This window comes from Cyprinus carpio, chromosome B17 (genome assembly GCF_018340385.1).
Source record: "Cyprinus carpio isolate SPL01 chromosome B17, ASM1834038v1, whole genome shotgun sequence".
NCBI classification, from domain to species: domain Eukaryota; kingdom Metazoa; phylum Chordata; class Actinopteri; order Cypriniformes; family Cyprinidae; genus Cyprinus; species Cyprinus carpio.
The window spans coordinates 6,012,327-6,300,684 of NC_056613.1; the positions used below are offsets into that span (position 1 = coordinate 6,012,327).

General features: G+C 36.3%; 16 protein-coding genes, 12 non-coding genes and 1 pseudogene across 44 annotated transcripts; 22 read left to right on the top strand and 7 right to left on the bottom strand.

Annotated features, from left to right (window-relative positions):
* Positions 1 to 3,107: 3,107 nt before the first annotated feature.
* LOC109071262 (GPN-loop GTPase 1) lies at positions 3,108 to 8,083 on the top strand. Its single transcript, XM_042743318.1, has 14 exons — positions 3,108 to 3,322; positions 3,537 to 3,630; positions 3,918 to 3,957; positions 4,340 to 4,406; positions 4,507 to 4,544; positions 4,631 to 4,709; positions 4,806 to 4,900; positions 5,088 to 5,133; positions 5,317 to 5,463; positions 5,707 to 5,789; positions 6,256 to 6,295; positions 6,486 to 6,576; positions 7,365 to 7,469; positions 7,558 to 8,083. Exons 1-14 carry the CDS (start codon positions 3,140 to 3,142, stop codon positions 7,647 to 7,649), a joined length of 1,200 nt encoding a protein of 399 aa, XP_042599252.1. The 5' UTR covers positions 3,108 to 3,139; the 3' UTR covers positions 7,650 to 8,083.
* Positions 8,084 to 14,948: 6,865 nt separating this feature from the next.
* LOC109074769 (stathmin-4-like) lies at positions 14,949 to 19,404 on the top strand. 2 transcript variants are annotated; one of them, XM_042743323.1, is made up of 7 exons: positions 14,949 to 15,102; positions 16,734 to 16,792; positions 16,930 to 17,025; positions 17,221 to 17,426; positions 17,700 to 17,891; positions 18,174 to 18,191; positions 18,851 to 19,404. In XM_042743323.1, the coding sequence occupies exons 2-7, from the start codon at positions 16,780 to 16,782 to the stop codon at positions 18,857 to 18,859; spliced, it is 534 nt and encodes a 177-aa protein (XP_042599257.1). In that variant the 5' UTR covers positions 14,949 to 15,102; positions 16,734 to 16,779; the 3' UTR covers positions 18,860 to 19,404. The 2 variants fall into 2 exon arrangements, with proteins under 2 accessions (XP_042599257.1, XP_042599256.1); XM_042743322.1 differs by lacking the exon at positions 18,851 to 19,404 and having other exon boundaries at positions 14,964 to 15,112; positions 18,174 to 18,783.
* A 177-nt stretch (positions 19,405 to 19,581) lies between these two features.
* Positions 19,582 to 27,546, bottom strand: LOC109074841 (interleukin-17F-like). Of its 2 annotated transcripts, none has more exons than XM_042743325.1 (3): positions 20,763 to 21,234; positions 20,440 to 20,645; positions 19,582 to 20,128 (listed from the first exon to the last, which is right to left on the bottom strand). In XM_042743325.1, exons 1-3 carry the CDS (start codon positions 20,805 to 20,807, stop codon positions 19,900 to 19,902), a joined length of 480 nt encoding a protein of 159 aa, XP_042599259.1. In that variant the 5' UTR covers positions 20,808 to 21,234; the 3' UTR covers positions 19,582 to 19,899. The 2 variants fall into 2 exon arrangements, with proteins under 2 accessions (XP_042599259.1, XP_042599258.1); XM_042743324.1 differs by lacking the exon at positions 20,763 to 21,234 and adding an exon at positions 27,047 to 27,546 and having other exon boundaries at positions 19,583 to 20,128.
* LOC122140283 (interleukin-17A-like) lies at positions 27,252 to 28,564 on the top strand. The gene is made up of 3 exons (XM_042743326.1): positions 27,252 to 27,376; positions 27,562 to 27,728; positions 28,059 to 28,564. Exons 1-3 carry the CDS (start codon positions 27,344 to 27,346, stop codon positions 28,279 to 28,281), a joined length of 423 nt encoding a protein of 140 aa, XP_042599260.1. The 5' UTR covers positions 27,252 to 27,343; the 3' UTR covers positions 28,282 to 28,564.
* A 2,044-nt stretch (positions 28,565 to 30,608) lies between these two features.
* Positions 30,609 to 36,567, top strand: LOC122140282 (leucine-rich repeat-containing protein 57-like). The gene is made up of 6 exons (XM_042743321.1): positions 30,609 to 30,871; positions 31,571 to 31,714; positions 31,799 to 31,934; positions 32,906 to 33,174; positions 33,261 to 33,446; positions 34,917 to 36,567. Exons 2-6 carry the CDS (start codon positions 31,631 to 31,633, stop codon positions 34,956 to 34,958), a joined length of 717 nt encoding a protein of 238 aa, XP_042599255.1. The 5' UTR covers positions 30,609 to 30,871; positions 31,571 to 31,630; the 3' UTR covers positions 34,959 to 36,567.
* An 892-nt stretch (positions 36,568 to 37,459) lies between these two features.
* Positions 37,460 to 41,292, bottom strand: LOC109083205 (breast cancer metastasis-suppressor 1-like protein-A). Of its 2 annotated transcripts, XM_042743319.1 has the most exons (10): positions 40,790 to 41,290; positions 40,181 to 40,271; positions 39,972 to 40,099; positions 39,763 to 39,842; positions 39,453 to 39,549; positions 39,275 to 39,364; positions 39,114 to 39,178; positions 39,001 to 39,040; positions 38,137 to 38,263; positions 37,460 to 38,049 (listed from the first exon to the last, which is right to left on the bottom strand). In XM_042743319.1, the coding sequence occupies exons 1-10, from the start codon at positions 40,923 to 40,925 to the stop codon at positions 37,932 to 37,934; spliced, it is 972 nt and encodes a 323-aa protein (XP_042599253.1). In that variant the 5' UTR covers positions 40,926 to 41,290; the 3' UTR covers positions 37,460 to 37,931. The 2 variants fall into 2 exon arrangements, with proteins under 2 accessions (XP_042599253.1, XP_042599254.1); XM_042743320.1 differs by lacking the exon at positions 39,001 to 39,040 and having other exon boundaries at positions 40,790 to 41,292.
* A 1,174-nt stretch (positions 41,293 to 42,466) lies between these two features.
* LOC109083202 (ral GTPase-activating protein subunit alpha-1-like) lies at positions 42,467 to 105,268 on the top strand. 12 transcript variants are annotated; one of them, XM_042743327.1, is made up of 42 exons: positions 42,467 to 42,831; positions 47,632 to 47,742; positions 49,469 to 49,518; positions 50,126 to 50,183; positions 51,210 to 51,253; positions 51,530 to 51,707; positions 52,414 to 52,529; positions 52,848 to 52,986; positions 53,119 to 53,327; positions 54,842 to 55,087; positions 55,452 to 55,622; positions 56,226 to 56,354; positions 56,483 to 56,631; positions 56,722 to 56,845; positions 57,032 to 57,269; positions 57,418 to 57,582; positions 59,258 to 59,398; positions 60,644 to 61,879; positions 64,655 to 64,779; positions 65,107 to 65,320; positions 65,408 to 65,584; positions 66,526 to 66,678; positions 66,782 to 66,975; positions 67,102 to 67,200; positions 67,365 to 67,520; positions 67,604 to 67,732; positions 67,866 to 67,991; positions 70,580 to 70,638; positions 71,436 to 71,544; positions 72,221 to 72,331; positions 72,411 to 72,479; positions 73,234 to 73,365; positions 73,548 to 73,731; positions 75,492 to 76,479; positions 79,756 to 79,827; positions 79,992 to 80,115; positions 81,152 to 81,307; positions 85,848 to 86,006; positions 87,837 to 87,964; positions 99,720 to 99,844; positions 102,800 to 102,914; positions 103,438 to 105,268. In XM_042743327.1, exons 1-42 carry the CDS (start codon positions 42,693 to 42,695, stop codon positions 103,523 to 103,525), a joined length of 7,635 nt encoding a protein of 2,544 aa, XP_042599261.1. In that variant the 5' UTR covers positions 42,467 to 42,692; the 3' UTR covers positions 103,526 to 105,268. The 12 variants fall into 12 exon arrangements, with proteins under 12 accessions (XP_042599261.1, XP_042599262.1, XP_042599266.1 ...); XM_042743328.1 differs by having other exon boundaries at positions 52,414 to 52,520; XM_042743332.1 differs by lacking the exon at positions 102,800 to 102,914 and adding an exon at positions 100,878 to 100,908 and having other exon boundaries at positions 103,438 to 103,574.
* A 111-nt stretch (positions 105,269 to 105,379) lies between these two features.
* On the bottom strand, positions 105,380 to 108,414 carry LOC109092081 (insulinoma-associated protein 2-like). Its single transcript, XM_042743341.1, has one exon. It carries the CDS (start codon positions 108,271 to 108,273, stop codon positions 106,738 to 106,740), a length of 1,536 nt encoding a protein of 511 aa, XP_042599275.1. The 5' UTR covers positions 108,274 to 108,414; the 3' UTR covers positions 105,380 to 106,737.
* Positions 108,415 to 112,245: 3,831 nt separating this feature from the next.
* On the top strand, positions 112,246 to 118,449 carry LOC109074726 (NF-kappa-B inhibitor alpha-like). The gene is made up of 7 exons (XM_042743342.1): positions 112,246 to 112,292; positions 115,690 to 116,154; positions 116,896 to 117,001; positions 117,105 to 117,312; positions 117,404 to 117,492; positions 117,603 to 117,869; positions 118,017 to 118,449. The coding sequence occupies exons 1-7, from the start codon at positions 112,261 to 112,263 to the stop codon at positions 118,050 to 118,052; spliced, it is 1,203 nt and encodes a 400-aa protein (XP_042599276.1). The 5' UTR covers positions 112,246 to 112,260; the 3' UTR covers positions 118,053 to 118,449.
* A 1,589-nt stretch (positions 118,450 to 120,038) lies between these two features.
* On the bottom strand, positions 120,039 to 123,789 carry LOC109092434 (proteasome subunit alpha type-6-like). The gene is made up of 7 exons (XM_042743343.1): positions 123,618 to 123,789; positions 122,900 to 122,994; positions 122,651 to 122,732; positions 122,366 to 122,521; positions 121,118 to 121,296; positions 120,928 to 121,022; positions 120,039 to 120,240 (listed from the first exon to the last, which is right to left on the bottom strand). Exons 1-7 carry the CDS (start codon positions 123,691 to 123,693, stop codon positions 120,183 to 120,185), a joined length of 741 nt encoding a protein of 246 aa, XP_042599277.1. The 5' UTR covers positions 123,694 to 123,789; the 3' UTR covers positions 120,039 to 120,182.
* Positions 123,790 to 125,073: 1,284 nt separating this feature from the next.
* prorp (protein only RNase P catalytic subunit) lies at positions 125,074 to 140,224 on the bottom strand. 2 transcript variants are annotated; one of them, XM_042743345.1, is made up of 8 exons: positions 140,104 to 140,206; positions 138,784 to 139,617; positions 138,603 to 138,650; positions 138,378 to 138,510; positions 130,479 to 130,586; positions 126,854 to 127,002; positions 125,340 to 125,535; positions 125,074 to 125,265 (listed from the first exon to the last, which is right to left on the bottom strand). In XM_042743345.1, the coding sequence occupies exons 2-8, from the start codon at positions 139,491 to 139,493 to the stop codon at positions 125,134 to 125,136; spliced, it is 1,476 nt and encodes a 491-aa protein (XP_042599279.1). In that variant the 5' UTR covers positions 139,494 to 139,617; positions 140,104 to 140,206; the 3' UTR covers positions 125,074 to 125,133. The 2 variants fall into 2 exon arrangements, with proteins under 2 accessions (XP_042599279.1, XP_018961783.1); XM_019106238.2 differs by having other exon boundaries at positions 138,784 to 140,224.
* On the top strand, positions 140,203 to 144,709 carry LOC109092432 (annotated as a pseudogene).
* Positions 144,581 to 148,066, bottom strand: LOC109092431 (protein FAM177A1-like). Its single transcript, XM_042743349.1, has 5 exons — positions 147,909 to 148,066; positions 147,384 to 147,563; positions 146,343 to 146,409; positions 146,165 to 146,262; positions 144,581 to 146,019 (listed from the first exon to the last, which is right to left on the bottom strand). Exons 1-5 carry the CDS (start codon positions 147,975 to 147,977, stop codon positions 145,819 to 145,821), a joined length of 615 nt encoding a protein of 204 aa, XP_042599283.1. The 5' UTR covers positions 147,978 to 148,066; the 3' UTR covers positions 144,581 to 145,818.
* A 2,557-nt stretch (positions 148,067 to 150,623) lies between these two features.
* LOC122140284 (F-box only protein 33-like) lies at positions 150,624 to 158,616 on the top strand. The gene is made up of 4 exons (XM_042743346.1): positions 150,624 to 151,131; positions 155,555 to 155,665; positions 156,822 to 157,489; positions 158,268 to 158,616. The coding sequence occupies exons 1-4, from the start codon at positions 150,722 to 150,724 to the stop codon at positions 158,531 to 158,533; spliced, it is 1,455 nt and encodes a 484-aa protein (XP_042599280.1). The 5' UTR covers positions 150,624 to 150,721; the 3' UTR covers positions 158,534 to 158,616.
* Positions 158,617 to 160,660: 2,044 nt separating this feature from the next.
* LOC109076537 (melanoma inhibitory activity protein 2-like) lies at positions 160,661 to 182,882 on the bottom strand. Its single transcript, XM_042743350.1, is given in 29 exon segments — positions 160,661 to 163,916; positions 164,930 to 165,122; positions 165,200 to 165,252; positions 165,587 to 165,706; positions 166,891 to 167,016; positions 167,748 to 167,876; positions 167,965 to 168,035; positions 168,127 to 168,194; positions 168,297 to 168,332; positions 168,799 to 168,859; positions 169,028 to 169,129; positions 169,235 to 169,373; positions 169,719 to 169,809; positions 170,014 to 170,060; positions 170,139 to 170,244; positions 170,795 to 170,917; positions 171,053 to 171,157; positions 171,243 to 171,314; positions 171,432 to 171,542; positions 171,671 to 171,742; positions 171,843 to 171,931; positions 172,056 to 172,077; positions 172,170 to 172,318; positions 176,611 to 176,688; positions 176,894 to 177,202; positions 177,366 to 181,290; positions 182,078 to 182,170; positions 182,322 to 182,458; positions 182,617 to 182,882. Coding segments are annotated over 29 exon segments (6,918 nt in total). The 5' UTR covers positions 182,726 to 182,882; the 3' UTR covers positions 160,661 to 163,734.
* A 1,186-nt stretch (positions 182,883 to 184,068) lies between these two features.
* On the top strand, positions 184,069 to 189,941 carry LOC109106851 (gem-associated protein 2-like). Of its 2 annotated transcripts, none has more exons than XM_042743348.1 (10): positions 184,069 to 184,291; positions 187,902 to 187,983; positions 188,126 to 188,215; positions 188,321 to 188,380; positions 188,629 to 188,742; positions 188,899 to 188,943; positions 189,037 to 189,105; positions 189,287 to 189,397; positions 189,534 to 189,592; positions 189,688 to 189,941. In XM_042743348.1, the coding sequence occupies exons 1-10, from the start codon at positions 184,173 to 184,175 to the stop codon at positions 189,722 to 189,724; spliced, it is 786 nt and encodes a 261-aa protein (XP_042599282.1). In that variant the 5' UTR covers positions 184,069 to 184,172; the 3' UTR covers positions 189,725 to 189,941. The 2 variants fall into 2 exon arrangements, with proteins under 2 accessions (XP_042599282.1, XP_042599281.1); XM_042743347.1 differs by lacking the exon at positions 184,069 to 184,291 and adding an exon at positions 187,125 to 187,379.
* A 448-nt stretch (positions 189,942 to 190,389) lies between these two features.
* LOC109106850 (pinin-like) lies at positions 190,390 to 195,753 on the top strand. Its single transcript, XM_042743344.1, has 9 exons — positions 190,390 to 190,577; positions 191,838 to 191,909; positions 191,992 to 192,060; positions 192,169 to 192,244; positions 192,354 to 192,448; positions 192,573 to 192,648; positions 192,889 to 193,044; positions 193,163 to 193,300; positions 194,057 to 195,753. Exons 1-9 carry the CDS (start codon positions 190,465 to 190,467, stop codon positions 195,251 to 195,253), a joined length of 1,992 nt encoding a protein of 663 aa, XP_042599278.1. The 5' UTR covers positions 190,390 to 190,464; the 3' UTR covers positions 195,254 to 195,753.
* Positions 195,754 to 200,991: 5,238 nt separating this feature from the next.
* trnal-uaa lies at positions 200,992 to 201,074 on the top strand. Its single transcript has one exon. It is a non-coding gene; the product is annotated as a tRNA-Leu (tRNA).
* A 104-nt stretch (positions 201,075 to 201,178) lies between these two features.
* Positions 201,179 to 201,261, top strand: trnal-uaa. The gene has a single exon. It is a non-coding gene; the product is annotated as a tRNA-Leu (tRNA).
* Positions 201,262 to 201,365: 104 nt separating this feature from the next.
* Positions 201,366 to 201,448, top strand: trnal-uaa. Its single transcript has one exon. It is a non-coding gene; the product is annotated as a tRNA-Leu (tRNA).
* Positions 201,449 to 201,552: 104 nt separating this feature from the next.
* On the top strand, positions 201,553 to 201,635 carry trnal-uaa. The gene has a single exon. It is a non-coding gene; the product is annotated as a tRNA-Leu (tRNA).
* A 104-nt stretch (positions 201,636 to 201,739) lies between these two features.
* On the top strand, positions 201,740 to 201,822 carry trnal-uaa. The gene has a single exon. It is a non-coding gene; the product is annotated as a tRNA-Leu (tRNA).
* A 104-nt stretch (positions 201,823 to 201,926) lies between these two features.
* Positions 201,927 to 202,009, top strand: trnal-uaa. The gene has a single exon. It is a non-coding gene; the product is annotated as a tRNA-Leu (tRNA).
* A 104-nt stretch (positions 202,010 to 202,113) lies between these two features.
* Positions 202,114 to 202,197, top strand: trnal-uaa. Its single transcript has one exon. It is a non-coding gene; the product is annotated as a tRNA-Leu (tRNA).
* Positions 202,198 to 202,302: 105 nt separating this feature from the next.
* trnal-uaa lies at positions 202,303 to 202,385 on the top strand. Its single transcript has one exon. It is a non-coding gene; the product is annotated as a tRNA-Leu (tRNA).
* A 104-nt stretch (positions 202,386 to 202,489) lies between these two features.
* Positions 202,490 to 202,572, top strand: trnal-uaa. Its single transcript has one exon. It is a non-coding gene; the product is annotated as a tRNA-Leu (tRNA).
* Positions 202,573 to 202,676: 104 nt separating this feature from the next.
* trnal-uaa lies at positions 202,677 to 202,759 on the top strand. Its single transcript has one exon. It is a non-coding gene; the product is annotated as a tRNA-Leu (tRNA).
* A 104-nt stretch (positions 202,760 to 202,863) lies between these two features.
* trnal-uaa lies at positions 202,864 to 202,946 on the top strand. Its single transcript has one exon. It is a non-coding gene; the product is annotated as a tRNA-Leu (tRNA).
* Positions 202,947 to 203,051: 105 nt separating this feature from the next.
* trnal-uaa lies at positions 203,052 to 203,134 on the top strand. Its single transcript has one exon. It is a non-coding gene; the product is annotated as a tRNA-Leu (tRNA).
* Positions 203,135 to 288,358: the final 85,224 nt, after the last annotated feature.

Consider the following 288,358-nt stretch of genomic DNA (forward strand, 5'->3'; position numbering starts at 1 on the left):
TATAACCACAAAGTCAACCCTGCACGAGTGCCATGCCGGCCACAAACCAATACTGACATCCAACACAAGATTTATCACAGAGGCAAGCATCACTATTGCACAGACTTAGGTTTATGGGTTTCTAAACCTCATTGTGTTGGTGCAATAATATTTGCAATGACAATTATCCCTATTAACATTTCTCATATTTGTATTGCTCATAAATAAAACAACTGTCAGTATCCTCCATGCTTTATAAGGCATATTAGATCTACATGCAGCAGACTCAACTGAAATAAATGATAAGCGACAAAGGAATACAACATTCAGTTTCGGATTTACTCGAGAAGGATCTTCTTCTCCACTCTGGATTGCTCATAATGAATTTTAACCACATGCACATTTCATTTTCCATTACTCAGAGCATTACCGAAGAGGCTGGAGACCAGAGGGGGTCTCTGAAAGGAGCCATCAGTATCTGTCTCGCTGTAATCGTGCGCATCTGCAAAGCACATTTAGAGTCCAAATGATCTTTTAAACAAAGCTACAGATGCATTAAGTCCAAAAGAAATCATTAATTTAATGTATTTATGATTTTCAGTGTGTTTAGAGAGGATAAACTGCCAATATTTGATGTAATGTGGATCAGGTTTGTGTGCAAGGGAAAGGAAATTTATCTCAGTGTGTTAAACAAATTAAATATGCGCTCCACGAGAAAACAAACCAAATTTGTTCTCAAAAAACAAAAATGTTATGATGTTTATGCTTAAAACAAGAAGAAAACAATTTGCCAGTGGGCTAAGAAAAATAAACGACACCCAAGATTTAGCACAAAATTGGCCTAAAACTATTTAAAGACTATTTATACACTGAAAAAAACAGCACAGATTTTTTTTTCTCAGAAATTGCAAGTAACCCCTTGCAAATATATGTAACACACTGAACTAAACATGAAAAACATTAAATAAACTGAATATTCTTTTCAGAATATTTATAGTATTTCCTGTCAAACATACTTATTTACAACTTTTAAAAATATATTTTTTTTACATTTGTATATTTAAAAAATAAATAAAGATTGTTTTTCAGTAAATGGTCAGGTAACAGTCCAGAAAATGTTGATTATCAACCTCAGGAAGTCAAACTAAATATTATATAAAATATTAATAAATACTAACTATAAAACTATAAAGATAAAAAAATGAAATTTTAAGAAAGAAAGAAAGAAAGAAAATGATTAGGGAAGTTTGAAAGAAAGAAGAAAGAAAGAAAGAAAGAAAGAAAGAAAGAAAGAAAGAAAGAAATGGTTTGCCAATTTAGCCTAAATATATTTGCTGTGGATATTTAGATTTTTTAACTGGAAAACAAGACAAAAGTTCAAGGTAACTGTATCTTGTATGAACAATGTCCTTTATCTGAAATATCCTCTATGAACAATGCATTTTATTTTGAAAAATTATATCTATACATATTGTGCAAAAAAAAAAAAAAAAAAAAAAAACATGGTTATTTATGGAAGAAAGTAGATAATGGCAGGTCATGTTCTTGACATTTCATCTGAATTCTGGCCAAAAGAGACAGAGTTCTCAATACGAGACAGAATGCACCCAGTAACAATGGTACACTCTCAGGGAAAATAAAAATAAAACATTTACAAAAGCTGTCACTGGGACAAACCCTTTCAAAAGATGTATCTTTGTACCTTCTTTACCCATAAAGTATACATTTTAGTTCCTTAATGCTACATACTTATACCTAAAGTGTATATAATAGTACCTAAATGGTACATATTAGTACTTTTTGAAAAGGTACCTCCCCAGCTTTTGTACCTTTTTTTCTGAGAGTGTATGAACAACTCTTGCCATCACTCTTGAAGAGATCGGTAAACAATAATAAATCTGTCATCAGAATCACCATGAATAGACTAGTGTGGAATTTTGTCGGCCAGTGGTTGATGAAGAAAGTGTGAACAGTTCTAAACACTGGAATATTTTTCACTCAGTTTCAACTGACTGTACTTCGGACTGGTTGGGCTAAAAGTGTAGCATATAAAATGTCTGCAAGCACACCATGTTTGATCTCATGTAGTCCATCTACTCCTATTCCAAGAATATGAAGCTTACATAGTGTCTTGTAGCTTATCTAGAGCCACCAGCCCTGACACCTTCATGTAAAGAAACTGTCGTGCAGACACCGTTGAATAAATCTGTTAAATGATACACACAGACCATGTTAACCCAGCAGTCTACAGTGCTGTTCTTCTAGAGGAATGCCTAGTGTAAACCATCTGAAGGCCCTGTGCACACTAGCTGCTTGCCCTCAGAAGACTGTGTTAATGCAGCACTGACATGAGGAAGAGCAGAGCCGTATGGAAAAAACACCAAGGGCTCATGTTTGTGTTGATATAGACAAGATATATAAAGGCTATTTTTATCATATACAAACGGTGCCAGCAAATGCTTTAGATTTGACTCAGGTCTCTCAGCTAATGGGAAAAACATTAACAGGGAAAACGCATATGTCACGTTTACATATGGAAATAATACTTGGTAGGTGAATCTCAGTTGAGCCATATTCCACCCCCAAATCAAGATCATTTTAAATTCTGATATTTTCATGACTTAAGACATGAATTAAGCACACTCCCAATACTGTAATGTGAAGAAAAAAAAATCCCAGCGTAATGAAAATCATCCTGTCGAGAATCTTAAAAAAAATAAATTAATTAAAATAAAAAAAAAACTAAGTTCAGCACAACAAATACTCTTAATTTACTTCCAATTATATTTATCCACACAACAGTAGACTGCTGACACTTGGGAGGGGGGTTAATTGTTATGAAAAATAAAAATAATGAATAGTCTGAAAAACAGTAATTGATTATTTGATTATTATTATTATTATTTATTATGTAATTCAAATACTAATAATTACACTTTTATTTCATTTGGAATGAAAAATGATCCATATAATTAAAAAAAAAAAAAAAAAACTATTTTAATGTCTCTCATCCTATTCACAGTCAGTCACGTTTTATAAAATCAAACAAATCCTATTGAATCTGCTTCCATCTAGTGGTCGTGTGTAATAACGACAGGGTGGTTTCCGTCATTTTACGCCAGTATACATTACTTTACGGTAAGCGTCCAGAAGGAGCAGCATGGCGACTGCAGCAGGAGATATAAGTGACGGAGCTTCAAATAAAAGTGATAAATGTAAACAAGATGGAGATAATAACCCAACACCGAGCCAGAGTTCATCTAATGAACAGAACACAGAACCGAAACCGGTGTGTCTCATAGTTTTAGGCATGGCAGGGTCAGGAAAAACAACGTTTGTGCAGGTGAGACCGAAATCACTTTTTTCAAATTATATAACATTTACTCGATTATAGTAAGATTCTGTCAGTGTTAAATGTGATAAGTAATTCTGATAAGAAAATCTAATTATAACTCATCATAAAGAAATCCAAAACACATTAACTTGAATTTCTGATGGGCTAGAATTATTAACATTAACATTAACGTAACTTATACACAGTATTCTTGTTTTCTCAGAGGCTCACAGCTTACCTGCACTCCAAGAAAGCTCCTCCATATGTTATCAATCTAGATCCTGCAGTTCATGAGGTCCCTTTTCCAGCCAACATTGGTATGTTACTATTCCTCCTTTTCGGTGCTTGTTCTCGTACCTGAGTTTTAAAAACAAATGTAAAAATCCAAACCTACTCAAATTAATAATTTTAGTGATTTTACAAGTTGCTTATGCCACTTTACTCATGTTTTTGTGATTGTTAGCATAAAATAAAAACGTAAAATTCAAAATAGGTTAATTTATTGACGCTTTTGGTGTTTATTGTTGATAAATGTTCATGATTGGTGAGCATCTTATTGATTACATTAATTTCAAAGATTGCATCTAATTGTGTTTTCTTACAGACATCAGAGACACCGTCAATTACAAGGAAGTCATGAAACAGTATCCTTTCAGTTTGAAATGAATCATAATTATCATGCATATTTTCACTGAACTTTGGATAGATTTACTAAACATTTAAACCTTCACTTTACAACCGATTTAAAGTTCTTCACAGCCCACAGTCAAGTGTAAGATTACGATTTCCAGGCCTGGACAAGTTGCATATATTAAAATCTTAAAATACATGGAAATATGTATGTCTATAATGTCTATAGTCGGTTTCTAAATATTTTTTAATAATGTAATTATGCGCAGCTCTTATATAATTTTTTGATATACATTATTTTCTCTATGAAAAATCCTTATCTGGTGAATCACAAATGACTGGAAAAGTTATGGGAATTATGAACCCTGGTTAAAATTGTCTTTGACTCTAGTACAGATATGGTTTAGGGCCAAACGGAGGAATCGTCACATCTCTCAATCTGTTCGCAACACGATTTGATCAGGTAGAATTGCATTTTTTAGGAGCCAGTAGATGGCATTTTTGTACACTTTTATATCCACATACTTCAGTTTAACTTACCATTTCTGTGTCTCCTCTGTTAGGTCATGAAGTTTATTGAGAAAAAGCAAAGTAACCACCAGTAAGTTTGTGTTTAGTAGATTTAGGTAATATCCTTATATATTTCTTATTGCTACAGTCTCATGCATGGAATATTCTTTTTTGCAGATATGTTTTGATTGACACTCCTGGACAAATAGAAGTGTTTACATGGTCTGCATCTGGAACCATCATAACTGAAGCACTGGTATGTGACTCTCAGTCTTAGTCGGGTTTATTGTTACTTAGATAAATTTGCATTGCTTAATTTGGAGTTTAAAACAGTATAAAGTTTCCTTTCTAGGCCTCTTCTTTTCCCTGTGTGGTTATTTATGTGATGGACACGTCTCGTAGTGTAAATCCGGTCACCTTTATGTCCAACATGCTCTACGCCTGCAGGTCAGTGTCTCAGATTTGTTTGGTTTTTTATTTCTTGTATTCATACAATATTTTGAATATATAAACTTCACTAATCAACTAAACGACTTCTTAGTCTTACATTCACAGTGTATAATTCAGTGTTAACAGCAGCATGAAAGTTGTCATGATTTCTGTAGATCTTACCAAAATATCTTGTTTTCTCTAGCATTCTCTACAAGACCAAGCTACCTTTCATAGTTGCCATGAACAAGGTAAAATAGTTTCTCAGTGGTCTATGCTGAAAACTGATATCTAGAAAGCAGGATGACCGATATATATATCGGATCATACATACAAACAGTTTGTGTTCAAAGATTAAACAGCAGGTATTATCCATTGACAAGGCTGTTGGTGGATAACACATGTAAACATGTATTTTTCTGCATCTTTATCAGACTGACATCATTGATCACAGTTTTGCAGTGGAGTGGATGCAGGATTTTGAGGTCTTCCAGGATGCTTTGAATCAGGAGACGTCCTACGTTAGTAACCTGACCCGCTCTATGAGTCTCGTCCTGGACGAGTTCTACACCAACCTGAGGGTGAGTCCAAAGCCGAAGAGCATAGACTTAAGTATTCATGATATTCTACACTTTAGATTTGTAAATCTAATTGCTTAGAAAAGCATTTCATAATTTAGAGTTATAAGCTAGCACCAACAAAAAAAAAGATCCATAACTCTCTCAGTGTCTGAAATGTATTGTTTGACTTTAAGGCCACAGTTGGAAGCAGTCTTTTGTGCCTTTGCAGGAGCGTTACAGATTTTTTTTTTCTGTGTCCTGTAGGTTGTCGGTGTGTCTGCAGTCACGGGTTCTGGGCTTGATGAACTGTTCGTACAGGTTGCTGATGCTGCAAAAGAGTATGAAACGTACGTATCCCAACACTGTGTAATAAGGAAATTCAAACTTAGACTGTAGACTAAAATGTTTGTGAACACTATATACATAATAGTATATAAATGATACTAAAATAGCACTGCTATCTACACTGAAAACACCTAGCATGGACCAAGAAGCTGCACTTCAGAAAGAATAATAATGAAAATCTTCTTAGTCTTTTTAATTGGTGTCAAGTTTTATTTGAATGGACTGTTTTAGGATATTGAATTGATTTCACAACAATAAATAATTTTTAAACACAACTAGCTGGATTTGGTCAAAAGACATTTATTTTAATAGCACATCCAGCTTGGTATAATATAATGGAAATAGGAGCAGATTCATTGTAATGTGAATTATAATGATGTATGTGTTGTTAAGGACAATATACATTTATGTTTAAAGATAATTGAATGCTTTTTTTGCAAACGTTTGATGTGTTTTAATGTCTTGCAGCGAGTATCGCCCTGAATATGAACGTCTGCACAGAGAGTTGGTGAGTAATCGCTGATGTACTAGTCATAAATCAACCGGCCGTCCCACAAATATTCTTTCAGCACTTATTAAACTATATGTTTTTTGAAACTATATAGATTTTATTTTAAAGGCAAATAAAAATGTCCTTTTTTCGTTCCATGAGAAAAGGTCAAGTCTGACTGTTATTAATGCTTTCGTCTCATACTCAGGCTGAAGCTCAGAGTCAGAAACAACAGGAGCAGTTGGAACGCCTTCGGAAGGACATGGGAGCGGTTTCCATGGAAACTGCAGTTCCTACTGGTACATTCATTCAGAACGGTCACGTCTCTGTTCATTCAAAAAAAGACATTAATGACATAATGACATTGAAAGTCATTAATCAACTTTGAACTCTTCACATATAACGTAATATGTGATATTTAGATGAGAACACAAATGTCTTTTAAAATTGTTTCGAAAAGAGAGTGGACTAACATGTTTGGTAACACTACTGTTCAGAAGTTTAGGGATGACAAGATGTTTTTGAAAGAAGTCTTTTATGCTCATCAAGGCAAAAATACAGTAAAAGCAGTCATATTGTAAAATATCACTGCAATTTTAAAACATCTTTTCTATATGAATATATCTTAAAATGTAATTTGTTTCTGTGATGCAAAGCTGAATTTTCAGCATCATTACTCCAGTCTTCAGAGTCACATGATCCTTCAAAAATCATTCTAATATGCTGATTTGCTGCACTTGAAACATTGCATATTATTATCAATGTTGAAAACTGCTTAATAGGTTTTTTTAATACATTTTATTTTATTCAGGAGTTCAAAAGAATGCAATTTATTTAAAATAATACTAAATGTTTTTACTGTGACTCGTGATCAATTAAATGCATCCTTGCTGAATAGAATAAATATCTTAAAAACTAATCTTACTGAACAGTAATGCATATTTTACATTAAAGGCTTTTTAGAACAGATGCATATCCTATTTCTGCATTCATCTGGTCTTTGAGAGTGGTTCGTCATTAGCATTGTCTCCAAAAATGATGCATGTATTCTTTATAGACTGGCACATCTGGTTATTTTGTTCTTTAGAAGCCCCAGATCTTAGTGGACCCAGTGACCTCATCTTTAATCGCGGGAACCCTGATGAAGCTGAGGAAGACATAGACAGTGATACCGATGATATCGATCACACAGGTGAGGATGCTTCAGATGGCTCTTAAAGAAACATAATCGCTGTCACACCATGTAACACATGTTTATGATGTCACTTTTTCCCCAACAGTCACAGAAGAAAGTAAAGAAGGCGGTGCTTTCAGCAACTTTCTGAAGGAGAGAAAGGATATAGTGCAGGTGCGCAACAGGAAGTCAAAGTGAGGGCAGGAGATGGTCACTATGTATGTATACTGTTCTCCAGCATTGACCTTTCCACATTGAAAGACTCTAAAATAAGTTGTTATAGCTCAGTTGTGGCTACTTGCACATCCTGCTGCCACAGCAGCTCGTCTGCGCTGAGATTTCAGAACTGCAAATAAAGACATTTGTATTAGAATATAAAAACAGGTCAAGGATGTATAAGCATGTATTCAAACAAATACCTTCCGAAAAATGTCAGAACATAACTGGTTTATCTTTTGCATAATATATTTATGTACACTCTACAGTCTTATTTGGCTGTTAATAAAAATGCTTATTATTTCCTAACAACCTGGAACAGAAACCAAAATCTGCAGTTTCTCTTCTGACTTCCTGTACCTTTAAAGTTCATGTTTCTATGATGGGAAATAAAATATTTTTATATATACATACAATATCTGCTTTGCTGTGAACTTTCTGCTGTGTCTTTTCATAATGCTCTTTGAGTAAGAAGTGTTCAGTGTGTTCATATTGAATGGAGCCGAGCGTGTGCTGAGATGATGGGTGGGCAGTAGTGGTTTTGCAGCCATATGGCAGAGGACTCCAGTGGGTGTAGTGAGACTGTGGGATCCATCTTCACGCCTTCAGCTCCTCTGTTTCATGAATTAAGATTCTTGTAGACCTTCACGTGTGAAATTCAACTCGGTGAGACCTTCAATTTCTTTGAATGTGAGTACTGGAGAGGTAATAAAAAGTCAATTTTTAGAGGAAACTCAAACATGTATTTCCTGTTCTTTTGTTCACAGTATAGGTGCTAGAATGACCTTCATTTAATAATTTGCATGCTGAAATTGCATTCAGCTGTTGAATTAGCTAAGTGCTGCTTTAAGATTGGCTTAAAAGTGGATGGATGGATGGATCAATCTTTTTGGTCCAATTGTTGCAGAAATAAATATAGCACTATGCTTAATTCACCTTTCCACAAATCAAGGCCTTAAAATAGGTGCAGAAATTGTAAATTCATAAAGGCATGACACTAATGTTGCATGCACTGCTAAAATGAATATCTTGCTCAGTATTTTGATACATTTACTTTGATACATTTACTGGAGATGCAAAATGAAGATATGAAGGCTAAAACTGAACAAAATTAGGTTTTATGAGCCATTTGGTAAAAATGTATTCTTGTTTTAATCACACACTTCTCAAGCAAATTGATCTTTATTTAAGAATCTTTTAGACATTTACATTTGCAAACAAGACAAAATTACTGAGGATGGACATCACCTTGTGTGATCAAAAGGTAAAAGTAATTTCCATATTCAAGCTGTTTATTTTAATAAGATTAATTAAAATGATCTGTTGGAAGCTGTATTTTCACACTTTGGAGTTTTGCTAATGTATCACTGCCTGGACATTTACATTTAGAGGACATTGTTGTATTATGTGCCCTTCAATTTATTCATTAAATTCTTTTTACTTGGTCTCAAATGTACTTTTATAAAACCTGCAGAAACCCTGCACACAGATAAGGATTTTTTTTAGATTATGGTGATTGGTTGTCACTATAGGCTACTTCAAAGCTCTGCATCATTGATTTGCATTTTCTCAGAGGAATTGCATTAATAGTATTCGTCTGTACTTTTAAAGACATTGAAAGGTCATGTTCTCATTGTCAAAAGCTACACTCAGTGCACCTGCAGACTCTTAACTTTAGTCTGTAAGTTTCTAGAATAGAGTATTCGTGAACAGATGCGAGCACGCTTTCCCTGTGTGGGTGACTCATCACAATCTGAGGCGTGTAGGTTGTGTGGCAAACCTAACAATGGCAGATGCCTTTGGATTTTCACAGAGCGTGAGTCACTATGTGGTTGAGTTTACCAGAGCTCATTCTTAACACCCTTACATGCTGCCACCACACACATACACATACAAATTCTCGTTAGCCAAACATAAAGGGAGAAAGGATGAGTTGAATGGAAGCGGGAAGTGTCAAGACGCCTACTATAATTGCATGTCTGGGAGGAAGAACATTGCCTGGTGAGATGCAAAAGTCAGTCATAACTGGTTTTTACCGGTTTAATGTAAAAGGTCAAAGATGTATTTTGTAATCGTTCATTCGTAGACACCACTGCACTGCTTGGATGGCAGTATTACTGTAAAATACTGTACTGTGCATGCACTTGATGGCCAACAAATGCTTTCCCAGAGAAGATAGAATCTGTTACTATTGGAACATAGTGCACAGTGTGCATTTTTACCGCTTGCTGTATACAGTGTGGTATTCAAGGAACACTGAATAATATTATTTTATAAAATATCATATAAAAATTGAACGTATGCATTTCAAACATTAGTATCTTATTGTTTTGCACATTTATTTCAAGCATGTGTGGTCTAGTTATCATCTCTGATATGAAAATGCTAATTAGCATTTTAAATCAATTTTGTGTCACTGTCTTTGGTTGCATCATTTAATAAGAATCTAAAAAACAAATGTCAGCTGATGATAGTTTCGGTTCATTGTATTAGTGCAGTGTATACTACACATTTTAGAAAACAAAGTAGATAATCTGCATTTGGTGCATAAATACATTTCACATGTAATTTTATTAGTGCAGAAATATCAACACAACAGCTTTTCACTTCACAAGATATTAATTGATGGACTGGAGTGGTGTGGATTATTGTGATTTTTTTATCAGCTGTTTGGACTCTTATTCTGACGGCACCCATTCACTGCAGAGGATCCATTGGTGAGCAAGTGATGGAATGCTACATTTCTCCAAATCTGTTCTGATGAAGAAACAAACTCGTCTACATCTTGGATAACCCGAATAAAATTTCAGCAAATTTTTATATTTGGTCGAAGTAGTCCTTTAATGTACGCCATTGTTGACCATTTTGAGACCAAACTACAAGATCACTGCCAAGTAGAAAAACAAGCATTTATTCAAGTGCTACACTTAATATTAACTGAAATTCACTGTACTGAAATATCAAGTGCTACACAATAGTAAGTATGGTAGTATGCTATTCCAAACTTACTGATTATGTGATGAAATATGAAAATAACATTCATATACTAGTTAATAAATGGATGCCATGCACTGAGGTCATGTGGCAACAATAACAGCATGTTGCCACATCATGTTATTGCATGCTGCTTCACGTACTATTTTTAAGAAATAGCAGGTGCTGTTCAGTACACCATATTCCATTTTCAACATACCCGAAGTCTTTATCTTTTTATGACTGTATGTGATGTCATCATCTTTTGTTCTCTGTTTATTTCAAGTAAACAGCATGTCTATGTAGATTTTTTTGACCGTAAGTCCAGGCCTGAGAGACACTGACACCCAGAGTTAAAAGCCATGAGTCATGCCGCACACGACCATTAGAGTGATGTCATGTCCTGAGTTTAGAGCCTGCAGATATGACCTACTCTCCCATCACACTATCCAGAGCACTTCGCACCTACAATACAGAATCAGATCACGTAAAGCTTTGACTTATACGTTTAAATGCTAAATGCTTTACAGCTGCAAATGATGCCTAATGGATCGTAACATTTGGACATTTGGATTGAATGTCAAGGCTGCTGAAGAAAAGTAGCGTTCCAATGACTCAAAAATAAATTGTACATTTATTGCAACATAAATCGACTTGGTATTTAGAAAAACAACACTTGTCCTAAGAATGTAATTCAGCGAAAAATCTACATTATTTAGTTGACCTTGATATATGCCACTGTAGACAGTTTTAAGACTAGCATTTGTGCATTTTTAAAACTCAAAACAAAGCATGACTGTGAATTATTCATTGTTTTGGTCTGTATTATTCAAGAGGGGTGTGTCAGAATGAGCTCATCACAATATGTTCTAATATAATTTAGCTGGAACACCATAATATTCCTCTTAAGCAAAGTGTGCCCATCAGTCATTCTGCCACAAGCCATTAGACTGATGTGTTACTGATGTCAGAATATTGAACTGCAGCTGTGCTTTCCTGTGTATTTAGTATGAAGTACAACATGAACAAAACGATTTTGAAAAATGTAAGGTTTAATACAGCAGAAAAGTATGTGAAATATTTAATGATCAACTTTGCTTATTTTATTTAATAAGTGTGGTTTAAGCCCAGCATCCATAGTCCGATAATTCTATATTTGTTTGCTTGTTTGTTTGTTCCCACTGTAAAATGGCTTGCTTTTTTTTTTTTTAATAATAGCTTGTAAATCTCTCATTATGCTCTATTATCACCAGTTCTTGAATTCAGTCTTTTTGTTTTGTTTTTAAAATTGTTTTTGAACAGTGAAAACAGGATTATTTGTGGATAATTTATGCAACTTTCAGATACAAAAGAAGAAATACACCTGTTATAATTGAACATAAATAAGTTGACAAAAAGACTGCATCCAATATTTGACAATAATATACAATATTGAGAAATGAATAAGCAATTTTTTGTAGGCCAGGGAAAAAAATCCCAAAAAGTAAAAAAAAAAAAAAAAAAAAAGGAAACCAAATTTTGAGTTGCATTTTTTTAAATGTAGTTATGCACAAAAAAAAAAAAAAAAACACCAACACCTGTATGGCTTGTGCTTGTATGCAGGATTAGCTTCATCATCGTCATCATCCTCACTGCTGTCAGGTCAGATGTGAACTGGAAACTGCATCATTCTGACTAGAGAATCCAGCGCACTGCTGCTGATTGGCTGGAAATGACATCATAGCAGGGTTACCAGTGATGACCAGGCTTTCCTTGAAGGCACATTGTTTTCTTCAACTACATCCCCCACCCTTGTCTTTACAGTCCCTCGTTGTCACTCCTCAAAGGATATCGATGCACCTTTTCCATACAATTCCCAGTATGCGTTCTTTTTTGTCCTTCATGTCTGTGTGAATCAGTTCCAGGACCTCGTTTGCTGCATTCTTTGCTCTGTTGCCATGTGAAAAATCCTGTATCCGTGCACACGACTCTCCACCTAGCAGACAGCTGGATGACATCATCGCTAGAGCACTGCCGTCTCCCCTCCCCCTGCGGCCCCCTTCAGTGATCACATCCAGCATATACGCAACCCAGCACTCCCTTCCAGTTTATATGGGTGGCACATATAAATGTGCTTATATATCATTTTGTTGTATTATTAACTGCAAAAAGGTTTTTTTTTTTTTTTCATGCAATCTTTTGTTTTGCATTTATCCACGTGCATTGAGTTCCTTTGTTCTATTCACTTACATCTCGGTTGGAGATGTATGGATGGTAATTTTGTTTCGTTTGGTAGGGTAAGTGCCTGACGTCAGTGTTCTTGAGGCCACTGGGAAAAAATGTAGGTACAGTGTGTTCTGTTCCGCCATATTCAACATCCATATCAGACCGCTGGGAATATTTCCTCCTCACCTGAGAGACCTCGAAAATGCAAACAGGTTCATATAAGGACATTTTATGGATGCTGAAATCATCAAAGAGTACCCTGCACATTACTGGCCACATTCACACAGCAGCAGAGCACAGTTGCCAGTCTTGTATTTGAGTCATTAAAAGGATAGTTAAGCCCAAAATTTTAATTTTTTTCATCATTTACTTAGCCTCATGTTGTTCCAAACCTGTATAAGTTTCTTTCTTCTGCTGAATGCAAAAGAAGATATTTTGAAGATAACCAGTTGCTGGTAGCCATTGACTTCCATAGTATGGAGAAAAAAAAATAATAAATACCATGGAAGTCAATGGCTACCACACTCTCAGAACAACATGGTAAAAAAGCTGTCACTAGGATGGTACACTTCTGTGCATTTAAGATTTTTCACCTAAATGGTGCCGATTAGTAAGCCTATCTGTGGTATGCACAGTATTATTACCTTTTGAAAGGATTTATTTATTTATTTTTGCCGTTCAACAAAATAAATATATTTTATACAGTGTTAGGGCAAGTAAATGATGACAGGATTTTCATTGTGGCACAAACTATCCCTTTAACATGGTTACATTCACATACATTTCAGTTATTTACCAAAGTGACAACTGTATTCTATAATCCAGCTCACACCCGTAAATTTTTAGGACGTATTTTTGGCCGGCTGTGTGAACGGAACCATACTGGACAGCTAGTTATTTTTCACATACTGTACAGTCGAGAAAACAACTCTGCTCCACAGAATAGGCCTCTGACATATTTCGAATTTTCATTTATAAAACGGATAGTTCCGGCTTGATTCTGATTGGTTGAGCCGCGTTCGAAGTTGTTGTAAATTGCTCTACAAACATACACCTCGTTGTTTCTGTGCTTGTGTTTTATAAAAGCAATAACCCCAGTGAAGCTGAGGTATAAAAGCTTCCGTTGCTTAATTAAAATTTGATAGATGAAGCTGTGCCTCAGCTGAACTTTTGTCTTGTCAAACGTGATAAGACTTTGCAGTTTTGCATGTTGCATGTTCATACAGATTGTATTCAAGCCTCTATAGTAAATTTATGTGTGAACAGGATATTTTGAGACTCAATGCAGTTGTCAATCCCAAAAATTGATATTGTGAATGTAGCCTTTTACAAATTCCATACTAAAATGTCATAAAATTCATCAAGAAACTATGAATTCCTGAAATTAGAGATGCAACATGCATATATGAAATATAATTGTGGTTGTAAAATCAGGTATTTCTTCATAAAAGGAACACAATGTTCTACAAGCTGTCTTTGAAATTGTTAAAACACCCGTAATTGATTTGGCACAGGACCAGAGCAACAGATGGGCCATTGACAGACTGTTCAAACAGGCCCGGTCTGCCCGTATCCAGACAAGCATGTTGGCAAGGTTACTGTGTCATAGTCATCAACAAGACTCCAGCCATGAGTGAGTGAGAAGATGACACATAAATCCCTGTCCTCCTCCGTTTTTAGACATGACATTTCGAACAGCTCCCCAAACCAGACAGAACTGGATTAGCACACGATGCTGCACGTAATTAAATTCTAAACTGAAATGAACTAAAAAAATAATGCATGGATTCCAAGTCTTTATTTGCTAAGGAATAACATGAAGGAAAGCAAATGAAAATAATCTTTGGGCTATTTTTGATATCTCCAAATAGCCAGTTTTCCATGAAATAAAAAATTCTATAAATTAAAAAAAATCTACTAATATTATTCAATATTTCTTAATTATTTTTGTTTTACCATATTTAAAAATTTAAGAAGAAATAATGTTTCCTCTGCATAAAGCTGCAGAATCTATGCCCTTTCTTTCTCTGAAACCAGCTTTCAACAAAGAGTTAACCACCCCCTCTCTGCACTGCCAGCCATTCCAGCCCATCAGGAGCCTGCATCCCTCTCGACCAATCACAGCGCTGGGAGGTGATGTCATGCTTTATCTAGCAGAGGTGGTGCTGATGCTGCCAGGTTGAGCATCCAAACAGCAGCAGACTGTCAGACTGAACGTCAGGGAAAGACTCTGATAGAAGATCACAGCACACAGTTGGTGAGTTAAGGTAATATTACATATGTTAATCTGTTTTTTACTGTATTATTCTTTTGCAGGACAAAGGAGACTGGCGATCTGTTGGACTAAAGTTTTATTCACTATAGCAAGATCCAATAATTCTATTTTTGTTCTGTTTTTAATAGCACAGAAATCTAGTTTGGCATTCCTTATATTATGTTGCATTGCAGATTTGCATGCTTGCGAGATTTAGAGCATGCAGTCGAGGTTATTAGACTTATATATGTGCATAAATGCATATATAAGCATGATTGTTTGGGGATTTGCGACTGTTAAGAGTCTTAATAGCATATCAGAATCAATTTAGAAAGTGGTCACGTGATATTGTGCATGAAATCATGTTAGTCTAAAGGAAAGATGTGCATTGCATAGTGCAAAGTGCATATTTGTGCAAGGTGAAAAATAGCTATGTGGAAAAAGTGCATTGCTAATTTTAAAAAGGGGATGTAGAGCAAAGTATGTATTTGAATAAACAATGGCCTTAGAGGTCCTGCAGTGAGCGTGCTAGTCTGCGCTGTGGGTGGTACTGAGAGGTGAGATTATATAGTATGTTGGTGTGCAAAAGGCCACAGCCCCGTAACTGAGCAGCACTTCCTTTGCTTTCAAAACAACAAGCGTTTATTCCGATCAGAAAGCAGAAGGAGGTTAAAATATGACTTGCTTTGTGAGCTGCAAATAAATGCATGTGAAATTTTTATTTGTCTAATGTAAATGACAGTGCTAACAGGGTTGTGTACCAAAGCATGTGTTATTTATTATATCAGCTGTGTTGCTGGCATCAGTAAAATAGGAGGGTTTTCACTTTGTGTGCATGCAGTGTGATAGAGAAAATGATGCATTGTCCTGTACAATGGCCTACAGAATCAAAATTGTTGCCTTTTATGTTATCAATTGACCCCTAAAAGTTTTAAAATGTTTTAAAGAATAAGCCCATGCATTGAAAATGTCAGAAAGTTTCAGAGGTGTTAGTGGGTGCAGCGATCGTGAGCATGGGAAATGAGGGGGCACAGCGAGGGCAGAGGAAGGATGAACGAGAGAGATTGGTAGAGAAGGCGTGTAGGCTGAGAGACGATCATAAACCTTGAACAAATCTAATTCATTCATGCTGTCTTCTGCGAACGATTGCCATCAATATTACGGTTGAATTTATTTGTTACTTATTTGTTTTGTGAATTTGAATAGATAAAGTATGCATAGTATTATGTGCGTAGATGTAGCTGTGTGATTCTTTTACACTGCAAGTAAATCATTTTCTTTAGTATTTTTTGCCTTTTTTAACTAAAAAATCTAATCAGTATCTAAAAATATGTAAGGAATGAAGTCTTCTGGGATTATATCTTAATTTTGTTTCCCTGCTTGTTTTAGGCATAAACCACATATTTTTTTTTTTTTTTTTTTTTTTTTTTAAATATGCTTAAAACAAAAACTTGATGCAAACTGATTAATCAGAATTTTTTTTTTAGTATAAAGGTTTGATTTGTGCTTGTTATTCACAATCTACATTTGCTTGTGATGCTAAACCTTGTGGGACCTTTATGTGAGGACAAAGACATCCAGAGGAATCGATTGACTGTGGTTTCTGATTACATCATCGTTTCTCTCTCCTGTAGGATCAGCTGAGTTTGAAACGCCTCAGAGGACTCAGAAGAAGCAAAAATGACTCTTGCAGGTGCGTGTACATCCACCTGCTTGTTCGCATGTGAACTTGGGAGTGTTTAATGGAGCTGAAGGAATGATGTTTGAGCACATGGCATCAGTGATGATGTTACCTCAAAATAACTCTCTGGTTTTGTCTCTCTCTTGCAGCATACAGAGAGAAGATGAAGGAGCTCCCTCTAGTGTCTCTCTTCTGCTCTTGCATCCTACCAGAGCCTCAGGAAAAGCCCACCAAGAAAACACAAGGTACCTTAAGACACCTTTAAAGGTCTCAAATCGAAAATCATGCACCGTTTCAGATACATTTCCCTGTTTTTACATATTCAAGTGAGCTAAATGAAGCATTACACTGTATTCACATTAGTTCTCAACCAAGTAGTTTAAAATTAGTTGCATTAATATATATCCTTCATATCAGTCATTGTTGATTTTCTGTTGTAGATGTTGTGGACCTCAACCTGGGCATTATTAAAGACATGGAGGTGATCGAGCTAAACAAGCGGTCATCGGGCCAGGCCTTTGAGGTCATCCTCAGACCTCCATCTTTTGACGGTCAGAGGGAATTCCATCCCACTTTCCCACCTCGCAGAGACCCCTCCCTGGAGGAGATCCAGAAGAAACTGGATGCAGCTGAAGAGAGAAGAAAGGTAAGGAACAGAGATGTTTTTTGTGGAGGATACACTCAGCATCAATTAGTGAGCTGATGTCAGTAATTAGTAATTCAGTTTCAGTTTTAATAACTTAAGTGCTTCAACTTAAACTTCTTTTTTTTTTTAGTTGCCAAAGCAGCATTTTAATTTGCCTTTTTTTTTTTTTTTAATTCTAATATATATACTTTATTTTAAGTATCGATAATGCAACAGTACGGATAATGGATATGCTTATATTTGAGTCTCATATAAAATGCATTATCTTCACAGTGTCAGGAAGCTGAACTTCTGAAGCACTTGGCTGAGAAGAGAGAGCATGAACGAGAGGTGGCCCAGAAAGCCATAGAGGAACACAACAACTTCATCAAGATGGCCAAAGAAAAGCTGGAGCAAAGAATGGAGATTAACAAAGAGAACCGGGAGGCCCACATCGCTGCCATGCTGGAACGTCTTCAGGAGAAGGTACAGTCAATTTTGACATCCAAACCCAATTCCATTTTTAAAGGTGCAGTGTGTTATTTCTGCACCACTAGTGGGACAAATTGGAATTGCAATATGTTTGTTTGAGCAGCCCAATATACTGTAGTAATAAAATGCTCAACTGATAGCATGAGTTTAGGGCGGGACCATCTGAATCAGTTTTGCAATTTCATTTGGTGCCACTAGGTAGATCTTTTCAAATCTTAAGATAAGTTAAGATTGAGCTATTATTTAATAGTTCTTCTTTTTCTTGTGTTTTTCCAGGACAAGCATGCTGAGGAGGTGAGAAAAACAAGGAACAGATGGAGCTGGACTGGCAGTAGAATGATATGAATCAAGAGCATTTCTTGTCCAGAATTTTCAAGAAAAACAACAAAATAAGGCCTAGCTAAGAAAGGCTGTTTTTTGGAATTGGAAATGAGTCGAAGGCCTATCATATGATATTTGCAGCTAAAGATTCTTCTTGTCTGCTGCCAGGTGAAGCACAGGATGTTGAATTAGGAATCAATTAGAAAATGCGAAAAAGTCGTTTGATTTGTTTGCCGCCAAACTGTGTTTAAAAAAAAGTCATCATCCATCCCTTAAGTCTTTAATAATGGATTTGCATGTACTGATGGGATAATAATAACGGATGTGTATTTGTGTTGTACTGTTGTGAATTAGCTGTTTGTAACACTGTCATTCAGTGCGGTGATGTGTACTTAGTACTGTAGTTTGGCTTTGTATTTATGTGTCTTAGTGTTGGTTTCTTGGAAGGATCATTAGTTGAATATTTGTTAGTTACCTGACAACAAATAGTGTATTAAATGTGGCCGAAATCAACGTTTTAATGCTTGCATGCCGTGATACACTTGATAAAACTTGTGAAAAGCCATTTGGTGTGTGACCGTGTGGTTTTTGTCCTGTTATTAATTGCTATATCTCTGAACTTTATGTTCCAGGTGCCTTGAGATCTTCTCACAACACATGCTGATCATATGGGAGACCATTCACCAAAGGACTGACTATCACGCTGAGCTTATTAGCTTGGATCATAAGAGATTAGGACTCTGAAACCTGATTATGATATCGCTATATCATTGTAAGGTACGATGGCCATGTTGTCAGATGAACAGAACTGGCCGGCCAGCAAAGATTGTGATGGAATCTTTACTACCTTAATCTGAGAAACCCAGAGATGTGTTTGTCTCTGCAATGAGCTTGTATGCCATTAGTGCCAAAAAAGAGTGAATGTGAGTGGTAACTTTGTGTGTTTCTGAGTATTTGGATGACATTTGGACGGTTTCATGTACTTTGCCCCTGCGGATGCAGTCAGTTTGTCCTCTGTCCTGTCTTTAAGGCTCTATTTTTGGTCAACTGCTCAAGCTTTTGCTGCTGTACATATGTTCACTTGCCTCATGATCAGCTGGTGTCTGATTTGGCTATATAATTCTGTACAGAAATTGTGATATATTTTAGAGGCCGAGGGAATTAAAGGACTGCTGGTATAGTTTTATCCTGGTGACTTTCTCATTATTGATTTTGAGTTTTTTCCAAAATAGAAAAAAACAGACCATCAGAACAATATTTGTATTTTTTTTCTTCTTTATTGCATCAATCATAACATAAAAAAATCCATAAATAAATAGTTAGTACAGAATAACCAAAAATATTTTAAAAAATCCAGTGAAAATAAATATCCTACACTTGAAAGCACATGTAATGACATAAATAAATGAGATTATTAGATGGATCAGGTCGGGTGAAGGGTTGAACTCATTAACCAAAAATCATGATTATGATAGATCGAATTCTGCTATTGGCAAAAACATCTCAAATATGTAATCCATAAAATATCATGAACATAAATATATATCCAACATTTTGCAAACATGTATACGATACCATAAATAAATTATAAAGTCATAAGTCATAAGCCTTACTTTCTGGATTTGTAATACACTAATGATCAAAAAATCTATAGTATTGTAACTCCATCAGGTCCCACATTTTAAACTTGTTGTACATATGGACGAACGCAGGTGCATCCCACTGCAATGGTTTTGTACTCAAGTTTTAAGGAGTAGTTCTGCTTTTCTCCTCGAATTTTCCTCAAGACCATGATTTGGGTGTAAATGGGTTTGGAATGGAAATCCTCAGCGCCTTTTAGCAAACATCCAGTCAGCGAACATTTCGCCTCTGCGATGCTAGAAGGGTACAGGCTGTCATCATGTGTAAACCTATGAAACAATATGAATCATGTCATCATCAAGTTTTAGGTTAGCGGATTGCACTGTCATATTCTACATATAAAAACAAAAAAAAACAAGTGTATGTAGATATGATACTGAAATCGTTCATCGTCATCAAACTATAAAAAACTGAACATTCCAAAATAACCATTTCGGGTTCCGCAAATAACTTTTTTAGTGAATGGTTCTTAGTGTGAATAATATTTAGAACAATAAAGAACATTTTGTGGAATGGAAAGGTTTCTTCAGTGCCAATAAAGAATCTTTTATTTGTAAGGGTTTATAAGATGAGGTCTTACGTGTAGGTCCATGGAGAGATGGAGTCGTTGTTGATTGGATGGATCGGGCTGGCAGAGGATTTGAACTCAGGATCCAAGATCAACCGGTATGATGAGGATGGATGGGATTCTTCTGATGACCTGTGGTTTGCTTTCTTCTGAAGAGGTTTTGAAGGTGCCCCCTCAGCTCCAAGTGATATTAAAACCAGCCACATCACACAAGCCACCTGCAAAACACATACACTGTCATTTCAGACTCAATCATAGTAGCACTGCGACTTGAGCAGCAAAAATCCTTAGGAGACCGTTAGCAGGTCGTCTTCGAACATTTCAGCAATACTCACCTTGAGGAACTGGATGTTTAGTGCTGATGACATAGTTGCATTCATTTGACCTCTGATGTCTTCTGTCAGTCTTAAGTCTGGCTGCTCTACATTTGAAGTGGTATGTGCAGTTTATATAGAGAGGCCTGTTCGCGGTGGTGTAGGTGCACTTCCTGTGATGAATTCTACCCTTTGATGGTATTTTATGTTGTCATTTTCAACATGTCAGCAAAAAATCCCTTTGAGTGCATTGTGTCACTACAATCACAGTGCTATTTCCTTTTGCCAATATGTGGCTGACAAATGGGTTTTAAATAAATATTATGAACTCATAAATACACAATATTTAATTTCATTGTATAAGGTACCAATATGCAAATAACTGCATATTGGTAGAGATTTTCTCAGAACTTACGTCATTTTACCGCCCCTTGGAGCTCGATTCCACCACAGGGTAAACAATTAAAAAGATAATGTCTAATTTTTAAGCCACAATTCTGGTTTTTATATTTGCATACATTTCTAAGAAAAAAAAAAGTCAGAACTGTGAGATTTAATCTCAGAATTCTAATAAAAATCAGACCTGCAAGATATACAGTAAACTTAGAATTCTGACTTTTTCTTGCAATCTTGAGTTCATATCTCATAATTATATAGAAGCTTGTTTCTGCAATGGAATAATTAAAAAAAGTAATTGAAACTTTTCGTCTCACAATTTTCTTGCAAAATGTAATTTAAATCTCACAATTCTCATAATAACTTTTCTTCTCAGAATTGAGTCTTCTTCAGATTTTTCTTCCCAGAAGAGTTTATATCTCACAGTTACAACCTTTATCTCACAATTCAATTCATTTCTGACAATTGCGAGGGAAAAAAGTCTTGTCAGACAAGAAATTCACAATTACCATTTTTATCTATTGTCCCATGGGTGAAACGACCTTCCACACTTTTCTGAGCCTGCTATTAAATATAACCAACTGGACCCAAAGTGATATTTAGTGGATGTATGAAGTCATTGATGTCATGGACACATTCCACTAACATTTTGCAACCAAAAAATTGAATTAATTTTGGTAAAATATTTAGTAATTCCTTATTATTTCACATAAATGCCATTTGGTTTGATATTTTGTTACCTAATGCAAAGAAATTCATACATTTTGTGTTTTTGAAGTGTCTTTAAACATTTTGTATCCACATATTATTGTGTTTATTGCATCTTAGCATGGCAACCATTACATACCAACATAACCTACTTTCATTGACCGCCGTCTCATAAGCACTCAGATCAGAAGCCATATATTAGTATGATGAAATAAATTCTTGCTGGGTATGATTCTGTCCACTATACGTCAGCACCCACATTGCCTTCTGTTAATGCCTGTGACCTCAATTGACATAGTTTGCAAAAAGTCATATCGACTTAGAGACTTCCGCCCCAGTGTCTGTAATGGCTTGCATCTCTCCGATGCACAATTTCCCACCTGTGCTGGTTTACGATTGCGTCAGTTGCAGAGCAATTTGTGGTTTTACCCTCTCCTACTTTGTAATTTCTAAGGATTGTGGAGAAAAGACAAGGCCGCATGTTCATGACTCAGAACTGAGGGCAATGCACATGCAAGTGACAGTAATACAATAAAAGTAATCCCCTAAAACAGTATGCCAGCTTTAAATACAGGCCTTTCAATAGTGTTCTTGTTGTGAAGATCAAAAATGAGTATTGTTTGTACTGTATTCACTGTGTACTGTGTATTATGATTTAAAAATACTCAGCTTAAAGGGACAGTGCCCCCAAAATAAAAATTATTTTAATTAAAAAAATATATTATTATTATTATTATTATTATTATTATTATTATTATTTATTTATTTTTTGATGAACGCTCGGGTCTAAAAAACATTAGACCCCACTGACATTCAATTTACGGACAAAAAAAAATGTTCCACTAAAATTTGAGCCGACGAAAGTAGGTGACAGAATTTTCATTTTTGCATGAAATAGTATGCATGATTCATCATCTTAGATCATTAAACCCCCAATGTTAAAAACCATTGGAAATGTGACGCAGGCCTCTGACCTACTTCTTGGAGTTTCAAAGGGTCCAGGAATCTTAGATCTCCTACTTTATTACTCATGAAAATGGTTTCCGTTACTTAACGTCCAGGAACAGGGGCTTTTATAGTGACCCACATAAGACCACAAATTTGGAGAATCTTTAAAAGAGTTGAGATCAATAACCTAAATTTCCACGCTACATATTAGTTGCATCCTTTTTTTTCTTTTTGAGCTTTTGTGATTTTTTTCTCATCATACTATTGATTTTTATTACTGAAGGCATATTGTGAATATTTGATTTTGCATTGCCAGCTGATTGATCACAAACTTGGGAGAACCTAAAAGTTTCATATTTCTTTGAAATAGACAGTGATGAAATTCAACTAAAAAGCATAAGCAGCTCAAAGCATAAGAAGCCTTTTTATTATTATTATTATTAAAGCAATTAGTAATACTCTTATTTCGTCTATGGTTTTCTTTTGGCCAATGTATTTAATTGTGGTAAAATTACACAATACAAGGCCGACTGATATGTTTCAAAAGATCTTCGCTATATTTTACTTTCACCAAAAGCAGAATGGTAAAATGAGGTCAGAGATTTGCTGAGTAGCTTCCGCTCACAGTGTAAATGGTTCGTCATCAGTCAGTTTGAAAGCAAGTCAAAAAAAAAAATCACAGAGAGGATTCCCGCATTGGGAGCTGCCACATCAAAGAAAGGCATGACGGTGACATAACTTTGGGTTAAGCCACAGGGTGCCCATGATAAAACTGCCCATTAATGGACGTCACACACTCAAACCCATTAACTGTCAACTTTGCAAAATATGGTTTCATACTTTTTGAATGGCTGCTTATTTATTCCTAAATGAAGCATTTTCTTCTTTTTTATTGTCCATAAATGTTAGTTTTGAGACACACTTTTCCAAACAAACTCACATTATACATAATCAAATTACATAAAAACAAATACACCAAATTCAGAATACTGACCAAAAAAAGGAGCTGTCTCTGCAAATGTGAATGGTTATGTGGGTGGTGAAAAATAGGCCGGTTTGCACTGTAGCGCTCAGATGCTATAGATCTCACCACATAGAGACACTGTATCAGTGAAAACAATCTATCAAGAGCATTTCTCACTTTGATGCTGGGATAAGCTCCCATGCATCAGTACATACCAGCCACAGCGTCTATATAAGAATAAGCACGATTAACATTTTGCATTTATGCTTTTGCATGACGGAATTTCCAGAAAGGCTTTTGAGATGGAAAATAGCTTAATGATAGTTGATGACTTTAGATAATCATTTTTGATATTTGGCATGTATTTGATAAAAGAAAGCATTGCATTGTTTTTTCATTGTTTTTGCTCACTTATATAGTCACAAATATTTGTTGATACACTGGCATAGCCTGTTCATTCATGCATTGTTTTGGTTCAGTACTGATCTGAATCAAATGAGAACAATGCAAATACAGGGAGTAAAAGTAATGTTGTAACATTCAATTACAGCTTTATACAATTACTGTACATTCTGTTCTTTTGCATATAAAAAGTTTAATTTGTGGAAAGAACAAACTCAGCTTCAACAGTGTGCATGTGAACTGACCACTATGCAATGGTTAAATATTCTAACCAGCATAAATTCCCTGCTCCAGGTTTCCAGCTAACAAAAATATGCTCTATGAATGTTTTGTTACGATTACAATTAAGCAAAAAAAAATTTATTTCTGAATGTTCTCTGAATGTTCAAAATCTCCAGTTTTATATATGTGTAAAAAAAAAAACTATTTTCTTGGTTACGTGAACGTTAGATACAACATTAAGAACATTCCATTTAATTATGAATTATTATTTATAAGGTTTCTTTTGAATGTTTTATATTTTTTATTAGTTGTGGGTGTTTATAATTTGTTTAAAAAAAAACATTCCATAAATGATGTATAATAATGTTTTGTTGGAAGAATGTTTGTCCATAACTTTGAGAGAACCTTGCCATAATGTAAAGCAAAGTTCCCTGTTAGCTGGGTTAGTGCCTGTCTAGTCGGTGAAAGAATAGACAAGCTATCCAGTAAAGTTAAAGGGGTAGCTCACTCAAAAATGAAACTTCTGTCATCATTTACTCATCCTCGTCTTGTTTCAAATCTGTATGACTTTCTTTCTTCTATGGAACATAAAAGAAGATCATTTGAGAAGTATCTTTTTGTACGATAGACATCATTGGTAACCAAAACAGTTTAGTTACCAACTTTCTTCAAAATAGCTTTTTTTTGGTTGTTGTTCCATGAAAGAAAGTTATACAACATGAGGCATGTAAATGATGAAAGATGTTCATCTTTGGTTGAACTATAGGCTACCTTTAAATAACAACCAACAGTCTTTAAAGGGGTGATATGATGCGGCTAAAAAGAACATTATTTTGTGTATTTGGTCTAATTAAATGTTTTTATGCGGTTTAAGGTAAAAAAAAAAACACATTATTTTCCACATACTGTACATTATTGTTTCTCCTCTATGCCCTGCCTTTCTGAAACGCACCGTTTTTTACAAAGCTCACCGGTCTGAAATGCGAGGTGTGCTCTGATTGGCCAGCTATCCAGTGCACTGTGATTGGCCGAATACCTCAAGAGTGTGACGGAAATTTTACGCCCCTTGTCATACTGTGATGCGTGTCCTGGTCAGAACACCGGCGCCACAAGACAAAAACAATTAAACCCATTATAAACGAGGCATTTGTTGCATCCAGTGGGGACATAATTACAGATTATAATGACTTATACTCTCTTTTTACGCATTGCATTGCGCCGCGTAAACATAAAACAATGTCTGCATTTGTGATCGGAGAAACAACAAACAGCAAGCTCTACCCTACCCCAGCGGTTCTCAATTCCAATCCTCGCGCCCCCCAGCTCTGTATATTTTGCATGTCTCTTTTTGTTAACACACCTGATTAAGATAATCAGCTCATTAGAAGTGAGCTCCGTGCATGAACTGTGTTCCCATTGACATGTCCCTACACAGTGTTTACTGCTCCCTACTCCCTGAGCAGGGGAAATCTGTTGAAGTTTACCTCACTTCGGGAAACATTCATTCACGGATTTGCGCTGTGCAACGTCTTCACACACGGACAAGTGTGACATCATATACCTCTGTAAATAAATACAATTTACTTCGCAGGCCACTTACGTTCCAATAGAACAAACATCTGAAGCGATAAGAGAAGCATACAAAATGTGCAGAGCTGAGTCCGAAATTTTCACATGCGTTTTTCGCATTCGTCATCCTTTCCTATTAAAATGCATGCTATGGATGTGAAAACACAGAAAATCGAACCTGATCTGATTTTTTTATGACGGACGAAAGTTCGCATTGTGTCAATATAGCTACATATAGCTACCAAAATAAATTTTTGACTAAAATAATGACTAAAAGTAATGACTAAAAGTTGACAAAAATGCAATGACTTTTCGTCGACTAAAACTAGACTAAAACTATAAAAGACTAAAATGTGACTAAGACTATTAAGCATTTTCTTCTCAAGATAAAGACTAAGACTAAATCAAAAATGCCTGTCAAAATTAACACTGGTTTGAGACTTTAGTCTTTGCAACTTTACAGATCTTCTTTATGCACCAAGAGCTTGTAACACTCCAAAGAGAAAGGAAAACTTGAAATCGCATCATATGACCCTTTTAAGGTGGTCTCCTTGACTTAGTTGTCTCATGGGTGCAAACCAACCAACCGTGGTAGAATACAAGCATCCAATGCTTTACTTTTGTGCTTTCTCAATAAGTTAGAAAGCAGGAAATTCATGTTTATTTTTAATAGGAAAAGATATTAATTCATCCATTTGGTTTATCCATTAGGCTGACTGTAGAAAGCCTTCATCACAAAGACTAGATAAAAACATAAATTCATCATTTAAAAACTTTTAATCTTGCAAAAGTGTCACTATAAAAAAAGATTTTTCAAAGTTGTAAATAAAACAAACACTTGTATGTTTTTAAACTATTTCACTGTGACTATATTCAGTGTGTTATTTTCTTTGTAATTATTAGTGACATTTACTAGCAATTTCTTCAAAGCCATTTTTCAGTGTATTAAACTGGCATGAAATTAATGCAAGTTCCGTTTAATAAAAACTTCTAAATGATTCTCCAAGTGTAAAACCTAATCAGACAAGACACAACCAAAGGACGTTCTGAAGTGTGACTAAAAGATTGATCAGAATCCAAAATCTTGATAACTCACCCCAAAAGCCTGATTATTATGATTGAGCATTTTTTTTTCCCACTGAAATTCGGTGAAATGGATCCGCAACAGTGCCAACATAGACTGATTTTTAATCCGTAGGCCAGATTACTGGCAATGAGAGGAAATATGTAGGTCTAAACATAGAAGCAATCACCTATCAATTGATCTGATGAGGGAATCCAGGTCAGAGGTAGGCCATATTATCTATGCAATCACGATCAAGCATTGCATAAATAGATGAGGTGAACGAGAAACATATTCACAACGCAAGAGAATAAGAAGAGGGCATTAAAGATGTTTCTGAGCTTCTTCAATGCTAAATACATGGTGAGATGACCGAAACATTCAATAGCTTAACTCTGTTAGCGATGCCAATATGCTAGCTCTATGTGCTTGCTTTACTAGAGATTAGATAAAGTTTAAATGTAATATGTGGTGACGAAAAGAGGCCTCCAACCAGAAATGGTTTGATTTTAATGAAATATAAGAACAGATAATGATCTTTCTTTCAGATTTTGCTGAGCTGTGTGCTGGCGAACCTCACACTGGCCAAGCAAGGGCAGAAAAAAATATGTGACACTAGTTTGACGATTTCCAATGACTTTCATGCCTCTCTGGATGAGGACGCAAAGGGAAATGGCAACATCCACAACCGCTCACTATCTGCATGGACCTGGATGTGAGTTACAAAGTCACCGAAACAAATGATGCATTCGCCAAACTCATAAGTGAATCAAAATGTACTACAATTTAGAATTACAGAGGTAGAATGCTGTTTAAGTCTGTTTTATGTCGACGAAAATCATTTACAGTTCATGGCATACGCAAAGTTTGATGATGTAGCAGGAATCAGATGAACATCAAGCTAGCTGTCAGGGCTACTTTGTAAGCATTTTTAAGATACAGCAGGCCATGTGACATCAGTGTGAAACAAAGACAGTCAGGTCTTGGTTAGTTCTGTGGGTTTTGTCTCAGAGCAATTACAGCTTCTTGTTTTCTCTGCTTTCAGACCAAAGTATTCACCACGCAGAATACCGCAGGTCATCTTTGAAGCCCAGTGCAGTTCAGAATATTGCACCCTTCCCAATGGTGTGGATACGAGACTGAACTCACTGCCCATTTATCAGGAGATCCTGGTGCTAAAACAGGATACGGAGGACAGGAAGTGCTTCAGGGCGACTTTTGAGAGAGTAATAGTGGGCTGTACGTGTGTGTGGGCCAAAACCTCTTAAAATTACTCGAATGTTTCCATGTTAAAATTAACTTATTTATTTGTTTGAACTTATTTAGTTGACTTTTAATATAGTTCCTGAATGAAATTTGTATTAAATTTTTGCATTTATTGATTTGGAAGACACTTACATTTATGTATTGAGTATTAATAAAATATTTAAACATGTTTTTGATAGTTTTATATTAATCATAACATTTATCTATCACTGTCACGATCATTATTGTGAACTCTCTGTAAGTCTTGAGGTAGTTAAACATTGTAACACTTTTTTTTCAGAAATGTTTTTGGATGGTAAATGGTTTTGCTGAAAAACCATAAAATAAAAGAAATGTCAATAAAAAAAAACATAATTAATAAAAATATGTTCTAAGAATATTTTGTTAATGTTTCCTTCTGAACGTTCTCTGATTGTTTAAAAATACTTTTCTTGGTTATGTGCTTGTGAAGGGAGAATTCCATTGTGTGATTTTTGAAAACAGGAATGTTACTTTTGAATTTTGCAACAAGTTTAAAAAACAACAACAACAAAGAAAAGTTTACATTTTTAACAATTTTTTTTAAATGTTAGACGAGCGTCCAACTAAACATTTTGGGGGGAAAAAAAGTTATATGAATGATGCATAAATAATTTTTGTGTTATGTTTTGATAACATCTTTAAAGACCAGATAGCTTACTGTACTGGAAGAACGTTTGTTCAAAACTTTGATGCTGATGCAACATTTTGAGCAATTTTGCGGGCAACTTTTTCGAGCAATGTTCCTTTGACACTTTCCCATTGAGAATAAGTAACACATTTCTATCTGGATATTTTAGATCGGTTGTGGGCCCTGTGTCTCACCTGGTTGCCCATTGATGGCAACATTGCTCAAATAGTTACCCCGTGTATCATCAGCCTGAGAGAACCTCGCCAGAACATCATCCAATCTTCTAAAAACATTCTGTGTCAACTGGATAGCCTCTGCTCTACTATACTTCTATCAAATATAGTAGTTGTATATATAATTAAACACAGATTATAATACACCAGTATTGTCTCTTAAGTCTTCATCAGAATACCCTGTTGCTGAAACAGGATGCGGAAGACAAAAAATGCTTAAGTGCAACTTTTGCGAGAGTAATAGTGGGCTGTAAGTATGTGCAGACCAAAACTTAATAAAATACCTTGTTTGTTTCAGTGTTATAATATACTTAATTACTTGTTTCAGACATGTGCTTTTACTTGTGTATTGCAATTTGTAATGTGCATTGTAATTTTTATATTTTAAGTTATTTTGTAGACAAAATAGTGCCTGAATTACAGTTTTATTATATATTTGTGTTTATTAATTTGGCAGAAACTTATGTAAAAAATTGGTATTTGACCAATTAATAATTGACAATTAACATTTTATGAATTTATGTATATGTGTACAATAGCTTGTCACTGGAGAAAAACTGGGGAACAATTTGACCTTATCTATGCCTAAAAGGTGCATTATAGTAATATGTACCTATAAGGTACTACTATAAACCGTTTTTTCCCTTAGGTAGAAAAGTTGTACATCTATGGGTACTGCCCCAATGAAGCTGTGGTACCCTTAAAGGTACAATTTTTGCATTTTTTGCAATTTTCTTTTTTTACTGATGCTTTAGTAAGTAGAGAGAAAATTAGCCATTGTATAATAAAGTAACTAAATAGCAACAATTGCATCTTTCACCACATGTCAGGACGTGGATGTGGTCTCAGCACTGTACAGCTCTGACAAACATTCGTAACCATAGTATCTGTTATAGATAATATTAGTTGTTGTTACTACAACAATCATTGCCACCAATGTCATCCAAAAAGAACATAACTAAATCAGAGCTATTCTAAATGCTTCATACAGTTGAAGTGTTTTCTATAGCTTAGTGTCATAGAAAATTTTAATGTGTGATGTGCAAATTCCATGTTTTTTTTTTTTTTTTTTTTTTTTTTTTTTTTTACTTGTGAGTAGATAATCTTGATGAAATATCATCTAACATAAGTAGCTGGTAAAGAATTAGATTTAGTCTAAATTTGCTATCCTGCTCTTGTTTATGAACAGAGTAATGAATAAACTAATTTATTATTATTTTAACGTATTAATAATAGCTGGAGCACACTTAAATATGGTAGCCCCAACCCTATGGACGTTTTATTAGGAAGACCAATTATTTATAATGCATGACATGAATGCATGGCAAATTTAGATGTAATGTAACAGTTACTGTAAAAATCACTGAGGTCGTGTCACAGCCAAGCCACTAAGTGGCGATATACAGAACATGAAGCGGAGGATACATTGTCTATTACCGCCAGCTAGCGGACGAGGGGTGCAATTACACGCAAGAGCCTCAATCTGTCTGTTTCTACATAAACAAACATCAACCTGGGGATGGACAAAGTTCCTTAGATCACCATTTGATCACGACCTTAGCATCCGATAATATTTTATTACTGTTTTACACATTTATTAAGCGCTTAAAGAAGGCTCTTTAAGTTTCTTTTTAGTTTCTTTCTCTTTCCCTGCTGTACACATTGTCAAACTGTGGATTTCCAGATAGCCAGTCGAGCTAGCTGGCTAAGGTAAATATTACTCTGAAATAATATGCCCATGGTTTTCAGTCGCGCACGGTCAGATTGCTGACAGACAATTCGCGCTAAAATGCTGAAAGATTATATTTAACGTCAGCTCTGCAAAGCTGTTCAGTGTTAACGTTACATTTGTGTTTTTTTTTTTTTTTTGCTCAGAAATTATTGCGTCATCTGGATTATATTATTTACTATGTTTTTACTATGGTAACTATATATAACTATACGATTTTATCTTAAATGTTCGAGTAGATTTTTACTAAATAATTAGTGAATGAATGAGTCAGTGAATGAATCTAATAAATGTGTATTACATATGAAACCGTGTTTAAATTGCTCATTCATAACTCATTCTATTATATTTTATAGAAACCATATTTGTATTAATCTAACCAAGGTAAGAGGTGAAGGGTTAGTTCACCCAAAAATGAATATTCTGTCATCATTTACTCATCCTCGTGTTGTTTCAAACTTGTATGAAATTCTTGAAGTCAATGGCTATCAGCAACTGTTTGGTTACCAGCATTATTAAAATTATTTCTATTATGTTCAACAAAAGAAAGAAACTCACATCTTGGGTGAGTAAATTACAGATTTTTTATTTTTAGGTGAACTGTCCCTTTAAATAATGGTCACTACACAATAACCTAGGTAACTAACTTTATTATTATTTTTTATCTAACTTTATTTTAGTCTTCCAGTGGATTTACTGATATCAAATTCGACAGCATCCGCAGCATCCATATCCTGTAAATGGGGAACAGCGCGCTCAAAGCTCATTTGGAAACATCTCAGAAGACTGGAGTCTTTCAGCTGACTGGAAAGGGTTTGACAGAGGTGCTAATAGGCTTGTCGTAATCATATTCACCACTCTGATGTCCTCAGGGACTATTAACAGCTCACGTGTCTTTGTTTATGTAGTTCCCAGAGGAGCTGCAGAAACTCACCGGAAACCTGCGGACAGTTGATCTGTCCAACAACAAAATCGAGGTGCTTCCAGAATTTATAGGAGTCTTCCAGCAACTCAAGAGTCTCACCATAAGCAGCAATAAACTGAGTAAGTGTACACAAACAGCTAAATATGGCCAACATAAAGATCAACTTATCATTCTATGCTTTTATTTTTGTTTTGTTTTTTGCAATCGAAACATAGTTTTATATAATTATTTTGCTCATTTTTTTGTCCCTTAGAATTAAATATGCTCATTTTGCTTCTGTACTTTTAAGGCTTTTGTATGTAAATTACCTCTGTTGTGATTGGCTAACATCTTTGCATGTGAAAGTAGTAATCCCTTGATTTCTAAATGGCCCATTTTTGCGTAGCTGACGACAAACATTTTCATAATAGCTAATAAGAATTAATAATAATTTTTAATGAGTATTGGGGGAAGATTTATATTGGCCAATGTTTCTTTGAAGTGTTCCCCGTTTTTAAATCAGTTTTTGGCCTTCACTAATTTGTTTGTGTACATCTTTTTTTATTTAATTGTAATTTTAATATTATTTAAATATTAAATATAAATATAAAAAAATGTCATTATAAATTATATTTTTATTTAACTTTAAAACACAAACACTCAAAATTGATCATAGATTTTATATGTATGTGTGTGTATATATATATATATATATATATATATATATATATATATATATAAAATTAAAAATTTAGATGCCTTTGAATGTCTTATACTCATCAATTTATTTGATCAAAAATACAGTACAAGCAGTAATATTGTGAAATATTAAATATTTAAAATAAGTTTTCTAATTGAATATATTTAAAAAAAATTACATTTATTCCTGTGATGCAAAGCTGAATTCTCAGCATCATTACTCCAGTCTTCAGTGTCACATGATCCTTCAGAAATCATTCTAATATGCTGATTTGCTGCTCATTAAACATGTCTTATTGTAGTGTCTACACAGTAAATCAAAGTCATATTATTGCACAGGAGCCTGTATTGTATGATATGAACCCTTAAGCACTCCATTGGTATATGATTTTTTTTTTTTATACATATATAGCCAGTCTACCAAATGACATCGGGAAACTCAAGAAGCTGGAGACTCTTATTTTAAATGGGAACCAGTTGAATCAGCTTCCTTCCTCGGTGGGTCAGCTGAAGTCCTTGCGCACCCTAAGCCTGTCTGGAAATCACTTCAAGGAGTTTCCTAGTGGACTCGGCACCCTCCGCCAGCTCGATGTTCTGGACCTGTCCAAGAATAAGATCCAGGTGGTTCCTGCAGAGGTGGCCGAACTGCAAGCCATTGAAATCAACCTCAATCAGAACCAGGTGAGTTTTTAGTTTATTGCATTAAGGAATTGTGATGGTATAGTTGTGTCAGGGTGACTTTTTGTGCTGTGTTTGTTCTGTTTCAGATTTCAACCCTGTCTCCAGAGGTGTCTCGTGCTCAGAGACTGAAGGTCTTACGGCTGGAGGAGAACTGTCTGGAGCTCTCCTCTATCCCCCCCTCCATCCTCTCAGACTCCCAGGTGTCCCTGCTGTCGGTGGAGGGCAACTTGTTTGAAGTTAAAAAGTTGCGTGACCTAGAAGGATATGATAAGGTAAGTTTAAGTGACGTGTGAGTGACATGACATACAGCCAAGTATGGTGACCCATACTCAGAATTCGTGCTCTGCATTTAACCCATCCAAAGTGAACACACACACACCATGAACACACACCCGGAGCAGTGGGCAGCCATTTATGCTGCAGCTACTCTTATAGCTCTAAAGCCGTTTATAAGAAGACATAAAAGTTTTTTTGTCTTCCTTTTTAGTTTAGATTCCAGGTCCAGTGTTAGTGGTCAGTTTTGTGTCTCATCCTCTTCTATAAATATCACATGTTTTTCCAAGATGGAAAATACCACAGTTTAAGTTTGAATGTGAAACAAAACTGGTTGAATTATTTGTTTTTTAAACAAAGTCAAATCCCGCAAAATCTAACCAGTTATTTCAGCGAGGTGTAATCGGATTTTAGAAGCGGCAAAGATCCAGGAAGAGATAATACTTTTTTGTTGAAATCTAGCTCTGAATTGAGCAATTCACTTCAGTTCAATACAGATTTATTCTGGTTTCACATTTACACCAGGGGTTAAAAGAGAAAGAAAAAAAATGTCAAATATAATTTCCCCCAAATATAATCCCTTATTACATATATGCATTTAGCAGACGCTTTTATCCAAAGCGACTTACAGTGCATTAAGGCTATACATTTATGTTTTTTTATTTTTTTATTTTACCAGTATGTGTATTCCCTGGGAATTGAACCCACGACCTTTTGAGCTGCTAACGCAATGCTCTACCACTGAGCCACAGGAACATACTAACCTTATTAATACTACATATTACTATTTGTTAGAACATACTAACGTATCAACCTTATTAATCTAAGAGCAATTTTAATGTTTCAAGCAGTGCTGTTTACACTGTAGACGTTATGTTATTTTAAATCTCAAAACATTTTGAACCCAGTTTAAACATCTAGTTAGTCCACTTGATATTAGTTCGCCCAAAACAGATCTTCCTCCCAGGTGTCAACAGGGCCTCAATTGAAAGCTTTACAAGTTTGATTTTCACATTAAAACTTGTATTACAATCATGTTATAAGCAGAAGTTTGATTTTCCAAAATGAGCAGATCATTTATAATTACACTAACTTTTAAATGGTATTGTAACCCAGTTTCCAGAAAAAGATGAAGCAGAAAGAAAAAAAACTTTTTCCAACATCGATAATAATAAGAAATCTTTCTTCGGCATAATCATAATCATATTAGAATGATTTCTGAAGGATCATGTGACACTGTTAAATTCAGCTTTCCATCACAGGAATAAATTACATTTTAGAATTTAACAATAAAAAGTGTGATTTTTATTAATCTATTAATTGTATTAATCTATATTATCAATTTATTAACTAATGTGATTTATGAGCCTAATGCCAATCTACATTAAAAAGACATTTTAAAATAGTTTTTATACTCTTTCTTTCTTGCATAGTCATATAATGACTTGCTTTAATCTTTGTTTTTTCAGTACATGGAACGTTTCACTGCAACCAGGAAGAAATTTGCGTGAACGGTTTGAAAGGCTTGCTGCACCTGTCCTCTGCTCTGGGCTTACCATAGAAAGGGTTCAGCTGGGACTGCTTGTGAAAACGGCAAGATGGGAACGGAAAAATGGTCAAGACTGCTTCAGAACTCGGTAGAATGACGGCTCAGAAACCCCAGCACTGCTGCTCATCGCATTACAATACAGACAGCAGTGTATGGACCTTGCATCACTCTTTCTTTTGCAAAGATTTTATACACCGAAATATAACGCAGACTCAGCTTCATGAGGATATTTACACTGGAGAATGGTTTATTCTGTATATTCAAGTGCACTAATGCCACGTCTGTTTATAGAACATCATTCTTTCAGAAAAGCTAATATAACAACTTACTAACATATTGTACGTCCTGTACCCTTATAGTATGTGCTATTGCTCAGCATTTATTGATTCATTTATTTTGATTGAACTGTGATCTCAAAATTTCCATCAAGTGATATTTATGAAGTAGCAATTTTTTTCTGACAGCAAAGGCTGCATATGAGTTTAGTGTTGATTACTGTCCATGAAATGCCAGTGGATATTTATATTTATAACACAACATTCAGTTTTAATGCAGTGCATTTTGCTTTTACACACTTATACACGCTGCATGTTTTCTTACCATAAAAGTATGTAACTCAAAAAGCTTTATGTATTTTCATGCAGTTTTTGAGATCTAAATCTGTTGTTATATATGGTCATGTCTATGTATCCGTCTATATCTTACACACTTGAATGGCATCTTATCTGTTTATTCTGTGATCATTTACTCAGCCTAAAGTTGTTCCAAACCTATATGACTTTCTTTCTTCTATATTTCTTTTTTGAAGAATGCGGGTAACTAAACAGGTTCTGGTCCCTATTGACTTCCATAGTATGTGGAATGTTGACAGAGTTTTCCTTTTTGGGTGAAAAAGTGTTTCTTTAACCTAGTGTTTCTTTCAGTGAATGAATGCATGCACATTAATGGAAATGTTTTAAACATCCATTAATCATTGCATCGGGGTCCTGATCACCCTGTCATGGTTTATTCTGAGATAACAACCAGCTGGATGTACATTATCGTGCTTATTACAGGGCTAAAAAGATGTTTTTACCATATATGTTGAAATAATGCTGAAGTTTTCCGTTGTAATATGCGGTGGTTAAGTGTTTTCGGTCACAAGATTGCGCCAGAGAGTCAACAATAGATGAGTGACTCGTTTAGCATACAAGTAGTACCGGTAAAGATAACTCGTAGTACCCGGATGAGCCGTGTGTTATTCAATTTGGCGGTTGTTATCTGGGAATAACATACCGCTGGATTGCGCGATTGACCAATTAGAGTCAAGTATTCCACAGAGCCGTGTAATAATCAGAAATATAACATATTACCCAAAAGCAGTCATGAGTGACTTATACTCTAAGGCAGCCTTTGTAAAATACAGGTTCCTTCTTCTCAATATACTATGCCACTACATTATTTTTATGCTGCAACATTTAGCCACAGAATAAAGCTTGCACTGTATTTAAATAACAGCATCTTCAAGCAGATTGTACCTGAATGTTCCTCTCAGGATGAATAAAGTACATCTACTGTATCTATCTACCTACTGTACAGTATTATTATACTCGTGATTATTGATGCAAGCAAATAGTGTGCTGCATAAGAACACAACTCAGGACAAATCAATGATTCAAATTATTTGCTTTAAGACTTTAAAGAAGTTATTTCAGTTATTATGGATTATTATAATGTTTTTATCACCTTTTTGTAATCTCATTCTGACGGCACCCATTAGCTGAAGAGGATCCATTGGTGATGAGCAAGTGATGTGATGCTAAATTTCCCCAAATTGTTCAGATGAGGAAACAAACTCATATACATTTTGGATGACCTGAGGGTGAGTACATTTTCATTTTTGGATGAACTATTCCTTTAATTCTCTGGCAAACATGAGTCAATTTAAATACTATCGCTCCACTAACTAAATTAGTTTTGCAAAGATTATAACATTACCCAACTTCCCATTACAGAACTACTTCTGTCTCTTTTTAAACCCATGATATTCTAAGTGGACATGCAATATATATATATATATATATATATATATATATATATAAATAAAGGACAAAAAAGGTCTGATACTGAATGCTGTATTTGAAATTCTGTTCAATATAAATTCATTATAACTCAAAAAATACATTTAGTACAGACTTTTCAGAAATATGTATGAATCAGGAAGATCAAGAAATAAAAAACAGGCACAGTACACTAAAAACCAAAGGGTGGTGCTATAACCCAACATAGAAAAGAACACTAACTAAAGACCAGCTGAAATGCACATTACAATGAATTCTATAAAGTATTCACCATATATAAATGACTCGTTTAGACTGTAAACAGAGCAGCAAGATCACATTTTCTTAGAACACAATGAACAGCTGTTCAAAGAGCTGAGACTCCGAAAAGGTGTGATAACGTCTTGTTAATTCACTCCTAAAATACTTCAAATATCTGTATTTCATACAAGATGTTGCACAAGCAAGACCGTTTCAATACAAGCCACCAAAAATGGCAAACACAAACTGTTTCATATCATTTGTATCTGAACACAGTGATGAGGCAGAAATGTAAAAAAGTAAGAAACCATTCTCTAGCCAGACATGGCATTACAAATTACTACACACATCAGAACTGGAATGGAAAATGAGCCCAGTCATCAAAATACAAAAGTCCCACATTTCATGGTAATAACTACAACTGTATTTATACAAAATGTTTTGACCTGTTTGGTGTAATAATCTTTCAAATGATGTTGCACTGAATATACAATAAAACAACATCAGCTTTCCTCACAGTACACATATACACCACCGTGTCTGTTTTTAAACATCAAAAAATGTATTTAAATCATGATACACTGTACATAAAATGACACTATTAAACATATCAGACTGGTCAGATCTCAGCTGGATCAGACATGTTTTATGGTGTATTTGCCTTTCTGAAGCTGTGAGATGTAGAGTTTTGACTTGCTCCCATCGACCCGTTTGAACCAGACTTCATCGTGATTGATTGTAGTTATTATAGCGCTGTTTGAAACAGAAGACAGGGGAAAAATAACTGACAAATGTGCTGCAAAATAATCAATAGGAGCTTGGTAATTCAGGATCCCTCACCTCGTAGGATACTCGTCTTTCTTGTCGATACATATGGCTTGTCCACGGCTGTACCATTCTCCGTCGTAAAACAAGCGTCCGTCCTCCGAGCGAGCATTGTGCTGGTGTTTGTCACTCTTTGAAGAGACTAGAGCAAATTATGCAAGTTCTATTGTTACTAATAAAGCACCTAAAGGATAAGCCAATATAACTGCAGTAACTATACAAACATGATGCGTCTATATTTAACTAGCATTTGTTAAAAAGTTACAACTTAAGAGTAAGATGGGGTCATTATGCACTAAAACTCCAGGAAGTTAACCAAAGCAAGAAGAACTCAGAAGTATTTGTTCAAGTTCACTATAGGAAAATTCTACTTAAAAACAATTGACTTTTTGGTTTAGTGATGAATACTTCATTTTTTTAACCAAAAGCATCAGTTGAGACATTTATAATGTTACAAATGTATTTCAAATAAATGCTGATTTTGTTAACTTTTCTAGTCACAGTTTCTACCAAAATATTAAGCGGCACAGATGTTTTCAACATTAACAATAATAAGAAATGTTTTTTTTTTTTCAGAGTATCAGAATGATTTCTGAAGGATCATGAACACTGGAGTAATGATGCTGAAAATTCATGTTTGCATCACAGGAAGAAAAAAAAACATTTTAAAATTGATTCAAATAGAGAATAGTTCTTTTAAAGTGTAATAATATTTAAAGTTTTTGATCGAATAAAAGCATAAGAGACCAAATTGGTCAAACTTTTGAACTGTAGTAATTAGTATTTAACTAATAAATAATGTAATATTACATTAGTAGAATAATTTACTTCAATATAGTTATGAAAATTAAACACAGTAGCTAATAGATATGATCTTACCATCAGTCTTTACTCTGTGAGGTCCTAATGTTGCCATGGCCTACGAGATATTAACATAACACATCATTTACTTTACAATAATAATAATTTCATTATGTTTTTGACAGTCTAACCTTTCTAATAGCAGTCCAGTCTTCCAGTATATCCAAGTCTTGCAGCATGTAAACTATATATGGCCGTGCACATGTTAAGAAACTTACAAATGACAGACTATTCAAGCAAATTCTGGATAGACTGGTTATAGGTATGTACAGCAGGTTGAAGTAAAGGATATCGGACACAACGACAGGCTTTTTCTTTTTGTCTGGACTGAAGGGATCTTTCTTCTTATTTTTTCTTGATTGTAACTCATCGTTCCAGAGCTCTGTATGGGGAAATATGTTAAAGACTGTATAAATTACACACCATAAAAAAAAAAAAATTATTTGTGACAGTATTCACAATTTCAATACCTGAGGTAATATCTATACTGTGACGGTCTTCCTCTAAACGTCTGATCTTCTCCTCTAGTTCACTTTGCACCGTATCAAATAATAACAGTTTTTCACTCTGGAAGAGATCAAATGAAACAAATTAGAATTGTATGTAATTTTGAAAGTTTGTTTAAATAGATGCATGTATTAATGCGGTAACTGGCAGTCTTTTAGTGCTGTTAGAGTATAAAACAGCTTCTCCTGTATGGCTCTGTTATGAAGACTCAGCGAGACATTTCAGACATGCACCGTTGTTTAGGTAATAGCGGATTACATCTGTGACGCTCACCTCCCAGTGCTGGAACGCTGCTTGGGTTTCACAGTCGTATTTATTCTTCACGGATTCCAAGCACAATTCTCTGAAGATACCTATGCATGAATGTATTAATTCAACAATGAGACAATGCACTTTCTTAACCTTTCTTAAAAATTTTAATTATATAAATGCACAATTTCAAAGAACAATAATCCCATGTTCAGTTTGGACATTAGACCGACCTGCAACTTTAGTTCTAATCTGCATGTTCTCCTGAAGATTTGCAAGGGGTTCCAGGTACTCTGGTGCCTTTCCTGACATTACTTCCTGAAGTTTGGCATCGACTTGACTCAGTCTCTCTTTATATAACCTAAAGAAATTATGAACACTTAGTGACCAGTGTGGAAAAGTCTGTATGCAGATTAAACACAAACAAGAGGACGGTACATACTGGTCTTTGAGGTCAGTGAACTGTTTTTCTAGATTTGTCATTTCGTCAATGCATTCCATCCTTCTTCTTTCACAGTCCTCATCGTCCATTTCTGTGAGTAAAAAAAATGGCTTCTTTTTAATTAATTTAAAGTAACAGTTCACCCAAAAATGAAGATTTGATGACCATCAAATTTGCTTACCATCAGGCCATTCGAGATTCAGATGAGTTTGTTTCTTCATCAAACCAAATATAGAGAAATTTAGCATTACATCACTTGCTCACCAATGGATCCTCTGCAGTGAATGGGTGCTGTCAGAATGAGAGTGTGGTCACAATACATTAATTGATGGTCTTGGGTCACATGGAAGATTTTTGGAAGACTTAACAGCTGTTTGGACTCTCATTCTGACGGCACCCATTCACTGCTGAGCAAATTATGTAATGCGGAATTTCCCCAAATCTGCTCATATAAAGAAACAAACCCTTCTACATATTGAATGGCCTGAGTTTTTTCTATTTTCAAATTGGCATGGTTCTTGTATTGCGATTTTAAATGCAATGCATTTTAACATGTATCCATCTATTACTATATATCTACCTAGAGAAAATCAAAGGTTTCATTCTCACCTGAACTTTCCCCATCTTCAGAGACAGAAGAGCTCTCTGTATCCTCATCTTCTGAGCTGCTCCCCTCTTGCTCTGCGAAATCCACCTCCATCTCTTCATGGTTGCTCTCCTTCTTTTCTCTCGAGTGCACTGGCATCCCGTCTTTTTTAAACTTAGACTACCGAGAAATCTACTGAACTACTTCTCACAAATCAATCTTTTATGTGAGCAGATGTGTTTGTTAGCTTTATGTTATTGCTAAATATCAAACAGACATGTAAGTTACACATCTAGATGTATCATGCTAACAAACGTTCAAATCCTGCATTACCAGTAGTTGTCGATTAGTCTAGATGTGATGAAAAGAAAACAGGCAGCTCTTGCTTATTATAAATCGCTTGACCTATTTTAATACTTTTGCAAACCACAAAAACCCCTCTGTTTTGCTTTTTTTTAAGCCATGCCACCCTCTGAAAAGCTGGGACGCTGGCGCGGAATGTGCGCTGTTGCAGCACTCTGGGGTTTGTAGTTTTTATGGTGACACAGAACCTTCCGGTACTATTGTTTTTAGTGGACTAAAGAACTACAGTTCCCCGTCGTCACTCGTCCTGGTGAGAGCGTGTTTACGGCTGCAAATACAGGATGTATAAATCGATGGACGTCTGGATGAAATTATTGTGTTGTTTTAAATGCTGTATTAAGTAAACTTATAAAAGCTCATTTATTATTGACCAGTTTTAACCAATTTCATTTTCAGACAATTTCACAATGCAACAATATTTAATAATCTCTGAACATAATCATAATCCTATTTATTTTTGTTGTTTGGTTTTTTACCTGCCAAGTTTTTTTTTCTTTCTTTTTATTAAATTATTCTCAAAGGAATACATCACTCAAAATAACATTTATAATATATAAAGAACACAAATACTTTGTTCCCCCTATCTTGCAAACAATTAAAAACTAAACAATTACGATTTAAGATTAAAAACTAAACAATTAAGATAAAGTTTGAAGTTTTATTGTGTTTTCATTCATTAATTCATTCATTTTACTTGTGCTAGAATATACTAACTAATACAGAACAGTATCAGGGCAGGGAAACAGCATACAACTCATATCACTATTATCTTACGATTATTAAAAATCTGGAACTTATCGGGGTGAAGCGTGCAAACTTTTCCTCATGAATCAACAAAAATTAAAAAGAGGTTAAATTCTGAGGTTAAATCGATTATTTCATTAAATAATATATTTCACTCTAAGGTATATGTTATATTTAAGTTATACATTTAAATATATGTTTATATTTTTAAATATGTAATAAAACACCACAAAAAGATGCTTATTTTGTACGGGTTTTGAAAATGAGCACAATAATTGATATAAATCAGTTTTAACAAATATATATTTACCCTTTATTGAGCCACAAAGGCAAAGCATACAATGAAAAACAGAAAAGGGTATATTAATTAAAACAGCTTACATTAAAAAAATGCATAAAACAAACAAAAACATATATGCTAGTAAACATATCTCATTATAACAGTTTAGAAATGTCTTACACATTTTTGTCAAATATGAAGTCCAATCATCTATTGATACTTTAAAATGAATGAATAAATATTGTTTATGAATGTGTAATGTATCTCCTTCAGATGACGTCTGAGCGTTGAATGACTCTGGGCTCGATTAAGGTGTTTTTCATGTCGCGTCCTCCGCCATGTTTTTAGATCTTCTTCAGAGAGGTGTGTGTAGTTCACAAGACACACACACAGAGGAGGGCTGGCTGCTCCTTTCTTTTGTCTGACCTCCTCTGCAAAAATGCACGCCTCACCTCTATTTCCTCAAGTTTCCTTACAGCCCAGAACACCTTTCGAGCCGTGAACCTGACAACCCCTTCCATGTTTGAGGGAATTAACCGATGATTATCATTAGCTCCTCGAAACATCTCGGAATGTTCTCTAAAAAACCTCATGGAGATGTCAGGAAATCGACACAGAAAGTGCTGGACCCCAAGAAGGACGTGCTGACAAGATTGAAACATCTGAGAATCGTTATTGGTGAGGAATAACATTATTTGTGCCTTACTCATTTTATGGTCCCAATGTTGCCTTGCAGGGAGCTAACATGCTATAGACAGGAGAATGAAGGCACCATCAGCAGTGGGGTGTTTACCAGTGTTTTTTTTGTTTGAAAGCATTTGACAGTTTTTGACAGGTTTGCATTTAGAAGCCTGGCCAGATATTCAGTGGTTTGATAGTGTTTTATGTCGTTCTTTTGTGTGGTTGAGTGTTTTTATGTCTTTGCAGTGGGTGTTGTTTTGATATGACACATGCATTGGTTTCACTGAAACCTTATTAGATGTCAGTGAATCTGTTGAGCAGATGTAGATGCATGCACATTTTGACTTTTTTTTTTTTTTTAATTAAGTTTGATGGTTATTCAAATAAAGAATTGATACTCCCTTGTTAGGTTTATTAACCTGTGTATTCATGTTTATATATATATATAATTTGAATCTGTTATTTTTTATGTCGCTCACCCAATTGAAATTGAATGAAGTTGTATGACAGATTCACTGAGAATCAAATAATCATGATCAGCATGCAATGTGCATTATGCAAATTGTAAACAATTATATTTACTCTTTTACAAACATTTACCGAAACATGCAATATACTTAAAATAATAAGAAATTCAAGTCTGATATGAACAGAAACTAATTGTTCAGAGATCTGAACTTATTGTTATGAGAAATATAATATTGAAGAATTGAGCCAAGCAATTGGGAAAAACTGTAAATGCAGATTTACAGTCTCTCATTATCAACAAGTATTGTCAAGTTTATTGTCTGTCATACTTAAAACAATAAAGGTCATGTTTGCTGGAGATTAGTTCATGTTTTGGGTGGGGGACAGCAAAGATATGGTTCTTCAGGACTGGGTGGGACGTCACAGAATAACAGAAATAAAGCAGCACTTCCTTTGGGATTTGTCAAGGAAGTCAGAGAAGGAGTCTATCTAAGGCTGGTTCCCTCAGATTCATGAGTTGTTTAGCTTTAAAGCTGCACTGACTTCCTGAATGTTGGACATGAGGATGGTTTATGTAACAAGGCAGATTCTTCAGTGGAGGTGCAGTGTCTGTGGTTTAAGAGTCCTGTTTGAGATGTTGGCCTGCCCTGGAGTGGTTACTGTCCAATCACGACCACGTTTCCTGAATTGCTTTCTGTGGTGTTATCTGGCTTCCTGGTGGCATTGTGTTATGCTGATGATTGTTTAGAAACTGAAAACTATGTGATGTTGCTACAAACAGCAAGGAAACCGCCTCCATCACTGTGAAAAAGGAGTTGTTAAAATGTCATGTGCCTGTGATTGTTTCATAGTAACACTTATGTGACGTCAAATACTATGCGTTTGTGTTGTAATGTTACTAATTAATTATTTTTAAAGGTGTATTATGTACATTATGGTATCATGATCCAGATATTGATTTAATGTTGTATCACCATGTCCCTGCTGATTGATTCCACGCTGATTTTACAGCAACGGGGCATTTTTTAAATATGTTTGGTCCATTTAGTTTTTTCTCTATAAAATGATAGGCTCAGCGTTCACGTGAAACGCTATTCACTTCATGCATCCACTTATTGTGGCCTAGATTAGAGCCTGTGCACAGCAGCTTTTGTGCATTTGGGGACCTGAGGAAGTGAAGTGTAGCCTAAATAAACGGATGGGTGTGTTTGCAGAGGAATGGCTCTGATAGGATTTTAAGAACTACCTGTTTTCTGAATGCAAGTGGGACTGTTTGAACTGTATGAATGACTTGTGAATGTAATGTGTGTGTTTAGTTCAGACTGTAGTCTGCTGAAGTTCTGCATCAGTACATTAGCCTTTCTGTGCAACAGATCAATCGGCATCCTTAGCATGCTGGGCTTGAGAATTGCTGATGTTAAACGCAGTCATATTTTACGTGAAGTCAATCATTAAATGGGCTCTCAACAGATTGCCGCACACTCAATAACTTGTGAACTACCACAGATCTTAAGGTTGATTGATACAGATATTGAAATGACTGCATCACTATTACTACGGCACATACTTAGGGTTAGAGATTTGAACAAACTAAAAAAGTACATGTAATTTGACCTGCACCATTTCTACTATGGATATTAAATGTTTCTCATTAACTCTTTCTTCCCCGCCAGCATTTTTGAAAAAAGTTGCCAGCCAGCGATTTTGATGATTTTCACAAAAATTTGATGGCCTCCAGTATATTTTGCTGTATTAATATTTGAATATGCAATACACCAATATAAAGATCAGAGCCTCTATTTTTAAAGCATAAAAATCTGTTTTATTCTAGCTTAAAGCATTCTTTTATCAACACTTGAATATAGGTAGGTTTCATTAAAATGTATAGTTTTAAGCAAAAAGGTGAGAAAATCACATTTTTATCAAACTACTTCTGGATAATATTCAGTACGATTATCAAAGCATAAATCCAGTAAATCGCTTCCATCAACATCTACAAAGCTTGCACAGACATATACCACTTCCTGGATCATGATTTTACTCCGTAACATTATGCAGTTTTCATTTATATGCTGTCTATTGCTGATGATTGCATTATTTTTAATATGCATCTGTTTACATAAGAAATCGCTCGTTTCTCTGTTCTGTTCATGTGTGTTTTTGTTTTGGAGGTTTTGTACTTGTTCAGAAGATGTGTAATAGCGCCCCCGAGTGTATAACAGTGAAAACACGAAAAGCTGTAAAAACTCGTCTTTGGTGGGGAAAGAGTTACACTATTGCTTTTCTAAGCAATTAAAATTATGATTAAAAAATCCCATAGACTTTTTACTTTGGTTAGAAAGTGTCTACCTAGCAGCAACATGACAACATCATGTCATCAAAAGGATTGTATTTAGTTCTGCGTCCTCATACATTGTGCATTCTTTGTTCTTTTTGTTGTGTTCTGTTCATCTTTAAAGATGAGGGCCATTATCTTTGAGTGATTCTAATACATCGTCAGGCACTTGGGCTCGCTGCTGTGTTCTATTTTAGATCACAAATATTTCCGACAGCCAGTGTAGCACCATCCGTTGGTCTGTTCTCTCTCTTGTTGTGTAGTTTAAGCCAGAATTCCCCTCCGTCTGTCTGTTCTCAAAGATTTTTGAAATACATCACAGTCAGAAAAATTCGTAGGGCTCTGGTTCACTCCTGCACTGTTAGTCATTATTGGTTTGAATAAGGGATGGACATTGTGAGGATTGAGTACACACAGAGATCAAATTATTAAGAAATCAAAGTTCAAATGGTTTCTAAACAAAAATAACTATTAATATGTTATTAATAATGTTTATTTAGAAATATTATATTTTATTATAGCATTATTATTTTTGACATCCCTATATAATGCTGTTATCAGTTACTATAAGACATAAACCAAAAACAAAAATAACGAGTTTAATAATGTGCATGTAAAAAAATAATATTTTGTTTTATTTGCACATCACTAATAATGCCTTTATAAATAGGGTGTTTTTGAAAGTGACATGAAAAAAAAAATGCATTATTAAAAACATCAGGTTTTGAGAATGTGCAATTGTGCATGTTTCTTTCTGTTTTCCTTGTATTCTCTTTATAAAAGACAATCCTCATTCTGTGGGTTGCAGGCAAGAGTGAATCATTTTGAGAAGTTCAAACAATATTTTTACTCTCTCAGTATTTCTAGTATGCCCAAAATGTTTTGCTGAACAAGTATGACTCCTCAACTGCTTATGCTGTCTCCGTAATGGCATAAGTAACCCTTGGTCTGAATATTTATCAGAGTTTATGTGGACCAGGTCTCTGCGTTGGCTCTGGTGTTCATGCTGGCTCCCAGATCTATAAACAGACTGAAGCGGGCACTTGACTGAGGACTGAGCGTGCGACCAGGACCAGCTGCATTAGGGGTGATGAGTCGAGCTGGACTGTGTGGAGGAGCTTTAAAGAACAAATATTGACTTGTGTTGCTGGGCTGCGGCTTACAATAGACTTCAGCATCAGTAAAGAGACCCACTCACAACCTGATTTCTGAAAGAGACCAGTCTGAAGCTGGACAGATTGTGTTCGTGAAAGAGAGACAAAGCATAAAGGGGCATTTTACACTTTACACAATGACATAGGCCTAATATTTGTTTTTCAAGATCTTGGAGCTCTTTTGATCTAAAAGTTTATGCATAAATGCAAGAATTTGGTTTGTAGATTAATATAAAGTATGCATTTATTTTGCATGCTTCTCATTATGAAACTAACATTTTAATTAAGCCATGCTTAAGATATTAAGCATGAGTTGGATCAGATAGTGAAGGAATAGCAGCAACAAGTGGGCATTTATGTACGTTTGTAAAATTCCAGATGATATTTTAATTATTTGCTTTAGTAAAGCGGCAGTGTAAAAGCCAGTTGTTGTATTTTTAAACAACATGTTGGCTTATTATCACTCTTAATAATATTTTTCAAACACACAGTATAAATGGGCTGTACATCAAAATATGTAGCTAGCTACTTTTACATTTATTCAGTGGGGTCCACTGCAATGGGGTAATCATATTTGGGGGTTTAACATTTGTTAAGAGACAAAACTTATCCGAGAGCGTTTGTCAGTGCTGACTGATTGCACACTGAAGTATTAGAACAATAAAGTGCTTTCCAAAAAGTTTACATCTTACATTAATTATTTGAGACATGTCTTTTCCTTTTAAAACACCACCAAGAAAATCATTCAGTTTTAAATTGTACAACTCTACAAAAGTGATTTCAGGAAAAAAAAAAATCTCCTAAAATCACTAGTTGATTCATTGTTTTTTGTTTTTGTAGAAAATGCGGAGCCTGCTGAACTCAAACACCTCTTCGAGCAGAATTACTCCCACATCTACTATGTGTTCTTTGAAAACTTCGTCACCATCGAGGTTAACCTGAAACAGAAAGGTTTGTATCTATCACCCACTGTCTCGTGAGAATGTTCTCTGCACATAGTTTAATGTTTTTCAGGTTTCGATTGTGTTGTTTTTCAGCTGACCTACTCATTGTGTGCTCTCAGCAAACACACAGGCAGAAGTCACAGTTTTAGTGAGCAAGTTTCCATGAAATGGCTTATGATGAAAATTAGCCAGCCCCCAGTTAGCCCTGTCCGGTCACACGGGCTCATTATAGTGCACAGAGAGCGCAGCCAGTGTCTCGGAACACTGCACAGTTGCTCATTGAGTATTCAGAGAGCTGCTCACTGTCTTTAACCTCTCATTTGATGTCTTACCATTTCGTCTCGTTCTGTTGCAGCCACAGTTCAGCTTGTTCAGATTGCTCAGTACAAGCATTTGTCCCAGTTTTTCCCCCCACATACTTTCTTTATAATTTCATTTTTTAGGTGGTTTGCCTTTATTTTATAGGACACTCAAATGTGGACAGGACAGGACAGAAAGAGTGAGAGAGGAGGTATGGGTTTGGTGCCACTCACTTAATATGCGTTCCTGTCTTACTCTTTGTGCCGATTAAAACCAGATATGTTATTATTCAGATAGCTGGCTAGAAACCTTGAGAGTTTAAGTTTAACTAACTTGTTCAGCAAGACTTTATTCAGACTGTTGTACAATCATTACAGTAGCTGACCTCAAAGAGAAAGATAAATGTAGGAGGACCTAGCTTGCATTGACAACATTTGCACTGCATTATGAATTATGTTTTTTTTTTTCATAGAGTAGGTTCTTAAAGTTGCAATGAAACGAAAGTAATGTCAGAAATTTTCTTCCGTTTTGTGATGACTATCTGAGTGAAATGGATTATTGAAAAAGAAAAACATATAAGATGAGATCTTGGTTCTATTCACTGGCTCTTGATTGAATGAAGACAGATCAGATGTGAGCTTAGTCTGTTTTTAAGAAAGGCAAGTGGACAAAATAATGACATAAGTCATAGGGCTGGGCGATATATCGCATGTGGCTGGGCGATATATCTCGTGTGTTTGGCCGGTTCCCTGATTACCGCTAAATCGCCATCACCTGCTTTCAAACGGAGCGGCATTTAATAGACAGAGCCGTAGATCACTGACAAGCTACGCAATATCACGTTGATTATTGAAGGCGATTCATCTGCGATAATGAACTCGATATTGCGTAGCTTGTCAGTGATCTACGGCTCTGTCTATTAAATGCCGCTCCGTTTGAAAGCAGGTGATGGCGATTTAGCGGTAATCAGGGAACCGGCTTTACTGATGAAATGCGCGTGACAATCGCATGCGATATATCGCCCAGCCCTAATAAGTCATCAGGCAAAAGTCTGTCGTTTCAGAATATCAGGTTAAGTCATTTGGATTAAAAGTGACAAGGTCTACATATATGTATATATTTAACTTAACTATTTAAATGAATAATAAATATAGATAGGGTTAATTTCAATGTCATGCCAACTTAAATCTATAAAATCTTGAAAGCCAAAAAATTGTTATTTTGCTTTACTCAACTTTTGTGCATCTTCCAATAAAATTGATTAAAAAGATTGTTTTGAGCTCTTGGTCTTGATGCCACATGTTGAGTGTCCCATGTTTCCAGCAGAGATACGTAATTCTTGTTTGTTGAACTATTAATAGCAGCCCTGTGAGTTTCTGTGATCCCTTGGTGACGTTCAGTATGTTTTGTGTTCGTTTTTCTTTTTCCTACAGGTCACAAATCGCAAAGAGAAGAGCTTGATTCTATTCTTTTTATTTTTGAGGTAAGAAATATAGATAATCATTGATGGCTGTTTAAACGCATTAGTCCAACCTCATCAGCTTTGATTTCATTGTGATACTCTTTCCTGTGTCAACTCTCATTCACATACTCTCATCTGGCGCAATATGAATGTTCACACTGTTAAGTGATCCACTAAGTTCATATTTACTGAGGCATCAGTAATGAGATCATTGATAAGAGAGATTGATGTGCACCTGACAGATAACTGTAAGTCTCTCACACAGAAAACAGGTGTTCTTTACCACACCCTAAATGCTTCTTATGAGTCACGCAGTAGCTTTTGCTCACCTGGTATGCCCCTATGGGTTGTTTGTAATGGTGAAGGCTGGGACACTTTAGATGCCCTGTCATGATGAGACAGGCATGGTGAGAGCTATTGCAACATCCCAGCCTGTTGAAATGTCACAAGGAAGTCCAGTAATGCGTGTTTGCACAAATCTGTTCATCTGTTTTAAAATGTAAAAATATGCTACACTCACAACATTTTTCCATCTCTTGTTACATTGATTGAGTTGTTTAAATGCATGTGCTAACATGAGTAAATATAAAGGCATGTCTGTAGTTAAATCCATGTGCTTACCTTGTAGAAAATCCTACAGCTGTTACCAGAGCGAATACAAGGAAGATGGCAGTTCCACAGCATAGGTGAACATTTCTACTTTTGTAAATGCTGCTGTTTAACAGTTAGGGGTAGATACAGTTTTTAAAAGAAGTCTCTTATTCACACCAAGGCTGCATTTATTTGATTGAAAATACTGTAGAAACAGTAATACTGGGAAACTGTTTTCTATTTGAGTATATTTCAAAATGTCATTTATTCCTGGGATGCAAAGCTGAATTTTCAGCAGCCATTACTCCAGTCTTGAGTTTCACAAGATCATTCAGAAATCATTACAATGTGCTGATTTGACGCTCAAGAAAAATTTCTTATTATTATCAGTGTTAAAAATAGTTGCTTAAATATACTTGTGGACCTGTTTTTTATTATTATTCTTTGATAAATAGAAAGTTCAAAAGAAAAGCATTTATTTGAAATTGAATTTTTTTTTATGACATTATAAATGTCCTCACCGTCGCTTTTGTCAAATCAATGCTTCCTTGCTAAAGTAAAGGTACTAATCTGAAAAGAAAAGAAAAATTCCTGACCCCAAACTTTTGAACGGTAGTGTAAATGGAGTGTAGCTTTGGACTAATGAGCTTTCACTATGAAAACAGAAACCAAGTCACATTTCACATGGAAGAGATCTGATGGTGATACTTTGTGCCTGGTTGGGGTGGTCTTAATATCTTGTATTGTCCGGTGGTCTCTCCTTTTCCTCTGCTCTGAAGTTCTTTAGCAGAAGGATACACAGACCACCAAGATAAACACAGAGAATGCCAAGGACCTGGGGCCCAGAAACACCCAGATCTGACCGAGAACTCTGACATTACAGTCCTTCATCAGTGAGATAAACAATATGTGACAATAACAATAACATGAAGGATTTTCAGATTTATTTTACTTTGCTCTTTTTTTAATAAACCCACATTCCATACAATCAAATAAACATCACTGACAGATTATAAGCAAAGAGACCAGAGCAAACATGTTTTCCAGAATTATCTAGTAAGCCAGCTCATTTATAAGCTATGAATTTGTTCCTCAGATTAAACTACTGTGTTGCTTCATAGGTCTCATTCTGAAGAAATTGCTACACACTGGAAACTCCCTAAAGGTATTAAATGTCTAAATAATTACATAACTTACATTATATAAAAGGTCAAAATCTCAATAAACATTGTCGTTGTGTGAGTGATTATTGTTCTTTTGTTTTTAATTTGAAATAAATATTTTGAAGTCCTTATTTTCTTAAATGGTTTTGTCTTAGAGTGCATAATTATTCAGTACATGTCATTAAGTTTTTTTGGTTTTTTTTGCTGACATATCCAAGGTTGTGAAGGCTGCTAAAAATCATTTTAACCAATAATGTGGTTGTATGTTTGGTGTATAGATCCGGAGGGAAGGGGTGCGTCTCTTCCTTCTGTGGATGCAGGCTCTGCAGCACAACGCTCTGAGAGAGCAGCTCTGGATCTTCGCCTGTCTAATCCCAGGATTCCCTGCACCACAGTCCGAGCTAGGCCCTCGAACACTGGATAATCTGATCAGCCCTTCACTTAACCTTCAGGAGCGTGAGTGTTTGTTTGCAGTCTCTCACATCTTATGTCTCAATCAGATAATAAAATAACAAAAACTGATGAGCAAAATCTTCTGCATTTTTTTTTTTACACTTTTGTAATATTTTTATTTAGTCTCTAAAGGACACGTTTAATGTTATTCAAGATTTCTCTCACCCTTACCTTTTCATGACTATTTTCCATCCTCTCTCTGACATTTAAAATTAGACAGGATTTTTTTTGCCTCTGTAGCTTTAAGACATTTTTAAATGACATTTGTTGGCTATATTAAAGTGTTTGTTAATGTTTTAAATTATTTGTTTTAATTTCAATTTTAGTTAAAATTTAAAGTTTACTATGTGCTTTTGTCTTTTTTCTAGTTTTTATTATTTCTGTTTAGCTTTAATTTATTTTATATTTAGTTATTTCATTATAATTTTAGTACAGAGCAACATTTCAAATATTCATTTATATTTTTAACAAATATTTAAATTTAATTTTACATCAGATTGATAGCAATTAACAAACTATTTGTAATATTTTTAGTTATTTAGTTGTTAATAAATAACAACACTGGCTTATTGTTGTAATGCCATATCCGCAACTACTTCTTAATTGCTCAGTTCTGCAGTTTAGCTTCAATAAATGTTTTGTGTGGACTGTGCAGGAAGATTTGTGTTAAGTATCTTCAAAGTAAACATATTTTTGTCCATTTCTGCAGCTCAAGTGACCCCAGAGGAGATCAGTCCCCTGGTGCCGCCCCAGTCAGGAGACAAATCCCAGGAGGATCTAACTGGCTACTTCCTGGAGGCTCTACTAAAATACATGGTAAACCAGGTACTCCCCTCCTGCTACTAACACTGCTGATGCTAACACGGCTGGTGCAGACCCGACGCTAAAGCTGCGGAAACCAAACTTACATGCCACTGACCCCAGATCTGCATGCATTTAATGCCAGATACCTTTGCTGCAGCGATGTGTTTCCCTGGCACTGTAACAGCTGGTCTGCTTCACACCCTCCCTAACATAAACAACAGCGCCATGCACTGCCTGCCTTCACCAACCCCACTGTCCTCCACCAAACACAAACAGGCTGTTCTGTCCCAGCTGCTGTGTATGTGCTCAGCTTTCCATGTGTGTTCTGTCTCCCTACAGGCCAAAAGTCTAGAGTGGAAGTGCAAGGAGAACCACGAGAAGGGGTTTGCCTTCTTGTTCGCCAATTTCAAAAAGTATTACCTGCCCCATATCTTCCCTAACTTCTCCAAGGAGACCAGTTTGTACAATCCAATTCTGGGTAAGAGTTAATGATCATCCTTCTTTGTCAAAGCAAACCTAATTTTTATTTCTTGTTGTTTTTGAGGAACTATTTAGCCAGTTATAATTGCTCAGGATGTCTAATTTGGATTTGTGTCCTGTTTTATAAAAGAGGTTCCACCCATGAGACCAAAGCCTTACTACGTAGTTGTAAAAAGAGACCCAGAGACCAATGAAGCCCTGTACTGCACTAAAGAGAACTTCCTCAATGCCAGAGTCATATTTATCCGCTGGCTGGTCTCCTTCTGGCTGGAGCCGCGGTCAAACACAGGAACACACATCCCTGGCATGGAAGGAGAAAACGTGCCAAAGAACATCCAGGTAGCAACACACAGATCTTCACATGTATGATGCAGTAATGGTTTTAATGTAGTTTTAGGGTTGGTGTTACTTTTACAAGGGATAGTTAAACCAAAAATGAAAACCTACAGGTTATCAAAACTTCCATAAGGTCCATAAAGGCATTGTTAAACGAATCCTTATGAATCAAGCACTTTAGTCCAAGACTTGTGAAGAGATACATTTGCTTCATGTGATGAACAGATTTAAAGGGATAATTCATCCATAAATGAAAATTCTGTCATGAATTACTCACCCTCATGTTGTTCCAAACCTGTAAAACAAATTAAGATATTTTTGATGCATTCCGAGAGCTCTCTGACCCTCCCATAGACAGCAAGGATCCTTACACGATCAAGGCTCAGAAACATAGCAAGGACATTGTTAAATTATTCCATGTGACATCAGGGGTTCAACCGTAATTGTACGAAGCTACGAGAATACTTTTTGTGTGCAAAGAAAACAAAAACAATGACTATTTTCAACAATTCGTCTCCTCCACGTCACCCTATAGCGCCATTTTGGAGAGTATCACATACATAAACAACGTATGCTGTTCTGTGTCAGCAGCACCGTACGCGTATACGCTGTTAACGTTGTTTAGGCTTTGATCTGAATGTAAACAATGTATACATTGCATACGTTGTTTACGTATGTGATACTCTCCAAAATGGCGCTATAGGGTGACGCGGAGGAGACAGGTTGTTGAATAAAGTCAATATTTTTGTTTTCTTTGTTTTCTAGCTTCGTAGGACTATTTTAATGATGTACTTGCTATGTTTCTGAGCCTTGATCGTGTAAGGATCCTTACTGTCTATGGGAGGGTCAGAAAGCTCTCAGAATGCCTCAAAAATATCTTGATTTGTGTTCCAACGATGAACGAAGGTCTTACGGGTTTGAAACAACATGAGGGTGAGTAATTAATGACAGAATGCCTTTAATTTCGGCTTTTATTTACATCTAAATAATCGACACACATAGAGCACATCACATATAGTAAACACGGAAGCTCAAATGTGCATGCATGATGCACAAGAACCGGTGTTCTAGCATGTGATGCACGTATGTAACATATGTAATTCACTCCATGTATTCATGTTTATATTTAAGTAAAAGCCTGAATTAAGTCTATTCATCAAGTGACTGTATCTCTTCATAATACATTGATTAAATCAAATTAATATGGATTTGTTTTACAGTGTCTTTATTCTCAAAGTTTTGATTTCCTGGACTTTTAATGAAGGGCAGAAACCTCTAGTTTGTGTTTTTAAAGATGAACCAAAGTCTTATGGTTTGAAATGATATGAGGGTGAGTATATGATGACACAGTTTTAATTTTTGGATGAACCAACCCCTCTAAGTTCTGGACTGGTAACCGGGAGGTTGTAGTTTAAAGTCTTGCGACACAGTTACATATTTAATCCCAGGTAGCTCCTAGTGTTGTCTCAAAGCTATTGAACAAGCTGAATGTTTTTGCAATGCTGCTGCTGTTTCAGAGAGCGGCGGCAGGCCTGGCTGCCCGAGGGGAGGATGGCGGCCCGAGACCAGATGGTCTGGATGGGGGTGGAACTGGCGAACCGGAGCAGTCGCACTCCAACACCAGCACCCTGACGGAGAGAGAGCCCAGCTCCTCAAGCCTCTGCAGCATGGACGAAGAACACCTCACCGACATTGAGGTGGTGCGCCGGGTCCTGTGCTCCTCTAGAACCAACGTCAACTTTATCACCGAGATCTTTCGACAGGTAATTCTATCATGAGGAACAGAAGGACTTCAGCAAATCTAAATATCATTGAAAGAGGAAGAAGTCTGGCACATTTTGAAGAAGTTGTGATGAGAGAGGTTGATTGTTCTGATCAGGGACTTCTTTGTCCTAAGGTGATTGGAGTTCACAAAGAGGAACTGCTGTGTGAGAACTATTAAACATGAATAAGAATTGAAATGGCCCATATTATAAAGATCTTAAAGACCCTGTTCAAAATAATGCACTTGATGTGTACAAAAGCCTTTTTTTTGGAGTGACCTCTTTAGTCACTGATATCTCTAAGTATATACCATCTGTACACTGATTCTGTCTGTGAATATAAGACTGTATTATATTTTTGCAGGCGTTTCTGCTGCCCATGTGTGAGGCCGCAGCCATGCGTAAGGTGGTGCGGGTGTATCAAGAGTGGATCTCTCTGCAGGATAAGCCTGTGTTTATGAGAGAGCCAGAGGAAGACCGATTCACAGGCCAGCTGGACTCCACCCACGAGCAGAGATCTGATAAAGAGGAGGAGGTAGGTGTCTCTGAAGTTAACAACAGAGGAATGCCAAGGCGGTTATTACACGCTGAGTAAGCTTGCACAACAGCTTGGTCCCTGTTTTTTTTTTTTTTTTTTTTTTTTTGCATCTGATACATCAGTGGTGGTATTGGCTAATATCCACTTTTTTAAATTATTGGCTTCCATCTGGCTAAGTTGATATAAGAAGCATATATTATATTTTTTCCCAATTCAAAAAGTGTGTACTTTTTCTAAGCCAAGTTTCTGAAGTATAAAAATAGTATTTATTTACAGTATGTATGTATTTATTTTAAAACACAGGATTAAATGGTTCACTGAAGTATTAAATAGTTGTCTACTATATTATATTATAGTATATAACAGTGCATTATAGAATAGTATATTATATGTTATATTATATCATTGCTGATTACAACATTGAAAACAACATTGGAATTTTAGTGTGAGATTTATTTGTTATAATAGAATATTTTTTTTATTAAACAGATAAAACAGCATATGTTTTTATATTGACCTTGTATGCAATTATCTGTTAATAATTCTGTCCTGCTGTTGTTTAAACACCAGTCATTAATGTCTGTTCTGTTTTGTGTGCAGGATATTGGGCTCACGGTGTCCGTTCACAGTCGAAACCCTAATTGGTGTAGTAGGAATTCTGGGAGTAAATCCTCTGATTCTGAGGTATTGGAGTATAATGTCCATGCTGGTGTCCAGGCCACACTACAGGTAAGTTTAGGTGTTGGTGTACAAGTGGTTTACGATCTAGACTGGAAACCGAAAGATTGTTGGTTGTAGATTGTAGGTTCAAGACTCCTTCCGTCTCAGTTCACCACTACAGTCTTTTTTTCTTGCAGGTTTTCATCACCAACTCCTCCAACGTCTTCCTTCTGGAGGCAGCAAATGAGCTGAAGTCACTTCTGGAAGAGCAGGTTGACATGTGCAAGCGTGTGCTCAATATATACCGCAGTCTGGTCATGCATGAAACCATGAACCAGAAGACCTGGTATGACCGTGAAATTGCACTTCATTACTCTGGTCTCAGGAGTCTGCTTGTAATATCTGCTCTTCCTAATTGTATTTGTGTCTGTCACAGGGAGCAGATCTTGCTGGTGTTGCTAAGGGTAACTGAGTGTGTGATGAAGAGGCCTCCATCTATAATGCCTCATGGGAAGAAGAGTAACACTTTATCAGGCCGTTTGGCTGGGGCCGTTTTTCAGGTACCACCCCACTAAAATATTGAAAATATAAAAATAAAAGCTAATATAGAATATAATTAAATGCTATATAATATATAAATAATTAACTAAAATAACTAGTTAATAATTCATTAGTAAATAAATTAATTAAATTAATTAATTAAAATAATTTCTGCCATACTCTGTTTGGTCGGTCTTCCTGTTCAGACTCTGATTGTGGCCTGGATCAAAGGGAATCTGAATGTGTACATCTCTCGGGAGCTCTGGGACGACCTGCTGTCTGTACTCTCATCTCTCACCTGCTGGGAGGAGCTGGTCACTGAGTGGTCCCTCACCATGGAGACACTTACCAAGGTACTAGCACGCAACCTTTACAGCCTGGACCTGAACGAGCTGCCCCTGGACAAGCTCAGTGAGCAGAAACAGAAGAAGCACAAAGGCAAAGGTGAGTTTGTACAAAAATACAAAATCACAATGAATACTTTTAATGCTTGCACACAGACGAAGGTAGTTGCACAACATGCAAACTTAAGCTCTCATACCAGCTTCACTATCATACGTATACATGATGTATTTGTCCCTGCTACCTCTAGGTGGCGCCCATGAGTGCCAGAAAATCACTGTGGATAGGTCGTTCTCCAAAGGCTGGAGTCGAGACCCACCAGGCCAAGCTGCTGTCATGAGACAGCGCAGCGCTACCACTGCTGGCTCACCAGGCATCGAGAAGGCCAGAAGCATCGTCAGACAGAAGACTGTGGGTGAGTGTGTTTCAAGCCCTTCTTGTCCTCTCCTCCTGTCAGTTTAAACCTATTTTAGGTTGTTTTAGATTGTGCAACCTTTGTTTATGTTTTTATCTGCATTACTCTGTTACCCTGGATCAGAAAGACAGAGATGAGCAAAGATGAAGATATGATATGAACATGATTGTGTTAAACGATTGTCCTTTGAGGTGTAGTCACATTAGTGTAATTGCGGCAAAATTTTGTGGGCAAAAATGTCTGTTGTCAATAGTGTAGAGATGTATGAAGCACCGCTTAAGCAGATATCACTTTCAAACCAAGTAGCTTTTCAGCATAGTCAGCATAGTTTATTCAGGTAACCAACTTGAACCTATTGTGAAATTTGCTTGGGAAAATATTTAATCTTAACACGATATTCCAGGTCGAGTGGATTTCTATTGAAATGACTGGATTTCACCCACAAAAATTCTGCAAAGTATTATAAAAGTGACTGCACAGATTGCATCATACTTAGCATGCACTTTTTGTCAGTATAACACTTGTTTTAGTGTATTACGATAGTATAATATAATACAATTGCTTTTGATACCATATACTCTATTGCATACATTGTGCATTAGCTTCTAGTTAAACTCATTACTGTAAAATTCACTATTACTACTGCTATTATGGCCATACTTACAACATTGTGAAGCTGAATAACTCACAAACTCCTTTTCATAGTGCAAGGATTGTGGGTAATATTAACCCATAAAGCATTGACTGATGTACAATAATGCACTGCTGGTCAAAAGTTTGGGGTTGCTAAACTTTTGTTTTTGAAAGAAGTCTCTTATTTTCTAGTATAATATATTTTAAAATGTAATTTATTCCTGTGATGGCAAAGCTGAATTTAACAGTGTCACGTGATCCTTCAGAAATCATTTTAATATGCTGATTTGCTGTTTAAGAAATATTTCTTATTATTATTATCAGTGTTAAACACAGTTGTGCTGCTTAATATTTTTGTAATACATCTTTTTAGGCTAATAAAGATAAAGTCCAACAGAACAGCATTTGTTTGAAATAGACATTTTTGTAATATTAAAAGTGTCTTAATGTTAACTTGATTAATCCTTACTGAATAAAAGTATTTTCTTAAAAAAAAAAAAAAGTTGTACTGATCCCAAACTTTTGAACAGTTGTGTGTACTGCATGGCATCTGGGTGCTTTCACATACTATTTTCAACACTGTGTAATGATATAAATTTCTATTTTGTAATATTGATAGCTTAATAAATGTGACCTAACACCTAATTTAGTAGACTACAAAGTGCACATAGTTTGTAAATGGGAATGCAATCTTAGGCTAAAAAACACTGGCATGTGACTCATCCAAAACGAGATGGAATGTCTTTAACACGTCATGTTTCTCCCATAAACTTCACAATCTAGATATACCAGTATATGTCAGTGCTGATCTGATATGCACTGATAAGGTCACTTCTTTTCCTCTTGTTTGTAATGCTCACTGCTTTCTGCCATCACTTTCTCTTTTTCTCTCTCTCCATCATGTCTTTCTCTTCCCTAACTTCTCCTGTGTCCCTCCATCACTCCTTATCTCTCTTTGCCCCATTTCCCTTTCTCTCTCACACTCCCCGTCTTCTTGTCGTTCTTCTCTTTTTCTCTTCCTGGGTGTATGTGCGGTCTGTAGCTCTGCGTAGTTGCTCTACGGGGGACAGTCTGCTGTCCTCAGCCTTTATCCGCAGTGCTAAAAGCGCACCTGTCCTGATCCACCCCGTACACCCTCTCCTGCCTGATTCTGTCCTCACTCCCCTAGCTGACGAGCTGTCAGGTAGAGCCCTCTACGCCCGTATCGGCACTCTCGCCTCTGACTGCGTCCCAACCTATGGATGTGCATGTATATGTATGTGTGTGCACTTCCTCTAGTTAGCGCACCCTGCCTTCCTGTTTTATGTTTATAGTAATTTTAATTTAATAGACCTGAATGAGTTTGTGTTTAATGTACAATATTTCCTTCTCATTCATCATTGCTTTAAAGCCTCATGCATTGATGCAGATGCTTTCTGACAGGATGAATCTCAAGACAAATGTTAATAAATGTTTTGGTCACATCCACAAATTCAATAAAAAATAAATGTTATACTATTTTTACCATTATATGGATTTTGTATTTTTTTTATTATTATTATTATTTTGCCTAGATATACTATAAAAATTAGAAATATTATCGGTACAGTTTTACAATATGGTACAATTTGTTAACAGTAGTTAATTTAGTAGTTATCATAAACTTAACAATAAATCAAATTTGTAACATTTATTAGTCTAGTTTAATGTTAATTTGTTTTTAATACCTTTTCAGTTGTTCAGAGTACATTATTGTAAATTTATTAGTTAAATTTAAAAAAATTAAACACTTATTAATATGTGTGGAAATGAGCATTTACAGCTCATAATAATGCAAGTTTAAAGGTTATTCTTTGTTAGTCATTTGATTTTGGGGTGGAACATGACCCAGACATTTCTTTGTGTGCACTTCACCCAACAGAACTATTGAGTCCTGCATGAGTGTGTTTGTGTCTGTACTGGTTTCTTTTCCTCGTCTTTGAAAATCTACAGTATTATCCTTCTTGCATCACCATTCATCCAATATAATCCCTCTTCACACCCAGAACGTTTGAGAAAAATACCCTCTAGAGGATTTACTTTTGTCTGCATTTCACGATCATAATATTTATCTAGAGAGAGAATGTCAAAATAGAAGCATTCATTTATGTGTCTTTTAAAGTGATTTGCTTTCTTTTTGCTTGTGATCTTATATGTTTCATTTACCTTTGAGGTTAATTTAAAAATTTCAGTAGATTTAATTGTTTTATGTATGCATGTGTTTTTGCATGCAAAATGTGGCCACTGTGGATCAGTTAATATGATAACACTTTCTAGGTCTTTTCATCACCTCTTAGGTATCTGAAATTTTAAGACTTGTGTCTTTGAGATAATATTACTGACCATATTCCTGAATAAACACACTTGCATCTTTAAACGTGCTGATCGATATATATCTGTTCGTGTACAGACCTGGAGGAACCTCCCATTGTCCAGCGCGGGTCGCGGATCCGCCACTGCTCTCAAAGTGAGGAGACTCCATCGTCCGAGGTGTTTTCCGCCTCCGGTGAGCTGGAGCAGCCTCCGCTCCCCCGCAGCAGCAGCGCTTCTGACATCATGGAGCCCTTCATCGCAGAACGGGTCAAAGGTGCACTTCCTGTCTCTGACAGTCCCTCTCACTCCTCCCACTTTACCACCACCTCTGACTCCCCCCACAGTTCCCCCACCCCACACCAGCTTACTGACCCACACCAACCCCCCGACAGCCAGGCATCCCTGGAGGTGGGCGAAAGCATCTATGATCATCTCTGCCAGATGCCAGGGCAGGAACCTCCCTTCATCCCTGATTGGTCCTGTCCAGCAGCGGCCTCGACCAATCAGATCGAGGGAGAAGGGGAGGAGGACGTCTTCAGTGCTTTTAGAGAGATTTGTAGCAAGGAGGACAAAGTGGAAGCAGGTGTAGATAACAGGCAGGTGCAGTTTGGGGGAGGTGGGGATTGGGCGCTAGAATGGGATAAAGAGTTTGAGCAGAGTGAGAAAAGTTTGTACGAGTGTTTAGAAGAATGTGATTGGGATTTAAGTGTTAGTACGCAGCCAGCAGAGGGCAGCAAAGTCATGCAGTTACACCGGCAGAACGCCACAGACAGGGCTAGCGAGAGCGAGCTTAGTCCGCAGGCTTCCCAGGTTGCAGTGAGGCCCAAGCTATCACATCTTGACCCCAAAAAACACCACAGCGACAGTGTCCACGTCAGCTTCCGCCCATCCACAGAGTCTGTGCAGTTTCACAACCCTCTGGACCCCAAAGAGGCACACTGGAAGACCCGTCTCCGCCGTCTCGGCCACTTCAGCAGCCACTCGGTTGGGGCGAGCGGGGCAGCGGCGAAGGGCGTGGGGGAGGGGGTCACCTGTTGCGAGGCGGTCGAGCGGGATAGAGGCTCCATCAGCGGGGCTAGACGTGGCCGACTCGGCCGCCCGACTCTCCGGCCACGGGGGTCCCGTTCTAGGTCTCAGGAGTCAGGGTGCAGCCCATCACGGCAGCAGCAAGGGGTGCTGTTGGGCGGGGTGTATAAGTCTATGGTCCACGCTCTCTCCAAACCCAAGGCCCAGGCGGCGTCGCCCCAGCGTCACAGCAAAGCGCCTGCCACTGAGGCCCACCTGAAGGACCTGTACACTCACGTTATGGGCTATTTTGGAAGAAAAACATCAGGTGAGGACTCGGTCGACTTGATGTCAACATGGAAGAAATGAAAAATGTGACCAAAGCGCCTGTGCGTTTTCCCTTTTTTTCTCTCTTTTCTTGTGACTGTTTAATTTTTGCTGAATGTGGATTGAATTGAAGCCTTTTTTTGTATTTTCGTTCAAAGTAGCTCAATTCCCCCCAAAAAAAAGACTCCCAAAAGACCAACGGTCCCCTACCTGTGGGACGGCTTCCCCTCCTCCTCAAGCTTCTGGGACCTAATCTCTGCTGCCCCTCTTCCCCTGGATGCTGCATGCGGCCTCATGCCTACCTCCCCGCCCTCTGTCAATCTCTCACACATGTACATGCACACACATGCTCACTGACACATTCATAAAACACAGTGATCTTTAATACAACCTCATGTTATGTGTTTTAATCTATACAATTCTTAATGACATCATTTTACTGAATAGTGCACCCAAAAATGATAATTCTTTCATCTTTTATAACCTCATGTTGTTTAGCGGAATTTCATGAGTGTTCTTTTTTATAATTGTAACAAGGGCTTCAAAAATGACAAAAAAAGCACCTTAAAAGTAGGCTTTCTTAGTCGTATGATTGGGGTGTGTGATAGTATGATTGTGCAGGCTGTATATATGTACGTGTGTAGAGACATATATTAGATTTAAAAAAAAAAAAAACATTCTGAAAAGTTAAATGAAATGTTTATACTTTAAATATGAAGAGATAGCATGAATACATTTACACTGCAATTACAATTGTATGTGTATAGAATAATATATATATATATATATTTAAAAAACTTGCATTATGAAATTATTTAAAATATTTAATGACGCTTGTGAAGTCAGTGAAGAAAAAAAAGAGGTCATTCAAATGATTCATTCATAAGCATAATTAAGAAACCATTGCACAACAGTTCTGCTCCAGCTTTGTTTGGAACTGTTTTCATTGGCATTCTATCTGCATTCTAATAATGCTGCATAATGCGGTGAATTAAGGCATGTTTTGATTTGTTTTTTTAAAGTGAGTGACATACTTGATAGTTTTAGCTTGCACTTTGTTAAAACAATTACATTATTTTAGAAAATATATATTGCACACCACTACTTTTGTGATGCTATTTTGTATTTCTATTTTTGAAGCTCAATAGTTTCCCGTTTTGAGAAAAAGCACTTTGAGTCCTCTGCAATATATAAACTTTTGAGTTATCCAAGGTTTGGAACAACATAAGAATGCGTAAATGATGACTGCATTTTCATCTAAGAGTGATAGAAACTTAACAGTATGCAGTTGTTGTAGTTGCCATAGGTGCAATGTTTTGTATGGCCAGTAGAGAGCAGCACTATCATTCTCAAAGAGCACTGTCTTCTAAACTGAAGTCTTGTGGTACTGTGTGTTAAAAGTTTGCCTGTAGTGTAGTAGCAGGAATCTCCTTAGAACAGCTCCTGTAGACAGTTCAGTTGCACAAGCTGTTAGTTAATCAGGGCTCTCGTGACTTAAACACAGTTTGTAGTCTAAACTAACCAGACTTCTAGAAGTATCCAAATGCCCACAGTCACCACCCTGCCATGTTGGTATGATTTGTCGTTAACCAGTGGCTCCCTAACCCTTTGCTTTGGGATGAAGGCTGCCTCGTCTTGCTGTGGGTGGCTCCTCTAACACAGTCACTGCTGTCTCACTTTAACCTCAGTCAGCATAAGGCTCACTAACTCTTAGGTTTGGACTTCCAGGGTTTGCTCTGTCTCTCTCTCTTGTCTCTCTTTGTTTGGGGACTGCATGAACTGTGAGTAACTGCATCGCTTCAAAACTCAAATCAGTTTTGTGGTTGGCTTCCATTTTTTCTGTGTGTGTTCTGGTTTAGTGTTTTATGAGTTTAATGTTAAAGGATTTTGGTTGTGTTTAAAGGGCAATAGTGCTGAGTTTCATTCGCTCAGTTTTTCACCACAAACTATGTTACTGTATTGTTAAAGTTTAACAGATTCAAGCATCACATCCATGATTATTTGGTTTCATGCTAATTTTAGCTGATTTTACAAGATTAACAAGAAAAACATTCGCTCCTCTTCAAAAGTTTGGGGTCAGTATGATGTATTTATATTTATTTTTGAAAGACTTACAATAAGGATGGATTAAATCGATAAAAAGTTACAGTGCAGTTGTTTATATTTAACAAAGGTTTCTATATCAAATAAATGGTGTTCTTTTGAACTTTCTATTAATTAAAGAATCCTAATATGTGTCACAGTTTGCACAAAAATATGAAAAATATCAGTTTCCAAAAAATTGTTTTTTTTCATTGAAATTTAGAAATATTTCTTGAGCAAATCAAATCAGCATTGCCATCACAGGAATAAATGGCATTTTAAAATAAATAAATTATTAAATTACAGTTATTTTAAATTGCAAAAATTTACAATATAATTTTTTTATTATATTTTTGAAACTTTTTTTAAAAACATTAAAACACCATACCCACCCCAAAACTATGAAGTAAAATATAAATGTAAAAATAAATATATAAAAGATATGAAAAAAGGTGAATGTAAAACATGAGCAAAAAACTAAGGCACTGTTGTCCTTTAAGAACAATGTGTTTATTTACTCACTGTCCCCAAACTCAAATAAACTAATTATATTCAAGTGCTGTTGAGAGAGTCAGACACCACTACAAAGAGAGAGTCCGTTAGTACATGTCCTTCTGCTAGGTCATCTGTTTTGCACCCTTTTTGGAAGGTCCCTGTAAAATACTGATGTGTCTTTCTGTGCCTGTTGACTCAGCCAATAAAGATGAGCTGACGCCGAAGATGAGGCCCATGTCCAACGATGCTGGCAGCAGCAACCCTAATGTCAGTGACCTCATGGACGAGTTCATCCAGGAGAGACTGAGGGCCAGAAGCACTTCTGTATGTCCATGCAAACATTCAGTATGCATAGTCTTTAAAACTACATCTAATTAAAGCATAGTTCTATCTAAACTTGAACTGCTTAGATGGTAGAAAAATCAAAAAAGTTAAAATATGTCAATTTAATGCAGTATTTTCTTTATAATGAATCACACTAAATGATCGCTTTAAATTGAAATGCTTGATAATAATTGTAAACAAATGAGCAAATATAGTATCACATGTCTGCTAAATGCTGCATATTGCTTAACTAAATAATCCAGTTTTTGATTCTGCTGTTGTATATTATTTTTAGTGTATATTATGGTTTTTCTATGTTCTTTTTAGGGCATGACGAGGCGTGGCAGTAGCCCAGGAAGTCTGGAGATCCCCAAAGATCTACCAGAGCTCCTGAACCGTCAGAACGCCACACGTCCTGCAGACGACCCCGGAGTGCCCTCTGAGTGGACCTCCCCAGCCAGCGCCAGTGGAAGTGACCTCATAAGCTCCGACAGCCAATCAGATTCCTTCAATGCTTTTCAGTATGACAGCAAATTTGAAAGTAAGTCGTTCAGGTGGAATTTAAAGGGACAAACCAGAACTGGGTTTTTAAAAGAAGTTGATAATAAACTCGTGTGTTTGTCTGCAGATTTCAGCTTCCCCCCTGAAACATGTGCTCTGGCCTCTGTGGATCAGGATAGTTTGGGAGGAGCAGGTCAGACCGCAGAGGAACAGGAGCTTTCCAGTCTCACAACACTCCACATTGACTCAGAGACCAGCAGCCTCAGTCAGCACGGCCTGTCAGCTGACACTGTCACCATTACTGGTACACACTCACACTCATATACCACAGGGTGTAGAGGACAGGAAAACAGTTTAGCTGTAAGCTACGGCGTAGGTCAGACGCAGAAGAATAAATCAGCCTTAAGTCGCAATAAGCTCTTGTGGTTTGAAATTTGAATTTAAAAACTTGCAAATACATAACAGTTGTTTTGAATTCTTGGTCTTAATGCATATTTGATTAATTTTCAGTATTGTACATTTTGATTTCAAACCATTCACAAGGTTTCTTTAGGTTTAAGTTTCAATTTTAACATGCATAGAACAACACATATGTTGTAGCTGCATTGCATGTAATGCAAAGAATGTGAACTGCTCACCGAATAGAATTTCTGCAGAAACCAGCAGCAATGAGAAACACATTATACTGTAAAAGGCAAATAATTCTTCATCAATAGTGGTTCCCTCAGGCAATTAACCCAGATTGCTTTCATTCCGATTGCATACCATACAAGTCCACACAAACGGCATAATCTCTAACCCTTATTTTCAAGAGCACTAGGGTGTTTCCAAACTAACCTAACCAACAAACATTCCCCATGTTACAGGGATAGTTCACCCAGACATTAAAATTTTGATATCATTTACTCACCCTCATGTCATTCCAAACCTTTCTCTACTATGGAAGTCAGTGGGGACCAACAACTGTTTGGTTCTTCAGAATTCTTCAAAATATCTTCTTTTGTGTTTAACATAAAAGAGAAACTCATTCAGGTTTGGAACAACATGAGGGTGAGTAAATGATGACAAAATTTTCATTTTTGAAAAGAACTATTCATTTAAGTGTATAGAAAGTTTCTTTGAGTAAAAACATCTGCTGCTTGATTCCTTGCTTCAGTCACAGTTTTCCATATGCTGTATTACTGTCAATGCGTTTCTGTGTCATGTTTAGAGATCGAAGTGTTGATGCTCTTGTTATTTCCTCAGGTTCTGAGAGCGCATCTCCAATGCACTCTATGGGAGGCTCACGATCACAGACGCCATCCCCCGCCACGCTGACTGCCGAACACGTCCAGCATAAAGATCTACAGCTGGATGAGAAAATGCACCACTCTGTGTTGCAGACCCCTGATGACCTTGGTAACGTATAGATCGATAAATAGACATACTTAGCTATGCAGATGCAAACTAGTACTCTGTCTGTTGCATCTTTGTAATGAGTCTGCTTGATTGCACTTTTCAGAAACCAGTGAGTTTCCGACAGAGGACTGTAGTGTGATGGCTGGCGGCACTCTGTCCGGCTGGCATGCTGATGTCGCCACAGTGATGTGGAGGAGAATGCTAGGAATTCTGGGAGATGTCAACTCCATCAAGGACCCTGAGATCCACGCACAGGTCTTTGACTACCTCTGTGAACTCTGGCAGAACCTGGCCAAGGTGAACACACCCACATTCAGAGTCTTTCAGAGTGCTCTGAAAGGATGATTTACAGTGCCGTTACTAATCAAATTCCACTTGAAAAATTCCCTTGTGTTTCTGTTTTTTTTTTTTCTGTTTCTCTAGATCAGAGACAATCTCGGGATCTCTCTTGACAACCAGTCTTCTCCACCCCCGCCGGATCTGATTCCACCTCTACGGATTCTGACTCCCTGGCTCTTCAAAGTGAGTTTATCAATATTTTGAACAAATCCACTTTACTGTTTATCATAGTTGACTATTGCTTTATTATATTTTTAGTTTATTAGCATACTTTGTTGGATCTGTGCATCTGTCTGTCTGGTGATTATATCAATTGTTTATAAAGGTTTTGTGCTGTCTGTGTGCAGGCCACTATGTTGAGCGAACGCTATAAGCAGGGGAAACTCCATGCCTATAAGCTCATCTGTAAGATAATGAAGAGAAGACAGGATGTTTCACCTAACTCTGACTTCCTTACGCACTTCTACAACATCATGCACTGCGGCCTGCTTCACCAAGACCAGGTGTGTTTGGGTGTACCTGGTCACTATGTGGATTGACAACTTTGCACAAAACTTTTGTTGACTTCTTCCTCTTTGACTCCCAGGACATTGTGAACACCATCATTAAGCACTGCTCTCCACGCTTCTTCTCTATTGGACTTCCGGGAGCCACTATGCTCATCCTGGACTTCATCGTGGCAGCGAGTCGTGTAACTGCCTGCTCGTCCCTCAATGTGAGAAACCACCAAACTGCTTTCAGATATCACTGCCTCTGCATGTGTTAACATCTATGCACATGTGTTTGCAAATGTTACATCCAATGTGCCTTTAACTTGCTGTTGTTAATTGCTTGTGTCTTTCTCTCAGGCTCCACGGGTGGAGGCTCAGATCTTGTTGGGCTCCCTGGTGTGCCTCCCAAACTTGTACAATGAACTTCCTGCCCTGCACCCCACAACAGCTGACATCCTCATGACGAAATTCACAGATGTCAAGGTATCACATCCTACTCCAGGAAATTTTTGTATAAATAATACTTAAAAATATAAAAGCAAAAAATTATGGATGTCAAGATGCATGGATGCAGTAGTGAGGTCAGGTTATCTGCCTCATTTTTCCTTTTAATAATAGTTTTTTATAATATTTCTTTTTTATTTATATATAAAGTTTATTTACTATTTTCATTTTTTATAACTTTTATTTATCAGTTGCAAAAGACAAACATGAAGTGCATACAAGAATACAATGTCTTTTTTCTTTTTATGAACTTAACTGAACAACTTCCCCCTCCCCAAACCCATAATCCACTTATACATTTAAAAAATAAAGTAATAATAAAAATAATAATAATAAAATACAAAAAATATATAAAAACCTTTATATGTCATTATTTTCTGGTTTTAATTATTATTCACTTAATTATTTAATTGGGCATTGTGCTTTTCTTTAGGATTCTGACAGTTTCACGGTTTATCGGTTTTTTCCTTGACAGTGCCTTTATATGAATCAGAATCCATGAACAATCCAAACAAACATGCTACATGTTGCATGAGCAGTTGTTGATGTAAATTAAATTGGATAATTTCTAAATTTAAAGCAAAAACAGAATGGTCTGACCTTAGCTTTGTGAAATGATGCTACTTAAAAACATCTGCACGAATCAAAAACAGCAGACTGGCTGAATGAGACGCAAATTCACACTCTGACAGCAGGTGGCGCTTATGGAACAGCAGTGATGCAGCGTTTCCTTGGTTACTGCTGTAAACAAAGCACCTGCTTTTAAATGCTACATTAAGTAAGGAATAATTGACGACGGGTGTCGTGGTTGCATCACCACCTCTGGTGTGCATTATTTTTCTAATAATTCAATGGCCCAGAGTCAGTTATTCTGCTTATACTACGGTTACCACACCTCAAGACATCGATCAGATGAAATATTTAAAATACCATCAAAGCTTTTCTGAAGCCAGTCAGTTCCTCTCAGAGATACATTCATATAAACCACCACCCACAATTCAGTATTTAAGATTTTCTTCCAGTGTTTTTCGCATGATGAAGTGAGTTTTCTCTACCTTCTACAATAGTTCCATCTATTAAACAGTTTGGAAAATGTGCAGTTTTGTGCATCTTTTCTACAGATGATCTCTGATTTCATGCAGCTGCATTTTGACCACTGACTTCCTCATGTGCTTGTATCTGTCATCTGGGTTTAACCTCTGATCCACCGCCTGCCCTTATGCAAATCCAAGTGGCTGAATGTATGCCACTCCAATGGTTGTTTAGAGTGCAGGGAAATCTGCTGTAATTGTTCCTGCCCACACTAATGTGCTAATGGGCAATCAGCAATGCAGGCTGCATTGAGCCAAGCTCCATAGAGCTGTTGTTATTGTGTTGCCGTGTTGTTCCGAGCGACGGTAAGGAGCTAATGCCATGCGGGGAGGCGTCCGTCACTCGCATGCAGAAATTCACATGATGGCATCTGATAACCAGGAGCAGGCCATGAATGACAAGACCGTGGTTAACGTGATCCGGTTTCTGTGCGTGCGGACAGATGCTTCTTTTCCAGATGGTTGGATATGTCATGTTTCGAGTTGCCAGATTGCTGGTTTTATGTCAGATTTTGTGTCTGTTGTGAGTGGTTCTGATCATTATCTGTTTGTCTGTCAGCATTATCTCACTCTGTGCATCTGTGTCTCTGGTGGGAGTGTGTGGGGTATTGTGTATGTTTCTGTGAGCGAATGTGCTGTGTGGCTGGGTGCATATTATCTGACACGCTCTAGATGGAATGAAATTGATCGGTATCAGGATGTCGCCAGATCCTTGAACAGGATTTTATGCACCCTGTATTTTCATTGACTGCCATTCAGAACTGTTTATTTGTTCTGATGCAAGGGTATATTAAATTGATCACAAGTACCAGTAAAGACATTTATAATGTTGCGAAAGATTTCTATTTCAAATAAATGCTGTTCTTTTATTTATTTATTTATTTTTGCTTTTAACACTGATAATAAGAATTGTTATTGATCACGTAAAGACTGGAGTAATGTCTGCTTAAAAATCAGTGTTGTTTATTACTGGAAAAAATTACATTTTAAAATCATTTATAACAGAAAGCTATGGAATAAAAAGGTAATTGCAACTTATCTCACAATTCTGACTTTTTTTCTTTTTTTTGCAATTCTGAGAAAAAAAATCTATAAAGATATAAACAAGCTTTCATAGAAAACTGTTACTTTAAACTTGTAATAATGTTTCACAATATTAGTGTTTATTAGTTACTGTATTTTTGAAAAATACATTTGGGTGATGTGTAGCGCTTATATTTCATATTATAGTATGCATTTTAGTATTATCTTATTGTTTAAATTATATACAGTGTATATATACAGTATGTATATATATATATATAATATATATATATATATATATATATATATATATATATATATATATATATATATACATACATACATACACATATATACACATAGGGCATTTAAATGTGTGAAAGTCACAAAAAACATAAAAAAAAAAAAATTAAATATGATCCTGTTAATAGTGATTTTGTTTTTCTGTTTCAGGAGCATATAATCAAGCACATCCTGACCTCTGCCAGAGATGAGCCTTCTGCACCAGCAAGGTACAAGCCCTGAACACAAACACTTTGTCCTAGTCAAAGCTGTGACTTAGACGTTACCACATTTACTCTGGCATGTTGCACTGTAGTGTTTAGCTAAATGCTCGCAGCATTTCCTGATCCTGTCCCCCCCCAACATATCATCCTAGCTTGGTGTGGCACATTAAATAATTTTCCTGTTCTTAGTGAATGCAAATGTAGCAAGTTCTAGGTCAGTGCATCCTCCTTGTTAGATTTGGTTTTTAAAATGAAGCAAGCACACCCCATGGCAGACAGATTAATAACTCTGTACATTACGGTCAGTGTTAGGTGTGGGGCTGTGTTTCTGGTCATATCTAGACAGATTAGGAGCACTGTCGTTTAAAGTAATCCAGGACTCAGTAGGATTAGAGTGGATTCTGATGGGGCTCAAGCCATTAGAAGCCCCCATAACTCCCAGTGGAAAAAGTTTGGGTGTTTTTCAAGGAAAAGCTGAGGAAGCCTTAGATCATAGAAGGGGCAGACAGGAGGCAGGATTAAATATCTATATGGTCTAGTGGTTAGTGCACGTGCCCCAACACATTGAGCTGTGGGCCTCATTCAAGCCATGCACATTTGAGTCACACTTGTTTTTTTTTGTTGAAATTTTTTTCATGCTAATAAATATTTTTGCTAAATTCTAAGTAAATTCTTTACATGGCAGATGTAAACATTTCTGTATCGAAAGCAGAAATATTATTAAAGAGATGGTGCATTTGTAAATTGTTTGGATGTTTATTTTAAAGTTTAAATTAAAGTTATGTCTTTGTTTCTTCTTGCAGGTGTGTGGCTCTCTGTAGTCTGGGTATTTGGCTCTGTGAGGAACTGGTTCATGGCACTCAGCATCCGCAGATCAAAGAAGCTCTTAATGTCATCTGTGTCACTCTCAAGGTAATGGATGCTTGATTATACAACAAAATGTACATATATTCTGCTGTAAAGATTGATTATAAATGGAATAGAAGCATCTGTGTTGTAAAAGAACCTTCAGTGGCAACATAAGTGAGCACAGCAGAGAAATGATGGCATTGCCCTTGGCCTGAGTCTTCTGAAGCCGTTCCTGATGCCTGGGCTCACTGCACTGGCACAAGTGTGTTCTGTTCATCCAGAAGAAGATTATTCCATACTCCCTGCACCCACCCCTACCAGCCTTCCTAAATCTGGACCGTCAACATGTTTGGCTTCTCTGCTTCTCACAGACAGAAGGCTAATCCACTGAAGAATGCACGCTTCAGAGACTTCGAGGAATTATTACATTTCTGTCTGAAATGAAGGCTAGGGCCAACAGACACACACACACATACTCAAACTCTGGTCCAATCAGAAAAGTCTGTTTGTGATCGGGTCGATTCTATTGGCTGTTCAGTGAATCTGGTGTCAGTGGAGGGTTAGACATGAGGGTCTCTCTCCTTTGGGTGCGTTCCATGAAGCAGAATTAGGCAAAGACTCTGTCTTAATCACCTCAGATGAGGCCCACGACACAGTTTTTCTGTCTTGCTCCACACATGTCTGAGCACATTAAAGTTGCTGATTGCATCCATTTTAACCATTAATACCTTTCTTCCAGTTCTCAAATAAAACCGTTGCTCTGGTGGCCTCAGACATTTTGCACCTGCTCATCAATTATGTGGACGAACTGCAGAAATTCCCACCTGACACTCCAAAGAAAATAGTGGAGGTAAAGTCAGTAAAACAAGTTAGCTGAATTTTAAGTTAAACATGGTTTGGATGTGTGATGTTTATTTTCTGCTTTTTAGGTCCTTATTGCAACCATCACTTACCTTCTTCCAGTCACAGAATCCTCCCCTCATGAGCTGGACAAGAGGGTATGTCTTATTAACAAATGCACCCCAACACAATGAAAGAACACACTCATGTACATGTGAAATAAATGCTTTTTTTCAACCAACAACTGATGATGGTTTTTATTAAAGAGAAAGTACACTTAAAAAACAGAACAATTTGTCCTGTCTTGATGCAGCCATCAAGCAATTTTCCTGTTGTTACTAAATAGAAATGCTTTATAAAGCAACTAAACAACGTTTTTGCAACATTATAAGTCTTCTGAAGAAATTTGATGGGTTTGTGCGAGGAAGAGGCTTAAATTGTCATAACTGTTTTGGGTGACATGAGGGTGATGCTTGAGGGTGTTTCCATTTTTGGGTGTACTGTTACTTTAAAATGGTCACAAGTTTGACTGACTTGTATATATAAAATATATAAAATTAGTGGCATATATATATATATATAAAGAAGTGGCAGTAAAGACGTTTACATTGTTACCAAAAAATCTATTTTAAATAAATCATTAATAAAATCTTTCAACAAAAGATATTAAGCAGCATTGTTTTCAACACTGATAACAAGAAATGTTTCTTGAGCAGTAAATCAGCATATTAGAATGATTTCTAAAATGATTTAGAAGGATCATGTGACACTTAACACTGGAGTAATGGCTGCTAAAGATTAAGTTTTTTGTCAGGAATAAATCACATTTTTAAATATATTAAAATAGAAAGCATTTATTTGGAATGATTTTTGTAGTAATTTATTGATTTACTTTGCTTTGTCTCTTTCCAGCTGGTCGTGTCTCTGCTGCTATGCTTGCTGGACTGGGTGATGGCTCTACCTCCAAAAACTCTCCTGCAGCCGGTCCAAGGAGCCTCAGACAAGGAAAAAACTGACAAGTCCATCCTCAGCTGCATCTATAAAGTATGAGTCCAACACACACACACATCTGCTATTAAAAATAATTTTTATATCTCAGTATGCATCATTTTATTTTGTATCACTCTCTAATTTTATCTTTCCCCTTTCGGAACAACTCAACACATAAACAAGTGCACCCCAGTCTTTATTTCTTTGTATTTCTAACCCATTTGTCCACCCCTCAGGTCCTCCATGGCTGTGTATATGGGGCTCAGAGCTTCAGTAACCCCAGTTACTTCCCCATTCAACTGTCAGACTTGAGCAGCCCAGACTACGACCCCTTCCTACTACTGGAGAACCTGAAGGAGCCAGAGCCGCTCCATTCACCCGACTCTGAACGCTCCTCTAAACTGCAGCCCGTCACTGAAGGTGAGCGCACGTCTTCTGCCTCTCTCTTGTTCTTGTTTTGACCTCTCCAGTTTCTATTTCCTACGCCTTGTCCTAACCAGTTGTGACATGGCAAGTTTTGAGCATCATTACTGTGGGTCAAAGTGGCCCAAAAATAATTTTGTCATGTAATTTTATTAAATAACAGCTTTTTACTTGAATTAACATAGAACTAAATTGATCATTTCTCCCTGTTGCTGCAGGATAAGACAAAAACATGGGGGAAAAAAACAGCTTGTTGCACAGTATTAACCATCACACACCACATTTCTCCTATCTTTATCACCTTCTGTAGTTAAAACAAGCTGAACAAATCAGAAGAAGCAGGGATGAACTAGTTAAATGTCTTCATCACCGAATCTGTTTGCTCCCTCATGCTAGTTTCAGTGTGTTTCGGGGAGAGGGCAGGTTTGAGATTGACAGCAGGGGGCTGGTTTCCTGTGCTGCCGTTGCTGTGTCTCTCTCCATCAGGCGAAAATAACTAATCATTACAACCCTGAGTGAGACATGTGTCCACCACTTTTCTACCTCCGTAACTCTTGAAATTACTCCTAGAGCTGGATTCTTGCTAGATCGGAGGGCACTCGGCGGCTAAGGTGGTCTGTACAGAAGACTACTGCATCAGGATAAAATCCCTCTCCCTGAGAGCTCCGGTCTAAGAATGTTTTGGCTCATTAAGGCGGTTGAGTGTTGCTGAATGTGATTGGTGTGGTGTGTTGATTGGGGGGGAGTGGGCCTCTGGCACGTTGAGTGTACTGGTATTGGGCTGCTCTCTGCATGGTTTCTTTGTGAGTTCTGGCAGTGTGTGAAGAAGGAGTGTCTCCATCGGGAGTTTCTTACCAGCATCGAGGCATCTGCACCTCTCCCCAGGCATCCTGCATTCTTCATCACACCCTAATGTCCCTGTATTGACACGAGCCGTCTACACCTTCACTCATCTCGGCTCCGCAGGAGTTTAACACTGATAGATCTGTAAACCACTATATCCCTGATGAAACGAGTGCCTAAACTCTATTTCTTTACTTGTTTCTAACACCTTTTCATCATCACTGCAGTCTCTCCATCTCTCTCACTTTCTGATTTTTTGTTAAATTCTGCACAGTAAAATTAGGGATGTATCACCCGATTAGTCGATAGTGAGGTCAACTACCTAAATGTAAATTTTGTTTTGATTAATTTATATATTTTTTAACGCTCTTAATTTTTTTAATTTTTAATTTTATTTTATTTCAGTATGTTTAATGGTGGTTTAGTTAGTGTGCTAACAGCATCCTGTTAGTTTGCACAGTAAAACCTCTCTTAAAAGTTGTATCTTTAAATTTATCCATGTTAAGAAAAATTAACTCGCAGGAAAATAACTGGCCATTACCAAAAATTTCTTCTTTTGTTTTTTCAACATGTCAACTTAACAGTCTTTAATGCTACTAAAACTTGTTGATCAGACGATGAAAAATGTCATTTTATGTAAGAAACATGGCTGATTATGCCAGATGACCTGAACCAGCTTATATAATAAATATACAAGGCTCCCAAAATACAGATTGGTCAATAAGATGTTCAGTCAAGTTGCTTTAATTCCAAGAGAACATTCCAAATAGTTTTAAACTGATCTTGAACACAAGTAGTAAGGGATATTTAGAACCTTATGAATGATGGGCATTCTAATTGTCTATGAAAATCTCTAGAACTATCTGCACATACAACTTCTTTAAATGCATCTTTGTCTTTCTTTCTGTTTGTAGTGAGGAGTCGTATTCAGCAAGGCCTGATTTCAATTGCGGCACGCACAGTCATATCCCACCTGGTCAACCACCTGGGTCACTATCCGATGAGTGGTGGTCCAGCCACTCTGACCAGCCAGGTATGCGAGAACCAGGATAACCCGTACAGCGAGAGCGCAGACCTGACCCCTGAACTCTTCGACGCACCCAACTTACAGTTCTTTGTGCTCAATGGCACCACCCTGCTGTCCTATCTACAGATCCGAGCAGAGGATGGCCTGCCCGGTGGCGGGATGTCAGCTGGCCTCACCACCACCAGTGCCTGCGTTCGAGTGATCGTGAGGGACATTTCCGGAAAACACTCCTGGGACTCTGCTGTACTGTATGGTCCACCTCATTGCATCACTCCAAGTCAAACTTTGCACCTCTATTCGTCCTCCAATCAAGCAGGGGGCGATAGAGAACGTGGCCGAAATGAGGACAGTCTAGAAAGAAGCAGTCAAGAAGAACCAGAGGATGGCGCTTTTCAGGAGAACGAGGAGGACATGGATGAGCACGAGGAGGATGTGAAAGAAGACAGGGAGGAGGAAGAACTTGAGGAAGAGGACGAGGAGGAAGAGGCAGGGCTGGAACTGATGGCCCCACAGGCCAAACGGCGGTGCAGAGAGGTGATCCCAAGCTGGGACTCCCTGCAGGATGGAGAGGACTCCCTGGATGAAATGTTGCAGTACCTGGGATACTCCAGCCCAGAGTGCCTGCAACGTACTGGCGCACTGCTCAACATTCCAGCCCCGCCGCCCACCTGTGTGTCTGAGAAGCAGGAGAATGATGTCATCAATGCCATCCTGAAGCAGTGCACTGAAGAGCGGGACTTTACGCTGCATCGTGGGAATGACCTGAACATGAGGGCCGTAGTACAGCAAGAGCCAAGCCCGCAGAGACCACAGTCGGCCTTTTACTACTGCAAACTGCTCCTCAACATACTAGGCATTAACTCCTGGGAGAAGAGGTAAGACTCAGTCAGGACCACTTGAAGACACATTGCAGTTGCACATGCTTGGGAATCCTGTGAGGCAGGGGTTCTGGAGGCCCCCCAGCACTACATTTTGTACATCTTCATTAACAGACACATCCAATTCAGGTCTTGCAGTGTCTCTATTAGCTGAGCTGATGAGTTGAATCAGGCGTGTTCGATGAGGCAGGCATGTAAAATATGTAGTGCTGGGGGGCCTCCAGGACAGGTTTGAAAACCCCTGATATAGAGTATCCATAAGTACAAATCGTATTTGTAACAAACGTGTTATGGGATGGTGTACCCCAGCGTTTCCCAACCCTCTCCTAGGAGGCACCCCAAAAGTACACATTTTGGATGTTTCCCTTATCTGAGCCATTTATTTCAGGTCTTGAAGTCTCTAGGGCCTTTCGCACTGCAGGAACCTTTTCATAGTACCAGACTGCCTTTTTCGAGAACCAAATTAGTGCCTATTCCGGAGCAGGGTCTAACCAGCAAAACTGGTACTACCCGTGATGTAAGTATACATTGATTGGCCAGACGCGTTCGAAAACGCCCTCACGCGCCATGATTTAAAACGCCGCGTAACATACTGTAAACATTGTATCAACTTATTTAGCAAATATGACGAACAGCAATTAATATACAGACACTGAAGTGGAGGCACTTGTAGCAAATATAGCACTGCCAGTTGTCGTTGGAGATTCTTAGTCCTGCTTTCCGTTCTTTCAATCGCTTTACGTATACGTAGACATTCCATGTCCATTATTGTGAAACCCGCAAGACACAACAAAAAACAGCTCCGATCACAGCGTCCTTCATCCTCCTGTTGTTAACGTTGTTCTTCTTTGTTTTTGTTGTTGAACACTGCACAAAATTGTCCCAGTACTTTAGTACTGTACATTTAGTTCTGGAACTAAAGCGGTGCGATAGGCCCTTCTGCTAATGAGCAGAGTTGATTCAGGTGTGTTTGATTAGGAAGAGTTTGAAAATGTGTGGTATTGGGGTGCCTTCAGGAACAAAACAGTGGTTGCAGGTATGGGATAGTAACTCAAAATTGCAATGTCAAACATGTATAGGAGGGATCCTTCAAAAAATCCAAACACCAGGCATCATGGTGTGCCAATGTGGTTCCCCAAGCTAGATTTGTTATAAAAAAAATAAAAAATAAAAAAAATCCTACTTTGCTATTTTAATCCTTTTTCGAATCTGCCACAATTTCTCACACAACCTCTGTAATAATTCTAGAGCAAAATTAACTTGTTTTTCATCATCATTGTGCTCACTACTTGTGTTGCAACTGGCTTGAAGTCAGATTTTTTTAATGCACTGTGTATTTTTTAATTGTTCATTATTTTTGAAAAGTCTGTCTCAAGAATCGGTTATTGCAGTAATTCATATAATGAAATCAAAGTTTTTAATTTCATTATGTCCATGTCAAAATCAACAGAGAACTTGATTGTGTTGTTTGTTGTTAGAGTGTTACCAAATCTAGTCACTTTTTTTTTGTCAATATTGAGTTTTTGGACATTTTATTACTAATAACCAATTAACCATAATTCTGCCAATTCTTTAATAATTTTTTTTTTAGCATTGTTTAACCACCATATCAGAGAGTTTATTCCTTTGGTCTAGGAATGAAGTGATCAGCAACACTTCATCAAACCATCCTGCCATTTTTTCCCAGAAGAATAACTACTTTTTTTTGCTAGAGTTTGTTAGCACAATCTGCGGTACGCTGTTGTTGAAGGCCGATAATTCATGTAAACATCCTGTTTGCTCGCACCTCTCCCTGATTGCGCAGAGCCATGTTAATCTTCTTTAAACAGTCAACATTTTTCTGATTAGCTTATCCACCAGTAGAGACTACAGTGGTGCTCACTTACTGCCCAAACCTCAGTTTCCGTCCCACTCCAAAATGCCTAATGGTTCCCCTCATTGCGTTTGACTGTGAGGGTTCAATGATCCCATTCCATTTTGTGGTATTACAGAGAATGGTTAAATATTTCCAGATGACAAATAATTGGAAAATTGGGGATATTTTTCACCTTGAATGTAATGGCATTAATTTTAATGATATACATGCTCTGTGTTATGAGATTAATGAAGGAAAATTGTTTTTTCACCATTCCCTCATAGAGTTGTCAGGAGGGAAAAAGCTTTTCTTCAGCCACTCTGAGTGAATGGTGTGTGTGTGTGTGTGTGTGTGTGTGTGTACACAGCTTTTATGGGGGGATTAATTCTTGAGGGGTCTGTTATCTGCCGAGCAGCAGCGGTACTTTTCATTCTTTCCTGATACGTCGGGTGAAAATAAAAGGCTGCTACCTTTCGAATGTGGCTGGAGGGTTATTATGAGTTGGAGAGCTGGGAGAAAATGCATAGGGGCTGTTTAATGAGGAATTGTCCTGCTGCCGCTCTCTAGGCATTCATGTATCATTTATCCATGGTCAGAGACTAAGGCATTGCAATCCGCCGGGCCATTGTGTGTGTGAGCGCGCGCCTAATGTCGGCCTTTTATGCCGTTCGCGCATTCGCCTCCTGAAATGGCTCACTTTCAATGGAGAAAATGAAGACCATTACATTGCAACAAGCTAATAAAGAGACCCCTGCTCAAAGAAAAGGAGAACAAAACAAAAAGTCCTTTTAGAGAGCATCGTGTGGCTTTTCCACATGACTCACACGGCCACTTGGAGGGAATGAAAGATAAAGAAGGGGAGAGGGAGAAAGTAACTGAACTCTGAACTATAAAAAGCTGCAGACATAAAGAAGTCGCATTATCTTAGATTTAAGACTTTTTTTTTTTTTTCCATGACATCATGTGTAGGTTTTTGTTTTACGGCTCATCGTGTCATAAGATGTTTTTCAGTGCAGGATCTTCCGTTGTTTGTTTTCGATCACGTTTTTGTCGTGGGGTCAGATCTTCCGGGAGACTGTGAGAAAAACAAGGAAGACTGTAATTAAGCAGACGGGCGCTTAATGAAAGAGATCTAACACACAGTCTAGAGCAATGCTTCTCTAAATAGTGTCTGTGAATAATAGCTAGAGCGTCCTCAAAAAAAGAAAAAAATCTATTTATCGTTCTGTCTGTAGTTGTATTATTGTTCTTCTCTGTCTGTCATATCTGTCCATCTAGATATCTTTTTTTATTACATTAATGTTGTTGTTGATCACCTGTCTAATGTGTAAGCTAATTAACCTGAAGTGATCGAAGAGGAGTCATCTGGTAGAATATTTCTCTTCATTAGCTCTTACGATTAAATGTGCTGTATCCAGGAACAGTTTCCACCTGCTTAAGAAGAACGAAAAACTACTGAGAGAGCTGAAGAATCTGGATTCAAGGCAGTGGTATGTTATGCCACTTTTTATCCACTGTTGTTTCTTTTAAAGCTATTAGGAATGATCTTGTAAGGGCAAAGGGACATTATTTTCTAAAGTCTGTGAGACCACCTGACAAAAATGAATACCTGTTTTGCTCCTAAATTTGCTTTCTTCTCTATTTACTTTTTTAGTCGTGAAACGCACAAGATTGCTGTGTTTTATGTGGCAGAGGGGCAGGAAGACAAGCACTCAATTCTGTCCAACACAGCCGGGAGTCAGGCCTATGAGGACTTTGTGTCAGGCCTGGGCTGGGAGGTAAAATCTTGATAATTATTTGCTGGGTGGCAATTCATTAATAAATGTCCTATATATATATATATATATGTATGTATATATATATATATATATATATATATATATATATATATATATACACACACATATTTAAATGTTATATGTGATGTTAAAATTACACATAATTTATATGTGATATTAAAGGGATACTCCACCCCAAAATGAAAATTTTGTCATTAATCACTTACCCCCATGTAGTTCCAAACCCGTAAAAGCTCCGTTCATCTTCGGAACACAATTTAGGATATTTTGGATGAAAACCGGGAGGCTTGTGACTGTCCCTTGGACTGCCAAGTAAATAACAGTGTCAAGGTCCATAAAAGGTATGAAAGTCATCGTCAGAATATGCCACTTGCCATCAGACGTGCAATCTGGGTTATATGAAGCGACGGGAACACATTTTGTAAGCGAAGAAAACAAAAATAATGACTTTATTCAACAATTCCTTTGTCAACAGTCTCCTCTGTGTCTCTCCATATCACCGTATGCTGCTTATGCTCTTCTGTATCATCCGCGCCACAAGGATGCGCTGTTTTCTTTCAAATCAAAGCTAAGTACACACAGAAACAGCAATTCCTTGTGGCGCGGATGATACAGAAGAGCATAAGCAGCATACGGTGATATGGAGAGACACAGAGGAGACTGTTGACAAAGGAATTGTTGAATAAAGTCATTATTTTTGTTTTCTTCACTTACAAAATGTGTTCCCGTCGCTTCATATAACCCAGATTGCACGTCTGATGGCAGATGGAGTATTCTGACGACGACTTTCATACCTTTTATGGACCTTGACACTGTTATTTACTTGGCAGTCCAAGGGACAGTCACAGGCCTCCCGGTTTTCATCCAAAATATCTTAAATTGTGTTCCGAAGACGAACGAAGCATTTACGGGTTTGTAACGACATGGGGGTAAGTGATTAATGACAAAATTTTCATTTTGGGGTGGAGTATCCCATTAATTCATGGGCCTAACAAACTCTGTCCTCAATGTTCAGGTGAACCTAACGAGTCATTGTGGTTTCATGGGCGGCCTGCAGAGGAACAAGAGCACGGGTTTGACCATGCCTTACTTCGCCACCTCTACAGTTGAAGTGATGTTCCACGTTTCCACGCGCATGCCTCCGGACTCAGACGACTCGCTCACTAAAAAGGTAAACTTGTAGAAGTTGCCATTTCGAAGTGAACTTACGATTTTAGTCAGGTTACATGACAAATTTCCACCGGAGCTACTTTAGTATTATTTAGATACTATTTTAGCATTTTGAATTAGCTTTTGTTTTTATATTTTCAGGTTTAATTTCTGTTAGTTAAAGTTTTAGTCATTTTGTTATGTGCTTATGCCATTTTTAAAAGTTTTTTTTATATATTTCTATATAGTTTTAATTTATTTGTATTTCATTTATTAGTAAATGATCACTTTTTTTTCAGTTAGTTGCCAATTGAAATATTTTGAAGTTTAACTTTTTTAATCTATTCAATTATAGTTTTAGTTTTAATTAACAGTAACAAAACAGATTTTTAGCACATATTGATACTTAAGAGTTTTAAGACTTTTCGTAAATAATCTCTGTATGACATACTATCTTCTGCTAAACACGAAGAAGGTATTTCTGAACAGTGTTATTTTTTACGTCTACGGGTTCAAAACATCTAAATAACCCATTTTGCAGCTTTGCCAACTAGACTGGAGCTTTGCCTCGTGAACATTTGTCTGCATAGTACACCAGTCTCAATGGAACAAGGAGAAATCTTGTTTTCCTTCACTAAAAAGCTGGTGATTCTCTAAAGAGTTAAACTTTCCCCCTCACAGCTCAACCTGTGGCAGGCCTTTTAGATTGTAGTCTTTGTCATTTCTTTCATAGCTCTTCTGTCTAGAGTTATCTCCAGCAGTGCAGCTCTGCTCCTCCTGTGCGGTGGGTGAAGTGGGACACAGAACCTCACTGACCTGTGCGTTCACACCTCATCATTAAACCCAACCCAGGCTAATCTGAGGGGTGGGACACTTATACCTGCCGAGAGCTGCGCTTTTGTGTTTCTGGGTTCCCCATAGAGAGAAAAGGTCCTATCTGCTACCAGAACAGAGAAAAGGAGAAAGTAATGACTCCTAACAGCTGTACTTTATTCTCTCGTTCTGCCTCTCCCACTGGCTTTTATCTTGTCTCGCTTTTATTTAAAGAGGGATGTCGCACCCTTCTTTTTCTCACTCTTCCTCGCAGTCGATGTGACCTTATGGAGAAACATTGCTCTCTAGTTTTTCCCTTTGTAAAGGTGTTTAGGCACTTTTTTGCCCTGTGGGCTTTTATAAATTAAACTCTCTTTAAACACACTTTTACTTCTACTAATAAAATCCAACAGTGTACACACATCTCAAATGATGAACTGTTTAATAGTATTCAACAATGGAAATGACAATGACCAAAAGACTACTTTGGTTTTTTTAAATATATATTTTGTCTTAATAAATATTGAAAAGTGTTATGATTATTTCTTGAAGATAAAAAAATGCTAATATTTTTATTGTGGATTTTCATGTTTTAAAATTGAAGTTTTTGATCTGGGACAAAGGTAGAATCATTTTATTCATTAAGCATGTTTTATTAGATTGTGCGAGTGTTAACCCTTTGAGAAAACTTTTATTCAATTAACTCTTTGGAGAGATTTTTAAGCCAAATACAGTTTTGGAATTTTGAACAAAAATAAATGATAAAAAAATGATATAATTTAGCCATAATATTTCTCACCGTGAAAATAGCCACAGAAGCTGAAATGGCGTTAAACACAAACACACAAAATGAGACAAAGGTAAGCAATAAAATATAGAAGCAAAAATAAAAATAAAGGCATGGTAAAAAGTTGCCATGCCAAGTCAGTTTATTGTGACCTTCATATAACAAAAAGAACTGTTACAAGCTGTTAGTTTTAATAAAAATCAACCCCTGGGACATTAAAGTGTCCGTACTTGAAGAAACACCCGCAAATGTAAGTCTGCATGGGTATTTTTTTCCGTTCACATGGGCAGCACAAATCTAATAATGTGCAGCATTATCCTTAATGAGCTTGGCTGGAAGGCTGTGATATGGGGCTGTTTGTGGAGCGGCCAGCCCCATGCCGAATGACCAATCGCTTGTCATTAGAGCTGTCCCCTCACTTCCTCACTCATACGTCTTCTGGGGCAGAGATGAGGCGATAAGGTGCTAATGTGCCCCAAAGACTTATTAATGAACGCAGATAGAAATGTGATATTGTGGCGAGGGACGGTGGGGAGGGAGGGAGGGCTACAGTGGACCGTAAGAGGGACGTTTCATGGGGCGCTTATTGGGTGGTAAAGGGGGGCTCTAAATAGATTACCACGTTTAGTCTGAAATGGTCTCGCCTACAGCTTATTGTATCTTCTCTGTTTTTATGAGCTGGGCAGGTATGCTGAAAGGGGGGTTGTGGGATATTGTCGGGAAGATGTTGATCTGTAATTGGCTTTAAGCAGAAGGATGACAAGATGTTAGGTCCGTTTTTGTGGCCCACTTTTTTTAAACCAATATTTGTCCCTGTTGAGAGAAATGGAGGATTATGAATGACATGCACATTAAAGTCAACATGATTTTACTTCTGTGCCATATTTCTGAGTAAAACTCAGAAGATACTCAATCAGAAAGAAATGTAGAACTGTAGATTTGCAGATCTGTATTTGATTGATCTTCATATAGAAAGTACAGAAGTGCAAACAGACCAGCGAGAGGTTGGAAAGTGATCTTAAATGAGTTCAATTCAGAGAGAAGAATAAATAAGTTTCTCAGTACGGGCACTTTTTCTGGTCATTTTTTCTTCAGTTTTTTTTTCAGTTCATCACTTTTTTTTTTCTGCGCATTTGTACAAATTTGAGCTCAAATGATTGTAAAATGTACAAATGCACCAAACAGTGTTTAAAAGAAACTATCTTTTTAACAGTATAAATGCAATTACTGTCTTTTTTAATCAATTTAATGCATCCTTGCTGAATAAAAGTATACTTTTTATTTTTTTTTATTTTTTTTTTTAATCTTACTGACCTTAAACCTCTGAACAGTAGCAAAAATTGTTAAAGGGTTAAAGTCATCTAAAATATGACATGTATAGATGGAGTTTTTAGGAGGAAGATAAAATGCAGAACTGTGCAAAACGTGTATCTTTTTAACATATTAAAATCAAGGATTTATGCATTCATTACCATAACTGTGGGAAGCCAAATCATTTGTCTTCTATAATTCAAACATTTCTTTCCTCTCTGTTGTTGTGTCATTGAAGTGACTGAGCACATCTTGCAATAATAAATTTAATGCAGATCTAAATATTCTTATCACAATGAGGACGGGCCGTTTGAATTTCTACCAGAATGTTGCCACGATCTGCACTACGGGCCGCCAATCGAATGTGGCATTTCTCAGAATGATATTATATGATTAAACAAAGATGGCTGAGAGATGAAAGAAATCTCTCAGTCCAGACCACCTTATCGTCCAATAAAACTCCAATCATTTTGTCACACGGACACACACCCTGGAACGAAATGGCAGTCCCTGGTCTGTGGCAGTGCAGCTGAAGGCTGAATGTTATTCATGGCTGTAATTTGAGTACGAGGCGTGAGGTGAAGTGACGTGTGGAGCGGTTGGGCCGGTGAAGGGGTTTTGGACTGCTGTCCCTGCCCTGCAGGGTAGCTGAGGGGACCTCCACGCCACACACGGCTATATTCCACCCAAATTAGATTGGGTCTGTCCCTGTGCTGCATTGCCTATCATGACTTCTCAGAGGCAAATTGGATTTGCAAGGGCTGCTGGAGAGGCTATCCAGAGCACGATCTTCCGATAGCAACTCTAAACCATGTTAACTAGACACTAAAGCGTGTCAGCAGCGCAGCCGCTGGTGCCACAGCGCGCACACATTTATTTTTCTGCTTTTTTTTTTTCTTCTTGCAGCTGCTGTTTTATGCAATGTTTATTTTCTAATGGCAGTTATGGCAATTATTTTGTTGCTTTGATTTTTTTTGTAGCATCATATAAAAACTAGTCACTGCTATATACATATGAAGGTTGTAGAGTATTCATTTTGGACCTGTTCAGCTTCATGTTCCTATGATCCTTGCTGTTTTAAGTAACTTGAGCCGTAACCTCAAAGCAGTTAAAGAAATAAACGATGTCCATTGCTGAGTCCAAAGGACAGAGTTTGTCATTGGCTGCATAAAGGTTGCGGCCGTCGCCCGGGACAGTTGGCGGGTCACTGCGCCCATGGCCTTGGCAGTGATTGAGTGGGTCCTGGGAAGATGGAGTGATCGGTGGAAGATAGATGAGAGGAGGAGAGACGGACCAAGTGTCCGTTCACTCAACTGTCACAGCGCAAGGTTAATAACGCTGGAGTGGATAGCACTGTACCACGGCTACATGCAGTCGAGATTCAAACCAGTTACATTTTTGCTTTTGTTTTGGAGAACATGATGGTCATAAAATATGACCAGCATACAAACTCAAGGCTTCTTCTATTGTTGCAGAGTAAACAATGCAATACAAGTGTATTATGCATGTGAACTCCACAATGAAATTGAGGTATCACCATTGAGCATTAAGTTACTATAGACCAACCATATCTTTAATAAGTATACTTTAAATCTGTTTGGACAAAGGCATAATCTAAATGACATCTTTTATGTATTCTCTCTCCATACAGTTAAGACACTTGGGTAACGATGAAGTGCACATCATTTGGTCCGAGCACTCGCGGGACTACCGGAGAGGCATCATTCCTACTGAGTTTGGAGACGTGCTCATCATCATCTACCCCATGAAGAACCACATGTACAGCATCCAGATCATCAAAAAACCCGAGGTGAGCTCAACAGTGAACCAATAAGGACAAAACTGTCATTGAATTATTTCTGATTCCCGTCTGTAACTAGACATGTCACAAACAATCATTTTCTGAATTAGATAATTTTTTTTAATCTTTTTAATTTATTCAAATAGATTTGTAAAACACATTTAAAGCACCTGACTCTAATAGAAAACTTTTGTCTGTGAGTAAACGTGCAGGATGGGGATAAAATGTTGGCTATACAGTAATGTTCAAAAATGTGGGGCCAATAAGATTTTTTTTTTTTTTTAAGTAATTAATATTTTTATTTAACAATAAGGCATTTAATTATACAAAAAAAGTTAAAATCTTTAAAAAAAATCTATTTCATATAAATGCTCTTTTGAACTTTCTATGCATCTACTAATACAACATCACAACTAATTTCAGGCTAAATGCATTTGAATTCCCTGAAACCCTCGTCCATACTTCAAAAAAGAAAAAACGATTTTAACGACTGCTGAACAGAGAGATCGGTATACAGTAAAGCAAAGATATTTGTTTGTGCATCACATCCATTTGTTTTTCTGTAAATGAGCTCAATGTTTGGTACAGGAGACAGTGGAAGCGTATCTGTCTTTGGGCACTACCAGCCATTGCTTCCTGCTCAGTTATGTCAGGGCTAATTGAATGAATGGGATTCTCAGAATCGAATTCCGCTGTGGAGATGGATCCGAGACGAGAGACTCAGTCTTTCATGCAGTCTGAGGAAATGTAGAAAGATGGAGAGATAAAGAGAGACGAGGCCTGGCTTTTATGAAAGTCCATTTAGACCCCATTTCAGTGCATGAGGGCTATTCACTGTATCTTTTCTGCTTAATGTCAGGGATTTTTTTATGTAACAGACTGAAATACGTCGGAGGTTTTGACATTTCCATGCCTCCTTTTATTTGAAGGATAAAGCTGCTAGCTTATAGGATGTGTAAAGTCCTGTTCACAAAAAGTATGATAAAACTAAGTATTTTCAAACAATGTTTTAGACCAAATCTATTTATTCTGAAAACAAAAGTTTACCTGAATATAATGTTCTTTATCTGAAAAAATTCAAATTCACTACCATTTTAGAGCTTGGGGTCGATAAGATTGTTATTTTGAAATAAATTAATACTTTCAAAGACACATTCTGTTTATATAAGTATAAATCATTACCTTAATAATGTTACAAAAGATGTCAAATAAATGCTGTTCTTTTATACTTTGTGTTCATCAAAGAATCCTGAAAATGTATCATGGTTTCCACAAAAATTTTATGTAGCAATGATTTCAACGTTGAATAAAAATAAATGTTCCTTCAAATCAGTATGTTAGAATGATTTCTGAAGTTATGACTGGAGAAATAATGCTGAAAATTCAGCTTTGATCACAGGAATAAATTACATTTCAGAAAATATATTCCAATAGAAAACAGTTATTTTAAGCTGTACTAATATTTCACAATACTTTTCTGTATTTTTGATTAAATAAATGCAGCTTTGATCAGGATAAGAGACTTCAATAAAAGCATGAAAAATATCTTAAAAAGAAAAAAAAAAGTACTGTATAAAATAAAATGGATTTGAATAAAACAAAAGGAACCATCACAATACAATATTTCAGACTCAAAGTGAAGGAGTTTATAGAGATTCATTGTTTCATTTTATAATCTTGTCTAGCACATTTTTCATGCTGAAAATATGGACTTATGGGAGTGTGAATAGGCCTTAATACTGATTGAAATGTGTGTTTTGTTCCTGCTTAAAGCTGCTCATATTTTGCTCTTCACAGGCCATTAAGTGTTCATATATCATGTCATCTCACTTTCCACAGGTGCCGTTCTTTGGTCCCTTGTTTGATGGAGCCATAGTGGATGGAAATATCTTACCCACAGTGGTGCGAGCCACGGCCATCAACGCCAGCAGAGCTCTGAAATCCCTCATCCCTCTTTACCAAAATTTGTATCCTTTTCCAGACTTTAACGAGTGCACATGTGAGCTTCTGTCATGTTTAAGGTGGCAGAAGCCTATTATCATTGGTTTTCTGCTCTCTCCTCCTGCCATACAGACCTGGCTCACGTATGAACGGATTGACTTGTGAGCTGTCAGGTTGATTCTGATGGGAGCAGGTAGAGCCGCTCGATAATTATCGATGTCTTATTTCTCAGCTCTGCACATGTAGAGCACCGCTCTCTGCTCACCCAGTCATGCGGGTGATGGAATCATTCTGATCACTCCTCAATGCCTGCTAACCGTGATGCACAGCCATTTGCTTTAGAAATGCCTCTCTGGCAATTTAATGTTCTTTTCTGTCTCTCTTTTTCTCTGTCACACGATCTAAACCTCTGCTGTTGTACTTAATCTTTTTTAAGGCTTTTTCAACCTCTTTATTGTTATATATACAAGTTATTATTATACATACACAACATACATTGTCTTTTAAAATAAGCTTGAATAGTAGTAGTTTGGGCTTGTTTACCTTTATGTAATATTAGGGCTGTCAACTTTAATATGGAAAAGGTTTACTGAAATGGGTTTTTATAAATGAAACCTATATAAAACTTTTCTGCACTTAAAGACAGCCGTTTGATCAAAAATAAAATAAAAAACGTAATATGGTGAAATATTATTGCAAATTAAAATAACTGTTTTCTATTGTAATTGGTTTTCAAGAAACATTTCTTATATATTATTAATATTTTTGTGGAAATTGTGAGTATTTTTCAGGATAAATATATACACATACAAATGTTGTACATATATTGTAAAAAAAAAAATATATATATATATATATATTGTAAAAACATATATACATTTCTTTACTGTCAATTTTGATAGAACAATTAATGCACTGTCAATTTTGATTAAGATTGCACAAACGTGAACAAAAACAATTTTGATTAAGTTATTGCATCCTTGCTGAACAAACGTATAAAAAAAAAAAAAATTTACTGACCCCAAACTTTTTTTATTGTTTTGGGAATCTGTGTTTCCTATTTTGATTTTGATTAATTGCAATGTCTAAATCTAATGAATTGACAGCCCTAATAATTAGTGGTGCTTACCGAGGTTGTAAGTGTGTTTTAGTGTTAGTGATTTCGATCTTTAGTATTAAACTTTAGTTATTGCTTTAAGTGATTTGGACTGGTGAGTGGGAAAAATCCCATAGTTTTGCATTGAAGGATGAACCTGAGCCATACCTACAGACCAGAATATTATTGATGGTTGGTTCTTTTGACTCTTAAAGGATCATCATTTTGATAAGAAAAAATCTATTTTTAAGAAAGGCAGCCTGGATTTGAACTTGTAAGCAAGCGACCACCCATCATAATTTTTGCATGGTCAAGTGCCACTATAAAAATCTAGTTTCTTTTACTTGGACATTCTGCTTTGTTTTGTCCAGAAACAGTTATTGGTAACTAATTACAGCCACTGTATGCTTTAGATAATGTTCAGTATCCAAACATTTCCAAGTCCAAATCCAGCCTCTCTTGTCTCCTTTCTTTAAGAGCGCTCTTTTCTTCTCAAAGAGATGCTACTTCCAGAAAACAAAGCAAAGTCGGAGATGAGGGGAGAAAAAGAGAGAGAGAAAAGGGGGGGAAAGTGATTCTCATCTGCCATGTCCTCCAAGCCAGAGAGATTGTTTGGCTCAGCTTGAGTCTTTCGCTCGCAGCAATCTCGCCCATCTGTGTGCCTGCGCGGAGCTCGATAGTGGACTGAGCTATTGATTGGCGTGAGCCGCACAGGTCGATGCTCCTGACAGCCTGAATTACAGTAATCTGTCATTATCGACGGATGTCTCTCCAAACCTTTTCTCTCTCTCTTTCTCTTTTCTCTCTCTTGGTCTGTTTTTCTGTTCAGTCTGATTCCCTTTATTTTGAAACTGTCCCTCGCTCTTTTTTCTTTTTTTTTTGACTGCCCTCGCACCTTCTTTTCATTCTGACCTGTGCGAATAATTGATGACTGTGAGGGATGGATGGCAGGCTAGTAGTGATTAGAAGATCTATGTGCCAGACGAGCTGCTCTCCTGCAATGAAAACGGGCCGTGAGACTGAGAGGACCCCAGGGATGTAAGGAAGGAAGTCACAGTATCTCCTGCTTACCTGTTGATGGTGCCGCCACATGCAGTCAATGCAGAGAGAGAGAAAGTGATGTAGACTAATTGTCCCTATAACATCCTCGTATCTCTGAATCAATCCCTGACTGGAGGTGTGGTGTAGTAGTTAAAGTTCAGAACTGGTAAAGTTGCTGGTTTAGTCCCCATAAGGAGCTAGTCATGAACCATCATCAAATTTGTTCCACTCACCCTCATTGTCATAAATTATGAGATCTCTAGAATTTTAGGGTTGGGTATCGATAGTTTTCCTAAATTGATTCAGTTCCAATTCACAAGTTCTCAAATTTGATTTACTTTGGTTAAATTCTGATTCATTTGAGTATATTGTAGTAATTAATTTTTTTCTTAGAATTGCTTACTTATGAAAGGTTTTCTACTGCTTATGCAGTAACACACATAAATTACATTATTATTTAGTGTCTGTTGGAAATCGAGTTACATTGGTCACCCTTTTTGTGAACTAATTGTGCCTTTTTTTTGCTCATGAATTGTGCTGCTTTGCCAGTTCTGTATGTTTCTGATTCACTAAAAGAACCGTCTTATAAGAGTGGTTCATTTCAGGATTCAGGCTATGCTGGTTACACTGTGTTTTTGAATCACTAATAGAACCAGCTCCTAAGAGTCATTTGTTCATTAAATATGCTATATTGTTCCTGCTGTATGTTTTATTAGAAGAACCGACTCATAAGAGTCTGGCGTTTTGGATTAAGGCTACACTGGTCATGTATGTTTTTGGTTCACTAAAAGAACCAACTCATAAGAGTCATTCATTTGGGGATTCACTTTACACTGGTCATATGATATTTAAGTCACTAAAAGAACTGGATCAATAGAATATTTTGTTTTGGGATTTAGGCTACAATGGGCATTCTGTATGCTTTTATATGACGTAAAGAACTGAATCTTAAGAGTCAGTGATTGGATGAATTGGACTGCACTGGTTGCACTCACACTGTTTCGGTTGATTTGCATAATTTGAAAGCTGTGGAAGTAGTTAAAATATGTACACTTGGAAAGAATACATTGGCTTTCAAGTCTTTTTCCAGCTGTATAATCATACTCGTTTTCTTCCACTTGAATTACGTATCACGCTGAGCCTCAGTTTATCACTTTTAGTTTCACAGAAAAACAAAATTAGATTTGGTCTGGACGCAAATGTCAGGTGCTGTTCTTGCTGAAGAGGTCCTCATTTAGAAATGTTCAAATGATGCACCAGCTGACGCATGATCACAGTATCCCCTCTTTAGCTCAGCAGAGACGTTTGTTGTGAGGTAAATGATCTAGATTTAAGAACGACAGACCAGCGTTTTTCTTTTATAAAAATTCTGCAGTATGCCTTTTTCAAGCAATGTCAAAACATCTTTTTTCCCTAATTTTTGCCCTGAAACTATAAACTTTTAATTAGCTGTTCTCACCCCCCTCCCCATCTCTTCTCTTTTCTCATTCTGTAAGCCAACACGCCTCAACCTCTCTTGTGCCTGACTCTAAGTTCCAGTTCCTTCTCTTGGCCCCGGGTTGCGTCCATCTGCCTCCCCGCGCACTGATCCCTCATTCGGCATGACTGTGAAATTAGGGCCTGGAATGGATAGAAAGGCGCCTCTTTGGTCTTAATGTCTGTTGGAGGGAAAAAAAACTGCAGATAGCAGGTAGCTGGCGTGGGTCAGTGTTATGAATGCTGGGCAGACAGAGTAACAGGGTTAAACCGCAGATAGCACAGGAGTAATCCAAAGGGCCATGTGTGGAAAAAGAGCCCAAGCTCGGGGCCTTCCAAGCAGCCTTAGTCTCTGAGGGCACCATGTTGGGTCTGAGTGATAAAATGTTCTGGGCTGCCATATGTGGAAGTGTGTGTGCGTTTTAAACACCCCACTTCGATAAGAGCTAGTTGACCTGTCTCGCCCCCAGGCAACCGGATCGCTACAGCTGCTAGTCTTCTTGTAACGCATCCTGGAATGAAGTGGATCTAGATCTGGTCCTTCAAGCCCTGATTGCACGGCGAGAGAAACCCACATTATCTGATCCGCCTGGCTCGCGGCTGCGAGTTGGCCGGGGGGATATTGGGTGTTGTTGGCTTGGACTCTGCGAGAGAGAAAAAACACGTAAGTCTAAGAGTCACGGCCATCTTCCATCTGTCAGTGGTCGATTGGGATGCAGGGGGAGAGGAGGGGACATGCTAAGCAGCTTCCCAATTGGCCGTGCCAGTCCAGTGGTGTGTGTGGGACTGTTCCAGCTCTGCCGTGACAGCGGGGGCAGGCCCGCTGGCTGCTGATTGGCAGCGATAAGTGCCGGGCTGCTGGGGTCAGCATATGGCAGGGCGTGATAGCGGAGAGAGTGGAAGAGCTTTGGGTCATAGCCTCCTTCCTTTTGACTCTGGCTTTTCCAAAGGCAACCGAGCTGATGGAAGCAGCAGGCCAGCGCTTCCCCTTTTGTCCCCATGCTTGAGCGGCCTGCGCACACACACACACACACACACACACACACACACACACACACACACACACACACACACTCGACGTAGCCACCGCCAAACGCCTAACGGCCAGCGCTGCCACACACTGCCAGCTCTCACAATGGGCCCTATTGTGTCCCAGTAACAACGTTGTTTGCTGGTGTGTGTGTGTGTGTGTGTGAAGGGGGATGGAAGGTTGCACTATTCACTAATTGTCCCATCAGTGCGATAAAGGGGGTGGAACAGATTAAGGGGGGGGTTTGAGGTAATGGTGGGGTCAGTGCTTAATTGCTTTTGCCATTTTCTTTCTCTGTCTGTGTCTTTATTTTGTTCATTAGTCATTACTGTAACTGCACAAGCGACACCCGTCGCTGTTGTTTTTTTCCAGCACAGTTCACCTCAGTGGCATTAATATGTCTATCAATCACTGAGCCAGCCACTCCTTCTAACTTCTCTCCTGTTTTGACCTGTTAGCACTGACAGCTTCATCCCCAGACTTTCCAGTCAGTCAAACACAGGCCGTGTGTGAATGAGTGAGGTGCAGGGTGTGTAACAGAAAAAAATGTTGTTGTGTGGCCCCCTCCGGCTCGGGATAGATTGGTAAACAACAAGCTCCCTGGGGGTGCATGGCGATGGGGAATGTGGGTCTGACTCTTACGAAGTGTTTAGGATGCGCTGCAGGCTTCTCTCAGTGTAGCAGAGACGCATGTCTGTCTCTATCTGTCTGTCTGTCTGTCATCTGTCGCTCTGTCATTTGTTCTACCATTATATCTTTTGTTCTATTTTCCTGTTTATCTGTCATTCTATCGTTCTTTTTCTGTTCTTTCTATTGTTCTGTTATTCTATCTGTCTTTGTGTCTGTCATCTATAGATCTGTCTGTCTGTCTCTATGTTTGAAAGTTTCACTTAAAAAAACAGCTTTTTGGATGTATTTCCTAATTAGTTCTATTAATTTATATTAGTTTTATGAAAGTTTTACTTGACCTTTTTAATGACTTGTAAGGGGTGAATCCAGAATGAAGTACCCCCAGAATATTACTGCAGCCTTTGCTCGTAGTAAGCATAAAGAGAAATCACATAATCAGTTATTTTTTGGGAGGGTTTAATATTCTAGAAGTGTCTAGAATTGCTTAATTCTACATGAATAAGGGCCAAATATCTGATCTCATCTGATATTGTTTTGACTGGTAGAGCTGTGAAGATATTCCACAGAATTTTATAATAATGTATTATTTTATTTAAATGTTGCAAGTTTGTCCATCGGCGCATCAGAACCTGCTGAAACATGTTAGATAATAAACACTCCTTGTGTGAATTCAGACCTCGACTTGTTTCTGCAAAGCTAAATGTGATTTAAAGAATTAATAGCCATGGCATTTGAAAGCCGTGGTGAAAAATCTCCACTTTCAGTAAAACCACAAAATCAGGTTACTGTTTAAAAAGGACATGCACAGGAGGCAGATGGCAAGCCCACCTTCACTCATTCATACTAATCAGGACCGCCATGTACTTGTAGCTCGGCGTACACGCAGCCCTCTCTGATAGCATTAGCGCTGACTTGCACGTCGTGAATGTTAAATAAATGTTGCATTTGCAACAGCAGCACGCACATCACTTTCCCCCTGGGGCGCGGAGACAGGACGCAGGGCGATAAATCGGGCCGGCCGCTCTCGGGGCTGTATTTCACAAGCCCTTCAATTTGGTTTCAGCGGAGATTAATAGGAGAGGCTGTGATGCTGGAGCCCGGGCCCAGATCAGTGTCTCGGAGCCCCAGGCAACGGTGCATTAGCCTGGGCTATCTCTCCTCTCATCTGCTTGTGCCACGTGGAGACATTGGCCGTAATGATGGGGCTATGGCAGCCAGCCGCTGCACCGTGCCTCGCTAATAAAATCACTGTTAGGGCCACGATATCAGCAGGCATCAGATGGAAAAATAAACCGATTATGCTCCACTTCAGGGCACACATAGATTTCTGTAATTATACTCTGTAAAACTCCTCAAATTTGATTATTTGTGTGATGTTTTTCTCTGTCACTTTTCTGATCTCGTTCTCTTTCTCTCTGCCTCTACAGAGTTGGTGCCGATGTATTTGTATTGCCTGCTCATATCTTAATTTTTAAGGTTTATTTTTTTTGTTGGTTGGTTTGATCAACATTTTAATATTTGCTGCAGAATTTTTCAGTGGGTATAAGTGGGTAGATGTGATTAGATTTCTTAATCGATGCCAGATCTTAACAGCAAAAGTTAGTTTGAAGTATAGACTTGGAAACACTCATTTTAAAGGAATCGTTCACATAAAAATGAAAATTTCCTGAAAAATTACTCTTTCTCAGGCCATCCAAGATGGAGATGAGTTTGTTTCTTCATTGGAACAGGCTCTTGAGAAATAATGCATTATATCACTTGAGATGAAAATGACATGATAAAAACTGTATAAAAAAACACAATAATCTGCAATAAAATACAAGTCCTCTATTAATATCATTGCATTCTTCATTGGAAGTCATCTTATCTGAATAAAAAAAAAATTTAAAAAAAATAAACACATCAAGCATAGTTTACAAGTGAAAACAACAGTCTAAAACCGTTCTAAACAAATATTTTGGTGGATTTTGATGTTAGAAGACAACAGAAGAGGAATTGGAGGAAGCGTTATTATGGACTTGCTAGAAGTAATGGTTTAAAGTTAAAGTGCCTTAAATGGACTTGTTTCTTACAAACGTAGCTTTTTGCTTCACAAGAGGCTAATTGATAAACTGAAGTGGATTGCTTGTGAATTATTGTGATGTTTTTATCAGATATTTGGACTTTCATTCTGACGGCACCCATTCACAGTGGTGAGCAAGTGATGTAATGCTTAACTTTTCCAAATCTGTTCTGATAAAGAAACTCATATACATATTTGACGTTATGAGGGTGAGTAAATGTTCAGCAAATTTCATATTTGGGGAAACTATTTCTTTAAGCAGCATGACTGAAACTGTAAATCGGCTAAGTGATTTCTCACGGTTTGACAGACGTGTCCTGACAAAAGCACCTGTGGAGGCCCTGCGGTTTGTGGTTTGAGTGAGTGCACTCCTCTGTGCGTATCCCACCGGGTTGTGTGTGAGGATACGAGAGCCGTTCGGCAGCCGGACAGTGGCTCTCTCTGTGGGGCTGCGGATCCTGTTCTGGGTTTCTTTTGAAAGGTGCCAATGCTGTCCTACAGAGGAATTCTCAGCACAGATAATAACAAGCACACCATGTGAAGAAAATGACTGATCATGTGTGTAATTAAAATGAGGCGTGTGTGTGTGCGATTTGGGACAGTGTTCTCACCCGGCTCGTCAGTTACTGTGCTGTGATAATTTGCAAGGCGAGAGCAGGGAATAGCTGTGCTTTCGGAGAGTGGAGATATTGGCCGTGTGTCATCCTTGTACTGTCACACATTCGATTGTCCCAGAGCTCTCGGATGAACGATGTGTCCAGGCACAAACGTCCTTTGAGATGCCCCATTTTTATTTGTGTTCATATTGTATTTTATTATTCATTTAGACATCAGTTCAGTATAATGAATATGTTGTAGCTGAAATTCTTGATTTTAATTGAGGTGACAAACTGGATGCAGAATTAACTTCAATTAAAAAAATTGAATGCAAAGAAAGTGGAATTACAATGAATTGGAATTCAGGTTAATGTAACTAACTTTTAAATAGAAAAACAGATTTACAAAATTAGAATGTTGAAAAGTTTGGGGTCAGTAAGTTTTTTTTTTTTTTTTTTTTTTTTAATGTTTTTGAAGTCTCATGCATTTTTTTTTTTTTGTGAAAATAAAGTAAATTCAGTCATATTGTGAAATATTATTACAATTTAAAATAACTTATTTATATTTAAATATAATTTGAAATGCAATTTCAATTTTTTTTTGTGATAGCAAAGCTGAATTTTCAACATCATTACTCCAGTCTCAAATTGTAACATGATCCTTCAGAAATAATTCTAATATGCTAATTTGGTGCTCAAGAAACATTTCTTATATTATTAATGTTGAAAATAGTTTTGCTGCTTAATATACACTAACAGTCTAAAGGTTTTTTTTTATGTTTTTAAAAAAGAATTCTCTTCTGTTAACCAAGCCTGCATTTATTTGATCCAAAATACAGCAAAAGCAGTAATATTGTGAAATATGTTTTACTATTTAAAATAACAGCTTTCTGTTTGAATATATTTTAAAATGTAATTAATTCCTGTAATCAAAGCTACATTTTCAGCATCATTACTCCAGTCTTCAGTGTCACATGATCCTTCAGAAATCATTCTAATATGCCAATTTGCTGTTAAACATGTATTATTATTATTATTATCAAAATTTAAATAATTTGAGTACAATTTTTTTTCAGGATTTTTTGATGAATGTAAAGATCCAAAGATCAGCATTTGGGAAAGAAATTTTAGAAATTAATACTTTTATTAAGCAAGGCTGCATTAATTTGATCAAAAATGATGATAAAGACATTTATAATGTTACAAAAGATAAATGCACTTCTTCTGAACTTTCTATTCATCAAAGAAACCTGAAAAAAATCTACTCTGTTTTCAACATAATAATAATAATAAATGTTTTTGAGAAGAAAATCAGAATATTAGAATGATTTCTTAAGGAACATGTGACTGGAGTAATGATGCTAAAAAATTCATCTTTGTAATAAATCACGTTTTAATATATATATATATATATATATATATATATATATATATATATATATATTATTATTTTTTTTTTTTTGTTTATAAAATAAATAGTAAAAATATTTCACAATATCACTGCTTTGTTGTATTTTGCGAGGTTGGTGAGCAGAAGAGACTTTTTGACAGGTAGTGTATTTATGTAAAACAGTAATGACCCCCCCCCCCCAAGATTCTTTCATAAATAGATTTTGTTTCCATTTATTTTAAAATAGAAATCTGTAAATCTGTCAAACTGCGAGAAAAAGAAAAAATCCTACTGACCCCAAATTTTTTAAACTGTTATTGACATTTCATCACATTTTTGTGGTCCAGGGTGAAATAAAACTTCATTTCCCAGAATTATCTGGGTTAATTCTTTAATTACAATCAGTAAATTCCTCTTCTGTCATTCCAATTCATATTCCAATTCCAGTTTCCTATGTAATGTGGCCAATTCAATTCAAATTCACAATCATAATTTAAAAAGCAGCTAATTCTTCAAATTTTCACCATTGTCATTGTTTTATTATGCCAGCGGTTGTGATGTCTCTCAGAGGTCATTGTGATCTACCTAGAAGTGTTCGCCAGACACCCTGTTGTCTTAGAGTTGTTGTCAGGGTCCAAGTGGCTGACATGACTTTGACATCGTGAAAAGCTTCTCCTCCTTTCCAGAGGCGTGCTTCTGTTCTCCAGCGCTGCTCCCGGCTTTGAGAAGGGGAGGGAACGAAATCGAGGGTAGCAGGAGTGATCAATTTGGAGGCTATCAGCACCAGCATGTTCGGAGTGCTGAATTAACACACCACCAGGGACTGTTCCTGGAGCCCACCACGAGCCCTTCACTCCTAATGTGCTAACAAGCTCACTTTTGCTGTCTCTTCAGTGGCAATTTCTCTCTTTCCTTCCAGAGCCCAGGAGTTCAGCGCGGTGACAATGAAAAGCTCTGTAGGAGGGGGGGAAGTGGCCAGGAGTATTTTCCCCCCCTTCTGCCTTTCATCCACAGGGAAAATGAGTTTCTGGTAATGCACAAAAGGCTCTTTTTTATCCTCCTCTCCTCTTCTAGCATGTGATGCTAGAGAGGGTGCGAGAACCCGGCACGCACTCTCTTAAAAGGACTTTCTCCTTTTTAACAAGCCGTCATAAAAAAACACCACCCATCAAAAATTCAATTACAGTGGATGCAAGGCCCGGGTTATTTGGGTGAATACATGGTGCAAAAAAGAGAGAAGGGAAAAAAGAAGAACTGTTTTTCCCTTTACCTCTCTCTTTGTGACACACAAAGAGGATCTGAAGTCAACAGTGGAGAGGATTTGTTGTCTTGGTGACGGTGGCATTAGAGGCTCATCTCAGGTTCAGGATGGTGACCACATGTTGGGCGGCTCTGAGAGGGCTGTTAAGAAGCACAGCGGTGGTAGTTATAACATTACGTTTATGTTGTATATACAAGTCTGATTAATTTCTTATGTATATAGGAGTTTGTGTATGTATTTCGGCTGACAAGTTCTGTGGAATATAAATTAGTCTGTGTCTGCTGAATTATCTGTTAGTGGCACTTTTAGTTTTAATCATTTGGAAGTACAGAACAGGGAGGCCACAGCTGATGTCTTGAATTCATTTGTAGCAGTCGTGATTGAATGTTTCAGTCAGTGAGACCATATGAATGCTATTCTAAGCTGTTAACACGGCTGTCAAGACCATCACCAGCTCAGTCACGTTCTGCTTATGGTTGTAGTACAGCATGTGTCTAATTACGTCGCACCCACAGACACTTTCTCTAGCTGCTTTCTCTTCTCCTCAGTGGGAATCTCTCACCCACTCGCGCTAGGGTTCGCTCTCAAACAGCGGGACCCGTTGGCAGGAAACAGGCCTGCTGGAGACAGGAAAAGGCAAACGACAGATCCGCGTGAGTGTTGTGTTTCCTAACGGAGACGCTTCCTACGTGTTCCTCTTCACCGGCAGAAACACCCAAAGAACTAGAACTGAGAATATCTTCCCCCCTGCTTCGTCCCAGCAGGACCTCAGTTTCTCGCCGCTCCTCCATCAAGTTTCTCCAGTGACGCAGCATCCGTCGTTAACCGAACCGTGTGCTCTTGGCTTACTAAGTTATGAATGCAGCACAGACCATATGCCACCGGTCTACTTAATCAAATCGTCCCCATTAACAGAATCCCTCTGTTTTTCAACCCATACAGCGACATAATCCAATCCCTTCCATTTACTCAATACCATCATTTTTCTTAACCGAATAACACAGACAGTAAGATGTCCATTGATACCCAATGTCACCATACGTAAAGCAATGACAGCTTTGTAATACGGTTTACAGTATGATGGGAGAATTATTAACCCATAGCATCCTGGCTAACTGTTTGACCCCTATTGATGTGTTTTTGTCGCTTATGAAATCGATGCACCAATCTTGTTTGACTTTAACTCATATGCTTATCAGCTATGAAGAGAGAGCGAGATATCTGGAGACGATAGTCCAGCACCACTTGGAACCGACAACATTTGAGGACTACGCGGCTCGTGTTTTCTGCCCTGCACCTTTCCACCATCTTCCCTCTGAAGCAGGTGGGAATTGACTAAATGAACAGTTTTTTAATTCATCTGTCATTTTACACCACTCACTGCTCATCTTCACTCACAATTTCATTCAGTTCCAGGCTTATAGAATCACATGCACACTTAATTTCGGTCCAGTCATTACATTTACATTTTTATGCATTTTGGAGATGTTTTATATGAAGTAGCACTGCATTCGATATATACAAAAACACTACTATTCAAAAGTTTGGTGTCATTAAGATTTTTTATTTTTATTTTTTTTTTTTTTTTATATAAAGAACTCTGTTATGCTCACCAAGTCTGCATTTATTTGGTCAAAAATGCAGTAAAAAACTATTTTTTTTTTTTTTTTTTTTTTTTTTTGGTAAATATTTGATTATAAAAATGTTTTTGTTGTTTATTATTGTATTTTGAGTTTTAGTTTTGTTTGTTGAACCGTGATGCATAGAAAAAAAAATTAAAAAAATAATTTGATTTGATAATTGTCTTTAAAGTTACTTTTGACCAATTCAATGCATCCTTGCTGACCTCAAATATTTAAACATGAACTTTCGTTTTCTGGGAATCAAAGCCATGGCCTTGGCATCGCTAGTGTCATGCTCTATTATTTAAGCTACAGGAATGCTAACCTTAAAATGAACATGGCAGCTGAACCAGAAGTAGCCTTAAACCCTTTTTGTGGAAGAAATTTCTGAGAAAACAATTGGAGATAAATTAATTTCAAGAGAATTCATTTATCATTTCCCCCAATCACTCACTGAGAATGTAATACACAAATAGAGTCGTTATTCAAGCCTTTCATTCACACGCATGACTATACACAAATTCATTTGTGTTTTAGTTTAGTCATTGCAACACAATTTGCTTTTGGGCTGAGTTTTGTATTTTATGCAAATCGAGTTGTTTTTCAAACCTAAAGCTTTTATTCTGGCTTTTCCTGGTACCTTCTAAACCCAAATGATCATTTTTCTTTTCTTTTTTCCATTCCCATTTAATTTTTGTTATTTTTTATTTTGTTTATTTTATGTTTCCCCTTCAGATCATAATCTTTCACTTGTGTGTAACTAAAGGTAAGATTCCTGAAGATGCCGTACACTGAGGCTGCCTGACTGTCTTTTGCGTTTGTTTGGCTTGTAACGACGTTATGAGCTCCTTCTCTTTTCACTTCATCTTGTTTGTTCGATTCCTTTCTAGACTGAAACATGTTCCCTTCTTTTTCCATGTTTTCTGTGTTTTGTTCAGTGGGAAGTCGGGAGCATTCATTGCATGGCATGTTCACACAAGATTCACCCTAATACTGACCAACATTTACACTGTTCTTCACCTCTCTCTAGGTTCCTAGCATTCATGTGTGTCCAGCATGATCTCACAGCTTCACTCACCTCATCTTCTATTCTGTATATCTCACATATGTCTGTCTATCTGTGTAGATGTTGAATGGAATCACCAGAATGGTACAGTATAACAGCTCTCATGTAGATAATAGAGATCAGCCTTGGTTCCGGAAGTATTTTTCCTGTTCCATAAGCGTTTTTGAAGATTCTTAATAAAGAGTTCTTCTACTAACTCTTGATTGAATCACAACAAAACAAAGAAAAAAGTGCAAAGGCTTTTATGAGTGGAATTAACTATATGTCTCACAAATCACTGCAGATCATAATTTAATCTGAGATTTTTGTGCCCGACTATTTTTCCAATACATTCTTTTCAGTAAACACTACTACCGCTGTGCTGTAATACGAACATCCAGTTTAAATAATTATCATTTATGTTATGATGATGAAAATCTTTGCATCACAGAATAAATGTAATTACTGCTAATTTTAAAATATGTGACCCTGGACCACAAAACCAGTCTTAAGGGTATATTTGTAGCAATAGCCAAAAAACATTGATGATTTAAAAAAAAAAAGTTATCGATTTTCTTTTATGCAAAAAATCATTAGGCTATTAAGTAAAGATCATGTTCCATGAAGATATTTTGTAAATTTCATACCATAAATATATCAAAACTTAATTTTTGATTAGTAATATGCATTGTTAAGAATTCTTGTGGACAACTTTAAAGGCAATTTTCTCAATATTTAGATTTTTTTGCACATTCAGAGTCCAGATTTTCAAATAGTCATATCTCGGCCAAATATTGTCCGATCCTAATAAACCATACATCAATGGAAAGCTTATTTACTCATTCAGCTTTCGGGGGATGTATAAATGTCAATTTCGAAAAATTGACACTTAAGACATATATTCAAACAGAGAAGAGTTAATTGTAGTAATATTTTACAATATTATTACTGTTTGATTGTATTTTTGATCAAACAAAGCATTAAAAATCTTACCGAGCTGATATTTTTTAATAGTGGTGTAACCTTCTGTTTTTCAACAGCCGAAGAGCTCATGTGTATCTCTTTTTTTATATATTTTTATAAATAATCTTGCATTATGTGAATGGCATTTTACTTCCGGAAGCCTACTGCTGAGCACAATTGCTTTACAGAAGTCTTTCAGGTACAGCTTTTTGCAGATGATTTCTTTGTATTATTCAAAACCACCGGAGAGTAATACATGTGGTGTTGCGGTATCGTTTCAGTGAGGTTGGTGTCACTGCATTCGTTTTTAGACTTTAGCTACTAGTGGGTGGTAATCCTGACATCTTTTTGCATTGTGTGTGTGTGTCTAAGTCGAGTGTGTGTATGAATAATAAACCTTCATGAGCGTGTGGAGAGATCAGCTCTTGCATTTGTTGTCTTGTATTTTATGTGCACCTGCTACTGTTTTCCCTCTCAGCCTGCTCACACCTTTACCTTGTATCTCTTCTTCTCTTTTTCTTCCTCCTGTCTGTCTTTTTTGTATTCTTTCTCTACTTTCTCTTACATTCCACATCACTTTGCATCTTTCCCGCCCCTCTCTCTTGTCGTCCTTTCTATCTGCCGCTTCTGTCCATTCTCGCACCCCAAGAGAGAAATGCTGTGATTTTTCTGCTCCTTCCCAAACCTCAACTAGAAAACATTGGGCTCATCAAGGTAAAGGGAAAAGGCTTGAAACGGAAGGTCTTTCACGCTAGCTGTGAATGGTATGCTGGAACTAAAAGTACCTTCTCTGTTTTTTTCCTCCCTATTCCTCTTTTACAATGTAGTTTGTGTTGCGATATTGTAACTGCACCCCTGTTGGTCTCATCGAGGGACGAGGTGTCAGAGCTCAGCGTTGATTAGTCCCAGCATCCCCTGTGAACTTCACCCACAATGCACTGGTGCATTAACCTCTCACGCCCCTCAGGAAGGGGTTTTCACACTTATTTTTCTCTCTATTGGTTACTTCTGCCCTTTATGTACCATTTGCCAAAATTAGTCTAAACGAGAGGTTTTCCCTGTTCCAATCTGAGTGAAATTCACAATGATCGCAAAAAGTCTTTAATATAGACATTTATTTCCCCCATTTCAACCCAATATGTATTTCATATTCTAATTTACAAACCCAAGCTAAATGTAACCCTGTAATGAGATGTCACATTTGAGATGTAGATGAGTTTAGCGTGTGAATGTGACCTCTCTGATCTCTGTCTTTTCTTCTTCCTCCACTCCATCCCTCCCCGACAGGCTCATGCCTCGAGAGTCAACTGGCCGAAAGTCCAGCAATACAGGTAGACGGGAGCGACTTAGCCTCGCCAATGTCCCCTCGTGCTAGCAAGAGCCGGATGTCCATGAAGCTTCGCCGTTCCTCGGGCTCCGCCAACAAGACTTGACCTGAGTGAGCAAACACACACACTTCACTCCGGAACTCCGCCCACTGCACTGTCAGAGACAAACCACGCCCTGTTGTCTGCAGTAGCCACGCCCCCAATGCTGTCTGACTCCTCCCATTCAGAGCCAGAGTGATCAAAGATGACTGAAATGTTTATTTTTGTCGATCGCTGATGGATATAGCATTGCGTTTTACTTAAATAACTTTCTCTGCTGTTATCGTGGCTAGTGCACTGAAGCTGCCCACTACTCCAGTGCCAGTGATCATTAAAACAAAAAATTCATATGAAAATGTTTCTTTTTGATTGCCACCACAACTTTTTATATTTGTACAGAAGACGCGACAAATTGATGGCGAGAAAAAGCGTTCAAAAACATGTTTGTGAAGCAGATCTGCGTTTAAACTGAAGCACTTCTTGCTGTTAAGCATTTCAGTTTGTTTTCACTCCTATTGTGGAACACGTTTTTATATAACATTGGCACTCACATTTGTTTGTTTATTTGCTGGTTTTCTTTATGGATCACAGTTTGTTGCAATTTGTATATTCCGTTTTCTCTTCATTAGAATGTTACTGATTTTTTTTTTTTCATGATAATGTTATACTGAACCTCCCCTTTGTCATTTGTAATGGTTGTTTGTGCGTGTATATATCTATAAATATAAAATATATACATATTTAATGTATGTGTATAGTGTATGAACAGTATCTGATCTGTGTACATATTTAACAGTATTTAAATCAACCAAAAAAAAAAAAAAGTCAAAAGGCCACTTAGAACAAGTCAAAAAACAAGTCTTCAGCATGAATGTCTGTCTGTAAGGCTAGATTTTTGCTGGACTCGTGTCTCGTCATTTTGTTTCGTTGCACAGCAGTCTTAGAGACGAGCCCATGCAGGTTTATCAGCATAAATCATTTGACTGCAACGCTCTTTTTGATTCATCTCATCTTAGATGGGATTTTTAGGAAAGTGTGAATGAGTTGCCACATTAACAGGTCTTGCAGGGAGACGGCGACGTTGCCAAATTGAACCGAATTACCCGCTTCAGGACTAGTTCAGCAGTGGACGGCGTGTTTTGAGAAATTTAAACAGCCTTTTTTTCTAAATGTGTAGATGTGGAAGTGTACAAAAAGCATCATTGACACTAGCTTTGGTCTGCACTTTTCCGTTTAATTTTGAACGTTTAAGGGATATAAGGGTGTGTGGCCCTGTAGACGACGGATGCAAGTTATAACTGTTGCCATGTTTAAGATAAAATCCAGTTTGTATATTTTCTTGAAAGCTATGTGAGACTTCATGAGGGTCAGATTTTATTATTTTTCTTTTTAATTTGAAATCATTTAGAAATTTATCAGAAAAATATATATATATGTGGAGTTGAAATCATGCAGCACCCTTCTGGATGTACTGTATATTAAAGGCCTGCACACAAGCAACTGAGACCTGTGCGTAATTTAAAGAGGAAAAAAAAACATCCTCATGGATAGATTTTGTGTATGTTACTACTGACCAAATGCTGCATGATTCCAGTACTAACTGCATGTGTTGATATAACAGCTGCACAACACACAAGCACACGCACAGACCCACAATACTGTCATATGCTAGTATCTCTACATTTGTATCGGATGTCGAAGGAGAGTGGATGTGCAACTACACTCAAGAATAAAAGTATTCTTACAACATAGCAAATCCTGTGCAGTTACTGGGTGCATCAAATGTTTTACCATTTGTGATTTATTGTACTGATTTAGCTCCAGTGGATTGGTGCAAATAACACATATGCTACATTTAAAAGGATATTTGAAGAATTTATTTATTGACCTCTTCATTTCTCCCATAACAGCTGAAAATGACTACATATGAAAATATAAATATGACACTTGTGGTTTATTACATGTAGGCCTCTAATAGTCTTGATGTATGCTCTGGCATTTCCTGGCAGTTATGATATAAATACATTTTTTGCAGCTATTGTTGAAATGCACAGTACCTTTATGATCTAGAAATCAAAGCACCATCTAAGACGATTGAGAATATACATAAGCTTTCCATGGGAGCTACTTTTACAATGAGACACAAAATATATTAATTCACTTTCCCATATTATAAAGACATATTAATGAAAAACCTGCTGTGAGCCTTGAGTTTCAAGCGTGATAGATTTGGTGTTCCCCCGCTATAAACATGAATTAAATTAAACCGGCAACATTAAGTACCTTTAATGAGTAACAGTTTATTTCTTCAGTAATAATTTATATAGATGTGAAGCAAACCTGAAAGTGGTTATAATAATCAAATTTGAATGTAAATGAGCAAAGTATTATATACAGGGTTCACATAGTCATGGAAATATCTAAAAATTCAAATTCAATTGAGATTTCCAGGCCCAGAAAAGTTACAAATATTAAGAATTTATGAAAATTACTTTTAAAATGTAAAAAAAAAAAAAAAAAAAAAAAAAAAGAGAATTTTCAATATTTAACATCTATATTTCTTGGTTTTCTCAGTTGGGATACATTTAATTGACAAGAAAAAAAAATCATTGTATATATATATAGTATTTTAATTACTTTTAAAAATAAAAAAGCCATAGAAATTTCAATATTTAACATCTAGATTTCTTGTTATTCTCAGTTCTGATACAATTACTTGAAAAAAATCTGATTTTTTTTTTTTTGTAATTAATTTTTCAAATAATAAACACCGTGAGAAATTTCTAAAGTTAATGTGAACTATTTCTTTAGTTAATATAGTTCTCATATCTTGATTTGACTATATGTATTATTGTATGTGTGTGTGTGTGTGTGTGTGTATAAATGTGTATATATATATATATATATAATAATATAATATAATAATATAATATACGCACACACACACACATACATACGTATATACATATATAGAGAGAGTGTCAACTGGAAAATTAATGCTCAAAAGTGAAGGAACCCTGTATATAATGTCTGTTAATAACTTGCTGTATTAATGGACGTTATAAAGTTATACCCAAGATTATGAAAGGTTACATAAACTATTTCTGCTGTCGACAAAGAAAACCTGCAAGTTCGATATTCCCACATAAAGACACTGGACCTATTATTAGTGATAATATCAACAAGAAGTCGTTCGACACAATCTGAAGTGTTTGTGAGATCAGCATCCCGGCCTGACGGCCATCTGTAAGAGCATCACCTGTCTGTTCTCCGTGGGATGAGTCTTGTTGATGTGTCTGGTCAAGCCTGGAGAACTGAAGAACGTGGAGGGACAGTGTTTGCATGAGAATATCTGCTGTTCTCCAGGACTCAGATCAGGTCTGAGGAGTAAGTCATCTCTGACCGCGTGCCAGAGTCGGTGTTTGTCCCTGATCTCCGCGGAGGGGAAGTGCGCTCCGCACAAGTGACACGGGAATGTGATCTGCCCGCTTTCAATGTGAGCGTATGAGGATGCTTTGATCGTCTCGTGCGCGGCCAGGTGTTTCCTCAGGTAGGCTTGCCTGCGGAACTTCTTGCTGCAGTAGTGGCACTCAAACACTTCTTCCGGAACAGACGAGGGCAGGTAGGGGGTGCTGGACCTGTCGGGCTCCTCGGGGGAGTGATCGAACAACCTCGAGCTGTCCGCGGAGCCGATACGCATCTCAAAGCATTTCTCCGAGGACGGTAACCTTTGGTCCAGAGAAGGGTCTTGGGATCCCCTGTGCATCATTATGCTGTCCGGTGCTGATCTGTGCTGTTGGGAGCTGTCCGGACTCAGTTGGTGCTGATTGTTCAGTCTCAGCTTGCTGGCGTTCTCCTTCCCATCCACTGAGGTCTTCTCGTGGTTGCGCGCCTCCAGCGGAGACTTCTTCGCGTCTCCGGTGCTCAGGTTGCGAGGTTTGTGCCATCTGCGATGGGACGCGAGGTTGGCGGGACAGCTGAAAACTTTGTCGCACTCCGGACAGCGGTACTCAACCCGGATGATCCTGGAGCACTTGTGCTGGGCTAGAGAAAACGGATCAGGGTATTCTTCCTTACAAAGCTGGCAGATGAACTCACCGAGCGGTTTTTTTCTACCACTTTGCGGTGCAAGTTTTGACTCGGGGCTTTCTTTTTTTATTTTAAGCCCGAGAACCGGGGAGGTGGTGACTTCGTCTTCAAAATTTAGCTTTCTGATGACTTTAGGCTTTTTGGGTGGTTTGCTTTTGCGCTCTGAGTCCATGAACGCGCGTTTTACGCACTGGTGAAAGGCAGGGTAGGTGGGCACCGATGAAGGCACCGGTGTGACAAACTTCATCTCAGAGTGGTTCATTAGCAGACGCTCGATTGAAGACACCGGGGTGGCCAAGGGGAACGACTCGGCCATGGCTGGTGAGCTGAGACACCTGTCCAAAAGCTCCGTGCTGATGGGTTTGATAGGGCTGTAAAAGTCGGTGCTGTTGCGCGGAGATGACGCGCTCTGCTCCGGATGGCTGAAGTAGCTCTGTGCGTAATCGACGCTCTCTCCAACAACCCCTCCAGAGTCCTCCAGAAGATGTTTAGAGCTTACATCACTTGTCCATGATTCTGTAATAGGTTCCAGCACATCTGGCACACTTGCATTTGGAGTTTGGGATGGCAGGTCCTCTTTGTGCGGTTCTTTTTCTTCTTGCGCTCGCACCTTGTAGGATGCAGATGAGGCACGTTTACTCCGTTTCACTAAAAATCCTCGTGGCATCTTCACCCAAAGTCCAAATGAAACTACTGAGGAGAAGATGTGGGCTGGATACTGTCGCCGTGATGCGCCCCGCGCGCGTTTTATCCTTTGGGTCGCCTTCAGGTTCTGTGTGAGGTCACTCTCAGTGCCGCAGTTGTGCCCAATCAGTGCTGACATTCACGAGGAGGGGTGAGCATTAATGAGCTGTTCCAGTTACGGATTCATTTCTAATGGGCAGCAGATTGTTATCTCAAAGGTCTCAAGGGATCAATGGGCTCTTTAACCTTCCCATGTTTTACACTTTACTGTTCAATAATGTGAGATCAGTCCACCGAACAATTTTAAAATTAAATCAATTTTAAATTTGCTACCCTGTCCCAAGACAAAATAATATTTTCATTATCAAAGTAATCGTAATATCACTTGCATTTTCATTGGGAATGGCAGAGGTCCTCTTTGTGCCGGTATTTTCTTTCACTTGCGCTCGCCACCTTGTCAGGATGCAGATGAATGGGCACGTTTACTCCCGTTTCACTAAAAATCCTCGTGGCATCTTTCACCCCAAAGTCCAAATGAAACTATGCGGAGAAGATGTGGGCTGTAATACTGTCGACCGTGATGCGCCCCGCGCGCGTTATTGTTGAATCTGTGTGAGGTCACTCTCAGTGCCGCAGTTGTGCCCAATCAAGTGCTGACATTCACGAGGAGGGGTGAGCATTAATGACGGTTCCAGTTACGGATTCATTTCTAACTGGGCAGCAGATTGTTATCTCAAAGGTCTCAAGGGATCAATGGGCTCTTTAACCTTCCCATGTTTTACACTTTACTGTTCAGAAATGTGAGATCAGTCCACCGAAACAATTTGGAAAATTAAATCAATTTTTAAATTTGCTACCCTGTCCCAAGACAAAATAATATTTTCATTATCAAAGTAATCGTAATATTAATAATTACTAATATTATTATATTAATATTATAATTTTAATATTATTTCATAATATTAATAAATCATTTTTTGTCAATTTTAAAATAAAACTTATATATATATGTCCCGCTATAGTAATAATAGTTTTATTTAAAATTGACAAAAAAATTGATTTTATTAAACCATATATATATATATATATATATATTATATATATATAGTATATATATATATATATATATATATATAGTCAATTTTAAATAAAATGTTTAGAAATTATATTCCTAATTTGTATTTATTTATTAGTACTTATTTTAGATTTTTTTATATAAAATTCACTATTTTGAAATCTTAGTTTAATTTAAAACAAATCGGCTAGTTGATTTAAAAAAAAAAAATTCTTTTTTATTTTGATTCAGTTATTGTGCTGTGTAGTTCAGCAAATAATATTATTAGCTGTAACTTTGTTGCTTTTTGTTTTTATTATTTTCTTTATTTCATTATTTTTTAAATAAATGTATAAGAATATTATCATTCCTTAATAAGCTTATTCAAATAGCCTATGCTAATGATTAATTTCCCCTCAATATAAATTTAAATATGTATTCATCTTAATCTCTTTTTGAAGTGGAATGTCCATATACAGAAATCACAGTCTATTGACTTAAATGTGTTGTCTTTAAGGTACTTTAACACGTACATGTTCTCGTACACGCTCTATTACTATCGCAGTGTTTTCTAAAACAACAGTACAGGCTACACTACAAGAACAGATCATATTGTGACTGGTGGCCAGACACGAGTGTGCAGTGAACGCTGGGAATACGCGCCGCTGGTTTTCTCATGTTGAGGGTGTTTGGTGTCAGTCAGGCTGCTGATAACAGACGCAGGGGGCGGATGGATGGATGCTGGAGCCACAGACCTGTTACCATCCCATTATGCTGAGCTGGGACTCACATCCGGAGACGCCTGGCCGGTTTATTGCGGCGACGGTCATTTACACAGAGATTAAAGAGAGTTTACTGATTAAGAACATAGTAGCATTAAATTTCACTCAGATAGATAGATGGATGGATGGATGGATGGATAGATAGATGATAGTTGGTTGGTTGGTTGGTTGGTTGGTTGGTTGTTGTTGTTTGTTTGCAGCATCAGACTCATCTTCACATAGACAGATTGTTGAATAATTCATGTTTAATCATCTTTAATGAGGGCTCGTGTTGTATTCTTCATTAATAAAGTTTTTTTGGTTTATTTTATTATTATTATATGATGAGTGTCATATATTTTAATGTGAAACTGAAACACCGTTGTAAACAAATAAATATATAGTTAGAAAAAAAAAATGTTGAAGAAAAAAAATGAAATTGAATGGTCCACTCCATTAATGCACAGTCTCAAGCACTTTAACAAAAATCATCAGGATGCGTGCTTTTAAAAAACTTTTGCATTCATAAGCTATTTGTTTCTCAAACTTAAATGTTTCAATTATATATATATATATATATATATATATATATATATATATATATGCAAATGTATACATCTATATCATTCAAAGGTGATGATGGGATGCTGCTGGTGATTTATGTGTGAACTAATCGCGCGCACTGGATCTACTGTTTATTACAATCTGTCGCCATCTTGTGGAATATTCGAGTTATCGCTCTTTTACTGTTTTTTATGTCAAGACCTTTCCTTCTTTTCTTCATTCACTCTCTCCCTCCGTCTCCTTCATTCTTTTGCTCTCTCTCTTTCATTATATTACTATGTCTCTTTCTTTCTTTGCAATTTTTATACAAACAGCCATTTAAAAAATGTTTAACACTGTGTAATAGAATTATTTCATATATAGATTTCTTTCAGATAGATAGATAGATTATTTAAAATAAATAAATTAAACAAACCAACCAACCTAAGCATTTAAAGACCGCGGAAAGTTCAATGAAGTGTCTAGCACTAGTTTATATTTATGCCTTCTCGATATACCAAAGTGATCATTTCTGCTTTTTTAAAAATTTTATTATTTTATAATAAATCGATAATAAGCCATAAATCGGTTAGTCTTGACTATACGAATCAGATGACGTGTGTTCCGCGCATCCGTAAAGCGTGTTTCCTAATAAATCAATAGGGTTTTTTTCTGACAAGCTGTTGTATCCCAAAAAGTACCAGTTTGGACCCTTTTTTTCTGTGTGGCCACTGTCTAAGTTTGAAGACGCTAAAAAAAAAAAAAAAAAAAAAAAATGCGTGGTCATTTTTGTAGTTTGTTTTTTTGTGTGTGTGTGTGTGTGTGTGTGTGTGTGTGTGTGTGTGTGTGTGTGTGTGTGTGAATGTATCGAAGGAACAGGTTTGTCCATTAGAGGGCGCTAGGGAGCATAAACTTTTGCGCTAGTGTGTGGAAAAACCTTCACAGATTCCGTCTGGGACTGTTACATTGGCAGACGTGTGTGCCAGAAAAACTTTGTTGTGCTACTAAATATTTTCAGTGGATATGCTACTTATTTTATTTTACTGTTGCGTCACTATTTTACAAAAAACTTCCATGAGATTGGGTTTTCACGTTTCTGTTGCGTCTACAAGACCTTGTGTTTGCATGGATAAAAGCATCTGCTATATGAACAAATGTAATTTGCAAAAAACGCTTGTCACTCTATTGTTTCTAGAACTGAATTGTCTTACTAGACAAAAAAGGGGAAATACCAGCTACACTACATGCATATGCTTTGTCTGGGCAACTTTTGCATATGAGGGAGAGAGAAACCTGTAAGTGAAGAATGCAGGGAATGCACTGGCCCTTTAAAATCAATACAGTCTGCTGCATAAAGGTTACAAAACTACTCATAACCATTACATAACCTGTTGGACTGCTGCACCCTTTCAGGTGAGATTGGTGTGGAATCCCATTCCATTCGTACTGTTTAATCAGTGTGATTCATGGACCGAGCTTCAGGATTCCCCCTGTGTAAAATGTCCTCTGCTTGAAACTGGAAAATTGTGATGACTTGTTTAAAAGTCCTGTGCAGTGACACACTGCAGAATTCCCATTCACACCTCTGGGACTTTAAACAGCATGTCTGGTGATGGAAAGATGGGGGAAACCTGAAGGTAAAAGGTTAGTGATTTACCCTATTTTCATGTTTAAAAAGTGTCATTTATGTCACTTGTATATGTAAGTGACACTAGAAGAATCTGGAAGAAAATGGAAATTCCAGTGGTGTTTGGAGAGGGTGGGTCACATGTCCTGAACCTTCAGTGTGAGTCAGCAGGTGGTGTGTCAGAACATGCCATTTCATGTGAGCAAGTTTCATATAAAATTACATTATGTTTACACATGAGTGAAAATGTCATTTTTTTAGCCTGACGAACTACTGAGAAAGTCACCATCATATATCATAGGACATATTAATCAGGTTCAAGAAATAGTATCTCAGATTATTTACAGGAATTTACATATATTAACATTCAAAAGTCTCTTATAGTCACAAAGCCTGCATTTATTTGATCAAAAACAAAGTAATATAGTGAAATACTATTATTAAATAACTATTTGAATATATTGTAAAATGTAATTTATTCCTGTGATGCATTACTGGATTTTCAGCATCATTACTCCAGTCTTCAGTGTCACATGATCCTTCAGAAATCATTCTGATATGCTGATTTGCTGTTTAAAAATAAAGAAATAAATGTTGAAAATTGCTTAATAATTTTATGGAAACTGTGATACATTTTTGACAATGTTTTTGATGAATAGGAAGTTCAAAAGAAGAGCATTATAATTAATATATATTATTTGTAACATTATAAATGTCTTTACTGTCACTTTTGATCAATTTAATGCTTGCTGAATAAAAGTATTTATTTAAAATAAATAATGTCCAAACCTTTGTGTATGTGAAATATATACTAAAATATATATATAAAATTTTAAAATATATTATATATTAATATATAAAAATGTTTTAATCGCACAAGAGGTTTGTATCTTGTATCTAGCCTATATTAAATATTGCAGCACTGCATAAAAACAAAAGTGCAACAATTAATGACAAATGCATATGCGAATAAAACTTATAGGAATAATTCATTCAAAAATAAAAAATCATTCCTTCGCCATCATCCCATTCCAAGGAAGTCCATATGGCTTCCATGCAAAAGAAAAAATTAGATTCGGCATAATGTTCACACAACTGAATTGAAAGTGAATGCTGAGTGACGCCATCAAGCTCCAAAAATGAAAACAAGCATCATAAATGCACCATAAAATCAGAATATTTCAAGCTTTCTGAACCCATGTGATTGCTATTACAAGGAAATTATTGAAATATAAGTCACTCTTCACCATAATCAAAGGATTTTATTAAATTATGGTCATATGTTACACAAAACTCCAGTGATTCATCGTTGGTGAATTATTCCTTAAGCATCACATCCAGATGCTATTGTGTTATTTGACATGGCAACAATGCTACATGTTAAGTGTAAGAGATGGTATGTGATGAGTCAGTGATCACGTTTAAATGTGATGGATGGGGTCTAGTTCCTAATGTTTAGCTTGTGAACTCAGAGGAAGTGTGTGTTTATGCTGGTGTCAGAACTGCCTCAGCAAAGAGTCTCCCACCAAACATTCCCGCTCTTAAACATGCTGATCACAGCCTTCGTCACCTATCTGTGTAAGAACCGACAGCTGGACAGGACGTCCTATCCACACTGATCACATGATACTGGAAAGGAACATTTTCAGAGTTTCCAGTATTTGATCAGGTTAAAAGAGTTGGGACTTCCTGATAGCACTGCAAAGCAATTGCATTGTGCTGATTTGTAGGTCACTTTCCTACATTTCCACTCATCATCAACTTATCTTACTTGAATTAATTCATCAGAGACAAGTTACTGAACCTGTTTCTGGGTCACAGTGATATAAGTTTACAATAGTAAAAGCATTGCCTCCTGGGAGTTCGCGTTCTGTTGTGCTTGTCCACAATGTGCATTGCAATGTAGTTGCGTTTTAGTGGAACACCCTCTGCCCTTGGGGGTTGACCGCGCTTGGTTACTGTTACTATGGTAGTTGTGTTTGAGGACAGGCTGTCTTGGATTGTACAAATGCGTCTCGAGCAAAAACGACGCATTTTCTACTTCCTTTGTGTAAATGCCTTTGTGGGCAAATGCTGACGGCAGACATACACACAGAGGAGTTTCCCAATCTTCACATTATGAGGAAGCACTTCTATGTTGGCACCTACTTTACATGAATGTACAAAAACCAAAAACTTACTATATTAAAGACAAAAAAACAAAAACAAACAAACAAAAAAAACTAATGCTAGGAAATTCATTTTGATTTTACATTTAATATTTAAAATTGTTAATACAAAAAAAAAATAAAAAAATACCACTTTGACTTCCTGGACTTTACACCAATGTACATTAACTTACTATATTAAAAAAATAAAATAAAAAAATAATGCTAGGAAATTCATTTTGATTTTTACATTTAATATTTCAAATTGTTAATAATAATAATAATAATAATAATAATAATAATAATAATAATAATAATAATAATAAAAACAATACAAAAAGTCAATCACAAATTTGGACCCGTCTGTATATTTATATTTGAAATGAAACATATTTTACATATTAAATTATTTTTATATTTTTATATTATATGTACCACCATATTTTACGAATTATTTATTTTTGTTTTGTTCACGTGTTGCAAAGTCAGAAATATAAACTATCTGAAATCTATGTATGATCTTGCATCAAACATTATTTAAAAATGAAATAATTACAAAATTAGTAAAATTATAATTATAGAATTAATAATGAGAATTATTATAGTTTAATAATATAGTTTATAATTAAAATTATACATTTCATTGATAAAATATAGAATTATAAAAGTCATTTTAAATTTTACTAATTTAAAAAGATTTTAAAAAATTATTTATACTATACATTGCATCATATTTAATGCAATGCTTTATTTTGTTCAAATGTTGCAATGTCCGATTCATAGACACCATTTGAAATCTAAATGCATGATTCGATATCTTTTAAAATACATTTTTTTGCCTTTACTCAAAAATTATAATTATAAAATAATTAAATCTATAATATAATTTTGCAATTATATTAGTAATAATTACTATAATCAGATCTTTTAATAATATAATTTTATAAGTAGAATTTTAAATTATTAAAAATATAATTACAAAATATTATAAATATAAATATTTTAGGATTTTTAATATTATATGCATTATATGCATCATCATATTTTCTGGATCATTTTGTTCAAATTATGCAATATCAGAATTACGGAAACCATTTGAAATCTATATGCATGATTCAATATCTTTCAGCAAAAATTCTGAGATGTTTGAACATGGGTTTTTTGCAAACCACTGAAGTACGCTTTGTGAGGCTGTGCACAAAATATTTTCTTCTCTGACACACAATGTTTAGTTTTTTTTTGGTTTGTTATGTTTTTTTTTTTTTAGCCGGCCCCTGCTGGATTCTGGAATATTTTGCAAGTGGAAAAGACAGGCTTTCAGTACTGATCTGATAGTGTGTTTAATGAAGCAGAAAAAATTTCCCCAAACTCCTAGCTGCAGAAACAATTCAGACGTCAATCACTCTGGAAATCCCCCACCCTCAGCGAAGCCCCGCCTCTTTTCTCAGTCTCTTTTAACTGTGCTCAAACTCTCACAGTCCACAAGAGCTACACAGACTTCCGACACAAACATGGAGCTTTACCGAGGCAGCAACACCAACCAAATGGATTATAACGAGGATGGCCGCGGTCCCAAATCTGGGAAAATACTTGCGAGCATCGACGACCGTTTAGACAGCGGTTTGGATTCGCTTAAAGAGGACGAATGCACGGACGTGGAGTCTGCTTTCGAGCGGCTGAAAGTGGACGGGGACGAGCCCTGGAAGAAAGAGCACACCGAAGACGGAGACACGTAAGTGCGCTGAGATTTCTAGAACAGTATTATGCAGCTCATGCAAAGCGTTTACGTGCATTTGATTTTTAAAGTGATACACATAATGTATAATGCATGAAAAAGAAAAAGAAAAAAAAAAAAAACTTTTAAGTTGCGGAGAACTATTTATTTATACCCTGTTGTTTTTTTTTTAGCATGTTATTAATGTAATGCAAAAAGTCCTTCGGCACATTTAAGTAATCTTAATCATAAAAAGACTAAAAAAACAACTTTTAGTTTTGTAAAGAATTTTACTATAATTAATAATTTTATTTATTTATTTATTTATATAATCGTTTTTGAAAGTACTTATTGCACTGCAAAAAAAAACAAAACAAAACAAAAAACAATCTTAAAAGGTTATGATTGTTCTTGAGCACATTTAAAGTCCTGCTCATTCCATTCACAAACCGTAGTGCGCATGCGCAGCTGCCCTACAGTCATAATGGGCTTTATGTAAACAGAAACGCCGCATCAGTACGGACTGTTCTCTGGCGCCGCGTTAGATGGGCGGGGCTTCTGCAGGTCTCTGGCCTGGCGTCAATGTGGGCGGGGCCTCGCGAGCTTGGAAAGTCCCGGGCTGCGCGCCAGACAGTCAGACGCGCGAGAGCTGCGCATGTCCCTACTAGGAAAAATACAGTTCTCTGCACACCAAAAAAGTTGTTTCATAAATAAAAATGTTTTACAGTTGCATAACAGTGTTGTTCCTTCTTTTTAAAGGTATCTACATCTTGCCGTTATTCACGAGGCCACAGAGGCTGCATTAAAAATGATTAATTTGTCCTATGGTGACCCCTTCCTCAACATACAAAACAACCAGAGACAGGTACATCAAGATTAGTTTTACAAACGTGCATATATAATAAAAATATTACCTCTATATTAGTTCTATTTATGACTCATACTAAACCACTCTCCTCTTATTTCAGACTGCGTTGCATTTGGCCGTCGTCACAGAGCAGCCTCTTATAGTGGAGCAGTTACTGAAAGCCGGCTGTGATGCATCTCTGGTGGATGACCGTGGAAATACGGCCCTCCATATCTCCTGCAGGAAAGGTTCTCTGGCCTGCTTCAGCCTCCTAACGCAGGGCTGTCCGCAGCAACTCCCAGCCATCCTCCAGACACCAAACTATAACGGTAAGATGGTGTGTTTTTCACGTGTGTTTGCTTGCGATGATCAGCTATCTGGAGATTTTTGATCTGATTTGAATCTCATTTTACTCTCCAGGTCAGAAATGCATACACGTGGTCGCCATCCAAGGCTACTTGTCGCTGTTAGAAAGCCTCATCCAGCTTGGTGCAGACATTAATGCACAGGTAAAAATGAGTTGTTTTCTCTTTTCTTTATTTTTTTTTTTAATGGATCTATTAGTATCTTAGCTGCATTGTGAAACCAAATGGCTAAAAATACTTGTATTTGTCTTTAGGAGCAGTGTAATGGACGGACCGCTCTCCACTTAGCAGTCGACCTCCAGAACTTTGAGCTGGTTAAACTTTTAATCACCAAAGGCGCTGATGTTCACAGCTTCACGTACGGCGGTCACACGCCTTATCACCTGACCTATGGCCGGGCCAACACAGACATCCAAAAAGTCCTGTATGAGCTCACGGCGCCACACCTAAGGGAACTTCCGGATAGTGAGTCAGAAGATAGCGACGAGGATTATGAAGACCAATGTATATCTGATGATGATGTAAGCATCCCTTTTCTGGTGTTGATTTGATTCTTTTCTGGTGTTCATTTGATTCTTTTCTGGTGTTCATTTGATTCTTTTCTGGTGTTCATTTGATTCTTTTCGCATGTTTATGTAGTCCTAATGTCTTTTTTTATTGTTTCACAGATCTATGATGATATTAAAGTGATGGGGCAAGTGTAGAAGGACTTCTGGTGAATGGAGAAAGAGTTTGATGTTCTCACTCATGGTGTCCAGGAACAAGTCCGCAGTGGAGCTCGCAGGGTCTCAGGTGGCTCACGGCTCATTAGCGGCGCAAGTACAAGACAGATGTAAACGGAGGCCCCGAAACGAAGGGTGTATTAGAGCAACACTGGAGAGAGCCTGGCTAAAGCGCACCGTCGGCTCTCGATGATGGACTGTACTGTCAGCTGAATAAACAGCTGCGTTTCTGTTGTACTGTGATGTAAAATATTGTTCATATAGACAGATTTATTTTTATATTAACATGTACATGTGTGTATATATATATATATATAAAAGATTGAAATGTTTGTTTTGGTTTGTGGAAAGATATAAAATTTTAAATTAAAACCTTCAACCTGACTTTGTGTCCTTCCTTGGAAATGCATGAGAACAGTTCTACAAGAGAAACGAGGAAGTTAAATATTCTTTTATGTCACTGAGGAGAAGTGTTTTTTTTTTAACTGCTGAACTTGTACACTGTTTTCCGTCAGCAGAGTTCACTGGAATTTCCTGAGCAGGAAGGGCCATTCAGATTAAACTGGCAATGCTGAAAGTTCCCCGACTTCCTGAATTCCCAAAATAAGAAACGTTTTGGAATTGCACAATGCTGCTTTATGAAGAATTCATCAGGATGGTAGATTAGTCAACAGTTTACCCACAGGGAACTTTTTGCGATTACATTCCTAGAAAGTGCCCCCGACATTAATGTTCTTGGAAAAGGGCGTAGTGTCCATTTAACATGTTATTTGAACATAGTCTACAACTCTGATCTTGAGCTTATATTAACACAGAACTTAAATTTCCACATCCTTCATTAGCATGGTTTAAATATTCCTAGTCTTCACCACTTAAAATCACATTTAAACCAACAAAGTGAAGTGAAACTCATTGAAAATTTCCTCAAACTTTCATATTCACAACTAGTCATGCAGTTCAACTCAGTGTCACACTTTGCTTTCGTCTTGCCCTTTACAGTAAAGGAGAGTCAATAAGTGTATGTGGTTTTCTTGATTTGAATACAAACCTGAGATCTCTAAAGGGAATCCACCTTCATCTTAACCCTGCTTATTTCCGAACTTGAATCCGGACTGCACGCCTTTATGATTTTGAGATACCGTTGTGCGTCTTCAGTCCCTGAGACACCTCTTGAAAAGTTCCATGCAAATGATGTAGTCATAGCGCTCGCTTTCTGAGCCCTGAGGAGTCGGGTTAGGACACGTAGGGCCCTTGACAGCTCCTGTAATTGCAGGAGAATACTCATATGATTCAGCCAGATCCGAGAAATGACAGCAGGCCGGCAATCTGGAAAATCCGACTTTTTTTTGCTGTCTCTCTATGAAGTGCTACAGCACTACAGCTATGCAAATGCTATGTCTGGAGGGGACTCTTAAGTGCGAGTTTAGGAAATGCTATTTACATAGAGTGTGAGAAAAGCAGACAAACGCTTCCCATAAATGAAGGAAACTGTGAGACCCTTCCTGATGATTGAAAAGATAAATTACTGATATTTTATTGGCGCCAAATCAAATGTATTGTAAAAAGCAGGAAACCGATTCAGGCAGCGACACATTACCTCATAGAAGTTGACAATCTGAAAAATAATACGGTGACTCATAAGTTCAAGTTAAAGTTTAATTAATTTAACTTAAATGTTAAAATGTAATTTAAATGTTTTAAAAGGCTTTTAGAGAGACACACGCACACACACTTAAAAGTTAAGATATTGAAAAAAAATGAAAGACAGTTTATTCATAAAAAATGGTAATAATGTAAAATTTAAAAAAAATAATAATAAGAATAAACTAATATTGAAGATCCAACACTTTCTTATAATGCAATTTGTAAAAATAAAAATAAAAAAAAAGATTAAATTTATACAAAAATGCAAGAGAGAAGCATTTTAAATGTGACTTGCTTAAAAAAAAGAACGAATTAAGCACAATGTTTTCCAAAACATTATTTTTTTATTGTACTGTTGCAAGAAAAAGCTACATAAACAGCAAAAAACATCAGTTGACCTGAATATTGATGACATGATTGTAATTCTCAGACTTTTTTTGTCACATGGTAAGACTCATGCAGATCTTCTCAATCCCGTTCGGTAAGGGCCATGAGGTGGGTGTCAATCTCCGACTCGGATAAAATTCTGAAAAACAGAGAAATATACGTAAATGAACATCAGAAATGTACTCAATCATTTTACACAACAACTGACAACAAAAAGTTACATGACCTAGTGGTTTGGAACACAGACTACTGCTGAAAAGTTTGGGGTCGGTAAGATTTTTAATATTGTTGAAGGAAGTATGTTATGATCACAGAGGCTGCATTTTAAAATTGGATTTATTTCTGTCAATTACTCCAGTCTTCAGTGTCACACGATCTTTCAGAAATCAATCTAATATGCTGATTTGGTGCTTATAAAACATTTATTTTTATTATCAATGTTGAAAACATTTGTGCTGCTTAATATTTTTTCTGAAACCATTTTTTTTTTATGAATAAAGCGATTAAAAGAACAGCATTTATTTAAAATGCAAATCTTTTACAACATTATAAATACCTTTACTGTCACTTACGATCAATTTAATTTGCCCTTGCTATATGCCTCCTTCCAAATAACAAATTCTTACTGACTCCAAAAGCTGAACCTGTACTGTAGATAGTTTAAAAGTGCCAGCCCAGTAGTACTAGTAACTGTGTGTGCCTAGTGGGGATTTTTTTCCGTTTATACAGAATGGTTTGGTGGTTGACATACAGCAGGACATATGTAAATGCTATGTAGTAATATGTAAATATTACATCCTGTTCTATTTGAAATGTACAAACGCACCTGAATTTGGGCTCCTCTGTGGTAACAACCCCGATCTCCAGCTCTGAAGGCTTGAAGTCAATGGCCAGAACGGTAGACAGGCAACTTATTGCAGTCTGTGTGGATCAAAAGTGCACACAAAAGAACTCAATGTAGGAGGATACTACCACAACTAAGGGTATTAATTCCATTTGTGGTGAATGTATCATACCTCTACTGTTTGGTCAAAGGTCCAATCCAACTTCTTCTTCACTTTTTTCTCCAGGAAGCTTGTGGCTTCTGTTTGTTTCATCCCTGCAGCAGTGGCCTTGAAGCCGCAGTAGTAACCTGCAGGGTCGCATTTATAGACCTGCGGCCCCAGCTCCTCATCCACGCCAACCACTATCATACCTGACAGATTAGAATAATACACAATATTGACAAGCATGCCTTTACACTGATGCCACATACACATGTAACAATAACATTCCTTAATATGGAATTCTGGTATGTACAGAATGATCTACTACCATGTCTTTTCTTATTAGTTATGCAGTATTATAACGTGTGCAGAATTTTTGCATGCCTAAAATACATGGATTTCATACTAAATGTCCTAAAATGTTACATATACAACCGGAGAACACAATGTAATGTTTTAGACTTGATATTAGATATGAACTACTTCTAGCCTCAAGAAACACATCTTATTATTATAAATGCTGAAAACAGTTGTGCTGCTTAATATTTTTGTGGAAACCATGTTGTCTTTTTTAGAATTCTTTGATGAATAGAAAGATTAAAGAACATTTATTTGAAAGAAATCTTTAGTAATATTCTTAATGTCTTTACTGTCACTTTTGATCAATTTATTGCTAAATGAAATTACTAATTTCTTTAAAAAAAAATCAAACATTTGAGGGTACTTTGAGGGTAGATCAGAAAAATACTTATTACAAATTCTTGAACTTTGGAACATGAACTGAATCAAAATTGACTCACTGAGTATTGATACTGCTTATAACTAAACTGATTTTTTTTTTTTCATAATTGATGAACTCTGCCACTTTGACACGGTTATTTACCAAAACTGCGCTGAATTATAACACTATTATCTTCTGTATAGCTGCTTTGAGCCGAAATTGAATTTATTCAATAACTGATTAATTTCGCAAGATATTTTCCCGTTTATTTCTGAGTAGCTGTATAGTGTATAAACCTCTATACCAGGGGTAGGCAACGTCGGTCCTGGAGTGCTGATGTCCTGCAGAGTTTAGCTCCAACCCTGAAAAAAAGCCTCACTTGTCTGTAGCCTTAGTAATCCTGAAGACCTTGATTAGCTTGTTCAGGTGTGATTGACTAGGGTTAGAGCTAAACTCTGCAGGACCGCGGCACTCCAGGACCTGCTCTATCCCCGCTTTATACAAATAAATGTGACTTGATTCCATTCATACCGTCCTGAATCAGACTGAATACTTACAGCAGCCCAGTGGCCTCATCTCTGCGTTCTGTGTGTACACCTGTGAGATGTCTGCAATGCGCTTGCACAGCATGTCTACTGGGATCTCATAGCCGTATTTATACTTCCAGTTAGCAGCTTCGTATCGTGCCCTCTGCACCTGCGACCTGCTGTCAGCTCACAGAGAAACATGATACATTACATGTGGTGTAAAATAATACACAGTTTTACATTTCACCACACAAAAGAGCTGAAGGAGATATTCTAAAATTCACTTAAGCTGGACAGTTGCTGAGATGAGTTTACCTGTCATGCCAGACATCACACAGCCAATGTTTTCTGTTATTCTGAATAAATGAGTAACAGTGGACTCATCAAGAAGCTTATCCTGGGTGATTCAAAGAGAAAAACTTAATAAGAGCATGCAAAAGTATTGCTCATACAAGTGCAATCAAATCATCGAAACATTTTTTGCATAGGTAATATGGAACAGGTTGCATTTAAATTTAAATCAAATTGAGTTTGAGTTATATTAAACAGTACAAACAAACTTACTGGGACTTTCTTTTGAGTGATAACAACTGCACAGTCTTTCCCTCGAACAGCTACTGATGTAAGACCTCCCTGATTAATGGCCTTGAATGCATATTCTGTGGAAAATAAAATGAACATGTTAACTAAGATCATAAACTGTTCAAAAAAATGAAAAAATTCTAAGCCACTCAAATTTGACAACCAAGTGTTTCATTATTTAATTATTGGTATTTTATTAAAATACAAGAGAATATGTTACCATACATAAAGCATTTTACAACTATGTTATTGTATTGTTTTATTATTATTTTTTTAAATATATATAAATATACTTATATGTGCAATTCAGACTATAAGGGTGAAAATAATTCATAAAATGTAGTTCACAAGTGAAACGTGAACAAAATTGAGTAAATCTCTGCATGCATAATATCCATAATTATAAACATGAAACCGAAAGTGCTTTTATCAATATTGTTATAAACAATGAATTCAGACGGATCTGTCATGTAACCTTAATCTGAAAAATACGAGAACAAATTTATGAATCAAAACGCTAATTAATTTTAGCAAAATATTCCGCTCGTGTTTTTTTTGCATCTGTTTTAATCAAATTAATGTTTAATGCTGCAATAAACTCATAAGTCTGAGCAAGAAAAAGTGCAGAATGATCCTGGTGCAAAATGACTGGGCATTTATTCTTTCTGTTTAATAAAGACACGCTTTCATCGATACGCACCGACTTGATAAAGTCTCCCCTCGGGAGAAAAGATGGTGATGTGTCGATCAAACCCCGCGCTCGAGCCTCGAGACATAATGCGAGAGATTTAACGTTTAATATTGAAGTTTGTAAACAGATCTATCCACACAGCTCTGCTGTACACCGGAAATGATAACACCGGCTCAAGCATTCATATCCGGGTGAGATGGCATGACGCGTCGCACTCAAATGGTTAAACGGGCCGTGTGCGAGAAGCACAGTAAAAAAGCACTTGTAGTAAACAAGAACAGTTTTATCTGGGATATAGTTTATGTTTGCATAATACGAACCTTCTGCAAAGAGTACAATATTTACAAAAATCTGTTTATTACATTGTGTTTTAGTATTGTGTTTTAGTATATAGTGTAATAATGTATTGCATATATTTAATTTTAGAAGTAATTTTTATTCTAATTATTCACATTGAAAATCAGTGTTATTTAATTGAATAAATTGAAGTATTTGACGCATATGATTTTTATGGTAAGGTAAAAATGTCTAAATCCAAATGTTGCCCCTAAATGAAGTAATTCATTTCTGTCATGAGTGTATTTTCATAAATGAGTGTAAACTTCTAAATGCAGAACTGGTTTAGTCAGTCTTTGAAATATTATGCAATGATCTTTGGTCCAAGGAGACACTCCAAATTTGTGCTGCTAACTAGCAATAATTCATGCAAACACTTTACATAATGGCACTGTGTTTTATGAGGCTCCACAAAGGTAAAAACAGGTATTTCGGGAATTCAAGTGCTGTACATATTTTGATGTTTCCACAACTAGAATAAGTAAAGAGCACCAAATACATGTTTTATTACTATTTATAATCTGCCTAATGAAGAACACCTGAAAACACAGTGCACATAGTCAGTTAAAATCTACCTTTATAATATAGCTGAACCTTGCCTTAATGTGTACCATTAACTAGAAACCTACATGATTAACCTTTGCTAGTGGGAAAAAGAGCCTTTATTCAACTGGATTTTAGACTCACAGCCTTATAGTTAAAGATATTGCCCTTGTGACTTAAAAATATGGGATTTTTTTAAACATTTTTTTTTTACATGATGCTATACAAGAAGCATTCAACATTACATTATCTACATCTGTTCCTGTTATAAAATAAAAGTACATAATAATAATAAAAAAATTATTTTTAATATAATTTTATATTTTGTAAAAAAATAAAATCAACAGAAATGGACAATTTATAAAGTAGATTTTACAGAAGAAAAGTCTTATATTAATATAATAAGAAATTTAATTAAAATGAAATTATATATATTGTCATAAGCCCTATATATATATATATATATATATATATTATACACACACACACACACACACACACACACACACACACACACACACACACACACACACACACACACACACACACACACACACACAAGCGGTAGAGGAAACACAATTTGACGTTTTGCAAAGCATTATTTATTTGATATTTCTCAGCAAGGACACTAGTAGTAACTCCAGGCTCAATATTCTTGAGTGAGGCAGAGCCATTTCTGAGGAACTTCATATGTGGCTCTATCTCCTCTATTCTCATCATAAGGAATGTGCCAGGAGCTGCCAGACGTCTGAACGATGGTGTCATAAGCCGGGGTCCTCTGAAAAACAGAGTAAAGCCAACAGTCATCCTAATAATCTTGATTATATAAGATCTCTCCATTCATAAACCTACCTGAAATCGAACTCTTTTTCCTGGGACGTAATGACTGATCACCAGCTGATGGCCACGTTGCCACTTGAAGAAGAGACGTCTGGTTGTGCTGTCTGACAAGCAGGCTTTGTGATCTCTCATCAGATCACGACTAAGAAAGTTACAGTGAACGCCAGAGTGCAAAGCAGCATACAGCAGAAACGGGTCGTCCTCAGATCTGTGGCAGCCATCCAAGAAAATCAGCGCACTCTATCGAAAATACCTTTCATACTTGGTGAATGAAATCATTATGTGTTTATATGGACTTGCTCAGAGAAGGGAAGGGATCGGTACATGCATCACTAACACATTACAAAACCGTTACAAAACACACACACACACACACACACACACACACACACACACACACACACACACACACACACACACACACACACACACACTCACACACAATGTTAGGATTTTAAATGTTTCTGAAATAAGTCTCTTATGCTCACCAAGATACAATAAAAATACAGTAATCAAAATACAGTAAAATCAGTAATGTGAAATAATACAATTTATAAGAATTTTCAGTTTGAAGGTAATTCATTTTATTTATTTTAATTTATTCCTGTCTCACGCGATTCTTCAGAAATCATTCTAATATGCTGAATCTGTGTTCAGTTGTTATAAATTGTGCTCAATTATTAATGGTTCTTATTATCAATGTTGAAAACCTTTTGCTGCTTAATATTTTTGTGGAAACCTTATTTTTTTCAGGATCTTTTGAAAAAGAACAGCATTTGTTTAAAATAGAAATATTTTGTAGCATTATGAATGTCTTTACTGTCACTTTTGATCAATGCATCCATACTGAATAAAAGTATTTATTTATTTTTTCATTCCTACTTAAATTTGATTGGTAGTATATCATGGGTTTCCACAAAATATTAAGCAGCAAAAACATTTTCAACATTGATAATACATGTGTCCAAAGCAGTAAATTTGAATGAATAGCATATTTGAATGTGACACTGAAGACTAGAGTAATCACTGGAATAAATTATATTTTAAAATATATATTCAAACAGAAAACAGTTCTTTTATTTTGTAATAATATTACATTTTTTACTGTATTTTTGATCAAATAAAAGCAGCCTTGGTGACCATAAGAGACTTGTTTTAAAAACATACAAATCTTAATTATTCCAGACCTCTGTCCAGTAGCTGACAAATGCAAAATTGATAGAGTGGGATGTTATTTTGTTGCTAAACATATATTATGATAGTCTAATTAGCATAAAAGTAAGAAATATATTGCAGATTAAACTATTTTCATCAATACCAAACTGGCCACAATGCATTATGGGATTGTTGTCTCCACAAAGCACCTAATTTGACCATAAAAGACAGCATAATCAAGTCACCGATGTTTTAGTACAGCCTTCGTGTTTTAATCGGGATCCCTGTGATCCCTTAAAATGCAGCCTATGTAGACAGCTCATTAGGTTTTGGAACAGTGTGTGAGGTACATAATTGAGGGTCATACTAACATGTTCTCGGTGAAGAAGCAGTGGGCTTTCTGTTTGATCTTGTTCATGTTTTGTCTGTCCCAGTTCCGGGAAGGTTGTAGCATGTGCTTCCTGCCAAGGACCAGGATGTTCAGACCCTGCTGTTCCAGCTCCGACACGACGGCCAGCAACTGCGGAGATAATTCACACTCTCTGTGACCTTTTACCATTTCTATTTAGCTATTAGACATGAATGAGGTCATTCATGATTTCTTTAATGAATGAGAGACCTCAGTTCATTCAGATTGTTCTCTATGAAATGAGCTGCAACCCATGACTTTTTTGGAGGAATTTCCCTTGGCATTACAGATGAATTTGGGACCTTTAGCAGGTCAGCTGTAGGGAAATTATTCTCGCTCACATTGTTTTAACCTACTTCTGTACCACCCACTTACGCACACACCAAGAGGGGGAGTTTCCTGATTACACAGGAAGTTGTTTTTCCAATCCCCCCTATACAAAGTGCAGGCAGTAAAGGTTACAACTGCTTGCTAAAAATATCCAACAGTCTTTGTATGTAGATGTTCTTATTTAACACTTGCATGAACTATTCATAAGACAGGCCTAATTATGTTTAATATAGTGTGTAGGTATTTGTTTTTCTCACTTTTACTTCCAGTAGTTACACAATTCTATTACACCAGGAAGTTAAATTCTACAAGCACCAGGAAGTTAACTGATTAATTAACATTTCATTTTTAGATAGATTTTTTTTATATTGACAATATGTAAATGAGTAGACAAGCTAGAACAGTAGTGCATAATAATAATAATGACATTTGAAGTAATTATATTTTTAATATTACGTATTACATTAAATAATATAAAATTAAACTGTATATATTTTTTAGTTGTAATAACAGTATATATACATGCACATACAAAAAGAATCCATTTAAAAAATAAATGCTATATGAGTGTGTGTGTGTGTGTGTGTGTACATGCACATATGCATGCATAACACTACTGCATAAACCAGCTGCATTGTATTAACTTTCTAAATATATTCCTCACAAAAATTACTGTAATGTCATCTACAGTTTGAATATGCAAAGTGAGTCCCAATGAATTTCAGTTTAGCTTGTATCCTGCATTTTGCTATTTCAGTCACGAGGAAGTGCTAAATGTGGAATTGCAGGTGTGATCATTATCTGCTAATTCATGATAAGGAAGTGAACGGTGAGCCACGGATGGGCTGTTTCACTCTGGAAAGCACCGTACTCACTGTATACCGTAGCACCCTGTTTTATAATCCACCCTTAACCTCTGCCTATTGTCACCTTTGCTTTAGAATTTCTAGATAAAGAGATGCACTTCCTTCCAGCATGTTAGTCTTGTAAATTTATTATCACTTTCTTGCATACAGTTTGGTTACTTAGCCTGTAAACAAATCATATAGGCCTACTTTGGCCACAAATTCACTTCATTTCACTTCCTTTTCACACCCTGCTCAGACTGTGTGCAGACAAATCCGGTTAATACTAGTATGTCAATGAATGCGCCAGTTAGCGAGGAAATAAGGGTAAATGTTACCACCAAAAATAAACTTGACCACAAAAGCACATGTCTGACTTAAAATACAGGGTTAGTCATAGCAAAATGAATGTAAAATCCCCTGCCTCCGTGTACAATTGCTATGGGGAGCGTCTGTGTTAATAAAGTGTGACTGTGTGACGTTCAGATGGAAGCCATGGATGAGTGGGCAGAAAGAAAAAGGATCTGGTCGAAGGTCAAGGGAATCTGTGTTACATCAGAATTTGTAGTTTAATGTCAAGTGAACAATTAAGTTTTATATCTGTTGAAGCAAGATACTACAGGCATAAAAATAAATCAATTGTTTTTTAATGCACTGGTCTATTTTTTGATTTTGGGCTATTTTGCTTCCATAATTTGTTCTCTCTTAGTCTAGTGGAAAGAAAATGTGTTAAATACACATTTAAGTGTTAATTTTATTACAATTGCAATACATTGTGTTTAAAGGCCGTATACTTTAAATGAGTTTCTTCTCATGCACCAACCCAGAAATCTCCACTTCTGTAGCACTTATTTACAGCAGATGTACTAGTTTTATTCCTATCAACGGTATATTCTGAAGGATTTTACAGAGGAAATTGTTCATGTGTCATGATTTATAATATACATTTTATTTCTTAAAAACATGGTGATTTTTTTCTAGCTGTTGACAGTGTTTGCTGTCTATTGAAGGCCCTGAATAAAAAAAAAAAAAGTAATTGCAAGTTATCATCACACAATTCTGATTTTTTTTCTCTCAGTTGTGAGCTTACATCTCACAATTCAGACTTTTTTCTCAGAATTGAGAGATGTAAACTCTCAACTGCGTGTTATAAAGTCAGAATTGCAAGATATAAACTCTAAATTCTGACTTTTCTCAGAACTGTGAGTTTATAACTTACAATTTTGACTTTTTTCCTCAGAATTGCGAGTTTGTATTATGCGACATTGTTTTAAAATGTAAACTCGAAGTTGTGCGAAAAAAGTTAGATGAAAAACTTTTTCTTTTTTCTTTTATAATCACTGGTGGAAACAGGCTTCCATAATTTTCTGATTTACAGAATAATAAAAATAGATATCCAAAATCCCCTCTGTAAAAACTACAATATGTCAACAAAATGAAACAAAAAGTTTGAAAAAGTTTCAAGAAGCTTGTAATTCAAAGCCTCTGTCTGAACGTACTGTGATAACCTGACTGGGAAAGTATGGTGATTTATGCTCTTACAAATAAAAGTTTTCAAATGGTTCTTTTGGAGAAGCTTCCCATTGAACAAAATGCTCTTTGTAGTCTAAACAGTTTATTTAGACTATAAAATGGAAGTTAAAATGTTTTGCTTATTTACTTGTGGTATCTTGCCTTAAAGGGATAGTTCATCCAAAAATGAAAACTCTGTCATCATTTACTTACCTGTAAGAGTTTCAAAAGAACTTTAAAATATATTGTTTTGTGCTCAACAGATGAAAAAAACTCATACAGGTTTGGAATAAGTGGAGGGTGAGTAAATGATGACAGAATCATTGCTCAATGTTCCTAGGCCATTGAAAGTCATTGGTTGTCGGTTAATGGGTGGCGGGTGTGGGTACTTATCTAAAAATATTAGCCTATTTGTTGGCAAAAAATCCCTTAGGAACTATTATAATGGAGCATAACCAAATGTAAAGCCACTTCTGTCTGGGACTGACACCACCTTGTAGGAGGGAGGATGAGTAACACGTTCTGTGTACATGGACACTGAACTTTCCCTTATTTTTCATTTGAGTAACTGTGGGTTTCATGTGTTTGAGGGTCTTTGGGGTTGGAAACTATGAGAAATTGGGCCTGTTCCCTAAACCTGCTCTGCTGAATTAAAATTAACCATGTTTAGCATTGCCCCCTGGTGGAAACTCTGCCACTCATTTCTGTTTTAATGTTTTTTTTTGTCTTTTTTTTTTTTTTTTTTTAGAATATGACTAGTTGAACACTATAGCATGAAGGTAAACAAACATATTTTTTGCAGCTTTAAATCAGAGTAGGTTGACTGTCTAGACAAAAGAAAAAGGTCACAGACAAAGCAGTGTCTTGGAACGTCCAAGCAGTGAAGTTACCATCACTTACCGTCTCAGAGTGGGTGGCTTTGGGTGTTGTGTTAGCCACATTAAGACCGTCAATGACAATATCAAAGGGAGGTCTCTGCTTCACGAACCTCTTAAAGCTTTCAAGCTCCTGTACGGAAAACAAACAAGCGTGTTATTCTCAAATGGTGATACAGTTAATTTATTGTCAAATGGGTGCAATAAATTGGGTGTAGACAATATGCATTGCAAAAATAATTACAATTTTGCAGTGCAATGTAGATATATAGTCAAACATTGCTGTATTTCCATGGTGTTCTGGTGCTAAAACTAGTCAGAGTTTAAAACTCCATGCAAAAAAAAAAAAAAAAAAAGGCAGCGAAGACACAACATCATGCACTCTAGTAACCGTCCTTCAGTTTTTTTCACCTAAAGGAACAGACGGTTGCCCGATTGTATGGGGGTTTTCTATGTAAATTTCCTCACTCTGGTGTTGTGCAGCACATTGCACAAGAGAAAAGCAACCAGTGTTGCACAAGACAGGAAGGACAGCTAAAAACATTACAGTTAGTTCTTAGAATGGACAGAATTGATATCAAACCAGCGTTGGTATTGTTAACTACAACTATTAAAAAACATGTCTATAAAATATCTAAAATAAAACATAAATATTAGATGACAAACTTACACTTAAAGCGTCCCTATTATGGGTAATGAAAGGTTCATATTTTGGTTTTGGGAGTCCCCAACAACAGGTTGACATGCATGCAAGTTCAAAAAAACACTTTCATTGTCTCATAATATCCATTTATTTTTACCTTACTTGCTCAATGACTCTCAAATGATTCACTCAATGATTAATTTTTTTCCAAACCCCTCCTTTGCATGACGTTAATCTGCGGTGATTGGTCCGATTGGTCTCATTTTCATTTCATCATGCCTATAATGGCTGATAAAGAGGCATTTGTGAGCGCTGCTTTGTGTACAGTGTTACCGGGGAAACTGCTATTTAACCGCTCCAGAAGCGGCATCTAGTGGCAAAGAATAAATTTGCATTTTCATTCAGACCAATGCAAAAATACCAACAAGTGGGCGGGCAATATGCTAATGTTTCATGTTGAAGTCAATATGAAACGGCTTGGGATTCGTTTTAAAAACAACTCGTTTTAATGATTCAGAGTCGACTTTTTTTTTTGAGAGAAAATTATAACTTTATACACGGTGCACTTTCAGATTTAAAACTTTGCAGAATGTTTTCATTCACTTAGAGTTGTGTTACACGCTGCATGAAAGGTAATTTTCAAAAATCCATAATGGGGCACTTTAAATGGAAATTACAAATGTTGTGTGGAAAAAAATGTTTTAAGCACATTCAATAACATTTAAACAAGTAAATTTCAGTTGAAGTACTAAAATTACATCTAAATTTTAAAATGAATAAAATATTAAATAAAACTAAACTAAAAAAAATTAAATCTAAATATTTTTTAAAAACTAATAAAAATTAAAAGCACAAAAATTACTAAAAAATATAAGAATAAAAGTTTATTCAAAATATTAATAAATGTCAATAGTATATAAAAAATATATTAAAAGACTATCAAAGCAAGCAAAGGAGGGTTACATACATTAAATTAGGATTTTAGCTTTCTTGAACGGCTGAGGAAAAAATAATTATTTTGCATTTCCGTTCAGTGATGCTAGTACACAGAAATTACAAATTTTACCTTTAAAAAAAATTGTTTAAGAAAAATCATGAGGCCCGGCGGGTGACATTTATAGCAAACAGATATGTCATTGTAGTGATCCTGCCTGAAACTCACGAAACTCTACATATCAGATGAAGTAAAGAGCTGAGATATGTGCAGACATGAATGTACAGGAAGTATAAGGGCAAAACATGCAACTGAGAGATAAAGCAGTGTGTTCACAGATAGTCTGGCAAGTATTGGCCAAGAAGTGAACATACTACGTTCTTTTTGTCAGAGCATTGTACAAAAACAACTATTGTTGAACTGAATTGAATTCCTCCCAGGACAGTTAAAAAATGTTTGACTTTTCCAATCTGTCTTAAGGGATATTTAAGCATTTGTTACCGGCATACAATAGAGCTTCAAACAGAACTTGACCACACCTTCAAAAGCGTGATCAGGTTGTGTTTAGCTGAATAACACAAGAGCATATGGGCCCCTTGAATAGCAGGGCCAAAAAAAGCTAGAACTTCCTCTTTCTTTGTTGTTGTTGTTTAAGAAGAGGTTGAAATACCTCCCGAACTGTCCTTGGCACAACATGTAAACAAAACAAGGGAATTTCCAGCTGGATTAGGGCCCAGGTCACTCCCTCACCTGTCTGTCCTCGAGCCTCAGAGCAGCAAATGGCTTTTGATTTATTAACTTTATCTTCATAGCAAAGTGTGATAGCTAAGTCATGCACACTCATGCCTAGAGTTCATCAGTGCTGAACAAAGTACACAAATACTGAATTAATATACATTTACCCTGATGAAATATTACATAAGTAAAAGTACTAGCCAGACATTAATTTAGTCCCTCCCAAAAAAAAAGGTTTGTGGATGCAGACATATAATTCACAATTAAGCAAGCATTAATGTTAATAAGGTTGCATATTAATTTCAATATCTAACTCTGTATCAGCTGAGTGAATTGAAGCGAATTCTTAACTCAAGATTTGCTCTGATAGAATCACTGAAACAGTTGGCAACTTACTGAAATAAAATAAGTTGAAGTACTAACATTACTCAAATAAATTATAATATAAAGATAAATTAAACCTAAATATAAATTAAACCTAAAGTAGAATGATGAAAACATGACATATGCACATAACAATATTGCTAAAACGTAAACTTAAATTAATACTGAAAATGTAAAAATAATTCAAAATATTTATGAATAGTATGATTTTGAAATGATTTTCAAAATGATTGCTAGTAGATTTCACAATAATTCCAAAGAAATGGCAAGTAACACTGAATTAAACATCAAATTGTGAGGTAAAAAGACTGAAATAGCATTTAAAATGTATAGATAATTGTGTTTTAATGAATAATTTGCAGTGTGTAAATAACTCTAAAATAACGCTGAATCAGATCCATCTAATTCACAAATGAATCATTCTGTGGAATCCGTAAACCTGTTCAACAAGCACAATGATTCAAAAGAATGATTCATCTCAAATCACATGTCATTTTCATTTTCTTCACTTCTAAATAACGAGCAATAGTACATTTCTTCTGAAATGTAGTGGAGTAAAAAGAAATGTATTATGCATTGAAATGCAGTCAAGCAAAGTTTCCAAAATTACAGTTCTCCAATAAATTAAAGATATTCAAACATGAAGTTTTGTAATGGAGGAAAAAAAAACTAATTTGCTACTGTTTTGAGCAAACTGAAGACTTTGCAAGTTCTTCCTCAAAGTTGAGGAAACAACAACAACAATGTGGTGAAGATAAGGCCAACAGCTAATTCACGAGCTTCTGTTTAATACACACAAAGCTGTGTTCAAGTATTCCTGGACAGCCAGGTGGCTGGAAACCAGCACTTTCTGTTCTGCCTAAAGCGTGAGAATTTCTTCTTCTAAAATTCCAATTTCCGCTGCTCCAAAACACTAATATGCAAAAACAGATGATTGCAACCCACGTGTGAAAACCAGAGACCAAAAACGAATAAGTGCAGCTACTTTGCATGCTAAAAATTCTGTTAAGTGTGTGTTAAATAGCTAGTGGGTGAGAGGATGCATGACTGGGGGAGGGGTGAGCGCCATGGACAGAGAGGGGGAAGGGGGCTGGATATTTGGGGAATTCCTTTTTGGTTTTGATGGGGGTTAGCGGTTGGGGATCAGTTGTTCATATCTTGCAGCATTGAGTTCTGCAGCATTGAGTGTTGTTAGTGTTTTCAGTTTTTTGGTGATTTTTATTAAAATGTGCATTTTCACCTGGTTTTAACTACGTGCTGATGACAAAGATCTAGCATTATAAGTGCGTTTTTATTGTGTTTTTGTTTCGCTCCGCATCCTCTCGTGGCCATGGAGAGGTTATGTTGAGTGGGAACAGGAACACCGGGGATTCCCCACTGGTGTCGAGAGGTCACGTGCATGCGGTACCAGCTCGCCCTGCAGAACTCAGTGTACCTACAAAATGGGTGTGTGTCGGACACGCACATTCAAAATAAGTTTAATCCAGATTTCATAGTGATCACAGTCTGGTTTTTTTTTTTTTTGGAACATACACAATAGCCCATGACAATTAAAACCAGCTCCATCAGCCTTGAGTGATTATTAACACACTTGCAAGCTTTTACTTGAATCATTTTAAAAAAAATTACCTGTTCTGTTTCGTTCAAAGCATGCATGAAATTCCAATAAAATGAAAGGCAGCCACACACAAAATTGACAGAGAACAAAGAAATTCGATGAATTAGAGTAAGTGTAAACCATACCATGCCCCACGGCAGACATTAATGAAAAGGCATCTGCAAGTCCTGTACTTTTGCTTATTACAAGCTTGCTGTTTTTGAAACGGGAAAAATAGGCTCCCCCAAGCTCACACTTGACCTAAAAACTGCAGGCCACTGTATGGAAACTAATGCTAATGGTTGATATGCTTGTCTGGATATTATACTTACTTTCTGATTTCGGAATGTGTTAATAACCATACAGTGCATTAACTAAACACCTTGGCCACATTTAAAATCCACTGACAAATATAACTGTTTAAAAGGTTTTATTTGAAAACTAACAATTTAATAACCAATATATATATATATATATATATATATATATATATATATATATATATATATATATATATATTGACAAATATAACTGTTTAAAAGGTTTTATTTGAAAACTAACAATTTACATATATTCTGTTTGGAAGATAAATGATCCTTTAAATCTCCTTTGTGAATGCTTTAAAAGGTATAAACAGTCCTCACTTTAGCTCACAAAAATAGATGGCTGGCAACTACTAAATGTTTTATAACAAACTGACTTCATCATGTATTACAGCAGGAATATGTGTCAATAAAGCAGTTATTAAAGTGCCCCTATTATGGTTAATGAAAGGTTTTGGTTTTGGGAGTCCCCAACAACAGGTTGACATGCATGCAAGGTCAAAAAACACTTTCATTATCTTAAAACATGCATTTATTTTTTCCTTTTTGCTCAATGACTCCTAAATGATTCATTTAATGATTAATTTTTCCAAACCCCTCCTTTGCGTGACGCTAAACTGTGGTGACCCAGTCTGTCATGATTGGTCTACTGCATGCAGCGATCGGTCATTTTCTTAAAAAAAATTATTCTTTTTGCTCATCTTGTCTAGCTCCACGATGCGCATGCATACTCTGTGTACAACGGTTCAAGACAGGGTATGTCTTAAAACCCCCACCACTTTTCTCCTCCAACTTCAAAATCGTCCTTCATCGTTGTTTAAATTTATTTATTTTTCTTTTTTTTTGGAAAGAGTGCACGTTCACTTTGTAAACACTGGGTCGGTGCTTCTGCAGCGATGTCGGATGATTTTGGAGTTGGAGGAAAAAATGAGTTGGGATTTTTTTGACATACCCTAACTGTACCCTAACGGATTTCCCTTCACAGTGCAGCGTACAGCGTCTTCTCCACAGGAATCCGCTACTGTATTTGACGGAGGAGAGGTTCAAGTTTTCCCGGGTCTGCACGCACAAAAAGTGGGTGGGCATAAATATGCTAATGTTTCAGTTTGACATCACCTTGAAACAGCTAAAGAGTCATTTTAAAAACGACTCGTTTTCATGACTCTGAGTCGACTCTTTCTTTTGAAAGACAATAACTTTACACGGTGCACTTTTAGATTTAAAACTTTGCAGGATGTTTTCATTCACTTAGAGCTGTGTTACACACTACATGAACGGTAATTTTGAAAAATCCATAATAGGAGCACTTTAACACACTGAGTAACTATTATCATGTGTCTAAATAATAAAATTTATATATGTACATTTAAATATTTTAATAATCATTTACTTACACTTTCTTAATTATCTCATGAACCACCCACTGACAACTCCTTAATAACTGGTTTGTAAATAATGTAATAATTTAGAAATGATAAACTGATCATTAATAAAGAATGAAAATACAATTATTAAACATTATAGATATGCTCAAGAACAAAACATTTATAACTGTATTTATAAACTGCTTACTAATGGCTATTAATGTTGGAACAATGCTTTATAAAGGATGAATTGACTATTTACTAATGCTTAACTAATGATTCATAATGTGCAGTTATTATAAAGCATTACCCTTTTTTTTCTTGTTTAAAAGCACAAATATTCTATGTAATCTCACAATTACTATTAGGTCATGTATAATAACTATGCAATATTTTAAAGGTTTATCAATTAGTTTTTGATGAAGTATAGCATGTCACACAGCAGGACACAGTTGTCATAGCTTGGCAAGTCACGTGAACCACCCAAAAGCACCACATTTTTTTCCCTTTAAAGGCAAAATGATCATCTAGGGGTTTTCAAATGCTTCTGCAGAGTTTTGACTGGGGGTGTTTGAACTGTCTTGCACTGGTTTCACTTCATAAGGCACTGCTGCAGCGATGGCGGGGGGCTGGAGCCCATGCATCGCTGCAGACAGACAGGCAGGCAGGCAAGCAGGGACTTTCCAGGGTCACTCATGTGAGAGGCTTTTGAGGGCTGAAATGTGAAAGCCCATTGTGTTGCGTTTAACGACAGCAAAAAGCACATAGGCAGTACACACGTCTCCGCATCAATCATGTGCACGACCAAATTAGAGACTCTTTATGGCTATACTGAGTACTCTGTTTTTCCAAGATGTACTGTATAAAAATGTCCCTTTCTGAAACAGTGCTTGGAAACTGAATGTGTTTCCTAACCGTGAGAACGGTGTTTGCAAACAAACACGCCTGTTCTCTCTGGGAAATGGAATTTCAGAGGAGCTGCTTGCCTTGTGACCTTGTGTCTTCGGTTGGACTGCATTCATGAGCTTTCTAAACGGGGACCGGACAGACACATGAAGGAACATGTGTTGGAAAGCCCCTGCATCATATCTAAATGTGGAACTAGACAGGATCACATGCTTTTGACATCTATAGACCCCAAGGCCTGAAAAAAGCAGCCCTCCGGACAACAACATCATCTAATTCAGGGGAAGACTCCATTTAAAACAGAGCTCAAAACTGCATGGAACATCTTCTAATTCTGGACGGCTACCCAACTTGTCTATCATGACGTTGCGGCCTATTTGGTGCAACGCAGAAAATAGCTTTAGTTTTTAGTCTGTTTTAGTTTGTTTAAACACGAATTAAAGGCATTTGAAAGTTAGGTTATATATAACACATGTAACATGTATATAACATGTTTAATCAGTCATGTAGAAATGTGAATAGAGGGTGTATAGGACGCTATCGCCATCTAGTGGAGAGATACTACATGAACTACATAATAAAGCCTCACTAAACTTACATTTACCTTTAATCATTTAGCAGATGCTTTTATCCAAACCTTTTATACAAACTTCAAACTATAAAGGTGAATTTCATAAAATGCACCCAGGTCACACTTCACCAGGGAATCAAAAAGATTAAAAAATATTTTGTATAAAGATTTTTTGTGTTTTGATTAATTTAGTTTTAGGAATTTTTATTTTATTTTGTATAAAGATTAGTATGCATTTAGCAGACGCTTTTATCCAAAGCGACTTACAGTGCATTCAGGCTATCAATTTTTACCTATATATTTTATGCTAAAAAAAAATCTGCTAATAGTTATTGATATTTATTAAAACATATATTATAACATTTTTTCACAATTAAAATAATATATTGTGTTTGTACAGTATCTAGTTATCATTAACTTTGGTAAATCTACTCTGGTAAAAGGCGGCTATAATGTTGGAGACAGACCTCTGGGGTGGTTTTCTTGAAGACGTCACTTCCTTCTATCACTTTCTTCATCACTTTGTCCTTCAGCTCAGCATACTCTTCCTCAGTCAGTTGAATGGATTCAAGCGATGCCTTGCAATTTTCGCACTCTCCACTAAAACACAAGATATTTCCACACCAATAATCAATTAACAATAGTCTATACGGACAATATTTTTAACAAAAACTGAAGATTGAAATTGGTACCTGGGGGCCACGTATGAGAACCTCCCACTCCATTTCTGATCCGGGAAACTGTGCAGATGGAGAAAATAAAGCATTTAAATTAAATATTTGCAATAATGGAATAAATAGCTAATTATTTACATTTATATGATGTAATAAAAAATTTAATATTTTAATTTATGTACTTATATTTTACATTTACCTCTCAAACCAAGCTTTGATAGTTTGAATCAGCGGCTCCTCTGGGTAGATCTGATTATCTCTCATATATGACAGAACAGAAAAGAGCTTGTCCTCCTGTCCTCGCTGAGTGATGCCGCTCTGAAACAGGCACTGCCAGGTGTCCTGATTAGGTACGAGACCCAGATCCAGGAGCTCATCGTACAGCATCCAGCTCGTCTCAGCGTCACCATGAAGCGCCGCCCCAGCGATGGCATCACTATAGTTACGAGGAGACGGCAGGAGGGCCTTTTTCATCCCCTCCAGCACCACAAGCGCCTCCCTCCAGCGTTCAGTTTGACTGAAGCCTTTAATAAACAGGGACGAGGCTCCAGAGTCAAGAGTTTTAAAGCAAGTTCTCATGATGCCATAAGTGTCAAACACCTCTGAGTGGTGTCCACCTGTGACACACAGCGTGAGATATCTCAAAAGGAGTTCATAGGAAAGGGTGCCTTTGTCCTGAACCACGTAGACCAAGAGAGATTTGGCGATGTTGATGTCTGCATTAGTGGCCAGCAGTCCTTCCATCGTTTGCATCTCAAAGCGTTCAGGTTTGGAGGAGCTCTCTTTGAGCTTTGCCCATTCGGATGTGGTCAGCGGATGATTAGGAAGGGCAACTTTCACAGATCCTCTTCCTCTCGTGGGTGTGTTATTTGCCAGCTCTTCTGTATCCGCCCCAGCTCTCTTTTTCATATATTCAGCAGTTCTTTTGGCCGTTCCAGCAGTAAATACTGAATTGGGGAATGCAGGCCTCGTTCTGGGAGTGAACCCTTTTTCTTTGGAAACTCGGCTGTGTGTTTGTTTGTCTCCTTTTGTGCTGTAATATAGTGTTTGTTGGTTTATGATAAACCGGACAGCATGCATAATGTTGTGTTGTTGTAAACAAGCCAAAGCAGGCCTGAGATACAAACGGTTGACATCCCATGATGTGCAGAGATGCTTTATGCAAGTCCTTGATTTTGACACAACAAGAGATCCCATTTCCCTTTATGTAATATGTATATTAAATAACTAATTCTGTCTCAAAATCTCAATGCTTTGCGAATTAAGGTCTCTTTTAATGTTCAACCCACATACAATAATACACACTAACTTTAAAGAGATATATTTAATAGTACTTATATCTAGAATTAATAGATTTAAATAATATTCAGCTATTTATTCTCTTAAGAATTGTCCTTTTGTATTTAAAGCACAAGTATTCGTGAGTTCCTTAGACCCACTAAGATATCTCATAGGTTTATTTTAAACCCAGTTTTGTCAATGCAATCGTCGCTAATTTAAACAAGAACATATAACTTACAGGATCTGGTCAAAAGTTCGTGAATCTAACCAGAAGGCAAGTGCATGCCAAAGCGAGAAGCCATCTTCTCTCGAGTAGTCGCTCTTTGATTACGTCACTCGTGCGCCTTTAGGTCAGAGATGTAAACAGTTCTCAAACATACTACAATTGGTCAATAATTGGTCTTAATTTTGTTAGTTTAAAATATATTATGATCAAATAAAGTTAATAATGGCAAACAATAAAACCGCACATTGGAAAGATTTACCGCGGGAAAGACTAGCCTATGTGAAACAATGAATGAATCTTAGCTAATCAGGAGTTATAGAGATTTTTAACAAGATCAAGGAGCGATGTTTTAAATAACATAAAATGTGTAGTTTTGTACTTAAATCTACCTATCAGGTGGTATAATCACGCTAGAAAGCATTCAAAATCGCTTAAGAAAATACCGTGGTTTTACTATAGTAACACTAACTGTGGTAAACATTACATTTAATGGAAATATTGTAGATTTAGACTATACTAAATATTTTATATTAGGGGGCTAACGTTTAGAGATTAGGGATTAGTTACAACAAATATAATAGTTTGTTGTGTAGTTCCTGTTATACAAAATCTGATGAAAAATTAATATAATTAATAATTGTGCTGTAATTATAGAAGTATTTCTAAAGGGTATACCAGACTTAACAATTATCCTTTGGTCAAGATTAGACAATTAAGCTTGACTTTATAAATGATGTATTTAATTGTAATATTGTGCTAAATGAAAACTCGGCTAATATGATTTTCATATGTAAAATCGTAGTAAAACATTTGAAGCGTTAGTATTTTAACTAATATATTAAGACCGTAAATAATGGAGACATGAAAAAGTATTGCATACAGTAGAAATGGTGGTGAGGAGCCATCTATGGTTTTGCTAATGATTTTACTGTGAATAGTAAACTATGGAGGAGGTCTGTACAGTGTGAATAATCATAATGTGTGGTAAAATCTTTCTTTGTATTGAACAGATGAGGAGAAGAGAGCAGAGGAAACTGAATTGTTCACTAAGTATTATAGTGAATGGAAAGGAGGTGAAAAAGGAGAAGATGACTCATTTAAACACATCCCACGCTTCTACTACAGGGTGAGCTGAAAAACTCTTAAAATGTCATTTATCAGCTATCAGTGTCACATGATCCTTCAGAAATCATTCTAATATGCTGATTTGCTGCTCGAGAAACATTTCTTATCATCACTTTTGAAAACAGTTGTGCTGCTTAATATTTTTTGGAAATTTTTTTAGGATTCTGTGATGAATGGAAAGTTCAAATGAACAGCTTTTTTTCTTTTCTTTTTTAACATTATAAATGTCTCTTCTGTCACTTTTGATCACTTTAATGCATCCTCGCTTAACAGAAGTATTAATTTCTTTAAAAAATAATCTTGCCGACCCCAAACTTTTGAACACTGGCGTACGTATTGCCTTCTTAATCTTAACCCTCCAATATTTCATATCAGCTTCCTGCAGAAGATGAAGTCTTGCTGCAGAAGCTCAGAGAAGAATCGAGGGCAGTGTTTCTCCAGAGGAAAGCCGGGAACTACTGGACAATGAAGAGTTACAAGTAAGAGAGCATTTTATTGGGCTGGTGTCCCAAGGTTAACATTCATTATCTGCTTTAGTTAAGTTATTAAATGTATTTTAAATGTTTTTTTCTTTCTATAGAACCTTTGGTTTCTTCTCGATATGCATCAAGTGCCGCCCACGAGCGCTGACGAAGCCATGATCAGTTATGAGAGTTTCCTAAAGGTTGGAGAAAAAGCAGGTGGCAAATGCAAGTGCGTGCATCACAGAAAATTGTATAGTGATCAATGATTGTCACTCGAAACCATGAGTATGACAGGCTGATAACTGTATTCTAAGTCAGTGTGATTCGTAGGTGAACAGTGCTCATGACTCACTGAGATGTTTGTTTCACGATCATTACACCCCGTCAGGCTTTTCTTCACCGCCCAAGTCTACGCCAAACTACTTCATAATGATCCATATGGGAGGATATCAATTATGCAGTTCTTCAACTATGTCATGAGAAAAGGTATTGCATTCTCATCTTATGATGTAAGTTAATTATGAGTCTTTGAGTTCTTTTAAATGACTCTGAGATGTGTAGATCACATGTTGCTCTGCGTTTCTTCTCTGGCAGTGTGGCTGCACCAGACCAGGATTGGTTCGAGTCTTTATGATGTAGCAGGTCAGGGTTATCTCCGTGAGTCTGTAAGGAATCACATTTTACCCTCAGAAACACAGTAAAAATCACAGTATTGATCTTCTTAGGAGTAAAGATGTGTTGTTGAACGTTCTGCAGGATTTGGAGAACTACATTCTAGAGTTAATTCCCACACTCCCTTAACTAGATGGCATTTCTATTCGTTTTATGTTTGCACTGCGGTTCACAAGTTCTTCTTCTTCCTTGATCCTCTGCATACTGGTAATTCTCCTGTGGTTGTGCTGTTACAGTTTGCCTTTTAATTTACGTCAGAGCACCTGCAGACATTATTTAGATTTTACCCTGCATTCCAGAATCATTCCAATGTTTTGTACTTGCTCTGCAGGGAAGATAAAAATTCAGGACATTCTGGCTTGCAGTTTCTTGGATGACCTACTTGAGGTAGCATATAGATTCTCAGTCAAGTGAATCTTTATTACTAATATAAGAATATCTATATACACACTACCTTGAAAAAGTTTTTAAAGATCCTTCAGAAATCATTCTGCTCATTTGCTGCAATGTTGAAAACGGTTGCTTAATATTTTTGTGAAAATTTTGAGATATTTTGGATTAATAAAAAGTTCAAAAGAACAGCATTTGGGACATTGTGCTAATCCGATGTATTCATTTATAGCTTCGAGACGAGGAGCTGTCCAAAGAGAGTCAGGAGTCTAACTGGTTCTCTGCACCTTCTGCTCTTTGAGTTTATGGTATGCCTGCAAAACACACTTAATCAGTGTTATAGAAGTTAAATCTCATATGTTCATCGTCATATCTCCTGTTTACAGGTCAGTACCTCAACTTTATAAGGACCATAATGGGATGCTCAGTAAGGAAGAGCTGTCTTGATATGGCAAAGGAACTCTATCTGGTGTTTTCCTAGACTGTGTCTACCAGGAATGCTTAACCTATGATGGTGAAATGGTATAACCCTCTGTCTTAATTAATCATTTGCATTAGACTAAGAGTTAGATGAGAGAAAATCCCTGAAAAGTTGTCTGCTGTCCAAATGATAGTTTTGTGGGCAGGGATACCTGAGTACATGTCCTGTTTCCAGATATACATGTACAAAGTCTTTTCAAAGTCTCTTATGCTCACTAAGGCTGCATTTATTTGATTAAAAATACTGTAAAAATTGGGAAATAATATTATAATTTAATATAATTAATGTTTTCTGTGTTAATATTTTGATATTTTAACTGTTTTAATATTTTAAAGTGTTATCCATTCCAGTGATGAGAAAGCTGAATTTTCGGAAACAAGAAACATTTCTTATTATCAGTGTTGAAAATTGTTATCTTGCTGTTTTGCTGCTTAATAATTTTGTGGAAACTATGATTAATTTCTTTAAAAAAAAAATCTTTAAATCTAAATTTTAAACCTTTGTGTACTTTTGACTTTCAATATATAAAAAAATGAATGTTATGATGTTACTCTGGAAAAAGACTTCACTTGAATACATCCAAGCAGACATTTGCCACTGAAAATAGGCATATAATATTCTTATATGCATGGAATTTCAGTATCTAAAAACTTAACCATGCAATATGTAATGATTTTTTAACACCCCCATTTAGGACTATAAGACCTCTCTAGACTTTGTGCTGGCTCTAGAGAACAGGAAAGAGCCTGTGGCCCTCCATTATATAATCAAACTATTAGACATGGCAAACAAAGGCTATCTCAGTGTATTTGCCCTCAACTACTTCTTAAGGGTAAATAAACATTTTTGAAGTCAAGCAAAAATACATTTTTGCTTTTTATAAATATGTATTTTATATATTTGCACTAAGCAAAAATGAACCTATTCATCTGTGATATCAGGCCATTCAGAAACAAATGAAAATCCATGGGCAGGAGCCAGTTTCCTTTCAGGATGTTAAGGTAAATGGCCTTTATATAGTAAAAAGCAATCTATTAACATGTAGGGAAGTGGGTGTTTTGGGTCATAAAATGGTGATCAAAATTCTGTGTCTACAGGATGAAATCTTTTATGGTAAAACCTAAAGATCCGTCTAAGATCACACTACAGGACCTGGTAGACAGCGGTCAGGGTGATACCGTCACTAGCATCCTCATCGACCTCAATGGCTTCTGGACTTACGAGAACAGAGAGGTGCTGGTGGCTGATGACAGCTGATTTAGATGACACACAACATCATTACGTTGCCAAATCAAGTTGTGCTATTGGACCAATTGAGCTACTCTGAACGAGGAAAAAAAACTTTAGCCAAGAGGAATTCACAGAATAGCTCATTTGTATATTGAGCTGTTTATTAAGTAATATGTACAAAACAAACTGTATTTTTTCACCTACATTATAGAAAGGTAGGTGTGTTTTCACCTACATAATACAAAATTATTGTACACAATAAATTACACACTCTCCAAATGAAATGCTTTTTTCTGTGCGTGTCAGATGGGTGGACAAATTGAACTCAAATCTCATGGGTAAAGCACACATTTACATGCATGCCAAAAATAATGGATTCACATAAAAAGAATATTTGGTTACAAAAATAACTTCTTGAATGTTGTCAGCTCTGAAAACGCTGACTTAAGAAAGAGGGAATATTCCCATCTGACAACTCCTAGCATCACCAGTAACATAGAAATGTCTAAGTATTATAAGTACTCCCATTATACAGCATTGTAAAAGATTGGTAATCCATGCAGTTGTTATAGTGTTTAGCTTAGGCTATTTCAGGTAACAATGAATTGTTGTAGTGACTCAGAGGTTTTATATGGATATATATGGTTTTATAAGGAACATTATTTCCACCACAGAATAAAAAATATGTACATTTTCTGAAGGAAATGGGAGTGGTGCTCAACGTGGCAAAACTTTTTATAATTTAACAATTAGAATTTGTATGTTTTAACACATGACTAATCGCTAATAACATATAGTTATTTACTGCTGGCATGTGTAGCATGTTGGAAGTCTTGCTTGCTAACATGAGTCAAAAGAGCCAAGTCCCATGTCACAATGTTCTGATGCAGAGATATAGGTCTTGCTAAACGGCTGCTAGGGCACTCCGATTGGTTGCTAATTGTGACTTTTTAATCTTTCAAATTCTGACTTTTTTCTCAGAATTGCTAGTTTATATCTTGCAGTTGTGAGGTTTTCTTTTTTCTTTAAATTTAGGTTAGGTGTCTAAAAATTGTCAAAAAAAAAAAAAAAGAGAACTGCAAAATTCAGAGAAAAAGTCAGATTTGTAAAGTAAATTCACAATTACTTTTTACATTTTTATTCCATGCCAGAAATAAGCTTCCATAGTTTTATGTATGGCTTGTAAAAGGATTATTAAACAGTTCTGCATTAAAAGCAGAACCATTGTGAGCTATGCATAAACAACGTTACCTTCATGTTTAACTTCGTGTAAACTTCCCCTCCAAAAAAGAAACCTAGCACTCCTCACATCTAAGGTTAATATGGTAAAAACCATCTAATATGCTCAATCAACTAAACAGTATTTTAGGAGGGAATGGGGGCAGGCACTTTATTAGCATCAGATGAAGCATGTGATTCCTGCTCCAGTTCAAAGGTCACGTTCACAAAAGAAGCAGTTCCTTCTGGTTGCTCGATCTTTGGCTGCTGGCCGTCCTGATTGTGCTGCTCCTCAAAACGCCGTTCTGCCTCCTCAGAGAGACGGTTCTCCTGCTCTTCTTCCTCCTCCTGTGGATTACACAGTATTAGGATCTCACAATGTGAATGCTGCTCAGAATCTCTCAAAGCAAGCACAATAGTAATTGTACATGCTACTTTTGAGAATATCAGCTAATAAATGAAGGCTGTAGAATTATAATAGCGGTGTGCAAACCTCTTTCTTAATCCTGTAGTACTCATCAATTGCATACTGGTATTTTGGCGTCGTGATTCCCAGCAGTGAGGCCATTTTCTCTCCAAGATAGTCACAGACTGAAATATTTGGGTTGAAATGTTAATTCTGGACTGTTTTTGTATGATTAAATGTCACAGGCTGGAAAGAGTTTCATTACCTGAGATGGTCGAGGTAGCCACTCTCCACATTTGGAACCAGACGTATGGACCCCAGGTCAACTTTGACTATAATCAGAGATACAAAGTTACTACGATGTTCAGATTATTAACTTGTTTAATCCCACAATTGGACCGTAAAAAGGTTTTCATTTATAAAGCTCTAACAACCTTACTAGTGTACTTCCTGCAAATATGGGAAAAATAAAGGGTCTCAATTAAATATGTGCAGTTTTACATGATTAGTGCAAATTGTCACATGACCAGAGCAGCATATTTCCTGTTTGCAACTTGAGAAGATGATGGCTGCATCAAAGCTCCAAAACTAAAGGCTAGTAAAGTGTCTTAATATTAATATATGACAAAGATTTTTGGTACACATGTTCTTTAGGGTGTCTAGTATTAATACATGCATTCACATATATTTTTAGTTTTGTTGAGTGTGGTCATAGAATGAGTAAACATGTTGATGGTCTCTGTTGTTATCGGTTGGTGTAAGGTTGGTTAACAGTGTTTATCTATTTGAATTTGATTGTGGTTGATGGTGTAAGATGTTGTAATATGTTGATATTGCAAAATATTGCACTAAATTAAAAAAATCTATTGTTAGAAGTAATGATGTGGTAATACTCTAAGCATTAATATAAACATTTTATTATATATATATATTTTATTTATTTATTTATTTTTATCTGTGTTCCTATCAATGTTGCATAAGTTTTTTTTTCTTATTATTTTTTCTGCATAATAGTAACCCTAGAATGTGATCAAACAGTTTAAAATAGCTGGGATAAAATATCTAACCATATTTATGACTGCAGAAATATGTTATTTCAGTACACACATTATCCCACCGAACATAAAACACAATTTTTCACACACTTTTCCAAAAAAAATGTCAAAAAATAATTATTGATTATTTCAAAGAGTTACTAATGACACACAATTTGGATATTTTCAAGTCTGGGAAAATTTTGGGATTAAACTGGTTAAAACGAAACGACTGAAACAACACTTATATTTAACGATTTGATGCAACTCACCGTATCCACTGTACTTAAAGTCTTCGCTTTCTCTGGTTCTTCTTCCTCCTCTTCATCTGTGCTGTACTCTTCCATGGTTTCACCAGAGGCAAAGTAGATTGTTCTGCGAGGAATCTTTGGCTTCTTTTTGCCCAGATCTCCAAGTTCCACATTTTCAAACTCCTTCACCACTGTTGAACTCTAAACCAGTCAAAAAATAAATAAATAAATAAATAAATAAATAAATATTTAATTTACCAAGAACATTACACACTGTTACAGAGAGGTAGACAGGCCTATATAAACTACATTACAAGATCTTAATATTATATTACACTATCATTGTGTAAATTAAACTAGATAAATAGACTTCCGTAAATCTTATTATTATATCATTAATATTATATAAATTACATATTATCAAACTTGTTTAATCGCTAGACTAAGATGTAACGAACAAGGAAGTAGAATCCTCGACTGTTGTCTACAACAAAACAAAGCATGTAATTCCATGACCTCACTTATTATATTTAAAAATTAATTTACCTTTTCCGTGTCCATAGTTTGCCCCAGAGACACGTTAACGTTTGTGAGGTACAGCGACAGTTCAGCCATGTCTTCTTCAGTCCTTTCTGTTGCTTTCTTCGAGCGCTTCCGCAGCGTCAACCAGGAAGTGACGTCACATGTAAACAATTTCTACTTAAATAGATTATTAGAATAGAACTAATTCTATTCTAATTCATTAAATCGTAATTAACTCGTTAAAACGCAGACAATTTTACAGAAGACTTATAAAGGATATTTACAAATTCATATAGAAAGTTATTTTTTATTCAAGCTGACTCTAGTCTGTTGAATGTGAGCTGATGCAGAGGTCTGAATTAAATTTTGTAAATGGATTTCAGTTTGTTTTAATAGTTTCAAACATGTGAGGTCCTCTCATTTTGTAGTTTTAGTAGTACAATAATTATGAAAGAAACTTAAATATGATTCCATATATATCTCTATATAAAGCTACTGTATATAAAGTGAAGCCTCTTCTGGAGTATTCACAACAAAATCAATTTTAGTTATGCTGAATGTTTTAGGCATCACTACATGCCACTGCTTCTTTTCTTCTTTAACCCTTTAATTTAAATATTTTCTTTAATCTTTCATCTTTCAATGTGTTATTATAGATAATAGTCTAATTCATAACTCATTTAAAGTCAGATTATTTGTGCAAAAATTAGACTCATTTTATTCAGCATGATTAACCTTTGACAAGATTATAGTTTCACACAAAATAATTACCAAGATTGATTTCTCTTTCCTCGCCCAGATCAAGTTCAATCAAAAAAGAATGGCTCAGTGTTGTCTGCACTCCCAGTAAAACTTGTCAGTAGTGTTCCTGAAATGACTAATAAATGAGAGCTAGCACATTCTCATGTTTTTATGTGTATTTCTGTTATGCATGTATTTAATACGTTTTTTGTTTTTAAGTGTAGCTGAAACTGAATTCAGTAAGCAGGCGTGTTTAAAATATACACTGTTTACAAAGTAAATATTTTGTGGATTATTTTAAAATAGTGCTGTCAAACGATTAATTTCATCCGAAATAACACATGCAATATTTATTTAGAAAATTTTTACATTTATTTACATGTATATATTTATGTTCATATAATATATGTTATATTTAAACATATTTTATATATAAACATAACATATTTTTTCTTAAATATATACATGGATTTACATGTATTTATATATACACATAATAAATATACACAGTACACACATTATTTTGGATGTGATTAATCGCGATTAATCGTTTTACAGCACTAATTTAGAATTATAATATTTTTATTATTTCTTTTGTCTTTAAACACAATCACAGCACACAACCAATGGTTTACATGTTTATTATTATTATTTTAATAATCACACTTTTTTTATCACACAGCATAGCCTTAATATTTAGCAGTCTTTGTATATTAGGAAGGGGCAGGGGGTCATCATTTTTAGGGGTCCCTGGCATCAGATTGGTCGAAAACCCCTGTGTTTCACAGCTAAAGTTACCTTTGGAGTCCTAATTATGCCATTTTTTTGTATTATTTTCTGGTCTCTAATAGTTATTTTCTAATATTTTTTAAATTGTAATTCTAACAGTGAAATACATACAAAACAAAGTCATACAAGACATTACAATTACAGAATTACAGATCTAAAAATTAAACAATCATTAACTCTTTAAACCAGTGGAAAATAGCCTACCATTTGGTACTGCTGACATATGTATTGATTTATGTATATAATATTTCCCATAAAGGGTTAGAATGTAAATTGTACTCTTTTCCCATATTACCATGTGCACATTGCTATTCGATTCCAATGATACAAGAGATCAGAAATTGGTGCTGTGGTTAAAATAAAAATTCTTGCGCCCTCCTTCGTCCACTCGTTGTATGGCAAAAATAAGGCATTTTCGGAAGGAACCACTACAACCACCTAATTGGCTAAAAAAGCTTTATACGAAATAAACAGTTAAATTAATATTATCAGACACTAGTTGTGTCTACTAATATGTATATTTCATCATAATATATTTACATATCATTTTCGATCAGCACATGCTCATTATCTCCTGATTAATTTCTTGCCGCACCTATTAGGAAAGGGAAAGTGGTCTGATCCAGTAGTATTGAAGGCAAAGCTCATCGCGCAGTTGTTTGTTTTCACTCAGCGCAGGAACAGAGCGGAGCAGCGAGGCGCGGAGTTGTGTAACGGTTACGTTTTTAATCTTCATTGCATCTTTCCAGCCTCTTGCCATGGCTCTGTGCAGTAGCGACGGAGCCTTGGCGTTACCCAGCGAGCTTATCGTTCAGATATTCTCCTTCCGGTCAGACCGAGACAAGCTCCGGGCCTCGGCCGTGTGCTCTCGCTGGAGGGGAGTGTCTCTTCTACCCTGCGCTGTGGACGGAGCTCAAGCTGCGCGTCGGCGGCGGAACCAACGGCGGCTGTATGGCAAAAATAAGGCATTTTCGGAAGGACCCCACCTAATTGGCTAAAAAAAGCTTTATACGAATAAACAGTTAAAATTAATATTATCAGACATAGTCTAGGTCTACTAATATGTATATTTCATCATAATATATTTACATATCATTTTCGATCAGCAGATGCTCATTATCTCCTGATTAATTTCTTGCCGCACCTATTAGGAAAGGGAAAGTGGTCTGATCCAGTAGTATTGAAGGCAAAGCTCATCGCGCAGTTGTTTGTTTTCACTCAGCGCAGGAACAGAGCGGAGCAGCGAGGCGCGGAGTTGTGTAAACGGTTACGTTTTAATCTTCATTGCATCTTTCCAGCCTCTTGCCATGGCTCTGTGCAGTAGCGACGGAGCCTTGGCGTTACCCAGCGAGCTTATCGTTCAGATATTCTCCTTCCTGTCGGACCGAGACAAGCTCCGGGCCTCGGCCGTGTGCTCTCGCTGGAGGGAGTGTCTCTTCTACCCTGCGCTGTGGACGGAGCTCAAGCTGCGCGTCGGCGGCGGAACCAACGGCGGCGGATCTGGATCGGAACAAACCCCGCGATTAGAGTTCCTCATGCGCAAGTTCGGCTCGTTCGTGCGGGAGCTGCAGCTGGAGTTCGCCCCGCTGGACGGCTGTCTAAGCCCGCTGCAGCACGGAGTGGAAGCCGTCGAGAGCGACCCGCAGTTCGCGAAAGATGCGATGGTGATATATTTGGATCAGGTGTTGTGTGTGCTCGGCAGTTTGCGTAATAACAGGTATATGGATCTGGGCACGGTTTGCATGTGTTGGTGTTGACGTTACACCTCCTTTCTGGCTGCTTTGCTTTGCTTACATTTGATGAGGACCAGCAGCCATAAACAAACCCTGCGCATTACGTAACGCTCTTGTCTGAAGCATCGCATGGCTGCCTGCTTTGTGCATAACTGCTATCGCCTCCAATAACAATCCGAACCAACTAGTACCTATTTTTGTTACTAGTACTGTATGTCGCTAAAAATTCTTTATTTACTAGTAAGTAATCCAATAATGACTAGCATTTTTCTCAGTCACCACTTATTCATTGGATGCAAGTACTAGTTATTGTTCCTTTAGTGCGGAGTAACTGGTAACAAATTGCTTGTTTTTTTTTTTTTTTTTTTTTTTTTTTTTTTTTTTTTTTTTTTTTTAAGTACCACTGAGTTGTATGGGGATCTGTGTTTTTTGTCTTTCATCTAGTCTTTATTGAAACTGTTCAGCTTTATCTGATTGATTTCTAATAACATCTAATGGTTGCTATTACTTTTAAGTAAATACTATTAAATAGTTTTTTAGGTTTTAATATCTGTCTCCGTTGTTACTAATGACTTTTTTTGTCTGCTTATAATTTCCTACTTGTCACATGCAGTGATTAGTCAGAATAGCTGATTTATAGGTGAATTAAAAATGTAATAAGACCGCTAAGATGAAGAAAAAAAATATATTGCTAGTGACAGTACATTACATGTAACAAAAAAGTGACTTGAAATTAATATAAAATGTTATTTAAGCTATTTCCGCAACATTTGTTCCATTATATTTATATATATATATATATATATATATATATATATATACTAAAATAACTAAGATCTGTATCTATCTGCATAGTATTTATTTATAGTTTTTAGTATAGTATATATATTCAGTTGCTACTGGGTGAACTGTAATATATTAGTAAGTATTTGAGTAGTAACAAAAAAGTACCTAATAAATAAAATGATTATTCATAAAAGTGAAATAAAACAAGTTTAATACATTCTGATCTAAAGCATACATCTTGAATTTCATGGCAAAAACAATTGTATTTGGACAGTACATGGTGACTAGTAACAAACCGTACTTGTATGTAATGAATATTTGCTAGTGAAATTGAAAAACATTCTAGTTACTTTTCTAACTAGACTTACTTTGAAAGAATAAGCACTTTAACACAAAATAAATGCTAGTTAGTTCTAAGTAGCATGTTAAAACCGCTGTCTAAACTCCCACAAGCCTTACTGCATTATTAACATTCTAACAGAATCTTTAGAATCTTACAAAACAATGTTTAAACAAGACTGGCTTTGTGTTTCATGATGTTTCCTGACGCTGATTTGAACCTACAGTTCTGTTTATAGACAATAGAAAAGCACTAGAAGGACTCATTAGATTAGATTAGATTCAACTTTATTGTCATTATGCAGAGTACAAGTACAGAGCTAATGAAATGCAGTTAGCATCTAACCAGAAGTGCAAGAATATAGTGTTTTATATACATAAAAAGTGCAAAATAAGTGAAGCTATGATTTACAGAATGTACAGTGGGGTTTGCTATATAAAGTATTGAGCAGAGTATATACAGAATATAAATAGGAATGCAGTGTAGGATTGCATGTACATTATGAACAGAGCAATTGTAGGATTATATATACACATTATGAACAGCAGCATCGTGAGGTGAGTGTTTGTTTTACAGAATGTACAGTCGGGTTGCTAACAGTGGTTAAAAATGAATTCTATGCAAAAACAGTAGTGCAATTATATTTTTATAGAATAGTTTACTGTGCTTTGTACAGTAACAACTAGTTTACAGTGCGATAACTAGAACAGTGTGCAGTATGTGCAAAATATGAGTAGTGTAAATACATGTATGGTAAAGTACTTTGACCAGTGCAGTAATAAAGTACAGTAGTGTGCCGGTTAGATTGGTGGTGTGTGGCGTTCAGAAGGGTCACGGCCTCGGGGAAGAAGCTCTTCCTGAGCCTGCTAGTCCGAGAGCGTAGGCTCCTGTAACGTCTGCCGGATGGAAGGAGAGTGAAAAGTCCATGGTTAGGGTGAGAGGCATCCTTGATGATGTTTCTTGCCCTGCCCAGACAGCGCTTCTGATAGATGTTCTCAATGGAAGTTAACTGGGGGTGCCGGTGATCCGTTGAGCAGTTTGTCACCACTCGCTGGAGTGCTTTGCGGTCAGATGCGGAGCAATTGCTGTACCACACTGAGATGCAGTTTGTGAGTATGCTCTCAATGGTACAGCGGTAGAATTCCACAAGGATCCTGGGACTCAGGTGAACTTTCTTAAGGCTCCGTAAGAAGTAAAGGCGCTGCTGTGCCTTTTTGACCAGGGTGGAGGTGTTATGGGACCAGGTGAGGTCATCAGAGATGTGGATGCCAAGGAACTTGAAACTCAACACACGCTCCACTACAGCTCCGTTGATGTAGATGGGTGTGTGTGCATGACTCCTAGTCCGCCTGAAGTCCACAATGATCTCCTTTGTTTTCTGGGTGTTTAGTTCCAGATTGTTGGTGGCACACCACACAGCTAGGTGCTGCACCTCATCCCTGTAGGCTGACTCATCGTCGTCCTTGATCAGACCTACCACCGTGGTGTCATCTGCAAATTTGATTATGGTGTTGGAGCCATAAACAGGAACGCAGTCATGGGTGAATAGGGAGTACAGGAGAGGGCTCAGTACGCAGCCCTGTGGCACGCCGGTGTTCAGGGTGATGATGTAGGAGGAGAGATTATCTAATTTAACAGACTGAGGTCTGTTAGTCAAAAAGTCAAGAATCCAGTTGCAGATGGATGTGCTGATTCCAAGCTGGCTGAGCTTGGAGATCAGCTTGGGAGGATTACAGTATTAAATGCAGAACTGAAATCAATGAACAGCATTCTCACATGTGTGTTTGGACTGTCCAGGTTGGTGAGGGCAGAGTGAATTGCCGTTGAGATGGCGTCCTCTGTTGATCTATTGCAGCGATAAGCAAATTGAAATGGGTCTAGTGTAGCAGGGAGACAGGATTTTAAGTGGGATGCAATCAGCCTTTCAAAGCACTTGGCAATGATGGGGGTGAGTGCAACGGGACGGAAGTCGTTAGGTACCGAGGCAGTGGAGTGTTTCGGTACTGGTACGATGGGGGAGGTTTTGAAGATAGTGGGGACAGTTGTTTTGGCCAGGGGCAGATTGAAAATGTCCGTGAAGACCTCAGCCAGCTGCTCCGCACAGGCTTTAAGCACACGACCAGTATTCCGTCAGGTCCAGCTGCCTTCCGTGCATTCACCTTACACACGAGTGGAGTAAACAGCTGAGGTGGAGAGTGTGAGGGGCAGTTTCACTGGATTGATGCTCAGCTTTGAGTGAGATCTCCTTATTATTTTTATCAAAACGAGCATAAAAGTGATTGAGCTCGTCAGGGAGGGAGGCAGTGCTGGAGGGGGGCACAGTGTTAGGTGGTTTGTAGTCTGTGATAGATTGTATGCCTTGCCACATACGCCGGGGGTCTGAAGAATTGAAGTGTTCTTCAATCCTCTGTTTATGTGCGAGTTTGGCCTGGCAGATACCCTTCCTCAGGTTGGCTCTGGCTGAGCTGTAAGCCTCCCGGTCTCCAGACCTGAAGGCTGCATCTCTAGCTTTGAGCAGGAGGCGAACCTCTCTGTTCATCCAGGGCTTCTGATTGGGGAAAATTTTTATTTTTTTGTGTGTGGTCACTCTGCCCACACATCTGTTTGATGTGCTCCAAGACAGAAGTTGGTGTAAATGTCAATGTTAATTTGAGAGTCTGTGGTGGCCTGTGGCAGCAAAACTCACTCCAGTCTGTGTGCTGGAATTGATGTTGGAGAGTGGAGTCAGCACCTTCCAGCCAGATTTTAACAGTCCTTATTGTAGGTTTCACACATTTGATGACTGGGGTATACATGGGGAGCAGGAACAAAGAGGAACAAAGAGAGGCACTTTAGTTTATGTTTTTAGAAAATAGGAAAGCAATAGATGGATTTATGTTCTTTGGTGTTTTGTTTGATGTTTGTTGGTTTGAGAATTCACTTCAAATTAATTGGTTGATTCTTTGTATTAGACACTTAAATATAAGAATAGCTTGTATTGGTCATAAAAAGACAATATCTGTTGATCTGAAAGTTTCAGGAGCAATGTTTTTGTGATGTGAATTCTAGTTTGGTATTGTAATGAATGAAACGGTTCCTCCTTGTTTTGTTTTCATGTTGTGATTTGTTTATTTGGTGGTCATTTAATATAGTTCATTTTACACTATACACTGTTCTCATATGATTTTATTCAAGTCACATATGAATTGAGAATAGAATATCTGATATCAGTCAGTTAATTTGCTCTAGCTTTCAAATGTAAACGAGACACGAGACTCATACTTCCTCTCTTTCCTCTACAGAAACCTCCAGAAGCTGAGTCTCTATGGGGACACATGCATTCTTCAGGATGACAGCATTTTGGACAGCTCTTACCTCAGCCAGGTCGACCAAGGGGGCAAGAAAATGAAAGAGTATGTTTCAAAGCCACCTTCCATTCATGTAAACTGATTGCAATCTTATACTGAAAATCTAATCAAGGAAGCTGGCTTTGCAGATATTCTGACTATCTTGTTAGTTCTAGGTGTAAGGTAGATGCATGAAGCATGTTTTATTTTATTTATTTATTTATTTTTTTAATCGGTTAACACTTTTGAAAGTGAACACTTAACAAAATACAATTTTTTTTTTTAGCAAAAATAGATTGTAAAAACCTGATACCTAGTTTTATCATAAAATGTTCTTGCCATGGAAATAGCCACAGAAGCTAGCATGGCATTAAAAAACAAACAAACATTTGTTTGTGGTCTGTTTTCAGATTTGAATACTAGCATATTGCACAGTGTATATACCATATACTTCCTACTGTTTAAAAATAGTATTGCTGTTGGAAACAATAAATAATAAAAAAAAAAGTCAATTCTTCATTTAGTTTTCTGATACTAGTAGTGGCACTGAATCTTTAATTATGCTGTCATTCAAAGGATTGGGATAAGTTTTTTTTTTTTTTTAAATTTATTTTTTTTTTATTTTTTTTTTTTTTGTTTTTGTTTTTGGTATATTTTTCTTATGCTGGCTGGATTTTTTTTAGATTAAAAATATAGTAAAAACAGTCATACATTTTCTGTTTAAATAAATTAAATTTATTTAAAAAATAAATTATTTATTGTATTCCAGCAAAGCTGAGTTTTTTGCAGCCATTACTAGTCTTCAGTGTCACATGATCCATCAGAAATTATTCAGATATGCCGATTTGATTGTCAGGGTAATTTTAATGTTGAAAACAGTCTTAATATATATTTTTTTTTCATGATTTTTTTTATGAACAAAGTTTAATAGAACGGTTTGTATTTGATTTTTTTTTTTTTTCGGGGGAGGGGTTTGTATTTGATTTTTTTTTTTTTGGTGGCATGTCAAAGTCTTTACTGGTTTTGTTTTGTTTTGTTTTTTTGATCAATTTAACGCACCCTTGCTGAAGAGAAAAAATAGTTTCTTAAAAAAAAGACTGCCCCCGTACTTCTGAATGTTAGTGAATGTCATGTCTCATTGTGTTGTCTTTGTTTATTTAACTTTAAAAATGAAATTCTTGTTGAAAAAAAAATAACTATTTATAATGTGGTGGTGTTCTAGGATCCAGCAACTCTTCGAAGAGATCCTGTCCAACAGCAGGCAGTTGAAGTGGTTGTCGTCTGCGTTCATGCTCGGTGTGGTGGCCCCCTGCTCTCTGGCCTCTCTCTCCAACTCCAGCACCAGCTCCCTCGAGCACCTCAGTCTGATCGACAGCCAGCTGCCCAGCCTGATTTCCACCATCGAACTGGAAAGGCTCACTAACCTGCGGTCTCTGTCGCTGGACTTCTGCGATTTCACCTCAGACATGTGCCGTCTCCTCGCCGGCGGTGACCGAGCGCCCCTCCACCGCCTCTCCCTCTTGCTCAACGGCGCTGCTTTGGACGTCAAGCCTTTGGATGGTACTACCACTGAGGACGACTGGAAAGCTCTGGTCCGTCGCAGCACCAACCTGCGTGTCTACATCATGGCGATGGATGTGTGCAGCCAGGACCTTCTGCGTGTGCTGAAGCCCAGCATGCCCCTGGAGCGGATCCATCTGGACAGCTACAGCACGCTGGTGACGGATGGTGTCCTGGAGCTCATCTCGCAGCAGTACCACAAAACCCTGAGCCATTTCATCTTGATGAGAGATGACGCTGGATTCCCAGACCTCAGCGTCAACCGCAACGAGGACCCGCTGGTTCTTCTCGCCTGGCGCTGTGTGCACCTCGCTGTCCTGATCATCCATGGTAAGTGGAGATTTTAAACTTTTCACTTGATGTTGATAATTCACTGATTTGAGACATGGGACAAAACGGACTTTTGCCTAATACAACTGCAAAATTGAACATTTCCCTCTACATAAACCTTTATGACAAAATTAATAATTAAAATGTACATATAATAATAATAATAATAATAATAATACAAAAATAATTCAACATTACAATGCATATTAAAAAAAAATATATCTATCTCTCTATTGTTACATATGTTTTTATTCATATTTTATTTAATGTATGCCTGGGAAAATTAATTTTGTTTATATTTAATGGTCTAAAAATTAAAAATGTTTCAGCTCCATAACCTTTTTCATAACTGTTTTTTATTTTTTATTTTATTTATTTATTTTTTTAGATAATTTGTCTCCTTTTAAATCAGTGACATTAGTAGCCAATAACAGCATGTTAAGCAGCATCCTAGTATTTTGTGTATTTTATTTTATTGACTGTAAGTCATCTACTATATGTCATTTTCTGTCTGAATTCAGTAGACGCATCTGCAATTTTAAAATCATCCTGTAATCTCCATTTATTCATTCATCAATCTGAATACTAGATTTGCAATACGTTTTTGTATCTGACAGTATTTTCAGTACCAATGATTAATTTGAGTAAAAATATTACTTTGTGGATTTAAAAAAAAAATTTTTTTTTTTTTTTTTTTTTTTTTTTTTTTTTTGTCAATAAAGTGTAGCTGTTTTACCATACTTGTTCTCTGGGTTAAATAGTTTCTTTTGCTCCACAGGCTACACAGTGTGGTCGCACAACCTGGTGGCCATCTCTCGCCTGCGTGGGTCCAACCTCAAAGTCCTGGAGGTGTCCGAAGAGAGCATCGACTTTGACCCGGACCAGTCAGTGTACGTCGAGGGTGACCCCGTCCACAACCTAGTCAAGGAGGTGTCCCTGGGCTTGGGCCGCGTCTGGCATCCCTCCATAGACAACAGCGTGGTCCTGAACGAACCCACTCAGCACTTCCACCGCGAGATGCAGAGTTTCAGCGCGGGCATGTAGACGCACCAAGGGCCCGTTACCAAATGCCCTCTCTAACCCTGTGCTTGGTGATCTTTCACTAAATGGGCCCTTCTTATTTTACATATTGTTTCTTTTTCTTTCATTGCTTTTTGATTTTGTTTTTGTTTATTCTTGTATTGTGAATTTAAACCTTTGTATGTGCTGTGTTTAATCAGTATTAGCTCTATATTTATATCTATATCTATATATCCTGCTTATTACTAGGAAAGTATAGTTGGGTATTGGTTTAGTAGCTAATTGAGTGAATGGTAGAGAGGGGCTTTTATACAGCTAGCTTACAAGTTGTACAGTGAGTTGTTCATTCTCTCGCTTTGTCTGTTTGTTGGTTTCCCCCTAGAAAGTGTGGAGTTACCTCAAACTTTCAGTTGATCCTTCTTGGCTTCTGCAACGACGAAATCCCATGTTCACGTTGACCTTATTCTAGGGAGATTAGTCTTCCAGCCAAGGGACAGGACTGATCCACAGCAGTTACGACCTATCCTCTTTGTTCCTCAATATGTAATTGTTATTCAGAAATGAGGATTGGTGGAAACGATGTGTTCGGGAGGCAGATCCCGCTGGTTTTTCTCAACCTGGAAGTAGACACACCTCTGCTGGTGAAACTAATCGTAGAGGTTTCCAGTCTGGTGTTTGACACCTGCATGCTGACCGCCCTGCAGCACAATATCTGGGCCCAGCCATAGGTGTTTTGTTCCTTTTCTTGTTTTCTTGTGTGTGTTGTTGTTGTTTTAAGAAGTCCTTTCCGTCTGTCTCAGGTAGGCAAAAATTATATGACAAGGAAGATGAAGATGAAGGTTAAGATATTTTGGTAAGAGTGAAAACAATCAGCTGTTCCGTCAGTTTTAATTGTTCTTCTTGAGTCACAGTTGCCTTGAACTCCCCCTTTGTGATTTTTGGCCTCGGCCTCAGTCGGTTCGGAGTTAACGTCTTTGTAATTCCCTACCGAAGTGCGTCAACACGATGGTAATTGAGAGTGAACACGCTCCGAACTGATTGAATCCAGGCCGTGGTATTTCATCTGTAAAGCATTAGATGGCGGGAGACAGACGTTTGCTTGTTCCATATCTCAGGATTCCTGCACTTGCGGTACTTTTCCAGCCGAAAGCTTTTGTTGAAGCTTCGTTCAAAGGCTTGTGCTCGATGGACAAGACTTTGTAGTGTTTTTGGAGGAAAGAGAGCTCTTCCAAAAGAATGCGCTTTAGAAGTTGCTGGTTTTATTTTTTCTTCCTGTCTAATTTCCCTAGTTTAGCAATTGAAATTCTCAGTGTGTTCTGTCTAATTACATATAAGTGTCTGTTTGCTCTATTTATTTTTTCTTCCTGTCTAATTTCCCTAGTTTAGCAATTGAAATTCTCAGTGTGTTTCTTTTAAGAAAATCATAGTCGAAGGAGGTCGTGGTTGCTTGCATAGCTGTTTTATGAGCATATCTGTATTTTGCCGAGCTCGAATAGTGAAGTGAATTGTCGAAGAGCGGAGTACTTTTTAAAACCGTTAAGTTGCCTCGCTAACCGTTACTCTGTCAGGCCTCAGAACTTCCTGTTATTTGGTGGTATCGACTACCTGAAGTCAAACCATGTTTGAAGCCATTGCCCCAATTTTCCTGGAAGATCTGCGTTTATGACAAAAACAACGTACAGCCAAAGCAAACCTTCGCAGCGTCAAAATCATCTTTATATGCAAGCTTATTAAGTGAGGGGTGACCTAACAATTTTGTCGCGATTTGTCGTTTGTGGTCCAAAAAAGGTTTGAAGCAGTTAACCAATGAGGTCGAACAACTCTTGGCATGTGCACGAAGGGTTGATATAATTCGACGTTTTATAAGTGCGAAGCAGTGATCCAGCTTGACTAAATGTTGACAAGTTTACAACCTATTTCGGTACCCATGTCAACATTGATGAAAACGGCAGATTTTCGTGGTTGGTGGCACAGAACGCAAAAAGGGTTGTTGTGGTTTAAAATCTGTTAAATTCACTCCCTTTTCGAATAAACCACAGACTAAAAATGCTGTTTTCAGGTGCGTTGACATAGGTGCCAAACACGCTGTAATGAATATGTCGGAATGCTCTTAAACGTGTGCCAGGATTCTGTGTTTTTTTTTTTAGTTCATTTCAAAAAGTTCTACTTGGTACAGCACCAAAAAATGATTTCAATAAGTGTGTTCTTAATTCGGAGCTTGTTCGTCGTGCATTGATTTTGCCGAACGACTTGAGTTGAGCGGAGAACGACAGTGTACGACGCGTTACAAACTGCTAAAGCATTCATACCGTGCCTAAAACCCAGAATAGCTTTAATTTCAAAACCCCGTCACCGTTCGTTCCCAGTCGACCAAGTCTGCGAAGCGTTACAAAGACATAGCATCAGTGTTTTCGTCTCGGTTTTCTTTGCAATCTCTCTATGTGTGTGTGTGAGTGTGTTGTGTAAACATTCAAAAAGTGCATCCATCAGAGAAGGTGTGTGTTCCGTACAAAGCGTACCACTTCCTCAGCAGTGAACAGGAAACAGCCATTCTCAGGGTTACTGTTAGACGTGTGGAGGAAACAAAACAGAGTCAAATAGCTCAGGCCTCTCACCATGAAAGTTTCCATTAACAAAGAATCTTCTTAACAAAGTCACTGGATTTAACTTCTGTCAGCACATCATCTGCCAAAGATACTGGTGATACGATTAATTTAAAGGTTTTTTTTTTTTTTAAGTGCCCGCATGCTGGCAGAGGGCAGGGCCAATGGCTGATGGGCCGAGATGTACTACTACTATTGTATTACGACAACTACTATTAGATAAATGTACTAATGGTTGGACTTGGATGGTGGTCCACAGCTGTGCTGTGGCTTTGGTCAACATACATCAGATCTCTCTTACAATGCACCTGTTTCACTGTGAAGAGTGAATGTAATTTAACTATTGAAAATCAAGGTTGGTTCTATCAGACCTATAAGCTGCTATGAGACGTGTTAGGAACATTCCACTGGGGAGCTAAAACAAACTAAAATGGCCAAATGTCTGCATGAAATTATTATTTTTTTACTCTTTTATTCTGTTCTGTTTCGGTTCGGGCAGGGGCGGGATCCTGTAATCAGCTTTCGACTGGTCCTACTATGAAATTCTTGAGCCATTTGAGAGCGAGCAAGTGTAGGTTTTTATTCCCGATCGATGCGACCAGTCGGTTGTTACAACTCAGTTGGATCCCAGTTTTATTACTTTTTTTTCTTTCTTAAACGTTATATGCATTTCACAATCTCGTAGTGAGGAGGAAGAGGGCTGCTATGACCCCATCTGAGACGACAGCTACCTTACCGATTATCAACCTCACGCCAGCCTTTGGTAAAAACGAACCGTCCCGAGTTTCCACTGCAGGTCTCTCTTTCTCTCTCTCTGGTCGGCTTGCGTTAACGGCAAAGTCAAAAACTATGCAAAAGGAATGCATACGATCCAATGGCTCTCTACTCGTTTTTCTTTCTTTTGGATTTTTCTTTTCTTTTTCTGTCACTCAAATGGAAATAACCTAACTTGCAATGAAACTTGGCCTTATTATTGTTATTATTATTGTTTTAAGATCTTGATTCTTCGGAAGCCAACTCAGTTTCAGGGGCGACCGTGGGTTACAGACATGGTCTCTATGAGACTGGCCAGAAGGCCCCAGTTATAAGTGGTACGAATGTTGTGCATTTGTTTAAAATCAGGACAGTTTGCAATAAAGAAGTGGCCATCATGGGGCACCAGCAGTGCTAAGACCACGCTGCTACCTTATAAACTTAACGGGGAGTTAAATAAGATAACATAAACGTGCATATGTGTATATATATCAACGTATATACTTTTATGCAACACATGTCCGGGTTCTATTTATGAACATTGAAAAAAGTTTATAAGCGTCGTTTTGCAAAAATGGTTTTACCATCTTAAATGTTTAAATATTTGGGCAGGTGTGTTCTGTCTACTTTTTTGTCTCCGGTGAGCACATAGCATTGGATTTTATATGTACATCTGCAAACAGGAAGTACTCTGGCACAGGTGTGAACATGCCAGGTGGGAAGATTTTAATGAGAGAAAGTGATCTTGAGGTTCCACGATAAAGAATGAAAATCTTTGAAAAACTTAACTGACAGATATTGGGTAAACCAGCCGAATGTTGATTTGAATTAATGTTGAACGAATGCATTTTCTTTTAATCGGTAAAATAAAAGCATAGAAAAATCAATGTTGTCTCTGTTTCATGCAGTTGTGATGTATAGTGCATTTTTTTATTTTTTTATTTTCTCTGAATGCTTCAAAATACGAGACTGAATGGAAACATAGTAATTTCTCACTTTTTTTTTTTTTTTTTTTTTTTTTTAAACCAGAGTTGTGAAATTTTTGATTATATAATTTTTATTTTGATTATAGCATAAAACGAATGAATACATAATTCTGCTTGTCAGGGAATCATTTCAGTTCATTTGAAGCACTTAAATGATTTATTTTTGTTTAATATTTTAGTTAATTTTATGCAGTTATCAGGCATAACAAACTTTTATCAACCAGAATTTTATTATTTGTGCACCTCTACTGGTCTTTTTTTTTCACGCATTAGCACTGTCTCAGCAAAAAATCCAATATTTTTCAAATTACATCTTTTATTATTAATGTACATAAGTTCAACAGACCACCTATTTTAAGGCATGAGTTGTTATTAGAGGAAACTATAAATATATACGCTACATGAACTGTTCTTTTGACTGAGTTGTTAGATTTGTCAAGTTACTAAAGTCTTGTTTCAAAAGCATCTTATTCACAATATATACTTAGACTTTCTATATATACAGTTTGACAAATATGAGGACCTTTTATCAACTACCTTCAATTAAAAAAAAAAAAAAAAAAAAAAAAAGTACAAGACCATCACAAACCTGAGCACCTGTAATCCTTTTAAAAGGCAGTCTCATTGACTTTTTCCAATTTACCTACAGGTTCACAAAGGCTGCACACTTACACTGTACCTGAAATACAGACATCAACTTCTTCCTCATAATATTATAACCAGTGGTAAGTGCTTCACCCTGTGCCATGCTTGCGCTTTCAACTAAGACTGAAGTAAGAGATAGCCACAAGGCGACTGTGGTTACATATCAAAGGAAACACCCCCTGAGCACAACAACAGGAAGTCAGAAACAGTTTGCTGGAGAGGAAAGGCGCATGAGCGATCAGATGACATCATGAGGAGAGGGCGACTGGTTGGGGGGCTGCTCGCTGCCCGGTGGGGAGGGTCTGGGTGGCGGTCTCGGGGGGAAGCTGTCAGACAGAGGTCTTTGTGGCAGATAGCCCATATGTTGAGGGAGCACCATCGGAGCTCTGGGAAACATTCCCGGGGGAGGTGGCCCTCGCACTAATGGAAACAGTAATAAAGCTTATCAGTTTGTACTGGGACACTTTCAAATAATCAGACTGAAAAACCCTGATGTGATGCAGCCTATTCTTATAAATATATTTATATATTAAATAATTAAACAGTGTTTTAAAAAAAATCCAAGTGAGTCCTATCTAATTTTAAATAAATTAATGTGTGTATTAATTTAATTATAATTGAAATATATATAAATTTGTTATGATATTATTAATACTACTATTACAAAAAATCTATTTGAATTAAGGCAGTTTTAAATAATCGGACAGAAAATTCTGAAATGATGCTACCTCAAATTCCTATAAATAAATCTATAAATAAATTAATAAATGATTTCATAAATTTGTAAGTCCTATCTTGTGATAAATCAAATGACAAAAATTAAAATGTGTAATAATAATAATAAATTAGATAATGTGTAATTAAAATAAAAATGAAATTACATATTAAAATGATTTAAAAAATAATATTAACCAATATCAACTTCATCAAATCACAAAAACAAGGCATTTCCCTAAAACATGTCCCATTAAACATCCTTTTTTTTGCAACTATTATCAATATTGACCAAAATTTTAATATTTATGCATCACTACTGGAAATAGCACTTATAATTCCAAGTTCATGTTTTTTTCCAAAATGTTAATGTTCGTGGGAACCATGTTGTTAGCTTTACTTTACTTTAACTAAATTTGCAAATATAAAAATTAAGTAGCTGAGTCCTATCTTTTAATAAATCAAATGACAAAATTAAAATGTGTAATATATTTTTTTATCTTTTAATAAATCAAAACATTAACCAATAATATCAACTTTTAAAATGTGTAATATAATCAATTAAATCACTAAATGAAGTCTTTCCCTAAATCATGTCCCAAATAAATATGGATTTAATTTGTGAAAAAGTCACATTGCAGAAGTTAAATATGCTGCACTTTCACAGTTTCTTCAAGATGTGATAATACAAACATTTCGAGTGGAAAGAGTTAACTTACTGCCTATGGGGGGACCACCAGGACCACGAAGGGGAAAGAACTCCGGAGGTCCATAAGGGCCCCTGGGTGGGAAGTGTTGGTCCCTAGGGTCCATCAGTGGGGGCATTCCCATTAATGGGGGGCCAGGAGAAGGCCCCATTCTTGAATTTGAATCAGGGGGCAATCTCATGTCACCAGGCATTGAGTGAGGGCCCTGTGAGAAGACACATTTTAGTTATGGGCATGTCAAAGAACGACAAGTTTTTCCTCATCAATCGGAGGTTTACTCACTTCTCTGCTCTCATTGTCACTGATGGATGAGCTGTTTCTTAGAAATGATGAATCTGGGGTAAAAAGAAAGGATAAATACTCTTAGGATCTTACATTTTCATTTGAATTGAATTCTTAAAGATTGCTAAAAAAAAAAAAAAAAAAAAAAAGCGCTCATTCATGCCTCGATAATGCTATTACATGCGCTACATGAAAACAAATCAGCAGGGAGTTTCTGCCACATTACATTACTATGAGAATATGTACCTTAGTTATTCAGTATTAGTTACTAAGTTACTATTAGGTTTGTATATGTGAGTCATATGGGTTACTTATAATTCCACAGGTACAAATGACCTTTAGGAGAAGTCAAACATATTGTAGAGGAAGACACATGGAAAGACTCACCTGATTTTTCACCAAAGTATGGCTCAGGAGGAAGTGGAGGTCTAGGAGGCAAAGGTCCCATAGGATACAGACCTGGAGGAGGCCTCCTAAAGGGCAAACCCGGGTCTGGGAGAGGGTGACCTTTCATAAACACATTTAAAAAAAGAATATTTATATAAAATACATTAAATCTATTATCAAAATCATAATTTATGTAATGTAATATTAAATATTTTTAATTACATTTATTTATTTATTATAAATAAACTAGAGCCTTTATATTTTAATAGGGAATCAGAAACATATATAAATAATTTTGTATTATATTATTATACTCAATATTCTAAAATTCTCAAGAGCCTTTCGAACACTTTCTACAGGATCAGAAAAAATTATAATTTATTACAATTAATAAAACCTTACAAATAATTATTTGAAAAAAAAAAAATGAATTTATAAAATGAAAACATAAATTAAATTATATCTTTTTAAATATATAGTGATTATTTATACATATAACTATCCAAATTCAAGATCCTTTCGAACCACGTTATACATTACAAATAAAAACAAAAATAAACATTTGAAAATGATTGGCCCATGAACACAGAGGATGGAATAGGAATGATTCACTACACATAAAAAAGAATGGTCATGATGATAATGACACTAAAAAAAATACAGTGATGTTCTGTGCTATTCACAGCCACAGTGTGAAATAACTAATCACTGCTCTGAACATTTAGTCCACAGCATTCGGCCCAACAGTGAGGAGCAGCAGGGGGCAGTGGGACAAAGCTTGACATACAGGCCAAAATCACAGAAACATCTAGAAACGCCCAGTTCTGTGACTCTTCAATGAGCTGTGCAGCTGAGTCAGCGCTTCACAGCCACCTCTGAATAACTGAGCTTGAGCTTCAGTAACAGAAACGCCTCTCACCTCACACTGTTGGCTAAATTACAGGCACATGACAGTTAATTAGTGATACTGAATGAAGATGACAGTTATTTTAGGCTGAATGAATATTGTAAAATGTCAAGTTTTATGTTTTTTGATATTTTAAAAAGTTTTTTTTAAAAAGTTTTTATTGTGCAACCATTTCCTCCCTATCTGATCATTAGAAATAAACAGTGTTTTTTGCTTCACTGTACCTTTAAATCTAAAAGACCTGTTATGTCTGGCTAAACTGTTAACATGTTATAAAAAATGGGCAGTCATGTTAATGTGCTCATAGTTTTTCCATCAATAATTCTTGATCATTGAGAGCTAGAGAAGTATTTCCTCCTGCTACGGGGCAGCCACAGCAGTGGGAACATCACTGTACCTGGATGGGGGGGAGGGCCCCTGCGTTCCCTGTCCCAGGAGGGAGACAGTGAGCCACTATCAGAGTGAGGGCCACTCCGCTCAAAGTCTGGCCCACCACTAGGGGGCTCTACCACGCCACGGGATGCTGATTATGTGACAGTGAGAGTGAAGGAAGATGAATGGAGTGGAGAGAGAAGGCACATAAAAATGTTTGAGGAAATTAAGAATAGAAAAGGGAGGAAAGGGAGACAACCAACGAAATATTAACGAGGGTAATGAAACACAAAAAGACTTATATGCAAACTTAGGGAATGATTTCTACCAAAAGTTTAGTGGTATGCATTTAAACTTTAATTTTACTCCAGACTATAGTGTCACATTATTTTGCTGCTCAAGAAACACTGTTATTATTATCAATGTTGAAAAACAGTTTAATATTAGGTAATAAATATTTTTTGAGTATCAAATGAATTGATTAAAAATAAAAAATGTAGCAGCATTATTAATGTCTTTACTTTTGATCAATTTATTTGCATCCTTGCTGAATAATTTCATATTGTATAATATTGTATTAATTTCTCAAAGAAAAAAAAAAACTTACTGACCCATACTTTTGTACAGTAGTGTATAGGTAGCTTTTATTTACCAAACCATATTGAAACTGTGACACAAACCAAACTGTGAGAAATCAAACCTGTTACACCCCTAATGCAAACATATTAACTACATCTTATGGGAAGTCAACAGGATTCATGCATGAGCTACACAGACACATACAGAATACTACTAGAAAACCATGCTAAACTAAAGACTGACAATGCAAACAAGCTAGGAGACTTTTCCCAGAATTAAAATGGAAGGATGTGTGTTTATCACCTCTGCCTGGACCCATAAACTGCGGTGAGAGTCGAGGGGGTCCGTCCATTAGTGTAGGAGGGGACAGGAAGGGCCGTGTTTCTGAGGATGGTCGGCTGAGAGGAGAGGGTCCATATGGAGATCTTTCACCTGTGAGATGGGGAAATGCATACCTCAAGGTTAAAACCATTTTAAACATAGACATGTACGAGCCAAAGGGAAGTGGAAAGTATCTGACCTCTAAATAAAGGTCTGCCCTCTCGTACATCCTTTTCAAGTATCTCAAACTTGAATTGGGCATCAGTCAGCCTGCAGTAGTAAACGCATTGATATGTATGGATAAATACAGGTTCTCCTGTATATAAAACAGCACAGTAAAATACTCTATAGTCAAACGCACTTCTGGCGGAGATGAGCATTTTCTCTCTTGACATCAGCCAGGTCTCGGTCTGCTGCCCTTGCGGCTAGCTAGAACACAGAAAATAGGAACAATATAAAAATAACATCTGACACAATAAAGCTACTGATGACTGGTATGGCTCAAATATAAGTGGTCTGAAAACAACTTACCCAGTTATCATGAGCCTTTTTCTCATGAGAAGCAAACTGGTAGGAAAAAAAAAGAACAAACATATATAATAAATATTTACATATAAAAATGATAAATTGATATTATATCAATATTTATGAGAAATCACTCTCTTTTGTGGTGGTAAAAGAATAGTTCATATAATACATATTTAAATTATAAATTATATTTTTAATATAAATTTATTTATTATACATCCTCGTACACACATACAAGTCTTATTTGTGGTAGGAAAAAAAAAGAATAATTTATATAATAAATATTTATTTAAAATAATTAATTATGAATTACACATCCTCATATCAGTCACATAGCTCTATATCATAATGATAGACTGATATAAGGATGTATGTCTCCCCCTAATGTCAGTTCCAAAATCTACCAACAATTTCATCAATTGACATTTTGTGTAACTGAGGAACTTGTATCAATATAAATCATGTAGAGATGTTGTAACTCTATCCAGCATTACTAGTGTGTCACCTGATTCTTGTAGGCCTGTGAGGTCCTTTCCAGTTCTTCCTCTAGGTCTCTGGCTCGTTGTCTATATAAACATAGTGAAAGAGACTATAATGTAAACTTCCTGTTTTGGTGAACATTCAACTTGCATCATGTTTCCTGCCCTTCTCAGAGACAATTTCCTTTGATTTTATCACATGCTATATCATACTTAACTTAACTTCCTCATGTGTGCGATACAAGTTGCTCTGACCTGTAAGTGTGGAGCTCCTCTGTAGCAAGACTGATCTTCTTTCCTGCCTTGTTTAGCTTCTCCTCCTTCTGCAAGCGCTCCTTCTCCTCCACTGTCAACATCCTGACAAGAGTACAGAAATAATTGAATTATTAGCATTTGAATTTCCAATAAAAAGACACTGCAAAGTACAGTGAGTGGAAGATGAAGATTTTCCATGGTCCAAACCTGTGTAGTTTGAGTTCATTCTCCTGGTACATCTCAGTCATGATCTGGAGTTTCTGCTGGAGTTTCTGGCTTTCACTAGCATAGCTGGCACTCTCTGATTCCAACACCTCCTTCTGCTCCTCAAGCTGTTTGATCCCCTCTGAGAATACAGAGAAACAAGTCTTCATTTACAGTCTGAAAGATCATGTTTGATATAATCAGGCCAAAGCAAATCAGATCCATTTTTATGGCTCACAATATTTGAAGAGCAGGTGTTTTCCTGTAAAATCATGTAGGAAAGCAAACACGTTGTGATGTTATGATTAGTTCAGTAAGATAAGATTCCAAATCAACTGAAAATAAAACCTTAACGTGCCTAAAGATTCCCACTATGGATGAATAAGTCACATCGTCTTTCTACAATCAATCAAAATGTACTAATTTATCAAATTAAAAGGTTCATGCATCAGCACCTGTTTCAACTCTAGTGGAACCAAAGTTTTACCTTTGAGATCTTCTTTGGCTTTAATTTCATCTGCGAGTTTGGCAAACACTCTGTTCTTGTCCTCCTCCATGGACTTCAAGTCTGCACTCATCTGTGACAAAGAGGAGGAATAAACTTTTATACAGCATCATGTGTGTTAGCAGCATATTCTGGATGTAGACAGATGTTATTTATTTAATCTGACACAGAAGGGTTGTGTTTCAAACCCCAGCGAGCTGCCATACTTGACAGCATGTCTGGCAGTCATTTGTGGAATCTAGGTGCTTCACTAAGTTTCAGATTTCAGTAGGAATACCTTGGCCGCTTCAATAAGTTTCTGTACTTTTTGCATCTGATGGAAATCTGCAAGCACAATAAAAAAACATATGAGATGATATTTCAAGACCTAACAATATTCCCATATGAACCTCGAGTTTGTACCTGAACTGTCTCCATTCTCAGCTCCAGCTGCATTAGTGCTGCCGTCAACGCAGCTCTCGTCCTCAGAATACCAATCTCGCATCTTCAATAGGCACTCCGTGAGTGACTGATATAAGAAAAGAAATGGAAAAATAGTTTTTAAGAAATGTAGTTTTACCATGTTGTGCACTAGACTGTCTGCAATAAATTGCTTAGTCAATTAATCATTTTCTGTTTTAAAATAGTAAAGTTTAAATAAATATAATCTATTTAAGAAAATATTTTATTATTATTTAACATATATATAGTTTAATTATATCACATTCACTACCATTTGGGCTCAGAAAACCTTTTTTTTAAAAAGAAATTATTTGTTATAATTAAAGACATTTACAATGTTATATTTTATATATATATATATATATATATATATATATATATATATATATATATATATATATATATATATATACACACACACACACACACACACATATATATATATATACAACCCTGTTACATAAGTTATTTTAAGTAATATTAAATAAATTAAATAAATAAATTTTATTCAAGAGTTTTTGTAATTTTTTATCGTTTATTTGGTGAAATATTTACTGAATATATACTAAGATACTTTTTTTCTGAGTCTGGTGTGATTTTTCTGGTGTGTTTTGTACCTTGATGCGATCATCTTTATTAGCGCAGTCCTCCAGCATGCTAGTATGTGATCTTTCACACATTTTCATCTCCTCCTCCAGCTCACCGAGACGTTCACCCCAGTCCTCTGCCTCCTGCACCAGCTGTATGAGCGATGAACACATAGGTACTCATGTCACATGTATGTTTAGGCAGTAAGCCATGAAGCGGCTTGCATTACAGTGATTTTATTGATCTGTTCATCTTCTCCAAACTAAGTACCCTAACACAGATCTCACCTGTGCTTTACTCTCGAGCAGCATTGCATGCTCTTCTTTGGCCGCCTGCAGGTTCTTCTGCAGTCGCTCTGTGTTGATCTCATGGATCTTTAGTGTTGTGTTGTCCTACAGGAGAAACAGATAACTTAAAATGTTAAAGCGTTTTCAAAGGAAATATGACTGAAACATGCGTCATATACATAGTCAATACCTGTTCTAACTGGGACTTTCGTTCTTTAGATTCCTCTTCTAAATTTCTTAAAATCTGCTCGAGTTCAGCAAGCTGTAAAACCAATATAACAGCCTTTAGGACAGATACAGACAACATAATGGGCATCGAGCATGAAGAGCGTAGTTTGGAAATGTAAAGTGAGTGTATCTGTGTGTATGACAACATCACCTGATCCTCTTGCAGTTTTCTTGCTTTGTTTTGTTGGGATAGCTCATCTTGCAGCCTCTCTATTTCCTTTTTCATCTGTGCATTTGATTGTTCAAGCTTCTGTGACGCCACCTGAGGGCAGTATAATTTGGATTAGGAAACCAGTGGTTAGGGAGAAACATTTATAAACATCAGTAAGCTAAGTACTGTAAGTGCATGTTTTTTAACAGGAAGATTTGAGACCATAATGACCATCTTACCTCTAAATTGTCTTTTTCTGCAGCTTGTGCAGACATGCCATTGTTCTGTAGTGTGGACTCTAGTTTGTCAAACTGTTGAGACAGACATTGTTTAGATGGACTGATTCAGCAGTGCATTTATACAAGTATGGATGTATATTATGTGATTAGAACATATAACAGAATTTCTCACCTTCTGTTTAACCTCACTGAATGTCTCCAGCACTTTGCATTTTTCATCAAGAAGTTCAGCCACTTTCTGCGCCATCTGCTTCTCTTTACCTGCAAACAAATCAAAAGACAGGATCATTTGAGAGCTGACAGTGGAAATCAGTTAATGAGGACAGATAATGAACAGATAATGGGGATAGGTTTAAAGGCGATAAAGAGCTGGAAAAACACTCACTTGCATATAACCGACTTCTGATCTGCAGAACAAAACAGAAACAAAGCTTATTTAGTGAAATGATAACACTCATAAAATGTGATTTTTTTTATGTAGCAGTAATGCATGACTTACAGAATGAATGAACCTGCAGCTGAACAGAAGCAGTGTGAATAAACCTAAAAATCCAGTGAAAACCACAGCTTCCCATGGCAGTCCATATAAGTCAGGACCGGGCCGGATATCATCAGGACGAAGACACAACCTAAGACACAGAAGTTAAACTGATATATGAATTCTCAAGAAAAAGAGAAGTATAAATTAAACAACTGTACAAGCTTTCACATTATAAAGCTTTCGTTTACCCTCTCTCTGTCACACACACATACAAAAGTGGACAGATGCTTTTAAACAGGATGTTCTAAGAACCTAAAACCCCATTCACGTGATCATACACAGACACAATTTTTAGTAGTCTCACATAAATGTTCATTATTATTTCTTAAAGTAGCAATAATAATAGTGAATATTTATATCACACATTTTTGCAAAGAATATTTGAGCACTTTTAACTTTACTGTTATATAACTTTTACAGTCAGGAAATCAAAACTATTAAAAGGTTTCTAACAAATGTACATTTTAAACGTTTTAAAATAGATAAGTTTAACACAATCACACAAATCAATGGTTATTTACGATGAAATGAGCAACATGTACAGTACCAGGTGCTTCAATGCTAACCAGCTATATGTCTTAATACAAAACGGTTTACACAGTATACATCTAATCTAACCCTAGTAAATACCGCACTAGAATTAATTCTGTTAACTATGATAGCTGACTTAATAGAAATATATATGACACCTGCACTAATGTAACGCTGTTTCATCATACACACTGTGCCACATACATCTTTGATTTTCTCCACGGCGAGTGTGTAGTAAATCTTCGCTGCTCCTTCAATGTCAGTCGCTTCTGTGACGACCGACTCGGCCTTAAATTCGTCTGCCATGATTATATTCAAACTGAGTTATTCTATATTCTATAATCTGTTCATTTATCTGTTATTATGCCATGGTGCCGGATGCTACTCTACTCTGACTGCTAGTGCGCACTGCGCTGAGAGGAAGAGCGCACTCTTGTGTTTTAGGGAGGATTCGTAAAGCATATGATGTTATGTCTCGAAAATTTAAACCGAACTTAAGTGATATTTGTTTAAATATTAATTTTAGAGAAAACAAAAATTATTTTGCTATATAAAACAATAATATTTTGATTTTATGCGAAAAACGTAAAATCCACTAAATTGAACACCCCTACAAGAGTCACGGTTTCTTCCACACGTCACCAATTGCTGAATGCCACAACGTTCCGTTTGAGTTTTAAAGAGACAGGCGTATTCTACACTGAGGAATTAGCCAGTAAGCGTACACGCAAAAATATTTGTCATGAGGTAGTTATGAAACGTCATGGTTTAAAATATGGGTAAGTATGTTTCATTAGTGGGTGTGTAAGTTAAATATATCTCTATGAACAAAGGTCATTGATCCAGAGACCGGTTGAGCAGCTCAAGTCTGGATTCAACTCAACTCAAAATTAACGTTACTACTTAAGTAACCTTTGTGTCTGCATTAATATATATTTATTTATCACCTATGTCGGTTTTAAATGTTATTTAGTTGTAGAGACGTATTTTTCAATATCAATTAACTTGCCTTGACTGCAAAATACTACACTTTTTGGCTACATGTCAAGACAGAAAATAGGGTTTTCAAATAGGGTACAATATATTGCGTTAAACACTTTAAAAAATAATTTGAACATAAAGTAGCTTCAGAAAATGTTGATTATTATCCTCAGGAGCTAAACGAAATGTTATATGAGCTTTTAATTTCCGTGTAAAATTTGGGGAATGTGTAAATTTAGATTCACTTTTACTGCACGTGTAGGTTAAAACACCGATATAAAACACGGATATACATAAAATAAACATAATTAAAAGGTAAATAATAATAATAATAATAAATTATATTAATATAGCCTTTCAGAATTAATTGAATATGCAATCAATGTTTTAAGTATATATATATATATATATATATATATATATATATATATATATATAATATATATATATATATATATATATATAATTTTAAAATTATTCCAACACAAGCTCTGTATATATACAGTATATTTTTTTGTGAATTTTTTTAAAAAGTGATATTTTGATTTTTTTTTGTTTTTTTTAAGTAAAGTGAAAGTAAAGTAAAACATTTCAAAAAATGCAAAAAAATTTTTTTTCATTTTGATGATTAGAGCTTACAGCTCATGAAAGTCAAAAATCCAGTATCTCAGAATATTAGCATATTTCCTAAGATCAATAGTAAAAAAAAAAAAATATTTAAAAAAGGATTTGCTAAACAGACATGTTTGCTGGCCAATCAAGCACAGCAATATCTATAGCTTGTCTGCAGATGTAAGCATAAAGTGCTTCAAAATCTCCTGGTAGACGGCTGCATTGACTTTGGACTTGATAAAACACAATGGACAACACAAGCAGACGTCACGGCACCACAAATCATCACTGACTTCGGAAACATCACACTGGACTTCAAGCAGTTTGGATTCTGTGCCTCTCCAGTATTCCTCCAGACTCCAGACCTTGATTTCCAAATGAAATGCAAAATTTACTTTTAACTGAAAAGAGGACTTTGGACCACTGAGCATCAGTCCAGTTCTTTTTCTCCTTAGCCCAGTTAAGATGTTTCTGATGTTGTTTCTGTTTCAGAAGTGGCTTGGTAGTCCTTTTTCGTGAAGACGTCAGGGTGTGGTAACTCTTAAAGGCCCTGATATACTTTAAATAAAATCGAAGAACGAACTCATATGACATAATTTCAAACAAAATCAGGCCGAAACAAAGTTCGTTTTGAGTTTGTTTCGGCAGTTCGATACAGCTGACCGTTTTGGCTCCTAAACACTTTTGAGCTTCCATTGGTCAGTGGCGGTTACGCAGTCAGTGGGTGTGTCCTGAAACTCCACCTTCTTTGATTTGCGTTTTTTTTTTCCCCCAGTTCGTTTCTCATTCATCAGAGGTCCGAGAGGAGAACAACATCTCCTGAATACACTGGAGTGTCGAATAGCTGAGCTGGCACAAATATATCCACACCTGTACGATCGCTCGTGGAGAGACTTTAAAGATTCAGAGAAAGCATTTAATTCCTAGGAAGAAACTGCAATGAAGCTTGGTGTCGACGACCTGAAGTTATGCAAAAAGCGACGCAGAGAAACAGCCGAGAGAAGTTTTCCAAATCAATGAAAAGAATGAAAGGAAAGAGTAAAGATATAAGGTAGCAAGTACCAAATACATGTGTTTCAAATAAATGTTCCACCATACTGCTGCTGCTGTTCTTTCAATAAGCAAATTTAAAGGGTATACAATAAATTAAATGCCAAACAAACATACCATAATAAACCTTTGTTTTTATCAAAAGTAAATCATGACACCACATAAAATATAAAAAGGTGTAACAATAGTTTAATATAATAAATGAACACTAATAAAAAAAACTAACAAACTGGCTCTTTTTTTTCCACATCTTGCTAAAGTTTTCAGACTATGAGCCATTCACACTTCCCATAAAGGACTGATTATGGAAATAGAATCGTTCTTTTGTATTGCAAACAGGATACTTGACTCTGAACTGCTGCTAATCATTATTCTTTTGTCTAAAATATTATGGCTATCAGTGCCCGTCTCACACCTAGATTGCCTACATTTCTTATTTTCATCGTTGTTTTGTTTAGGGGATACACACGAGTGTCGCGACACGTTTACATTAATCTCCAGCAGCGCAGGGGTGTTGTAAAGTTCGGAAACATTATACCATCACTCAGCCTTTTCGAACTTCTTTTTGCCCCCAAACAAAGAACGAAAACGAACTTCATTTGAAGTATATCGGGGCCTTAATGCACTGACTCCAGCTTCAGTCCACTCTTTGTGAAGCTCTCCCAAGTTTTTGAATTGGCTTTGCTTGACAGTATTCTCAAGCTTGCGGTCATCCCTGTTGGTTGTGCACCTTTTCCTACCAATTTTCTTCCTTCCAGTCAACTTTGCATTAAATATGCTTTGATAAAGCACTCCGTGAACAGCCAGCCCTTTCAGTAATGACCTTCTGTGACTTATCCTCTTTGTGGAGGGTGTCAGTGATTGTCTTGTGGACCATTGCCAAGTCAGCATTCTTTCCCATTATTGTGGTTTCAAAGAACAAGAGATACCCAGAATTTATTCTGTAGGGATAGTCATTTAATGAAACTCAAATGTAAATAGTCTAATATATTGAGATACTGGATTTTTGACTTTCATGAGAATGAAATCATCAAAATAAAAATAAAAAAACTTTTGAAATGTTTTACTTTACATGTAATGAATCCAGAATATATGAATGTTTATATATATATATATATATATATATATATATATATAAACTTTCATATATTCTGGATATATGAAAGTTTATATATATATAAACATGGGACAGGCTACTTTTAGCAGGCTACTTTTCCCGAGACACTCACCTTGTCCACTATAGATGCAATTTCATTAATTGTGACTTCAACAAAAACTGCCATCTGATGAAATTGCCCTTCACCTGTCATAAAACAACAACAACAAAACATGTTTTTATAATCTACAATGTATATGTAATGTGTGAAATGTCACACCTTAAAACTTAGTTTTTTCATGAGGGGTTTGGACCAACAGGAGGAAAGGCAAATGATGATAGATTTTTTTTTATTTTAGGATGAACTGCTCCTTTAAAAAGTAAATAATTTTAAGTCCAAAAAAGTGATTACCTTTCTGTGATTCAACATGCTCCTCAGAGATAAGGCCGTGGTTTTGGAAAGTACTTTTTTTGGTTTCAGAAGATGTCCAATCCTCATGCTTTTGTATATCCTGCTCATCAGTCTGAACATCCTCCACATTAGCTCTGTTTGCTGAAAGGTCCTTTTCCTCAGAGACTGGCTCATTCTGAGGATTGCCCAAGTCATTTATATCAGCTCTGTCTTCGGTAACTTGATTATTTTCAACCTCTGTTGTGGAGATTTGTGAATTCTTATTCACATCTAGACATGCTTCATGAACACAGTCATCTTTGTTGATCCCTGTGAGGAAAGAGAGGGAACATTACAGAAAATTTGACAACTTTTACATTACCATCACTCAAATAAGATCACAAAGAAGTTCTTGTATTCACCGAAATTATGAAATCTATTATCTGTCATGCTCTTATTATTTACGAAAATTATCAGTGCGAATCATCAGTACCTGGGCTTTCTAAACTGTTATCTGTTATCACTGGTGAATATTTCTTTCTTAGAGAAGATAAGAGGGTTAACAGTTTTTGTAGTACTGGATATTCTTTAGCATTATCCTTGCTGGGAAAACCGTTATCTTGTTGAATATGTCCCAATTTGGTGTTCATCTTCATATGGTAATCCAACAGCTGTTCAAAGTCACCAAGTTCATCGAGGTCATCATTATCTTGACCTGCATTAGTGTTTCCCATTTTGGAATCCAGCCATGACAACTTCTGGTCTCCAAATAAATCTAAAAGGTCTTCAATATTCTGTTCACTCAGATGAGGATATAAGTTTGTATATTCTTTAGAGGTTTCTGTAGGTTGATTGACAGTTTTTTTGTCTTGAATTTCAAGGTTTCCAGGCTGTTCTTCATCACTATGTTCTTCTTCATCTTCTGACTTCACTGCCATGTCACCATCATCACTTTGATCCCAGATGGCACCTGTGTCACTTTCCATCCTTCGTGTGACACTTTCTGAATTGGTTTGATGATCCTCATTATTTGCTGTGTCAATCTCCTCTTTGTGCTCACTTTGATTTTGATCATGCATGATATTATTATTGCCATCCTGAACTGAGTCATTCTTTGAGAAGAATTCATTTGTCAGTTCTGTTTCTGTGGAAGTTGTATAGCCATCTGGGTCTTCAGACACAGCGTTAGGAATATTATCAATGTCTGCATTTTCTGGTAAACTGGGATCATGACCAGCAACTTCTAAATCACCAGATCCATCAGATGTGTTTAGCGATGGGCTTTTTGTATGTGTTTCTTGTGTCTGAATTTCATGTGTGATTTGTGTGTCATCCTCTTTCTCTTTTTTTTCAAAATAATTCTCTGTAGGTTCAGAAACTGTATCTGATTCCTCTTGCTCTTCATGAACTACAACCTCACCGTCATATTTACCTACTGAATCAGTATCCTTAACAATACTTATACCTGAGTTTTCTATCACCAATGATTCATGATGCGATTCACTGGTATTATCCATCTTATAATCAGTGACATTTAGGGATGAATTCGACTCAAGCTCTGAATGCAAATTTTCTTCACTAGTTACAGTTAATTCATCTGCCACAAGAGTCTGATTAGGAGAAGATCTTTCATCAAGAGGATCTATGTTTGTGTCCAGTTTATGTTCATTGCTCATTTGCGTTGCATATGCTTCTGAATCTGATAACTTTTCTTGATGAAATGTGATGTCTTTTGGTAGATCTTCATCTAACTGTGCCTCAACTAATTCATCTTTTCTGTCTATAACTAACTCATTTTCTTTCAATATACCTTGTTCGCCTTCAGCTAATTGTTTTTCATTATTATATTCTGATAATGCATCCATAATCAGTTCTGTATTTACATCTGCATTTACACTTTGACCAGTTGTGAGAGTTTCAATATGAGAGTCAGTGTACAAATCGGCAACATTTGATTCTTGTGTTTTTTCATAATGTAACTGAGTACCTGTTTGAATATCTGACTCTGACAGTTCAGATGTATTAGCACCAGTTACAGGATCTGCGCTAGTTTCATTAGAATCATTTTCTTGCTGTTTGATAGTGTCTAAATTGCCTTGATCAGACAGACTTTGTGTCAACTTGCCTTCTGAAATGTCTTTAGCTGAATCAGCTAAGTTGTTCCTGCTCTGAATAACTTTATCGTTTGTATTTGCAGACTTAACCTCATCACCATTTTGGGCGTTAGATTCTTTAGAAAAGCCATCTGTATCTCTGATGTCATCAGAGGCAACGCTGTCTTTTAAGGTCATTGTTTCATCAGAGAGAACCTGAGTTTCACTAAATAATTCAACATCCTTTGTGGTTGATTCTTGCTTAACTACATCTTTCACATTCTGTTGTTCAATAAAGTCCTCCTTACCTGAATTTACCTCCTTTACTGTCTTTTCCATATTTTTCTCTACAGCTCCTTCTAAAACAGCATTATTTTCATATTTAACTTCTTCATTTATATCATTTGCTGACTTGGTTTCAAGGATTTGTGAATCTTTGTTATCTTCTGTCATTTTAGATTCCACGTCTATTTGTTCAATGCTATCAGATGCAATGCTATCTTTTAAAGTCATTGTTTTTTCACTTAGTATGTCAGTGTCTGTTGGGTTTGAGTCCTGCTTATAAATATCAGTTGACATTTTATCTTCTTGATCCTTGTAATTATTTTGTTTCTCATCAAAGTCTTCTTTACCTGGATCTTCTTCCTTTCCTTTCTTTTTCTCTTCACTTTGCACATCTCTTGTATCTTGCTCCACTTTTCCCTCGAAAAAATCAGCATTTTCACGTTTAACATCTTCATTTAAATTATCTGCTGACTTGGTTCCAAGGATTTGTGAATCTATGCTGTCATCTGTCATATTAGATTCTACATCTAGTTGTTCAATGCTATTAGATGCAATGCTATCTTTTAAAGTCGTTGTTTTACTAGACAGTGACTGAGTTTCCATAAGTACATCAGTGTCTGTTGGGTTTGAGTGCTGTTCATAAATATCAATCAACACTTTTTCTTCTTGATCCTTGTAATTATTTTGTTCCTCGTCAAAGTCTTCCTTACCTGGATCTTCTTCCTTTCCTGTCTTTTCCTCATCACTTTGCACATCTCTCCTATCTTGCTCCACCTTTCCCTCAAAAAAATCAGCAATGTTTTCACTTTGAACTTCGTCAGTTAAATTATCTGCTGACTTTTTCTCAAGGATTTGTGAATCTGTGCTGTATTTTGTCATATTCGATACTTCATCTAGTTGTTCCAAGTTATCAGTTACAACACTAAGTACATCAGTGTCTGTTGGGTTTGAGTCCTGTTCATCAATATCAGTCAACATTTCTTCTTCTTGATCCTCATTATTATTTTGTTCCTCATCAAAGTCTTCCATACCTGGATGTTCTTCCTTTTCTGTCTTTTCCTCATCTCTCTTTACTTCTGTGTCTGCCTGAAAAGGAAGCTTAAGCATTGATGTCAGGCCGTTGACTGAAAATATGGACTGTGAACTAGATTCTGAATCTTTGGTTTCAGTGTTCTCAGTATTTGTAGCAGATCCAGGGCTTTCTGACAAACTATCTTTGCCTCCATCATCCTCATCATCTTTAGTTTGCTCTTCTCTGTAAAGGTTTGTGATTCTGTTGTACATATTTCCGTACCACCCCGCCTGCTCTTCTTCTTTTTCATTTTCTGTGTTCCTGTCCTCCAAAGGACCGTCCTTATTTTCCACACTGTCATCTGGGTTGTTTTCATCTCTCTGTATGTTGTCAACAATACCCATGTTCTGACTCGGGTTAAGAATACTCTCATCCTTGATGTTTGAGTTTTCATTAGATTTCTCAGCTTCATGTTTAGTCGCAGCTTCAGGATTGTCTTCACTTAAGTCCAATACATCTCTACCCATACTTTTCCAGGAGCTAGCCTGCTGAGATGAGGTATCTTCATCATTTGTTGGGCTCTCAATATTGTCCTGAGTATCAGTTTTTAGATCCTTGTTTCCAAACCCAAAATCATTGTTGAGTTCACCCCTGATCCACCCAAACGTTCCAGAATTCGTCTTCTCCTTCACATGGTTCTCCTCAATATTCATCACAATTTTTCTGCTTTTGAAGGATACTTCACCGATCTCATCCTGTGGTTCATCATTGATTTGTTCATTCCTGCCAAACCATCCACTAACAGCAGAGCCTATCCAGGAAGACCCACCTTTTTCTGTCGTCTTGGGGCTGTTTTGATCAGAAACATCTTTAACAGAAATCTGTCTGGGTTCACTCTCTTCTGTTTCAGTAGGTTTATCTTGGACTTCATTGAGATCGGTTTCTTGTGACAAATCTTCCAGATCATCAAATTCAGTGCTGCGCTCAATCACTACACCATTATCATCAAAGCAGATAAAGTCATATTCCTGAGGAGAGAATTTACAATGATTAATATTTATGTTCTTTGTAGTCAATTTTCTTACCAAATCAGCATACATGGCAGAATTAATTCTATCAGATAATTCGGATTTCTTTGGAGTTAACATAAGCTAACGCCATCTTATTTAAATCAGATTCTCTACACTGTAAAAAGTGAAAAATAATATTGTTTTTTTTTTTTTTACCTTATCCAAGCCTTAAAGATGCGAATGTAATCTAATATATTGATTTGATTTAATGTATGGATCTAATGCAATGGAAGTTGTAACAGATCTTTTCTTCTGTATTATGACATACACTTTTAAAAATAAAGGTGCTTCAAAAGGTTTTTCACAGGGATGCCATAGAAGAACCATTTTTGGTTCCACAAAGAACCATTCAGTCAAAGGTTCTTTAAAGAACCATCTCTTTCTCACCTTTTTATAACCTGAAGAACCTTCTTTCGCCACAAAGAATCTTTTGTGAAACAGAAAGATTCTTCAGATGTTAAAGGTTCTTTATCGAACCATTTAGACAAAAAGGTTCTTCTATGGCATCGTGAAGCACCTTTATTTGTAAGAGTGTATGTCATACAGAAGAAAAGATCTGTTACAACTTTTTACAAGTTTTTTTGCTGCAAAATGAATGTATTGAGGTTAATTTGATAATTTTAAATAAATTAAACCAGTTGATGTAGACATATAACATGAAACACATTTTGTAGGTTACCTGACAAATGTATTTATTTATTTTTTTTTAATTACATTAAAAACTTTTTTTTTTTTTACCTGGTCCCTGGGTCGGCACCTGGATTTCCTTTTTTTCATCAATAAACAGTTGATCAACCTTGATGGCATCTTTTGGAAACAATCCAGACAGCTTTTCTATCTGCAAAATGTTAAATATTGTGAATTAAACAAATTACCAAATAATAGGGTATATATGTCAGATTAAAGCACAAATGTTGTATATTGATTTTAATTTATTGATTTATACATGCATATTTTTAATCAAGACAGAACCAGAAAAGAGTACTCACACTTCCTGCCCAGAGATCATTTCTTTTTCCAGTAAGTTTGTAGTAAACAGTGATGATATCCCCTTTTTTGAAGTTTAGAAAGCGGCAGTCTTTTGTTGCACTATGGTCTCTCTGTGCCTGCACCAGACTTATCATGCCTGAAGGAAATGGATACAAACTTAAAGATAAGAAAGCAATAACCTGAACACAGAATTTTGCATGAATCCATATAATCGTTAGATAAACAATAATCACACATCACAGTTTCAGTCTAATCTTTTCTTTTACACTATATGAGCATAAATGATGATCTTACTTTCACATTCGGGGTCTCCACATAGTTTGTAGTCTGAAATCAAACCCAAACCCTGGTGTAAAAAACCAAAGACAATATGAAGCAAAATGAATGCATATACAGCTGCCATGTTTGGATTTATCCAGCAATTCCCTTCATCTCATTAGATCAGTTCCTTTATGTGCATTTCCAAATCCAGTAGTCAGAGGGAAAGACAGGCAAAGTCCCGGCGAAATGTCATTCCCTTGGTCTTGTCACAGAATGAGCCAATACAAGGAGATCACAGTCTGACAGGCAGAGATTGGATTAGAGGTTACTGGCAGTAAATCATTAACATCAACACACGCCACATCACAAACTTAAACTGGACCAAAGCCACATTCAAACAGATAAGACTTCACAATATTAGACTACTTGAAGCAGTATACTTTTACATTGTTTGGATTTTACCTGAAATATTATAGTGAGTAAACCTTGTGAAACAGGCATAAGAAATACTAGCCTCATTAAATTATAACTGTGTTAGATTATAACTATGAGATTAAACAAGCAGTCAAATATGAATACAGAAAATATTCTGTACATTCTTAATGGTTCTAAAAGAAGGTTTTTCCCAGTGATGCCATAGAAGAACCATTGTTTGGTTCCCAAACGATCTTTCAGTGAACAGCTCTTAAAATAGCCACTTTTACTTGGTGTGAAGAACTTCTTAAAAACCTAAAGAAACTCTTACCACTATAATAATCTAAAGAATCTTTTTCCACTATAAAGTAACTCTTGTGCAGTTGAAAGGTTCCATGGATGGTAAAGGTTCCTCATGAATCCAGATTTTTTTTTTTTTTTTAAAAGAGTGTAGGATTTTCATGTTTTTCATTAGCACAATAACAACCACCGGCAATCAATAAATAAGATACCCGCTCAGAACTTTTTCATTATAGTGAATATAACAGATCAGAGTACTCTTTTCAGTACAAGAGTAACTAAATAGAACAAATAAGATGCATATGGTTAACACATTAACTCAGTGCTGTTTACAGTGTTGTTAAAGGAGATATTACTGATAAGAGTGACTGACTGAGCAAAGGTCTAGAGAGTGAAGTTCTGCCAGCGGCACAAACCGTATTTGAGATATCAGTCTATAAATAAGATGGATATTTCTATGCTTTATTTCATTTATTTTTACTGTTTGACCTAATATAACATGGCTTCTCATGAAAAAATTATTACCTCATGAAGTTCAAACAAGATGCCCCTGAAGTGGCAAATGTTGCTCCTTAAAAACGTACAATTCTGACACTAATACTTAAACACTCCATGCATAAAGCTGAAAATGTTTAATTTCTGTATTATCTTTCTTTATTATATTTCTTTTCGTATTCCTCCTAAACAACAGATGTCACTACACATCTTTTCCGTCTTTCTATCTGCATCTTAGCGAACCGTCGCGTCTATTTGTCGTCATTATGGCCAATGTTTTCAAAATGGAGAGGTTGACAAGCATGTAGAGAACGTACAGCAGCGACTCGTCAATATTGATTTGTTTTTGGATGGTTGCTCATAGAAAATAACGCAAAGACATGAAGTCGGACGTGGAGGAGTTAATGCCCAGACTTCTGCCCGTGGAGTCCTGCGACACAGAGGAATATAACTCAACCGAACCGCCCAGAAACCCTCAAGAATATCTCAGACAGGTCCAGTAAGTCATTCTTAATCTATTATTTTATGTTTTAAAACAGACGTTAAGTAGAAATTTATTTAAGCACCATTGTGCTTTACATACGTACAGTACATAAATATGAAGTTCTACTCGTATTGAAAGAGAAAATAATACATTTGAAATTAAAAGAATATTCATGCAAAACAAGACAAAAGATTAAGAAAGTTAAATATTGATTTAGGAAAAGTCTCAGTGATATAATGTGCTTTGAGATAGGCCTACTTTTTTTTTTTCAAGTTACATTTTATGATATGCATGATTTAGCTTGTGTATATTTAGATATATTTCATTGAAAAAAGTAAAAAGACTATTCATGATTAATATTGAGAAATTAAGTCTGTACGACAACAGGGCATTTTTTTTATGAAAATCAGGTTACAGAACTTTGTACTTTATCACTTGGTTTTTATATTTTTGTTATAAATTACTTAAAAAATGCTAAAGAATTTTTTAGATGCTCATTGTAAAGATTCATAATGTTGCATTATGTTTTATTTTTTTACAGGAGGGAAGCATCTCTTTGCCCAGATGTTGTTGTGGCACAAAATTGACCCAAAGAAGCTGAAAGAAACAATCTGTGAATGTATCTGTGAGTGTTGACAAGTGAACAGTGGCTATTAAAATTGTAAAACTTGTTTATGTTTGTGTAATCATATTGTTCGCATACGCATAAAAAGATCTGTTACACTTTTTTACACTTTTTTTTGCTGCAACATGAATGTATTGAGGTTAATTTGATAATTTTAAATAAATTAAACCAGTTGATGTAGACATATAACATGAAACACATTTTGTAGGTTACCTGACAAATGTATTTATTTATTTTTTTTCAATTACATTAAAAACTTTTTTTTTTTTACCTGGGTCGGCACCTGGATTTCCTTTTTTTCATCAATAAACAGTTGATCAACCTTGATGGCATCTTTTGGAAACAATCCAGACAGCTTTTCTATCTGCAAAATGTTAAATATTGTGAATATACAAATTACCAAATAATAGGGTATATATGTCAGATTAAAGCACAAATGTTGTATATTGATTTTAATTTATTGATTTATACATGCATATTTTTAATCAAGACAGAACCAGAAAAGAGTACTCACACTTCCTGCCCAGAGATCATTTCTTTTTCCAGTAAGTTTGTAGTAAACAGTGATGATATCCCCTTTTTTGAAGTTTAGAAAGCGGCAGTCTTTTGCACTATGGTCTCTCTGTGCCTGCACCAGACTTATCATGCCTGAAGAAATGGATACAAACTTAAAGATAAGAAAGCAATAACCTGAACACAGAATTTTGCATGAATCCATATAATCGTTAGATAAACAATAATCACACATCACAGTTTCAGTCTAATCTTTTCTTTTACACTATATGAGCATAAATGATGATCTTACTTTCACATTCGGGGTCTCCACATAGTTTGTAGTCTGAAATCAAACCCAAACCCTGGTGTAAAAAACCAAAGACAATATGAAGCAAAAATGAATGCATATACAGCTGCCATGTTTGGATTTATCCAGCAATTCCCTTCATCTCATTAGATCAGTTCCTTTATGTGCATTTCCAAATCCAGTAGTCAGAGGGAAAGACAGGCAAAGTCCCGGCGAAATGTCATTCCCTTGGTCTTGTCACAGAATGAGCCAATACAAGGAGATCACAGTCTGACAGGCAGAGATTGGATTAGAGGTTACTGGCAGTAAATCATTAACATCAGCACACGCCACATCACAAACTTAAACTGGACCAAAGCCACATTCAAACAGATAAGACTTCACAATATTAGACTACTTGAAGCAGTATACTTTTACATTGTTTGGATTTTACCTGAAATATTATAGTGAGTAAACCTTGTGAAACAGGCATAAGAAATACTAGCCTCATTAAATTATAACTGTGTTAGATTATAACTATGAGATTAAACAAGCAGTCAAATATGAATACAGAAAATATTCTGTACATTCTTAATGGTTCTAAAAGAAGGTTTTCCCAGTGATGCCATAGAAGAACCATTGTTTGGTTCCCAAACGATCTTTCAGTGAACAGCTCTTAAAATAGCCACTTTTACTTGGTGTGAAGAACTTCTTAAAAACCTAAAGAAACTCTTACCACTATAATAATCTAAAGAATCTTTTTTCCACTATAAAGTAACTCTTTGTGCAGTTGAAAGGTTCCATGGATGGTAAAGGTTCCTCATGAATCCAGATTTTTTTTTTTTTTTAAAAGAGTGTAGGATTTTCATGTTTTTCATTAGCACAATAACAACCACCGGCAATCGATAAATAAGATACCGCTCAGAACTTTTTCATTATAGTGAATATAACAGATCAGAGTACTCTTTTCAGTACAAGAGTAACTAAATAGAACAAATAAGATGCATATGGTTAACACATCAACTCAGTGCTGTTACAGTGTTGTTAAAGGAGATATTACTGATAAGAGTGACTGACTGAGCAAAGGTCTAGAGAGTGAAGTTCTGCCAGCGGCACAAACCGTATTTGAGATATCAGTCTATAAATAAGATGGATATTTCTATGCTTTATTTCATTTATTTTTACTGTTTGACCTAATATAACATGGCTTCTCATGAAAAAATTATTACCTCATGAAGTTCAAACAAGATGCCCCTGAAGTGGCAAATGTTGCTCCTTAAAAACGTACAATTCTGACACTAATACTTAAACACTCCATGCATAAAGCTGAAAATGTTTAATTTCTGTATTATCTTTCTTTATTATATTTCTTTTCGTATTCCTCCTAAACAACAGATGTCACTACACATCTTTTCCGTCTTTCTATCTGCATCTTAGCGAACCGTCGCGTCTATTTGTCGTCATTATGGCCAATGTTTTCAAAATGGAGAGGTTGACAAGCATGTAGAGAACGTACAGCAGCGACTCGTCAATATTGATTTGTTTTGGATGGTTGCTCATAGAAAATAACGCAAAGACATGAAGTCGGACGTGGAGGAGTTAATGCCCAGACTTCTGCCCGTGGAGTCCTGCGACACAGAGGAATATAACTCAACCGAACCGCCCAGAAACCCTCAAGAATATCTCAGACAGGTCCAGTAAGTCATTCTTAATCTATTATTTTATGTTTTAAAACAGACGTTTAAGTAGAAATTTATTTAAGCACCATTGTGCTTTACATACGTACAGTACATAAATATGAAGTTCTACTCGTATTGAAAGAGAAAATAATACATTTGAAATTAAAAGAATATTCATGCAAAACAAGACAAAAGATTAAGAAAGTTAAATATTGATTTAGGAAAAGTCTCAGTGATATAATGTGCTTTGAGATAGGCCTACTTTTTTTTTTTCAAGTTACATTTTATGATATGCATGATTTAGCTTGTGTATATTTAGATATATTTCATTGAAAAAGTAAAAAGACTATTCATGATTAATATTGAGAAATTAAGTCTGTACGAAACAGGGCATTTTTTTTATGAAAATCAGGTTACAGAACTTTGTACTTTATCACTTGGTTTTATATTTTTGTTATAAATTACTTAAAAATGCTAAAGATTTTTTAGATGCTCATTGTAAAGATTCATAATGTTGCATTATGTTTTATTTTTTTACAGGAGGGAAGCATCTCTTTGCCCAGATGTTGTTGTGGCACAAATTGATCCAAAGAAGCTGAAGAAACAATCTGTGAATGTATCTGTGAGTGTGACAAGTGAACAGTGGCTATTAAATTGTAAAACTTGTTATGTGTGTAATCATATATATATATATATATATATATATATATATATATATATATATATATAATATAATATATATATATATATATATATTTTAACAGATCACAGGTTGTCTGGCCGCACCTCAGGGTTTCTCTCCCAGCTTGAAATGGCAGCAACAACAAGTCAGCAAATTTTCAGAAGTCAGACAGGTGTGCAATTTTAAGTACTTTTACAATAGTATCTAGCATTTGTCTGTTTGCTTTTTAATTAAGAACTATTAATATAACTCTTTTTTTTTTTCTTCTTTTTTTCAGAGTGTTAACAAACATAGTCAGCATTGGAAATCTCAGTTTTTGGATGATAATGTAGTCATGGTAAGGCAACTGATATCTGAACAGAAGACATATGATATGATATGATATGATACTCTATTGTCAGAATGAGTCTGAAATGTTTGCAATTATTCAACAAACAATCAACATACCATTAAACGGTTGCAAATACTCAATCCACACAATATATCTTACAATCACAAATACAAAATTCCAGACATTATACAGCAGGCTAACATACACATTACATTACACAGACATTAAACATTACACTCACATCCCCACTTTAGCCCAAAATGGAGGATGAGGATGGATGGAAGAGGTTCTGCTTGGGTGAGAATGTTTGCCTTGACATCCAGCTGAAAGAAGACGACAACGTTAACCCGGGTCTTGATTATATCAAGGTAATAATAATAATTCCCCCCTTATAAGATTATCAACACACTGTGATAATGGTTGTCAGTATAAGTAGATTACATTGGGTTACATTGAGTAGATTTATTATTACAAAATGTGAGCATTCTGCCATGATTTGTTGTTCTTGAATCTCTTTATATCAGACTGGTTTCCCACCATTCTTAAGCATTGTCAGCAAACTAAACCAGGTAACTGCCACTTGACAGCAGATGTGATTATTATACACACATAAATCACAGATTTTAATATTTAATTGTCGTTGCATTGCATTCCCTGTTCAGTCAACCATTTCAGCTGTGCTTGAGTATTTAATCAATTGGTTTGAGGAGAGAGACTTTGTACCACAGTTGGTAAGTCCAGTTTCTCTAGTGTGTCACATAAAATATACATTGATATATTTAAAGAAAAGGTAAAACATTTAATTCTTTGTCTCTAATAATTTGTATGTTTTGCATTTTTTCCCTTTAAAATGTTATGGTATTATTGAACTGTATTTCATTTTAGCTGTACATTGCACATTTATCTTCACAGGGCAGATGGCTTTATGCATTACTAGCGTGCCTTGAGAAACCGCTGCTTCCTGAAGCACATTCCCTTATCAGACAGTTGGCAAGACGGTGCTCTGCAGTGCGTGCCAATCTGGTAAACACCTTTTGGTTTGCTCTGAATTAAAAGCTGGGGTATCATTATTTTCTCCCTGGCTTCTGTTGCAGGTGCACAGGTGAAGGCTTGTTTGTTGACAGCCTAAAATAGACTGTGTATTATTTTTCTCTTCCAGGAGAGCAAAGATGATGAACGTTTGTCAGCTCTTAACTTGATGATTTGTATTGTTGCCAGGTAACTGACACGGTGCTGTTATAACCAGATTTAGTGTTCCCTGAAATATGTGCAGGTGTCCTTATGAAGTATAATAACACTCCTGTCTATTAAAGGTATTTTGAGCAAAATGATTTGGCTGACAAAGAATGAGAAGAACTTGGAAACAGACTTTGTGAAGAAAATTCATGTGCGTGAAAGGAATCATGAGAGATTCTAAGGAGATTTTGTAAAAGACTATACAATATGTTGCCAGTTGCATTGAGTTCCATGTAATGTTGGAGTACACTTGTTACAACTATAAATTACTGTCCTTTAAAGCATTTTTATTGTCAAATAAAACTTAATATCTGATGTAAAATGCAAACAACTTTGGCTTCTTGGTATTTCATTGTCATGGTGTTGTGCTGCATCTGCTAAATAAAACTATGTCAGATTTATTCATTTAAAGAACTCACTTAAAATCATCCTTATTTTTATTAAAAAATGTAGATAGATCAATAGATAGACCATAGATTTGGTATGCAAGATAAAGAGACAAGATTTTTCAAGAACCTGTCTGTCCAAAATAATAATGATTGTTTCACGTTTGTAACCCTGTTATGTGTGGCAATATGGCAAGTGTCATAGCAGCCATAGGAAAATCTGATATAACAAATGTTGCAATGAGGGGTCAAAAATTAACTTTGGGACACAAAAACATATTTGCTTCCAACAGCCTGGCATTGAAATGAATTAATTTTTCATTTAACGGTGATCCTGTCAATCAATGCGGTTCTTGCGCGATACCTGTATATTACAGAACTGGTGGAGCGCCCGCGTGATCAGTGCTCCGCGCCTTCAATGAGCGCGTGCACGACGCTCCACGCTCCGCTTGGAAGACGAAGAGCAAGATGGCGGTGGTCGTGCGAAGTTTGCAAGACCAGCTGGAAAAAGCCAAGGAAAGCTTAAAGAGCGTGGACGAAAATATTCGAAAACTAACCGGCAGAGATCCGAGCGAATTAAGGTATTACTTAATGATGCGTTTTAATCAGTAACATTTGTTTGGGGGGGGAAATAGGCCAGGGCCTGTTAGCAAGCTTAGACTGCGGCTAACGTTAGCTCGCAAGCTAAAGAATCACATGTGTTTAATTTCAGGGGTTAAAACAACGATATATTACACTAATTCGTTTTTATATTTGTGCAGTGATATCTCGCAGTTATGTATATCACCCAGGCCGCCATGAATAAATATGCTAGAAAGCTAGCAGCAAGTCTGCAGTTTGTGTTTGAAAGCACAATGACACGCCTCACAAAACCCAGTGTCCGCTTTAATTCTTCATAATGAAGGCTTGTCTTAAATTAGCCTCTGTATCGTGTTAATCAAATTAAAAACAAGGTTCTCTTCAAAGATTGATCTTTAGAGTTTAACTGTTTGCAAAGGTGATACATTAGTCCTGCAGGTACTTCCTGCTTTGTTTGAATGGGAAGTGAGGTGTGTTAGTGCAGTGGTTCTTAATCACATTCCTGAAGGACCCCCCATCACTGCACATTTTGCATGTCTTCTTTGTCTGACACACCCATTTCAAGTCTGTGTATCTCTACTAGTGAGCAGGTGACCTGAATCAGGTGTGTTTGATTAAGGAGACACGCAAAAATGCAGTGATGGGGGTCCTCCAGGAATGTGGTTGAGAACCATTGTGTTAGTGGATTTGCTTCAAGAGCTTTGCTTTGAATAGTAGCGACACAAAACAGTACCGTAATTGTTTGTCTTACGAAAGTAACAACATTTTTCTTAAAGATCCCCCATGTAGCTTTAGAAGTGCATGTTTATTTGCAACATGTTGCTTGGGCAGGATTGGAAAGACTTTACCTTATTTAATAACCAATTGGCTTTAAGTACGTGACAGCAATGGATGTGACTTGCTAGGTGTCAGCTGGTATTAAGGGGGCGGGGCAGTCTCATTCTACAGAGGATTTGATTGGGCAAAAATCTATTTTCGCTGTTGAACATGATTATTTAAAAATAAGTTGAAATGATACAAGCTTACAGCTTCAACAAAAGCATAAACCATCAATTAATTGGTTCTGGAATTACTAAATTATCTATTTAGTATTGTCCATGTCTGTGGCTATATAATAAACATTAATATCCACTGACCTAGACTGTAATTGAGAAGCTTGTGTACGTAGCGGAGCAAGAACTCGTACAGTCATAGCTGAGTCTGTTCTTTTATATTAAGGTAGTATTATTAACTCTGCATCTTCCACCTTTTGCCTTTTCTAGACCGGGTCAAAACAGGAGACATACCATCACAGGCCCAGGTGGAGGTAGGGGGCGTGGAATCAATTTGCTGAGGTAAGAATCTGTTCTTATGTTAGCAAGTGCTTGTAATAATTTCATGTTGTATTTATTCTTAATGTCTGTCAACCCTAATCAGGCGTGGACTCTCAGATAGTGGTGGAGGACCCCCAGCCAAACAGAGAGACATCGCAGGGGCACTCTTGAGGTGAGGCATCGTTTACCAATTACCTGATTTCTAGATGTGTTAAGAAATAAGTTAATTTCTGTTCAGTATGTTTCCAAATGTATTTACAATCTGTTTATGCCAAACTAGGCTGGCAGGGGATGAGCGAGCCAGGAGAGATTCACGCCATGACAGCGACGCTGAGGATGATGACGATGTCAAAAAAGTATGCAGACTAAATTTGTTTTTTGTTTTTTTCCCACTTGCATAGATTTGTCTGCTTTTGTTTTTAACAGAACCTTGCTCATATTTTTTATTTTTATTTTTATCTACAGCCAGCGTTGCAGTCATCTGTGGTTGCTACCTCCAAAGAACGTACGCGCCGAGATCTTATTCAAGATCAGACAATGGATGAGAGAGGAAAGCAGAGGTACTGCTATTGACTTGGGCATTGTCTGAAACGCTTTATTATTTTATTTCCTTGTTTTTTCACCACAAATTTGCTCGAATGTCTAATTAAACCTTGAACTTAACTCTTTTATCTGCTCATTCAGAAACCGGCGCATGTTTGGCCTATTGATGGGAACATTGCAAAAGTTTAAGCAGGAGTCTACTGTGTCCACAGACCGGGTGGGTATATGACATGAATTTATTGTTTCCTTTGTGAGGCAGTGTCTTTGATATATTTGTCTATAATAAAGAATATTATTTTTCTCATCTGGTCCTCAAAGCTTAATTATTCCCAGCCCACGTTATTTGTATTCAATTCAAGTTGAGATCGAGTCAGCGAATTGCACACAACACAAAGCCAAACCACATCTGAAACAAAGTACTGCTTTAATTTTAAAACTTCCTTTTCCTCCCTTCCAGTTAAAAAGACGCCAAGAAATTGAGCAGAAATTGGAAGTGCAGGCAGAACAGGAGCGTAAAAAAGTTGAGAGCGAAAGGAGAGAGCTCTTTGAAGAGAGACGTGCCAAACAAACAGAACTGCGGCTTCTGGAGCACAAAGTGGAGCTCGCTCAACTGGTATGTCTCACAGCTGCAGGGAGATAACAGCTCTGTTATTGTATACCTGCAGTAGTTTTATTTGGATAGACTGTTCTTGGTCTAAATTTCATGCATTTATGGTGTTCTCGTGTTTCAGCAAGAAGAGTGGAATGCACATAATTCAAAGCTCATCAAGTTCATTCGCACGAAGACCAAACCCCCGATCTTCTACCTGCCCGGGCGAATGTGCTCCGCTACTCAAAAGCTCCTGGAGGAGTCTCAGAAAAAATTAAATGGTAAGTTTAATTTTGATAAGTTTAAGTCCCCCCCCCCTTTCTTTTTTTTGATTGGCTTCTGCGGTCTTCCTCTTTTTTTTCTTTTTTTTATATAGAGTCAGTATAGATTTGTATATATTTTAGACCTTGTTTACACCTGGTATTTACATTTTTGTGTGATCTGGAACATGCATTTATAGTGCAAAATGCACCTTTGCACTCCAACATTTACCATGTGTTTTTTTTATTTTTTATTATTATTAAATGGAAGTTTTAAATTTTGTTTTGTAAATTTATTTATAATAAGTACAATGTTGGTTGCATTGATTACCTTTTTATTCAGAAGTTTTCATCTTAAAAAAATATCAGTTTCAAATTATTTAGTAAATATTATGTTAATTATTAATTACATTTTCAATGTTGATTGCTGTACTTAAATTACATGTGTGATAACCTATATATCGGTTTAATGTTGGATACCATGCTCTTAGATTGGCATAGGGCAATAAAATAAATCCACCACTAGTATTTAATTAAAACACAGTAAAAATCTGGATTAAATGAATCAAGCTGTGTGTTTTATTGTTTGAACACAGAAGTGGACGTACAATGGTGTGACATGCTATATTCTATCTTAAATGATTTCAAACCACATTTTGTTAATTCTTGTAAAATTTTATATGCAATTATGACTTTACTAGAAGACTTTGCCTTATCTACACACAATCTATCTCTTTTCTACCTTTTTTCACCACTGATTTTTAAATCTCATTTCCGGTGTGTTTGATGAGAGACGTGAAGCCTTTGCAGAGCAACTCAACAAAATGGAGGCTCGGCCAAGGCGTCAGTCCCAAAGGACAGGTGACAGAGAAATGGAGGATGGCCGTCGGGCTGAAGAGACGAAGAAAGAAGATCAAGAGGAGGGTAAGGTTGGAGTAGGGCGGACAGGTAAAAGGCATAATGTGGAGATGGAGGACGAGGAGGAAGATGTAGTTGAGGAGGAAGGAGAGGAGAGCTCAGAGATTAGGGAGCAGGAGGGAGATCAAGAGCAGAGTGAGAAGGATAAACACGAGGAGAGTGAGCTAAAGGCAGAGGAGGAAGATGAGGATGAGGACGAGGAGGATGTAGGAACAAGTGAGGTTAAGGAAGAGGGAGAAGAGCAGATGGAAGTTGCAGAAGTTGTGAGGGAAGATGAGGCACAGAGTAAGTTGCAGGTTGAGAGTCCAGAAGCCACAGTTGAAGAGGTAGGTAATGTGCAAAAGGAGGAAGAGCAGGAGACAGAGAATGAGAATCAGCAGGAAATTGTCACAGACTCTCAGCAAACCCCCGAAAGCCACATGGAAATACAGCCTGAGGAGTGTAAAGAGCCTCAACTGGACGTCCCGACTCCTAGTGTGATGGAACATGACACCAAACAAGATGACACGGCGCCTGAGACCCAACAGACACTGCTTGAACCTGACCCAGAAATCCCTCAAGAGCAAAGCCAAGAGCCATCAGTCCAACCACAAGAAGCCAAAGCAGACACAAAGGAAGCTAGCGAGGAGACCGATGAGGCTCGCGGACGGGCCAAAGTCCGTGCCAAGAGGAGCAAGAGCCGAAGTAGCACTTCTTCTTCCAGTTCCTCTTCAAGCTCCTCCACCAGTGGATCCAGCTCCTCTTCCAGTGGCTCCAGTAGCAGTTCCTCTGGCTCCTCCTCGTCATCTTCCAGTTCACGCTCCCGTAGTCACGGCAGGGAGAGAGATGGCCGAGATCACAAACGCCGCCGGAGACCGTCGGACAGGGAGCGCAGAAAGAGCGGCGGTGAGAGAGGACACAAGTCCTCAAAAGGCAGTGGACGAGAAAGCAAGGGCTCCAAAGACAAGAACTCCAAACCTGACAAGAAGAGGACGAGTACGGAAGGAAGCAGGTCAGCGAGGAGGTCCTCCAGAAGTGAGAGGGATCGGAAGTCTGATCGGAAGGATCGACGTTGAAAAGATGCCAGTCTTGAATAGTTTCTACAAGGCAATTGTGTGGTTACCCTAGTTTTTTTGAGGTACAGTTGCCTTGCTATTCTTCTTGAGTGGGTTTTCCTATTGAATTATCCATCTCCCAGTCTTTTTTTCTTCTAGTTTCATCTGGCAACTGGTTGTTTCAGTGTCTCTTGGAATTTTTAAGATTTATAAACTGCTTTTTAGAACCATCACTCTAAACGACCCTCAGACCTTCCACAAATGTGCTTCTCGTGCTGATCCTTCATCTGTTCCACCACGGTGTTGCCACTTCCTGTCATACAGTAGCTTAGCCACTGATGTTTTCTGTTATGCGATGCCATACTAATGTGATTTTTAACATTCAGTAAATATAAAAGTAAAAGCTTCCATTTTGACAGTATCTTACAGTGATGCAGTTCTTTTCTTGAAACAAAATTGTCTGCTTTCTTTGTATAAATCACTCTTTAACAGAAAAAGACATTAAAGACAGTTTCTGTTTATGTATCTGGTCTTGGTTTTTCATATTTGCCTGTTCCAAATGGTTATGTAATCTTATCACTTGAAATAGTGTATGCAGACAACACTTTGAATGTTTTCAGTATGACAGAACTGAAACATTTATGCTGAATTTAAATTTTAAAGTGACAAAAGTGACGTGACATACAGCCAAGTATGGTGACCCATACTCAGAATTCGTGCTCTGCATTTAACCCATCCAAAGTGCACACACACAGCAGTGAACACACACCTGGAGCAGTGGGCAGCCATTTATGCTGCAGTGCCCGGGGAGCAGTTGGGGTTTGGTGCCTTGCTCAAGGGCACCTCAGTCGTGGTATTGCCAGCCCGAGACCACAACCTTAGGGTTAGGAGTCAAACTCTCTAACCACTAGGCCACGACTTCACGAATTTAGTTGAACATGAGAATTTCTATATATTTAGCTTCTTAAACCTAACACGTTAAATCAAAAATTAAAACCTTAGATTTCAAAGTGTTGCATTTAAATTAAACAAAATCTAAAGAAAAGAATGTGTTCTTGGTTTGAAATTTCTTTTTGCAAACAATATCCTGTGGGGTGGGGGGGGGGGGTTGCTTTGTTTGCAGCTCTTCTAATGAGCAGTAGAGCAAATTTAGACTCTTAATTACTGGTCTTATTTAGATAATAATCACAACTAATAACTTTATAAGATCAATGCAGAAAGAATACAAAAATCAATGGTTTCTTTTATTATAAACCCTTGATTCATTATTTTCTGACAGGAAGAAAATGGGTAGACGCTTCAGCTGAGTTAGACATGCTTTACTCGGTGCACACAGTCTGCAAAAAATCTTCCTAGGATGCAAACCGTTGTTTCCCGAGCTGCTTATGATTGAACAAGCATGTTTAAGTGTTCAGCTGAACATGTGAACAATCAATTTCAGAGTGCATGGGTCATTGAAACCTGTTGGTGATGGCTTAGAAGTTAGGGTGTTGGATTTGAGCTCCAGTGGCTAAATGCTCTTGAGGCAAGATCGTACCTATTCAGAAGTTCAAAGTAATCGCTTGTGTCATGAACTTCTAAAATTCAGCCTTAAGGAAGAGTCAATGAATATATTTATTAATTTTATTAACATGTTCTGTTCCTCACCTCATGGTGGCAGTAAAGCTTTGCAAAACACAATGAGAACATACTGTCTTTCCCCAGGTCTTCTGCAGTGTTTTTGTCAGCTGAATGAGTATCCGATTGTTTCCACACAGTTACACTCAACATAAATGCAACTGTGCATAAAATTTCTTCTCATCTCAAACTTGGCCATATTGAAATGGATATGTAACTGTTTGTAAATGGATATGCACTCTAGCCTTCCATTTGCAAGAATGGGTCTAATTTGGCTAAACCGATATCTAGATAACTTCAGAATAAATAACGACTTCTTATTCCTCATAAACAGTTACATTTAAGAACTATTCATAACATAACAACAGTAGTCACAGTAGAGGAGAAATAAAGCTATATATATGAAGTTTGTAGAAATGTATGAAATGTCTTCATCCTAAAGTCAAGATAAAATCACAGCTTACCATATTTACTTTCTTAATGCACATTCATGACGTTATTGTTAGGGATGATTGGATAATGTTATCTTTATAAACATAAAGGCCTATAAATATGAACACGAAAGTAGCAGTTCATGTTGAAGCTACATGCTTTTTGACGAGTGGTCATTACAATTTCTTGGATCTCTGTTCCTCTTCCTAACTCTGCATGCCCCCTATGGTCCTTCCTGCTCTGGAAAGTGAGCAGTCAGCTGTTCTGAGCCTCATTAGTGGTGTCTGTCTCTGATGAGCGGGATGATGAAGCCTTTCTATTGATCCGTCTCCAGAGAAAAAAGTGCTGGGTAAACAGGACAGAGTTACAGCTCAGAGGGGACCGGCTTGGGCACCGTGCTCACAGAGGTGATGCAGGGGAGAGAGGAAAAACTTTATCATGCTGTCAGTGTACATCTCGTTTGAACTTATGTCTTTGTGTGAAAGGCCATGACACCTATAACAATTCAGATAATCCTTTATAGGATGTTGGAATCTGAGAGATATTCTGGAGTATGAATGAAAATTTGTTTATAAATTACATGTTTTATAGTCTGATGCTGAACTTCTCACACAGTTCCCACACTCATGGAAAATCGGAAAATAAAAGGGAATTGGATTTTTAGGACTGGAGGGATCATGGAAGCCAATAAATCTGTAGAAGTCATGGAGCTTTCTATAACCAATCAAGTTTTTTTCATACTTATGGTCATCCCTAAAATACTTAATCAGCTAGATTTTATTTTTCTGTGTGCTATCTCTTTAAAATGATCTCCTTCAAAATCCTTATCCTATTATTACGAGCAATGGTATATTGTTGAAGTTCACTGCAGTGAACCTTGTTTTAAAAGTTCCACACAGAAACTTTTTGTTCTGTAGCTCTCTTTTTCTATATCTTATTTTTTTATTTTTGGAAAACATATGCTGGGTTTTTGCACAATGTAGCCACAAATATGATGATTTCCAGTTCCCAAATTAAGAAGGTGAGTGTAAAATGGCATTTAAACTGTAAAAAAAAAGTATATTATAAACACAAAATATTTATAAAATGATATAACTGACTTTTATATTGGAATTTATCATTAAACTAAAGGCAAAAATATTTATTCAAATATCTAGAGAATATAAACTCTTGTTTAATGTTTATTTCTAACCATTGATAATGTTAGATGTAATGTTTAAATTGTAAATAAATTATAAGTGTGATAGGCTACTATAGAAATGTTTGTAAAATTAAATAACTGACTTTTGTATTGTATTTGCATTAAAGTCAAAAACATTCATTATAATATCTGGAAAATGTAAGCTCTTAAAAATAAACAATTAATAATAACTACTGTTTAAAAGCAGATCTACAGAGAATATTGCTGTATAACCCAAGTGAACAGCTGTTTACATGGATTATACAGCCACTGTAAAAAAAAAAAAAAAAAAAAAAAAAAAAGTGCTGCTTTGTTAAAAGTACTGTTGAAATTTAGAGCATTAATTCAATTCAGTACATTTAAAACATATCTTTCTCTCTGACGTTTTGTCTTGCACTCTGTAAGAGCCCCCAGAGCCCAGTTTGAAGTTTTAAAGTAGTTTGAGTTTAAAATGTTAGAGAAGTTTTAAAGAATCAATTGGCTAACTGAAGAACACTGTACAGAATAAATATTTCTTCATAAGGAAAGGATTCTTTGCAGAACTATTGAAGTATCTTTATTTTAAAGAAATGCTTCATAATAACACCTGCTCCTAATAAGAGCAATAAGAACATGATAATAGATGAATAAATGTCCTCATTCATTACTTTAAATAATATAATTGTAAGTTACCTTTTTAATAAGGGATTGTGAACTGCTGTGCGGGTAGTTTTTTATTCACTAAATGAGTCGGAATAATGGTGTTATAGTTAAATAGTACTCTTAGGACATAAATAAATGATTTTGTTCCACACTTTATCTGTGGGTGATCGTGCAAAGCTAGTCAGTGGTCAGTGTTTTTTCTCAGTGGTCATGTGAGAACAGTTTGATTTTTAGATCAATAGCAAGATTCCTTCCCCTAAGCATCAAAGGCAGAATGATTGAGGATAGTTCAATGAAACCAGGGTCCTTTAATAAGCAGGTGAGGGAGTCCCTTATAAATGGCTTAACTGACTTGTTCACTGACACTAGTGTGTGCCACTTACTAGTTTAACAGTTTGTTCTTTCAAAAGCGGAGTCGGCGAGGCTCACAGGGGATCGGAACAGACTCCAGCCTCAAGAGTGCATCTGTCCGTGACTCTTGTTGTAATGGAGAAATTAAACTGACTGGATTGGTGTTAAGTTTGCTTTGGTGAGCTCGGTCAACTGGTGAGTTTCAACGAGACATCTGCTACTGCATTGATCAAGGCTAATTTTGACTCTTCATGTCAACATCCATTATGGAACTTGTATTTACAATAAAAGCATTTGTACATTAAGTCTGTATTAATGTACATTTGTTCATTATTCAGTGCTGGTGCTAATTTTGTATCTTATAAATGATACAGCAATCCAAATGACACACTTTGAACAATGCAGTAGCGATATTAGACATTATATTGATTACAAAAGTGTTTATAGTTAACCAGGAACCTTGGACATTAGACTTAAGATCTAATGGACAAAAGTCGATTATAAATAATGCATAATAAGGATGATAACATTAAGAGTGATTAGTACTGTCCTCTAAGACAACTGCATGAAGCCTTATAAAAATGGCCAGCATGACTGTTAAGCTTTAAGACTTAAGAGCCAATCGATGCATGTCCTTGTTGGTTCAAACCCCACTCTTGGTAGTAAATGGCAGTTCTTGCATGAATTGGTGCAGAAAATCTGCTTTGTCTGAAAGGGATGTTTGAAAAGCTGGAAGTGACCAGGATGGCCAAGAGGTTAAGGTGTTGGACTTAAAACCCTATGGGCTAATGTCCTTGTGTGATTGAACTCCACTCCTAGTGATTAAATTGTGATTTATATCATCTGGAAATAAATGTAGGATGCTTTTCCTGACTGCCTGAGTTGAAGTGTATTTATAGCTGTAAAAAATAAATGAAGAATATAATTTCTGTCTACAAAGAATCTTAAGTCCAACCAGGATGGACAAATGGGCAGATTTAAGATCACATGGGCAAATATGCTTGTGGTTTCAAACCATTCTACTGGTAGCAGGCTTCTGTTGTAGCATGCAGTAGTATGTAGAATGTTTTCATCTTATAATTATGAGATAAATTGAACAGTTAAAAACATATTATGTCAGTGCCATGTCAGCAAACCCCTGGAAAGCCAAGTGGTTAAGTTGTTGGACTTAAAGTCCAGTGGACAAATGCCCTCTGGGTTCAAACCCCACTCCTGGTAGCAGATGGCTTTTCCATTTTGAATTACTGCAGAGGATTTTACAGAGACGAGAGGAAATGAACTCCTCAATGCATTTCAAAGCAGCCATTCAGAAGGTTCATAAAGTTCAGAAATTCAGCTGTTCAGAAAGACCAGGATGGCATAGTGGTTAAGGCTTTGGATCTTAAGATCCAATGGACAAATGTCATTGTGGGTTCAAACCCCACTCCTATATGTTAAGTTTGAGCCTTTCAATTTGGTGTTTAAGCATTTAAAATTACTTCATATAAGGGATAGGAGTAAATTTGAGGGTTTGTTACAGGAGCATTGCTGTATCTTGACCAGGATGGCCGAGTGGTTAAGGCGTTGGACTTAAGCTCCAATGGACAAATGTCCTCGTGGGTTCAAACCCCACTCCTGGTATTCAGTTTGAGGCTTTCAATTTGTTGTTTAAGCATTTAAAATTACTTCATATGAGGGATAGGAGTAAATTTGAGGGTCTGTTACAGAAGCTTTGCTGTGTCTTGACCAGGATGGCCGAGTGGTTAAGGCGTTGGACTTAAGATCCAATGGAGAAATGTCCTCGTGGGTTCAAACCCCACTCCTGGTATTCAGTTTGAGGCTTTCCGTTTGTTGTTTAAGCATTTAAAATTACTTCATATGAGGGATAGGAGTAAATTTGAGGGTCTGTTACAGACGCTTTGCTATGTCTTGACCAGGATGGCTGAGTGGTTAAGGCGTTGGACTTAAGATCCAATGGACAAGTGTCCTCGTGGGTTCAATCCCCACTCCTGGTATTCAGTTTGAGGCTTTCAATGTGGTGTTTAAGCATTTAAAATTACTTCATATGAGGGATAGGAGTAAATTTGAGGGTCTGTTACAGAAGTTTTGCTGTGTCTTGACCAGGATGGCAGAGTGGTTAAGGCGTTGGACTTAAGCTCCAATGGACAAATGTCCTCGTGGGTTCAAACCCCACTCCTGGTATTCAGTTTGAGGCTTTCAATTTGTTGTTTAAGCATTTAAAATTACTTCATATGAGGGATAGGAGTAAATTTGAGGGTCTGTTACAGAAGCTTTGCTGTGTCTTGACCAGGATGGCCGAGTGGTTAAGGCGTTGGACTTAAGATCCAATGGACAAATGTCCTCGTGGGTTCAAACCCCACTCCTGGTATTCAGTTTGAGGTTTTCAATTTGGTGTCTAAGCATTTAAAATTACTTCATATGAGGGATAGGAGTAAATTTGAGGGTCTGTTACAGAAGCTTTGCTGTGTCTTGACCAGGATGGCCGAGTGGTTAAGGCGTTGGACTTAAGATCCAATGGATAAATGTCCTCGTGGGTTCAAACCCCACTCCTGGTATTCAGTTTGAGGCTTTCAATTTGGTGTTTAAGCATTTAAAATTACTTCATATGAGGGATAGGAGTAAATTTGAGGGTCTGTTACAGAAGCTTTGCTGTGTCTTGACCAGGATGGCCGAGTGGTTAAGGCGTTGGACTTAAGATCCAATGGACAAATGTCCTCCTGGGGTTCAAACCCCACTCCTGGTATTCAGTTTGAGGCTTTCTGTTTGTTGTTTAAGCATTTTAAAATTACTTCATATGAGGGATATGAGTAAATTTGAGGGTCTGTTACAGACGCTTTGCTATGTCTTGACCAGGATGGCTGAGTGGTTAAGGTGTTGGACTTAAGATCCAATGGACAAATGTTCTCGTGGGTTCAAACCCCACTCCTGGTATTCAGTTTGAGGCTTTCAATTTGGTGTTTAAGCATTTAAAATTACTTCATATGAGGGATAGGAGTAAATTTGAGGGTCTGTTACAGAAGCTTTGCTGTCTCTTGACCTGGATGGCCGAGTGGTTAAGGCGTTGGACTTAAGATCCAATGGACAAGTGTCCTCGTGGGTTCAGTCCCCACTCCTGGTATTCAGTTTGAGGCTTTCAATGTGGTGTTTAAGCATTTAAAATTACTTCATATGAGGGATAGGAGTAAATTTGAGGGTCTGTTACAGAAGTTTTGCTGTCTGTTGACCAGGATGGCCGAGTGGTTAAGGCGTTGGACTTAAGATCCAATGGACAAATGTCCTCGTGGGTTCAAACCCCACTCCTGGTATTTAGTTTGAGGCTTTCAATTTGTTGTTTAAGCATTTAAAATTACTTCATATAAGGCATAGGAGTAAATTTGAGGGTCTGTTACAGAAACTTTGCTGTGTCTTGACCAGGATGGCCGAGTGGTTAAGGCGTTGGACTTAAGATCCAATGGACAAATGTCCTCGTGGGTTCAAACCCCACTCCTGGTATTCAGTTTTGAGGCTTTCAATTTGGTGTTTAAGCATTTAAAATTACTTCATATGAGGGATAGGAGTAAATTTAAGGGTCTGTTACAGAAGCTTTGCTGTGTCTTGACCTGGATGGCCGAGTGGTTAAGGCGTTGGACTTAAGATCCAATGGACAAATGTCCTTGTGGGTTCAAACCCCACTCCTGGTATTCAGTTTGAGGCTTTCAATTTGGTGTTTAAGCATTTAAAATTACTTCATATGAGGGATAGGAGTAAATTTGAGGGTCTGTTACAGTATCAGTGTTGTGTCCTTACCTGGATGGCTGATTGGTTAAGGTAATGGACAAATGTCCTCGTGGGTTCAAACCCCACTCCTGGTATGAGAGTATGGTTTAAATGACATTAGAATGACAAATGTCTATGCTAATATGAGTTAGCACAGGAAATCTGCTTTATCTAATAATGATGAGATAAAACAGACACTTGAAACTATATTAGAAGAGCAATTTCTACAACAACAACAACCCACCAAGATATACAAGGATGGCCAAGTGGTGATGGCGTTGGATTTAAGATCCAATGGACAAATGTCCTTGTGGGTTCAAATCCCACTCCTGCTAATTAAGTTTGTGGTTTTCAATTTGATGTTTTTTTTTTATTTTTTTTATTAACAAATTAAACATTTTACATTACAGCATATGAGGGGTATACAGTACGGTCTGTTACAGTACTAACATTGTGTCCTAACTGGTTTGGCAGAGGGGTTAAAGTTTTGGACTTAAGATCCAATAAACAAACGTCCTTGTTGATTCAAACCCCACTCTTGGTAACAAAATGTATTTTAATTTGAGCTACCACAGGAAATCTGCTTTATCTTATAATGATGGGATAAAACACACACTTGAAGCCATATTAGAAGAGTAAGTTGTACAACTACAGCCTAGAGCAAAACACCAGAATGCCTGAGTGGGTAAGGTATCGAGCTTAAGATCTGTTAAACCAATATCATTGTGAGTTCAAGCCACACTCCTTGTTACAGATATCTATTCCAGAATATATTCTGGAAACCTGCATTAATGTAAAATTATGAGATAAAACTCCTGGCAGTAAAGTTCTATGATTTTAAATTGAAACTGGCTTTGCTCACTAACCAGTTAGGTCTAGTAGGTGCTACACACACTTTATCAAGTGGCTTTCTACATTCCCATTGGTAGTTGCTGCACATTTGCATAAAGTTGGACTCTTCCATATAAAGATATTGCAGTAAGAATATGCTATTCCAAATTCAGTCAATGAGACCAGAACACATGGCATTTAGTGCAAGTGATACACTGTTGATCTTAGTATTTGCAATCATTTGAGTGTTGAGTGTGGCACTGCGGCAGTTGTGTTGCAGTGGGAGATGGCATTCAATCTTTCATTTTGATGTAGTGTGGAAAGCCCTAAGGCACAGAGCAGAAATCGACACCATGTTTGCACCACCAAAGAGCTTTGTGGTTTCTGATCTCAAATGTTCTGAAAGATTTGGTGTGTTTTCCTCAAAGACTACCCTAAATTGTTAAATAAAATGCAATGCTGAGTCTTCCTCCTAATTGTTATTCTGTAGGGCTCCCTTTATATTTCTTTTAGACTTTGTTTTTTTGGCTTGGTTGGGTTCCTGCACCACCATCCGGTTGAGATCCTTGAACTGGTTTGGAATGCAGCACACAGATTTAGACGTCATGTGAAGTGCCATGGCAACAGCAAGTCTAGCAATCTGCAGTGCAAGTTACACTTATCCAAGCAAATGCACAGAATTTTGAAAATACCAAAACACTCATTTAGTTTCTCATCGCTTCTGCATTTTGTTTAAGTGACATTACTTTGAAAGCTGTCAGGGATGTGATCTGAGACTTTATCTACGAAGATGAAAACTTCTAGTTTTACCTTGAAATCTTGTGTCCGTTTTTCCAAAAATGTGTTTGAAATGGTATCAAGTGAGGCATGAAATACAGCTTAAACTTTTAAGGCTGGCTGTTTAACTAGAAGATTTGCAGTACTTATTTAGCAAATCACAGTATGTACTAATAATACACAAGCAATTCCATGTATTTATATACATATATCCTCAAGAGTCACGCACACCCACATGATGTCCACAGATGCCCACACAAAAAATAAGAGAATAATATCAGCAAATGCACATCCAGCACACTGAGACCTAAATATCTGTCTTTTTCATTTGAAGTGGGTCTGAAACTCTAGCTGTCTCCCACACGGGCCTGCAGAGCAAAGGACAAACTCATGCTTACATTGTTCTTCTGACAAATCCTACTACAAAGCTCTGGCCTGCTCTCCGTGCTGGCCTAAGGCTTAGACTCTGGATTTAACTCCAAAGCCAATGGCTCAAGTAGCCACAGTTGGTTGCCGGGCCTCCAGAATCATGTGCACTGACACGCATCCCGTAGGAGGCTACTGAAAGGCCAATTCTTTCACCCCGATCTTACACCTACCACCCTCCGCAGTCCCTCTAGTCGTAAAACAGACAAGCCTGTCATTTGTTCTGAAGTACAGTAATCTCTGTGAAGGGCCGGAGCAAATGTGTTGCAGTTGTTCAATCTTGGAGGAGATTCCAAGTGGACTGCTCGTCTTTTTGGGTGGAGGAAAAGCACTCAGAGACAGATGCTCTGCTCTTCCACTGAAGCACTCTGACAGAGATGAACTGAAAATAGACAGGCTGTTTTATTTACCTGGGCAGTCAGATTTTAGTACTTTCCCCTTGGGATATGACTTGTACATTTTTTAATAAAACAAAGGGCAGCTCATTCCTTTTTTGAATGCATAGAATTCCATTCATGTGAAGTATCATAATACAATTACAATAATATATAATCAGACTACTGCCAATGTTATGCTAAATACTGCACACTGCATTGAAGCAATTATTTATGTATTTATACATGGTAACAGTGACTGAATGGCTGACTGATTGCATGAATGGTGGGGATTTCTGAAAAAAAAAAAAACACAGATAAGCGGTACTCATGACCGCACCTTAAAGGGATAGTTCATCCAAAAATGAAAATTCTGTCATTAATTACTCACCCTCATGTCATTCCAATCCTGTAAGACCTTTGTTAATCTTCGGAAAAACAAATTATGATATTTTTAATGAAATCCGAGAGCTTTATGATCCTCCATAGACATTCAATGCAACTACCACATTCAAGGCCCAGAAAAGTAGTAAGAACATCGTTAAACTAGTCCGTGCAACATCAGTAGTTCAACCTTAAATTTAATGAAGCAACGAGAATACTTTTTGTGTGCAAAGAAAAAAAAAAGACTTTATTCAACAATTTCTTCTCTTCCATGTCAGTCTTTGATGCACGTTCATGACAGTACCACGCATGCGGGTTTGGAATGACATGAGGGTGAGTAATTAATGACAGAATTGTCATTTTTGAGTGAATGATCTCTTTAAAATATCCCTTTATTTATGGATTACATTGCCAACTTTTGAGTTCAATTTGGAGTGAGAATTCCCACCGCGAGTTGGGTGGGGAGTTTATTTGGGGTTGTTTAGGATTAAAAAAAAGTGTTTTTATATATATATATATATATATATATATATATATATATATATATATATATATATATATATATATATATATATATATATATATTTGCCTGACATCTGGACATGCCAAGTTAACATCATGGTACTGTGTTTTTATCATAAAATTTAACGTAACTTTAACACATCAAGAATAGCCATGCACAGTGAGAGAATTGCAAGATTTACTATTCATTACTTTTACAAACCATATTTGAAAATATTTTTGACACAAAAATTCTAGTATTTTTCTGTTAATCTATTAGTCTGCATTTGCATTGTACAGTTCATTGCGATCTTACAAAGCTTCTTTATAATCAATGATCCTCTTATTTCCTTTGAGTTACAGTGAGAGGTTTAGCGAACTTGAAAGAACAAAATCTGGCGTTTAGACTCATTTGAGAATGGAATGGCCAATCAGAGGTGTTCAAGATTGGCTACATTGCTCAACTCTACAAAACAACATTTTAAATAGAAACTGGAGCTATTACCAAATCTGTTTCGCCAATATCCTATAATTACATTTTCAACTTAGTGTGGTTTTCACTGCGTGAGAAAAGTGTCAACTGCGTGAGTGTCACGCTGAATGCGCGAGAGTTTGCAGCCCTCGTTGAGGATTTCAGAGCAGCTGTTCAGACAACTTAAAAATTGCCAACAGAAAGTATTTAGGCAATAAGGAAGAAAAACAGAACATCTCAAGGAGAAATTCATCACAGTAATCATACATTTTTGAGTTTTCCTTTAAACACAAACTTAAAATCTTTCTGTAAATATGTATTTATGCAATAACTTACGTAAGTAACTGTGGAAGAAACGATGGTTACCATGGTACATTTTTGTAAATATATGTTTATTTTAAGCCACTGTTCCTATTTTCTTTTTAAAATAACAATTTTGTCATGAATCATACAGTAATTGGAGGTTAGAACAGACTAATTTAAATTAAAGTGAGGAGAAATAGCATTTCTAGTGCGTGATTAAGTCGTGTGCCTAGAACTGTGAATATGAACACGTACTTAATTTTCAGATGCTACAAAGATATTGTCAGAACAAGACTGCTAATTGTACGTGTCAAAAAACAACCTGTTTTGTCATTTCTCATAATAGGCCTTATTAAGTAGACATTTAGTTTTTGACTTTCCTCAAGATAGCTTTGCACCCTGACAACTAATTACCTCATGACAAACACTGAAATCACAGTTTCTCACTTATCCAGAAACCTCACCCACATTAAGATCAGATTCTGCAGCTCTTGTTTTCTGCTCTGCGACAGGTTTCACGTATGGACGCTAATTCGATGGTTTCTATTTTTAAATGCCTCAGAGCCTCAGGTGAGGTTTATTCCTGCACAACGAGGTTCCAGTCAGCCAACTCCTATCAAAGAGATAACGCCAGTTGCTATGGAAACCCGCTCTCCACTCAGGTTATAAATCACAAACACGTGTATACACATTCACACTTGCTTCTTTGTGGAGTGCAGGTTCACAAAAGCGCTATCTTCGTGATGCCTCTCCCAGCAGACCTGCGTTTTGGGTATAGTGACTATGAAACAAGCTTTCCAGACTGCTCCACGCAATCTTCTGTGGTACTGCATGGAGAAAATGGTTGCTTGTTTGCAGTTTTCTGTGGTTATAACTCAACAAAACTAGCTTTGCGTTTCTGTTTGCACTTTGTTCCTAGGCTTCCTGGCCCAATAAATCAGGTTCTCCGTTGCCGCCGAGAGAGACGGAGACACAGGGACCGCTCCATGTGACAAGATTGCAATTCTGGCCTCTAATCACATTACTCTTCCCATTCTTTGCCACTGCTGTTCCAGGGCTGTCATTACTGATACTGCCAGGGGACCGACACTGGCTAAGGCTGTTGGCTTTAATTGCTTGCCTGTCACTAGGTGAAAAATCTACACATTGGATGTAGGCAGTAGGACTGGAGATGTAATGCTGAATCAGTGGGTATAGTTTCCCCTTCCTTCCATAAAAGCGAGATTGGCTCGCAGTGTTGCCACTGTGCTTTGTGGTTGAGGCCGTTTTCTTTTAACTGCCGCATTGCTTTGCGTGTTTAACCGGTCAGAGTGCGGTCAATCTCTGTGCTTTTGTGTTGGCGCCAAGAACTGTGTGTCCTTGATGTTCTGGGGAAGCACACATTGCACATGTCCAATATTGCGAGTTAAGTACATTTAGCTTAATTCTGCTGTTGTTTATTTAAAAAAAATTACAATTAAATGTTAAACTCTTTAGAAGCTGTGTAATTGGTTATGTAAAAATGTTTTGAAAATTATTTTGAGATCAAAAATGTAATGTGCAGCAGGATTAGACTCGTATGGGACAAAAAAATTGCATTCTTCTACAGAGACTGGAGGAATGCATATGTAATCTGGCCATAACACTCAAAGGAGTTGCCAATTTATTGTCATGTTAAGTGTGGTTTTGTTAAATGAGCTGAATCTGTCTGATAGTCACAAAACATTCTAATGTGGATTGTTGTCGCATGTGATGTAATGTGACGTATTTCTGAGCCAAAGCTTTAGGAATTGCTTTAACAAAAGACATAATTGATTATTGTAGTTTTTTGGTTTACTTACTATTCCAATGTTCTAACAACTTAAGGGTCATTCACAACAGAACACATTTTTGACGCAGGGCTGGAAAAAAAAAAGGGCAAGGCAGAGATTCATTTTTGAACTTTAATTTGAACTAATAGATGCCTGTTCATTGTGTATTTAAATACAGAAACAATGGAAAAGCAGGGCAGTGGAATGTAAAAATCTGTTTGGTGTGAACAGCCTCTTACAGCGTTTTAAAGGAGACCTTTTATGCCCCTGTTTACAAGATGTAATATAAGTCTCAGGTGTCCCCAGAATGTGTCTGTGAAGTTTCAGCACAAAATACCCCACAGAAAATGTATTAGTCTATATCATTTTGAAAATGATGTAATATTTTGATGGGAAGCAGAAACACACTGTTTTCATGCATGTCTCTTTACAGTATATTTTAAGTGCTTACACACAGAATTTTTACTTGTCACACAATTTATGAAACCTGACACTAAAACACCAGAACCAGACACCAAATCTGCAAAACAATACACTAATTCTCGGCCTTTGACTTTTTGCAAAACACTACACACAATTCTCTATGTAACACACAAAAATCTAACAGGAATTAATATTATGGCAAAGGTGTTTGCAAATGTTTGCTGTTGAGATGCGTTTGTGATATTTTGAATGCAGTCCTTTATTTTGCAAGAGATGTGAGGCATTTTGCATTTTGTTTGTGAAATTCTTGGATTTGTGTTTAAAGTTTTGAAAAAAAAAGAAGAGGCAAAGTTTTAAAAATGTGTAGAGCAGTTAAAAAAACTAAATGCAAATGAGCTGTCTATCAATGCTGAATTCATGCGTTTTAAACCATATTAGTTTAAACTTCTCATACATGTTTTTATGAGCGCTCACATCCGAAGTATGCACATGTGAGTACTAAAAATTCTCTTTAATGTGTTATTGTGCTTAAACTGTCAAATACACTCAAGTTAATGTTAAAAACAGACGAGTTACAAAAACAGTCAGTTATTTCTGTGAAGGTAAACAGCTGGGAAAGAAATTGCATGTTTATACTAGATCTGTGTGGCATGTGTAATATACAGCAAATAAATCAATAAATGCACTGCTCTCTTGTCTTGCGAAAACACAATTTGACCTATTGGTAAGCCCTGCCCCCCTTAATTACTGTTGCGAACTCGAACAAACAAACGGAGTTGCTAACTGTCTTACAATGACAGCTGTCAGTGTGAAAACCTTGTCCCTATATCTTTTTGAAAAAAAAAAAAATTTGGACACAGAAGGACCATTCAAGTGGGACTTAAATATGCCATGGAGGATAAAAGATTTTAAAATAAATATTGTGGGTATTAATTTGGAATCGAGGGTTTACAGTTCACAGTGCAAGCGGGAGAAGCCTCATGTTACATTTGTCACAATCGCAGATAACAACATCCCGGATCAACACTGTTCATGTATCACAGGGTACGGTTAAATTAATTTATATTTAACTAGTTTAATATGAAGATATACCGAAATGTATACCTTCGTTTGTGTTTTTGCCCAACACTGTACAAGACAGTCCGATATTTAGGTTTGCACATTAGCATGGACTCACTAACTTTAACGTTAACTGGTTTTAGCCAGAGATACCTTGCTGAAATGCAAGAAGACAATAATGTTATGCTTGAGCAGATTAAAAAAATGTAACTTAATGAGAGTATGACAACCAGAAAATGAAAGTTTTTGTTTCTTTATGGTGCTGAAACCTAAAGATGTCCGAGTTCCGCTCCCCGTGCAACTGATACTAGACTACCATTGGCTCATCTGCAATCAAGGGGAGGGGCTTACCAATAGGTCAATTAAAGGGGTCATATGACGTTGCTAAAAAGATCATTATTTTGTGTATTTGGTGTAATGCAATCTGTTTATGCGGTTTAAGGTAAAAAAACAACAACAACAAATTGTTTTCCACATACTGTAGATTATTGTTGCTCCTCTATGCCCCGCCTTTCAGAAACGCATTGATTTTTACAAAGCTCATCGTTCTGAAAAGCGAGGTGTACATTGATTGGCCATCTAGCTGGGAGGGTTATTGAAATCTGAGCGGCTTGTTTTTTCACAAGCTTGCAGAGAAAGTCAAAAAATGTACTGGGTTGTTTTTTTTCACGTTTTCTGGGTTGGTAGATGCACCGAGGATCTGATTATAGCGCTTAAACAGAAAAAAGTAAGATTTTCATGATATGTTTCCTTTAACTGATTAATTTTTTATGCAGCTTTTAAAAATATTATACACTTTTTGTTTAATAGCAGATGGAATTATCAGCAGGTTGGTTAAATTCATGTGTTAAACAGAAATAGTATTGTTCAGTCCCATTTGGCCTATTCCCAGCATGCACTTGGGCATGAATATTTAATATGTTTGAATTGACTGTTTGATAGTTTTATTTCTTTTGTTGTTTATTTTTGGTGTCACATTTATTAACTTGTTGTCTTGTGATGTCAGGATGAGTTTGTTTCACTTGTCAAAAGGATGAGTTAGTTTTCAAGTCTTGAGATCTCTGTGGCGTTTCAAGGTATTTCATCAGTTATTTATGTCTTGTGAGTTTCTTGTGATGTAGTTAATAGTTTGAGACGGCAAGTGTGTTGCCTTTCAAGATGTTTGTCACAGTGAGCATGAGCTGAAGCACATATTGGACAATGAAAATCCATGTAGTGTGAACAGTTTTATACCATTTTAAGTTAAATATTCTTAATCTTAAAGTGCAGTTGCTACAATTAGATTTTAAATCATGGCAACTTGGTTTTTATATATGCAAATGAATGCAACTCAGAAAAGCCTTGCAGAGAACAGTTCCTCAAAGAAACTTTTTTTTCCCCTTGGTGTTACGAGCATTTTACAAGAGTGTATATGACATTCCCCCTAATGCTTATATCAAGCAGATGTTTTGGAGATTGGAAATCATCCACCAGAATTGTGTATTTGTGTTCTGCACTAGGGATCTATTTCTCCCCTATAGCCTTCGTCTTTCTCTTCCATCTCTAAATGCTCAGCAAACATTGATTTTCAGCATTGGAAGAAACTCTGAATCAGGCATTAGCCTCAGTCTGTCGTGATAATAGATGTGTGTGTGTGTGTGTGTGTGTGTGTGTGTGTGTGTGTGTGTGCGTGCATGCTCATGAAAGTATGTATGATCTGTTTAAATCAAACATACATTTCGGAAGTGAATTGTCTCGTTTCCAAGTAACATTTGAACCAGTTAACTGTAAAAATGACAACTTATTAAGGGAAAAGGGAACAACATGCTCTGATGGTTCTCTGGCTGTGGTAAAAGTGCCTATCCATGTAAAAAAAAAAAAAAAAAAAAAAAAAAAGTAAAGTAAAGCAAGAGACATCATCAAATTTTGACTCTCTCTGGAGTGAAAGATAATCATGTGTTGAGAAACATGAAATAGGAATATGTAAAGTAAGATTGCCTGATGTGCTTTATATAATGAAGTGTAAAACTACTTCTGGTGTAAGTGTTGAAAGGTAATTATGCAGGGACCTGGGCTGTCTTTCACTATCAGTTTCAAGTACTTGTCTCCTTGTCATGTTTCCTTGTTTTTTACCATTCAGATCTTCAGGGGGTGATCATTAATCAAATCATTTTAAACATCATGTCAATTAAGAGGATAGCTAACCCAATAATGAAAATTGTGCAATAATTTACTCAACTTCATGTCACTTCAAACCTGTAGGACTTTGTTTGTGTTGGTGAACACAAAAAGTTTTTTTTGCTGTTGTTTACTGCCAAGATTGTTTGTCATTAATTAGTTAAATTTTGTCCAGTTCCATAAACATTATTTAATTTAATTACATAAATTATTTATAAATGCATAATAAATATAAGGACCATATTGGTTATTGTTATTTTTTATTTATTTTTATTTTTTTGCATATATATCAGTCAATATTGTATATTTATTTGTTCATTTTCATCTCCCCTATTTTTGCATTTGGATACCTTTGCCATCATCAAACTCTCACATACAAGTTAATCTTTAAAAACACAAATAATTTAAATAACACTGTTAAATGTAATCTAGAAAATCTCAAAATGAATATCCATTTTTCATACTGTACATTAAAATATTGTGATGCCTAAATTCACTATCATTAAAACTACTGCTTTTAGTTTTTTAGTATTTTATTTAGTATTCTATTTATTTCTCTGCTATCATCATGCTATAAAATAAATACTGGCTAATTTTATCTAACTATATGTATCATATTCCACTTGCCAAAACAGCAGCTTGGAGATTCTACATAATATTTAATTTTACATTTTGAATGACATGAGGTTGAGTAAATGTGACAGAATTTTATTTATTTATTTATTATTATTATTATTCATGATTTCCTTGGCATTTAGTACTGTGCACACTAGATGTTGCATCCTTCACATATCTGTGAAGTATATATGATATGTAACATGTCTGTGTATCAACAGCACTGTCTATACCAAGCATCCCAGACTGTCACACTCCAGTGAAACTTTCAGCCTGAGGGGAATCGTGCACCTCTTTCTCTGCCTTGAAGAAAAACTGATGATCTAGTAACATGCCACTCAATTCGATGCCATATGCTAAATTACATGCCAGTCATGAAATGAAAGACTATAAACCTCACAGAATATCTATCTATCTATCTATCTATCTATCTATCTATCTATCTATCTATCTATCTATCTATCTATCTATCTATCTATCTATCTATCTATCTATCTATCTATCTATCTATCTATCTATCTATCTATCTATCTATCTTTATGGAGCGTGATTAAGTCACCCTAGAATGAAGAAGTGTGCACTGAATGAAGCTTTAACAATCATGTATGGAGTCCGAAGAGCGGTTTGTGTTCCCTCTGATCAACAGCAGTTCAACAAGGGCAAATTTAATGGTGGATTGAAACCATGCTATTTTTCTTCAGGCAGCAGTGTATTGATCGACCCCATTTCTGCTGCTCTATTAATCTTGGTGGCCAGAGGTCATGTGATCTGCCCCGGCCAATCCAGAAACAAGTCTCGTCTCCAAGACGAGATTCTACAGCTCCAAATAAGACACTCTTAGAGCACTTGATCCGGCGCTCTCCTCCTCAGTCCTCCAACCTCTGCTTTTATAAAGACGTAAACATCCCTTTGATCAATTGATCTTGTCTCACAAATCTAAATTGTGATTGAACTATCACGAGTTATAATCTGAAACACAGTTTTTATCTGCGTTTGTCAAACATTTGAACATCCACAACACAAACAGTTTTTGACTGAGAGTTAAAACTGCCGATGAACCCGCTGATAAATTCCACGTATTTTCTCCTCACAAACAAACAAAGTGCTGCCAGGAGTTTATCGGAGCACTCGTAACAAAGCCAATCTCATTTGTGATGGCAGACATGGGAAATGGCAGGGGAAACCACGTGTTCAAACTAAAGTTTTCCGCCACCTGAGGGGGGAAAACGCTCACATCGGGTCTCTGTTTAAGATAATAATCATCAGTTTCAGGCTGTTCAGGCACCTGGTTCAGGCACCAGACATCTGCAGATCTGCCAAGGCTGGCTTTGTGGCTACGGTTAGATCGTTTGAAAATATGCCATTTGTGGCAGATCAAAACGCTCGATGTTTAAGTCCAACTGGCCTGAGGTTTTCAGGTGCTGCCTGAAAGTTGTAGGTGCCAGTTGAACAGATCAGCATTTTCTTTGTAGTTCTCTGTGTGCAAAACAATGCTAAAATCCTTGCTTTTCAACTTCACCTCAAAATGAAAATTCTGTTTCTATTTACTCAGCATCATGCCGTTTTAAACCTACATGACTTTCATTCTTCTGCAGAACACAACAGAAGATATTCTGAAAAATGATGGAGTCCAAATAACATTGGATGCCATTGACTTTTATTTTTATAACTGCATATACATTTTTTTTAAAAAAAAATATATCCTTTATGTTACACAGAATTAAAACAACATAAAACAATTTTCATTTTTTGGGTGAACTATGCCGTTAACATGTAGAGATGACTAGTCTAGTTTACAAGAGGAAATCTTGTGTTAATATTTTATTGGATCAAGTTTTTCTGTTTTTAATTTTCATGACTATAATATAGCAGCAAACCAACAGCTCTTTATGTCTATTTCAGCTCTTTTTGTTTTGTCAAAGCTAGAACAGTCTTGTTATAATCAGTGAAGCCGTCTACACCTAGCACTTGCAGTACAGACAGATTTTTAGATTATAACAAGACTGTTCTAGTTTTGTCATGTTGCTCGCTTGCAGATTATATAAGTTTATCAATAAAATCGACAGTGTTTTAGTCTGCCTGCTACTCTGTTAGAATTCCCAAATCAATTGCTGTAGCATTCTTAAAGGCTCGCCTAAATAATTGAATCTTACAGTTCATCTGACAGACCATATGCTCCCAAGATTTTGGGGTCAGTAAATGTTTTTGACAGAAGTCTGTTATGCTTAACAAGACTGTATTTTCCTGGTCAAAAATAGAGTAAATAGTGTGACATTTTTTCTTTAAAATTTTTAAATATTTAAATTTAATGTATTTCTTTGATATAAAAGCTGAATTTTCCTCAGCCTTTACTCCAGTCTTCAGAGTCACATGATTCTTCAAAATTTGTTTCTTTACACTTACGCTTTTGATCAATTTAATGCATCCTTGCTGAATAAAAATATTACATTATTTTTCAAAAAACTCTTATAGATCCTAAACTTTTGAACAGTGTGTGTAAATTCAAGCCCATGTTGTGCACAGCACTGAAGGGAGAAACTCAAACAGTGTCTGTGCAACTCAATCTCTAATAAACTGACAGTAAAAAAACAAAACAAAAACACTTTGTAGTGAGACTCAGTTGTGTCTTAGATTTCAGTCCTTGTTGCATGTCCATGAGGCTGTTCAACCTTTTGATTTAGCGTCCAAATGCCGTCTCATAGTCTCTATCCTGGACACGCATCTTCCTCATTTCATCTTTTTAAATGTCAAGTTTTGCATAAAGTCCAGAGTGATGGGCAAATTACCACAGCAGCTTTCAGAGCTCCAAAATATCTCATTGCGATATAATCTTTTTCAAATGTCTCCCCCTGCCAGCTTGGTTTCTCTCAGGGGATGGGTCATGTCAAGTATAAAGGACTTGAAGAGATGTGGATAACTTCTCGAATTGTTTCAGAATTGCAAATGTGTTTCCTTTATTTTAAGGAGTGAGGTGGTGGTTAAAACTTAAGGCTTGTAACCATATATTTGCTTATTTAGTCTCCAAAAAAGTGAGTCATGAATCGTTCAAATTATTTGCTCGTTAAAAATCAAGAGCTCAATGATTCAGTAATCAGGTTGTGTCTTTTTCTCACACACTATCAGATGGCTTCAGAATACTTGAAAAATAATGCAAGAGTCATATGGACAGCATTTCTGGTCATTTTGATGGTGCACCTTTCATTGTAATTATAAGAAAAAGATAGATCGGCACTTTATTTAAAATTTAATTTGTGTTCACCTGATGAAAGTATGAAAACAACACAAGAGTGAGTAAATGATGCTAGAATCTATAGCCTATATATATTTTTAACTTTATCCTTTGTAAAGATCATATAGATCATGACCTGTGCCATCTAAGGCTACTGATTGTCTTTTCTCTTTGAATTTTCCATCTGCTCATATTCTGTATGTGTAAACTCACTTGATTATCTGAGGTTACAGAGGTCGGATCCATAACAGTTTTATGTGTCTGTTTATATATGGTGTTTTTTCCTGTGTGGGTGTCTGTTTGTTGTTTCAGTGAAAGAATCTTGAAGGTTAAAGGTGCTGAAGGAGCTCTTGAATTTCAGAGTAAGAACCATGGCAACCAACGGCAATTCATTGATTTGTCTAATGCTGGATACCCATGTAGGACACAGAGGTGCAGGTGTGTTTTCAAGAGCACAAGGTCACAAAATTGACCTATTGGTAAGCCCCTCCCCTGGAACGCAGATGAGCCAATGGCAGTCGAGTATCAATTGCATGGGGAGTGGAACTCGGGACATTTTTAGGTTTCAGCGCCATAAAGAAACATTGGAAGATCTGAAGCTTTCATCGGTTTGATGGTGTTTATGCTACGAAAATGGAAAAACAATGTGCCTGTGGTACTTCGTAGTTTTTGCATTCGTAGTTTTTGCCTTCATGTTTTTGCACAAAGGCACCTCATGAAACTGATTTTGGACAGGCTTCTTCTGTGGCAGCATAATGGTTTAATGATCTACAACAAAATAGAACGAGTTTTTGTGATAACTAAATGAATATTTAATTACTATAATACTGATTTCTCGCTAGAACTAACATCAAAAGTGCAAAAAGTTAGTCAGAAATATACATTTACAGACAAACTGACCATCAAACGCTACTTTCAGTTTAGCTCAACAGTCACAGAATGGAACGCCTCCTGAGCAATGAAAACTCAGCTCCTGAGAAATTTCATTTTCTTCTGGGTAGGTCCACAATGCGCGGAACTTTTCTTATGTTTCTTGCTTGAGTTTTTAAAGATTTCCCAACTTGCAACATACATTTAGAGATTTTTCTCAGTGTGTCATTCCACCAACGTAGGAACATCTAACTACAAAGTAGTGTCCCTTATCTGGTTAGTTCAGACTTGACACAGAAAGTTCATTTCATTGTCGTACTGCAAGAAAAGTAGTAGTGACTGGAGAATGTCACTCCCACAGATGTCTTTTGAAACGAGGATACATTCATTAGGAAGGGTAATTAAGCTAACAGCGGGAGATGCATTCAGGTTTCCGTCCTCTGATGTGGCTGTAATGAGGGAGAGGAGGAACATGCCATGTCCTGTGGCAACCGTTCACACATCCACCACCAGACTGGGCTCCTGTGATGTTCTCCTTTGTCTCGTCCCGTTCTCTTAAAGCTTTATGGTGCAGAACAGAAGATATGGATGGCAGCCTCTGTTGTGCTTTGTAAAACTTTACGTTGAGTCTCAGAGTAAGTCATATTTAGATTCCTCCTAGTTTTATCTAGGTCCTTGTTTTTAGCCTTTGGAAGCAAACGAGAACGAAAGGCATGTGTTGGCAGCCATATAAGAATAGCACACTTTTTTTTTTTCATTTTGGGTTATTGTTTTTTTTTCTATCATTGCTATTTTTCACCCTCATCCAGGGGCAGGGCAATAAGAATCTCTCAGTCAAGGCTGCAGAGTGAAAATATTGCGGAGGAGAGAGCAGTAATGATTTCAATAAGGCCTATCATCTCTCATTCCCAGTGTGGCTGAACTCCGAATGGGGACAGCTCTCAGGGGGATGGATATTAGAAAAGATGTGTCAAGGTCTCCTCTGCTGGTTCTCGCTAGCTCTGGAGCAAAGGGTGCAGAAGAGAGGGGAATAGAGGGACCGGCTCAGGGAATTGTGTGTAACCTTTCCTGGCTTTAAAACAATCAAAGGCAATATCCATCTGGGCAGGCTATAATAATCAGTTTCAGATCTGAAATGACTCTTGTCATCAACGAATATGGCTTGGAATGGTGGTAACGCAGTTTGGCTAATCTTCAACATTTGTTATGGGCAAGTATACAGGTTTGTAGACTGCATTTTAACTAGTTTACTTGGTGTTTGCATATATTTTAGTACCAAATATGGCCACTTTTTCTGTCTTGGCGGCATTTTAAGAGTTTAAATGTATAGTTAGTTTCTTCAGGTAAATAAGATACAATAAGAAATTAATCCTTTTATTCAATATTAATGTGATCGAAATTGATAATAAAGAGATTAATGTTACAAAAGGCCTTTTAAACTTTCTATTCATTTAAGAATCCTAAAAAAAAAAAAAATCCATGAAAAATATTAAGCAGCACAACACTGATAATAACAAGAAATATTTCTTACGCAGCAATTCAGCATATTAAATGATTTTTGAAGGATCATGTGACACTGAAGACTGGAGTAATGAATCTGAAAACTCAGCTTTGCATCACAGGAATAAATTACATTTGAAAATATATTCAAATAGAAAACAGTTCTTTTAAATTGTTGTTATTTTTCACAACATTACTGTTTTTACTGTATTTTTGATCAAACAATCATATTGAGCATAAGATTACATAAATACAAATATTAAATAACAAAATATTAAAATACCCTAACTTTTCATTGGAAGTGTATAGACATTAATGTAAAAAACATAGTAAGATTCCTGCATTTGCTGTTTGAGGTTAACTTAATATGAACACTAATAGGCTTTTATGCTCTGTGTGTTGTTTGCAGCTTTGCAGTGTACCTTATTCAGTTCATGTTATCAGGCAATATATTCAAATTAGGAGCATTAAATTTGTACATCAGTATGAATTGTCAGGATGTAAATGTCATGTGTATTGCCCTCACTCTTTCTGTAACTGCCAGTTTGCTCTGTTTTGTGGTTTATGCTGACATAGCCAATATAAATCTGTCACCTGAGCTTTTTTTTCCCCACAGGCTGAACTCAAATGGCTCTTGGAATGAGAATTATGTCATAAGCACATTTGGATGCTAATTGTTTGTCAGGGTGATGTCTATAAAAGAACATTTGCATGCCTCATCCGTGATAAAACTGCATTCGTGGGGTAATTAATTCACAAGAACGATGGAATTGCATCGTAATTTTTCATTCATATTCATATACTGTAGGCCAAGTACATCCTGCCTTCATTACGGTCCAGAGAGAGCATGATATTGAAAATCAGGCAGCTTAAACAGCATAATTAAAAGACATCACCTCTGTAATACACATTTGGTCCCTAATATTACTTTAATTAACAATATGTTACATCAAAGGGTTAAACTGTTACCATTCATGTTTTAAATTTTCACCCTGCTAAAAAGAAACCAGCCTAAGATGGTTTGCTGGTCTTAGCTGGTTTAAGTTACGACAGCAAACTCATTTATGGTGGTTTAAGATGTTTTTTTTTCTTTTCTTTTTTTCTCTGCGAGTTTATGTAATTTTTTGCTGTTCATTAAAGTAAAATTCAAATAAAGATGAAATAATATAATATAAAAAATAAAATGGTAACACTATTTTACAGGTATGTACTTACTATTATAATAACAATAAATTATGCTTAATTACATGCAACTAACCCTAAACCAAACCCTCATTCTAACCCTAACCCTATAGTAACTACATGTAGTTAATTGATATTACTAAGTAATTATATATGTATAATTACTCTAACAAGGACACCTTAAAGTAAAGTATAACAAATAAAATATAAATATTAGATGTAAAACTTTTTAGAATGTTAATGTATGGAAAACTTAGAAATGTTGATGCAGAATGTTTCTAATTTACATTTTTTTTTTAAAGTAGCTTGAATTAAAAGAAAAATAAAAAGGGAAAAAACTGAAGAAAACTAGAAGAACATGTTTTTAACTTAAATGGAACAAAACAATAAAAATGACAAAAAATAAGAAAAGACTAAAATAAAAACTGAAAATATAAAAAAATAAAAGCTAATAAAAAAAAAAACCTATACAATAACTAAATAAAACTAAATAAAATAAAACCAATTTATACTCTGACTAAAGGGGGATTCGCTACTGCATGTGCCAAGCACACAAATTATCTGCAAACATATCAAATGTCCCCACTGTATCAGAATTATCACAGTTACTTTTGGGCCAATTCTGCCTTGTCAAGTCCGAGATGATAATAAACTGAATTAACTATACAACCCTGGTGTTTGTCAAAAAAACATTTCAGCTGAGAACATTGACCTGGGTAATGCAAGAAAAAACAGATTCAGATTCGGACAGCAATAAAATGGCCTGCTAGCTCATATAAATGCTGAAATTACATCTCCATGTAAAACAATTATCGTCTAAATATAGCTATAGACACCTACGAATCAATTCGCAGCTCCCTGATGGTGAGGTAGAGAGTCAGAGGGGCAGTCTGTGAATTGCAGCCTTACAAATGCTAAATGCTATACCAGTAAGATTTTATGTCATACATTTAGCAATTGTTTAGATTGTTTTGTAGCATTTGGCATTATACTAATGCCACACAGGTCTTTAGCAAGCTTTTGAGGTCAGCACAATTTCAGTAATGACCTAGATTGCATACTAGCAGTCTCTCATTTACAATGCTTCTGTGACTCTGTAGACAAAACATCCTTCTTCAGTAGAGAACAAGCTATAGTCTGTAAATATATCTCTGCTCACTCCTAAAAATGAAAGTTCTTTTTTTGGCATATATTATTTCATGAAGAACCTTTAACATCCATGGAAACTTTACACTTTACAAAAAGTTTTCATAATGAAAAAAGAGTATTTTTGTCTAATGATTTAGTCTTTCGTAACTGTCCTATTTTTGCATTTAGGTCCTTTTGGATCAAAAAGAAACTAAGAGATCTAATTTACCTGAAGAAAACTATCCATTAGGACTTCCATTGAAAGCAATGGTACATTTAATCCCTTTAAGAGCCCTTGATAAATGTTACTGGTAAAATATTGACTAGTATTGACTTCTTAATACTAGAAAAATTAAATAAATAAATAAATGTCCACAGAACGTTTCTTTGGGAAGCCCAAAATGGTTCTTCTATGGCATCACTGTAAAAAACTATTTTGGAACTTTTATTTTTAAATGTATTGGTGAGTATCTGTCAGTACTTTAGTCTAAAATAATGTTTTAGCTGCCGTGTTTTTGCAATGTTTTTGATTGCATAAACAAGAACTGGTATAAACCAAGATAAAACCAAGAGGTCTTACACCACAGCCCCGTAAGTACATTTAATGCTTTTGAGAACCCTTCAAAAACTGGTAAAACATCAGCTATACTGTAATAAAATATTTGCAGTTCATTTGGAAAACCTGGCTACTTTTGAATGACTATAGTTTTTTGGCCACATAATGTATTTTATGGAATCTGCCAGCAGGGGTTAACTACTGCTGCTAACCAGCCAAAGCTTGACCCCTGAAATAACTCTATTTGTTATAATGAAAAACCACACCTGCTGGTTACCTCTGAAAAAGCATTAGCATTGCCAGTGATTGCACAGAGATGAATTCCCACCTGTATCCTTTTTAACTCCAGGGGTCACTGTTGCTCTTTATTCTGTTTGTCCTCATGCTAGTCTAATGTTCCTGAGCATCAAGCATTTATGACAGTCAGCCAAGACAGACAATTTGACCATTTGATGCATTTTATAAGTACTGTAGAAAAAAAGTAATTTTGTAATTTTAATGAAAGCTGTTTTACACAATCCTGCTGTACAGGAAAGGTACAAAGGCCAGACTAACAGTAAATGATGGATTGGCTGCCCACTGAGCCGTCCTGCCTCTCTTTCTCAATAACAAGGAGAACTGGGAAACAGCAACATAATCTGGAGGGAATGCTTGTTTCCTTGAGGGAGTTTAAAACTGGCACCTTTGTCTGTGCTGGGTTGAGATAACAATACTTTTTCTTTCACTCTTCCACACGATGAATCATTGCCGGAAGTTTCATTCAGAGACAGGCTGATGAATCTTTAATAAGAGGATGTGTCTTTATCTGATTCTGTAACCCCTGCGGCAACTCAAGCATCTAAAACTAAAAAGATGACATTTTGCCACACGGATTTTATCTGTCATGATCTTTATCACAGTCAGTGTCTCTCAAACACAAGAACTTCTGAGAGATTTTGGTTACCTCTGAAAAAGCATTAGCATTGTCTTGCTCCATTTGCATATATTGCAGAGGTTGGTAATCAGTGGATATGGGTCCATTTTTGTTCACATGGAAAATTAGCATCCAAAACAGCATATATGCATAATTTCTAAAGACTATTTAATGCTCAGATGCTGCATAAATGTATTTGTATGTACCACAATTGTGTGAGTCAGTGAATTAATTCAATATATGACATTTGTTGATTCATCAGCCCATCTTGAATTAACTGTTGAATGGCTGTAAACATAATTTTAAGAAAATTTATTGTGAATGTTCACAATTACAGCCATAATACCTTGTTAAATAAATAGATAAATAAATAGATAGATAGTCAAAATAATCTCCCTGGGACTGATAATTCATTATTAAATTAAAGTAAGAAATAATAATGTGTTCTGAATTGAATTATTTGTCAATACTGGATGAATCATAAGTCTCAGTGAGACTATTTTGAATATTTAGAGCTATTTTTTGATAGCTTTATTAATTCCTACTTTATCAATGTATGGCTGCCAACATGAAATGCTGAAAATGAGATCTGGGAGTTTTTACCTTCTTAGTTTTCCTGACATTTTGTTCAGCCAATTACCTGCCAATTTTCTTAAAATGTTTGTGTATTATAATAATGGTATTTTTCATCATATGTACCACATTCTACCAATAATGACAGAGTCCTCAACTCCAGCTGTTTGTTCAGTTCTCTTGCATCCAAAGAAAGCTGAATGGAGTAGATTCGAGAATGGCACTGTCGTGCTGTAATTTGTGCTGCATCCATTTGAAATTATAAGCTTGAGTTACATTGAGGGAAAATGCACCAGGAATCATTTAGTAATGCGTGTGGCAGTCTGGCTTTTTTGCGAACACACGTGGCCTGATCATTGTGTAGACGGCTGTGAGTCAGACACACAAGCCAGCCATCAGCCTCCCCACAAGCTCTCCCATTAAACTCTTTCGACAGGAAAATACCTCAGACATCATATTGACAATTTATCCCTCCCTTTCAGACTGGAACTGCAATAAATGCTCTCTTCACTCCATGAAAGAGGTTTAGTTTGAGACATCTGAGGTGTACAGGCGGGCAAATCTGACAGTAAAAAATAAGAAAGCTTTTCAAAGCATTTTCACTTCAACTGACACGTTGCAATGTAGATATTACTATAAACCAGACTTGTGGATATCTACTAGTTCTTGCATTGTGGCGTGACAATTGTAACTCAAGCTCTTCATGTACACATAGGCTTATTGCGATGTGTCAATTTTTTTCAGAATAGCGCAAAATGGCTGCAATGGATCCTAAAAGCCTGACAAAGCAACTATATCCACCCATCTGTACTACAAAAGATCACATAATTCACTCTTTACCTTCACAGAGATGCTCTTGTGGCTCTGTATCTGCGTTTTTGGCATAGATTAGTATTTTTTTCTGCTGTAACTGTTGGTGATCTGACTATGAGTCACTGAACTGCCAGCTACCCGCTGTAGAAACAGGTGTGATGGTGTCACTGCAGCCCTGGCAAGGCTCCACGCTGCCTCTATGGGGAGTAAAAGATGAGTAGTTCTTATGATTTTGTAGTTAAGGTCAGTTGCAACGTGCTGCCGGGCAGAAAGAGTTTAAAATGAGACAGTGAATAGCAAGCATTAGCCTTGGGGTTTTGTTAGAGGTCACTTGTTTTCTGTCTTTTTCTAAGTGCTGTTTGTATGTTAAGGTGAAGTTTGATTTTTTAAGCACTTTCTCTCATCTCGGTTTAATATGTAGAGACAACTAAGTTGTTTCAACCATTTGTAGGTTGAAAGGTGTGTTGCTTTGTGGTGGTTGAGTGCTCTTGATGTTTCTGGCTTAAAAAGGGATGCACCTATATTTTAAATTCTGGTAATTATTTTTTATAGCTGATTAATAGCTTATATTAAAATATATATCATTATGATGAAATAAAATATTATTTATTAAATATTGGTATGAAATACAGGTTTTTATCAATGTTTTTTTTTGTGTTGGTTTTGTTATTTTGTTTGTTTTATTAGAATTAAATTGTGAAACTTGTGCATTAAATAAATTCAGTGCACACAGACTGAAGTAGTTTAAGTCTTGGTTCTTTTAATTGTGATAATTTTGGCTCACATTTAACAAAAACCCACCAATTCACTATCTCAACAAATTAGAATATGGTGACATGCCAATCAGCTAATCAACTCAAAACACCTGCAAAGGTTTCCTGAGCCTTCAAAATGGTCTGTCTGTTTGGTTCACTAGGCTACACAAACATGGGGAAGAGTACTAATCTGACAGTTGTCCAGAAGACAATCATTGACACCCTTCACAGGGAGGGTAAGCAACAAATATTCACTGCCAAAGAAGCTGGCTGTTCACAGAGTGCTGTATTCAATCATGTAAACAGAAAGTTGAGTGGAAGGAAAAAGTGTGGAAGAAAAAGATGCACAACCAACAGAGAGAACCGCAGCCTTATGAGGATTGTCAAGCAAAATCGATTCAAGAATTTGAGTGAACTTCACAAGGAATGGACTGAGGCTGGGGTCAAGGCATCAAGAGCCACCACACAACTGGCTACAGTTGTCATATTCCTCTTGTTAAGCCACTCCTGAGGCGTCTTACCTGGGCTAAGGAGAAGAAGAACTGGACTGTTGCCCAGTGGTCCAAAGTCCTCTTTTCAGATGAGAGCAAGTTTTGTATTTCATTTGGAAACCAAGGTCCTAGAGTCTGGAGGAAGGGTGGAGAAGCTCATAGCCCATGTTTATTGAAGTCCAGTGTTAACTTTCCACAGTCTGTGATGATTTGGGGTGCAATGTCATCTGCTGGTGTTGGTCCATTGTGTTTTTTGAAAACCAAAGTCACTGCACCTGTTTACCATGAAATTTTGGAGCACTTCATGCTTCCTTCTGCTGACCAGCTTTTTTAAGATGTTGATTTCATTTTCCAGCAGGATTTGGCACCTGCCCACACTGCCAAAAGCAATAAAAAATGGGTTAAATGACCATGGTGTTGGTGTGCTTGACTGGCCAGCAAACTCACCAGACTTGAACCCCAGAGAGAATCTATGAGGTATTGTCAAGAGGAAAATGAGAAACAAGAGACCAAAAAATGCAGATGAGCTGAAGGCCACTGTCAAAGAAACCTGGGCTTCCACCTCAGCTGTGCCACAAACTGATCACCTCCATGCCACGCCGAATTGAGGCAGTAATTAAAGCAAAAGGAGCCCTTACCAAGTATTGAGTACATGTACAGTAAATGAACATACTTTCCAGAAGGCCAACAATTTACTAAAAAAATTTTTTTATTGGTCTTATGAAGTATTCTAATTTGTTGAGATTGAATTGGTGGGTTTTTGTTAAATGTGAGCCAAAACCATCACAATTAAAAGAACCAAAGACTTAAACTACTTCAGTCTGTGTGCAGTAAATTTATTTAATATACGAGTTTCACAATTTGAGTTGAATTACTGAAATAAATGAACTTTTCCACGACATTCTAATTTATTGAGATGCACCTATATTTTATTAAATATTAATTAAAATACAGCAGTAAAAATGAAAAGCAATCGTTTTTAATAAAGCAAGTGAGTTTATGGAAACAGAAGTATAATGAAAATTATAAAAAATATAGATTTAAACATTTGTTAAATATAACATTTAAGAATGTTATTCAGTTTGTGTTTTTTTATTTATTAAAGATTTATTTAAACTTTAAATGATGATCTAAATAGAAAAATAGGGGAAATCAACCAATGTACTGTGCATGTCCAATATTGACCAATATTGATACATTTTATATTGCATAATTATTCAAAATTAACTTTGAGAGAGGTGAACTTTTTTTTTTTTCATTATTGTCAGGATTTTTTCTTTTGACAAAAGTGTCTTTTGTTACCTTTAAAACTTAATGTACACACACACACACACACACACACACACACACACACACACACACGTCATTATACAAATCTGTGTCCTCATAAACCACATAAACACACACACATGTTGGTATATGTGGTTTATGGGGACTCTCCATATAGGCGTAATGGTTTTATTCTGTACAAACTGTATTTTCTATTGCTCTACCCCAACCCTACACCTACTGTAACCTTCCCCTCACAGGAATATTTGGGCATTTTTGGATTTTCAAAAAAAACTCATTCTGAATGATTTATAAGCCTTTTGAATGACGGGGACACTGAAAATGTCCTCATAAATCACCTCCTCATTGTAATACCTATGTCATAACCATGTCATTATACAAATATGTGTCCTCATAAACCACATAATCACACACACACACACACACACACACACACACACACACACACACACACACACACACACACACACACACACACACACACATACATTATATATATATTAGTGGTGGGCATAGATTAATTTTTTTAATCTAGATTAATCTCACTGTAATCTTGGAATTAATCTAGATTAATCTAGATTAAAATGGCTCATTTGAATTCTGCCGAAGGCATTCAAATTATGTTCAATAAGATGTACTTGTTAGTACTGATAGAGCTGTGCTGCACTCAAACATAGTAGTTTGACGACGACTCTTTCCCTGCGCTACATTGCTTGGCCCGGCATCTTCTGCATTAGCTAAGGGATGCTTTGCGTTTAGGTGGTACTTGAGACTGGAAGAACTCCTACAGTAAACTAATTCCACATTGCACAAGTTGCAAACAACCTTACGCCTGTTTCACACATACTCCGTCTGCAGTGCGTATGCGTTGCATTTTTTATTTTTTTTTAACGCACCCATGTTAACGGATTCCAGCGTTCACGCGGTTGTGGTCCGTCAGTGCGTTCCAGGAGCGGTGCATCTGCAGCAGTGCAGCGATCGTTTACGTACCAAGTCTATTTTTGCGGTGCTGCATGCGCTGAATTCAAATGACAGCGCATTGTTCGCGGTAAAAATGAACATGGATTGACACGGAAATGTAGTAATTTCACAATAAATGTATACTAATTAAAGCCTACTGTTTTTCACACGCAACACATGGGTTTTTGGCTAGGTTTAAAACAAGAAAAAGAGCACCTTTAGATAAACGAGGCAACATGATATAGGCCTATGCACTTTTATGGAAGCAGAAAAACAAAGTTCATTAAGAACCGTGCGATTGCTTGTAATAAAGATTTAAATGCAAAAGGCACGAGGGTCGACTGTTTCTGCTAGTGGTGCTTTAATTTTTAAATATTTGCGATATCCCAACAAGCAAAGTAGGCTAATTGTTGTGTTTAAATGTTTTGCCGCTTGCTTGAGCAGCTTATTATACAAACCTAGAAGTCAAATGCATGAATAATATGTTGCTTATATTTATTAAGTTTAAACTAATGTCTATGATTATGAAAGACTGCTACTGTTCGTTGATAGAGTCACAATTTTTAATTTTTTTTTAACATGGTTTGAAATATAGAATGATGAACAAATGTTGTGTTTGTGGACTAAACAGGCGCGGATCAGACTGCAAACGCGTCCTGTGTGAAAGCACAATGAGTCCGTGCTGCTTCTGCACCACACACGTAGCGCACACGGACTGCATACGCACTGCAGATGGAGTATGTGTGAAACAGGCGTGAGTCTTGTCGAGGTTTTTTTTGGGAAGCTTGGTAATTTCACAGTAGGCATACACACAGGTTCGAAGACTCGTTCTCGCCCCCTACAGTGCAATTTGTCTAGGTATACATCCACGCTAAACTATCACGGTCAAAGTCATCATAGCTTGCATAGTATAGACCCAGCTCCCAACCCAACTTTGAGCATAGATTAACGGCGATATTTTTTTTTATCGCCCGATAAGAGTCTCATGTTAACGCAGCACAAACAAAGAAAAAAAAAAAACATTATTTTTCACATATTTTATCTTTCTTGTACACTGCTGTTCAGCTGGCATAAAAACGGTCGGTTGATTTCCTGGTTCTGTGAAGGCCCTCCCTCCGAAATTCACAATGGGCTCTGATTGGTTAGCTGGCCGAGTGTGTTGTGATTCGTTGATCGGCTAGTGCACTTTGTCTGGAAACGTCACGCCTCTTACCATAACGGATAGTTGCATGCGCTCCCATTGTTTTGTAAACAATAATAGCAAAATATACATTTGACATGTAAACTGAATTGATAGTTAATAATCAGAAGACCACATTTATTAATTATTATATGAACATATTGGATATGAGATACAGAAATAACATCACTTTTAAGTAGTGTGTTTATGGGGTCATATTGGTGTTTGTTACCATTTGTCTAATTGAGTTTTAAGTTAAGTCATTAAATTAAGTTAAGTCACATTACAAAAGGGTGCGTAATTACTACATGACATTGCTTTGCAGAATGCAGAACTCAAAGGTGGTAAAATGAATACAATTCACCTTCAGACATTTAGCCACTGATTATGAGCTGTTGACATTTTTCTTGCATTTCCTTTTTTCTTTCTTGTACTCTTTGACCTTGCAAAGTGATGTAAACAATGTATGTGGGTGCAACACCTGTTCTTATCACAGTATAAATGTGGCAGTAAGTGCTTACTAATGCAGCCAGTCTTCAGGGAAATAAGTGCATTATTGTACTTCACTTTTTGGAGTTGATATTAAGTTGATTTAATTCAGGGCTGGTTTGTTTACTGCCAAAAAAGTGTTCTTAAAAGTGTTTTATCCCCCACTGGTCTCAGTATGAACTGTACAAAATGTTTGTGCAGCATAACAAATGGCCCCCACTTGCAGAGAGTTAACAGCAGAGAACTCACTAGTACTCCTTTGCAGTTTAGTCACTCAGCTTGCACTTTTTCCAAAGTTTTGTCCAAAGACAGTCCACCTGGAGTGACCTGAGATAGCGGCATTTCATCGATTTTGGGGGGATTTAAATGCATTAAAATCCATAACAATCCTTTAACAGATAACATTTATCACAAATTTATATCAGAAATTTAAATATTGGTTCCAAAGACTACAAAAACACCTGCTGCTCACATGCCAGCTACTGAAAATCAGCATCAGTTTTATGCAACAAGGCTGCTTTCAAGGTTTGAATGCTTTCTATGAAATGAACACTGTTGAAAGTAAGCTGAAGGCATCCAGAGGGGCATTTGATGCCGGAGGATGCCATTTCTTCAATTTCCTGCTGTCAGTAATGACATAATTGCATGAGAGTCACCATATGCAATCTATATACAGTAAGATGCATGATGTCACCGCTTTAAAATGATTCATAGTGTTCATAAGAGTCATATATGGAAGTGATCCAATTATCCTTTGACAGTATAGTCTTACAAAAGCATTCTGCGAAAATGAAGGTATATAAACACTCTACCTTGAATTCCTGCACCACTTTTAAGGTTTATCTAAATTATTTTTTTTTATCTGTAAGAGCGAATTACCTCGCGCCAGCCTTGCACTGCAATTTGCACTAAAAGTGTTTGTTGGCAGAGATGTTGTTGGCCGCGAGGCAAAAGGAAAAAAAAAACATCTTTAATATCTTCAATGCAACACTTCTCCAGGGATCAGGCCTGTAGCTTATCATTGAACCCTGACAACTTTTCATTTCCCTGGAAGGAGCTCACAGCAGCATGACATTGTTGTCTTTATTTACACATTTGTCTGGTGCCGCTTCTCTTGTAGAATAGATACATTTTGACTGTGTTGTTACAGAATGTCAGTGTTGTTATGCTGAAACACGTATGCGAACATGACAGGGAATTACTTGCACGTGATTTTTTTTTTATTTATTTATTTTGTTGTAGCTGTCTGGATGTATTAGTGTATACAAAACAATTGTGTTTTACTAACAAATGCTAAAACATTTCAAAGGTTGCATAACCTCGTAATGTTGAAGTGTTCATTTTCCTTTTTTACGTCATTGTCAGGGCTTTTTCTTGACAAATTTTATTTTTAACTATTTTAACAATTTTTTAAGCTATTTTGTCATCTTTTTTACTTGGACTCTGAAATTTCAGTTTACTAATATAATATTTGTTGTCAAAAATGTGACCGACCTTAAGGCCAATTTTCAAACATTTAAAAAAAATAAATAATAATAATTGATTAATTGATGATTGATCTTAACTAAGCTCCACCCCTCAGTTACTTTTGCTTACAAGCTTTACCAAAGTACTAATTTCCATGAACATTGTGCTTATAAAGTTGTAATGATTTATTTATGAATTATGACATTGCAAAGCATTTTATCTGCATTTTTTTTTGACAATTGCGCAGTAACGTGGAGCAGCTTCTCACCGAATAAATAAATATTTGAATGTGAAATATTAATTTTAGTTAAATTTTTGATCACTTTATTTTAAGGTCCAATTCTATTAACAAACTATTAACTGTGACTTTTGCCTTAGTAAACTACTAATTTTCTGCTTATTAATAGTTAGTGAGGTAGTTGTTAAGTTGAGGATTAGGGATGTAAAATATGGTCATGCAGAATATCTGCTTTATAAGTACTAATAAACAGTCAAAATGTTATTAACAGGCACGCTAATACGCAACTGGTTAATAATGAGAATTGATCCCTATACTAAAGTGTTACCAAATATTTTATCATTTTACCTCAAAGCTTTTGTTCATTACATTGTGCAATATAATTGGAACAGAAACAAGATGAATACTGCAACAATATTAAGTAATATTAATACTGAAGTCCTCTGAGGTCATTTTCAGTACATTTGATAAGGATTGTATATATAGCGTTACCATGGTAGACATTTTTAAATCTAAGCTTTGCTGTTGAAATGAATGACAACAACAACAAAATTTTAACAGATATTTTAGTTAGTAATTTTGTTGACTGGATTGAAATGCTATGACTTTTTATATTTGTTTTTCATGCAGTTTTTGTAAGAGAAGTTGCATCAAAAACAGCTCATGAAACACAGAAGCTTAACAAAAATTATTCTAACCAGCCCTTAAAACAAAGTACACTTTGTAGGATGAGAAATGACCTGGCAGTAAACTGAAAAAGCACTTTTATTCAGCCCTAAACTCTATTTGTGCATTTTTACCAGCATTATTTTCTGGTGTGTCTGGCCAGGTAAGATAACACACTTTCCGTTGTCTAGCTAATAAGAATATATGAACTCTGTTTGCCAGGTTTAGAGTATTGTCAAGGGGCTTGAACGGTACTTGGGTAAATAAAATTGAGGAGACAAAAACGCTTGCAAATGCCAAGGCACAAGATTCTCTTGGGTGAAGTCGTCCTCTCATTGTAACCCTGAATACACTGGTTAACATGCAGTACAAACAAATACTCTACGGGATAGAGGAGAGAAACCAAAAGAAGAAAATCCTCACTTCAAAGACTTTGCAGGCTTTTGACTGCAGTGATCAAGGTGATTTAGTTAGTGGTTAAATGGGAAAGAATGATGTAATGTTATGCACTTTAAAAGAACAACATGGTGGATAGGCTCTGTATTTTATGCATTATTGCCTCATTGCCTCGTATGTGGGCATATTAACTTTAAACCCATCTTTATCCTGTTAGTTTTGGAAGCGTTAGAGCTGTATTTGCCAACTAAGGTGGCATTTTATAGCTTCATCCAAACAGACTTAAAAATATATGTTTTTCATAGGAACAGATCTGGTGAAATTTAGCATTACATCACTTTCAGTTTATCCACTGCAGTGAATGGGTGCCGTCAGAAAGAGAGTCCAGGAAACATCACAATAATGTCACAGGCTTAGTCTTCTATTTAATATCCATTTTGCAAATATAACCATACAATAAACAGACACAAAAATAAAACCCTCATAGTAATGTTGACATAAAACATTTACACAATTCTGATTATGTGGCTCAAGTATAAAAGATCAGAAAAATATCATTACAAAACTAGAAAAAAGACCATAATGATATCATTTACACTCTAAATGGGAAAACAAGTTTGATTGAGTTTAATTTTGCATGACAGTAAATGTTGTAAACTGCGCCTGTCTGCTTTTGTAGAGCCAGCATGTTCAGTAACTCCCACCAGGGTCACACAAACAGCTTGTATTGCTCTTAATCGGTAAACAAAAGCCTACATCCATAAGCTTTACAAACAGAGCGATAAGTGGCAAATATCACTGGACCACAAAGCTTTTGTCCAGCAGGATGTTTGATGAGGAATCTGCCTTGACCCACACAGCCCTGTGCTGGAAGCACATTTAAATCCACTTGTGCTCTTCAGATTGATGAAAAGGCCTCCAGGTGAATGTGTCGACTGATTTGTCTGCTTTGTTTAAAATGGAAAGGGCCATATGCAGAGAAGCGAGAGGTTTATCATTGTGATTAATGCATTTTGGCCTGTGACAGTTTCTCTCTCTTCTGTTTTTGCTCACTCTGTATTCCCTCTGCGCTCATCCCTTATCCTAATGCTAATGAGTTGGGCTGTCAATTTAACATGTTAATTTAGTGTAATTCATTATATATTTAAAACAAAAACTCAAAAAATGAGCCAGGAATTGGTGTGTTGGAGCGCTTAAACAGTCATTGCAATGTTTTAGGAGAGTCATACATTTAAAGAAATGGTTCACCCACAAATTAGAATTTGCTCAAAGTGTACTCACTCACTCAAGTCATCCAAAATTTAGATGAGTTTGCTTCTTCATTGCAACAGATTCTGAGAAATTTAAAATTACATAATTTGCTCACCAGTAGATCCTCTGCAGTGGGTGCCGTCAGTATGAAAGTTTAACTGATAAAAACATCCACATTAAAGTCTTGTGAAAAGCTTTATTTTGGTAAGAAACAAATCCATCACTAGGATATTTTTTCAAATTCAGACTGTTGCTTCTGACTGAAATATGTGTCCTCTTAATCCATAATATTTCTTTCTCAAATGAAAAAGTTGTCTCGAATGAATCAGGAGAGAAATATGCTCCGATCAAGCATCCTTTATAAGCAAAAACAGTCCAAAACAGTTCTAAACAAATATGTTGGTGGATTTTGATGTGAGAGGACAAAAGGGATGGACATTTACACTGGAGGAAGAGTTATTATGGATTATGAACTGTATGGACTGTTTAAAGTTAAAATGCTTCTGTTTCTTGCAAACATGCAGCTTTTCACTTCACTGATGGACTGGAATAATGTGGATTACTTGTGTATTATTGTGATGTTTTTTATCTGTTTGGACTCTCTTTCTGATGGCACCCATTCACTGCAGCGGATTCACTGGTGAGCAAGTGATTTAATACTACATTTCTACAAATATGTCTTGATGAAGAAACAAACTCATCTACATCTTTGATGGACTGAAGGTGAATAAATGTTTGCCCTAATTTTTGGGTGGAACTACTCCTTTTAGAATCCTTAATAAGGAAGTAGTTTGAAGAAAGTCTTGCATTGGTCCATGTTTACATTGCATCTCAGATGCTATGAAGGTGTTTTACTCCACTGCCTATGAGATAAGGGCACAGTGAAGAATTATTTGAGTCTTGGGACTGTTGGAGTTTCTGTTTCATTGCCTGTACTCTGGTAGACTGTACTCACTGTACTGTACTGCTGACAGCACTGCTTTTTAATAAAAACACCCTCATTTACTTCAACTATAATTTATCCCACTGGGGCCCCTCTTTCCAAAAGGGCTTCGGAGACAGAACACCAAAGAAAGTCAAATATCCATAAGCAAGAATGGCGTTAAAACCTTGAGGGGCACACTTTGTACCTCACAAAGCTTTTTGGAAGCTTTGTGAGGTACAACCAGTGAAGACTTGCCGTATTGTGGTTTCTGTGTTTGAATAAGTTTTGGTAGAGTTGGTATATGTGAAAATTATTTGGACAGAAATGATTTGAACTCTTAAGTAGATAGTGTGCTACCTTTTTTCCCCCTTGCACATTGTGTTATGTTTTAGGATTAAAGGGAATGTCTGTGAACTGAATGGATAATGTCCTGACAGATAATTACCAGTAATTTTCTGTTTTTCTATGTATTGTTGTCTTACAATCATTACATCATTACATAAAAATAAATTGCACTGGGTTTGATAATTTGTTAAAGTACATTTTGGGAAGCATTAGATAGGCAAACATATTTTATTTTATTTTATTTATCAAATTATTATTTGAAAAGTATAGTACTACATTATGTTATTATACTGTTATTTTCAAACATCAGGATCAGATTTTCACACTTAAAATCAAACTATAGCTAGATTTTATAAGTGTAAACCAAAAACTGACAAATTATTTGATGAATAATAAGTGTGGAAACATCACCTTGATTATATCATTATAAAATTATAACGGCTGGTTTAGCAGCACTGCAGTAATGTGGACTAATGCTCTGCAGTGGTTGATGAACATTAATTTAAACAATTTCTACGGGGCGAAACACTTTTTAAATCACAATGCATTAATTGTCAAGGCCTCAGAAAGCCAGACAGCGAAAGCACTCTGGCAAGGGGAGAGATCTGGCACCGTCTGAGCATTTGAAGCGAACTCACAGCACTGAAAATAGAGCGGCGCCTCCTGTGTGAGAGGAGAATTAGACTCCCTGCCTAATTGAGTGAGGTGTTTACTGCAAATTAATTACAAAACAACCTCGTAATTAGATTCAGAATCATCCTCCTCAGAGACAAAGAGACAAACACAAGGAGACTTGTGGTACAGGAGCTGAGGGAAAATGGTGTAGATCAGAGGTAGCCAACACGGTACCCGCGGGGACCACGTGAGTTGCCCGAAAGCCATGCTCTAAAATAGCGCTAGACGGAGCTCCTTGTAAAAAAAAAAATATTTAATTGTGTTGCTTTTAATTTTAAATCAATAACACTGGCTTTGATGTAGATTTTAAAAATTATAATACTAAGATATATATATATATATATATTGTGTTTATCAGGGGACAGAGGGGACAGATATATATATATATATATATATATTTTATTTATTTTTTTTTTCATTGGCCGAGGGAGAATCGGCTTGTGTCCTGGCCGCCGAAATAGAAACTCTTTTAAACAAAAGGGGGATCAGAGTGGTGCCCGAGAAGGAGAGCCGTCAGGGCATTTATTCCTGTTATCCTGAAGGGCACAGCCCGCCCTTCATCCAATTCTGTATCTTCGTATGTTAAACAAACACCTAAGAAAGTATTCATTCAGAATGTTAACACAAAGCGCTTTGTTGATCGATTTGTCTGAACAATTGGTTTGTGACAATCAATCTTACAGGTGCTTATTTTCACATAGACATCAACCCCTCTCACAGGAAATTTCTTCAGATTTGTATACCGAGGCACAGTTTATGAGTTTCAAACTACTTAGTTCGGGTTATCTTTAGCTACAAGGTTTTTTCCAAATGCTTGGAAGCAGCCCTGTTCCCGTTAAGGAACAAGGGAATAAGAATATTGTCATACATAGACGATTATCTGATATGCTCATCGTTGAGAGAGCAAGCAGTGAAAGATGCAGGGATGGTATTAAATCATCTCAGCAGCTTGGGGTTCAGGATCAACATGAAAAAGAGCCATTTAGAGCTGTCTCAACAAACAGAATATCTGGAGCTCAGCATAGACTCCCTCTCTTATCGAGTCTTTCACTAAATGTATTGCCCGCTTTCAGATGGGGAAAGTGGTTCCGTACAGACTGTGTTTACGAATGCTGGGTCTAATGGCTTTGGTGATTTTTGTAGTACATTTGGGGCTGCTCAAAATCAGATGGGGAAAGTGGTTTGACTTACGGGATTTTCACTGTCATGTTTGGCAGGGCTCACTAAGGTTTCTTTTGTCTAACCCGGCTTTTGTGCCTAAGTGACAGCCTATACTTATGAGCTGGAAGTGTGCTCTTCTCCGAGGAGCAGAAGTTGAATCATTATGTGCTCTTCATGAGTTTTAGGTGTGATGGACTTTCACAAAGGCTTTTTGTGGGGCTGCTAGATAGCTGCTCCATCAGAGCTATATCACACAGTTACATCACAGCCATTCGCTTGTCCAGACTTACAGGCTATGTCTGTTAGACTCATGTTTGTCCTTTTCGCTCCCTAAGGTTTCTTTTGTCCAGCTTTGTCCTAACCCGGCTTTTGTGCCTAAGGTAGTTGACTCAGCCTATAGGTGCCCATCTACTGAGCTGGAAGCTTTTCACCCTCCTCCGTTCTCTTCTCCAGAGGAGCAGAAGTTGAATTCATTATGTCCGGCACGGGCTCTTCATATGTATGTGAGGAGAACAGCAGGCTTTAGGACTAATGACCAGCTGTTTGTGTCGTGGGCTACTTCTCACAAAGGGAAGCTGTTGTTTCATCAACGGCTGTCTCATTGGATCATAGATGCTATATCTTTAGCTTATATCTGCAAGTTTATTCAACCGCCTAAGGGCTTGAGAGCCCACTCCACTCAGGGTATGGCTACATCATGGGTCTTACTCAAGGGTGTTTCTGTTCAAGATATTTGTTCAGCAGCAAGTTGGGCTTTATAGACTGGACGTGTCTGAGCCATCCTTTGGTTCATCATGTGATGATTGGTTCATCAGTGCTGGGAGCCGACAGGTCGGTGCCCATTTAATTGTTTTGTTAGATAGAAGTGATAAGGGTGCAATCCGGGAGTGGTGTATATCTCCCATAGTGAAACACTGAGTGATGTTAGAAAAAGAACGATGGGTTATTTAATGTAAACCCGGGTTTTTTGATAACAGAGTGAGGTGTTTCACCAGCATTTCCCTCCTTGCACGGGTACAGGAAGAAATTTCTCTATAATGACGTTGGGGGTCGACCTAACTGATATACTGTAGGTGGGGCGGAGCCTGGTCACAGGTCGACTTTTCTGTCAAAGACAAATGTGGTGTCATAGTAGCTTCTGCAGTTGGTCATGCCCAAAGTGATTCCCATAGTGAAACACCTCACTCTGTTATCAAAGAACCCGGGTTTACGGTATGTAACCCATCATTTTTACTCCCCAAAAAAGAAAAACATGGCAGAAAAGCAAAAGAAAAATTACTATTTTCAAAACGACTGCGAGGAAGAGTTATGTTTTATGACAGTGAAAGAAAAGTGTGTATGTCTCATTTGCGGGGCGACTGTGGCGATGGCAAAGCTGCACAATGTGGAGAGGCATTTTACTATGTGTCATAAAAGCTTCCATGCCAACTACCCACCTGGAAGCACACCACAAGCAGAAAAATCCCATGAGTTAAAGGCAGCTTTGGGCAAACAGCAGTCTTTTTTCATGAGGCCAGTGAAAAGGTCACAGAAAGCAACTGAAACTTATATAGAGCTGCACATTTTTGGCAAAGAACAAGAAGGCCTTTTCAGATAGAGAGGTCTTGAAAGGAGCAATAATGATAATTGCAAACATTATGTTCAAAGATGAAAAGCATGGTCTGATGTTATTTCCACTCTCTCCGATGTCCTACTCGGGACAAGTACGATGGTTAGAAGAATGTCGGCTATGTCTGAGAACTTGACAGAGTAGCTGGACCGGGACCTGGATAAGTGCAGTTTGTTTAGCATCCAGTGCAACAAATCAGTGTACAGCAGCAATACATCACAGCTGATGGTGTTTATCCGAATGGTGTTTGATGATTTCTCCACAAAAGAAGAACTTCTGACACTACTGCCCCTGAAGACGACAACACGGGGAATTGACAATGACGCAGTGAAGAGGTTCTCCGTGGAGAAAAGGATACCATTGGTAAAGCTGGTGTCATTGATAACTGAAGGTGCTCCTGCCATGACCAGCTGACACACATTGTGCTTCATTGCACAATGTAAAGGTGATGCAGACTTCCCAAACTTTCTACATTATACTGCATCATTCACCAGGAGGCATTATGTGCAAAATAACAGGCTTTGATCATGTGATGACTCCTGTCGTGAAGATCATAAACAGCATCCATTCTAGAGCCAAACAACACAGAATATTCAAGGTGCTATTAGAGGAGCTATCAGCTGAATATGGGAACATGTTACTACACAGAGAAATCAGATGGCTCAGCAGGGGACGAGTTTTGCAGTTTCTTGTCACTTTTGAGTGAAATAAAAGAGTTCATGCAGTCCAGAGGGGAAGATGCCTCCCGGCTCAAGGACACAGAGTGGATACTTGACCTTGCATTTTCAACGGACATCACTGCAAAAGGGATACAAAAGGGACATGATTTGAAGATGTGACAGTTAATGATTTTCTAAAAAATTTTACAGAATTGATCATTTGTACAAGAATTAGCAGATGTTTTTTAACAAAACTGTCAAGAAAGATATTTGCAAAAATATCAGAGATGTTATAACTGTGCATTTCAAATGTTGAAACAGATTGAGAAATAAATAATGTTGCATATAAAAATATATTGTGTAATTTCTACCATGTTAAATCATTTTTAATAATTATTGGGAGGGATTATTAACATAAACATGTCATCAGACAATCTGTTAACATATATGAATATTTATTATTAATAATAATATTATCATTAAAGGTGAACCATGCAGCTTTGTTATTCAGAAAGTTTATATCAGACAAGTAGCCCATATCACTCAGTACCCTTGAAGTAGCTCTCCGTTTCAACAAGGTTGGTGACCCCTGGTGTAGATCATGGTAAGTGGTGGGCCGTGCAGTGATCCTTTGCAGAGGTGCCAGTAAAAGGGGTGAAAACGCAGGGAGTAGATCCGTAGGCGGTGTGTTTTCTGTAAGGACCGGGACCATCCATCAAGGCTTGGGTGGCCCCACCCTAAACACGCTCTCACACACACACATTGACACACTCAACACTTATTTACCTTCTGCATCTGACAGCATGGGGCCATTGTTCTCTCTCACTCGCTCTCTCTCTCATTATCACCCCCATGGGTCCCGATGACAGAGTGCAAATTTAGAATGGAGGAATGTTAGCGACTGTCAGGCACCCATTACTAATGTTCAGATTTGGTGCTGTGTGTGTGTGTGTGTTTGTGTATATATATATATATATATATATATATATATATATATACATATATAAATATATATATATATATATATATATATATATATATAAACGCACACACACACACACACACACAGATTTATTTTAAGAACGTTTTGTAAATGCCTTTGTAGTCACTTTTGATCTATTTAACGTATCTTTGCTGGTTAAAAGTGTTAATCTCTTCTAAAAAATATATATGGTTAAAACGTAAGCCTTTTTTGTTCACTTAGTTATTTTTTTCAAATAATAATAATAATAATAATAATAATAATTATATATATATAACCTTTAAATGTACCTTTAAATGTGTGACCTGTACCTTTAAATATTAGGTTTATAAGGTTGGTAATAGAGTTTACTGCCTCATTGAAAGTAAGGTAGCTCTGATACTTTTTTTGATTGCTTGCATGCCTTGCTGCACAGACTAAACCTTTCTTATAAGTTTCCATAAAAAAAAAAAAAATACACAAAGGTATGAATGAGCAAAGAGACAGGCCTTATTACAAAGGTAGGAAACCAAGCCATTAATTCCCAAACCAATTTACAAGAACATATCTGAAAAATAGCAAAATTAGGGTCTGAAAATATGCAATATGAACATCAAAGAAAACTAATAAGAGGGAGTATATTAGCATTTTTCTCAAACCTTTGTGAATGAGAGCAGGAGGAGGGCCGCTAGCTTCAGCTGGTCTTTCACTGCTTTGCTTCTGTTAAAGAGCATTTTTGAGTAGTTAATCCTCTTGATTGAAAACGCAACGTGCCAGAGATGGTCTGTGTGAGCAATTTGTGTTAATTAGCCCTTCCAGCCCTCGTATTCTTTCAGACTTTACTATGACTATTTATTGGCAAAGGTGCTTGCCCAACAGAAAATCATTTTTTGACCTAAGGCTAAAAACACTGTAATTGAGCCTCTATGGGCTCTGGACTATAAGACGAAGATTTTATAGTGTTTGTTAGCAAGTGTATCTGACTCGAATCCATTTAGTTGTTTGTAGTCTGAACCAAGGTGGTCTATAATACCAGGAAATACTGTAGTTATCTGTTAGCATTCCAATTCATCTCAATAGCAGGAGATGTGATTTGAATATGCACGCTTTGCTCATGAGAACTTAACAGTTCTTTTAAATTGTAATAATATTTCACAATATTCCCATTTGTAATGTATTTTTGGTCAAATAAATGCAGCTCTGGTTAGCATAAGAAATTTCTTACCAATCTTACAATTTTTCCCATTTTAGCTTTTCTCTAAAGTCATTACTGTTGCAAACCATTACATTTCCTGCAGTTCAATATAGCACATGGCACTAGCACCACCAAGATCATTGGTACAAACTGATAAAATGTGTACCACTTGATGTAGTTGCTTTAAATAAATAAATGCATGAATGTAACTATACTGAAAATTTCCTACACTGTCTGAACAAACAGATCCAAGTTCATTACTTGCAAAATCATCAAGGTGACCAGTCTGTCGGTCCTAAAAATCAGATTTGAAAAACAAATTGGGTGCAAAGTTGTCGATGTAAATTCATTCTGAAAGGATCTAAAATGTAAAAAATTAACAGAACCTGAACATGATCCATTTGAGCAGGTGTAAAATGCAAATGTGTTGCATTCAGGAACAGTCCAATTTCCTCCCCCGAGTAGTTCACCTGCTAAATTGTGACACAGATGTCTGGGCAGCTAAGTGCTTAGAAAAAGAGCCATAGCTCTGTTAGCCCATGACGTCCGTTCCTGGAATCTCATGAGTTCTGATTTTAGACTGCCACCTGTAACTGTGCTAAGTGGGAGTAGCAGATGCTTCTGGATGTTAATGCTTGACAAAGAGCCACTGCTCTCTTTCTCACTCTCAGGCTTTCTAGGTGTGGGAACGGCTGTGGTTCTAACACCACAGTAACTGTATGGGTAACAGTTTTCTTAACATACTTTCAGGATTATTTCAAGTACTTTTTCACTGTCATGTAATATTCTGCAATCTCTAGAGAAGCAGGCAGATGGTGAACCAACTCCAAGGTAAGGCTAAAAGTAACCTAGTGTTAGTGCAATTAGCACTTCATAAAGAAGAACCAGATATGGGTGTCATAATTTTTTTTTAATATGACTTAATTTGTATTTAACATGATTAAAATTTAATCAAAATTGTAAGCACTCTCAAAAAACTCCCATTATAATCAATGAAGCTGTCTACACTATAAAATGAATTTCTTGCTTATATTGTATGTACATCTGCAATTTGTTGTTTATAATGAGAGAATTCGCGAGAGAGCGGAATTCAGTCAGTGAGCGATGACTCACAACGATGACTCATCTGATTGCATCTGATTGGCCATTGCATTCATAAACTCAACAGTATCAGGTGTGATTGGTAAGAATGTGCAACGCTGTAATATGAGGCAACATGATCAGATCTAAATTTAACGCCACAAGCAACACTTTTAATTTCATTTTCACTTAAAGCTGCAGTACGTAACTTTTTTTTTGTATAAAAATGATCCGAAATCAATTTTTGAGCAAGGACATAACCGGCCGGTGTTCCAAACTCTCCTTTCGAATCTCCTCACCGTAGCCCAATTCACAATGGTAAGCTTGTAATAATGTTCTAATTTAAGTGGTACTGGTAGGTTTTCATGGGAAATACAAGCATGCAGCTGTTCGTCTTTGCTTCATTACGTCACGTCTGTAAATGTAAAGAATAAATCACGTCTAATGGCTGTATCTCATGTGAGGATACTGCAGGTGATGGATCATATCCTTCGGAAAGGATTATGTGTTAATTAAAAACATGTAAGTGACTAAAATTAGATTATATTTCAGTTTTAAATGTGAATCTGATTATAGATATGTGGGATTACACAAGATTTGTATTTCAAAAAGAACCATTTTTTAAGGAACATTAATTTGCCTTTTGGCGATGTCATTCGAATGGTATGACAATTAGACATTAGACTGTACAGAAAACAAAATCTACAGGCAATGCTAATACACACACGTAGTCACGCAATGCTGATGTTAACCAATTGAGAACAAAGTATAACAATAATAATAATTTGCACGTGATATGAGCTAAGCGATCGATCATTAGATTTAATCACCATTGGTAATGATTTATTATATTGCTTTTTTCCTTAGTTGGCCAGAACAAAAGAGGCAGACATGTTACTTGTACACATGACAATATCTGGTGAAAATTCTTATCTGGGTCATACTTCCAAAATGTAGAATCTGTGAGTATATTCACACCAGTGTGATGACTGACAGTCACACACACCTCAAAGCATTAAATTCATCCGCGCTGAGGAGCCGTACCGATGCACAACCCATGTAAAGAATATAATTCTGCAAATAACTGCAATTGCAGGTTTCAAACAGTGATGGCAATAAAGAGGCAAAACTAAAGGAAAGGAGCTTTAATATAATATATCTAGTTCAATTGTCCAATTGGGGCCAGAAAGAGTACTGTCAGGATTTAGTAAAGACACAAAGTGAAGAATTATCGCTGAAAAGGTGCGGACAGTTATTTTTGCGCCTGACCTTAATATGCATTTGTAGGAGTTTCCCTTTCAGATGCCAATCCGAAAGGGAAACTCCTACAAATCCCTTTCAGATACCATTTATCCGTTCCCAAAATGTCTTGTGCAGTACCACTCCAACTCCTTCCCCTCCCCCTCTCACGGGAAGGACACGATTGCATGCGAACATAAGCGCGACATTCCGGCCAGTTCAAAGTTACCATTCCCGTTTGGATTAGTATTCCAGACCTGCAGTCTATGACTCCAGTGACTGGGCTCAGAAGCTCCAGCCAACCTTCTGGCAAACTCTGATGACAGGAGAGATCTTCTGGAGAGAAACACTAACTCCGCTCTAGCATTTCTGGTGGGGATATCTTTCAAGGTTGACGGGAGCATACTAATATTTTTCAGATGCACCAAGTAGATTTCAATCTACTTCAATTTTTTAAAGTGTAGAAACCTATTTACTTCAGTCATGCTTGGAGAGCGGCGGGCGGCTTCTGCAGCTCCCACAAGTGTCTGATTGTTAACCAAGTGAAAAGATTCATTTGATATAATTACCCACTGCAGTCTCACCAACTTTCTGCAATTCATTTTGACCTCATGGTTCCAGAAGAAGACGATTGCTCCCCCCCAAGCTCTTCCCACTTTCCAGGTTAGTGCAGCCGATGCAGGAAATTTTGCCATTTCAGCATGGAAAGTCAATCAGAATAATAGGAGAGACTTCCATAGGAGACTGATGATTAGCATTTGGTACTGTGCTGAGACTTGTAAATCTTAGTAATTGTGTGCACTTCTTCATGTAGGGCAGAGAGGAGAGAAGATCCAGTCGAATAATTTTGAGGCTCTTTTGAAGACAACAGGCCTATGTGAACAGCTTGTGTAAATGCTGTTCTGTTCAACTTTCTATTCATCAAGGATCCTGAAAGAATCTAGTAAGCAGCACAACTGTTTTCATCAATGACAGTAATAAGAATATGTTTCTTGAGCAGCAAATTATAATGATGCCTGAAGGATCATGTCACAGTTACATTTTAAATTTTTTTTTTTACATCTGTGGTGAAAAAAACAACAAAACAATTATGAGATATAATCTCAGAACTGTGAGGAAAAAAGTAACAGTTGCTTTTTTTAATTCTGTGGCGAAAAAAACAACAACTGAAAATAAGATATAAACTCAAAAATTATGAGATAAAAACTCTTTTAACTTTTTTAGATTTTTATCTCATTATGGAAATAAGTTTCCACATACATGAAGTGACATTGACTCAAATGTGAAGATTTGCCAATGAAAAAATTCATGAACATTAGTAAATAATGATAAAATTGTCATTTTTCCTTTAATATTCTATGCAGTTTTGCTTCTCATGTAAATTTATCTTGTTTTAAGGATAGAAACCAAGTAGTACTTTTAAGACAGAATAAGGCTACACTGTAGTTAAAAATTCATCAGGATAAACCTTAATATATTTTATATCCTGTCTGCTCCTCCTGACACTCATTGACAGTGACGCGTCAATCTTGTTTTTATTTCCGCGTACACAAAGGCCCAATCCATATGTGTCACTCAATACATCCATATTTGTTTTCATTTTCAGTCATGGTTGTGTCTGTCAGACCAGATTGTCACCGATTTTTATATTTATGTCAGAAATGTTATTAAAATGAAAGAGAAGGTTTCAACTGATAAGTTCAACCCCTTTCAATAATGATGACAATCAATAAAAGCAATCACCTTTGAATGATAAGAGCACCAGATGTCCTGTGCACTAATTCAAAAACTAACCCTTCACATGGGATCTGAGCCAATTAATACAGAGTAGACAAAACATTGTTTATTGTGTTAGTTAGCACACACACAACACAACACACATTTACATACACATACACACAAACAATGTTGCATATTTTTAATAGTAAAACAATTTTCTTTTTCTTGTTTTCTTTTTCTTACACTATATATAATTCAAGATTTTTTAAATACCTATTATTTTTCTTCTTGTTATTAATAATAATAATGATAGTAATAATAATAATAAAATAACTATGTTACAAGATGTAATTATATATAATAACATTTTATCACACACACACACACACACACACATACACACACACACACACACACACACACACACACACACACACACATATATATGTGTACACACACACACACACATATATATATAACATATTTTATATACACACACACATATATATAACATATAATGTATAATAATAATTATTTAATATTAAAGTATTAAATATTATGAAAATGTTTTATGTAACAAAAATATAACTATATATATGGTACATATCTTTGTTTCAAAATATATAATTAATAATAGTTTGTAATTGATAAATATTTATTATAAATCTGTGGGATTTGTAGCATGGCTCTACTAGAAAAAAACATTAATAAATAATTTATTTTAGATAATCTGGGCCAGACTGCTATAGCGTCTGATAACGTCTAACATCCAACAAGTTTAAGTTGATATTAAAATAATTCTAATTTTCTCACCCCGGCTGAAAAACAATAGTGTGTTGTAATCCATATAGCAGATATCGGATGTCAGCCTATGACAGCTTGTCGGCTGCTTAATCAAAGTGTTTTATGAAGCTTTCCTCTTCGGCAGATGAGGACACGGCGGTGTAGAGAAACCCAAATTAAAGTCTGCCTTTAATTTTCATGAACTGAACAACCAGAGGAAAATTGCTGTCACAAAAGAGCCTGAATCAATTATGTTTCCTTGTGTGGAGACGTCAAGGAGAGCATCTCCGGCAAACAGTGCTTGATATTTGGCTCTGCTACAAGATGGAGCGATGCCCCTGAGATCAGTCAACCTGATGGTGGAAAGACAGCACGTCAGACTGAGATGTCCATATGCAGACAATCCCTTATCCCACTTTAAAAAAATAAAATGAGAAAAGACTGGCTCCTCAGTGTCCCAATATGCTCTTCACTGCAAATTGCGGTCCATCTGTCTTGGCAACCTCCCACATCTGGTATGATTGAAGCCATCTGCGGCCAGTGTGGTTCTGTGCATGCACGTATTGGTCTGCGTGCGTGCGTTCATGTCAGTGTCTTTGTGTTTATCAAGACAGATGTCTCCACGTCACTTCGTGTTTCCTCACTCTGTCTTGTCGTGGAATCAGAGAGCTGTAAAGATCATGGGTTTGACTGGCTCTCAGTGTCCTCTGAGGAACAAGAGCTGTTCTACTTTTCACTGAGTCATGGACAGATGGATGATTTGCTTGCTTCCAGGTTTGACCACAGGGTAGGAAGGCATTTGAGGATTCACATGACACATACACACGGTTGTCACTCCTCATGAGAGCTTGATCTCATTCTGAACGCTCAGGACACTCCATGGAGTTCATATTTATATTTCTTTGAAGAATTTGTTTTGTCTCAGATCTTTCGTCTAGGAGGAGAAATAAAGATTGATACTATTTTGACAGTAAGATTACAGATCTTTAAAATGAATATTATTTATTATTTATTGGCATGAAAAACCTCAAACATCCAACCATTCTGAAAATAAAGATTCTAAAAGGAAGTTTTGGATTTTAGAAATTTAAAGAAACTTTTTCCCACTATAAAGAACCTCTTGTGGAATTCAGAAGTTCTATAGATGTTAAAGGATCTTCATAAAAAAACTTTATTTTAAAGAGTGTAAAAAAATAAAAAGGTTATTAAAATGTTATTCACACTAAGAAAAATAGTTATTTTAAAAACTGTAAACTGAAAGGTTCTTTGCAGGACCCCAAATGTTTTATTTTTTTTTTATTTTTTTTTTATTGCACTACTGTGAAAAACAAAAATATTTTGAAACCTTTATTTTTAAGAGTTAGGAAGAATTTGATGAGAAATATTTTATATTGAAATCTCTTTTGAAACTCCAGTGGAGAAATATGTGTGAGAAAAATAAAGATAAACAAAAGTCCCCTTTTAATTGCATTGTGGTCTAGGAGAAACAATGAAGATCATACAACCTGAAAAGACCTATAGTAGAATGCAGTCTGATGCATGAAAGAAACTTGAGTCTAGGACATTCTCCTCCTGGAGCGTGTATGCACGTCACTGTCGATTTGAAGGGCAAACACTGATTTAATGTCCCCTGTGCTGTCTTGCTCGCTCAAATTTAGAGAGTCCACAAAGGATGTCAATTTGTCAACATTGCTTTAGGATGAATTTGCTTAATTTTTCTTGTTAGCTTGTGCCTTGTAAGTAAGAATAAGTTTGTGAACAGATGGTAAAAAATTTAATAATTATTTACAAATTTTAATTATTTTAATAAACAGTTATAATGACATTTTTAAGGTTTTAAAATGTATTATTTCATTATTATAATCAAATAACAGGTTTAATAATAAATAATACATTTATTTAAAAAAATATATAATAAAATAAAATAAAAATGTAATGTTTTCTATTTTAAATTTTCTATTTGTTCTATACCTCATGTTCTGGGAGGTAAAAATATTCTTGTAATGGCTAAAATTTGCCTGAAGGCTTGTGTCAAGATTGTTTTTCAGCAATAAAGCTGTATGAGGCCTGTCAAGGATGCATTATGGATTGGCAAGTGACCCGAAGGTCGCACAGCCTGAGACAAAGTATGCTGAACACCAAGGCCCTTTGTGCAAGGACCATGATCCGGACCTGGAACCTGTGCCAGTGAGATATGCATCTTTGACTCTAGGAGACACTGTGAGATGGAGGGGATACGATCGCTCTTTGTCCAGCCTGTTCCAATTACTGCCCTTCAGAAGCACTAATGCGGTAAGATAAGAAGGTCAGCAAACAGCCTATATCATGTAATTGACTGATGGACAGTTTAATTAACAGGAATCAAATCTAATCCCTCCCAGTCAAAACTATACTGCCGCTATCTGAGTATGTACAAAATGATAGGACATTTCTCTCCTAATTTATTTTATGCCGTCCAAAGTATTCTTGTGCGGTGTAAATGAGAAAAGCAATCTGCATGTGAATCGAATGAATTTACTTAAATGTTTTTTTTAATAATGTTTGGTCATATCACCTTCAATATCCAGACAAAATAGGAATATTTTTAAAATTAGAGGTGTGAAATTTGTGCCCATACACATAGACATGTGAATATGAGTTTTAATCACATAAATCATCTGATAAATATCAGAGTAGCAGAGTTCATTAGCTTGTTAACAAACTAATAACTCATAATGGTTTGACATAAAGTCACTGTGCTTTTATTCACAGCTGGTCAGGGTTGTGGTTATGTGAGGCCTCCATCTAGCTTTGATCCAACTTTAATCATCAGGTTATTTATCCGAATGAGGGCTGTTTTTCACGAATGATGGAACAGTTAATGGATCTTAGGAGAAATGCTAATATTTGCTGAATTTCAGAGGGCTAATTTCAAAAACCGTGGGGTTAATCTTTTAAGAGGAAGACAGACTAAAACTGTCATGACAGGTAGCCTTCATAGACTATGGCTAACTTCACAAACAACTGCTAACCAGTACTCAGTCGAAGAAGTTGAATCCCACATCTGAATGGATCGAAAAATAGTGAAGCAAAAAGCTATATTTCTAAAATGTACTGATGCTAATTTGTCCTTGTGGATTCAAAACCCACTCCTGAGAGCAAAATAGCGCTTTATATCTCATAAATATATTTCTGACTGTACAGGTTCTTAAAAGCAACTAGAAAAGCTGAGTGGTTATGGTGTTGGACTTAAGATGCAATGGACAAGTGTCCTCGTGGGTTTAACCCCCACTCCTGGTAATTAAACTGATTTTTTCAATTTGATGTTTGTGTGCAAATTAAGCATTTAAAATTACAGCATATGAGTTGTAGGTGGGCTCTGAAAATTTTTCAATTTGACGTTTTCGCAGAAATAATGCATTTATTTAAAAATGCATTTATTCAGCATAGAGGGATAGGGGCATATTTGAGAGTCTATTACAGGAAAGCTTTATCGTTCCAACCAGGATGGCCAAGTGATTAACATGTAGGACTAAAGATCCAGTGGACAAATGTTCTTGTTGGTTCAAGTACCACTCCTGCTTACAAAATGATAATTATTTCATGTTTAAGCACAAATCAACAGCAACACAACTGAAATGTTCCCAGGTCCAGAAGAGTAGCAAGGACGTTGGTAAAATAGGCCATGTGACATTAAGGGTTCAACTGTAATTCTTCTCCTCCTCATCCTGTCAGTTGAGGCACGCCGCCATTGTGGAAAGAGTATCATGACGCATGCGCTTGCTTCTGCTTCATGTAAACAATGCATGCGCGTGATGCTGCTGCTTACGTAGAACATGCATCGTTTACATAATGAGGAAGCAAGCGCATAGGATACTCTCTCCACAGTGACGGCACACTTTAACTGACGGGACGAGGAGGAGAAGAATTGTTGAATAAAATCATTATTTTTGTTTTATTTGCACACAAAAAGTATTCTAGTAGCTTCGTAAACTTATGGTTGAACCCCTTATGTCACATGAACTATTAAACCAGTGTCCTTGCTATGTTTCTGAACCTGGGAACATTTCAGTTGTGTTGCTGTCTATTAAGGGTCTGAGAGCTCTTGGATTTCATCAAAAAATATCTTAATTTGAAAGCATTAAGAGTAAATAGTATTTTTTCTTTACAGTAGTACTTTGTCAAATTCAGAGTATCATTTGCACAAGTGATGGACATTTGCATCAGAAAAGAATCGTTCTGGTTTACTTCCATGAACTGACTCATTTATTTCTGAAGCACTTTTGGACGCAAGGCAGCGTTAAAGACTGAGTAATGACCAATAAAATTTGAATATGGGCTGTGAAGGTGCATTTTATTGTTTCGACAAACTGAAGACCACGCCCCCTTCACTGAACGAGTCGGCGCTGAAGAGAATCGGATCGGCTAATCAACTAAATAAATGAATCAGTTTCATGACTGAGCAAAACAAATCAGGCATCGTTTGTTCATCCAGTTCGTCATGTGAGCGAATCTTCAAAGGAGGTAGAATTACGAATACGTTAAAATAACATTTAGTTTTTTTTTTGTCTTTGTTGATAAGTTATGCCAAGCAGTTGAAAGATGAAAGGAATGGAGGGAAAATTATATCTGCTTGGAGTCATTTGTGAGGTTAAAAAATATATTTAGCTTGAACACTTCCTCTGGAGTCTCTTAATAAGTTTATAGACACAAGGTTTTTTTTTTTTTTTTTTTTAAAAAGATATAGGATTATTTCAGTTTTGAACTACTTACTGTTAATGAAATCGTTTCAATGACCCACTCATAAGAATCCAAAAGACTCCCCAGAAACTTCTGCAGAACGTGATGTCACTCGATGAATCTCGCAAAAGATTCGAGTCATTAGATGAATCAAAACACAGAAAATAAGACACGTTGGAAAGTGACCTCGAAGATTGCAATCTCTTAAGTAAAATAACGAATAGCATCCATGGCCATTTATCTTGGAAAATAAACCAAATCACCTATAATAGATTCATGGAATATCAGTTTACAGCACCCAAAGAGTTTCAACGGGACAATTATGGTGAGGTTTTGTTCATATGCTTGGGTTTCTATTGAAAAGTGTTGTCAGAGCTGATAACTGATGACGTCTGGCTTCTGAAAGGCATATCTATGTTTTGGGCGTGTAGAGTTATGAAAATAATGTTGCCGCGGAATCCTAATGGTACTTATTTATTGAAGTTTTGCTTGGTAAAATAATTGGTCCACGAAACTGATCCAGCTGTATCCGTGTGGTGGAGCCCAAATGTTTTGAATTCAAGGCTGTAGGTTTGATCCTATGAATGACCCAGAGACTGGACAGTAACTGTAAATGCTGCTTTGGTAGCTAGCTGATTTTTTAAAGAAATTTATTTCAGTTAAAGTTTATGTTATTTTTAAAGTCACTTTTTTTTTTTTTTTTTTTTTTAGATAATTCTAATAACCCAGTAAACGTCCCTCTCTGATTGGAAGTACTTGGAAGTACTATGGTTTAACTTCTTGAAAAATCAGCAACTATGGTTGAGTATTGATGCTTTAGCACAAAGACATATTTTAAAATCAAAAAGTCATTGTTATTATATATATTATATATAAATAAAATAATTAAGCTAACTTGATGAGAGATGGCATGTAAAAATTGGCAAACTTTAAATATTGCTGACCATGAGTCAAAAAGATTGTATCTTTTTATTAAAAGATTGTTATTTTCAATTTTTTTGAGCTGCCATTTGGTCAATCTATATTTTAGTATTTTGGTACAACTAATTAAACTCATTTACAATATTATTTCTTTGTTGTTACGTGTTGAATCCTGCTTATCACATGGTCAGGTTGACAAAATGCTCAATGATATTAGTAAATATTAAAGCAATAATACTGAGGTGTACTCTTATTTATCATACATTTAGATAATATGTTTATTTATATAGTAACATTTTGACCTTTTATTAAATTCAAAATTAAGATATAATCTTTTTCAGTTGTAAATAAATGAACGGTATTGCAGGTGCATATATACTCTTATACTTAAAGACATGAAGAATTGGAAAATATGAAAAATGTCTCCTGTGCTTATGCATCATCTCAGGCTGTTTCTTTGAACCGCATCTATAGTTTAGACTCAAAGGGCCGCACGCTTCCTCTGTCTCTTTCCAACAGTGAAACATCAAGATGAAGTGAATTGGAAGCAGGCATGTGTGGCCAAAAAATTGACAATAACTCCATGAAATTCTCCAAGGAATGTTTCTAGAACCTTGTTGAATTTATGCCTTGTTGAACTCACAAAAATCTGTTCAGGAGATAAAAACATCCCACTTGTTTCTGTCTAGCTGTAGTAAACTGCAGAATGTACGTGCACATATATAAGATGTGGAATTGTTCCAATGTATGAGTGTATTGCACAGGAAAAATGCTGAGGTTTAAAAACGGTTCTATATTACCTTCTGACAGCCTTTTTCATGAGTGTGTAATAGCTGCTCTGGATATGTCTTCTTGAGATGTGATATCTGCTGTATCATCACCTGTCCTCCTCTACTCTGCCCACTGAAGTGGCTAAACGTTGAGGCTCCTTGAAAAGTCTTTGGCAGCAAAAGCAGAACGAGGAGATTCTCAAATGGTTTTCTGCATGACGTAACAATTGATCGGATGAGTTTGTAAAGGCTTTTAGTGAGAGAGTTGGTGGTTTACATTGGTTTATGTTGAGTGGAGATGGTGACATGTGCAGTGGCCCTGAACTGAAGGAGGTCAAAAGTAGTTCATAGTTGGTGGACATGGTTTTCACTGGCCCACTCACATTTCCGTCTCACTGGATCCAGCAGGGCTAGACAAATCCTGTGATTATTTTGACATTGGAGTTGTCTGGCATTGCAATGTTGCTGCTGCTAAGATATCAAGGTTAAAAAGGCATATGTTGATTGCTTTTTTCCTTCAAAATTAAGTCATGTTTTGCACATGCTTTTTTTTTTTTTTTTTGAGCAGAGCGAAGGACCTTGCGTGCACCGCCATCGAAGGGTAACATGATCTCTCCCTTAATTTTATTATTAATACTTTGCTCCGGAGATGAAGTTCATGTATTGGCATATAGTGAGGAGGCAAATGCACTTTTTGCATCCATATTGTGTTTTGATTAAGTGTACAGTCCTACTTTTAATTTATACTGAAATTTGGAAACTTTTGTAACAATCTGTGTTATACTGTAAATTACATTTTTATGACTGGATTCTGTCATTCTGGTAATGTTTTCTGCATTGCATAAATCATATAGGGCAAGGTAAGATGGCCTCTTAATTTACATTTTGTACTATATTAATTAACAAATGTTAGCAAATTCCCCCCATGCTAGAATAAGACAGAATGGAGTGTCTCACCTTCACTGTAAAGTTTGCAGTGCTTGCTAAACAGTATTTAATCTCAGCCTTTTGCAGTTTAATAATCACAAACAGCCATATCGTGATTTCGATTCTTTTTTGTTTTATCTGTTCTCAACCCATCCTGCCCACATGAACTAGTATGCTACCATCTACCAGGAATCTGCAAATCTTAATTGAGAGTGACAGATACAGATTGGGTCTTTTAAGGCCAGTCTTTCCTGTACAGACCAGTTTTTTATTTTATATGGGAAGAAGCTGAAATGACAGGCAGGGAGGAATACACAGACAAATACATTAGGTGATTCCAGTTAAAGTTTGGTATAGCAAACTTTCTCAGTTAGGAAAGAAAACCATTAGACACAATGCCCTGGGGTGTGAGATCCTGTTTCTGACATCTGAATACGGCATAACAAGCTACAATTTTGAGTTTAAAGCTCAGAGACTTCCCAAAAAAGATGTAGGGAAGTGAAAAAACATGTCTGAAGTTCATGAAGTTCACCTTCTCTTCAACTTCAGCTTGTTGTTCCTGATTTAACGGGAATAAGCCAGCATAATGCTGCTTATGTAAGCTTTTACTGACCAAGCAGTACAGGCTCTGGATATGATTGACGTTTTATAATTGAAGATAATGCGCGAGTCGCCATTAAAAGCCAGTGCAGTTTTCTTCTGTGTCAGCAGTGATAGAGATAATTCCCCCGGCCCGAGAAGCTCTTGAGAATCCTCAGGTTACATTCATTAGAAATGCTGAGCAGGAGAGAGCTAAAGATTTCACTGGGTTCAATTCTCCCACGTCTGGATCATGTCTCTCCCCAGAGAACCGGCTTGTACATGGCCCTGAACACACTTCGCAACCCTGTCTCTCAATATAACGTTCTGCATAATCGATATTAGCACTCTCAATGTCAATGCTGAGATTCTCAAGGACATGATAATTATTTAAATACCACCATTTTATTGATTGATTCATGTGGGCACCTGCAGAAATGGACATCTTCCTGCTTGTATGATTAGAATAGTTTACCACTGAGATTTAATGCGTTTGGACATACATGGATGTGTTACCTTTCCTTTATTTATAAATTTCCTTTTAAATACAGATTGCACTTTAGGTTATTATTCTTTTGAATTTTTATTCATTTACTTTTAATACTTTTTAGATTTAATTGACAGCAATAGCTTTGTCCATTCCAGTTAAGTTTATTTAATGTACATATTTTTATTTGATTTTTTTATTCGTTTTGATTTACTGAAATATATTTTAGGTCATAAGTTCTAATTATCAGTTCTTTTAATTTTATAATATTATATCATAATATAATATCAATTCTTTTAATGTTATAATACTTGAAAAATTAAGAAATAACACTAACTTCCTTCAGATGATGCTATTTTTCAAAACATATAAGCTCAATAGACAGTCAAATATTATAATGTTGACTTTAAACAAGTGCGATGGAGAAAAATGCAAAGGTAAACTTAATTTGCAATGTGAAATTGAGTAAAAAATGTTTAGTGACAGAAATTTCACTGCATTCCTATTATGAAAATGATTATTTTTGTTAATTATTTTGTTGCAGTTAGTTTTTTGACTGTTATTTTTTCGCTTACTTGGATTAATTATTTCAGTTCGCAAAAATGTATTTAATATGTCTTTAGTTTTAGTATGGAATAATAACCCTACACTCTTAAAAATAAAGGAGCTTCAAAAGGTTCTTTAAGCGATGCCATAGAAGAACCATTTTTGGTTTCACAAAGAACCATTCAGTCACAGGTTCTTTAAAGCACCATCTCTTTCTTACTTTTTATAATCTGAAGAACCTTCTTTCACCACAAAGAACCTTTTCTGAAACAGAAAGGTTCTTCAGATGTTAAAGGTTCTTTATGGAACCATTTAGACAAAAAGATTCTTCTATGGCATTGTGAAGCACCTTTATTTTTAAGGGTGTAGTTTTGCTTTAGATTTCTTGCTGCTGTAGTTTTGGCAAAAATGAGCATGTCAGGCAATGTAAAGCCTTCACACAATATGAAAGACAGTTAATCTCAGACTGAGCATGTATGAGCTTCCATAAGCTGGTGAGTTCCCAAGACTCGCAGTTGTCGGGGAGAAATTGTACAAGCTGTAACTGTGTAAGGATTGGCGTGTCCATGTAAATCCATTTTTATCACCGAGACTCTCATTCTCCCTGTTCAACACCAGCAGCTCATGAAATTCAAAATGGAGTTAGTCACCAAGGAGGTTTTGTATTTGCACAGATTGTACATTATAGTCACAACCAGGATCCAGATATTTTGTGCGCAAATTCGATTTTAAAATCAGTTGTAAGTCTATTTTATTTTATTTTATTTTATTTTATTTTATTTTATTGTTTTGTCTTGTCTTGCAATCCACTTATAATGTTAGTCAATAATTTTACTTTTTTTATTTTCCACCCTCTGCATGACCTTTAGAATTACATAGGCTGTTTTTGCTGCTGTACTTTTAAGACTTATGCAAATTACCTTATTTGTGGCAGGCTAGCAATAGATGACTAATAATAGTCATCTCAGAAGGGCCTGGGGGGCCCAGCTTGCAAAATACTCTCTGAAGGGCCCTCAGCTTTCATTGCATGCACTTGACAATGACCACAGCAAGAAAACCAGCTTTGAGTTCTTAACAAACCTAAAGTTTGCACTCAGATATTAGGCTCAAGTGTTGTTCTGGTGAAATATTCATCCAGCCTGAACAATCCATAAGCTCTTGCTGTAGGGATGTTAGGCTCGAGCTTGCTGGAGGATGAGGACTGTCTTCTGAGGGTTCTTATTGTCTGTCCAGCCTCTATCCTGCCTGTACAACTGAATTTCTACAGAAATTCATCTTCTCAGTCCATTCGCCGAGCCTCTGCCCACCTGTGCTGAATAAAAGATGTGCCATACTACTAGCCATTTCTGAAGTTTACTTGTAATTTCTGAGTGAAAATTGTTTCTACAATGACACATTTTTTTTCAGTGTATGTGTATATTATAGAATTTAAAGTAAATTTATGTTCTTTAGTTAGAGTAACTAGAATAAATGTAAAATTTTGTTCTTATGTCACTAAATAAATGTAAAAATGTTGTTCTTATGTCACTAGTGCTATTGTAGCACTGTCAAAAATGCTACTAATTAATTTTAATGTGAAATTGTTTTAATTAGTGCACATTAAAAGAAAAAAAATTGTGGTTTAGATAACATTAGATAACATTTTGACCTATTTCTTAAGAATAAAAATTAGACACCTTTATTTTTTATTATTTTTATTTAAATGTTTTTAATGCAGGTTTTGAAAGTCAGTCTGGATAATTTATTAAATGCAGTGTGATAATTTATCAAATGATCTTGACAAATTGTCTTGATGGTACAAAGTACGCGAGAAGAATTATTTATCAATTAATATGTTGCATTTAGGCCTGCCAGTTTAGTGTGGTGACATTTAATAATTAATAAAACCAACCATAATTAGAAATGTCCCTACATTTGGACCAATAATGTACTGCTTTTTAAGTGATCATAAAACATTAATATACAGACAGTATGTGAGTAAACTGTCGAATTCTATTTATTTAACTGACAGCCCTAGCCCTAGACCTGTATTTTTATCACAACAAATACTAAAAATGTGCCTTCCTAAGACTTGGCCCTGTTGAATGTTTCATGTCGAGTTCATTGATCCATTTGCATTTGCACTACAGCTTTTTACTGTTTATCCACATGTCAGTGCTGAAAAATGCTCATGCCTGATGATCTGTTGTGGGGGATGGAGTTCACGCAAGCATATCTAGACCTCTAGCTCACAATTTAAGTTCTGCGAATCGGCTCTACCTCATTATAAAAGGTAACTTTGCCAGTCTATTTTCTAACCTTTCTTCTGGTGGCAGCCATAAATCACATTCTAATCCCAGTGCTGGTAATGTGCAGTCATGATTAAAGAAAATGATGCCCATAATGGCCACATGCCGCCACGCGGAGAGGAAGCTCGTCGACGACCAGGGCCGTGCCAGTCTTTGGGATAATGATAATACGAGATGAAATAATGACTTTTCCCACCTTGTCCATCCCTGGCAGGTAATTTTCTGGAGATTAACTCCCACCCTGAGCACAATTACTGGGACAGAGGAGACAAAGTCCACACAGTAAAAATTTAATTAATGGGAAGAGGAGGCGTCATTAAGAACATGTTGGATGGAGACCTGGGGTCGGTGAGAGGGAGCCACTTTTGGTGAAAAGCTTACTGGCGGTTCTCAGTTCATATCGCACAAATAGATTCAGTTTCATCAATTTTTTTTTGTGGGTCATTTTGTCATTTGCATTGTTTGTAAATGCGTGAAAATGATGGGCCAACATGTTATTAACAGGTTGTTCTCTTTGCTTTGAATACCAAGGAGCTAAGGTTAACAATGTTTAAAATAGTAGATATTTGATGGGCTCTGTTTAATGTTAGGGATCCAAAGTCTGTCTCATGTACTGAATCGTGTTTCAGGCCACGCAGTTATAGCTTTCATAGTGTTATTGTAGAATAGATGCTCAGTAGGAGTTCATCCAAGTGAGATAAGGTGCATTGAAGCGCATGTAATTAAAATTAAATAACAGTATTTCAAGAGAGATTAAACATAATGGCTGATTAAATTTTATACGTTGTTGGTTGATTGGTATTTGCATTGCAAATTTTCCTACTTTGCTTTTTAGGTTGCTTTTATAGTTTTTTTTATGAACTTTAAATACGGAATATTGTTGGATTTTGTACTATGTAGACATACTATAACATCTGCCCAGATCATTTAAGGAAATAAATATGGATCAGAAATGTTCAGTGATGATAGTAACTAAATAAATGGCTTATTCATGGTTTGTCATTAAGGAAATGTTCTAGTATCTTTAAAAAAGGGTTGTGGTGAGGCACTTACAATAGAAATGAACAGGGCCAATTTTTGAAAAATTTATATGCAGAAATCATATAAAGAAAATTTATAATAGTAATAAAAATAACACATCTGTTAAAAAATACTATTTGAGTTGTAGACCTGTTTAAATAATTTTTACAACCATTTTAAGCTATTGTCATTAAAACAAAATTGTAAAATGGATATAACTTTACACAGAAAAGGTCAGTAAGTGATCATGTTAACATTAGTGCTGTCAAACGATTAATCGTGATTAATCGCATCCGAAAATAAACGTTTTTGTTTACACAATATATATAAGTGTATTGTGTTTGTTTACACACAACATTCAGTATATTTTGAAAATATTTACAGTACATGTATATTTATATTATTATGTTTTATATTATACATAAATATAGTTAATATATAAACATAACATATTTTTCTTAAATGTATACATGCATGTGTTTGTATTTATATGTACATAATAAAAATACACAGTGCACACTATATTAAGCAAAAAAAAAAAATATATATATGTATATTCTGTATGTGATTAATCATAATTAATCGTTTGACAGCACTAGTTAACATGCATATTGTCTTGTCTGCACTATATAGTTATTATTATTATTTTTTTTTTAATGTTTGTGAATCGGCCCCAATCATTAAAAAAATGGACAGATGAATTTTTGTGCCACATATTCCTTTAAGTAACACAAGCGTTTACCTTCATATATCACCGTCAAAGCAGGATTCAGCAACTAAGCCTACCTTGAAGATCCTCTGTGCTCAGAGCTTAGCCAATCATAGCAGAAATCATACTGTAAATATAAAAGTCTCAAAGGGTACAGCAGCAACCAACTGAAAGGTACCACCTTTTTTCAGGGTCAGAAAGAAGGTGGAAAATGGTAGTGCAAAACTAAATTACAGCTGTTTTTGCTGCAAAGAAACCTTGCCTAACATTATAAGTGGACTTTGGGGGGAAAAAAGTGTAGAATATAGACCCTTCATTACATTTATGAACCAGAAAGTTTTATATTTCTAATTTTACCGATATGAACTTCTAAAAGTTCTGCCTTGCAGTTTAATGGTCTTATTTACTGCATTAATAACTCTTCCCAAACCTCATACCTGTCAGGTAAAAGTGATTCAGTTCTGGTCTCTACAGCTTTGCAGGCAGCTTGTAACCTAGCAGATGATTGCTCTCACCTACTGCCCTGTTCACTGGAGGCCTCTAATCGCTTCCAGGCTGATTACCTGTCCCCTGAGACCACCGGAGACATCTACTTCTGAGAGCCCTTGGCATCATCATTTCTCCCTCAAGAGCTTTTACCAACAAACTAGCATGAAATATGAGTACCTGATAACCTCTAAGCCTTTAAAAAATACCAGATACCTGTGGAAAATTGAGGAGGAACAGCACAGGAACCTAAAACACAGTTCAATAACTTTTGAAGTTCATGCAGCTTTATGGAGCCATAAACAAAACTGGGGTAAACAGAGTGGCGTCTGGGGCAAATTACATAGAAGTCCACACATAAATTGGCTGTGAATTATTAATAATAATTTGTAGTAATATGCCACCCGTCTATATAAATCAAACTACTGACACATCAAATGTGGAAATAGATCACACAACGTTAATAACGCCATCTTGAGAAACCTCACATAGATGGGTGGCACGATCGCTGCATGAGAAATTTGTGATGGGAACAGATTCGCATGACTGGTAATGAGGACTTGCGGAAAATGGTGACATTCTACCTACAGGCATTTAACAGCCTGAATGTCTGTCTTTCACCGGGCTGTAATGAGCCCAACATCCGTAAAGCTCAATTTGTAATGGTGCAGATTCTCTATTAGCCTGTCTGCCCCTCGACAACCTGGTAACCTTCACAATGTGTTATGAGGAATTTGGGGATATTTGGTGGAAACAGGATGGAGCAAGGTTATTAGCAGGTGATATCTAATGCAGACGTTTCTCGGTGACAACATACAAATTGCACAGTACAGCTGTTTGTTGCAGATAAATGAGTTAGTTTTGGACTATATTTATGAAAGATGTTAGATGCAAACCAACTTTTATGGTGTTGTTTTTTTTTGTTTGTTTATGATTTGATACTGATTTGACTATGTCTGAGGACAAACCAGACAGGTTTTCCTGGGTCCTTTGAAGAAAGGGTATGATATCTTAGTGTGGCCCAGTCTTAGGGCTTGTTTACAGGCTTTGTTCGATTAAAACAAACTATGGTGTTCTGTTAGTGCCGTTAACTTGTATTGAAAAGTGTGAGCACTAGCTGCACTACCATTCGGACCTTTGTGTGCACCAAACAGGCAGACTAAGACCCCTCAAAAGTTGGCCTTGGTCTGCTTCCAAACAATCTGAAATCTGAACACAATACTGGCCAAAGACATCTAAACGAACCAAAAACAGGATGTGATATCACAAGATGACTCCTAAAAAGGACCAAATGCATTTTATGTTAAGTTTTTTTTTTTTTGTGAGTTATCAGCTGGTAAAAATAACATGTACAAGAACATTCAGCCCAGCACACAGCAGAAACCATTTTAATGAATTAAAAAAAATGATTATTTTAAAATGTCATTTTAATTTGGATACATTAAAAACTATGTTTTTTTATTTATTTTTTTGTTTGTTTTCTTTTGAATAGGTTGGACAACTGATTTTTTACAATCATTTCTCATTACAGATACAGTATCATTCAGAAAGTCTGTATTTAATAACTCTGCAAATATGTGATAATTCACTTTTTTTGTGTCAAAAGAAATTTCAGCTCAGCAATTTACCATCAGGAAAAAAATGAAGGTCTCGTGTAAGTCTGTAAAGTTGATTCTGTTGAGATTTCATCTTTAATTGGAAAGAATTTGCAGTTCTGCTTTTGGTCACCTATAATTTTTTTTTATTTAAGACATGGGTTTAAGAGCTTCATGTATTATATATCTCACCTGTAATGAATACAACAGGCCGTGGAATCCTCAGGTCCGAGTCCACAGAGAAAATCTTCAATTTAAACATGCAAATATCATTTTATTCATGTTCGCTCCAGTTCTGCTGTCATTAAAGCAAAAATGAGACAAATCAAATACTAAGACATTCTGAAATAAAAATAATTTTCACTCATATTGTTATGCCGGGGACACATTTTGCATTGAAATTTTTGTGTAAATTTATAAAAAACAGAAACATAAGTGACCTTAGATTTTGGGGCACTGTTGTATAATGTCATATACAGTAGATTTAACAAATATAAGATGCACTTCTAAACTCCTTTGGATATTAAAAAATGATGATGAGGTTTTCTTGAGGACAACATTTTGCATGCATTTTTAAAGAAGTGTGTTCTAGTTTGTTCATCTACTGTATGCAGTTGCTCGGTTGGATATGCTGCCTAATTGTTTGAAATATTAATAATATCTGTTCTTTAAACACAGGGGGCCTGCATTAAATCCATTTCACAGAGAACAGCCACAATGGATTGATATTTTGTTGTATAATGCAGTGACATTCATAAATTTTAAAGTGTGGCTGAGGTGTCCAAATATTTTTTGGAGTCACTGTCACAGACGCCAGTCTTCCAGGGAGTGGATTCAACTTTCCATTCAGCTGCAAATTGACAGAGATGCAGGATGCCCTCTCTTCTCTGTTTTCAGCTGAGGTTCAGCGATGAGCTATAATGTGAGAGTTAAATAAAATAAGCACATTCTGATGCCCGTGTTTTGAAAAATGAAAGATTGCTTATGTGAAAAGCAGTAGAAGATTTGACCACATTATTTCCAAAGGCCATTTTCTACTGATAGTGTGCCAGTATTGATGCCCAGTTTGGAAAGGTTTGGGATTGTGGGGTTGGTATGAGATCCTCACCAAGAAAAGTTCTTGACTCAAGTGTGTGGAAATGTTTTTAGAGTTCTGGCACCAGCATATTGGAGGAAATGTAGAGGTTTGAGTGTTGTCTTACTGTTTAGAGGTATTTGAAGTATGCGGAAGCCAAGGGATGCTGGAAACGCTGGAGGTGTATCGATGCTCCTGTTTTTCTTTTTCCTTTGGGTTTCAAGTCTTGCAGTGTTACATGCAGATGCAAAATCTGCTTATTGATCGCTGTACAGTTCTGTAGCCTGAAAAATGTAAGATCACCTCGCTGGAGATTGTTAAAGCGGTGCGTGGGTGAGCTGAGTGAAAAATAAGGAAAACATCCACTTTGGATCCGTGCAAAGGTGCATCTCAAGAAATATGAACCATTTGAGAGTTTGGGGAACATTTCGATTTAAGATATTGCTGCCCGTTATTCAGCTGGATTTTACTCTAGTCCGATATATATGTAAAACTATCTATCTATCTATCTATCTATATATCTATCTTTCTATCTATCTATCTATCTATCTATCTATCTATCTATCTATCTATCTATCTATCTATCTATCGTTCTATCGTTCTGTCGTTCTATCGTTCTATCTAGGGCTGTAGCTATCGATTATTTTAGTAATCGAGTATTCTACCGATTATTTCATTGATTAATCAAGTAATCGGATAAGAAGTAATACTAGATATACAAGAGAAAATAAGACAGGTCTCTTAAAATAAAAAACTAATTTGTTTCCTTTTTAGAAAAAGAAATATTTTTACTGCTGAAATATGTGTGTATGTATATATGTATATATATATATGTTTGTTTTATATATATATATATGTGTGTGTGTGTGTGTGTGTGTGTGTGTGTGTGTGTGTGTGTGTGTGTGTGTGTGTGTGTGTGTGTGTGTGCGTGTGTGTACAAAAATACATTTCACATTACTTTAAATAAGTTAAACATTATAACCTAAAATTAAGGCATATATTAAGAAATATAAAAATCTATTTCATATTACAATAAAAAATGTATAAAGGTACAAACAAAAACTAAGGCATAAATCAAAATAATAATAATACAAATAATAATACCTAAACATTGCATTTATGTCTTGCAACTTAACTTTTAAGTTTCAGCCTAACTAAGCTCAAGCATGACATAAGCCTTTACTTTCTTCTTGGAAGGCTTTGTGGCTTTTGTGAGAGGCAAAAATCAGTGGACAGGAAGGTAGCTTGAAACAAGAACAAGAGTCCATACCCAATTTCTAAACACATTTTTCTGCAACATGAAATTAGAGTTATTTGGAGAATAAACTCTCTTAAATGGCTTTTTACGTATTGGTGTGTGTAAAACTTGTTTTTTATATTGTTCATATTCTCTGTACAGGTCAGTTCACAGAAGTGATAGAAATTAATCTGTTCCAACAAGTTTAAATTGATTTAAACTTCTTACATTTAATCAGTCAATTAGAATAATAAGACATTTGGGCTGTTACCAAACAAATTATGTGATAGAAATTATTTTGTTATTAAAAGTTTTTATTGTTTTAAATTTAGAGGAAACACAGAAGCTGCATCTGAAGAGGCATTTAGATGTAGGCCTATTTCATCACTATTTGAATGCATTTAACCTACAGTTACAAATGCATAAATAATATTTTGTTATTTTAAACACAAAACATTGAATACTAATATTTACATTTATTTAAAAAATGAAAAGATACTTTAAATGTGAAATTAAAACCACCAGCAGGTGGCAGCAAGTCACTTTTAATAAGTGATTCATTGCGATTAAAGCGAATCATTTAAATGGTTGATTCATTCAGGAACAAAATGCCATCATCTTGCTCAGAGACGCAAAACAGCGCTGTGACTGTGTTTGGAATTATTTCTTGTTGGTGAAAGAGCAAAACGTGAAACATAAGTATCTTAATATTAACTAATTGCTTATTGAACTGCTGTGTAAAATCAGTAGCCTATCACATTTGTAATCATGCTGATTTTTTGAGGTGAAAACTGGCACTCTTCATATGATATTGACTAACTTAGGGACATCAAAGGCCAAATAATTTGAATCGATGATTTTTTGTATCCTTTCTATCCATTTTTTTGTTTTATATGTGACTTTCTATGTCTATTTTTTTGTCATTCTAATATCCTGTTGTTCTGTTTTTCTATTTTTAGGTTCATTTATTGTTCTATTGTTCATTGTAATTTTAATTTTTCTTAGTTTGAATGGCACAACCCTGCAAATCAAATATAAAACAAGTTGCTAGTTCGTACAACACTAAGAAGCAAATTCTGTTCTAATTCTAAGAAGTTAATTTCACAGAAACTGTTAACGAGTAATAAATAAGGCTGCTGAGCTTGTAAGGATCCCCCTGTGTGTGTTTGAATGATACGGATTAATTTTTTAGGCAGGCGTTTTGTGCTAGCAGTATTTTTCTGGTTAGCCTTTTAACTTCATTCTTACCAGAAATGTGAAAAGATAAAAGCAGGATAATTGGGTTTACATTTTTAAATGAAATTTAAATGCACTAAATGATCCAATTTACAGAAGGTTAAAGAGATGAACAGATGTTCATTTTGGGACTCCACAAACATGGTTCTGTAGACGTCTTCTGTGAACAGCTCTCTTATTATCATCCCTCACACTCCATAACGTCCCATTATTCCCCATGTGGGGATGAATAATAGTTTTCCCGCCCCTGCGGAGACCAAGACCACCCATCTTTTCTGCATTAACCATTGAGGAAGGGAATGCAAGGCTCCACTGCTTTTCACCTTGAAATAAGAAAGTACATCACTCAAAGGTCACTGTGTGATGACTTTGATCATTTCAATTAAACACTCATTTAATTAAGACATTCCTCATCTATTGATTTGAATATTTCCTTGTGTACCTATCAGAATGTTGTTTTCCCTAGAATTCTGAATTATAAATATGGTTTTAATTTAGAAGAATAATCAGTTTTATTGCCATCTGCAATGCTTGCTCTGTTTGTTTTCTCTGGTCTATAAAAACAATACTAATAATGCTTTTAGCCTCTCTTATTCTAATTTATTTTCACTTATGGTAAATATGTAAAGTTTTTTCAAAGTAATCATGTATATGTTTCTTTTGATTTTTTTTTTTTTTTTAAAGAGAACATTTTGTTCATGACCATTCTTTTCTTTTTGACTCTTATAATTAAACAGGCCGTTTTTGCTACTGTACTGTTAAGACTTCTATATGTAAATTAGTGTTGTTATGATTGGCTATCCACTTTGCATGCAAAGTGAGGGCAAGGTTGCCGAATACTGAATAGTCGTCTATATATAAATGTTGGTATCCATGCTTCCATAAATGTTTTGGGTGGACTTGAAAAGCAAGGAAAGCTGTTTTATGTTACTCATTTTGTTCCAAACATGTAGTTTCTGTTTAGCATATATATTCATATTTTTTTTTTTTTTTTAAGTTTTTTTTTTGCTTTTATTTTAAATTTTGTTTTCAGTTTTAGATTTTGTAATTATTTATTTTATTAATTAACTTGTAGTTTGTAGTATTTGAATTGTCGTATTTGCATAGTTAAGATTTTGTAGGATCTCTAATGCAGCAAATAGAATTTCTCCGAGGTTGATGGGATTCTTCAAGGAACAGAATCCAGCTTGCCATTGGAAACCCTGTGGAAAATAAGTGAAAAGCTTGACAGTGACACCTTATCACACTCACATGATGTAGAGATCTTGTTTCACTTCATATCATTTCTCCAAAACTGGACTCCATTATGACTGTTCAAACTGTCACAGACACAGAACAGCTACAACATGATTGAGATGTTTTGCTGTAATAAACTGCCAACAAATCACAAGCAGAAACAAATCCAGCAACAAATGCGCAACAGAAATCAATGCAGCCCACTGTAAACCAACATCAATATAACGGGACAGCTTTATTCATTCACCCGCTATAGTCCACACCTAGATGATTGACAGCTAAAGAACAGCTTGTCTGGGAGGTTCGGCAGTCGCGTCTTTTCCCTGCTGCCCGACCGATTGCGTGCAGGATAAATATTGCAGCCCCTACGAAGAGCCTAGCCTGTGGGTAACTTCTCAAGAGATTGTGTGCTTCTGTTTAGGGGCCACTGGCTGTGCCCTCCTCTGGTCCCTCAGTGCCGCCCTCACAGGCCAGCGATCAGCATTTCAGACAGCTCCTCTACTCACACAAACACATGTGTGAGACAAACCGCTCACTGTGCCATCAGAGACAGCAGGGCGTTTCAGACACATAAATTAAAGGCGGGTGGGCATGTAGGTGCTTGTTTGTGTGTGAGAGAGATCTGGAGGACAAGATCAATGTGTTTGTATATGTTCTTTTTGGGGTGAAGCTGATTCATAAATGGTTTACAAGGTTTTTCCTGCATTTCATTAATGCCAAATAAAGGCAGAATGTTTAGGGGTTTGTTGAGATCACTTAATATTAAATTTGGTGAATAACTCATCCTACATTGTGCTAAAGATATGAATGAAACCTCAAATTGTGTGAGTTGTTGTAATTAATTAATCAATTAACCCCTTGAGCTCTGGGGCATGTTTTTTTATTTTTTTTTTTTTTTTTTTTTTGTATTTTTGCCTAAATTTGACATTTACAAATTTACATATTTAACACATTATTATTATTATTCGCATGCAATGTGTTTTTGTATTTCTATGTTGGGAGAAGCGCCTTTGCCATTGTCATTATGTATTTATTTATTTAAACATTTATAATTAGCTTTAATTTAGTCTTTATTTCAGTTTTAGTTCTAGTATTTTCTGTATTTCAACATAAAGGAAAATAAAACTACAACTGAAATGAACTGTAATACGTTCTTCATGTTGTATTTATATTTTATTTCAGCTTTATTTTAATCACATAAAAAGGATATTTAGTTTTCATTAATAAAAGCATGGATGTTGCCTGTTCTTTTTTTGCAGCTTGTTTTACTTGGTGTTAATGCAATGATAGTACTACTACTACTACCAATAAAATTATTATTAAAACATTATTTTAAGGAATATTTATCAGAAAAAAAATTATTCACCAGAATTTTAGTAAAAAAAAAAATAATTAAATACACAACTTTAGAAAAAATGAAATAATATAAAATAATAATAATAATAATAATATATTATAAAGATATTGATTAGAGATGCTTTATAAATGAAATCATTAAAATGAAATTCAGAAAATTAATGGAAAACAGAATTTGGTAAAAAAATAAAGCTGAATTAAGCTTTAAATATATATATATATATATATATTAAATTTATATATATATTTTTTTATAACTTTAAATATATATAAAAATTAAAGTTTTAATAAATAGTTATTTAATTGTGTAAGTTTCATAAATTATATGTATTTTATATTATTGTATTCATGGTTGTTCATTGAATATTTGTCAACCATTTCTGAGACTGAATGAGCTGCTTTTACAGATGGAGGAAGCTTTGAACTATGAGCATTAAAAATATTGCATCAAGGTTTTTATTTCAAAAGAGCACAGAGAAGCTTGTTGTTTATTGTACATGTTGTATTTATTTCACACAAACAGTCATACATCAGCAATATCTGTCTGTTAGATCTATAAGCTGTTTTGAAGTGTGCTATTGCAGTCAGCATTCACTGTAAATGAGAAAGCAATTACCACTCAGCCAGTCGCTATAATTACCATGCCTTTCTATCCTGAGAATCACTTCAGCGCGTAAATATGATGACTCTGAGCTGAAGTGTGCATACCTTTTCACAAGAGACGTGAACGACTCTCAGCTACATAATTCAGGCCTGAGAGCATCTCCATGTCTCCAACACAGCAGCATGGGAGAAAATGAGGCGCAGAACGTTTTGTAGCACCTAATCATGTTAGCTGATATAATCCTGGACTTGTGTTATGCAATTCAGGTCTCTAACATTTTCCCATTGTTTTTCATTTTCAGATTCACGCTTGCATGAAAACATTGAGGGAGACATGTTCTTCATTACAGGGAAACAGTTTCAGTATGTTGCTTTGAGAAAGTCAATCACCAGAAGAGATGTAGGCGCCACTTAACCGTGTTCAGTTTTTATTACATTGCTCTTTTCATGAACATCAGGGAAAATGTAACAATAGAAGGCTTGTGATTGGATTTACTTACCCCCCGAGCGGTTCCAAAACCTTTATGCATTTATTTACCTTGAGACTTTCCTAAGTACAGCATTTCATAGTTACCATGGCTTTCAAATGTCAAAATGATTTGCATTTTAGTTCTTCTAAATAGTTTGATTACATACAGATTTACAGTATTTACAATATTCCATCCATCTTGCCTGTAACATAAAGACATTTGTCAGTCGCTGTAAGTTATGATTAAAAAGATTTAGTAACTCAACAAAAGATTCGTCAGTCTGATTCAAATGGGAATTCCTGAGTCAGGTAGAGTGAAGTACTGGTTTAAAAGAGTTGTTTTTATTTTTGATTCACGAAACATAATTAGCTCATAAGAGTGATTTCTTTCTTAATCAGACAACATTTGTTTTTTTTGATTATATTTTTGTTTCTCATAATAATTATTTGTATTTGTTTTTAAATCAGACTGACTACATTTGTTCCACTGTGCGTGTCTGAGTCAGTTCATTAAAGAAATTAGTTTTTTTTTTTTTATTATTATTAATTTTTTTTTTTATCCAGACTGACTATATTAGTTGCACTTTGTTTTTGAATCATTAAACAGAGTCAGTTCATAAGTCATTTTTTTAATAAGACTGACTACATTTGTTGTACTGTTTTTGATTCACTAAACAGGATCAGTTCATAAGAGTCTTTTTTAAAAAAAAAAATCAGACTGACTACTATTTATTTGTCTAAACACAGTCAGTCCATAAGAGAAATTAGTTTTTTTTAATCAGACTTACTACATTCGTTGCAGTGTGTTTTTAAATCATTAAACAGAGTCAGTTCATAAGATACATTTGTTTTTTTAATAAGACTGACTACATTTGTTGCACTGTTTTTGATTCACTAAACAGAATCAGTTCATAAGAGTCTTTTTTTAAATCAGACTGACTACATGTGTTGCACTGTTTTTGAACCATTAAACAGAGTCAGTTCTCGCGGGGACAGTATGCTTGGAAATAATATTTCATATCTTCCATTGCATACGTTATTTGTAGAGCGCCAGCCACCCAATAGCAATAAGATTAGTGCTTTTGATAGACCTTCTTTTAATGTCTCAAAATCAGTTTTATAACGAAAAACAAATTATGTGTCTTACAATAATGTTTTTCAAGCTCTTTAATGATCAGATCGCTGTATTTATGTGAAACAATTCATTAAATTAAACTGTTTTCTTTGTGAAAAATCCAAATATGTGAAAATTTATTCTCGTTATATTTCAACTTTAATGTCATAATATTTCAACTTTATTCTCAAAATATTTAGACTTTATTCTCGTAGTATTATGACTTCATAATCGAAACATTACGATTTTTTTTCTCGTAGTATTAGGACTTTATTCTTGAAATAATTCGACTTTATTCTCCTAAAATTTCGACTTTATTCTCGAAATATTTCGACTTTATTCTCTTAGTATTAAGACTTTATTCTCAAAATATTTAGACTTTATTCTCGTAATTTTGACTTTATTCTCGTAGTAGGCCTATTACGACGTTATTCTCAAAACATTTAGACTTTATTCTCGTAATTTTGACTTTATTCTCGAAATATTATGACTTTAATCTTGTAATCTTCGATTTTTTTTTTTTTTTTAACGTGGCACTAAAACGCCATCATTCTAAACAGAGTCAGCTCATAAGAGGTTTTTTTTTTAAATCAGACTACATTTGATTCACTATATTTTTGACTCACAGAATCAGTTCATAGGAGTCATTGGTTTTTAATCAGACTACATTTGTTGCACTGTATGTTTTTAATTAACTTAACAGAATTGGTTCATAGGGGTCATTTGATTGTGACTCATTGTTTTATTTTTGCCTCTGTCTTTTAAGCATTTGACCGACATGGTGAAATCATTGTAAAACAACAGTATTAAATTCAGCCTTTGGGTTTAGAATGGTATGAGGGTGAGTACATAATAATTTTTTTTACAGGGGTCATAGGATGCCCATTTTCCACAAGTTGATATGATTTTTAAGGGTCTTGATGGAAAGTCTGTAACATAGCTTGGTTAAAATTTCTCAATGGTAGTGTAAAAATCATTATTTATCCTGTCAAAAACAGCTCTTTTTGGAGCACACAGTTTTGTAGCATTTTCCTTTAAATGCTAACGAGCTCTGCTGACCCCGCCCCTCTCTTCCAAGATGCTCTCAGAGAGACTGTTTACTTTAGCTGCATTCATCTTTAAACTTGTTAATTAGCACATTATTAGGAAAGGCGATTTGCAAAGATTCTTTGAAAAACCTTATACTTACTTCTGTAGGTGAGGCTGGATCACAAATGATTTGCACGAACATAGATGCATTTATGTAGATCGGGGGCGCATTCCCTTCAAAAACAAACTTAATCCACTGCGTCTTCAGTGGCTCAGGTGTCGGGAGTAAATGATGACCGCTATGTTCATTATTATATTCAACAACAGAGCACCTCAATCGCTTAGGAGACTTTCTTGATTACATCTGCTCCGGTGGTGAAACAATGGCGGACTGATGACACCTCATTCGGGGCGGGTCTAAGGTAAGACACCAGTCCAGTCTGTGCTGAAACACTACTGTCAATCAAACTATCGTGGGAGGGGCTTGTTTTTGCGACATCACACAGACAGGCATCTGAGATCGGCTCGATTTGAGAAAAGGGTAAAGATTTTAGTAGATAAAAAATACATTGGGTGGTTGTGTACACACACTGCCAACACACATTTCAGTTCAAAAGTGCATGTAGAATCCTACTGTATGACCCCTTTAAGTTTTTAGTTGGAACTATTGGTTGATCTTTTAAGCAGTTTGTTGGTTTAGATGGGATGAGGGGTCGTCTTTGTGTCTGTAAGTGATAGACAAGTTTGACTGAGTGAGAATCTCTCAGTAGACAGACTCACACAGGCAGGTAATTTCTCCCCGTCTCTTTATCGCTCCATATCCTCATGAGTAATTAATCCACATCACTTGCCAAGTATAGGGACATTACGGAAAAAAGAGAAAAAATCCTGCAACTGTCTGTTTTAGGTAAGCAAGACCTCGGCTTGATTGTACCAATTATTCTGCCACATGCTTTGCGTGACCTCTGCTGATATCCTCATTAATCAGTCAGCAGAAGAACTTCCTGTTTCTCCCGACCCAAGGGGGCGGTAGTATAAGGCCTCGTTTACACTGCAGGTCTTGATGCTCAATTCTGATTTGTTGCCTATATCCGATTTTTTTGGCTGTCCGTTTACACGTTCTTTCAATTGTAACCCATATCCGATTCATGTGTTTACACTTGCTACACCACCTGAAACATTGCGCATGCGTTGTTGTCATTTACCGCCTCCACATGTGCTTTCTCATGAGAATACTGTGACCTGTGCTGACAAAACGAGGCACAATGAGCAATTAAATAAAAAAAAACATTCTCCATTAAAAGACCTTCAAAATTATTTATGATTTGTTGGAGTTGGAGTCACACCCATTTTAAGTCGATATGTGAAGTCCTCCGTCTTTTCTTATTATTAATTACTATATTTATAATCACAATACAGATTTTTCTATTTTATCTTTGCTATTATAAATAAGAACATATGCAACAAAAAAAAAAAGAAAAACAGCAAAACAAATAGCCTAGAAAGAAACAAATAATGCACCTTTATCATTTTATATCTAAACTAAAGCATTCATGTATGAAAAACAAATAATCAAATGTAAAAATAACTTGTGTGTTCTTGTTCTTGTGTGTTCTTTACAAATAAATAGATTAATCAAATTACAAAAGCAGTTCAATGAAGTGCAGCGAGTGATTCCCTCTTTTCTTTTGTTGTTCATATACTGTAATGCACGGATCTAATATAATGTTACACATCAGATGTTTCCCCCAACAGTTCCCTAAGCATTCACTTAAGACAGAGCAGATGATGTTTGCGTGAATTCTGAAATACTGTAATTCTGTATATGTGTGTAGGCTATTTATCGGGATCGCGCGCCCTCAGAAGCGCCGTTATATGCGCACACTTCTGATGACAGTCAGCGTGAGTGGAGGATGGGTAGGTGCTGTGGTAGAGTTGGTCCTCTCAGAAAATGTACAAATAAAGATAATTTTAGATGTTTAATTACTACTTGGAGCATTTTTTTTAATTACAATAATTTTTTGCCTGTAGCTCAAAATAGCCCGTGCGAATTTACACTCATTTTGCCTGCACAGGTCACATATGACGTCATTAAACCGTGGAGAAGTACCAAATTGTCGCAGTTTTAATGACGTACAGAACGCAATGCCTCAGAAAATCCGATCTGCCTGTTTACATGACAGTCGCATTGGCACATATCTGATTTATATCCGATTTATTTCCACATATGAATGAGGCCTGAAACTGATCTCGAAATATCCGAATGCATGCGCTTTTTTCCTGTTTACACTGTCATAGAACAGATCCGATCTGTCACATATGAGCAAGAAATCGGAATTTGGTCACATTTAACTGGCAGTGTAAACGAGGCCTAAGTCAGGCAAGTTTGACAAACTCTGCCCAAGACTCTGAAACATGTGTTTGTGTAATTGTTTTGAAGTGTTGTTTAACAAGCCCTAAGACACACTTCAGATTGAGCATAAGGTGATGGCAGGAGAGAAGTCAGAGCTCGTAAAGGCCTGTTATGCTTTTATGAAGAAGCAATATATTTTAAATAGGTGTTTATGACCGACATATAAATCTTTTACTGGGGACTATGTGGAATTTATTGGCAATAACAGTTGTTGATAGTCTGTTCTTTCTCACTTGAGTATCATTTTAGGGGTCGTTCTAGCCATTTGTGTTTGTAACACACAAAAGCGCATGTGTGTGTAAAAAAAAAAAAAAAAAAAAAAAAAAATTATGAAACTAAAATAATAATATAGTTTTAATATACCGGGTATGATTTTTCGGGATAGGTATTTTAAAATTCTATACACATCCGCTAAAATTCTATAATTTTATTTTATCTTTTACATTGAAAAATTATTTTATAATTATTTATTTTATAATTATTTATTATTATTATTATTATTATTATTATTATTATTATTATTATTATTATTATTATTTTATTTTTAATACTTTTGTAAAAACTTCTGAAATAAAAATTATATTTTAATGCACAAATAAAAACATATATATATCCCAATACATAAAATGTATTATGAATTATTATAAATTAATTATTAATTAATTAATTTAGCTAGGTACAATAGGATTTATTAACGATTAAACACGTTCTATCAGATAAATTCTGATTGAATTCTTTAAATCTTACAACAATTTACTTTAAAATCACATTATCAAATGAGTCAGTAATGTTACTAAAGGATCTGATTGTGGTACATAACATATACCTAACATTCCTTCGCCACCATGGCACAATTTTGGCTCCTTCATAGCAAATTTGAAAAAAACTATTTTTTTTTTGAATATTTTTATTCAGTCCTCTCTACAAAGAGAATAATTTCAGTATACCACCAAGCATCTGAAATGAGGTTTATGGGAATGTGTGTGTGGGGGGAAAATGTGTGGAACCATTAAAATACTCCTAGCCTTTGATCCAGGGAAAAAGCAGTCATGTCACTGAAGACAGGCGATTCAGGGAAGGTCAATGAAACAAAGTCTTAATTGCTGGATAATGCTACATCTGCCTGCTGTTTGCATACACTGACAAATAAAAGAAGCTCACAGAGGTAAAAGCAGAAAAGCAAATATTATAGCAACAAATGTGCCCGAGCGAGTTGATGTGTCTTGTACATACATTGCCGGTACATTTCAAAGACTCTTTGTTTCAGTTACTGTGGCATCTTTGTTCCAGAGATCAGAGTGAAGGAGCTGTGAAACTCATCAGCATGCGGCTGCATGGACCCACAGGGTCAGAGCTCTCATGAACATCATTAAAGAAATACAGTGGTGTCACAAGATGATTCAACAATGCCACAGTGATTCATTTAACCTTTGACTCCTCAGACGTGTGTCCAGCAGCACAGTGTTTGACTCCACATTCACAATGCGAAACTTTAGGGCAGGGTTGCACTAGCTGTTATGTAAAGTTCATATAGCAGAGGCTTAGTCACGGCTCCAGACAAAACATGAGGCTCCTAAATTACACTTTTAATATGAAATGCGAGACGTCCATAGCATCTCTGCTTCATGAGTCATGTGCTCACTTTGGCAATTACGCAGATTTAATTAACGACTTTGCAGTCATCTGCAATGGCAGCAACCTTTGTGCCTTTGAATTGTCCTGCTTTGAGTGATTATACAAATGCTGTTCCATTCTTTCCTCCTTTTTTTCTTTTTAGTTACTCTCAAATTCCCCCCTCGCACACCTATATCTCCACATGGCAAAGGTGGCAGGTAATTTTAGCCCTTTCCCTAGAGATTCTAATTGATTATCTCCCAGTCCACTGACGAGCAGCATTTGCATTTAACACAAGCAGTTAAGAGCGCGGCACACAGCACTTCAAAAGCCTGTATGTTCTAATGGAGCCGGGCTGCTGGGTAATTAATCACACAGACGCATTTAACGCTAATACAACACTAAAACAGCTAGTACAGATAAAATACAGGAAGAAACGTTCTGCTACAGAGAATAAAGAATGGCTTGTGACTGCATCTATCGAACTGTGCTGATGGTCCAACTTTGTGTTTTTAGAAGCTATAAAATGATGGATTGCCTCTTGATAAGCAGCACAGAAGGCGTTGCTCTTACTGAGAAGCTAAATATAAAAATTCATTGAAATGAATTAATTGTGCTTTGAACTTGAAGTCAAGAAAAACTGAAATTTACAATTTGTTCATGTGACCTTCAGGGCAAAACTTTTGTCTGTTGTTGATGCTGCTGTTTATTCAGTCTGATATTCCATAATATTTGTGTTGTTTTTTATTTTTGTTCTGTTGATTATTTTCTCATCCTCATTTTTCAGGCGCTGCCTGGAAAACGCCCTGTGCTTGACATTTCATATTTTTTTTGTCACGCACAGATGCTGAGCAGAAGAATCAGCCTCCCAACAGGCATGAATTGCTTTCGTGAGTCTTATCAGATCTGACGTACTCAAGAATTGTTTTGACAAGAAGTGCATCTCCTGCCCTGTTTCTCCTCTGTCTTCCACAAGCTCGTTGAGTGTCTTTCTTGAGAAGAAAGCTTGATTCTGTCATATTGTGTATCCGAAAGCTAAAAGGCTAGTGCCTCCACTTTAGTGCACAGGGGTCTTTGTAAATGCATGGAATGGAAAGTGAGAAAGTGCTTTTGTTTTAGGACTCACGCAAACCTTTACTGTCCTGTCACTTGCACACATTTTGCCTTAGAGTGACCTCTAATTAAGTACCCTGGGTATTTTTAACCCTCTGGTTCTCCTCACTTGGCAGTCAAAAATGAGCTTTTTTTTAATTCAGTGGAATTTTAGTATATATTAGTTTGATAATTTTTTTAAGTATTTTGTATTTTTGGGTGAATTTATGTTACTAAATTATATTTATGCAGTAGTATAATCTAGCGGTTCTCAATTCCAGTCCTCGCACCCCCCTGCTCTGCACATTTTGTATGTTTCTCTTATCGCTTCAGATGTTTGTTCTATGTGAATGTAAGTGCCCTGTGAAGTGGACATAACGGTACATTCCACCATGATTCCAGTTCGAAGCAAACGTATATGTTCCATTTAAAGTGCACTGAAGTGTGCGAAACGTGAATTTAAATTGTATTTATTACTCTATTGTATTTTAACTTTAAAAGTTTATTGTTATGAAAAATGCTCAAAATACCATTTTAAAATTTTATATGATATATTTTTTCCAAGACATATGTTTTACTTATAAAAATCAAAGCCAATAATCTAAACAAGTTGTGTTCCAAATTTGAGGTTGACGTTTAAAAGAGATTTCAGTAAAATTTTATTTGGGTGCAGTTCCAAACGTTAGCTGGAATTCATTTCCCAATTATTTCCAATGTGGCCATTTTTAAGTGTGACCTATTTTATTATTATTATTTTTTTTTTTCTGGGCCATTGAACCTTTTTGAATCATGTCCATGATTTTATTTTGTGTGTTTGTGTGTGTGTTCACATAGTAAGTGCCAAAACCTTTATTAAGTTTAGTACCATTCCGATGCGATGAAGTTTTTCAGTTGGAAATGACCAAAGAGCACCAGAGTGTTAAAGCTGTTTTATGTAACAATGACTTCACTGGCCGCTGGCAATGAGTGTCATGCTTTTAAGACTATATTTTAAGTTAAAAATGAAAAGGATCTTTCAGGATTCTTTTAAATTCTGTTCCATATACGTCTAGCTGTTCACACAATGTGATCGCCCTCTAAACCTCTCCAGAGTGTTTTTTATCTGTGCCGGGGTCTAAGTGTCTGTGTGTGGTGTGGGTTTTGTAAATTTTTGGGGAGGGATGCATAGATGTCGCTGGAGATTATTGTGCACTGTATGTTATTCATGGTATATTTTGAAAGAGTTTTGTAGCCCTAGGTTAGACCATAGTAAACGTGCAATGTCTCTTGTGCTGCATATTAAAACATACATGAAGTATTGGCTACATTATGTAAAAAGGTGAATTCAGGGTAAAAGGCAGTTTGCATTAAAACCCAGTGGTGATATATCTGGAGATGAGGTGCAAGCTTTCAATTATATTAATAGCTTGACAGCAACGGAATGGAGAAAAACACAGGGGTCTAAAAACACATTATTCAGAGCTGCACTCAGAAAAGTTTCTGTCGCTCACTTCAAATTTTTGAATCACTAAAAGGTTCCAAATGAAACCACTCATTTCAAAAGAGACTTATAGGGCTTTTTTATTGATATGAAATACTTAATTTATTATTTATTACAGCCTAAAATATAATAATACTTATAAAAATATATATATTTCATTTATACAGAGTATGCTTTTATGCAGGGCTTAACTATAAAATGTTGTTGTTGAGGACGGTGTGTAAGAGTTTTAGACTAGAGCTGCTTTTCCATTAAAAACTTTACATTCATAGCTCATGTCACGTTTCTATTAATCTTGATTTCGCACAATTTGTGTGCTTTTTCAAGGTGAGTCGGGAGTGAACTGCTGCACAGAAACCAACGGCCAAAGTCAGGATTTTCAGTAAATATACATTTGTTTGGTAAGGTAGGGTGGGCAATTTCGTTGAAGCTAGCAATAGCAAGCTATAGCTTTGAAAGCATAAGATCTCACCTTCCCTGCATAATCACTCTCCAAAGCCACGCCTCCTCCAAAACACATTAACCAGCAATACAATGAGAGACAACGTTGGTGGAGAATTAAATGCAATACTGTCAGATTACCTCATGTCTCATTTCCCAGTAAGAAAACATTACAGTACAAAGCGCATAATTTTACAATAATAACACCTTCCATTGTCTCTTGGTCTGCAATGGCATAATGGAACGCAATGATGATGCATCATGTCTGCGTGAACAGGGTGCGCAGAGGTATGCAAAAACATTGACAGGCAGGTAGGACAGCCTATTATAGCCCTGGGACTGAGGGATATGATTGGATGAACATTTTACGGTCCTACGCCTTCCACAGACGATGTAAATACTTTTAGACCTCTTAATTTAGAGATTGTTTTTCTCCAATCCCTATTGTATGCCCTCAGAACACTTTGAGTATACAATACGTTGCATTGGACCATTCTGTGATAATTTTGAAAATCTTTATTCACTGCCATTATATGGATGAGATTGAGCCAAACATTTCTGTAAATTTCTCTGAAAAAGAAAGAAATGCACATAGCATTAGAACATCACAACATCACATGTGGGGCAGATGTGGCCTAAAGGTTAGCGATTTGGACTTGTAATGGCAGGAGTTGTAGGTGGGGGGAGTGAATGAACAGTGCTCTCTTCCACCCTCAATACCCATAGCCGAAGTGCCCTTGAGCAAGGCGCTGGATATATAGCTGCCCACTGCTCCGGGTGTGTGTTCAAGGTGTGTTCACTTCTCACTGCTGTGTGTGTGCACTTGGATGGGTTAAATGCAGAGCACCAATTCCAAATGTTACGACTTTCACTTTTTTCACTTTCACAAGATGACTAAATGGTGACTTAATTTTCATTTTTGGTAGAATTGCCCCTTTAATATAGAAAAAAAAAAAAAAAAAAAAACTACAGTATTGATGCTGTCTGATGAGTTAGAAAAGTATACTGTTAAAAAAAATGTCACCAATCACAGAATAAAAACAGCAATACATTTTGATCAGTGTGAAACGTTTTGAAGTTTTCCAATCGATCACTGATGACAATTCATCCTCATACTCATCCCTAATTCAAATCTCACAGGAAAGAGAGCGTCATTTGGAAATGAGCCACTCAATTTTCCCTCAAATGTGACTGTTCCGAGCAGTTAGTGACTGGACTGTGGCCTCAGTCAGGAGTCACATCAATAATTCATCAGGAAAAGAAGTGTTTTGTTCTTGTTAGAGAGATTGCCACTGTACATTCACTGACCTGCTGAACTGGGATGTGGCACATCGCTCAGCGAGAGCTCTGTTTGAGCACACGCTTATCTGTCATGCTTTTAATCTGGGCCCCAGCAGGTACCGTCTTCATCTCCTCCGTCTCTCTCATGCCACCACAGATGACAAACTGACAAATTTTAAATGAGATGTTCTTTGAAATGAGCACACTCTCGGTGGAGCGAGGTCTATAGCAATCTATTCAGCTCCTCCCATTCTGCCTCCTCTGCCAGCGCTACAACTCAGTCATTGAGCGATGCACTGCGGGAGTTTAAATATGAATGGACAGATTCAGGTTGTGTAGAACAGCACTTCAGGGTTAAATGCAACAATTTGTGCTGCGCCACGCTGATGCACTAATGTGGCAGAAATTGCTTCAGAGTCTTGGCTTTGTCAGTTCTCTCACAGAGTTACTGTGTTTCTTCACAAATTAAAAAGAAAACAACCTTGATACTGGGTTTGAAAGTTCCCCGGGGGCTGAATGAATCACCTCACCTGGGCTCGTGGGGGGTGGAGAGGCTTTAGGGGTGCGATTCAGTAATTTGTTGCATAAGCCTGGTCTATTGTTTAAGAAAATTAGAACAGAAGGCATTTGTTAACATACTGAATATCACATTACCCAGTGGACACTGTGTTTATATAATGCTTAAGCACTAGGGGTTTAATTAGGTGAGAATTATGTCATATTGTGCCTAATTTAGTGCAGACCTTTTTTAATAGTTTTGGGTATATATTTATACTACTATCTACTAATCAAAATATTTATTTAATATTTTGGTCACACTTTATATTAGGTGGCCTTAACTACTATGTACTTACATCAAAAAATAAGTACAATGTACTTATTGTGTTCATATTGTATTGCAAAACACTTTTGCTGCTATTAAGACGGGATACAGGGAAGGTTAAGGTCAGGATCTATCTATCTATCTATCTATCTATCTATCTATCTATCTATCTATCTATCTATCTATCTATCTATCTATCTATCTCTATATCATCTATCTATCTATCTATCTATCTATCTATCTATCTATCTATCTATCTATCTATCTATCTATCTATCTGTTTCTGTCTGTCTGTTTCTGTCTGTCTGTCTGCCTATCTGTTGTTCTTTCATACTATGTCGTTCTATTATTTATATACATTTTTTATATATTTAGATTGTATGATATAAATTCAATATTTTCTTTTTGATTGTACACCTTTTTCGTATTATTTGATTATATATTTATATCGTAAATCTAATAATCAAAACATTTTATATTACACACACACACACACACACACACACACATAATATTTTAATATATATATATATATATATATATATATATATATATATATATATATATATATATATATATATATATATATATATTTATATTATACATTTACTAATAAAAATATTTTGTTAATATTTATAATTCATAAATATTTGCAATGCTATGAGTTAAAGGTTTATCAGCATTGATTAGTGTTGTGTTTTAGCAGCGGCAGAAGTTTTAGTGTTCACCTGCAGCTCTGATCTCTGCCCACCACGTTATGATTCAAAAGTGATGTGACTGTTTTTTCAAGCAAAAATTAATTATTCAGTGGGATGACAGCATACAATGTGAGTCAAATAGAGAAGGTCAACAGAGACCTGAATATGACTCTTGTAAAAGATTAAATGAAAAATATTAACCAGATTTTGATTTCACAGGCATTTAACTTTTTATACCATAAAAGTTGTCCATATGACTTGTGTGCTATATTCAAAGTCTTACGAAAGCTTTGTGCAATGAACAAACCATAATGTACCAGCGAGTCATTATTCACTGACAGTCTTTCCCTCTAGTGCACTATTAGCTTAGGAACTGTTGCAGTGGGATCACTGAGTACAGGATTTTCATTTTGGAAGTTGTCTGACATAAAATGTGTTCATTATTTGACAGGTGAAGTGCTGCAAGGAGTGATAGATGTGATTTATATTTTTTTATCAATGAGCCAACTCTGCTTGTTCAGTACTGCCTGTGTGGGCACTGGCTAGACGCCATGCAAGGAAAAAGTGACATAACCTCTTATTATAGGAGCTAAAATGATGCCAGCCTACACACATTACATTGATATAAGACCAGTGTGAAGAATATATATGAAAACATTTTATCAGCATTCACAAACAGAATGCAAAGAATGCAAGAAATTTTTTTTTTTGATACTGGTTTTTGATACAGGTTTTTGCCACAGATAAGCTATAATTATGTTGAAGGACAATTTACTGCCGTAAATACAAAATATTTTCTTGTATATATATCATTTTTTCTCTCTTTTTTTGGTATTGTTTCTAGATTGTTTCTTGTGCATATTCTTTGGATACCAAAAATATATACAGTATATTTTTTCTTGTTTTTATATAAAATATATACTATATACACACACACACACACACACACACACACACACACATATATGTGTGTGTGTGACATTTTGAAAATTATACACACACACACACACACACACACACATATATGTGTGTGTGTGTGTGTGTGTATAATTTTCAAAATGTCAGTGAGTTAGCAACTCTGAAAACATTTTCTCTACATTAAAATTATTATTATCATTTTTTTCCAGGAAAACTTGCATTTAGAAAGCACTAGTAAATGGTAGATAAATGTTTTGCATCATTGCTGTTGTTATATTGTTTATAGTTTACCACATTATATTTACCCCTGTCAGCATCCAGGACCAGATCTATCCACATTATAAAAATCATTTTGGGCTCACTACTTTTTGTCAACCTCACAGTTAATATCCTTGTCCTTCATCATTGTCCATCAAAAGCAGCTAAAGTATTTAGTGCTGATTCTGCAGCTAATCCTTATGAGAAGGCATTAAGAAGCTTCATTCAAATAATCAGTGATAAATGACTTGCTAGTAAATTGTTTTGATGAGGTGAAGCTGTGTAAACACTGTTTCGGTACACAAATGCACGAGCGAGCTCGTCTCTCACACAAACAATTCAGTAATTAAAAAACGTTAACATCATGCTGCCGGCAAACACGCTGATCCACATTCAAAGGGGACCAAGTGAATCTGGAATAATTGATCAAAGACGGCACTGGGTGCTGGCGTGCAGGAGACAGAGGCTCACATCACGCACACGTTTAATTTTTGATAACGCACAGATAGTAACACAGACTTTTGAATGGAACGATTCCCACAGCTGTGGCATAATGGTGTATGAAGAACATCCCATGTGACGTTTAGCCTCAGAAGTGCAACCCTCCCTGAGCGCTGCTGAGACAGTCTGACATGCCTCACATCTGTGGGAGAAAGTTTGAAGTGTACTGTAAGCACTGTGTAAGGTTGCTCAACTTAAATTGGTAGAAATGTACAGCTGTGTTTTCTGACTCATTCTTAACTCGATGGCGCACACACACTTTGAGAAAGTAAGGAATATCAACACCCTTTGTAGCAGTTTTACATCTGGAAGCTTTTCATTAGTCATAGAAAACTTAATTTTGTCTGTAATACAGTTGATTCTTCGAAGTTCAGTTTTTCTTTCAAAAAACATTTAAATAAATTCACCATTAATTGGACTATTTATAATACATGCGTTCAGGAAAAATTTCCTTATAATGACTAGGGAACTTATTTAACATCTGAAAAATGTTGTTATTTTTTGTACCCAAAAAGCACATTGCTCAGCATGACTGTTTTTCTCATGCTGAGAATCTTCCGTAGGTTTCTGGGAAAGCAGCACACATCAGACTAATGCGTTTGTGCGTCTGAAACACAAACTAAGCAGGACTTAAGTAGGACAGCGTGAAGCAGGCTTTCAGTTAAAAGTTGTAGAGTGTGCTCATGTTTCACTTTTTCCCATTTTTGTATGTTACCAAGCAGGGTAGATCTTAGCAAGGACACACAGGAGTCATCCTGAGGATCATCTTTGGACTTTTAGATGGAAGAGAAAGCTGATGGGATCAAGGAAGGACCAGAAACTCATTACAGAAAAACAAACCATTAAACCATGAAACCTGTTGCAGAATATCAATGTGATCTTTTTAGTAATCGTTTAGTAAAAAGTATTTGTATCGTATGTAAAATGTGGTTCTAAGCCCACTTACATTCTCATATGTTTGCACTGACACTAAAGTGTACATTGCTGTGTTGACAGCATCTAAAATGTATTTTTTTTCCTTAGAGATTTGCACATTGCACATAAGAAATTGCTCTGTTGCAAAATTATTACGAAGATAGAGCAAGTGCAGATCCCTTACATGAAAGTAATGTTATTGATTGATCTAAGCACCCAAAACTGGAGCGCAGTGATTTAAATTTTTTCATATGTGCAAATATTGACAACTCTGTTTAGGTAAATAGAAATAGAGTTAGTTGGTGATTTTATAGTATTTAGTCAGTTCTATTAATTAAAAATGTTCAATGACAAAGGCACATTTACTTAATTTGACATTATATTGGTTTTATTCTTTATTCTTTATTCTTTATATTTATAAATTAGAGTATTAGGATTAAAAGAATCCTTAAACTTTACAAGTCCTTTATAAGTTTTAGATGCTGTCACTATATATACACACACACACACACACACACAAAATCACACACAGGGGTGTTCATGTTATGGGTTTTTCATAGTAGGGTTTTTATTTGTGGAGTTTGAATTTGTTTGGCTTGTAGTATTTTAATGTTTTGGGGGCGGGGCAAAATACATTGAGGCAAGTCATAATTACTGACTTTAACACACAGGGAAAATGTGTAACGAACGCCTTGCAGATACAAACGGGGTAAATGTTTTATGTTTGATTAAAAGATAGTTAACACTAAACGTCAGCGAAACCCTAAGAATTAGCAATTGCTATTTGCACTTAAATAGCGATAGTGATTATGTACACTATGTGCAAATAGCCGCTGCCATACTTTTATACTAGAGTTTACTGTGTCAGAAAATTAAAATGAAATTTGTGCAAGACATAGGTATGTTTTCAGAAATCCAATTTGCTGTTTTGACTTTTGATGTTGTTTTCTCTAGTTCAGAAGATTGAGGGCGCCTCAAGTGGCATAAAGGGCTTTAACATCCCTGTTTGTATAAAGTAGCCTATATCATGCCCAAGAGATGTCTATAATTTTATGCCTTTAATCATGCTCAATAGAAGTCAGTAATAATAATTGTTGGATTTTTTTTGTAAGTATTCTTGTGATGTGAGAAAAGATTCTTCAGATTTGGCCTGTTTGTCATCATCTTAAATGTTTTAAAATGTCTTCACGAGGAGCAGTTAGCGAACAATCCCAAGATGATTGGGACCCCTGGGGTCAGAAGGTGATTGGGTTTATGATGAAGAGAGAAGCATCAAATGGTGAAATTAAATTTGTGTGGCATGCTAAATTAAGGATGACTTTGAATTTTCCCCTTTGCTTTGCTTGTCCTCCGGTCATGGAGTTAATGGGAAATAAAACTATAGAACATTACAAAAAAGTAAAATGTTTTATATTCAAGCAAAGACCCACTTGACCTTTGAGAGATACAATCAGATGTACTTGAAGGAGCTGTGAAGATGAGAGAAAAGCCTCCAAACTGGAGGTAATTGTATTCCACTGCTTATTTGCTATGCATGGCTGGATGGATTCAAAGCAGTGAAATAAAGCATTAAAATGCCATAACTAGAGTCAGTGTTCAGTGCTGCACAGCTGGTGTCAGCTGCCTCTGCAGGGAGCTTCTTAAGATACTCATACAATAACAGCCATTTCACATCTTTAGTGACAAATATTATAATACCTAGAACAACATTATGATTATATTTCTGGTGGTGATTTCATTAGTAGCATGCATTTCACACAACACAGGAAAGACAAAAACACACCACAGGCGACTGGATATGTCAACACTTAAAGGGTTATTTCACACAAAAATGAATATTACCCTGTGTTTTACTCACTCTTGAGGCATCCTAGGTGTATATGATTTTTTTCTTTCAGACGAATCTAATCGGAGTTATATAAAAAATTGTCCTGGCTCTTCCAAGGGTTATCATAGCAGTGGGTGGGTGTTTTTTTCAACAGTCCACAAGACGTAACTGCATATTAAGTGCATATTAAAACATGCCTCACACGGCTCCGGGGCGTGAATAAAGGCCTCCTGCAGTGAATCCATGTGCTTTTGTAAGAAAAACTTTCATATTTCTAATGTAATAAACACTTCTTTCTAACGTCTTCTAACTGTGGTACGTGGAATCCGTTCCGGCGGATGACGTAGGAAGTCGGCGTTGCATGATTGGTGACGAACGCAGAGAGAAAACAAAACAAAACGGCAGTCGTTATTTGGTGTTGGTGACCGAGGATTTGTAAAGAAAAATGTCAGAAGAATTCATTGTAAGCCAAGAGGAGACTGGTTTTCCTTTCCTTAAGTAAGGAAACTTTACTTTCTTTGCTCCTGTAAACAAACTCGCGAAACTAGCATATCTCAGAGGCGGCACGCGAGGCATACATCCTACATCATCTGCCGGAATGGCTTCTGCGTACGACGTAAAGTGTAAGTTATAGAAAAGTGTTTATTACGTTTAAAATATGGATATTTTTCTATGCATAGATTCGCTACAGGAGGACTTTATTCACACCCCGAAGCTGTGTGAGGCACGTTTTTTATTATGGATGCGCACGCTTTATTTGACGTCTTGTGGACTGTTGAAAAAAACGCCCACCCACTGCAATGATAATGCTTGAAAGAGCCAGGACAATTTTTAATATAACTCTGATTGGATTAGTCTGAAAGAAGAAAGTCATATACACTTTCTTCTTTCAGTGTATATGAGGAAAACATGGGCTAATTTTCATTTTTGGGTGAACCAACCCTTTAAGCATCATCACAATCCAAAATGCTAATTTTCAGTGCAATTTCAAGTGTAATATTGATTTCATGCAACACTTCTGAAAACAAAAAGTCAATATCAAGTAACTTCAGACAAAATCTAGCCAGTTATTAACATGAATATATTAATAATTTTAGTCTGTCTGTCAACATCTTGTGAAGTGAAATGCTGCGTTTGTAAGAAACAAATTCACCATTAAGTTGTTTTACATTTTTAACTCTAGCCAAAATAACAGTCCATAATCCATAATAATGCTTCCTCCAGAGAAAAAGTCCATTCCCCGTTGTCCCCTCAAAGCAAAATCCACTGACATATTTGTTTAGGCCTGTTTTGGACTGTTTTTGCATGTAAATGGTGTTTGATCTGTGCGTATTTCTCTCCTGATTCAATTTGTTTATTACAAACATGCAGCTTTTGGTTTCCCACATGTTTATGTTTGTTTTGGATTGTTTTTTGTTTGATGGTGTGGAGTAACTGTTGGTGAACAATTGGTGTAATGGTAAATTTATGCTAGTTTTTTCTGATTACGTTCTGATGAAGAAACAAACCCATCTACATCTCAAATGGCCTGAGGGTGAGGACAATTCCTGCAAAATTTCATTTTCAGGTGCACTATTTCTTTAAGAGACACTGCAGAGGCACCATAGATAGCTTGACTAATAAACAGAGTCAGGGTGCTACTGATGATTTTTCTGCTGTGGAGGTGAGAGATTCGTGCTAATGACATGCGAGAGAGGCAATTATTACTTTGCTTCTCCATGACACATTCATTTATAGGTGTTAACATTTTTTTTCATAATTAACAATGACTATTTATATACTTCTCGTGATGCAGCTAGTATTTTTAAAAACACAGTGCGCCCCCAGCTGGATCTTCTTCATTTTTAGTTTCTTGTGAGCTTTGATGTTGAGTATGATGTCATATCCCATTTATTGTAACAAAATGATCTCTTTATATACATTCTGCCCTCTCTCCTGTGGTCTAGTCAGAGATAAAAGTCGACAGCACTTGAGGAATGTGATCTATAAGAGGCCCGTCTGCTAGACTGAATCAGCGTTGTCAGCTTTGATGGAAAGGTGCAGTTAAAGGTCTTGAGAACTGGCCAACTGCAGCTCGGTGATGATGTCTCATTTATTTTGACACCCCTCCGATCCTCTGGTTGAGTCAGGGACAGTCTAATTTTGGAATTGTCTCCTGGCATGTTTATTAAAATGTGTGTTTTACGCACCATAAATTCACAATGGTCGTTAAACATTTATCTTGTCACAAACGGTGTCAATAATGTGCATAAACAAGCTTGGCTGTAGGCTAATCGGCACTGAAGAATATTCTTGAATGCAAGCGCACATTTGACCCAATTCCCTACAGCATCATTTGTGTGATTGCTTTATTTTGTCCTAATCGTTTCTGCGAATTTGCTAATCTTTATTTGATCTGTTGTCAGCGCACAACCCACTGGGAATTAATATAAACGCAAATAATGTGCATATGCCTTTGGTTACATTTTGACCTTAGATTGTGTTTTGTTGCTAGAATGCACAGGGGCCCACGAGCAAAGTATGAGAAACAGATATGATTAGACATTTTAAAATATTAATTTCAAAAATCAGGAAGGGAAAAACAGCTTTTTCTTGCTGTAATTGCATTTGAAAATGAAAACAAAAATGTAACTTAGCTACAGTGGTCACAATAACAACTTACTGTTTTTATTTTTTCATTTTATTACATTGAAAAGCCGATTTACAATTTCATTTAATTTCTGGGCCTTCACCCAGTGGGCATAATAAATGAGGCAAATGAAAATATTAACATTTCCAGACTTACAAAAGCTAGTTTATTTATCGTGAAACTGTCAGTGAACTCAGTTCTTTTTTTTTAATGCAAATTATGAATATGGACAGGCTGAACTTCAGATAAACAGAAAAAGTTATTTATATAAATGCAATTAACTTTAATTTATGACTCATCCATTTTCAAGTATATAAAAACATCAAGTTTTTTGCTAATGACATTTCATTCCATGTTCAGTGCAATGATTTGGAGGATTGTTCTAATGCTTTTGTCAGATAGATGTCCAGGATTAACCTACAGTCGTCTTGACCTGTGCTAGTGAGACAATCAAGATGACCATGCCATTATTACGGTGTTAATCATTCACATCCATATTATAATGCTTAACTTCTCTTTGTATGATGAAAGTTCAAGTGAATAACATCACAAATGGTTTGTTGCAAAACCTAGTGAGCAGAAACAGCATATTAAGGCGTCATACAGTAGGTGCTCTCTCAACACAAAAGCTGTTCCACAAGGTAGGCATTTTAGAGGAATGGCTTTCTGTTATGCATTCATATGATTGAAAACCTGTGACTATTTTTTTCATAACTCAAAGGGAAAAATTCTGTGTTTGACTTTTTTTCTATGCAAGTACAAGTACAGAGTTTTTAAACTCTTTCAAAAAAAAAAGGAAATAAATGTACTATAATATATTAAAACTAGTCATTCACTATATTCCAAGACTTCTGATGCCATACAGTAGGTTTTTTGTGAAATTTAAGTCATTATTCGCATCTAGTGAAGATTATGTATGAATATTAACTGGTTACCATTGCAATCAAATCATTGTCAGTGAGTTATACTTCAGGACCTGGGGTATTCCAGAAAGCAGGTTATGTGACATACCTGGGTATGTTTAAGGGTAAGTAAGCGGATATCCTCTCAACTTTCGGTTCCAAAAACAGAGGTAACTTTCAGGGTAAGTAGCCATAGCACAGTGCGATATGCACTTATATGTAAATGACCTTTTGAACAGAAGAAGAAGAAAGTAGTAGTATGGCATGCTTTTTCTTAGTGTCTGTTTCTATATCTCGCTCTGTTGAGAATGTCTTGTGTATTAACGAGAAACATACTCTGAGTTGAATGAACTTACCCCCGGACTCTTTGGAACCAGCATTACTAGAGTAAGCAAGATTTGGGGTTAATCAACCGAGAGTTCAGGTTTAGCAGATGGTAAGTTAACCTTGTGTTCTGGAATACACCCCAGATCTGTTTGAATGAGTCGTTAAACTGGATAAACCTAATAACTGAAGAACGATTTATCAATTTACAAAAATCGG

Coding starts and splice junctions, on each gene's coding strand:
- LOC109106851 (XM_042743348.1), top strand. CDS start 184,173: ATGAAGTCGGACGTGGAGGAGTTAATGCCCAGACTTCTGCCCGTGGAG. Junction 184,292..187,901: donor GAATATCTCAGACAGGTCCA/GTAAGTCATTCT, acceptor ATTTTTTTACAG/GAGGGAAGCATCTCTTTGCC. Junction 188,944..189,036: donor TTGTCAGCAAACTAAACCAG/GTAACTGCCACT, acceptor TTCCCTGTTCAG/TCAACCATTTCAGCTGTGCT.
- LOC109092431 (XM_042743349.1), bottom strand. CDS start 147,977: ATGGCTGAACTGTCGCTGTACCTCACAAACGTTAACGTGTCTCTGGGG. Junction 147,564..147,908: donor AAACTATGGACACGGAAAAG/GTAAATTAATTT, acceptor TGACTGGTTTAG/AGTTCAACAGTGGTGAAGGA. Junction 146,020..146,164: donor ACTACAGGATTAAGAAAGAG/GTTTGCACACCG, acceptor TGTAATCCACAG/GAGGAGGAAGAAGAGCAGGA.
- LOC109092081 (XM_042743341.1), bottom strand. CDS start 108,273: ATGCCACGAGGATTTTTAGTGAAACGGAGTAAACGTGCCTCATCTGCA.
- LOC109092434 (XM_042743343.1), bottom strand. CDS start 123,693: ATGTCTCGAGGCTCGAGCGCGGGGTTTGATCGACACATCACCATCTTT. Junction 122,522..122,650: donor TGTGATGTCTGGCATGACAG/GTAAACTCATCT, acceptor TTTCTCTGTGAG/CTGACAGCAGGTCGCAGGTG. Junction 121,297..122,365: donor GATGAGGCCACTGGGCTGCT/GTAAGTATTCAG, acceptor CTAATCTGTCAG/GTATGATAGTGGTTGGCGTG.
- LOC109074841 (XM_042743324.1), bottom strand. CDS start 27,127: ATGTTGGCACTGTTGCGGATCCATTTCACCGAATTTCAGTGGGAAAAA. Junction 20,646..27,046: donor ATAATAATCAGGCTTTTGGG/GTGAGTTATCAA, acceptor TGTGTTTTGCAG/GTGGCTTGTGTGATGTGGCT. Junction 20,129..20,439: donor ATCTCTCCATGGACCTACAC/GTAAGACCTCAT, acceptor ATTGTTTCATAG/GTTTACACATGATGACAGCC.
- LOC109106850 (XM_042743344.1), top strand. CDS start 190,465: ATGGCGGTGGTCGTGCGAAGTTTGCAAGACCAGCTGGAAAAAGCCAAG. Junction 192,061..192,168: donor ATCGCAGGGGCACTCTTGAG/GTGAGGCATCGT, acceptor ATGCCAAACTAG/GCTGGCAGGGGATGAGCGAG. Junction 193,045..193,162: donor AAGTGGAGCTCGCTCAACTG/GTATGTCTCACA, acceptor CTCGTGTTTCAG/CAAGAAGAGTGGAATGCACA.
- LOC109074769 (XM_042743322.1), top strand. Junction 17,026..17,220: donor GCCCACCAAGAAAACACAAG/GTACCTTAAGAC, acceptor TTTCTGTTGTAG/ATGTTGTGGACCTCAACCTG. Junction 17,892..18,173: donor TGGAACGTCTTCAGGAGAAG/GTACAGTCAATT, acceptor GTGTTTTTCCAG/GACAAGCATGCTGAGGAGGT.
- LOC122140282 (XM_042743321.1), top strand. CDS start 31,631: ATGGGGAACAGCGCGCTCAAAGCTCATTTGGAAACATCTCAGAAGACT. Junction 31,935..32,905: donor CATAAGCAGCAATAAACTGA/GTAAGTGTACAC, acceptor ATACATATATAG/CCAGTCTACCAAATGACATC. Junction 33,447..34,916: donor ACCTAGAAGGATATGATAAG/GTAAGTTTAAGT, acceptor TTGTTTTTTCAG/TACATGGAACGTTTCACTGC.
- LOC109074726 (XM_042743342.1), top strand. CDS start 112,261: ATGGAAAGATGGGGGAAACCTGAAGGTAAAAG. Junction 117,002..117,104: donor TACAAAACAACCAGAGACAG/GTACATCAAGAT, acceptor CTCTTATTTCAG/ACTGCGTTGCATTTGGCCGT. Junction 117,493..117,602: donor GTGCAGACATTAATGCACAG/GTAAAAATGAGT, acceptor ATTTGTCTTTAG/GAGCAGTGTAATGGACGGAC.
- LOC109083205 (XM_042743319.1), bottom strand. CDS start 40,925: ATGCCAGTGCACTCGAGAGAAAAGAAGGAGAGCAACCATGAAGAGATG. Junction 40,272..40,789: donor TGAAGATGGGGAAAGTTCAG/GTGAGAATGAAA, acceptor TTTTACTCACAG/AAATGGACGATGAGGACTGT. Junction 40,100..40,180: donor TTCACTGACCTCAAAGACCA/GTATGTACCGTC, acceptor TAATTTCTTTAG/GTTATATAAAGAGAGACTGA.
- LOC122140283 (XM_042743326.1), top strand. CDS start 27,344: ATGTTTCTGAGCTTCTTCAATGCTAAATACATG. Junction 27,377..27,561: donor TCTTCAATGCTAAATACATG/GTGAGATGACCG, acceptor TCTTTCTTTCAG/ATTTTGCTGAGCTGTGTGCT. Junction 27,729..28,058: donor CTATCTGCATGGACCTGGAT/GTGAGTTACAAA, acceptor CTCTGCTTTCAG/ACCAAAGTATTCACCACGCA.
- prorp (XM_019106238.2), bottom strand. CDS start 139,781: ATGGGATCTCTTGTTGTGTCAAAATCAAGGACTTGCATAAAGCATCTC. Junction 138,511..138,602: donor TTCTCATACGTGGCCCCCAG/GTACCAATTTCA, acceptor CTTGTGTTTTAG/TGGAGAGTGCGAAAATTGCA. Junction 127,003..130,478: donor AAGCCACCCACTCTGAGACG/GTAAGTGATGGT, acceptor TTATCTCCGCAG/TTGCTGGCCGTCGTGTCGGA.
- LOC109071262 (XM_042743318.1), top strand. CDS start 3,140: ATGGCGACTGCAGCAGGAGATATAAGTGACGGAGCTTCAAATAAAAGT. Junction 3,958..4,339: donor TACAAGGAAGTCATGAAACA/GTATCCTTTCAG, acceptor ACTCTAGTACAG/ATATGGTTTAGGGCCAAACG. Junction 4,710..4,805: donor CCATCATAACTGAAGCACTG/GTATGTGACTCT, acceptor TTTCCTTTCTAG/GCCTCTTCTTTTCCCTGTGT.
- LOC122140284 (XM_042743346.1), top strand. CDS start 150,722: ATGGCTCTGTGCAGTAGCGACGGAGCCTTGGCGTTACCCAGCGAGCTT. Junction 151,132..155,554: donor GGCAGTTTGCGTAATAACAG/GTATATGGATCT, acceptor TTTCCTCTACAG/AAACCTCCAGAAGCTGAGTC. Junction 155,666..156,821: donor GGGGGCAAGAAAATGAAAGA/GTATGTTTCAAA, acceptor GTGGTGTTCTAG/GATCCAGCAACTCTTCGAAG.
- LOC109083202 (XM_042743327.1), top strand. CDS start 42,693: ATGATTATCATTAGCTCCTCGAAACATCTCGGAATGTTCTCTAAAAAA. Junction 52,987..53,118: donor TTTGTACAATCCAATTCTGG/GTAAGAGTTAAT, acceptor GTTTTATAAAAG/AGGTTCCACCCATGAGACCA. Junction 65,585..66,525: donor TGACACTGTCACCATTACTG/GTACACACTCAC, acceptor TTATTTCCTCAG/GTTCTGAGAGCGCATCTCCA.